Below are 288,358 nucleotides of genomic sequence, written 5' to 3' on the forward strand. Positions count from 1 at the left end.
AGGACCTTTCTCATCTATAAGACGACCCAGCCTAGATAACATCCCTCCTCCTTTTTGGTGTTTCTGATATCATGAAAAGCTGACAAAATGGAGAAACGAATAAGAAGATCCAATATTGGATTTTCCCATTTAAACCTGAAAAAAAAAAATCTTAGAATTCATGTGGACCCTGAGATCCTCTCCTAGGGCCATATGATGGAAGCCTAGTATTGTTCTTTGTCAACTCAGTGAAAATATCAGCTCAGTCTATAAAAGAAGTATATTAATTTTATTTCTATAGCCACCTAGCTCAACCAAGTGACTCTTTGATGCACATGCCATAATCACAACGTCTGATTTATAATCAGTCCTATTCTTTTAAAAAAGCAAGTATTGGTTTACATTCCTTTGGAATTCTAAAGAAAAAATGTAAATAAAATAAACTATTAGACTACAACAGAATGTGGAATATTATGCAGAGCTTTGACTATAAGGAAAAATGTCAGCATTCAAAATGATTAAAGCATTTGAATATTTACTTAGGAAAAGCTGGAGAATTTAGCCCTGTTCAGTTTTGAAAAAGATGTGTCAGGGAAGCATAGAGATTTATAAAATTATCCATGACATGGACAATTATCTATCCTCTTCGACCATTTCTCCTGGATTCCTCCTCCTTCTCCTCCTCTTTGTACTAGACTTGGGGTTATCCACTAAAATTAATGTTCAGGGGATTCATAACAGACTAAGAAAATGCTTGTCACATAATGCATCATTAACTACTCTAAAATGTGATAGCCATTGGCTTAGATGGCTTTCAAAGGTGATTAAATCTATGCTTCATAAATTTATCTGTCAACAGCTATTATAATAGTAAGATGGCATGTTCGTATTCAGAAACAGTTTGCCTTAATATTAGTAGCTGTATAGGAAGGGAGAAATAATGCTTTGCTTGTGGACCTCCCAGAAGCTTTTGAGAATCTGGTAGTGAAAACAGGGTTCTTATTGATGATCACTACAGAGGTATCCTGAATGCATGAATGACTGTTTGAGATTGAAGGAGTTTGGGCTGAAAACATAAAATACACTGGAGAACAAATGGCACAAAGTTCTAGATAAAGTTCTGTATTCAGAAAACATAGATTAGTGCAAAAATATTTCTAAGAAAATCAATATCAACAGAATGTGCGAATATACAGAAGTTGGGTAAGCTCATTAAAAGGATGGTGGATTAAAAATGGCCATTAGTGTTTTGACATTAGAATTTGGAAATAATGGGTTGTATCCAAATTTCATTATAATTATGAATCCTGTTCAGTTATTAAAAAAATCCAGAACTGCCATGTGCTCAGAGTGCTCTGCTACCAAATGGATTCAAATGGTATTAATATTCTGTAGAAAATTGGGACTGTTTTCGGGGGTGAACCTTAAAACTTTCACATATGCAACTCTATGTGTATGGGTTCCATGCAGATCAAGACCCTGATAACATGGGTCTTGGTTCATATGGAAGACAACCTAACTAAAGACCCACAGGCTGAATCTTACTCTCGCAGATATATGGATTTCATGCAAAAAAAGACTGACATTCATCATGAATGTGTCATTCGAATCTCTGCAATCATAATTCTTTTGGGTGACATATATATATATATATATATATATATATATATATATATATATATGGATCCTTGGTTTTTCGGGTTGAAGACTCAGGGCGGCTTACAATCTAAGCACAAATCAAATGTGCTTAGCAATATTGAGTCCTTCGGATTAATTCTATCTCAAAAGAAGAAGTTACAGCTCCCTTCTTTTAAAATGAAAGCATATTTTGAAGGACTTTAGTTCCAGACTCTGACATTTCTCTTTTTGAACCATGATACGTTTCTTACTTAGTAGAAATATTCATAAACACTGCATGCCAAGAAATAGGGGAGATTGGTAGATTTGGGGTTTTTTTTTATCTCCGTCCCTCTTCTTTTACAAAATTCATCTTCCCTAATTTGAAGTGAGCAGACTTGATTTTGACAAAAGGATGAATTAAACTTGCCACTGTTAATTTAAAAATTGGTTTATTTTTGTGATCATACAACAAACAGAAAATGGTCATATTTCGTTTAAAAAAGTTAAAATGAATAGTTACCAAACTCAGGTTCTCCGAGATTGAGAAAGTGTTTAATTTGCTTGCAAATGTAACCCTGCAGAATTCTACCAGTATTTCAGAATAAAGGAGTTACAGTCAAGTGGCTATCCTAGTGACCAAATAAATAAATAAATAAATCAGTTTTTCAAATGCTATTTCTGAATCAAGTCCGAATGTATTTATTTATTTACTAATCAATTTTTATCTTGTCCATCTCACATTTGTGTCTCTGGACAATGAACATAGGATTAAAAACCAACAAAGAAGAAACCAAAATAACAATAACAAACAATGGTTAACAATAATAGCAATGGCATCTGAGCACAATCTAGCTCAAGCAACATGATCGCAGACTTGTCAAGAAATAACTACACTGATGAGCACATCCAACTTGAAGGCCCTGTGCCTGAGAGGATCTGAGAGTTGATCTGGGACTTCAAAGATTTACAAAACAGAAGCAGGATTGGAGCCGAACCAATACCAAAGGGTTGGCTATGGTCCTGCCCACTGGCAATGCTTAAAAGATGGGACCAAGAGCAGACCAGCCCTGTTGGATCTATAGGGTTGGAAGCAGAAACAATTGGGGGAAAAATTGGCCCCGCAAATGACTTTTCCCCATTACCATTAAAACCCTTACAGGTGGCAACTAGAATCTTAAATGGCAAATAAAAGCTGACTGATTCTAATCTGATCAATCTGAGCTATTTTCCATATCACAAAGCTGGATCTGATCTAAGGTGGTTAATGAATAATTTACTTTGTGTCTGACACAATGAAAATACAACACTTATTCCAAGTTCATATTTCAGTAAATTAGACATTTCTAGTATGATCTATCAAATTGCCACACAATCATTATATATAGACATGACATGGATATCGCCACGTCATTTGCAAATGCCTAGCAAATATATTTTATTTGCTGGCTTGCCTGATGAAGCTAGTTAGTAGAAAATAATGCAGGTAGTCCTCAACGTACGACCACCATTAAGCCAAAATTTCTGTTGCTAAACAAAACAAAACATTTGTTAAGTGAGTTTTGCCTCATTTTACAAACTTTCTTGCCACAGTTAAGTGAATCACTGAAGTTGTTAAGCTAGTAACAGGATTGTTAAGTGAATCTGGCTTCCCCACTGACTTTGCTGGTCAGAAGGTCGCAAAAGGTGATCACATGACCCTGGGACACTGCAACCATCATAAATATGAGTCAGTTGCCAAATTGTCTGAATTTTGATTATGTGACCATGGGGATGCTGCAATAGTCATAAGTGTGAAAAATGGTCATAAGTCACTTTTTTCAGTGCTGTTGTAACTTTAAATGGTCACTAAATAAACTGTTGTAAGTTGAGGACTACCTGTATTGTGTTTAAAAATAAGACGTATTGTGTATTTTTGAGTGACATGCCATAGTCAGCCCAACATTTCTGCTTACCTCTGCTGGAATGATTATCTCACCAATTCTTTCTTCCAGTGTTCAAAGGAATGAACTTAGAGCCTGACCCATCTGTCCTAAAATAACCAATCAACCTCTTCACATTGGCTGTTTGTTCTTTTTTCATTAGACAGTTAAGAGTTAATATGCGATTTCATGAACCGAAAGCTAATTGTGCTTCTTATCAGAAGAGCTGTTTGTAATCTAAGCAGAATGAAAGAGGTAAGAGAAGAGGGGGGGGGTGGGGGCAGAAGGAATCACCATTGTCCCTGCACTGCCTTGTATGGTGTGCTAACAAGCTGTTCCCCCCCCCCCCCGCCGCCATCAAATCCGTGGAGATGGTAAGTGGGGTGGATCCCCAGACGGGGAGTGTAAATGCTTGCTCTTTGTAAATGAAGAACATAATTAACATTAAATTAAGATAATACAAATGAAGACAACCCAGAGCCTGACAGGATGAGTGTTTGGGGAGGCAGTACAGTGAAGTGATTCATATTTTTAATTTAATGTGCAGATAGACTAGCAGGGTTTTGTGTGTTTCTCTGTGTGTATGTGTGTGAAGGGCCATATAAGTGGAGTGGGGATTTCCCCCCTCACTGTTGTTTTGCTGTGCTTTAAACACACAATGACTATTAAAGGCAACTGCCCATATAATGGGGCATCTCCTACATGACGGCATTCTGAGAGGCAGCTTGGTGTAGCAATAAATTATTTTATTGTTGTCTGCTTCGCACTTAACCTTGGGACAGGAGAAAGAGAATCCTGGGTGACCTTCTTGTGCCCTAAGACATGCCTACTACAGAAGTTGCCTTCAGCCTCTATCCATTGCCTAGGATGGAGAAAAGACTCTCCATTGCAATAGGTCCAGACCTGAGGTAACTCACCAGTTGTAGTTAAGAAACAGAACTGAGAGGTGCTTAAAATGGTCTTTTTTCTAGTTTCTGGTTTATGTTGCCTGTCTAATGACAGCCAAAGAAAAATCATACTCACATGTAGAAAAATAGCAAGCAGTATGACCTAGAAATGCTTATGTAGAAGAAACTGCGATTGAGGCACATGTTACTGTTTAATTTTCCTTATGAAGACCTGGCTGTATTACTGATTTCATCAGAACAACAATATCCCATTCTAAGATTCCTAAAAATGTGACAGCCTTTGAAAGAGAAAGAGAGAGAGAGATCACTCTGAGTCTTAGGATCCAGTCCTTAAATGAAATCATCCATTCATTATCATTTCAATCATTTCATCATTGGGATGCTAAAAAGGAAACATTTTATTAGACAAAAAGATAATGTATTTACATGTCACAGTATAGTCTCATCAAATACCATCCCACCAGTACCAGCCCTACCTCCACTACTGCTATGAGACATAATAATGATCTTTGTTTAAATTCAGTGGTACTTGGGTTGTGTTTTTTTTAATATGTGGTGTTTAAATGCTCTCACTTGGTGGTATAGATAGGAGTCAAATCATACACACTTGTCTCATCCAGCATTTTGCTCCCATAGTGGCCAGGAAGATGTTTATGGGAAACTAATAAGCAGGGCAGAAGTACAACCACATCTACCTGCTGGTGTTTCCTAGCAACTGGCATTGAGATGTATTATGCTTTGGATGTTAGAGTTAATATGTAGCCATCATGAGCACCAGCCACTTCTATCATTTTGATCATGTCATCCCTGATGTTTGCAGTAGTAATATGTTGTTTACTATCTGCATTGGGTAACCAGAGAAAGAATTCTGCGTGGGTGCTAAGCTGCATGGAATTCCTCCCTAATTGATTAGGTCAGTGCCTCTTTGTGTGACGTAGTTAATACAGGTAGTCCTTGCGTAGCGACCACAATTGGGACTGGCCACTTGTCATTAAGAGAAGCAGCCACTAAGTGCAAACGTGACTGTGTTAATGATCTTGCTTCAGCTTATTTTTGCTTTACAGTTATGCAAAGGTTGTACGTTACTTTTTCATCCCTGTTATAACTGTGAATGGTTCTGAATGAGGACTTCCTGTATGCCTATAGAGTTAGACTCTATTTTGAGTGGATACTGGAAAAAGACATTCCACTTGCTGAAATCAAAGGTGGTAGGGATGGCCATCACTGTCTGAACCTCTCGGTGGGTTTTGATTATGAATATACTGTAGTCAGGGCTTTTTTTCTCATAGAACGCTCAGAACGGAGTTCCGGCACCTTTTTTGGATGGAACCTTGTAGCGTAGGCAAGGTGGGTTGTATGACATGTGTGAGTTCCGGCACCTTTTTCTTTTACAAAAAAAGCATTGACTGTAGTTATGTCAGGAGTCTTAGATGAACTACTGGAAAACGTATAGAAGTGACCCTGATCCAATCAATGTCCTCTTCCTGAAAAAGCTCTGTGAATCTAATTCCTTAAGCACATGGGAAACCTCATACTGCACAAATTAATTAGTGTCCCATAAGAACCCCCTTTCTCCTCTCCATAGAAGAGGATTATTTGTTTAATACTTATTTTGTCAAATATTCATAAGGTCCCAGCACACAGCCTAAAAGGATTGTGTGTAACAAGTTTGCTAAAAGAGATAGCCTCCCAGGGTCACTTTGCAGAATGAGATGGGTGGCATTTAAATTTAATATATAAATAGTTGCTGAATGAATGAGTTTTCAAAGGTTTTATGGCTATTCCAGCTATTTTATGGGTATGGCTATTCCAGCAAAAAGCTAAGATACTAGCAAACAAGCAAACAAATAAATAAATACATAAATACAGGGACCTGTTAGAACAAGATGCACACACATAGAAAGAAACTTATTGTTCAAGTAGAAAAATCAGTGCTATTCTTTTTAGTCAGTATAAAAGAATAATTGTTTTGCCTCTCAAAGCCTTTAGTTTTTGAGTGGTACTACTGCATATTGCAAAGAAAAAGAAAGTACTTGTTATTATGTTGAACTCTACTACTGCTAGTTTTAAATGCAAAGTTGAGGATGTTATATTCTTCAATATTATTTCACAAAAAGTTTGTTCTGTATATCAAATCTTGTGAAGAAAGAGTTCTTTAAAAAATCAAGATTTCAGATTATTATTATTATTATTATTATTATTATTATTATTATTATTATTATTATTATTAATTTAATTTGTATACCGCCCTTCTCCCGAAGGACTCAGGGCGGTGAACAGGGCAATACATAATAAAAACAAGATACAAAAATTAAAAATTATTAAAAAGTAATTAAACAGTGATGCCCGTAATAAATTAGTACAGATTAAAAGTTAAGGCCAATTTATAAAACCCAACCCCATCCCATCAGGTCAGGCCGGCTTGTTCAAAAAGGTGGGTTTTAAGATCGCGCCGGAAGGAGCGGAGATCAGGCGCCGTCCAGAGCTTGACCGGAAGATGGTTCCATAAATCCGGTGCGCCCACAGAGAACGCCCACCCCCTGGGGGCCACCAGTTGGATGCAATTTTTAAAAAATATAATTCTACGAATGAAACCTGAAACCTAAACTAAGTCACCAACTTGGTGACTTCCAGATATATAGAGAGGCCTATGACCAGCGGTATCTGTGTGACTTACGCCTCATAATTAACAAACCAGTTGATTTCAGTCCAAAACTATGGACTGAAAATTTCTGGATATATGTATCTGTGTGCATGTGGGTATTCTTATCTGAGAGCTTATTAAAGCCTTGCTGCCATTGTCATGTGTAAGATTCAAGTTCCATAAGACAGGGCTTTTCAACCTTTCTACCCACTGTACCACTTTTAGGATATGGCAACATCTGAGTACCACCAGTCACCTAGCAAGGTGTCCAAAACTTGATGACCAAAAAAAAAAAAGAAAGAAAAAAGTGATGAAATACAGGTAGTCCTCGACTTACAACAGTTCGCTTAGTGACTGTTTGAAGTTACAATGGCACTGAAAAAAGTGCCCCCTAAACCACAGCCAAGCAAGACACCTGTCTGCCCGCCCGGCAGTGTTCTTCCTCCTGTCTGAGGTTTTCATTGTTGTGAGCATTTCTGTTGAGGATTGGCAGCAGGGGTGGGGTGGGGTTTGTTTGTTTTTTATCCCCCCCCCCCCGTCTGCTGGGTGGTTGCAGCAGGTTTTGGTCACTTCACATGATCCTGGGACACTGTTACCATCATAAATATGAATCAGTTGCCAAGCATCTGAATGTAAATCACAAGACCCTGGAGATGCTGCAACATTCTAGTTGATCGGAGCTTCTTCTGGGCTCAGAAGCACCAGGATCAGTGCTGAGCTCTAGCTGGAGCCTGGTGCTGATCCTGGCGCTTCCGTTGAGCCCTGACAGCCCTGCAGCTCCAGCCATCTCTCGCTCAGGGTTGTGTGGTGCTGCCACTGGTTCAGCTCATTCCCCTCCCTCGCTACCACTTTTCTAGGATGGTCGTGTACCCCCTGCCAGGTGCCAATGTACCACAGGTGATACCCGTACTACTGGTTGAAAAGCCCTGCCATAAGATTTTTCCATTTGTTTGTCGGTTAAACCCAAAAGAAAGACCTCTGATTTCACTTTTAAAATCCTCTGCATCAGAATACGTACTTGATCCCAATATTTTTTAGCTTTGTTACATGTCCATCAAAGATGAAAAAATGTTTCCTTGGTTTGGTAACTTTTCCAACAAATATTTGAAATTCTCCTATACATTTTTGGCAATTTATTCAGTGTCAAGTAGTAATGATATATTATTTTATAAAAAATTCTCTTTAAGACCCAGAGCAGCATTTTTGAGTGGGGATTGATACATAAATGAAAACTTACATTGTATTAAATGCTTATTCACGTAACAAATTATGCTGGTCTACTTTTCTTCATAAACAGCTGACGTGAAACAAAAATCAGCTTAAGTTTCTCATATAAAAGTTCTTCCCATGCTCCAATTTACAGTTATTTGTTTATATCATATTGATTAAACAGTCAGATGTGTATTGAGGAACTAAAACAATAACTTTAAGCTAAGTATTTTAATTCAAAGGCCTAAGTTATTTTTTACTACCTTTTGAAATGATGTATAAAATATTATGTTAAGTTACTATATTATTATATTATAATCTCAAACTTATTAACATTAACCATCCATCTCCCTCACAGAGGGGCTCAGGGTGGTGTACAATTCAATGAATACAATAATACGTATATAATTATCAGTATATATGACACTGATAATTAAAATTCTCACTTTATAGACCAATATCTAGAAGTCTCCATATTGCAGACTTCAAAAGCATTATTGAATGTTTTCAAATCATGAATGCACCATGTTTTGATTTTAAAAGCCCTGGATCTCTCTATGAACACAAAAACCAAGCACAGTCATAGTTCTAACAAACATTCCTCAAGATAGGAATTTGACATCAGAAAGCTCTGATGGAACCTGTATTTTCTTCCTAAAATCTTTCATCGTTACCTTTCGGGAGAAAATTCCTCCCAATTCTCACAGGGCTTTTGATGTTACTAAATGGCCAAGCAGACAATACTAAGCTCACTCTGGTAAAAAAATCAGTAAATGAATAAATACAGTCAGCAAAGAGACCTAAAATGATTCTCGTTTGTTGGGAATGAGAGACACCAAGTGTAATTTAGGGTTTGATATTATGAAAGCTGTGCTGCTCTAAAGCAGCGGGATTCTCAGCGGCTCATTAATAAAGGATAAACTTGGAGTCTATTTACAAGGCACTTTTTGGGATTATTTATACTTCATTATACATACATAATGTTCTACATATTTACCGATTAGCTCAGTAGTGAAGAAAGGAATTTGGAAGGAGGGGTTGCTCCTGTGTTTCCCTATCTTTCTCTTTAGAGCAAAGGTATTCCAGGGGAGGACTCAACAAGAGGGTTGGGGTATGTTTTCCCAAAGCAATGGAAGATTGAAAGTAGGCACATTGGCTTGATCCTTGAAGAACTTGTGACATTTTTAGAGTATCTGATTCTGAACCACAGAATAAGAAAGCAGTTCTATTACAGGAACACACTTTCTCCATCTTCTCTTTCCTTTGTAGGAACCTCATCCACAGCCAAGTCATGGCAACATTCTCAAATATGCAGTCTTTATCCAAATTGCAGGGAAGAGGACTTTTTTTGGGCGGGGAGGGGGGTTGAGAGTTGCATGGGAATTTTGCTAGCGTGTCTGGTGCCACATGTTTGTGGAGTAAAGATAAAACTTCCAAGTGGAAGTATCTACTGATATTTTGTGTATTATTCCCACCCACCAACTTCATTAAATTTAATTTTATCTCAGCAGCAGAGGAAACAGTTGAAGACCACACACACACACACACGACTCAGGATGCAGGTTGCATGGGCCTTGAGCCAATTATTATTATTATTACTATTACTATTACCAGTGCTTTTTTTGTAAAAGAAAAAGGTGCCGGAACTCACACGTCATTCAACCCGCCTTGCCTACCCTACAAAGTTCCATCCAAAAAAGGTGCCGGAACTCCGTTCTGAGCGTTCTATGAGAAAAAAAGCCCTGACTATTACTATTATTATTATTATTATTATTATTATTATTATTATTATTATTATTATTATTATTATTATTATTATTATTTACTACTACTACTACTACTTTATTGTCACTTTGAATGTTTATTGTCACTTTTAATGTACCCAATTGGCATACATCAAAATGAAATTTCATTGCATACAGCTCTCAAAGGGTCACCACCTCCAATATACACTCCTTGTTCATGGCCAGCTCAAGTTTCAGATGGTCAATTTTAGTCTCTAGGGAACGAACGATGGCAAACAGGACAGATTGAAATGGAGCTCCATGTGGATTAGCCCTCAAATTAGCTGGTATGCCTGCATAATTCCTGCATAATAATTTATCCTTAATGTAAGTGGAGCCAATGAAAACTTTTCTGAAATTATAGACTTATTCTTCCAAGAAGCACTTATAGAAGGATGGTTTTTTTATCACCTTTTAGATGTGTGAGACTTCCACTGGTCTCTGACCATTGGAACTGAAATCCATCTGAAATCTATCTTAGCTTGGGTCAATTCAGTCATACTTCGGAGCAACAGGGAGAGTCTAATAAAGATACACATGTGAACCTTATAATTTTACTTTACTGGAATTTATCTGGCTACACAGCCCATCATTCCAGGGCACAAGAATGTCTCAGATGTCACAGGTATTGTTTCATGCACTTTAAAGAGAAGGCAAAGCTCATCTAGAAGCAGACAAGATTCCCATTTAGATGGACCTTTTTAACTCAAGCATATTTTTGGAAAGGAAATATTTGAGGGAAGAAAAGCACCAGAATCTGACAATCCTGGACAAATAGATATTCTGGCATTACTAAACCAAATCCTGCATCTTAATCTGCCCTTTACTCTACCTCTATGAACAGAACAGCATTAAATCCTGGCTCTGGGGATTCCAAGAAAATGTCCAATCCAAATCAGTAGCACACATTTTAATGGCTTAATCCTATTTTCGTCAGAAATTTGAAAGTCTAATGAGCTTAACTACATTTGTATTCTGCTGTAATGCCCCTCAGAGAATTCCTCCTTGAATTCCCAAAGGTGTTCTTGATCCTTCAGCAGCACATCAGATTTGCCAAGTTAGGATATGTGAAAGAGGAAGCTTTCCCTAATCACAAATCACCACCCAACTCAAAGAGTCTGTCCCCACAGCCAAGTAAAACTGCCACCCCTGATCAGTGGCGTAGCGTGGGTTGTCAGCACCCGGGGCAAGGCAAGTAATTTGCGCCCCCTAACCTGCTGGGCGGCCGCTGCACTGTCCCTCCCCCAGATAGTCCCTCGCTCTCTCTCCGCACCGCACCGCACGCCTGGCACCCCCTCCTCCACAGTGGACGGTGACCCGGCGGCTCGGATTGGATTCGCACAGCCAGCACTGCTGTGAAAGAGAGTGAGCCAGGCAAGGGCAGAGAGCTGCGAGTGCGAGTGTGCTCCCCCAGATGTTGCGGCCGGTGCGGCCGACCCCCCTTGCACCTCCCACGCTACGCCACTGCAGGGGTCGGCAACCTTGGCTCTTTTATGACTCGCGGACTTCAAATCCCAGAATTCCCGAGCCAGCGTAGCTGGCTCGGGAATTCTGGGAGTTGAAGTCCGCGAGTCATAAAAGAGCCAAGGTTGCCGACCCCTGTTACCCAGGGGAATCTCCTTTTGTGAGGAGGACTCATCCCTTCCCAGGCCCAGATAATTATAGCTCTCTCCGCGCTGCAGTTCCCAACCCGCGGCGAGCGGCAACGGGGCGCGCTTCCCTTCTCTAGCGCGCTCCGGAAGCCAGGAGGAAACTGACCGGCTCCTTTTACGGCGAGGGACAAGCCGAGACAAGCCCGGTCCTGCTCCGAGGTTGTCCTGAAGCGCGTCCCCGCCCCCCCTCACCTTCCTGGCCTCTCCGCAGGGCTAGCGCTCGGAGAGGAGCTCTCTGGACAACCGGCGGCTTCCGCCGGGCAGAAAAAGCCGGTTCCGATTGGGCGGGAGAGGACCGTGGGGGGGGGAGGAGGAGGAGGAGGCGGAGAGGAAGAGAGTTGGGCTTGCAGCCATGAAATGTAAACCCAGGCGGGGGGGAAAAAAAGCCGCTCCGGTAAGTTGATCGCCCCTGCCTTGGCGAAGGCTGTCTTCGGCGGGACTCGGCTCGCCCCGGGGACCGGATGACTTCAGGCTCCAGCCGGGCCTGGCTCCCCGGAGCCTTCTAGGCCGGGCAAAGAAGAGCGCCTCCGACTTGTGGCCTATGGAGTTTCCGGTCGGAGCGGCCCGAAGGAGGAGTCACGCTGTGTGTTTGTGTGTGTGTGTGTGTGTGTGTGTGGCGCGCCGTGGGGCGTCAGGCCCTTCCCGGCTGGGGCTCCGGTGCCTCCGCCCTGCCGGATCCCGGCGCCGTCGAGTGCGCCCCCCCAGATGTTGCACCCGGTGCGGCCGGCCCCCCCTGCACCCCCCACGCTACGCCACTGCCCCTGATTCTTGTATCATCAGAAAAAAAATAATGGTATGAAACAAGCTGTCCTCGTTATAAATTCCTGTTCTGTTTCATTTTATCTTTTCCCTGCAGTTGCTAGTCGTCTGCCTTCCAAAGTCATAGGGAACAAAGCCTGCCATATTTCACATACTTTAAAGCTGGCTTTGGAATGTATCAAGAATGAAGAGGAATAGCCTGGCCTTTGGTGTAACCAAGAATGCCTTCAGACTCTCTCATTCTTGGGCAGGGGAGGAGGTGATGGCAGATGTGGTGGTGGGGGGAAGGTCTTTCCATGTAAGGAAAGGCCCTAAAGACCATAAGACTGGAAATCTGTAGAAAGAGATGCAGATATCCAATCTGGAGGAGATGGGCAGAGGTCAGTTCTTCCCCAGTTACGCGACAGTACCTGGTGGCAGGAAGCATGCTGAAAAAAGATACCAGAAAAGAAAAATATTCATTTTGACCAGCTTTGGTAGAAGTAAGGTTAGAGTTAGGGTTAACAACAGTTATGACCATAGCATTTCATGCTGCCAAAGGTTGAAGCTCACCAGTTTTCAGTGGTGGATGCTAGATGGTTGGCAAGAAGGCAGATGGAGTGTCATCTGTTTTGAACCTTAGCATAATGTCAAGTTGGAAAGGCCTTGATTATGACACTCATATCCACCTATCAGTTTCCCAAGGAATACATCAAACTCTTTCCTCACTTTCCTACAATAAAGAAGAACAATACCATCTTCTAACCTTCTTACTGTGGCAAAATGGGGGGCAGTGATTGGGGCAAAAGAACTTGTGCCAGGCTGTTTTTCTGCCAGCTCAGAAAGTGGTGGATAGTGCTTTAACTCAGCCACCTGGAAGGGCTGTTAGAAATGTTACAGCAGAGGCAAGTTATCAATTGGTAATGGGGCTGTCATTCTATGCTGACATTATTTTGTAGTGTCTCAGGAATGGGTGGATACTACTTTAACTCAGCAGTTGGGAAGGCTAGGTTGTAAATTGTAGGATACACTGAAGCACAAATTAGATGAGCCCATTTTACTCCAGCACAAGGGGTCTTCAAACTTGGCCCTTTTATGACTTGTGGACTTCAACTCCCAGAATATCTCAGCCAGTGTGCCTGGCTGAGGAATTCTGGGAGTTGAAGTCCACAAGTCATAAAAGGGCCAAGTTTGAAGACCCCTGCTCTAGAAAGTTCTATGAAACTCAGCCTGCGTTGTTAATTTTAATTTTATGGTTAAATATAGTAAATTATGGTTTAGTTATCCATGGATAAACATGGCATGCCAACATAGCCCAAGAGCTGAATCTAAAACACTCACCATTCTAGGCAACAGGTTGTGGAACCCACCCATTACTTCTTCAGTATTGCAACGATCTCTTACTGCTCTGCAAAGCTCTCAAGCTGACAGCTTGAATAAAAGTGATGTGCAGTTCTGCTTGAATCAAGAGACTAGGTAAATGTAGTAAGGATCTCAGATTTATGCAACCCGTTTTATTGTTAAGTGTCCAGTTGAGGTAACTGACCAATAGGGACATCTAGTGGTCACTCATTGCAAAATCTTCCAGTCAGCAAGAACAAGACAAGTTAGAACCACATTACACATTATTTTTTTCTGTGTGAAATGTGATATACAGTATTTTTATTTTATTACTTCAGTATCTATGAAGTCTAGATCTGGCTGAAACCAAACATAAAGCCTCAATTCATCATTTCTTTATTTAAAAGATTCTCATGTTACTTTTCAGAGTGAAATCCTTCCAATTCAGATTATGTCAAAACCATAACAGTCATATAAAGGCAATTCCAAAACAACAGTTGCACATTTCTGTGTCATTCTTCAAGTCAACCTTGACAAGCACATGCAGGTTTCTTGGCAACATTTTTCAGAAATGGTTTGCCATTGCCTTTTTCCTAGGGCTGAGAGAAAGTGAATGACCAAGACTACCCAGCTCAAGGCAGCATTAGAACCACGGGCTCCCGATTTCTAGCCTAGTGTCTTTAACCACTACTTCAAACCTGCTCTTTAAAACAAATCAACATAGGATGTTAAGTATTAAAATATGTTTAAAATTTAAAAACGATCAGGGTCTGAACAACAGGCAATAAAGTAGATAGGGCTAGTATACATTTTTAGAAGCGGTCCCCAGAACTGAACCGCAGCTGAGAAGGCAAGCATTTAGTATATGGCCTTAAAAGCAGGGCATCCACAACAGATTGTAAGAGTTGGGCAGGTTCTTATAGTTGCAGGTGGTCTTTCATATACCTATTGGTGTTTTGAAGATCACTAGGATCACGTTCCAAATACAGCATTAAATTGGGGACTTTACTGTCACTGGGTGTGGCGATAGCAATAAATGTAGAACTTTTAAAATAGGATTGAACAAATTCCAGAGGGATTGTGCTAACAATGACTATAATCTTCATAACTGTTTGCTATTTTTGGCATGCTCTGAGTATTAACTGCTAGGAAATAACAATGGAAAAGGCTTCCATCATCCTACCTAAACTTTAAATACATCTAATTGGCCCCCAGACTGAGAGACCAAAATTTTGGGCTAGATGGATGCATTGGAACTCTTATATTCTCATTAGCATTATTATAAATTTTGCCTAAAACTAAATAAGCAACCAATATAACTGAATAACCTTGCCTGAATTGGATTAATGATGGCTGCTATCACTTTTTTCTCTGGGTAGTTTCCCCACTGTGATGAGAGGTTTTGTATTTCTATTTAAATAGCAATAATTTCTAAATAAGTTTCAATATATAATAATGCAGACTCCCATGTTTCTTTTTGCTCTCTTTTATTAAGACATCTTACATTTTGGATTTAAAGAAACAAAGTTATAGTCAGAAGCTAGCATGCCAAATATGTATTGCTTTCTCTGAGAATGTGGCCACATTAATGGATAAAGGAAATGCTGTGGGTATCGTATATTGAAATGTTAGAAAAGCATTTGATAAAGTAGACCATGTCCTCCTCCTTGATAAACTGCAAGGATATTGGAAGGAGAATCCCACTACTAATGGATTTGCAATTGGCTGAATAAATATAGCCAAAACATGGTCCTTAATGGATCTATGTAGAAAGTTATGTCAAGGGGGTACATCAAGGCCCACTACTTCCCAACATCTTCAGAACATGAAGACATAGATAAGTAGAAATGATGCTCATAAAATTTATGAAACAAAGCTGGGGGATGCTAATACTTCAATTAAGCTGACTTTGTAATAATGCCGCTTGGGGTGTGTGTGAAAGCCCTAATAAGCAGGCATATACATAGAATGAAGGCTACTGCTAAGCTTGTAAGCCGCCCTGAGTCTTCGGAGAAGGGCGGGATATAAATGGAATTAAAATAAATAAATAAATAAATAAGGTTAAGGTTTAAAATGATCTTGACAGACTTGAATATTGAGCCATATCCAACAAAATGCTGTTTAATGATGAGAAATGTAAGATTCTGCACTTATATAGAAAAAAGCAGATACACTGGTACAAGATAGGAAATGCCGAGCTTGGACTACAGGTTAAACATGAGGTAGCAGTATGCTGTAGTTGCCAAAAAAAGCCAATGCAATCTTGGGCTGCATCAACACAGGTATAGTGACAAACTCTATGTTGCATTGGTTAGTCAGCACCTGGAAGGCAGTCTCCAGTTCTAATTGCCACAGGACAGGAAAAGATGCTGAGGAATTGGAAAGGGAGCAGTTGTAGGTGCTCCATCACTGGAAGTTTTCAAGAAAAGATTGGTAACCATTTGTCCATGTTGGCATAAGGATTCCTTCTGTAGGCATCAGATTAGACAAGAAAATCTCCAAGGTGTCCTCCAACCCTATGATCCTAAACAACCCTCCATGTAGTCCTCAAGTTCTGGTGGCAATTGGGACAGGGATTGCTGTTGCTTAGTGATATGGTTATACAGTGCGACATCATGTAGCATATCACTTAGCAACAGCAACCACAGAATGGATGATTAAGCAGGTAGTGGTGGGTATTCCAGGTAAGAAGAGTGGGAGTGTTGCAAGGTGTGGGAAAGGGCTTAGAAAGGCCATGGCTTGGCAGGGCATAATAATTGCAGGAAGGCTGGGAGTGTACAGTTTGGCATGATATGAACATAGGAAGGTCAGAGGTGTATGGCACGGTAAAGCATGAGCGCAGAAAGGTTGGGGGGACTTACCAGAGTGAGTTGGGATCTTTCTTCCAGCTTCCCCATTGACTTTGCTTGTGGAAACCGGCAGGGCAGTTTGCTTGTGGTGATCACATGACTATGGGGGCACTGCGAGGTCCAGTCATAAGTACCATTTGTTTAATGCCATCACAACTTCAGATAACCATTGAATTTGTTGATAAGCAATAACCACTGGTTAGTAAGCAGAAGCTACTTATAAATATAAAGTTAGTGGGTCCTGGAAAACTTTCCTCTGCCACAGCAAATGGGTTTGTTGAAAGAAAAATGTTCATCAGGGTCTTCATCCAAGCTGGGAATAAACAAAATGGAGACTGCTTTAGAAAGAAGATTGGAGATGGGAAAGCTGACCACATGTTGCTGGGAGTGGTGGGTTTGTATACCTTCTTGGACTTTTGAGGTTATTTTCTGTTCCTGCTTGAGGCTTTGTATTTCCTGTGTCATGTACTTTGACCTAAGTCTGAGTGTGCCCTTTTGGAATTGGTGGGTTAATCCTATGATGTCCCCAAAGGGCATGTCTTTTAGAGTTTGGATGGGTTATGTAGATTTTAGAGGTCTTTGTCTTCCTAATCTCATAGCTTCTAGCTTCCTGGCCCCAACCTTCCTGAATGGATTATTGAATTTGCATTTCTTGAAGCTGCCCTCTGCCTAGTTTCTGCTTGGGGCTATTAAGAAAATTGGGCTTGCTTTTCTGCCTTTAAGATCTTCTCCATTATTCCTTTGGATAAATATATTCTGCCTTTTTAATATTTCCCAAAATATTTCTTTCTCTGGATTCTTCCCACAGGCTATTATAATTATCTTCAGGTTCCTAGTTCTGCAGGCATAGTGCAATTTATTACTAAAGCACCAACAAATACTAATACCTGTGTTTCCCCAAAATTAAGACGTGGTCTTATATATTTTTTTTGCCTTCAAAAGATGCACTAGGTCTTAATTTTAGAGAATATCTTACCTTAGGACCACCACAGTCAGGCCTCCTACACCCCGACACCTGTCACGCCACTGCTTGACTTCTTCTGCTGCTTGCTGCCACTTGCGGCTGGACGCCATGTAGCACATTGCCGCTCCTCCCGGCAGGATACCACATGGTGCTTGCGCCATTTCTGCTGCTCACAGCAGGACACTGCATGGCTCTTTGGGCTGTTTCCGCAGCACCATGTGGCCTCCTGCTGCAAGCAACAGAAGCGACCTGAAACGGGCGAGCAACAGAAGCAGCCTGAAGCGCTGAGCAAATAGCGGAAGTGGCCCAAAGCATCATGCGGCGTCCTGTCGGGAGGAGCGGCAATGGCGCAATGCGCCACATGGCAACCAGCCACAAGTGGCGGCAAGCAGCCACAGAAGAAGTCAAGTAGCAGTGCAACAGTTGTCAGGGTGTGGGAGGCCTGGCTGTGGTGGTCCTACCAGTAAGGTAAGCGGGTGTGGGGCATGTGGGGCAGTTTCACCCCCCCACCCCCACTCTAGCTTGATTTTTACAGGTGTGCCTTGCCCCCAAACTAGGGCTTAATTTTGGAGCAGGGCTTATATTAGCGCCACTCCCAAAAATCAAGCTAGGCTTACTATTGGACTGGGTCTAACTTTCAGGGAAACAGGGTATGATTTTTTTGGCTTTGACATAGTATTTTGTGTGATTTTAGCCTCAATAGTTTTGAATTATTTCTTGTGGTTTAGTATGATATACTCAGCCACTGTATTGCATAGTCTTAACTTGAAATGCAAAATGTTATTCATCGAGGGATTACCTTGCAATCTAAATAACAAACTTTGCTGCAGATTTTATTAATGGGTGCTGCCTCCTGAAAAGTAAAATCAAGAAAAACATTCATCTTCAAATATGATAAAAAGATACTAAGAACTGAACCTTACAGCCTTTTTTCTACACTGCCATAATACTATAGACGTAATGAAGAAATAATAGAATGGAAATGTTGGTTGCAAATGCGCATATCTGCATGCATGCTTCAGTTGTTTAACTCAAACATATATAATCCATATAAAGACTGCATTATGTACACAATTCTGTTACTAGTATATATTTATTTATTTAAGGGCAATTACAGTATAAGTCATTCGTAGGGAGTCACAGCATCATAACGCAAGCTGCCCCAAATATATTTGTGTGCAACATCATGATGGAAATAGAAACTGGTGGGATTTGCTTGTTTCATGATATCATGACATGTGTTTTGTCATCTTGATGTCCTCATGGTTAGAAATAATATCTAGCTTGCTGTGTCTGAAAGTTTTGGTCTCTATAAATTTCATATTTTCTTTCAACCATCCAAATGGTTGGTAGTCTTCATTGCACCTTATGGAATCAAATTGCATGATTTTAGCTTGTGTGGCACGAAAGAGCCTGAATTTTCTTCCCAAAACCAGAACCCCAAATTCTAATGTTACAAGCAAATACTATATTTCCCTGAGAATGGATTTTTCCCAAATTATTTAATTTTAAAAGAGAAGTATAATCTTAGGTTTGTTGAGAATATGAGCATTCTTTCTCCATGTGATATTTTTTAAAATTATCTTAAATTCAATGTCATATTTCTTTTGAAAATAGAATAATCTATATTTCTTCATTCTATGGATTATTTTATGCTAAGGTCAATTGCCTCTAGTCATTGGCCAAAATACAATAGTAAGGAAAATCATATCTCCCAAGATCTCAGCAGATTTTAAATGCCATGCAGCAAAATGGTCACTTACTTAATTATGGCACCTTCTACACAGCTGCTAATATCTCCTCTGAAACCATAAACAACATCTGAGTGTCCTCACTTGTCCCACTGAATATCAGGTCTGACCAATTGTGAAGCACTAAAAAGTGACTGCCATCTGATATCTCACCTCTTCTTTTTATGGGAGGGAAAGAGGGAGGAAGGAAGGGAGAAAAGATGGAAAGGAGGAAGGCCCATCAGTCCACTGGTCACTGCATGGGGAGAACAAAGTTGCCCCTTGTAGCAACTAGAGAGCAATCATTATTTTAATTATTTTAATTTTAATTTTGTCTTTAACAACTTGTTTTGCTTATTTGTGTGTTGGCTACATACAGTATGTATAACTGTTCTCTTTTTAAAAAGTTGTTGTTATTGTTAGTTGTGAAGTTGTGTCCGACCCATCGCGACCCCATGGACAACGTTCCTACAGGCCTTCCTGTCCTCTACCATCTTCTGGAGTCCAAAGGCTCATGCCTACTGCTTCAGTGACTCCACCCAGCCACCTCATTCTCTGTCGTCCCCTTCTTCTCTTGCCCTCAATCTTTCCCAGCATTAGCCTCTTCTCCAGTGAGTCCTTCCATCTCATTAGGTGGTCAAAGTATTTGAGTTTCAACTTCAGGATCTGCCCTTCTAAAGAGCAGTCAGGGTTGATTTCCTCTAGGACTGACCGGTTTGATCACCTTGCAGTCCAAGGGACTTGCAGGAGTCTTCTCCAGCACCAGAGTTCAAAGGCCTCGATTCTTTGGTGCTCAGCCTTTCTTATGGCCCAACTTTCACAGCCATGCATTGCAACTGGGAAGACCATACCCTTGTCTATATGCACTTTTGTTGTCAGGGTGATGTCTCTGCTTTTTAGTGTGCTGTCTAGATTTGCCATGGCTTTCCTCCCCAGGAGCAAGCGTCTTTTAATTTCTTGGCTGCAGTCCCCATCTGCAGTGATCTTGGAGCCCAGGAAAATAAAATCTGTCACTACACTGCCATAATGCTACCAGAGTAGTCATGATGTTGCTATTTACAATGGTACTACATGGACACCTGATCTCTAAGTGGAGTCTCAGCTCCATTCCAAGTGCTGGTATGGGGTGCTGGTAAATAAGAACTGCAAATAGTTTGGTATACCCCCCTACTTGGTAAAATGGGGTGGACAATAGGTTGTTGGGCACAGAAAGCCATCCAATCATGTTGCAATGGAATGATTATATGTTTTCCCCTATTTCTGGAGGGGAATTAAAGATGGGAATGGAATCAGGATACCGCTGAGATGCAGGTCCTGCATTGTTAGCTTAAATTAATCCAAGACATCATGTTGGGATCTTAGGGGAAATTAAGTGTGTTTAAAGTTAGAAAGATTAGTATCTTTCTTGCTATCATTCTCATCTTTAGTTTTCCTCAAAATGGCAACTTGGGGCATTTTTGTACTTTGTGGAGGTTTAGATGGGAATAAGAGGTGCTTTCTACTTTCCAGTGTTCGAACAAAAGAAATCTGAAAAGTGTAACTATGCATTCTTAGGGGGCTGGACTGTCTGCCTGTCTGCCTGTTATGGGTTCCCCATCTCTGCTGTAACTTATACAGAAAATAGGCATTCTGTCCATTGCATTTGAAACATTTTCACTGAGCAGTTCCCTGAGATTATTATGAATTCTTTTGTAAAGAAGTGTAAGTAAAAGAAATTAGAAAGTAGAACGTGCTAAAATGAGAGACAGGTGGTAAGAGGCAACTTCTCTAGGTTGGAATGAGATGTTGTTCCATTTTTCCCCCAAAGGATCTTTTTGTATTGACTGGGGAGGGAAAACAAAGAGACAAATCATCTGTCCTTGGCCAGTGACCGAAGACAGCTCATCAAGATGGCTTCCCCCATGCAGAGAGATAGAGAAGAATTGAATAGCTTCATGGGAGATTCGATCCTGATCCAGAGAATTCCAAGGAGCTGTTCTCCAGGGCTCCATAGCCATTTAACCTGACCATCTTGAAAGAATTGGGCAAGTTAGAGAAGAAGGTAGGGTGAGAGGCAGTGAAGAGGTGGTTGATTTCCATAAATGTCTTGTTTTTAGTCTCAGGGATGATGAAATACACATACAGTGCAACTAGAAAGCAGATACCGCAGAAGACCAGGTAGCAGAAATCACCAGCTGACATCTGAGAAAGAAACAAAGTTGGAGTCAGATGAGACTAAAAGAAAATGGCAGTGGCATTCTCCATTGCCCATCACTTAATCCAGCCTTCCCCATTTGGTGGTCTCCAAATATGTTTAAATTACAGTTCTCACAATTCCCAATTAGTACGGCAATAACAACATCGGTTAAGAGAGGGTGAATTGGACCAATACAGAAGAAACACCATCAGTATGTTGAATTTTTAAAGTTATTTCCCTCTAACTGATCCTTTTGTGCAGGATGGGGAATTCTGGGAGTTGACGTCCACAGGTCTTAAAGTTGCCAAGGTTGGGGACCCCTGCTTTAGTGTGTTACCAATACAGTTGAGGAATCTAGGAAATTCTCTTAAATCAAGTCAAATAATTAGTCCATCTCGCTTGGTGTCAATTATAGAGATAATTACAGCTCTCTGGGAATCACGTGGACACAAGTTTTTTCTCAGCCCTGCTTACTGGATACCCAGGAATGATGTGCCATGACCAGCTCAACTTTGTGAAAAATTCTCTTCTCTGTAGCTGAGGATGACTAACTTGTCTTGTGATTCCCAAGAGGCTCAGTGAAATTTGCAATGCCAGATTTGTAAAGATGGAGTCTTTGCTTCAGGACTAACTTGACTGGTGCTCTACTACCATTTTCAGCTTGGTTAGAATGCAGACAATCGGTCCAGATAATATATCCTGTCCCATATCAGCCCCATCCAGAATTGTCTATGATGAAGTACAGTATGCTTGATATTGCAATTTCCAACTGGGGGTTCTATTTACTACTGGTAGTGGGGTTGGAGTATGATTCCACACCTCAATGCTCTGCTCCACCTGTTGACCTACTAACAGTCCACAACTGCAGTTGTGCATGCCAATATACTGAGTGGACATAGTGTGTGAAGCATTATTGTCAGGGGAGGAAATCACAGCTCCCAGACCTATGTTACCTGCAAGAAGGGAAACACAAAGCCGACAGTGAAGTTCGAGAGCCAGTTGAGGGACCCACCCACTATATAAGCTGATGGCCGATGCGACTGCTTGAAGAGTTCAGCTGTCATCAGAAATGGGACTCCAGCTGTCAGAGAAAGACTGCAGTCAGTACTAAGTAAATTAGCCAGGTCCTACCTTACCTGGCTCTTGGGAAGAAAAGTGCTTGAATCAGGCTGAAAACCACCTGCTGACAAAACTGGGAATGAAGACAGAATTTTGGAGGGAGAGTAATATAATTGCATTGCTGCACCGCAAGTAGGATGTCAGCCTAGTTGCTAAGGCAACAGTGATATGGTTATTTTCCTCTTTGTCCCTCCTCCACAGCACTTTCACATGTTTGAGTCATCCCTTCAGTAGCTGAAATTACAAGCCTTTTCAAGGGGCATGAAGTGTCCCAAATTGTAAGTATCCCTACAATTCGGCTTAGCTTCACATTCAAACATATAATATAACGCTGATACCTCTAAGAAAAGTGTTGCCCTGGATTTTCACACCATCCTTTGACCTGGTACAAAAGAACTGCCCTGTTTTATCCAGTAGCAATTTAAACAGTACACCTGCTTTTTAGAAGCACAGAGTACTGTTTCCTAAAATGGTTGCGGGTTTTTCCCCCAAGCTTTAATAAAAAAATTCTACCCATGAAGTAGTCAGAAAAACCACTGAATGAGCATTGCTTACAGATCACCCAGAGTGGGAAGAGAGATATTTTTATTTTAAAAGTCAGATTCATCATTGTTTGTGAACAATGAGCCATTAAAATCCTAATTAAAGATGTAATTACAGTGAATAAATTCTTGGCCGACAATGAGTTATGGATTTGTTAGAGGCTCCACTAATACATCAATTGGGTAAACCAGCATCCACCTCGTCCATCATATTTAGAGTGCTCTGCATTTGCCTCTTGGTTAACAGCATGCGGAGGAATTGTCTCTGCAGCATAAAATAAAGCTGTAGCAAAACTCAGAGGCAACTGGTATCTTGACACTTCAAAGGCAAGATGTTATTGTCTTGAGCTCCTGAACAAAGGTGTGATAAAAATCAAATAAATAAAATGAACAAAAGAATGACGAATGAACGAATGAATGAATGGCAAGATACGTTTGCCTTGTTCTCCTGAATGAAAGTGATCTAGAAATATAATAAATAAATAAAATGAATGAATGAATGATAATGCTTATATAAATTTCTACATTTCCTGCTATGCCTGATCTGGTAGTCCAAAACTACACTATTAAAGTTGTATTATCCCAATGTTAACCAATTCTAAATGCATTTAACAAAATCCTATTTAGGACAACGAACATAAAAGAAAACTTGCCACTATTCATTCCATCTCTTCAACATACCAATTTACTGAACATTTTATTAATTCTTTTCTTATTTTTAAGTTTGGTGCTAACTGCAATTCTTCTGATCCATGGTAATATAGAATAAAAGTTTTGATATCTTTTTATTCCTCAGATACTTTTCCCTACTCCACAAACTTACCTGGCCCCATGCAGAATCCTGCAATGATTCCGATCACAAAAGCCACACTGATGTAATGCATCCAGGGCACACTTGCCTGCAAAAATGACATCTAATTGTTGGGATTTGTTAATATAAAATGGAAATAATTACTTTTCTCTTAATCACAAATCCCTAAATCTCCTACAATTCCAGTTCTGCATTCTATAAGTCCTATCTGTAGATTCCTAATTACACTAATTTTATTGTGTTTTGGGGGGTTTTTGTTTTGGTTTGGAGTGATAGTCAATAATCTGGTGTGCTGGATCTAACTATCCTGTCCTCCTGTTCTATCTTCCTGTTTTGTAACTCAGCTTTTCATATTAATATGAAATATTAATATTAAATTAATATTTCAGAAATGGTAGGATTCTTTTGCATCTCCTCAATTGTGATCACTTTGACTTCACAATATTGTGCATTCATCCACCAGGCTAGGACTAAAGCTACTTTATTTTTCTGTTTAGGTTTTAAGATAGAAAAAAGCAGCTCTGGGAATTTTCACATGCACAAAAAGTCACTACTGCCACCTCTAAAACCACAGCCTGAAGTGACAATCAGATTTAAATTAGATGACTAGGTATAACTCTGTGCACAAAGACGTATTTACCTGAAGCACCAGGGACAGGGTGATGCCAGCACAACAGATGCCCATAAAGCAGAAGCCAACTATGAGGAGTGAACGACGTCCTACCTTTTCAATGGTGAAGCACTACAGGAGAAAAGTGGGCGAGAGAAGGATACCGGTGGTTAGGTTTTGTGTTTCTAATGTGCGTAAATACACTACAAAAGTCTGATGGCTTGCACTTTTAAATTAATTGACGTAATTTGCCCATTTTGAACTCCAGCACAGACTGAAAGAATTTTTTTTCACAGTCTGCTCTTCTCTGAATTTTGCAACAGAGCTCTCAAATTTAATATATATATATATATATATATATATATAGAAATACATAGATTTGGGAAATATATATCCAAAAGGAAGTTGCATGCACAGATCTATCTATTAGAGAATACTGCGTAAAAAAAATAAAAGGAAGTTTTCTTGGAAATTAAATTAAATTGCAGAATTTATTTTGGCATTTTTACATTTAATATCGAAAGGACATGATTACTGATTGCTTTGACCATAATTACATAGATACAGTACACACCAGGCCAGCATACTGGGAAGACATAACAATGCTGTGCAGAGTTATTGCTAAACAGAGTACATTGAAGAACAACTATTTTGTGCCATGCAAAAGAGCTAGAATGTCAGCCTCTAAAATTCTACTCTCCCCCCCCTACAGTTAGGTGGATACCAAGATCTTTTAAAAGAACAATGGGACCACTGAATCTCCTGAATGAAATAGTCTAGGATCTAATATGCTTACTCCCTTAAGTCTAATGCAGTAGAATCAGGTGGGAAGGGAAGATTTAATTGCAGAAGTAGAAGTGAAAAGAACATTAAGGGAAAGTGACTATTTAATGCTAGAGTTCTTTATTTTAAGGGAAACTGAGCATAGTCCTGTGAGTATCTTGGATTTAAAAAAAAGTATATTTTAATAAACGCAAAGCAATTATAAGTCCGATCCCATGACAGGAGAACTAATGGAAAAAGGATCTCTGGAGGGCAGAAGTTCTAAAGCAAGAGAGACTACAAACAATTCCAAAAGGAGAAATAATGGATAGCAGAAGCAGCAAATGTGACTAGTGAAAATAGTCAGGAAACAGAAAGAGGAACAGATCACAAAGGAACAGATAGCTAATCCAGAACTGCAGGTTATTGTTAACTAAGCAAAATCTCAGATTGAAATAAGGCTAGGAGAGGATTCTAACAAAAAAGGTTTCTTTAGATACATTATAAATAAATGGAAAAGGAAAGAATGAGCTACTTAATGAAAATGGCAAAATGCAAACAGGTAACAAAGAAAAGACAAAATTATCCAGTTGCTACAGAAAATAAGTTTTCCATCAGGAAATTGTTCAAAGCAGGATAAGAGAAAGGACTGAACGCTTGATTGATCAAACATCTGATTCCAAGCAATGGAGAGTTTCCTTGTGTAAGTAAGGTGTCTGACCTCCCTTGAAGAAAGCAATAGTGTAGCCCCTCCTTAAGAAGTCATCACTTGGAAAATTTCCCTAACCTTCTCATATGCTAGTCATCTCTTGCTTGGATAATGCAATGTGTTCCACATGGAGCTACCCTTGGAGTCTACTTAGATGCTACTGCTGGTCCAGAATGCAGCAACTTGAATAGTTATGACTGCGTCTCAGTTTGTCCATGGGAAACCATTACTTTGCAAGTTGTCATGGTTACCAATTGGCTTCTAGATAGAATTCAAAGTGCTAGTTGTCATCATAAAGTTCTTCATGGATATCTATAGGACCACCCATCTCCAACTGATTTTGCTCATCTTATAGAGCTGGTAAACTGACCATGTTCCATGTTCCAACAATAAAACAGATTTGATGGGACCTCATAGATAGACCATTCCCCTCTAATCCACATGGCTCTGACCTTGATGATTTTTAGAATGCCTCAAAGACTTGGTTGTCAGGCAGGCTCTTAATTATCCTATGGATATTTTAATTTGGGAGATGTTTTCTTATATGTGGTGTTTAATGTTCTTACTTGTTTTGCTTTTAAAATGTGTTGATTAATTTACTGTATATTACCAAGGCTGTTTTGATGATGAAGGCCTTTATCATCTAGAATCTTATTTGGCATCATGCAGAGTCCACTTGGATTTACTGTATATGGGAAATAAATTGCATAAATAAAAGGTAAACATTATGAGTGAGTTTAACCTTCCCAGTACCACATAAATTACATCCAGGATACTGAAGGAACTAGATGGTATTCTGGCCAAGTATTTATGTATTATTTGGGAGGAATGGTGAAATGCTATGTGAAAGTGGGAGAGCAAATCCTTATCTTTAAAAGATCCAGCAAACTATGCATCAGGCAGTCTGAGTTCAATATCTGGGAAGTTCATAGGTCATAAACTGATTAATCCTAAGCACCTTGAAAACAATGCATTAATTACCAGAAGTTAGTATGGATGATTAAGCGTATCTCATTATTTTGATCAGATAGTTTTCTTAATAGAATGTGGAAATCTATATTATTATAATATAATTTTATTTCAGCAAAGCATATAACAAAATACTCTCTATATGCTGATTAGCTAGTTAATGAAATATGGGCTGGATGGCATGACACATAAGTGCATACATAATTTAATTGTTTGAAACTATGACTGAACCATGCTCACCAATAGTTCATCATATTTGAGAAATGTATTGAGAGGGAGTGCCTGCAAGAATAAGTCATGGATATTTTACTCTTAAAAATGTTTTGTTGGTACAGGAAGTCCTTGATATACAACCATTCATTTAGTGAATGTTCAAAGTTACAAGATGACTTGTGATCATTTTTCACACTTATGACCATTTCAGCATCCCTATGGTAACATGATCAAAATTTGTATGCTTGGTAACTGACTCATATTTATGACGCAGAGTCCTGGGGTTATGTAATCCCCTTTTTGTGACCCTCTGACAAGCAAACTCAATGGGAAAGCCAGATTGACTTAAAAACCATGTTACTAACTTAATAACTGCAGTGATTCACTTAAAAAGTGCAGCGAGAAAGGTCATAAAATAGGCAAAACTCACCTAACAACTGTCTCACTTAGCGACAGAAATTTTGGCTCAATTGTTGTTGTAAGTCGAGGACTACCTGTATTAAAAATTTAATTGAAGTGGTGCAGGGAATATTTACAAAATCGACAGATAAAGAGATACAGAAGAATATAGGAGTAAAAATCAAAACAGATTAATGTTAGAGACCTGACTTGAAAACAACAAGATAAAATTGATCAGAATCAATTATAAAGTTCTTCACATGAAAACCATCTTGGTATATATCTTGACTATTTCTAGGCACTACACCAGACATGTCAAACTCGCAACGTCACGTGACGTCATGCGACGTATTGGAACTTTTTCCCCATTGCTGGCAATGGGGTGGGCGTGGTTTCATCATGACGCGTCCGACCCACGGGCTGGCAGTTTGACACCCATGCACTACACTATACATATAGTATAGATCAGGGCTTTTTTTGTCATAGAACGCTCAGAACGGAGTTCCGGCACCTTTTTTGGATGGAACCTTGTAGGGTAGGCAAGGTGGGTTGTATGACATGTGTGAGTTCCGGCACCTTTTTCTTTTACAAAAAAAGCACTGGTATAGATTGTTAATATAGAGGCATACTGGAACAAGTTCAGAGAAAGGCAATGAAGATGACCCTAGGAAGGCACCAAGTGCTTCTGACTAACTAAAGAAGCTTCTTGCATGAGAAGCGAAACATCTTCAATGAAAAACGAAGTACAGTTGCCATTTGAAAAAGCACCTTTGGGTCTCTATTATATGTGTTGTTTTAGTATGACCATAAAGATTTAATTCCTAACTGTAGTTGTCCAAGCCTTCTGCCTAGTTTGTGCTGCCTTAGGGGAGTCTGACAGCTAAAGAGAAGTATGAAAACATTCTTTAAATACCTGAAAGATGTCATATGGAGGGTCAAGAGTTGCTCTCAACCATTCTGGAGTGCAAGACTTGGAATGACAGGTTTAGGTTACAGGGCGGTAGATTCCAAGTGAATATTAATTAGAAAATGTTCCAACAGTAAGAACAACGAAGTGAGTTGTCCTAAGTTGTGATGGCAAAAAGTCAGAAAGAGTCTGACGGCATTTTTCCCCAGCAAACACATTTTTTTAAAAAAGATATAATCCTGATTTCCTTTTACTGCCGCAAGCAGAGGTGTGACAATCTTTTACCTGGGTTGCTTTAGTTTGGAATCCTGCAGTGAAATTGGAGGTGGTGGTGTGGTGTGGAGGTATTAGACTTGGTAGACTAAATAGTTCTTCCAAGTATGATCTATGAAGCTAAAAGCAGCTGGGGGCGGGGGGGGGGAAGAAGGAGAGAGTCCTATTGGATTAGAATTGATGGAAAGGGACTGAGAGGTAGGGATCTGTAGATATATACCTGGAAGAAAAGAAAGTCTAGACAATAAGAAATGGCCTCTGGCATTATCCCACCATTGGGAAGGGATGGGGAGGGGGAGCTGATAAAGGAGATATCCTGGGATGCTGAGTCTATATTGCCATGTTGGGGGAAAAGAAGCTGCCAGAAGGAAGCCAAAGCAGAGGGGCTGCTGACAGCAGAAAAAATGCCTGTAATTTTATAACCAACCTCAGTGCCTCCATTGGGGGCCATTTTTGCTGGCACTCAGGAGCAATCAGGCTGATGGAGTGATGAGCCTGCCAGAAGCAGGCATTGCTGATGGGCAGCAAAGACAGTCAGTGTATGCAAGAGCTAAGGGTTTGCGTAAGAGGGAGAGAGGTGTGGGTCAAACACAGGCAGCCCTCCTGGCGCAGCTGAAAAGTTGCCTCAGCTCGGCTGAAATCTGGAATCAAAGGACTGGCAGCTGTTAAATTAGACTCCCTTATTATAATAATATTGGGTTTTCGGTAATTTATACCTCTGCTCTAGCAAAGTAAACAAACCAAATTCCCACAACCGGCATGCTTTTATATTGGGATTCTCCTCCAAGTTTCTCAAATATTCCAACTCACATATTTCTAGAATCCCATAGCTTAATATTATTTTGTTCATCCAAGTTTGTTTCCCTAGTTCTCCAGCTTTCCCAAGCTGGCTGAGAGCCCTGGGAATTGTAATCCAAACAAATATAGAAGAGATCAGGTGTAAAGGCAGGATTAATTCAAAGATCACCTAAGCAGCATTATTTTTAGGGAGAGACATCCTACCCCTCCCTCCCCACACTTACGCCTATTAAGCCAGCAACAACCTCAATAGCACCAGTGGCCACGGTAGTGTAAGGGATATCAGGATCGGGAATGCCAGCATTCTCAAATATAGCATTTGTGTAAAACCAGATCTGTCAATGAAAAAGCAAAGACATAAGTATGTGTTGGCCTGATTAGTTTTCATAATTCTTGGGAAGTTCATTCTAGGAACAGCTCATCAGAAATAGGAAACTAATATATAAGTCCAGCCAGTTTTAACAATGCAGCTATTCAGTTTTGTTAACAGGGCCTTGCACCTGCGTTTCAGGGTTTCAGGCAGGAATCATACAAATTTGTACAGCCTGGGAAGTGAACATGAGACTTTTGCAAGCAAAACATATGTTGTGTTAAACCTGTGCAATGGTTTTCTTCCCTGATATAATACTAATAACTGATTATAATCCCTAATATAATACTGATAATAAGTGGCAAAGGAGCTGAAATGGTGTAATAATTAAAAGACTGGAATATTTCCCTTTCAAAGAAATATTGCTGCAATATTGGGATCTGTTAACTGAGAGCCAAGATGGGCTAGGGAGTGCATAATAAGATGTAAGCACATTGTGAAAATATGAACATGGAAAAGTGCACATATCTTCTTTCACAAATACAATGTTAGAATTCAGAGAGATTTATTGAAATTACGTGGGAAAGCTTCACAAGAAAAGTATCTCTGCACTGAATATAACACGAAACTACTTAACATATCTGAGTTACAAAATTCCAGATGATCACTTATATAAGCAGCCCAGACTTGGTAGCCTTGCTATTGTGAGAAATGGAGCTGAACGACATGATCTCTTAGTCTGATACTGTTGGCCTCTTATGTTCCTATATACCATAAATAACATTTTCAATCTTTGAATACAAATCAGTGGAGCTTAATTAAAACAGTTTGTGGCTTTGGCCAACCTTACCTAGGCTTGGAAGCTAATTAGGATTGGGAGGCTGGGAAACATTCTCAAAATATCCCAACTCATTTCTACAAGGTTGCTTAAAAACCTACATGGGTATCAAATCGCCAGGATCTGACTTTCAGAAGAAAGTCTGAAAGTCTATACTATATCTATACTTACTAAAAGCTTGGGCAGGAACATCACTCTAGCTTTGTTTTGTATTGAAGTTTTAGAAATAGAAAAATTGTTCTAGCACACAAAGTTATTGTGAGAATGACTACTAATTATTTGAAATATACAATGTAAAACGGATTAATAACTTTGAGCTGAACAAACTCTTCTCAGCGATCTCTCTGAACTCTTAATGGAGAGTGGTCTATGCTTTTCTTTCAGCGTAGAAAAGTTGGAAAATTTAGAAGGGGAGCTGAGAAAAAAGTTTAAAGAAGGAAAGAGGAGAGACAGGTCACAATCCCCTTGATCCTGAAGTTACAGAAGGTAAAAGAGGATTAGCAACACCCAGGGCTTTTTTTCTCATAGAACGCTCAGAACGGAGTTCCGGCACCTTTTTTGGATGGAACCTTGTAGAGTAGGCAAGGCGGGTTGTATAACATGTATGAGTTCCGGCACCTTTTTCTTTTACAAAAAAAGCACTGGCAACACCACATTATTGTGACTGCACTCTATTCCCAAAGATTATGACCTAGCACACTAGTTCTTACCGCATCAATTCCAGAGAGCTGCATACCCATGTTGATCACTGCTACAGACAGTACTTGCCATCGCACAGAATGATCTAAGAGTAGTTGCCGTATAGATATAGATTTCACTGAGGCAAGCGAACGCTTTTCTTCCTCTATCTCCTCAATGGTATCCTGCACATTATGTTTACCGAGGAACCAGATTAATGCTGTAGGATGAGAACAACATGTTAGTCTACCTTCCAGAGCACTGAAGGATGGTTCAAGGGACAACCCATGGACAGAATGCAACCTCCAAGGTTTTCTGGACCTAAGTGACAACATCAAAATCATTTTCAAAGGGAAGAGGCAAAGATTGCAATCATCAAGGTTATATCTCTGGTTTGAATGTAATATATAATAATATGCAGATTAATATAGAAGCATGCAGATTCATTTTAATATATTTAAGAAAGATATGTTGCTCATAAACTGTGAAATTCTTACAGCTTGTCAAATTGGTGACCTTCAGATACGGATTTCAATTCTTACAATTCCCAGCCAGCGAAGGAGCTGAAATCATAGGAATCCATTACATACGGGAGGCATCAGTTGGGAGGCAGGGGCCTGACAGAATTTATATCAATGAGCCCATCATTTGTGGCCTTCTCTGGAAAAAAAACAGGTGTTCTTGAACTATAGAATTGAACAGGTCAACTTGGATGACCATGGGCCAGTCACCTTCTCTCAACCCAGGAAGGAAGCAATGGCAAACTACTTCTGAAAATCCAAGAAAACTGCAGGGACCTGTCAGGTCTGTTGCATTTTCAAGTGCTGGGTGACGTATTAAAAAGATGCAAAGGGAACCTTAATTACCTGAAAGCCAAAATGGGAAAATGGAGCCAAATTATACTACATATTATTGGCTGGAATCCCTAATATGTCAGTTAAATTTAGGACCAGGAGTAGAGATTCAGTACTAGACTCAGACACAGAAGTCAGTTAGATTACTCTGAGCCACCTTTGGGCTGAGAGAATTTCACTGGATGGCTGTTGTAATAGAGAGGAAGAAATATGGGAATTTCTTGAGGAAGAAATATGGGAATTTTTTAAAATCTATTTAAAAGGCTTCTATGTCACTTTGGTCATTACATCCCAAAGTGGCTCATGGAAATAATATCAGTATTAGTCAGAGAAAAACAACAAAAACTTTTCTGACAAACTGAAAACTTATATGGACTTTTGCTGAAAGAAAAAAAATGATATGATATTTATGGTTGTTAAGATTAAAAGGTATGTGGATTAAATGAGAGGCTGAAGGAACTTATAGTAATACTGAAGAGGAAGGTGGTATTGTAATTATCAAAAAGAAAGTTGGAAGTAATTATATTTCATTTTCTTTCTTTCTTTCTTTCTTTCTTTCTTTCTTTCTTTCTTTCTTTCTTTCTTTCTTCTTTCTTTCTTTCTTTCTCTTTAGATTTTTTCCCTCAATACAAAATTCTTAATAAATATAAAAATAATACTAATGCAGTAACAGCAATATAAGAAAACCATAACATACCCATAATAATTACATCCACATAGAAAAATCAGTCATAATTATCCTTAACCATTGTCAATACCCCAGTGCCATAGATCATCAGAATCTAATATTTCATCTTAGGCACTTTCTATCACTCCTGTCTAAGTCACCAAATGCTCTTAGAAGAACCTGATTTTCCCAGCCTTCCTAAGTATTAGGAGTATGGGGCAGATCTTTTATCTGGTAGGAGAGAATTCCCAAGGTGGGGAAGATCCACAAAGAAGGTTCAGTCCTTGCCACTCTTCTGGAGGTAGGAAAAATCAGTATAGCTTTGCAGTCTGTGCCTCAAAAATTATTCATACTTCTGGCCTTTATCTGTGAGGTGCTAACACATCTTTGAGACTGGTGAGCCAGGAAGATGCAAGTTAATTTAATTTTTCTGCAACTTAGCACTTCCTAGAAATGTTGGACTATCACCCCCAGTCTCCAGAGTCAGTTGAGGAAGATGAGTTTAGCACTTAAGATTATAAAAACCAGGAGCTCTTCACAAAGCACAATCTTGACATTTTATTTTGTTTCGAATGTAAGAATAATGGAGAGGAGATCCAAAATATTGTACAATGTTCAACTGATCAGATAGGTTAATACTTGGTGTTCATAACAGTAGAAACAACAAATTAAAGTATAAAGCCCAAACCCCTTTCAGTATTTTGAACTTCCTCCACATGTTCTTATTTCAAGGATATTTATTTCAGTGGGCAATACTGACCAAGGAGAGAGAGTTAATGGCAGAGAAGGCAACAAAAGTAATATTCTGTTCCTGGGCCTCTCTGGAAGATGACCCTAGATACTTGTCAAGTTCTCACCTGGGTCTGGTCATGGTAAGAACAGATGAGGCCCAGTGCAATCTCTGTCCCTATTTGGCATTGCTTTGGGAAGAGGTAGCAGCATGAGTTCAGCTTACCTTCAGCAGCTCCACGGACATTATTTTTCTCAATAAGCAAGTAACGAGGGCTTTCAGGAAAACAATTCAGTAGCAAGAGCTGCAGAAAAGCAGGAATCACGACTACAGAGAGGAAAAGAGGCCAGTAGGCATCCTAGAAAGAAAGGCCCAACAGAAGTGAAGAGTAATCCACTTGTTCACTTGTTTATTTATTAGCACTGGCCCCGAGCAAAGAGAGCATGTGCTGTAGATAGGTGTTCAACATTTTTGTATCTGATTAACTTTCTTTCTATAGCTTCTACCCTTTCATCTCTCTTCATGTTTCTCATGAAGTGGATAGTATGATTAGATTACTGGAAAAGTGGGTGCATAGGTAGAAAGTAGAGAGGGCAGAACAGTATGTATTATTTCTGGCATGTGGAAAACAATGGTCTCAAGCAACTGCTCAAGGCCAGAATGAAAGACTGTATTTAACTCACAGGCACATATGCATCAGTATCACACAAGAAATAAACAGCTTGATGAGCAGAAACATTGGGAAGCAAAGGGCTTTGTGAACTACTTGCAGAAGCTCTGTATGCTTGGAGAAGCAGGCAGCATGGAGAAACAGATTGGGTTTCAAGGAAGCCGAATCCATTTACCTTATTTAAACCAGCGGGAGAACAACTGTGGGATAGAAAATGGTGCTCTTGCCATTTCTTCAGCTTAACTTTCCGAACAGCAGAGGGACTGCATTCCACTGGGTGCCCTGCCCTCACTCATTTCATCCAGAAAATGAAAGTATGGCATTTACCTCCCCCAGAAGCTCTGGAAGGCCTAGGACTTGGGCAGAGAAGACCCCCAGACAAATGAAGGTGCTTGGAACCAGGCCCAGGAATCCCCGGAGGCTCTTCGGGGCAATTTCTCCCAGGTACATGGGCACCACACTGAGACAGATGCCTGATAGAAGAGTAGAAAAAGAAGAAAGATGATGAATTTCCAACATTTTTATATTTAGCTGATAACTTACAGTATTTGATAATTGAATCCTATTCTCAAAGCCAGCTAGAGTTTCTTGTGACTGAGGTGGCATTCAAGCTGACAAATGAATAAACAAAATAAATAATTAAAAAGTCAGCTTTACAGTAAAAAGATAAAAATGTGACACCATTATAATTAGTTCATTATGGTATGACATTTCTTGGGGAAACAGCCTAATTCAGACTATTTATGAAATGAATCTGCAGTCAATTATTAGGAATAGAGTAGGGGTTTTTTTGTGGCAAGAATTCAATTCCTGAATTAAGAAGGTGACATTTTTCTTTTCATTTCAAGACAACCTCAACAGGGAACTTTATTTGCAAATGAAATAGCTAGCTTGGCCTTCTTCAATTTGCTGTCCTTCAAATTGGGCTATAGCACCCATAATTTCTAGCCTGTACCTCATATCACCTGGGAATTTTGGAACCTATACTCCAATATATCTGGAGGGCACTAAGATGGAAAAGGCTATGTAAATGCTATTTTGTAATGGTTGCCTACTTTCTGGTTTCCAGAAGGTACACAGCCCCCAAAAGAGTATGTGGGGTAAGTGAGGGAAAAGGGACTATTTTCCATCTAATTCTGAGACCTGCACATTTGTTGCATTTATGCCCACTGATTTGCCAATCATTTATTATTATGCCTATAACAATCGTCTTTATACTATTTAGGACTGCTTTCGCTGAGAATGATAATTTTGTTTACTTTCTTAACTAACTTTGCATTTGCGTAATGACATTCCTATATATTGTAACTGCTGAGAAATCTGATGCAATGCAAGTGGGGGCGGGGCAGAGATAGGATACATATCTCTCTCTAAATTCTGCAGTAGTTTGTAGCTTCAATAAAAACATTCCAAACCACAATGGAATTAAAAGATCAATGCTTCTATAATAACATTGCAAAAACCAATTCATGTACCGGTACTTGACTTGCTTTATGGAAACATGAGGGAGAAAGCATATCAATGCATATCAATGGTCTCTGAGCTTGTTTTTTTTCTTGCAAACATCTCATTACCCAAACTAGGTAACATATTCAGGATTAGCACTGATGATATTACCTAATTTGGGTAATGAAACATCTGCAAGAAAGCAACTAAGCTCAAAGACAACCAAGGTCCCCTCATTTCAATCCTGAGCGACAAATATTTTCCTTTATTAATGCAGCAAGATCCTACCAGAATGAATGCCTATAATGAAGCGCCCCAAAATGACCATTTCAGGGGATCCAAAGTAGCGGCTGAATCCCATTAACATGCCAGCCAGCAGAACAAGAAAGTTGCTACGGATCAAAGTGCCATTCCTGGTAACGAAAAGACAAAAAAAAATTTTTTTCTCATATTTTTCTCTTTTCCTTCTGTCTCCCCAAAATTGTCTTACCATAACCCCTTTTTCTTCTTTATCCTAAAAGAGATTGGCATTCCCCCTTCTTAATTTCCATGAGGACTATTTGATTTATCAGACGGAATGAGAAATAAACTGGCCAGCCAAACAATTCACTGTACATTCCTGAAGCTAGTTTAATGAGTCGGATACCAAAAACTTAGAGTAAAAAAAGAAGAGCTTGCTAGAGCATAAATACAGACATTTTTCTGATGACAGCAAAAATGATTCAGAGAAACTTTAAATTAAATGCAGGGCATGACTGAAAGACGGGCAAAAAGGAATGGGTCAGGCTTTTCTCTGGAGGTCAAGCTGATTAACTCAATTATCTATTTAATTATTTTCATTATTTAAAATCCACCTTTAACAAAATGAAGTTCTAAGACAACCCAAGGACAATACAAATGCTCATTTATCTTGGAAGTTAATTAAACAGAAAATATATTTAAATACTTTAATGTTATATAAGCAAGTTTTCTTATCCTGGTAACTTTCTTATGTGTTATTCTACACTCTACAGCAAACATCATCCATAGGCAGGCTAATGGGGATATAATCCATGCAGAATGAAAATTGTAATCTAACACACTTGAGTGGGACCATCAGATTAGAAAAAAATTATCCTAGGTGTGGCAGTGAGCTTGCTATTATGTGTAGATTTCAGGGTACATCAAGCACTGTTTCTAGCTTGCATTTTCTATGTATAATTGAGAATCACTACCTTGTTTTTTATTTATTATTAAATTTATTGGTCACCCATCTTACCACAAGGTAACTCTTGTTGGCACAGCTCTTACCTCCCATACTGGGTGACCAGTATTCCCACAGGAAATGACCCCACCAAGCCTCCCAGGGCAAAAATGGAGACAGTCAGGGAGTACATGAGAGTGAGAGGTCCTTGAGCCAGGCCTTGCCCATAGCGTTTGTACCATGTTGCATTATAGAAGGCTTTGATGTGCTGCAAAAGGATGGAAAGGGAGATTGATAAAGAGAAGATTGTCACAATCCACATTTACCATGGTCAATTTTCACGATGCCTGGGTCAGCTGAAGGCCAGTAATGCCTGGAGGGGATGATATCAATCAAAACACTGAAGTACTGGAAAAAAAAGAAGAGAGATAGCTCTCTTGTTAAGGTCAGGAAATGGAAAAGGCCTTCTGCCAGATCAGTGATGGGAAATCTAGATTGTTTCTGAACTGTAGCTTTGTCAACCCACTCAACAAAGTCAATGGTGAGAAACATTGGGAATTATAACTCAAGAACAATGTCAATCCATTGCACCCCTGCACTGTTCTGCTTGTTTAGGAGAAAAATAATTTCACTTTCCACTTTCTATTTCTGTCTTACCTCTGCTGGAGAGTTTACCACAGCCAGATTGAAGCCATACAGCATGGAGGACCCAAATGATGACAGGAGTGTAACAGCAAGAAGTGGAAAGGTGAGATGCTAGGAGAGACAAATAAGAAAAGTCAGATCAGAAAAGGAAATATATGATTTCTCAAAAGTCTAGTGACATCATTAAGAGCCATTCTAAATATGTTTCCTCAAGTCTGAGGCCTTTTACATCAGATGGCTTTAGATTTCCCAGAATTTAAACGAGTTGGATCATATTGTGCTGGTGCTGGAGATAGGAAAGACAGAAGATATTATTTGAGGAAGATCTGTTCAAGCCATTCATTAATCTGAAATGGCACCAAGCATGTATTTCCTAGGTTGGTTATTATAGAATCTTCAACCTCAATAATTAAAAAAATGAGAATCAGCAGGGAAGGAGGGAACTGATTTCCCAATATACTTTGATTCTATACTTTGACTATGGAAAACATGGACAATAACTTACAAAATATGCCATTTTCCCTTTAACACTAGCACTGACTAAAACAGGAATAGGGAATCCGTGGCCCTCTGGAAGCTGCCCTATCTTGCTGCATTGAGTACACTAGCTGGGCTTGTTGGCAGTTATAATTCAACAATATCTGGAAAGTCACTGGATCCCTCTTTGTAGTGGCAAAACCCATAGAAGTCAACTAGAAGAAACTGTTGTTGATATGTAGGTCTTCTACTTTACACAAGGCAAAGTAAATCTGCAGGAGGGATGGATACCTCTGTAGGTTCCTTTCTCAGAAACTAGACTGAGGAAACCTTTAGACCATTCAAAGTAATTGAAGATGATGGCATAGCAATTAGATAGTACAAAATATCTCAGAGGGAACAATCCAAGGTTATTCATAGATGGAGATTGATCCACAATGGGAATTAGGGATGCCTTTAGCCAGTCTGTAAATAGAACTTTTCCATTGTAGCTAATGCTGAACATTGAATTTTGGACCTAGAGAAAATGGACACATGCTGACTAAATATTAAATATCACGGCAATAGATTGTATTGTATATTTAGAATGTGATATTGGTAAAGTATTGTTGTGATTCAGGGTCAGCCTGTGGGTTCGGCAGTTGGGTCGGACGACTCAGAGGAGGAGGGGGGTGTTGAAGAGCTTGCTGATGAGAGCCCTCAGCCAGGCCCCTCCCACCTGGTCACGACGGAGACCTAGCTGTGTGAGCCTGACAGCGTGGATGAAGATGACCCACAGCTGGCCCTGTTCAAGGACGCCCGACGCAGGAGGCAGTCAATCAGGAGTAAACAGAGGAAGGCAATGGGGCACCTCGGAAGGAGGCAGAGAGAAGCCATGCCCTGAACTGTATAAAAGGGGAATGCGTGGGAGGGCTGGTTTGCTGAAGGCAACCGCTTGAATAGTTCCTGTTTCATAGCTCCTGTTTCATGGTTGGTGTCTTGTTTTGCTCTGTTTTATGTTAATAAATTTGGCAGGCTTAATTCCAGCCTCTTGCCGTTTGTAAATGGGTTGTCCCTGCCTTTTCTGCAGGGCCGGTAGCAGGCTGGTACAGAACAAGTATCTTAGGTAGAATAAACAATTACTTTACAACTGATTTAAACTTTAAATATCTCTTTTGTTATTTTAACCAAATGGATTTTCCACCTCTGCTATCTTAATTCTGATTTTCAATCACAAATCATATTGGGGGAAAAAATCCAATCATAAACATACACTATGAAGACAAAACAATATAAAAAAGGATCAATGCTTCAAATCTCAGCATACAAGAGAAAAAAGAACTATGGGATATCAACTGCATAATTGTACAATAGACAACAAGCGATTCATGTGCCACATTTTTCTGTCCTGGAACCAAATTCTTTTGGAATGGCCATTTCTTCATAAAGTAAAGTATCTCTCTTTCATGGCTGTCCCATTCGCATATGTAACAACAGTCCTTGACATATACAGCTACATTCCAAGGAACAGAGCCACTACTTTTAGATCTCCTCATATATTCCAGTTATACCTGGTATACTGGATCTGCTTCAACAAAACTTTCATTTTTTCCTTTGTTTCTTTCAGGTGTGAGGCATAGCCAACAGATACATTGTACATTGCCATTGTGTAGAAACAGAAGATTTCTATAAAATGGTATGTGATAGGTTATATTACAGTTATTTTTGTGATTAGCATCCAAAAATCCGTAAGATAGATCCAAACGTGTTCAGGAAGCAAATTCTTTGCTGTCCAGTGAAATTAGTAGTATAAGCAAACCCATCATGAAACACAGTCTTGTGATGTGAGACACTGTGAATGGCTGTAAATGTGGGCTGGTTGCTGAGTGCCCTAAATTGGTCCATGTGACCAGGGGCATCGGAACTTTGGAATCAGGGAGTTCCAATGTAAGTATATCCAGGGAGGCCTATCGTAACTTCAAACAGTTGTTAGGTGACCAGCCGTAAGTCAAGGACCACCTGTACCATGCCATGAGCAACAGTGGCATTATCTGCCTTCTCCAGTGCACTCAGAAGCCATAAAAACCTAAGCTGGTAGAAGGAACGCCTGACTAGAGAATCATCCAAGAGTAGCTCTAAATTGTTAGCCAGGCTCTGAAAAGCAAAATGCAACTCTCTATTTAAAATAGACTGTATGTTGCCCCAGGTCAACTGGTGATATTTCAATACTGTATATTACTTAACCTTTTGGAAAGAAGGAAATGATTTATAATGAGAAGAAATGGAAGAGAATATCACAAAAGGAAGAAATCTTTAAACACATTTAACTAACACAAAACACTGGACAGAAAAAGAAGGGCCAGCTAGCTAGTATTTGTCAGGAACTATAGAGAGACAGTATGTTTTGTTACATGTGTTTTATATCACCCAACTTAACACCACTCAAATTGCTGAGAAAGGTATGCAGAAACTTTATCTAAAGCAACCTCTAGCACCTAAGATAGACTTCTTCAGTGAAAGCTGTTTTGGAAAGGAAATCTATTTTTTTTCCTGGATGGATCCCCCACCCATATACTGGAAGGGTGAGGATATTGTAAAGTGGGGGGGTCATTAAGAAAGAGTTGATTATGCTTGTAGGTATAGGAACATGCAATTCAGTCGAAGAGAGAGAATTAGTAAAGATGCAAGAAGACAAAGGAGTAAGATGATAGAAAGGAAAATGATTTCTTGGCTTCCTTAGCCTCCTGAAGCTTTGACTTAATTTTTTTCATGCTTGCACAATATGTCAAACCACCAAATCATTACTATGTGCATCCACATCTACTCCACCACTCCAGAATTATATCAGTTTCCATTACAGGCAGCAAGTTTGTGAGCTGCACAACAGAGCAATGTGATAACCATTGAACTTGGCCAAGAATGAATGCACAGTGACAGATAATTGGAGCTACAGCTAATCAACGTTCCAAGCTAAATGGTACCTATTAGGCTACATGACTCCCGGATTTACTTTCTTCATGGTTGCCTATTTTATCCCTCAGTATTTGCTTGAGAAGTCTCGGAGGTTCTTGAGCTATTAAAGTACGATAGTTCTGCTAAATTTGGGTAAGAAAAGGTCTCACCATCACCCATTGGCTTATGGGAATTATTAATCAGCAATGTATACAAATTAAAAACAGAATTTCCTCCCAAAGAGTGAAAGAAAATAAATAGGGGATGAATTTAAAACAAGGATGAATAACTTTCACTGAAACTCTTTTCAATCAACCATTCAGCCAACTGTATGCAATGTGATTTGAAAAATCCCAAGGTTAGGGCATTATTTCCCAAAGGCCTACTTAACAGCAATACAAATACAAATTGTTATTTCAGAAACTGACAACTGCAATTGGAGAGATCTTAAATGCGCAAATCTACCATACATTTTGGTTTAAAGTTTTTCAAGCTATATCTAGGAGAATGGAAACTTATTCCACACAATCCAGAACACAGAGTAGCTGGGAATATAGTGATGGCATGGATTCTTAGATAGGGTGTAATTAAAATTCTACTTCACTACTTGAAAAATACCAGATCTTAAGACCGCTCCTCCTTGAAAGAAAGAAAAAAAACTTTGGGCTTGTGGCAAATAAAAAAAGTTTTAAAAAAATCACTTACCCTTGTAATTTTTCTTGGGAATGCAGAAGGGGGGCTGTTGTCCATTTGTGAAAGATAGTTCTGATTTTATGACTTGATAATATGATATAAGCTTGGTGAAAAGAAGGGGAATTGCCTGATTGTGAGCTGCACAGTCATTTCAGTAAGTCATGAATAGAACTTCTCACGAGAAAAGGAAAGATGACAGAAAAAAATAATAGAATCTGTAAAGAAACTCCTAGCTCAAGACTGGGGCTCCCTGGCTCTGCCAAATGAGAATCAGGAAGGGAAAGTTATTTACACTGGGGCCAAATTAGTAAAGGATCCGTATAAGAAGAAAGATGTAAGAGGTGGAGGAAAAGTTCTCTTTTAGATAACTTAATAAAAAGAGAACCCAATCACATGATGGACTAAGCGAATCTTATTAGGTATTTGGAACTGCCCAGCCCAGAGCACAATTAACTATCTCTGTGCTTGAATGATAGCTGGTGCAAAGAGAAGAATGTATTGCAGCAGTTTTTTTCCCAAAGACATTGCATAAACAAATATCAGACTCACATTCAAATCAACCAAGCTTGATTAAAAGCCTCAGGAATCCATGTAAATGTTGCCAGGTTCTTTGTTACCATTTCTTGGAGTCTGAGCATGTTTCTTGACCTGTTTCATTTTTGTATGATATAGACCAGGGGTCAGCAACCTAAAACAGTGAAAGAGCCACTCGGAACCGGTTCCCTCACAAAAGGAAAAACTGGGAGCCGCAAAAAATGTGTGCACATGTGCGTACATGCGCGCATGTGCAGAACAGGGTTTGACTGAAGAGTGGAGCCAAGGCGAGATATGCACCTACCCTGCATATTTGAATTGATTGGTTGAACTTTTTTAGTCCCACTTTTTTTTTTGGACTGCACATGGCAGAGGACTGGGAGCCGCAGGAGATGGCTGAAAGAGCCGCATGCGGCTCCGGAGCCGCGGGTTGCAGACCTGTGATATACACAAACACAGTATATGTTTGTATAAATGGACACAGAAAACTACAGACCAATCAGTTGAACATCAATACCTGGGAAGATCTTAGAAAAGATAATAAAAAAACAGATCTGCGAACAACAACAACAACAACAATAATAATTAATAATAATAATAATAATAATAAATAATAATATTAATAATAATAATAATAATAATAATAATAATAATAATAATAATAATAATAATAATAATAATTATTTGGTAGGGACCTTGGAGGTCATCTAGTCCAACCCCCTGCTAAGGCAGGAAACCCTATACCATTTCAGACAAATGGCTGTCCAGTCTCTTCTTAAAAACTTCCAGTGTTGGAGCATTCACCACTTCTGGAGGCAGGTTGTTCCACTGGTTAGTTGTTCTAACTGTCAGGAAGTTTCTCCTTAGTTCTAGGTTGCTTCTCTCCTTGACTAGTTTCCATCCATTGCTTCTTGTCCTGCTTTCAGGTGCTTTGAAGAATAGCTTGGCTATAATAAAGTTATAACTAGTAGCCAGCACGGGTTTGTTAAAAACAGATCATGCCAAACCAATCTTATTTCATTCTTTGACAAAGTGAATAAACTAATAGATCAGCGAAATACTGTGGACGTAGTAATCTTAGACTTCTGTAAGGCATTTGATAAAAGAAGACCACAACCTACTCCTTGGTAAGCTAAAAAAAGGTGGAATAGACAACATCGCCACCAGATGGATCTGTAGCTGGCTGGCAAACCATACTCAACAAGTAGTCCTCAATGGCACTACATCCACATGAAGAGAAGTAAGTAGTGGGGTACCACAAGGTTCCATCTTAGGCCCAGTATTCTTCAATATCTTCATAAATGACTTAGATGAGGGAATTGAAGGGGAACTCATCAAATTTGCAGATGACATCAAACTGACAGGAGTACCCCAGAAGACAAACTCGGGATCCAAAAAGATCTTGACAAACTTGAACAATGGGCCCTATCCAACAAAATGAGTTTCAATGTGGAGAAAAGCAAAGTTTTAGTTTTAGGCAGGAAAAAACAAAGGTACAAGTACAGATTAGGCAAAACCTGGCTCAAAAACAGTAACTATGAAAGGGACCTTGGAGTCCTAGTGGACAATCACTTGACTATGAGCCAGCAGTGTGCAGCAGCAGCCAAAAAAACTAATATAGTCCTGGGTTATATAAACAGAGGCACAGAATCAAGATCACATGAAGTATTAGTACCACTTCATAAAACCTTAGTAAGACCACACCTGGAATACTGCAGCCAATTTTGGTCACCATACTACAAAACAGTTGTTGAGACCTTGGAAAAAGTTCAGAGAAGAGCAACTAAAATAATCAAAGGCCTGAAGACTAAAACATACAAAGAACGGCTGCAGGATTTGGGTTTGGCTAGTCTAAAGAAAAGAAGAAACAAGACGACATGATAGCAGTATTTCAGTATTTGAGGAGCTGCCACAAAGACGAGCGGGTCACGTTATTCTCCAAAGCATCAGAGGGCAGGACAAGAAACAATGGTTGGAAACTGAACAAAGAGAGAAGCAACTTAGAATTAAGGAGAAACTTCCTGACAGTGAGGACAATTAACCAGTGGAACAGCTTGCCTCCAGAAATCATAGGCGCTCCATCACTGGAGATTTTCAAGAAGAGGCTAGACAGTCACTTGTCTCAGATGGTATAGGTTCTCCTGCTTGAGCAGGGGGCTGGACTAAAAGACCTCCAAGGTCCCTTCCAGCTCTATTCTATTCTAAACAGTGGTATAGTATGTACCCAGTGGTATATACACAGAGAGCAGTATGTACAAACACAACAACATCACAACCAAATGTGAATGATGAAAATGGGGATGAAATAAATCACTTAGTTATTCCTTAATTGGGGAACTTGGATTATCCCATTTTGGACTACACCATCCCATAGCTTTCCAAAGCATCTGTAATCCCAAAGTCACTCAGAATCTTCAAATTCCTTCCTGGAGTTTTTCATCAAATCTTCAGTTCCTGAAGATTTTCCTTAATTTGAAGCAGGAAATCTTTTTAAAAAAACTTCCTCATAAACACTAACATAAAACTTAATAGTCTTCCCAAACCCAGGAACGAAGTCTCACTTCCAGCTATATATGATGCAGGCTTGCCACTTTGCATCCCTGACTGACTGCTTGTCTTGGCTGGAGATATCATTTCTAAGTTTAAAAAAATGTAGATACCCAGTACAGGTACCAAAAATTAGTCCACTTCTGCTTTAGGTTTTTAAACATGTATTATTCAATAATATATTTTGTCAAGAAAACTGGAAGATACTGAAGAAGACTGATACAACCTTAGACCAATAAAGGCTAGGAATCATATCTTGAAATTTGTTCCCTTCCACTGTATTTATCTGAATTATACCTTGCTATCTTAAATCCTCTGACAGAGATTATCTACTTTAATACTGGGGTGGTGGTGGTGGTGGTACTAATCTCTAATGACTTAAATTGAGGCAGTTTTTCCCAACTTGGGCTGTCCAGATATGTTAGAATTTTTCACTTCCAAGAAATTATAGGCAGCAGATCTGATGCAGCTGGGAACACAGGACTAGAAATAAGGCTGCAATAAGGTATTTTGACTCCACATGTTAAAGAATCTCTTCCCTCTGGCCCTTCCTCAGAGTTGATAGGGCCCCATAGTAGCTGGCATGTGTTTGTGTTGCTCCCTCTCTCATAAATTATTCCTGGCACTTTCAAAGTTTTTCCCCATACAGCTCTTGATATACTTTCCTCCCATCCTATCTTGCTTGGGAAATGCTGCCCCATGGTGTTCCTCTTGATGGCAGTGGGGCCATGGCTGCTGCTCTTGGAGGCGTGAGGAGTCCTGAAGCCCCATGACTGGAGGGAAAGAGACAGTCTACAGGGGTGACCTCAGGCGCCTCCTCCTCCATGTTTATAGAAGGTTTGCATAGAATTGCTCCATTTCCCAATGGGAACACTAATGTTTTGCAAGATAATCTTGGCTGGCACTAAGAGGCTCTGCTGTGAGGTAGAGATCCATGCATTGAGGCAAGGGAGGTTTGTAGATGTTTGTAGAAATGTTTGTAGATGTTTGTAGAAATGTTTGTAGCCCTAAACATTTAACAAATACAGAATGTTTTTGCCATTCATACTCAAAGCATTTGCTAACCACATGCCTGACGGCCTCAGATTCTGCTTCCCTTACACATGAACCTTGCTGTTTTGCATTGGCACATTATACAACACAACTCTTGTCCTCCAATTTTATGGCATTTAAAACACTATTTCCTGCAGGGTGTGTCATTCTGGGTTTAAGCAGCAATATCAATGGCCAGTTTCAAAGAAAATTAATTGCTGCTTTTATATGGAATAAAATCATTTAGTTTCTTCAATGCTACAGTACTTGAAAATATCCAAGCAGAAACTAATTTAGGAATCATGTGACTGTAACCAATGATTCCAGAATTAGCATTTCCATTTTGGAAGAACTGTCAAAAGTATAGAAGTAAATAGCTTTGCCTAGTTGAGAAAGATTTGGGTTGAAAATAAAAATAAAAATAAAAAATGGCATAATAGGACCCCTAAGCACCATTCATTTTGAAGTTCAAGGCAGAAGTTTCTGGATATGGAAAATTTTGGTTGGGTCAGTCACTTAGCTTCATGTAGCAGGAAGACTGACGTTTCAGCATTGAAATAATGCAGTTTCCTCCTTTCCCAGCACAGAGATTCTTCATTCTGCTCATAAAAGAATCACTTCATATGGTATTTTATAGGGAGTGGAGGGTGCGTTTGCAGAAAGTGGAAATTCTGCAAAGATAATGTATTACTTGTTGGCAATTGGCAACCCCTCCAGCTATTATAGCTGTCCAGTGTATCAAATAAAGGCAAGGAATAAGAATCTGTCCTTCTTCTCTTCAGTCCCAGAATTGCATGCAAACATTTACACACTCCTGGCTGTGTTTAACTTTGTACCACCATATCAAGATTGGTCACCTTCTGTTCCTTAAGGATTTATTGGGGTGCCCAATTTCACAGGTGATATCTAAACTTTCAAAAGTACTTCAGCATTAATGCTGAGGAATGGACTTTATAAAAGAGCCTTCCCTAACTTTGGGTGGTAATCTCCAGTTTGCCAGACTTCAACTTCCTTCTATCGTTAGCCTGGCATACAATTGATAGAGTTGGAAAACTTCAGCTTGAGCAAGCCTAATGTAAATTTAAAAATAATGGCAATGGTTGGGAGAGGGAAGAAACTCATTTACCTAGTTTTGGCATTGCACAAATTTGATTGTCTTCTTTATGGCTTAATGTGAATTTAGCTACTGTAACTTGTGTCCAATTGTACCTCATTAATTGATTGATAAACCAAATTATGGTTTATTATGTGAGAATCTCTTCAGTGATTTCTGAAGACAACCATCAAGGATAATATTGCATTAGTAAAATGTTTATTGGCCCCAGTCCCTCACATGTATTCCTTTCTGATCTCAGAATGTGACAAAGAGATTGCCTCCAATTTGCAGATACCAGTTTGAAGAGATTCCTGCCTGATAATCTGCATAGCTGTGAAATATTATGTATGAGAGTGATCATACGACAGATTTTCTTTTATTTTGGAAGTTATTATTCCATTTTTAATCATTATACTTTTTCTACTTTCCAAACAACCACCTGACTCTGCACCACCGTTTCCTAGTGAATTAAATTGTAAACTTTCGCAGTTTTTAAGGATTGTTTCTCAGCATAAATATGGCAAGAACAATCAACTTTCTGCTACTGTGAAGCTTTGTCTCCAGGACCTTTAAATAGCAATAGCAATAGCACTTATACTTATATACTGCTTCACAGTGCTTTATAGCGGTTTATAGAGTCAGCCCATTGCCCCCAACAATCTGGGTCCTCATTTTACTGACCTCAGAAGGATGAATGGCTAATAAACCTTGAGCCTGTTAGGATCAAACTCCTGGCTGTGTTCAGTCATTGCTGGTTGCACCCACTCCCTCACATCCATCCAGTCGCATTGACCCAGCTGTGTTCACCCGGTTGTGCCCACCCATCCATACTGACCTGGCCACTTTGGGTCATTCTAGATCAGACATGTCAAACACAAGGCCCGGGGGCCAGATCCGGCCCGCAAAGTGGTTTCATGTGGCCCGCAAAGCCATCTTGGAAACAGTGAGGGAACGGCCCCCACTGCCTTGGCCCTGGCCCAGAGACCCTCCTTCTGCCAGAGACCCTCAGATCTGTCCCACTGCTGCCCAGGCCCCCATAGACACCCTTGATGCGAACGACGTAGAGCTGGCCACACCCACCCAGTAGGCCATACATGCTCTAGACACGCCCACCCAGTAGGCCACGCCCACCCCGGCCACACCCACCCGGCCCCCTGAGGGCAACCGCAATGCTGATGCGGCCCTCAATGAAATTGAGTTTGACACCCCTGTTCTAGATCCTCAGGAAAATCCTAAAGAAAAATGAAATAAATGAGGTGTGACATAAAATAGAAGAAAAGGAGGGGAGACTGACAAAGACCCACAAATATGTGTGATTCAGAAGAATGATCTTACTTTCTTTTTTTGTGTGACTTTGAATCAGTCTCGACTCCTGGCGACTGGTAATATTTTTAAAAGGGTCTAAGAGAACTCACAGCAGCCAGGTCAATGTGGCTGGGTGGACGTGCACAACCAGGTGAATGAAGATGGGTTGACAAGGCTGGGTGGGCATGGGGACTGGGTGCAGCTAACTCCATGGCGCTCACTCAGTGCGGCCAGGGACGAGTGGGTGTGGCTGAGTAGGGTGGGTGTAGCTGGGTCGCACCAGCTTTTTAAGCGCAAATCATCATGCATGTTGTGATTCAGGGTCAGCCTGTGGGTTCAGCAGTTGGGTCGGACGACTCAGAGGAGGAGGAGGGGGGTGTTGAAGAGCTTGCTGAGAATAATATTGAGGCTCCACAGAGCCCTCAGCCAGGCCCCTCCCATCTGGTCACGACGCAGACCCAGCTGTGTGAGCCTGACAGCGTGGATGAAGATGACCCACAGCTGGCCCTGTTCAAGGACGCCCGACGCAGGAGGCAGTCAATCAGGAGTAAACAGAGGAAGGCAATAGGGCACCTCGGAAGGAGGCAGAGAGAAGCCACGCCCTGAACTGTATAAAAGGGGAATGCGTGGGAGGGCTGGTTTGCTGAAGGCAACCTCTTGAATAGCTCCTGTTTCATGGTTCGTGTCTTGTTCTGTTTGCTTTTGTATCCATAAATTTGGCAGGCTTAGTTCCAGCCTCTTGCCTTCTTGTAAAAGGGGTTGTCCCTGCCTTTTCTGCAGTGCCGGTAGCAGGCTGGTACAGAACAATGCATGTGTACACATACGCACATAAAAAAATTGTTTTACAAATGGGTTCCTATTAACCATTTATTTCCTCTCCCCATTAATGTCTGTAAATATCTTGCAATAGGCATTAGTATATGATTAGCTCTAAACCTCTAGCCACTGACTTGTGCTGCATAACATGAGTATGTTACCTAATGTCCTTCCTTAACTTACATGGCTAAATGTTAAAAATAAAATCTGCAACTTTGGACTTAACTGTTCCTTCCCCTTATTTTAGTAGTAGGTGTTCCCCATAATACTGAATATGAGTGCTTTAACCTGCGAGAGTTCTATCATTGGGAAAAATCATTCTTGAAAATTAATCTGAATGCACATATATATGAAAATTTGAATATGTATGCAAATAGATGATGTATAAAAAGAGCAGTTAGGCCAAAGTTGAAATTCTGAAGTGGATATGACTCAGTGAAGATGGTAAGAAAGTATAATCTAAATAATTCTGGATCGTACATGTTTGTATCAATAGCATTGTTTAAATAGCTGTTTCTAGGGTATCTTCTAAACTAATAATATGATATTTCAGTGAAATATCTTGTAGGATTCATTTAGTAAATATTTTCTGTTTTGAAGAACACACCATCTCTGCTTATTCTGAACAGTGTAATAGGTTACTATAATATTAATAACACATTCAAGGGGGAAGCTGTCGCAAGTCAGCACTACAGCATTTGGATAACAGATTTTTCATTTAGGATTCCAGAAATAAAAACACTTAGAGAGTTCACAGCTTAATCTTGTCTTTATATTCTTTTTCTGAGTTAATTTTTTTTTAAAAAAACACACTTATCATGACCCCTAGCTCAAGTGAACATTAGTATATAAGCTACACATCACCAAAACATATTCACAAAAATTCCAAAGCACTCACCAGATCTAGAAACTAAAGAACAAAGAGCAGTGTTACAAATAAGACCATATATTTGCTTGCTAATCACCTGTGTATAATTCTTTGCATTTCCTGCAGTTGCAATAAACATATATTTGTCTTTGAGATGTTTATTTTCAAACAGGAACAAGTTATTAGAGACATTGCCATGATTCATTTTTACCAGATTTTGAAGTAGCATCCTATTCCTTTGTGCTATGAAAAATAAAATATGATTGACAATTACACTTTTAGAGTGAAGATATTGAAAAGGTTTACTATTATATTATGTTGTGTGGGTTAGCAACAATTTCTTTTTCCCTTAGTCAAATTAGCCAAACCAATAGACAGGAATTGTCAGGGCTATACTTTTAAAAATATCTCAGGAGCATAAATTACCTGTTTCCTATTTATACAAATGAGATGTTTCTAGCCCTCTTTGTAGTGAATGTATACTTAAAAGCATGCAAAATAAATGTGAATGTTTTGATCAAAAAGCTTTAGTTTCTACAATCCACCTTCATGGTTTTCCAGTTTTATTTTTCTGATGCAGCTCCTCATAGCCGTAATAGTTTCACTATGCCTTGCTCAACATTTAATGTTGGACTAAATCCTGAATATATATGCAAATAAAGATTAGTGATTTGAATTTTTGATTTTTTTTACTGTGAGCATTAAATGTTGTGCTTTTTATCCATATAAATCAATCTATGAGCCAAATCTTCAAGAAAAGATCTCTAATATTCTGTGCAGATATTTCTGCATCTAGAAATGGGACCGTAACAGACAATTTGCAGGTGTTCCAGAAAAAAGCATCAGAAAATATTACATAGCATGGAGGTTTATCAAAGGACCCATTTCTGAAAGGCCACCAAATAATTGCAGTTACTTGAATGAGCACGGTCGCTAAAAATAGAAGAACTACAGTCCAATTACATTTTGTAAAACTAGGCTATCTCTTTGATATGTAACTTTACTGAAAAACAAAACTGCTACAAAATCTTAAAAAGGCTATGACTTTGAAGCAGACAGAAACACCAACAGAAATTTCCCTATGGTGCTCTATAAAAGGATGAGTTGCATCTATGCTTTATTCCAGTAGGCATGATATAAATCAGGAGGAAGCCAAAATTATTTTATCAGAGATGCCGCTTCCTGAATGTGCATTCTAGGCATCCGAACCCAGTTGGAGTCAGCATGAGGGAGACAATTGTGCTTTCATTACTATCCTTGGTTCACTTTCAGCTGGATATATGGGGTCAATGTCAGAAAAATGGAGGTTAAGGATTATCTAGATATAGTGTGAAGAATAACTCTTTGGAAGGTTTTCTGTTTCAGGAAAATAATAATTTAATTATTTAGGAAGGGAGAGAAAAAATAATGTATAGCTCGCAATGTTGAAATGTATCAGACAGGCTGTTTAAGATTAAAAAAATTAATAGTCTTTAAAGATTTTCCCAAATCAAGAGGGCAGCAGGAAATTACACACAGACCACCATTTCTCTTGATGATGCTGTTACTAGATGCATTAGAATTTCACTCAGAAAGAGTAAAATCCCCAAACGTTTAATTTTGGGTAATGTGAAATCCCACTGCTCATACAGGCCCAAAAAGATTCTTATCTTTGAGACCAGAAAAGAGGAATACACATGAAGCTTTTTCCTTAGTCTCTTATTTAATCAAAATAGATTTTGTTAACTGCATAGTGGGGTGCTTATCCCATTCTAATGTAATAAACATACATAAATTCTTAATATAATCTTTAAAATGCTCAGCTTCCCTGATGATGGAACAGTGAAAATGGCTCACTATTATTGCAAGGGATTCCTTTATTCAGCTGTGTCCCTAATTGAACATTTTTGTTTTAAATAATCAACTGCAAGTATTAGAAATACAAATTTTTAAAGTAAGAATATTCCTTATGACTAAAATTTAGTTGTGCTCCAATTTGCTTCCACTGTGAATATACAATTCACATTTTCAAGTTATTATTCATTCCAAAGCAAATTTCATTTTAGATATGAGAATTACATATTCAATCAATCCTTTAATGCAGGGGTGTCAAACTCAATTTCATTGAGGGCCGCATCAGCATTGCGGTTGCCCTCAGGGGGCCGGGTGGGTGTGGCCTGGGTGGGTGTGGCTAGAGTGCGTATGGCCTACTGGGTGGGCATGGCCAGCTCTACATCGTTTGCATCAAGGGTGCCTATGGGGGCCTGGGCAGGAGTGGGACAGATCTGAGGGTCTCTGGCAGAACGAGGGTCTCTGGGCCAGGGCCAAGGCAGTGGGGGCCGTTCCCTCACTGTTTCCAGGATGGCTTTGCGGGCCACGTGAAACCACTTCGCGGGCCGGATCTGGCCCCCGGGCCTTGTGTTTGACATGTCTGCTTTAATGTTTTGAACAGAAAGAGAAAAGACAAGGTGGAATATTTAGAGCCAATGGACAACAAAACCTGGGGATTCAACAGAAAGTTTTTTTTCAATTCATGCGGGGTGAAGTTGAAAGGAAAAAAGTCTTCCTTTTGCGGCCACTTTCATGGCAATGAATGATTTATCTTCATTCTATCCGAATAGTTCAATTTCAGCTTTTTTCTTTAGAATGGAAACTTTGTCTATGAAAACATACTTTATACATCCAAGATTATCTGGCCAGTATTTGGTTTGTTCGGAAACAAACAGCACTAAAATATTTGGGGAAAACAGCAGGAAGGAACAGGACTGAATATACAAGCAAAGTTGCACTAGCCACATCTTACCCTACTTAAAACTCCGCCCAGGGGGCAGAGGGAAACAATCACACATGCACAAACACTGAGGGCATTCAGGAGAGAAAACATTGTTTTGAAAACCAATGTCTCAGGCTGTACTTCCTTGATGATAGCGGGTCTGGATAATAGATTATATGTAGAATGAAAAAACATAGACAGAAACCAGCTGCCCAAATATTCTGTCTTCCCATCAACCTATGATCCACTGAGACTGCTACTAGGGATTGTACTGGGCCAATTACTACTCTAGCAACATAAACATTTAGTTTTCTGGAATTTCACACTTAAAAACATAACTTTGCCAACTGAATTAAGCTCTTATTTTCCAATACCCCCAGTTAGTGATGGTGGCTGCCTAGTGACCCTATCATGGGATTACTTAGAAATACAGAACAAGTTTATTTTTCTCTCTAAATCGGCACAAAACCCCTTCAATTTTCTTTTCCACTATTTTCTCTTCCTACATAAACTGGGCTTCCAACTTAAAAGCTGAAATGTGGAGTCATAACATCCATTATTTTATTAGTACCTTTCCAATTAGGTGGGAGAATACATAAATGTTGGTTCATTCACAAATGATTCAACTAGGTTTGTAGGAAGAATAAGATTTTTTTTGCAAGCATTTATTTAATATAGATATAGGAAAAAGGTAGGGAGATATAGGCAACCCTGTAGTTTCTGTAGCTTTTTGTACTGTACCCTCCTTAAATATGGCATCCATTGAAAGAAGAAAACTGATGATCAATAAACCTCTCCACTTAAGCAATATTAGACTTACAAAATAAAACTTACATTTTCATTTACTAGCATCTCCCAGACTAACATTTAATACAGATAAATAAATGAAAAGCTCTTAATTGAAATGGTTTTAAACTCCCATTATGACCACCTAGTACTTTCTGGCCACCTGGGCCTTCATTTGGCATTCACCTGGCAGTTCTTTGCAGTCCAAGGCCATCTTACAGTGAAAGAGAGGGACCATTTATACAAGTCTCAAAATTTAAGAGGCCTCAGCCCGCTGTTCCTCTTTTACTTGCACATCAAAAGGGATCTCCCAGTTGAATGAATGATGGTAATGATTTTTCTGCTTAAGAGCAAAGCAAGAAATTCTGACATGTTAAATATATTTATAGGAAGTCTGCACAGGGGATTGAGGGGACTCAGTGTGAAGAGGGAAAGTGTGCACATCAGTCATTCAATAAAGATAAAAGAAATCATTGATATAGCAGCACTCAAGCAGTCAGCGGTGTTGAGAAGAACTTGTTTGAGATCAACTGCATTAGAACTTTGTTCCAAAAGCGTCTGAGAGCCTCTGTCTCTTCAGCAATATCTGTTTTGAGGATAAATCTTTTGCCCTGGGATTGGCAGATCTTTTAAGTATTGCAGCTCAGTCTGAGGAAAAGAAAGACAAGGAAATAATTGTTTGTAATTTATAATTTTGTAACTAGAACTTAATTTACATGCTTTACAAATTAAAGAGAACTACATTAAGCTTATTTGAATGAACATTTATAATTTCTTTGTACATTTGTCATATTAATCACGGAACATGCAATGAATAGCTCTACAGAACTGGAAAAAAAATACATTTGGGGGGGGTACTGAGTAGTTCTTTCTGCATTTATATATAATGCCTAAAATATACTGAAACCTTTACATAACCTAAAATAAAAATCATGCATACAGCTGAACTTGCATGAAGTGAATGTACATACAGCTCTGTGAGTGTGATATAATTATGAAGTGTATACCTGAAACACAACACTTTTGGATTCTAATTGTCAGTGGTTTTTGAGAAGGAAAAAACTGATAAACCCACAACATAAATGAATGAATAATTAAGAAGTAAAACGAGACCACCAACTTGTGCTGCACTTATCCAACCTCTCTGCTGCAGTCAGAATGACAGGCTGAGGCCTACACATTATTATCCTCTTCAAATAAAGGCTATATTGCAATACATAGAATTAACAGAGATTGTCAGTGAGTTGTGGTGGCACAGTGGCTAGAATGCAGTATTGTAGGCTACTTCTGCTGACTGCTGGCTGCCAACAGTTCAGAAGACCCAATTCTCACAGGCTCAAGGTTGACTCAGCCTTCCATCCTTCCAAGATCTGTAAAATGAGGGCCCAGATTGTTGGAGGCAATACGCTGACTCTGTAAACTGCTTAGAGCAGGGGTGTCAATCTGCTGGCCCGTGGGCCGGAGCGTCACGGAGAAACTGCGCCCATCCCATTGCCGGCAATGGGAAAAAGTTCTGATACGTCGCGCGACGTCACATGACGTCGCGAGTTTCACATGTCTGGCTTAGAGGGCTCTAAAGCACTGTAAAGTGATATATAAGTCTAAGTTCTGTTGCTATTGTTATTGCTTTATATAACTGATATATTAGACTCCATTTTTCCATCTCTGAAGATTTGAAAGTCATAAGACTATATAAGCTATTCTTCATTACGATCTCTGAGATTCACACAGATGGGTGAGTAACAACTTTTTATCTAAAAAGCCACACTTGATTGTGAACACATCGGAGATAGCTTTGCTTTCCTGAACAAGCATTCTTGTTCAAACCAAACCATTCTCATACGTTTGCCCAGGAGGAGACCACTCTAAGGTGTATGGTTAAAGCAGCTGGTCTTGTGGTAAAAAAATATCTTATCAATGAACTAACAAAAGAAACTAATGGCTTCAATTCTTCTAATTTGAGAAAGCCTTGTTGATACCAAGAAACCCTGACAAATTTGGTCCACATAGTATGGGGTTAGACAAAAGAAAAAAGATCCTAAAGCATATCCAAATGACTTAGTTCCTTTCCAACTAATTGCTCTGTTCGGGGCAGAGGGAGGGAAGTACTAGACCAGGGGTAGGCAACCTCGGCTCTTTTATGACTCATGGACTTCAACTTCATAGCTGGCTCAGGAATTCTGGGAGTTGAAGTCCATGAGTCATAAAAGAGCCGAGGTTGCCTACCCCTGTACTAGACTGACATATCAAAAAGTTTGAGAAGTAAGGAAACACCTAGCTGTAAAATGCAACAATGTATCAGAGGCAGCTCATCACAACCCACAAGACAAAGTTTAATGGTTTTGCATGTGAAAGGGATGCCAATTAGAAATCCTGTCTTAACAATAAACATAAAAGGCACAAAGCCACTGGCGTGAAGGCCTTTCCATTACACCCATCAAAATCAGAGAAAAGTTCCATACTAGAATGAAACTGGAGGGAATGAAAAATTTGAACAACCTTTAAAGAAATATCTAACAGTGGAATATGTGGAAAGTGACAGTCTTTGAAATGGGCCTCTAGAAGAAGCTACAAGGCTAGTGCTGGGAGAAGAGTGGAGGAGATAGGAAGAAATCTAGAAGGAAACAATCAGGTTTATGCCTTAATAGCCCCAAAATTTGAGAATCATTAACATTATAGTTCTTTGAATTTCTATGGTTTTCAAGTTTCTATACTAAATTCATAATCTAGTGGTATTTGAGAACTCAGCCTCTGTAATGCTCCCAAGTGGATACTGAAGGTTCAGATGTTAAGTTAGTGTTACCCTTTCTGCACGTGAATTAGGGTATGGTGTGCATGGTGACAATGGAATTCTACTTAGGTCCCAAGGAGGAAAAAAAGCAAACCAAGAATGAAGGAATGATATAAAGGTACAATCCATAAAGCATCTTCATCAAGACAAAGGAAAGAAAACAGTAGAATGGGATAAAACAAAGACATCTGACCCACAGAACTGAAAGTGATGAACTAGAACTGATGCTGGCCCTAGTGGAATTCTCAGTATTCTATCTGTTCTGGGCTGCAAACATTTCTATGTTTGCCTGTTCCCACAGTGAAGCAAGATGACAATCACAGTTGGTTGCAGATGCTAGTCAGGAGAGAGGAGGTGACTGACTCAATGAATCTGTTAAAATATCCTGCCCAGAAGATGAGCTGTGATGAGATACATTTTGATTCTATTGTAGTTCTAAATGAGAACCAACAACTGTGTGAGGGATTTTCTAATGTCCTATTTATTCAGGTACCATGTAACCGAATGTAACTTGTTTAATGTAATTTGCACTGTCTGGTGTCTGTGCAAAGGCTCCAAAGTCTTGCACACTGCCAGGAGCTATAGAAAGGTGATATAAGAGTTTCTGCCTTTGGGGTATCTGCATTTCCTGGATCTGAATAAAGCAATAGTGAGCTATCAAACCATTGCAGGCATTGGTAGTTAGTATATTCATTAGTGGTAAAAAAGACATGTCCATTGCTAAGTTGTCTATCTACCCTCCTATGGAGCCATGAATATTGGTTGGCATGGTAAGTATTTACAAGAAAAAAGGACATTGTTAAACTCTTCCAAGAAAAAGCAACATGGGTTGCTCAGCAGGAGAAAAACACTGCCAGTTTCATTGGTAATTGTGCATCTAAAACTATGGATGACACTATCACCCTTCATCAGCATGCCTGGCTCTACTCCACAGGTCTCATGCAGAAAGCAAGGGCATGCATTAAAGACCTGCTGTTTGACAGAGAAGGACCCTTAGTAGTAAAACTGACAATATCCTCAATTAGATTCAAAAACTGGTTTACTGTTTAGTGCACGAGCCTGGTTCTCAGGGTGTGTGTGTGTGTGTGTGTATGTGTGTGTGTGTGTGTGTGTTCATTAAAGGAAGATATGCACGCTACTTCCTAAAGGCGCATTGAGAGGTTTCCACACTTTAAACTGAAATATGAATTTTACGATATATTACTATACTGAAGAGAAAAATGGTGTATCGGTTTTGATCTTTGGAGTGTGAATTATTTCCTAGCAGTCCAAAAATTCCATAAGGTTTCTCATTCTTCCCCTCCTTGTAAAGGGACACTATTTTTCACCAATGGATTTAAAAAATGCCTATTTCATTTTTTCATTGTTTTCTGAGTTTTAAAGTGAGGACACAAGCTTACTGGCTTTCCTTTGGATTAGGTATTACCCTTCACATGGTTCTCTAAATCTACAGCTGTCATAATAGCTCATTTGAGATTCTCTGGAATAAAATATTATCTTTACATTTTGTTTTGCTGTTTTTGACGCATAGTGGCACCATTGTTTACGGGTGTATGTGTTGTTCTTGACCTATTATCTGATGTCAACTTCTTGTCAACATAGAAAATTATTATTCTCTGTTGTTAAATGCTTCAGATCATCTGGCACCTTGCATATTGCATTTATTTCATACCATTGCTCAAACATACGACTCTGATTATATCATATGATATCTGTGGATAGTCTCAAAAGGAGGAGCTTTTATATATAAAATATATAGATTTATATTTATATATAAAATATCTAGCTATAAAAGCTATAGAAGGTAGACATACTAATTACTGATCTTTGGTTGTCCATACACCAAAGATCAGAAGGTAGATACAATCTTGGATAACTATAGAGTTGAAAGCCAAATATAATAGAGGTACTAATCAAAATACTCCTGAATCATGAAGATCCTTTAAGTATATGGGGTCTGGACTATAATGGCCTGAGGTCAAGCCTGACATCTTGGAACCAAGAAAGGACGTTACAACATGTCTCTAAATTGCAGAATGGTTACAGAGGCATGACTGAAAGTTAAGACAGGTGGAAGTTTCCCACTTTATCTCCCTTTCTGGGACACTCTATCACAGACCTTGTGTTCTTACTATCACACATACCTTGGATGCCAGTTTATATCCAAGGTTATAGGATAAATCACTATGAACGATGCATCTTGTCTTCCTATTCTGAACCTCAGAGCTATTAAAAAGTTACTTTTTATAAATGATGCTGAGGAAATTCTCGTGATATTAACTCCTGAGGGTCTCTACGGGTTACCAAGCGACTTCTCTTGGTATTAATTGAAGAACTGTATGGGCTGTTCAATGAGGCTATATAAACTGACATTAATCATCAAGATAACTGACAGCCTAGATCTATGGGTTGTTTGAATGATATGTACAGCGTAGTTTCTGCTGAATCAACTGCAGTATGAGTTAAGTCTCACAGAAATGCCTTTAAGTGGAAAGAGATTTTTTTCTTTTTTTAAAAAAAACAAGTTTTATTAAATTTTCCAGTTTTACATCCAAATATTTAAGAAGCAGTATGGTGATTGAGTAATCAATAGTCCCAATAACAAGATCTTTTGTACATGTCTCAGGTTACATCATCAAAAATTCCCTATTTCCCTTAATTACTATATCACATTCAAGTTAGTACATTTCTAATTATAACACGATCAGTTAAAATATTCATCAATATATTTTTACTTATACATATCCATGTCCTGTTTTTAAATTTTACCTAATTTCAATTATGGTGTTCCAATTTGGCCTTTAAGGTCCATAATAATTAGATTTCGGGTAACTCAAATTTCCCTTATTTTATTACATAATAGCTGTCATATCTATAATACACAAATTGCTTACTTAAATACATTCTTATTTTATTTCACAGATATATTCTATTTCTCATCCTAGTACCTCATCACTTACTAATAAAGTATCATTTAATGTCTCAATCCATAATTCAAAACTATATTCTAATAGCTAATTTTCATTTCCCTTGTAAATCTAAGTCCTAAATATTAAATCAATTAATATCTTTTAAAATCTCCCTTAAGCCCATTAAGTGAAGTTTTAGGCTCTTCCATTATGAATAAAAAAAATATCCCATTTTTTAACTCTAACTCTGGCTTTCTTTTTGTGCCAAGCAGGCTTCCATACCAGTGCCTCAAGTGGATCTCCCTTCATTCCTAAACATGTTATTTGAATCAAGGGAGATCATCCAGTTGTGAATTTTTCAAAGGAACTGGCCACTTTGTAATCATTGAATTGCTGCCCTAATAGTTCAAATCTCCATGTTTGGTTTAATATATTTGTCGTCAGTTCAATCTGGTCTTCTTCTTCTTCTGGCTTGGGTAAGAAGTCATGTCCAATGTTGTGGTTGTTGTTTGGTTGTCAAGATTCTCAATATGCTATATTTGTTGATCTTTAGCACCCTTCATCTTAGTGCTGCTTTCTTCAGTTTCTGTTGCTTTTTGAATTGTATAGTTTTTAGTTGAAATCAAGGTTTGGATATCAAAGTTCTCAGTGGATTGTACTTGTTCTTTAAAGTCCTCTGTTTTGATATTAATTTCTTCCTCTTCTGTTGCTTTTGGGATTGTAAGTTCATCAGTTGAAATCAGGGCTTCATTTTGTAAATTTAGGCTGGCACCTTTGTCTTTCAGTGTGGAATTCATTAGCTCAGTAGCTTCAAGGATTTTTTCAAGTATAAGCTCATAGTTAAGTTGTGGTAGTATTCTTCCATTTCTAAGGTATTTACAGATAGTCCTGCAGGGGAGGCTATTTTTGATAGAAGTCAGTGAATGTCCACCTCCACTATTCCTAGAAATTGTTTTCACTGCCCAGCTGTTTCAGGTTCTTATCTTTTTCAGATAGTACCAAGGAGAAATCTAGGCTGTAAGCAGGTCTCATAGTCAAAAAAAGTTCACTTGCTATACCAGGCATCGCCACAAGATGTCCCCAATAGTATGTAAAGTCTTTTTTCCAAACTCATGTTAGGCTTTTATCCAGTTGTTTTTTTTTAATTCCCAGCTTAACAAATAGATAAGGTAATAGGTCTCCGTAGAAATAGGAACTTTTTGGTACTCAAAATATCCAAAAGGTGCAAGTCCAATTATTTAGTTGTTTAGTTTACTTATTCTTTTCTTTTCTTTTTGAAGCTTTAATTCCCTAGGTAGGCAAACACCACCATTCCTGGGGGGGAAAAGAAAATTTAAAAATGCTCCCACAGGAAAGTAGTTGGGGATAAAAGAAAGGTAAGGTAAGGTCTCACCCAATTCCTCCGCATTGCTTACATCGTGCTTGGTGGTGATTTTGCCTTTCGGCTGGTGACGGCTTAGTGATCAGCCATATTGACGGCCGATCTTTTCTTCACTGGTCCAAAGGAGCTGCTCCAGATCAAACGGAGGGGCTGCTGCCCCTCCGCGATCAATTGGAGGTCCTCCTCACGGTCGTCGCCCCTCCAGGGTGACTGTTGACCCTCTTCAGGGTCTCCCAACGGAGGAAAACCAGGCGGCAGAGAGAACACTCTCCCTGCATGTCCGCTGGCGCCGTGATCGCAAAACCGGAAGCCTGGAAAAAGATGTTTCTGCAGGCCTGCCATGAAAGTGATGGCAGAATTTCACAACACGCCTTTGCTGAAACAGATTAGGCAAACAAAGTGCTTCCCTATGGCTGATAATCTAAATTTGCAAAATACTGCACAAATGGCCATTCATATAAGATTAAAGTACATTTAAGTTGAAGTAGGCAGTTCCTTGGTTTAGAACCCCTTTTTTGTTATTGCTATAGTGGTTGAAAGAGAACGGATGGCCATAGAGGTAGATATATTAAAGATGGTCAGAAGTCCTTCCAAAATCCTGAAAATCACAGAGATCACAGTGAAGAATCACACATGTGCTATATAGAGATTTTGGTGTATGGAACACAGAGTACAATTCTAATAATCTGTACAACTACCTTTGTGTTACCTTAATACTCTTAGGTTCTTGATCTGAGGCATATCCCCTCCCCCTATTCCTTTATACATTCCAATTGAGAACTGTTGCTATGAAAAAAAATATTATGGCAAACAAGGGTAGTACATTATCCATTTATTAACCACCTGGTTAGATTTTTGTTAGACAGAAATTTCACTGAGAAATAGGATGGCTGATTGGAAAAAGTGATTAATAAGATGACCATAGCCATCTTTAGAGTTCAGGAATACTCTCATTTCAGGAATTAAATCCTTAAGATGCTATAAGCTACATGACTATTTATATTCCTGGCCTCCCCATTACATGGTGCCTGATGCCACTTATGAGTTCTTTTGTCTTTACCTTTGCAACTGTAATCTAGAGTATAGTGCCATTTATCTGGATATGTAAGTATATGTTCTGGATGGGGAGCGGTTCAATTCTGCTTGCGTAGCTGGATCATTCAGGAAGTCCCAGAGAAGGATAGTATCATCATGTGAGCTGCTGACAATTTGAAATTCATCAAACTGGAGTCGAAAAACTCTTCCAGAATGTTCCTAGAGAGAGGAAAGACAACCCAAAGTCAAACTTTTCTAGTTATTGGATAAGAATAAAACATATTTTGTATTTATTCTATATTTCTAAAGGAAACACATCTTTGAAAAGTAGTTTCATTACTGCTAATAGATGGCCCAAAACATGGTTCATAACTTCACTACCCCTGAAGCTGTAACACTCCTCCCACCTTGCCGCTCTCTCAAGCCTGGAAGCTGAGCTACTGCTGGTTTTTGTAAAGAATCTTATGGGGAATCCTGTTATCAGGTGAGGAGGCCTGTAAAAGTAAAAGGAATGCTAGATACTAGATATAACAGCATATTGCAAACACTAAAAGTAATACCAAATGTGTACTTTGTCCCTTTGTGAGGGTGTGCTTTTCACACACATCTTACTCAGCAAATATTATCAACTGTAAATGCATAAAATACAAATTAGCATGATGTGACCTTAGGCACGTGTACATTCTGTGCATACTCTTTTTTCTTGAGATTCAGGATGCATTTATACAAGCAGTTAGTTTTCATTTTCAAAAACATTCTAAACACTTTGCAGACAGCAGGACAAAAGAGCATACACAGAATGCACATCCTTTTTTAAATTCATCAAGCTATTAATTTGCTCGTCTTTCCCCTCCCAAAGTGTTAACGCTCAGCTATCTGAATATTCATATTCATTCCTTTGTTTGCGGCTTTTAGCTTGTGGAAATGTCAGAATACATTTTAAAATAGTACCACTGTATGCCTGCTAAGCACACCGTGCGGGCTCTTCTGCAGTGCTGATGCAGTCTATGGTGGATTGTGCTGCAAAAGCATGTTTGCACTTAGTGGTTTGACCTGTTTGCTGCAATTCTTGTGTGTCTTTAGCACTTTTGTTTGCCAAGCAAGGTAGTGTGCATGACTGCTCTTTTTGTTCTGTTACAATGTAAATAGGGCCCTGGTACTTCCCAGGGCGTGGCCTCTCTCCTGGGCAGCAACTCCACCAGGCAGAAAGTAGAATACCTTTTTATTTGTTTCTGGCAGCCAGCTGATAGCAGGCTGCCAAAACAGGTACATCTGCCAGACGAACTATTGGGGTAGAAATTCATATTTGTCATTTCATGCAAGGTTAGGTTTAGATGACAATTTAGATTAAGATGAAGTTTATCTTAAAACGTTTTTGAAAATTACCCCATTTGTGTCAATGGGTTGACTGGAATTCGTTTTTTTTTTCATCATGTCCTATTGCCCAGAAGGATATAACTGATTTGAAAAGGTCTCTATAATCTTTTTCTTTTTAATATTAAGTAAAAACACTGATCTAGCCTAGTAAACTTTCCTTACTTTTCTTTCAGTTATTATATACCAAGGACAAAAAATGAAATACATACATTTGAACCTGAGTTCAAGGAAGGCACAACGCAACATATGGAAAAAAATAATCAAATTGCTTTCATAACGGGAAATTTCAGAAATATTTAATATTTCCCCTTTGCCAATCTTTTTCCAAGTTAGTTTGCTGGTAGCACCAAGCATGAATTGCTACATCTTCTCTGTTCAGTGATTCTAGATGAAATTAAGAGAGCCAAGAGGCTTGTTTCTATGATTGAAATGCTCAAAATGTATCAATGTGGTTTTTTTTAACGAAACACAGAACACTGAACTGGTTCGGGTTTTGTTCTTTTGAACCACAGCCACAGAAAACAATTTTACAAAATGTAAAACATATTTCCATTTTTCATATATCCATATTTAGTATGTTGAGAGAATATTGTTATTCTATTTCTGCATTTTATTATTCCTGCATGATTTCATTAGCGTTTCTGTTTTTCCAACATATACTATTGAAATCAAGTTACCATCTTTTCTTGGCTAGCAATTCATTTTCTGCTAAACATGTCAAAATATTCAAAGTATTAAGAACTGAATATATAAGAAAGAATTTGAACCACACTATAATAACTGTGTTAACTCCTGCTGTTGCTAAAATCTTGGCCCTTTCATTGGTCTCATTCAAGAAAGCATTTGTTATATTCTTGTGCAATGTACATTTTTATATGGACTATCCACACTTAACAATGGCTAAGATATTTTCCCAAATTATGTAAACATCTAAAACTTAAAATGTTTCTGCCTATCCTTCCTTGGATAAAAGTAGGAGACAGCTTTAATGAAGCAATGAAATCTTAGGGTTTGTTTACCTTAGCAGCTTAGCCATGAGCAGCAGGATTCACAATTCAGTCTCAGCTGAAGTGTGAACATAATCACTCAAGGGTAATGGATACTGACTCCCCTAGCACCTCATTTATGCTTAATGAATCCTACTCTGCTTCCCACACATTTAAACCTCTCCATTAGAAGACAAAACAAAGTGGTTGTTTTTTCCACTTGCCTTCATCACTTGTAGATGATGAAAATATATTTAGGCATATTGGGCAAAAGCTACTGATTTGGCCTACTCTATGAAATCTGACTTCTAATAAAGTGGTTTACTTCTATACAACAATGGATATACATTATTCTCATCAGAGGAAGAAACTTCAGAAGAAGATGGGTCAGTTGATCTCACCACGTCGTCTGTAACAAATGAGCCAAACCTAAGCACAAGACCCAGGCTAGAATAATTGAATGAATGAACCTTTATTGTCAAAGTACAACCATGTTTACACTGAGATTGGCTGAGCCTCCCTTCGTGCCCCCACCCCCAACTCACAGTGAAAAAAACCCTCCATCTTATTACATCATGTGAGCTAATTGGACAACACACTGGCCTCACAAGTCAATCATGCATAAAGTTTATAAAACTATTTCCCGTTCAAAAGCCTAACAGCTCATGGATAAAAGCTGTTCTTCAGTCTGTTGGTACGGCTGGCTATACTCCTGTATCTCCTATCCGATGGTAGGAGAGTAAAGAGGCACCATCCAGGGTGTGAGTCATCCCTGAGAATTTTCCTCACTCTTCCAAGGCAGTGAGCCCTGGCGATGTCATCCAGTGGTGTCAGGGGACAGCCCACAATGTCTTGTGCTGTGCTCACCACCCTCTGTAATGCTTTCCTATCCGCGGCTGTCAGACCAGCATACCAAACCACAATACAGTACAAGAGGACGCTCTCTATAGTAGACCGGTAAAACAGGGTCATTAGCCGTTGTTCTACCCTGTTCTTCCGCAAGACCCTGAGAAAGTGAAGTCTCTGTTGGGCCTTTCTGGCCACCTGGGTTGTATTAACTTTCCAGGTAAGATCTTCACAGAGGTAGACTCCCAGAAATTTAAAGGAGGAAACTCTCTCCACACAGTCCCCCCCCCGATGTAAAGTGGGGCAGGTTTCTCCTTTTTCCTCCAGAAGTCTAGCACCATCTCTTTCGTCTTGCTGATGTTCAGGTGCAAGTTGTTGTTGCAACACCATAGTTTTTGTACCTCCCCCCTTACAACCATCTGCCCAGGACCTGATCTAGATTATACAGACACTCATTCTAGTTGTGTGGCACTGAACTAAATTATCAAAAAGCTGAAAATAACTATTATTTTCTAAAATAGGGTATTTTATACTAGCTCAATGTAAGTGGATGGTCTTTGGAGCCAAATCAGGTTTGATAAGCACCAACTAAGTAAAAAAAAAGTTAGTCTTCATTCTAGATCTTTCTATGTGGGAGTCCCATAATACTGGAAGCAACTATTGCTTATATGATTGGCCACTCTTGCAACTTGATTGTGGAAATTCTTTCATTTACAGGCATTTCATTCTGGATTACAAATTTCACTCTTTCAAATTTCCTCTTTTGCTTCTGGGATTTGAAAAGTAATGTTCTTTTTGCATGCCAGGTTGTGGGCAATCTCTTCTACAATTAGGCCTTAAGTTATACAACAGTGCTTTTCCTCTGCTTAATTCCTAACCTCATTCCAGAATTGGACATGTGAGAACTACAAATATATATTTTATCTTTACTGTATGGAAGTCCCAAATTATGTTATGATGCCACTCTTCCACCTTGGTATTCTGCATCTTTTCCTCTTTATGCAGTGACGAATTCTAACATTAGAGCCACTGTTATTTTATAGCTATATCAGTCTCTCTTTAATTCTTTGTCAGCAATCCAAATTTATTTTATACATACATACATACATACATACATACATACATACATACATACATACATACATATATATATATATATATATATATATATATATATATATATATATATATATATATATATATATATATATATATATATACACACACACACACACACACATATATAAGGGACGCGGTGGCTCAGTGGGTTAGGACACTGAGCTTGTCAACCAGATGGTCGGCAGTTTGGTGGGTCGAATCCCGAGTGCCGCGTAGCTGAGTGAGCGCCTGTTATTCGTCCCAGCTTCTACTAACCTAGCAGTTCGAAAGCACGTAAAAATGCAAGTAGAAAAATAGGGACCACTGCGGTGGGAAGGTAACAGTGTTCTGTGCGCCTTTGGCGTCTAGTCATGCCGGCCACATGATCACGGAGACGTCCTCGGACAAGCGCTGGCTCTTCGGCTTTGAAACGGAGATGAGCACCGGCCCCTAGAGTCGGAAACGACTAGCACGCATGTGCGGGGGAACCTTTACCTTTACAGGGAGTGCAGAATTATTAGGCAAATGAGTATTTTGACCACATCATCCTCTTTATGCATGTTGTCTTACTCCAAGCTGTATAGGCTCGAAAGCCTACTACCAATTAAGCATATTAGGTGATGTGCATCTCTGTAATGAGAAGGGGTGTGGTCTAATGACATCAACACCCTGTATCAGGTGTGCATAATTATTAGGCAACTTCCTTTCCTTTGGCAAAGTGGGTCAAAAGAAGGACTTGACAGGCTCAGAAAAGTCAAAAATAGTGAGATATCTTGCAGAGGGATGCAGCACTCTTAAAATTGCAAAGCTTCTGAAGCGTGATCATCGAACAATCAAGCGTTTCATTCAAAATAGTCAACAGGGTCGCAAGAAGCGTGTGGAGAAACCAAGGCGCAAAATAACTGCCCATGAACTGAGAAAAGTCAAGCGTGCAGCTGCCAAGATGCCACTTGCCACCAGTTTGGCCATATTTCAGAGCTGCAACATCACTGGAGTGCCCAAAAGCACAAGGTGTGCAATACTCAGAGACATGGCCAAGGTAAGAAAGGCTGAAAGACGACCACCACTGAACAAGACACACAAGCTGAAACGTCAAGACTGGGCCAAGAAATATCTCAAGACTGATTTTTCTAAGGTTTTATGGACTGATGAAATGAGAGTGAGTCTTGATGGCCCAGATGGATGGGCCCGTGGCTGGATTGGTAAAGGGCAGAGAGCTCCAGTCCGACTCAGACGCCAGCAAGGTGGAGGTGGAGTACTGGTTTGGGCTGGTATCATCAAAGATGAGCTTGTGGGGCCTTTTCGAGTTGAGGATGGAGTCAAGCTCAACTCCCAGTCCTACTGCCAGTTTCTGGAAGACACCTTCTTCAAGCAGTGGTACAGGAAGAAGTCTGCATCCTTCAAGAAAAACATGATTTTCATGCAGGACAATGCTCCATCACACGCGTCCAAGTACTCCACAGCGTGGCTGGCAAGAAAGGGTATAAAAGAAGGAAATCTAATGACATGGCCTCCTTGTTCACCTGATCTGAACCCCATTGAGAACCTGTGGTCCATCATCAAATGTGAGATTTACAAGGAGGGAAAACAGTACACCTCTCTGAACAGTGTCTGGGAGGCTGTGGTTGCTGCTGCACGCAATGTTGATGGTGAACAGATCAAAACACTGACAGAATCCATGGATGGCAGGCTTTTGAGTGTCCTTGCAAAGAAAGGTGGCTATATTGGTCACTGATTTGTTTTTGTTATGTTTTTGAATGTTAGAAATGTATATTTGTGAATGTTGAGATGTTATATTGGTTTCACTGGTAAAAATAAATAATTGAAATGGGTATATATTTGTTTTTTGTTAAGTTGCCTAATAATTATGCACAGTAATAGTCACCTGCACACACAGATATCCCCCTAAAATAGCTATAACTAAAAACAAACTAAAAACTACTTCCAAAAATATTCAGCTTTGATATTAATGAGTTTTTTGGGTTCATTGAGAACATGGTTGTTGTTCAATAATAAAATTAATCCTCAAAAATACAACTTGCCTAATAATTCTGCACTCCCTGTATACACACACACACACACACACACACATCTTATCTGTTAAAAATTCAAGCAAAACAGAAGCTGTCTTTTTTGTGGACAAGGCAAATTTCAATACAAATTTTTTTGAACCACTGTCTTTGGTCAGTCTAAGACACTAAAGGAGCTGCAGTTTAATAAACAATGGAGGCTTACATTGCCTATTAACTCTTCTTTCCTGTTATTCACCAAACCAGGTGAAATTTCATTATAGATTAATAATAGAACACAGTCAGTTGAATGTTCTTACCACAAGAGTGCGCAGGCAGAGGGTTCCAGCAGGGGCACGGGGATCAAGCGCAGCTAAGAGATCCCAGACCTTAATTTTTCTAATAAAGAAAAAAAAAACCATACAATTTTCTTAAAAATCAAGTATAAGGTAAAATTAACTGCCCTCCACCCAACCCACTAAAGTCAAATTAATAATTAATTATCTTCCAGAGGGGGGATATGTACCTCAGTTAAAATAATCTTCTTAAATCTATAAGACAGAAGTACATGAAGTATACATTTCTTCAGAAATTTGCCTTTCTACTCTAACTCTGCGTTCTGCCTACACGACTTAACATGTTCCCCCCAAAATAAGACCCAGTCTTTTTTTTTTTGGCCAGGTCTTATTTTGGGGGTAGGTCTTACTTTTGGGGAAACACAGTACTATGCTATCAGAAAAAAAAATTAAAGGGTGCTGAAACTTAGCCTAATGATTGAAGAATAAACAATCTGTGTAGCTGCTCCACGTAATTCTCATGTGACATTAAAAAGCCCAACTGGAAGCACCTTCAGCAACAATCAAGTCAAACATAAAAAGTTAGTGGAGGGAAACATGTTAGACTAGGACCCGCACTCAAGCTCCCTCTCAGTCCTAAAGTTTTATTGTGTTGCTTCAGGCCAGTCCAACCTATCTCGCGTGATGTTTTGTGGGGAAAACTGGAGGAGAAAGTACTACGCTTGCTACCTTGAGCTCCTGAAAAAGGGCAGGGGATATAAATTTAACAAATATATAAAAAGGTGTCAGATCAAAAACTTCCCAACAGAACTGCTTCAAAAGTTCTTGGGTGCATCTAGCAGTGTGTGGGTGAGCATTATCGTGAACCAACACCATACAGGAAGTCAGCATGCCCCGATGCTTGTTATGCATGGCTCGTCTTGAGTTTTCGTAACGTTTCACAGTAGACTTCTGAATTGATGATCAAACCACGCTCCTTTGGCATCTTCACATTTGGCAGGATTTTTTATGGCACCACTTCCTGTGTGGTGTTGGTTCACCATAATGCTCACCCACACACCGCTAGACACACCCAAGAACTTTTGAAGCAGTTCTGTTGGGATGTTTTTGATCACTCTCCCTATAGCCCAGATTTGGCATCGATCAACTACTACTAAGGAATTTCAAACCTTGTAAGATGTTATGACAAGTGCCTCAATTTGAATGGTGATTATGTCAAAAATTAATGTAATGTTGTAGTTTTCTAATGTGTATAATTAAAGTTCTGTATCTGTGAGTGTCTGTCATTGATAACCAAATGGAGGTTTATTTCCGAATTGCCCTCATATGTTATTGCATACATCTGGTATGTCAGCATTCTGGTTAGTACTGATAAAGAGTTTTATAGATTTTAAAAGTACATGTTTTCTGTGGCACTAATTGTACAATTCAAGGCAAAGAACAACATATCCAATATACCTTCTTCCTCCTCCTATTTTCCCCATAACAACCACCCTGTGAGGTCAGTTGGGTTGAGAGTGACTGGTCCAAGACCACCCAGCTGGCTTTCATGCTTAAAATGGGAGTAAAACTTACAATCTCCTGCTTTCTAGCCTGGTGACTTAACCACTAGACCAGGGATAGGCAACCTTATGACTTTTAGACTTCAACTCCTAGAAGTCCTAGGCCAGCCAGGAATTCTGGGAGTTGAAGTCCACGAGTCATAAAAGAGCCAAGGTTGCCTACCCCTGCACTAGACCTACGTTGGCTTTCTATAGTAGTTTTCTGATTTGTTTGAATAATCATTTTGACATATAAAATTGCATGCAGTCTCTTTGACATTTTTGCCCAGGTTAATTTCTTTCAAATAACCTGTATATTATTTTGTTGTGCATGTAGCTCTGACTCTTCAACAGAGACTTCTCTTTCTCTGTTCCAATAGTAAATATGATGTTCTATAAATAAAAATATTTTCATCTTTCCAAACTCATCAAAAAGTATAGATGGAAACTCCAGAGGTTTTTCCTTTTGGTTTGATGGATAACCAGGAAAAACATGAGACTTTGTTTTTATACATGGTAACATCAGTGAGACTTTTGTATGTAAAGAGATGGAAAGGCCTACAGATTCCCACAATAGAAAAAATGGATGGTGAAATTAATGAAATTGGCTGAGATGGCAAAATTAACTACTTTGATTAAAGAAAAGACTTTGTCTAGTTTTGATTCTACATGGAAACAACATTTGGATTTTTTTGTTTGAAATTTAAAGTAATGCTATATTAATTTTTTAAAAGGGACGCGGTGGCTCAGTGGGTTAGGACGCTGAGCTTGTTGATCTGAAGGTCAGCAGTTTGGCGGGTCGAATCCCGAGTGCCACGTAACAGAGTGAGCGCCTGTTACTCGTCCCAGCTTCTGCCAACCTAGCAGTTCGAAAGCACGTAAAAATGCAAGTAGAAAAATAGGGACCACTGCGGTGGGAAGGTAACAGCGTTCTGTGCGCCTTTGGCGTCTAGTCATGCCGGCCACATGACCACAGAGACGTCCTCGGACAAGTGCTGGCTCTTCGGCTTTGAAACGGAGATGAGCACCGGCCCCTAGAGTCGGAAACGACTAGCACGCACGTGCGGGGGAACCTTTACCTTTACCTTTATATTAATTTTGGGATTTGACAAGTAGAATGGTTTATTATTATAGAAATAGCGTATATTATTGAATTTTAGATTAAAAGGTTAATGTTTTATATTGCAAGTGTATCAAAGAAAGTTGAAAGTTATCTTTTCTTATTTTTCCATGTTTCCTTATTCTTTGCATCTTTCCCTTCCCTATTTTTTCACTTTTAATTTTTTTTCCAGTTTTCATATTTTATTTTTTATAAAATTTCAGTAAAATATATAAAGGTATATGAAAACTTCATATGAATTAGGCTGCTCCACACCAATGGATCTAAGCATAACAGCTGAACTCAGAAAAAAGAAATTGTGTAATATAAATGTAAAGCACTAGAATAGCAACAGCAATAGTGCTTTACAGCACTCTCTTAGAGGTTTGCAGTGTCAGCATATTGTCCCAACAATCAGGCTCCTCATTTTACCTCGGAAGGATGGAAGGCTGAGTCAACCTTGAGCTGATCAGGACTGAACTCCTAGCAGCAGCATAATGGGACAACTTGCCACAGACAACTTGCTGAGGCCACCTTGCCATGGCCAACTCGCTGTGGGACAATTCGCTATTGGCCAACTCACTGCGGGACAACCAACCGCAAGACAATTTAACAATTAAATTTAATTATTTAAAATAAATTAAAACATATTTTAATTGTTGTCACATTTTTGTCACATTCACATTTCATTTGTCCCTCCTTTTGCAGCCATTCTTTAATTATTCTATTCCACCATTTCTTTGACATTAGTGTAACTCTTGTCTTGCAGCGAGTTCTCCTGTAGCGAGCTGTCCCGGGCGAGTTGGCTATGGCAAGTTGTCCCATGGCAAGTTATCCCATGGTGATTTGGCCATGATGAGTTGGCCATGGTGAATTGGCTTGCACTGAGCTGTCCCATGGCAAGTTGTCCTGTGGGGAGTTGACCCATGGTGAGTTGTCATAGACCCCCTGCCAGTGAGCAGAGTCAACATGCAATACTGCATTCTAACTATTGTGCCATTACAGCACAGTTAAGCTAAAAAACTATTATTTTGGAGGATAGCTTATAGCAGAATGACAAGCTAATCAGTCTGCCACAATGAAAAGCGGATTCGGAGTTGAGAATCTACAATGAAGTTGAATCTGGATTTCATAAACAGTTTTGAAAGCAATTGTTTAATGGGCACAAAAGATCAGTAGGAAAATAAGAAATAATAGATGCAATACAGATAAAAATGATATGAATGCAAATTAGATATTTTGAATATTCCAATAATTGTATATAAACATCACCACATTCTTTTGTTGGTGTCACTAATATGTCAATGAGAATACTAAAAAAGTTGATAAATTACAAAGTTGTATTATTATAGCTAATGATTCTGCCAAATTTGTAACATGCTTTCTTCCCATTTTTTAATCTACTATTAAAATGAATCTAATTGTTTTCTTTTTTGCAGTATACATTGCAGGAAGATTATTTTTTGATGAACTGGTTTTTCTGAAGGTATTTTTAAATTTCTACTTTTCAGGTTTTAAGTCAGTTTAGGATAAGCAAATAAGGTATTGATTATTTATGTATCTCATCGTTACATGCTCACCCATCATAGGCTCCACTGACTATCCTCTTGCTATCAAAACGAATGCATCTCACCAGTTCCTCATGGCCTTCCAAGACCCGCAAACAGGCCCCACACTCAATGTCCCATAACCTGTTGAAACACAAGAGAATTAATCATTATATTTTTAAAATTCTATAATTGAATTACAAATTGCAAATTGAATCTGCTTAATAAACACTTAAGAGAGAACTTGAATATATCCAAATTCCTATTTTGTATCCAGAAAATATCAATGTTTAATGCAAAAGCCAACTTTTTTCATATCCAGCAATTTCAGAAATAGCTGAGACGATTTTAAGTCACAATTTGAGTTGCTATTAGGACTAAATGACTGACAATACATAACTGAATCCAGATAAATTGGCCAATAGTGGCCCATATAAACTTGAGATAACATTTTCATATTAGACAATAGTATATATTTGATGGAAACTGTGTTTGCTAGTGGAAAGAGACTGAAATGGGAGCTTCCTTAACAATTACATCTAAAATGACTATTCTTTCTTGAAACATGCTATTGTCAACTTGGGTAAACTCTTTGGCTACTATCAAATTGCATTGCATGTCATGATCATGTTTGGAGCTTCTTCACAAGTGTCTAAAACTGCATCTGTTATTTTATTAGTGAAATTGAAAGAAAGGAACATATTACCTCAATTGCAATGGCAGATACCTAATAAAATGATAATTCTTTAGATATAAACGTTCTTATGAATCTGAGTATAGTGCACTTAGAACACTTATAGTTCAGTATCCACTATAATTGTATTGTTTAATTCGCCCTGTAAACCGCCCTGAGTCCTTCGGGAATAGGGCGGTATATAAAATCAATTAAATAAATAAATAAAATAAATAAATAATACAACTAAAAGTTGACTTGTTACTTATATGAATCTGGCATAACAAAATCTATAATTAGGTAGTGCATACCAGTTATTTAAAAGGGAATACTAAAATTAGGGGTCTGTAATTCAAGTCTATAGGACTGTTGCCCTAGGGGAGCAGGTGCTATTATACATTTTATGACCTATGAATAAAAAGACAGTTGCTATACATTTTATGAACCCGTGAGTAAATGGCTATATAACTGACTGAACTAAAAGTATCTCTTTGTGAAAAATAATTCACGTTTACTTCATTTCTACTCTCTGAAAGTCCCCTGAAATGCAACTTTGTGGGAATGTGTAAAAGCAAAAAGAGTAACTGGAAGAAACTTAGTTATGTAGAGAGATATTCAGGAGATTTTTAAGCAGATGGAGTTCAGTTTTATCAGTTGAGCCTATGGCAGAGCTATCTTTTTGCTTTAATAGTGTCTCTCCCTATAAAATAGGTTTTAATGTTGATGAAAAATGACCGAGATAATTTTTCTGACACTAGGGCCATTCTTGCCAAACATGCATATAGGGAAACAGTTATCATATCCACTTCAACTATTCTAAAGTAAATATGTAAAGATAGTTTGTGATGCTAGCCAAATTTAGTGTAGTGACATAAATTCTGGAAGACTGATTGATTTTATTAATAGCTCGTGTTTGGCCCATTACCTTGCTCTTTCTAGCTAACTCTGAACAGGAACTGTAGCATTAAGTAACAGTGTCTAGCCATTCATTCCTCACATTTGGCTCTGGTCACTGAATTCTAGAGAATTACATTTCATTCTGCTTTTGAGATTTCAGTGTCGATTCTGTTAAAAAAAACTATAGTACCTATTAAAGAAGAGTGAGGAAGTAATACAGAATACTGAAATTATACTCAAAACATTTAAAACCCACTTTCAAAAGACAAGAGGGATGGGAGAAACACTCTGCAAACAAATGTTTGAATATTAAGTCTAAGAAGCATATAGGTCAACTATGTACTCAACCTGAATTCTGCTGAGATACAACTTGCCAACTGCAGCAAAATTCCAGCACAAGATTTTTATTCCATGTAAGCAGAAAAATAATTGTATTCCTTTTTAAATTTATTACCATATTGACATTTATATTAGTTTATTTTACTGTATGTGGTACCTCTAGTTGCTTTTCCAAGGTCCACAATATTTAACTATTTCTTGGTTGGGTTACTACTATTGTTTGTGTTTTCCAAATTTTAAACTTTTAGGTTCATCCTGTTTGATTCTTTTTTCTAAATCAAAATGATTGGCAAAATCTACTATTACATTTCCAAGATAATAGCATCAAACAAACCTATATCGCAATCTCTGTGATATTAATTCCAGAGGATTACACAAATAGAAAAAGGATGAGCCTAATAATAAGAGTTACCTTAACAATGCTTATAACTCAGTGAAATAGTCAGCTTTAGACTGCTAGTAGTAACTTTTTAAAATTGACCTTAAGCATCAGTTCAAAGCAAGCTTGAAATCATGTTATTCATGGCTAACGTAGAAGCTCTATGCCAACACTGGAAAGCAAGTTTGTCTATGAAACATGACAAGGATTGGGACATTTCATTGATGGAAAGAAGAATACCTAAAGAGAAGAATGTTTTCCAATAATAATGGAATCATGATTTACATCACAAGAAAGACTGGGTTGGGGAAAAACTTGCACCTGTAGAGAGGCAGCGCATTTAAAATATTAAGATAGCTTTTAAATTATTAAATTGGATTGAATAGGAAGACACTGCAAAATTCACTTATTCACTTCCTTATTCACAATCACTTCCAAGCAGTAGATTTTGCCTTCCTATCAAAACCCATCCAATTATCATTTGATCAACATCTCAAAACTGCAATCTTTGTAGTATGGAATAGACTGATGCTTGGATTATTTTCAGTGAAGGCAGAGCAAGTGGATTTCCTGAATCCAGGCCACCTGTTTCAAAAGGGGCTCAAGGCCAAGTGCTATGAGGAAAAAAAACCTGGTAGCTATTAATTGGATTTAAGAACTGTATTAAAACCTTTTAATGCAAATCCAACTTTTTGCATGCATAACACTAAATAATTAAATGCAATCTCATATTAATGAGTGTAGCAAATGTGCCAGAAAGTGAGAGAACACGAGTGTTCCAAACAACTTTTCATACAAATAATATAACCTAATGCTTCAATTCTAAAATAAGGTATGATAAATACAGAAAGAATCCATTGTGCACACACATAGAAGCTTTATGTCAAAGCAGCTTTTAGTTGGGCAAAATTGGTATTTAGATATATCACTGTTATATGCAGGCCTGTTTGCCTTGACCCATCCCCCCCTGCAAAAAAAGTCAGCGCTAATCCTATCCTTCATACCTAATTGTATTATCAGATGAACCACTGACAACTAATCTATCTCTATATTGTAGACATGCAATGCCTCGCTTGTGGCCATTTAAGGTACGAACGAACTCACAGGTACTTGTGTTCCATACCTATAAAAGAAGCACAAAGAAGAAAAATGATTATTTGGAAATATTACATATACAATTGGTATTTGTATGAGAACGACTTATACTGATAATAGAACCAGAGTGATGGAGTAGTTAGTGTTGGATTGGGATTGAGTGTATCAAGTGATGGTGCAGTGGTTAGAATACAGTACTGCAGGCTGACTCACTGCTGACTCCAGGAGTTCAATTCTGAGTGCTCAAGATCAACTCAGCCTTCCATCCTTCCAAGGTCAATAAAATTAGGACCCAGATTGATGGGGGCAATATGTTGACTCTGTAAACCGTGGTATATAAGTCTGTGCTATTGCTAGTAAGGAGAGTGCAACAAATTGTGACTTAGTTTATGGAGTGAGTTTAGGACAGTGACATATTCTTTCAAATCTTACCTATTCACTGTGTTCCTTAGTTAAAGGTAGAATATTAATGAAAGAAATACAATAAATAAATACATATTCAAAATCATACTGATTTCAAGGTTTGCACCTTTATAGTTCTATCCCCTGATGCTGACACGATGTATTTGTCATCAAAGTCTACCACATTGACGGCTGCTCTGTGTCCAACCAGAACCCTTCGTAAAGTGATGTCTGTTGGGGAGGCCATATCCCAAACAGCAATGGAACGATCTTTAGAACATGTCACCATCATCCCATTATTAAAGCGCAGGTGCAGTACCGCTTCACAATGATGGATCAGCGTGTTGAGCATCTCACCAGTATTCACATCCCACACTCTGGAGTTCATGACAAAACAGAAGGTGGAAAAAAGAAGACCATGAGTTTCTCATAGTTATTATAAGCTTCCTATCACTATGTGATGTATTACAAATGTCCTGAAAAAATGTGTTACACCTCAGCCTTTAAACTTACTTTGAGAGAAATGGTTTAAGTAGCATGTGTGAAATAAAAGAAATACAATAAAAATACATTCTTTATCTGAATAATATTGTGAAATAGGACATTCTTCTATCCATTTTAAAAACATAATCATAAGTAACAAAGGACACAGTTTGGTCAATACTATATCATGAACCTTTGACTAAGCTCATGTTTGAATCAAATTTAATTTTTCTATTAACCATTTGGGATAGAGGCCACCAAATTTAAAATAACACTAAAAGGTAAAGGTAAAGGTTCCCCTGCACCTGTGTGCTAGTCGTTTCCGACTCTAGGGGCCGGTGCTCATCTCCGTTTCAAAGCCGAAGAGCCAGCGCTTGTCTGAGGACATCTCCGTGGTCATGTGGCCGGCATGACTAGACGCCAAAGGCGCACGGAACGCTGTTACCTTCCCACCGTAGTGTTCCCTATTTTTCTACTTGCATTTTTAGGTGCTTTCGAACTGCTAGGTTGGCAGAAACTGGGACGAGTAACAGGCGCTCACGCTCTGCTATGCGGCACTCGGGATTCGACCCGCCAAACTGCCGACCTTCTGATCGACAAGCTCAGCGTCCTAACCCACTGAGCCACCGCGTCCCTTAAAATAACCCTACAGTACTGTTAATACCATACTGATTGAACAGGGCAAATGAAAACACTTTTTAACTAAGTGGTTTGACATATATAGTGTTTCAAAAACTCCTATCTTCAGAACAAATAGTGAGTTTCTGTGCTTGTGGGAATTATGCAGCATCTGAATGCTTCTCTAGAAGTTGTTATTCTACAGCTTTTATCTTAATTTTAAAAATTATTGCAGAAAAGAATATGGGCAACATTAATAGATGAAAAGGATCTTCTGTACTTAGTGATTCCTTCCTTCCTTCCTTCCTTCCTTCCTTCCTTCCTTCCTTCCTTCCTTCCTTCCTTCCTTCCTTCCTTCCTTCCTTCCTTCCCATCAAGTTTCCAAAGTGGATAGTTTAACAATATACAGAAATTTACACAGGAGGAAGGGCAGACAATTTTCTAAATTATTGCTATAGAAAAATTCTAAATACTAAGTGGACGATTAAAATTACATGTAAAAATGTATAGGTACCTAAAAATATAGCATATTCAGTTAATATGCTGATTATATTTTCTCAAGGATAGTTATATTTATGTACACATATGGTGCATATGCATTGTTAAGACTGAAATCCAGGATTTAAGCTTCTCATTTCCCAGCTTATTTTAATAAAAGCATGTGATACCTTTTCCACCTTTATAAATACCTCCTGTCTTTTTTGTTTCAGGATGAAGTTTGACTTGAGGAACCAATACAATCAGTTCAGCATAGAAACTGTACCGTACTCAGAATCGTAAGCCAAATAATCTCACAATTCAAAATTTACTTTAGACATGAACTCACTAGAAAGTTGCAAAGAACTCTTCTCTCAGCCATATCCCTCTCCCTCATCCTCTCATCATCTACAATATGGGGCTAACAGTATTGTGAAATTAAATACACATGATTCTATTTTTACAAACACATGAAGCTTCTTACGATTCACTCATGCATGGCAATTTCTTGCTTTGTTTGAATTCAAGTATAGGTAGTTCTTGACTGGCAATGGTGACTGGGACTAGAATTGTGATCACTTGATCACAGAATACTGCAATGAGTTATAAGTACGAGTCAGTTGCCAAACACCGGTTCATGATCACATGACCATGGTACTGTGGGATGGCTGGAGCTCCAAGGACCAATTGTAACCACAATTCATTCAGCATTTTGTAACTATGATCAACTGCTGAATGAATGGTCACAGGTCAAGGACTACCTCTAAGATTACCACAATGCATTATAAATATAAAATATAAAAGAATGCCTATATATAATGCTTGGAAAGGTTAACACAACTCATTAAGTACAACACACAGGTAAGATATTATACAAGTACCTCAAGTGTAGCACTGGAAACCAGTAAAAATGCTTGTCTTAAAGCTACAGGTGGCTCAAGATTTAGGTATCTTATAGACCACTTGCTCTTTTGTTTTTTTTTGAAATCAAAAACTATGGGGGGACAACATTTTCTTAGTGTTAGTTCTTAGAGGACACAGATGTCTTCAACCAAGCTTTATTCATGATGCACCTACTATGATCATTTTTTAAGCATAAATTACAATCTTTTATAGCATACCAAAGTTTTTAGTGAACACTTGGCTGGTGGAACCAATATAATAAGTAGCTAAATGTTTGGGCTGAACTAGGGAGACTCAGGTTCAAGACCCCTGGATGACTTTGAACTACTTATTCTCTCAGCCCAATGTACCTCAGGGAATTGCTATTGTGGGGATAATTAGTACAGGTGTGATAGAAATGCAAATACCAATACTAATAATTCCTTTAATTTCTTTTATCTGATTTGTTTGTTGGCAGCAGACTATATTAATAAGTTGCTTTAAAAATGTTCACTCTAATTAATCACAACGATGTAGGCTGCCATGGTGTTTATATTAGTTAGAAAGACAGAATAAATACATTTTTAAATAAATAGCTAGCTACCTGACAGTGGAATCTGATGATCCAGTGATGATTACTCGCTCATCATACTGGAGACAAAGGACTGACCCAGTGTGTCCAGTCAGAATCCTCTTGCATTCTAGGGTATTTTTGTCCCAGATCTAGGAAAACAACAGAACACTAAGATTTTATCACAAAGTAACAGACTGTGCTGCTATATTGTCTCTTCTATTTCCTACAACACAGCATTTTCTTTACTAAGGCAAACAGAACTTCTTTAAGTAGCACACAACACACTTTGTATTCCACAGGCACTTTGGAGCAATATAAACTATCCTTAATATCTCTGTTTTTAATATGAACATCGTATTTACTCTTCTCATTAGGGAACAGAAAGACTTTAATTACTGAAGGACCAATAATATGGTTAGCCATGAATATAACACAAGAAAATGAAGCTGATATTATAGATGTATCCTCCTTATTTGAAACTGATAAAAGAAAATCAATATATTTTTAAATCAAACTCGGCTGAGATAGAGTATGGAAAAGCAGCTAGTTTTTCCTCATGCATTTCCTTTTCCAAATTAAGTTACACTTCACATTCTTTTGAGGAATAGGTCAATTCCATTATTATGCTGGCATTCTCTTGCAGAATAGATTTTGTATTCCATAATTGCACACTGGGGAACTCTCACCTTGATAGTATTGTCTCGTAGACCACTCACTATTTTCTGATCATCATACTGTAAACAATAAACACCTTTGCTAGTTTCACTCCTGCAGTGGATTCTTTGTAAGCTGTGCCTTCCACAACGCCAGTTTGATTCTATCGTCTGGGGAAGAGAGAAAAACAATTTTAAAGTGTGGAACAAATATCATGGAAATTTTACAGTGATACACTCATGGGACAGAGAAGAGGCTCTAATGCTGAGCCTTTTTATCATTAGATACTCTCAAATGTTTCCCCTCCCAATCTTTAGCTTTCACAATGTATTAAATCCTTCTAAAATTTCACTGTCATTTCCAAAAATCAAAAGCACCAGCTATCAAAAATATAGTATTGTTAATGTAGGGTATGCATGGTAAACTGACTTTTAAATACTTTTAAGATCAATGTCCTTTCTCAATACCTGTAGTCTTAAAAATGTAGAATATGAATGAAATAATAAATAGGGGAATTTGACAATTCTCATATTTTCCATTTTTTATTTACAATAAGCATGGAAGAATTATTGAAGTATATATCATTTATGTAATTTTATTCACCTGGTGCGCCAGTTGCGTCCCTACCTGGACCGAGACGCCCTACGTACAGTCACTCATGCGCTCGTGACCTCCCGGATAGACTACTGCAATGCTTTCTACATGGGGCTGCCCTTGGACGACCACTTGGAGGCTTCAACTGGTGCAGAATGCGGCCGCGCGAGTTGTGATGGGGGTTTCCCGATACTCCCATGTAACACCTCTTCTCCGCGAGCTGCATTGGCTTCCGGTTGCCCTCTGGGTGAGATTCAAGGTGTTGGTGATGTCCTATAGAGCCCTTAATGGCATGGGTCCGGATTATCTTTGGGAGTACCTGCTGCCAGCATCAACTTCCCATCATCCTGTGCGCTCCCACAGGGAGGGCCTCCTCAGGGTGTCGCCAGTCAGGGAGTGCCGGCTGGCGGCCCCCAGGGGGAGGGCATTCTCGGTAGGCGCGCCTGCCCTTTGGAATCAGCTGCCTGTGGAACTCCGGATGGCCTCCGACCTTCGCTCGTTTCGCCGGGACCTAAAAACCTGGCTATTCGAGCTTGCCGGCCTGGACTGAGGGTTTGGGTTTTTAGTTTTTAATTTTCAGGGCTATTTAATTTAATTCTATTTTAACTTTGTATATTGTATTGTTTTAATTGCCCTGTAAACCGCCCTGAGTCCTTCGGGAAATGGGCGGTATATAAATCCAAATAATAAATAAATAAATAAATTATAAGGTTGTTCGGGTTATATATTTCTAATTTTCACTCCAATTCTAAATTAATTTCTTAATATTAAAGTAGGAGTCTGGAACAAAGGCTCTTCTTGATCTTTGAGTTGCATGCTGGGGACCGCAGCACAAAAAACGGACAGAGCCTGGGCAAACTATTATGATTATTTTCCATTTTTAGTAATTTGCCATACTGACATAACAAAAACAAAATTTGAAACATTTAAAGAGGCTTTGAGAGTTGCATCTATTCACTTAACGTTTACCCAGTTTAACTCCAAGAATGCCTGAAGAGAAGAATGGTCCAAGATATCTTCTTGTGACCTGGCCATTTGGAATGAGACAACCCAATGTAGCCATCTCACTGCAGCCATCTTGCTATGGCTAACCTGCCACAGGACAATTCCATGTTGGATAACTCAGTGCGATATTATCCACCACTATTTCTTCTACATTATTTCAATTGACAAAAATGGAAATAATGCAGAAGAAACAATGGCGGATAACATTTATAACATTGATTTATCCTGTGTGGATTGTCCCGTGTTGAGTTGGCTACAGTGAGTTGTCCTAGACCTTGGCCATTAGTTAACCCCACTACCAAACCACCTAGTTTTAACCTGCCTCACTCTGTCTGGACAAAACTGAACAGAATTAGATGTGACACAGGAAGAAATGTCTCTGGCCTCTATCAATGGGGATGGAAATATTCCCCTTGGTGTGACTGTGGTGCTGATATGCAAACTATTAAATACATTGTGCAAAACTCCCCATGACGTGCATTCTCTGATTCTTTAGAAGATCTGCACAAAGTAATGACAAAGACGATTGCCTGGATAGCTGAGTTGGCTATCCAGTTATGAGGCTGCTGCCATAGCCCCATACAAATTTTGTATATAATTACATGGATTTTGTGCACATGTTTACTTCTCTCTGTCAAGTTTTTGTCATAAAATAAAAAGTTGCACCTAAAAATTTGAGAGGCCAGATTGTGTATGTCTGGACCACAGTATCTGAACACCATGCAATGAATAGAGATACTAATTATAAATTGATCCAGCCTACAAGATATGTAAGTGATTCAAAAGCAAACTAATGCATGTTTATGTGAAGTAACATATGATTTTTAGGAAAATGTATAGACTACATATTCCTTTTTATCTCTATGCAAACACATATTGCATTTGGCTGGATGTAGGAAAGTCATAGAAGCATTCCAAATGAGCCTAAATTAAGGGTTAATACCCCATGCTACCCAGCTACTTCCTTCATGTGTTTCCTCCGATTCTTACCTCTATATCTTGTATAATTTTGGGATAAAGTGCTCTGTAGAATGAATTTGGTGGTATTATCCCATCAGGTGGTTTGTTTCTAAAAATATATTGTCCCCTTAAAGAAAGATATGAAATATTATTAATTTCAGTTGTCTAATTTAATTTTGTACAAGTTTGTTTAATATTTCAAAGATTCCAGCTGCTTGGTAAAGAGAAAGTTTATTATAAAAAAAGTAGAAAAGATGATTTATTTTCCCCTTTAATGCTGCCTTTTGTAGTGGGGCAATTGCACCAGGAAGAACAGCAGATTATGAATAAAAGAATAAAGGAACTGTTGGAAAAATACCCACAGGTATCAGTTTTGATAAGGAACACATCTCTGCTAGTTGTCATTGGACAATAGGGGAAATAATTTGCTTTAGCGTTGAAACTAGCGTTGTAGGTCATAAATGCTTTAGGAGAAAGTTTCAAAACTTTCCTTCCAGAGAGACTCTGATTTTCTTCAAGAAAACTGATTAAACAATATGCACTATGGATGCCAGCTTCCAAAGGTTAAATTCAGTGATATGCAATGTGTGGTGTGTAGACCTTACAAAACATCTCAGCACTTTCTTTTCAGGGCTGCCTCAGAACTGTATCACTGAAACTGAGGAACAAGCTCTCACACTATGGCAGCAAATGTTTCTTATTTTAAAATAAACAAGCAGTACAAGTAATTCTTGACTTATAAGTTCATTTACATTATTGAAAAACTACACTTATGACACGTGCCTGAAGTTATGGCCATTTTAGTACCTCTCTGGTCATGAGTTCAAAACTCAGGGAACTGGCAGCCTGCCTGCACTTAATGACCACAAAGGTTTTCTAACTCCTCAACCCACCTATTTTTCCCCATGTCTGCCCTTTGGCCATCCTGCACTCTTATCTTGTGAGTTAGCAAACAGCCTCAGAAAACCGCAGCCACCCCAGCCCAGTCCCAGCAGTTGCCCACATCACCCTGTACTCCGAGATCCCTGTGGCCCTGTGCTTCGATTCCCCAGCTCACCTTCTCCGTTTTCTTGTTCCTGCTGCCGATGAGACATGCTTGGCCTGGCTGCTTGGCCAAGGTTCAGCTGCAAAAAGAAAGGGAGGGGGAGCCAAAAAGCACTCCCTGAGTAGCATTGTGCCAAAAACACCCTTTGTAAAAAAAGCTCCTGGAGTGGGATGCACCAAAATGCCCCTCCTTTCTATATTCATAAAAATCAGCCATGGATCAGGATTAGAAAGTGATCTGGAAGCGGAGAACAGCTAGAGATGAGAAGGCCCCTCATAAGAGGACTGGAAACCAGGTAGATTTTGGCAGGGCAAGAGTTAGACTCTGAGACACCTCCTTTGCCCAACCTTCCACTCTGTTTTCCTGGCTACCAGTCTCATGGTGGATGAAGCAGTAGGCTGGAGATGGGCATGATGCATGGGACAGCAGAAGTCCTTGGCGTGAAGAGCAAGTGAAATGAATGGACTCTGTCATTAAACTCAGCTAATTGACGGGTGCTTTGAAGTAATCTTTTCCAGCTCAATATAAAAGAACGGAGATCAACTGAAGAATGTATGGCAGGGCAGCTACGCCCAAAGCAACATTTTGGCACGCTGAGCTCCAGGAACTTTTTACAAAGGAGTATTTTAGTGTGTTGCCACTCAAAGATTACTTTCAGCTTTTTTCCCCCTTCTGCATCTGAAGCCTAGCCTGGCCCAGCAGTTAGGCTGAGCCAGGCATACCTTGTCAGCAACGGGAGCAAGAGGGGTCTGGTAGTGCAGGACAACAAGGCTGATCGCAGGTGGGATTAAATTGGTGTGGGTCACAGCTTACTGGAACATGGCAAACAGCTCCAGAGTCACATTTCTGAGGCTGCTTGATAAGTCACAAGGCAGAGTGCAAGTTGGCCAAAGGGCAGAGATGAGGTGAGACAGGTTGGATAGGGTGAGTTGGAGGCAGCCTCTTACCTTACCGAGGCTCGGGGCTGGGAGTGACCAGGACCACAATGGCATTTATTGGTGTAGGTAGTCACTTAAAAACCCATAATATATATATATAGCCAAAAAACCCCAAAACCTATGTCCTGTAATGTGCTGTTAGAGAGGAATAATATTTTTTCCCATTTGCAATTCACTGAAAAACACTATTCTGCAATTTTCTCTAGACTGGCTTTAAAAAATTACTTAGATTGCCTCTATTACCACAGGGACATTTAAATAAGAGATCTTAAAATGAGAGTGACATCAGGAGAGAACCTTGGTGAGCAGCATATTCTTTATAGTACAATTATTTTGAGGCCAAGCCCTATAGTAAAAATTATCAGTCAATTTACACAGTCTTACAAATACATTTTACTGGTTCTTCTAGCTATTGGTAAACAGCATGGTTTCTTCTTTGAACTGATCCGGTTTTGGAATGGATGTGTTTTAAAGAGCAATGGGATCAAATTTCTCCAATGGCATAGTTTTAAATATATTCCCATTTTAAAATTAAGAGGCTACCCAGTACTGTGCAGAAACAAAGAACTCCGCAATGGACATTTTTATGTCTGCAAAACTGAGGTGGACACAAATCTATAAGTACAATCCTGGCATCTGATGTATGACATTTAAATCTTTACTCTCCCTTTTATAACTGTCTTGTAATAATTCACAGACCAGTTTATTCCACGTATAAATCTCTTCCTTCCTATATCCTTTGAAACTGTATTAAGAAGCCTCTTTGTACATGATATGACACATGCAAGGTATCCTGTTTAAAAAATTACAGGAGTGGTAAAAATCTGGATAAAACAACCCATTGAAAACTTCTAATCTTAAATTTCCCAAAATACATTTTGTGAATTGCAAGGTCTTTACTGATGTGAAGAACATTAGTAAACAGAAATGTTGGGATTTCCTGAGAATATATTAGTAAATAAAACATTCAGCTAGGTTACAAAATGATTTATCACCAACATATTTTCTACATATCATGTTGGATATATGTTATTTTACATCTTGGGCTTTTGACAGCTTATTACTATTTTACATTTTCATGCTGGAAAAAGTAGAAACTACAGAAGACATGCTACTTGATCATTCCTTTGCAACTATAATGAATCAGTTTTGTTAAATCTACTAACCAACTGATAAAAAAATTAAAAAGATAGATTAAGGAAAGACACAGATGTGGTTTAATAATCATATAAAAGCAACTGTGGACTGTGTAGGTGGCTTTTGAAGAGAGAGAGAGAAAAACAATTTACTGAGAAATTAAACAGAATGAAATAATATGTGACACAGGGGCTCTGACCCTGATCAGATTTCAAGTTGTCTGCATTTCTCTAGCAAAGAATAACATTTTTCAAACCTCCATTTGTTGTATGTGTGTAGCACAGCAATCTAAAAATATTTGCTTTGTTATATAGTAGCAAACATACCTCTTGCCTTAATAGTTGTTTCTTCTAAGGAGAATCAAAGAGAGGAGAGTGATATAGCTTAGGTAAATATTATTAATTTACAACCCACTTTCTATGGCTAAAGAAATAATGTTTTTTTTTAATCTCATGCTTGGCACAGAACTTTAGGAAATAAATTTCTAATATTATCAGAAAACTGTTAGAACCTGTTATTGCTCAGTTTACTGCTTGATGTGTTGTCTACATATCATTAAGATCTCCACAAATGGAATCTGATTTAATTCTTAAACTAAACTACATTTCCCTATACTAAGTTTTGAAGATGCAGATAATGGTAATTGTCATGTCTGCTGTTAAAAATACTATGAAAAAAGGCAATTTGGGTGTACACTTACTACTAAAGCTGGGTGCAGTTGCATTTTAGAATATTTCACAAACATTTTTTTTCCTAATCTATTGAACGTCAACATATTAATGGTATCGAGGCTTTTTAAATTCTTTTAATAGTTTTTGCACTTGCAAATTGTGGCAGTATTATTATTATTATTTAAATAAATAAAAGCTAAAATGCCTTGGCTATCACTTTGTCTTGTTTATGAAATATTTATATCCAAATATCTCCAGAAAACTGTGGAGGCCCAATGAATAGAAAATTGTATATTAAAGGGGTTATCCCAGGAGGGAAGCATCTAATAAAATGTTAATAGTAGAACATCAGACTTGGTCCTGCATGTGAAATAGATGATGAATACTATCTGAATTTTAGATGCTAATTGCTTAGTAGTGGTTATTCCAGGTTTTATGAGCAAAGATTACATTTCCAAATGAAAAGATCTGTTTAAAAAAAACCCAACTGACATCCTATTCATAACACGTCATCTATTTCTGAGTTCTAAAAATTTGTTTACTCGTTAATATAGTAATTGGATTCTGATTATTCTTTAGGTATGTGTCACAGACTTAAGTTACAGAATGGAAGAATACTATACCTCACTGATTTTAATATATATGCATCCCACCACTCAAATCCTTAAAAGGTGTTACATCTATTTGTTACATTGGTTTCAAATGGTATAATATGAGAACTGTAAAGTGTAATAGGCTCAGTTAAATCCTGTGGTGCATTCTTTGCCTTTCGGCCTCTAGGCTAGCAGATGAAATATATCTGGAGAAAAGTGCTAGAGAAGAAAAAAGTGCAGTTAAAAAAAAAGATGAGCTCTCAGGTGTTTTGACAGAATGGTGCATCTCTGACATTAGACAAATCTGATAAAAAAAAAGGTCTCCATGTCATCTATATGGCAATCCACTCTCAGGGCTGGATCCAGATTTTGATCCTTTAAGGGCAATGAAACCTTGTCCAAAAGAGGCATGCCAAATTCTACAGATTCTGGATGTGAAGTGGCCATAAAGGGCCAATAAAATTTCTGTGCTAAGAGAAAAGATTTTCCCACCAAATATTTGAGTTCTGGTTCGGAGAGAAACTACTTTAATGAAGCAGCAGCAGCTGACAGAATGACCACCAGGAAACATAGGACCAATAACCAGAAAATAATGGGAACAGAGATGACTTTTCAGAGTCATCTGAAAAGAAAAGCACTAAAATTACTGCCTATATCAGATGGAAACCGTGCAGTGGGGACAGCTGAAGTTCCACCACAGCAATACTAGGCCAGTATTGTTAGAGTCAGCACAGAGGAACCTAATAATAATAATAATAATAATAATAATAATAATAATAATAATAATAATAATAATAACAACAACAACAACAACAACAACAACAACAACAGGAAGGGATCTTGGAGGTCATCTAGTCCAACCCCCTGATCAGGCAGGAAACCCTATACCATTTCAGACTCTTCTTAAAAACTTCCAGTGTTGGAGCATTCACCGCTTCTGGAGGCAGGTTGTTCCACTGGTTAATTGTTCTAACTGTTCTAAGTAAGGAATTTTCTTCTTAGTTCTAGGTTGCTTCTCTCCTTGATTAGTTTCCATTCATTGCTTCTTGTCCTGCCTTCAGGTGCTTTGGAGAATAGCTTGACTCCCTCTTCTTTGTGGCAAACCCCTGAGATATTGGAGTACTACTATCAGGTCACCCTTAGTCCTTCTTTTCATTAAACTAGACATACCCAATTCCAGCAACCGTTCCTTATATGTTTTAGCCTCCAGTTCCATAATCATCTTTGTTGCTCTTCTCTGTACTCTTTCTAGAGTCTCAATGTTTTTTTTTACATTGTGGTGACCAAAACTGGATGCAGTATTCCAAATGTAGCCTTACCAAGGCATTGTAAAGTGGTATTAATATTTCACGTGTTCTTGATTCTGTTAATGCAGCCTAGCACTGTGTTGGCTTTTTTGGCAGCTGCAGCACACTGTTGGATCATATTTTAGTGATTGTCCACTAGGACTCCAAGATTCCTCTCACAGTTACTACTATTGAGCAAGGTACCACCTATACTATACCTGTACATTTGATTTTTCTTGCCTAAATGTAGAATCTTACTTTTTCACCACTGAATTTCATTTTGTTAGATAGTGTCCTGTATTCAAATCTGTCCAGATCCTTCTGTATCTTAAGCCTATCTTCTAGAGTGCTGGCTATTCCTGCCAGCTTGGTATCATCTGCAAATTTGATGAATTCCCCATCTATCCCCTTGTCCAAATCGTTGATGAAGATGTTGAAGAGCACTGGGCCTAGAACAGAGCCCTGGGGTACCCACTAGACACTTCCCTCCATGTTGATGCAGTTCCTTTGACAACCACACACTGAGTACAGCTGGTCAGCCAGCTACGAATCCATCTGGTGATGATGCTGTCTAACCCACATTTTTCTATCTTATCAAGTAGTAGGTTGTGATCTACTTTATCAAATGCCTTACTGAAGTCCAAGTAAATTATATCTACAGCATTCCTCTGGTCCACTAATGTTGTCACTTGGTCAAAGAATGCAATAAGATTTGTCTGGCATGATCTGTTTTTGACAAACCCATGTTGGCTTTTAGTAATGACTTTGATTGCCTCTAGGTGTTTGCTGATTCATTGTTTATCTTTTCCAGAATCTTTCCAGGTATTAAGGTCAGGCTGATAAGTCTGTAGTTTCCTGGATCTATTTTTCCCCTTTTTTGAAGATGGGAACTACATCAGCTCTCTTCCAGTCCTCTGGTAGTTCCCCAGTGCTCCAGGATCTTTGAAAAATATAGTTCAGTGGTTCTGAGATCATGTCTGCCAGTTCCTTGGGAATCTTGGGGTGTAATCCATCTGGTCCTGGTGATTTGAACTTGTCTAGGCTGGACAGGTGCTTACTTACCATTTTCTTGCCTATCTTAACTTGTGTTTCTAATCTGTTTTTTATGGTACTGTTTTTGATAGGTTGGACTGGGTTTTTTTACCTTTGTGTAAAGACAGATGCAAAAACCGAGTTAAATAGTTCTGCTTTCTCCCTGTTGCTTGTCACCTTCTTGCCACTTTCCCCCACTAGTGGACCAATCATTTCCTTAACTTTTTTCTTGTTTTTTACATGTTGAAAGAAGCTCTTTTTTTTGTTATTTTTGACTTTGGTCACAAGCCTTAGTTCATTTTGAGCCTTAGCTTTCCTCACTTCATCTTTGCAGGCTCAGCTATTTGTTGATATTCTGCCTTAGTTATGTGCCCCTCTTTCCACTTTCTATACTTGTCCTTTTTATCTTTCAATTTATCAGAGTTCTTTATGCAGCCATGCTGTTATTTTTCTTCCTTGTTGGTATTGTGCAAGATTGGGCTTTTATTATCTCACTTTTCAAAATTTCCCAAGCTTCTTGAGCTGTTTTCCCCTTGAGGATTCTCATCCATGGAATTCTTCCCAAGCTCTCTTTAAGTTTATTGAAATTAGCTCTCTTAAAGTCCAAGACTCTAGTTTGTCTTCTATTGCTTGTTTCCCTAATGTTGAATTCCAATATTGCATGATCACTTCTCCACAACGTTCCTGTGGCTTCAACACCTTCTATCATTTCATCTCTGTTAGTGAGGATTAGATCCAATATGGCTAATCCCCTAGTTCCCTTCTCTACAATTTGGGAGAGAAAGTTGTCTGCTAGGTTTGTCAGGAATTTGTTTGATCTTCCACTTGGTGCAGAGTTTGTCTCCTCTTATGAGGCAACATGGTGGCAATCTCTGTTGCTTAAGAAGAAGTGCTTTTGTTTTACCCGAGTTCTACATTAATTCTAGCTTGCCTTTACTTGGTGACTATAGTAAGGATAATTTTTGGATGGGAATGAGGGAGAAAGAAAGAAATAGCGGCCTGAAAAATATTGATGTCAGGAGTCTTAAGAAAACCTACTGCCTTCAGTGAGCAACTAAGTAGTTGTACCCTGCCTCCTGATGAAGATGATGTGCCTGCTGCCAGTGGCTTCTGGAATGAATTCTAGAATTAAGAGAAAACACGTATCCTCACAAAATAGTAACAAGGAAAATAAGAAATACATATATTAAAGGATATTCTCCAATTTTCAGGTAAAATGATCAAACTATCACTGGCATCTACTTCCCCTACTGAGCAGATGTATGTTTGATACTCTCACCATCCTCTTCGCTCCGCCAAACCCCTCCACAATGAGTCTGTACGGACCATCCTCTCAATCAGTTTCTTCCACAGCATACCATCAGACGTCACCCGGTACCATTCCTTGCACACAAGTTCAACAGAACACAAAGATTTGGCATCCAAATAAGACAGAATATTCTCAGCAATGTGATCCAGGCCTCGAGCTGGAAAAAAAGTAAAAGAATTAGTGGTCACTGGGGATCACACTAGGAGATCATATGTTACAAACACATTTTCATCTTCATCCCTGCTCATTCCATTTGTTGTATTAAGAACTGGAATGTCTGGATAGAAAATAGCTTCATGTTAACTTCAAGAATGAGTAGCTTCCTCTGGGTAAGAAACAGCAAAGCATTTAAGATGATAAAGAATTCAGAAAGTCATTCCAATCTATTTCTATTGGTTTCTAGCACTAGAGGGATGTTCTACGGAAGACTTTTCTCACTTGATGCATTCTACAAAATCTTGGTATATTAGGACCATTTCTCATTTTGCTACTACAGCTTTTTTTTATTCCAACAGTTCAAATGCTACTTTGCGCTAAAATTAAAGACTTTTCATGCAATGAAGAACTTATGTTCCTAATATGGACCCCCCAAGAAGCAGTACCTGGTAAGAACAGTTATGCGACTGTAACAAGTATATGTTTGTCTGGCCGTCTGTTATTTATTTAGTTTTAAAAGAAAACACAGACAATTGAACATTGACAATTGTGATGTTCTGCAATTTTGGAGAAATTAGAATATGAGAATTTCACATATTGATGACGTTCTACCAAAGAATATGTAAGCAGACCACAATTAATCATTAAATTACAATTAATCTAATCATGTTTGGAAGAATCACCCCATATCATTTTGGTTTTGGGCTGACATCAAGTTTTTCATACTATACATAAAATCTTTACAGATTGAGAACTCTACTATCTACAGCTACAATATACCCTATACAGCAAGGGGCTGTCTTCTCCATGTTTTCCCTATATATAATATCTGGATTGAGTTGCCTGTTACTCTTATGGACACATCCCTTCTGGGAATCCACCTCCTTACTACATTCCATCACACAAGGCCTAAATACAAGCTGAATATATACTTTATAGAATTAAAAGAACACATAGCATTATCTCAATTGGGGGTATACTATTGTCAATAATTTTGAGGAAGTCATCTATGAGACTTGGGTCAATTCAGTTTCTTAGAGTACAGTATCTACTGAACATTCCAAATGAGATCAAATGCTTCATTTCCGCTTGTTACAAATGATCCAAAAACTGAGACTCATTGATTAGTAGCAATGGTGGAGCATGTAAATAACAAGAATATTTTGGGATACTCAAGATCATATTTGTTGTTGTTAGTTGCAAAGTCGTGTCCGACCCATCGCGACCCTATGGACAATGTTCCTCCATGCCTTCCTGTCCTCTACCATCTTCTGGAGTCCATTTAAGCTCACGCCTACTGCTTCAGTGACTCCATCCAGCCACCTCATTCTCTGTCGTCCCCTTCTTAAATTGCCCTCAATCTTTCCCAGCATTAGGCTCTTCTCCAGTGAGTCCTTCCTTCTCATTAGGTGGCCAAAGTATTTGAGTTTTAGCTTCAGGATCTGGCCTTCTAAAGAGCAGTCAGGGTTGATCTCCTCTAGGACTGACCAGTTTGATCGCCTTGCAGTCCAAGGGACTCGCAGGAGTCTTCTCCAGCACCATAGTTCAAAGGCTTCAATTCTTTGGCGCTCAGCCTTTCTTATGGTCCAGCTTTCACTGCCATACATTGCAACTGGGAAGACCATAGCCTTGACTATACGCACTTTTGTTGACAGGGTGATGTCTCTGCTTTTTAGTGTGCTGTCTAGATTTGCCATGGCTTTCCTCCCCAGGAGCAAGCGTCTTTTAATTTCTTGGCTACAGTCCCCATCTGCAGTGATCTTGGAACCCAGGAAAATAAAATCTGTCACTACCTCCATTTCTTCCCCATCTATTTGCCAGGAATTGAGAGGGCCAGATGCCATGATCTTGGTTTTCTTAATGTTAAGTTTCAACCCAAGTTTTGCACTCTCCTTCTTCACTCGCAACAAGAGGCTCTTTAGTTCCTCTTCACTTTCTGCCATTAGAGTGGTATCATCTGCATATCTTAGGTTGTTGATGTTTCTTCCGGCAATCTTAATTCCAACTTTTGATTTATCTAGCCCTGCCTTTCTCATGATGTGCTCTGCATATAAGTTAAATAGGCAAGGCGACAGTATACAGCCTTGCCGGACTCCTTTCCCAATTTTGAACCAATCAGTGGTTCCATGTCCAGTTCTCACTGTTGCTTCTTGGCCCGCATATAGATTTCTCAAGAGACAAATAAGATGGTCTGGTATGCCCATCTCTTTAAGGACTTGCCACAGTTTGTTATGATCCACACAATCAAAGGCTTTAGCATAGTCAATGAAGCAGAAGTAGATGTTTTTCTGGAACTCTCTAGCTTTCTCCATGATCCAGCGTATGTTAGCAATTTGATCTCTAGTTCCCCTGCCTCTTCGAAATCCTGCCTGTACTTCTGGTAGTTCTCGATCCACATACTGCTGGAGTCTAGCTTGTAGAATTTTAAGCATAACTTTACTAGCATGAGAAATGAGTGCAATGGTCATTTAAGATCCTATGCCTATACTATTTAAGATCATATGCCTATACTTAAATAGACATACATGAAAGGCTTCTAAGAATCAGATGATTCTTAACAGGATTAAGCAGGTTATTATGTACCAAATGTTTCCTGTTCAGGACAGACAAGCAAAAAAAATTCTCAATAATGACCTTCTCAAGCATCTGAGTAATTTTTATTTCTTTCTACCATGTCTCTTCCAGCAAATTCATTAAGAGCAAATTGGAGAAGTGAAAAGTAACATCTAAAACAGTTACACTGAAGTATGTGAAACTGGGCTTTAAAATAGTTGAAATGAAAAATAAAATAAAATTAAGCTGAGAAATTATACTTAAGCAGTACAACAAATCTTCCAAAGAAGTTATTAGATATTAGCAGCAATCTATTGCTTCATATTCTAAAGCTTTTAATTTAATTTAAGATCAACTAATTTTTAAATCCAGAAATCCTTTATTGACTTTTTGCTAAAAGAAGAAAAAAAATGAAATGGCGATTTAGGGATTTAAGATGAGAAATAAATAAGGGGTTGAAGAAATTTCTGGAATAGTTAAGAGAGAGGAGAGATGATAGGCTTGTTAATATGTACTATTGAAAAGTACACTGGAAGTCATATTTCCTTCCTTCCTTCCTTCCTTCCTTCCTTCCTTCCTTCCTTCCTTCCTTCCTTCCTTCCTTCCTTCCCTCCCTCCCTCCCCATCCCTTTTAATTAAACATTAACTTTAGATCCAAATGAGATCTAAAGAATAATTTTGCAGTATTGTTACTCTATATAGAATCACATTATTTTAGTAAGTAATACTTCAGATTTCCTCCCCTCTGTTTTACATTTTACTACTTCCAATACTAATTATTAAAACTGGATTAATCTTAATTTAATACCAGGTTTAGGTATGAGTAATTAGAACCCGTTTTAAAAGATCAAGCAAAATAAATGTGCTCAAATTGTGTTCGACTCTTGGGAGCTACATTCATGCAGGGTTTTTTGTTTGGCAGTCTTATACAAATTATTTGTCACTGCCTTTTTTCAGGATATTGTTTTAATTTCAATGCAACATAGTCAATGGGTTTGAAATCTGTGACTTCAGCTAAGAACTAACTCAGATCAGCGCTGCTTAGCTTTTGAGCTCAAACAAGGTTGGCTAAATGCTGAATTTGCTAAGATGCCAACCAAAATACCTCTATGTCTCTTTTAAGTAGGAAACAGTCCAGTTATTTTTTAGAATGTGACTTTTAATTATTGTTATCCTGTCTTAATCATTATCATAAGTATCTCAAGGCGGCAAACATACCTAATACTCCTTCTTTCTAAAAGGTAAAGGTAAAGGTTCCCCCGCACATGTGTGCTAGTCGTTTCCGACTCTAGGGGCTCATCTCCGTTTCAAAGCCGAAGAGCCAGCGCTTGTCCGAGGATGTCTCCGTGGTCATGTGGCCGGCATGACTAGACGCCAAAGGCGCACGGAACGCTGTTACCTTCCCACCGGAGTAGTCCCTATTTTTCTACTTGCATTTTGACGTGCTTTCGAACTGCTAGGTTGGCAGAAGTCCTTCTTTCTATATTCCCCATAAAAACAATCTGTCAGATGAGGTGAGCTAAGAGAGAGCACTCAGCTGGCTGCTTTCATGCCTAGTGCAGAACTAGAACTCACAGTCTCCTGATTTCTAGCCTGGTGCCTAAACCACTAGACCAAACTTAATCAAAATAAGCCCAAATAATTTAAACTTCTGGCAGAAAATGCACTTCCAAATAAAAACAAGCACATCTCTTTGTGTGCTCCAAATAAAATACCTGGTAATGCTGTGATGAAGTCCCTCTGCAACATAGGTTTCAAGTATGAATTTATGTGCCCATGTTGATAATGACACATCTGAGAGATAAGATGTTCCACAAATTCTACCTGGTCAGACTCTGACCACTGCTCAAAATACTTGATACAGAGCTCCCTTTCTTTTTCATAGCTTGCAGACAACTTTCTTTGTTTTGGCACAATCATGCTTGAAGTACCATTGGCAAGTTTTGTCTATGGAAGAAATAAACACACACAAAAAAAATTATTTTAAAGCAGCGATATAATCTGGAATTCTTAAAAAACAATATTCTAGCATGTGACTACTCAGGTGATAGGAAATTCATCTAGGCCTTAATATGCAGTTTAAATTGCTACCAGAGTCTAACAGTGTAATCACCTTAATATACAATTGAAATGGCTACCAGATTCTTACTGTATAATTCAATGTACAAATATATTCATGTACTTTTAACAATTTTATGATAGATACTTTAAGAGAAAGTGAACTGTTGATAAATAGAAAATACATAAAATATATGTGTATGTGTGTGCATTGTATATGTATATATTAGTTTTTCCCCCAATCTTTATTACAGCATAAGTTATATGATGAAATATAGGTATACCCCAACAACTAAGTATTCTCTTATGGTCTTACCTGGTATCTGAGATTAAAATCAGAGGCTTTTCTTGAAGAGGTTTTCTAGCCTTTCATTGTTCAGTTCTTGTTTGAAAATAAGTCATTTGTTAGTTTACTCCAGAATTTAACTGAATTGTTTAAACATTTTGAATATGAAATGGCTGTAACTGGCAAATCTATTTCCCCATTTATTTGACCATATTTCTTTCACAGACATCATGGTTTCTCCAAGCAGGCTTTTCTAGCAATAACCCACCCCCCATTATATGGTGTCATTCATTGGATCATTATGAAACAAGGGAAATGGTAGTCTATATGATCAACTGTTATTTTTCTTTCCCATGTTGCATTATTTATTTGAGCCTTGAGAGATGATGGGTAGGAGAATGCTGGAGTTATGCAAGAGTCTTAAGGAACCTGTTCTCCACTTGAGAGGTTTCAATGTTCATTATGAGAATGGCTTTAGTTCCAGTCAAGTATATGACTGAATAAGATGAAACTGAGCTAAACTAAAAATTTTTATTGTGGAGACTTGGAACTTCACCTAAAGGCAATACTTACAAACTTTATAGAGCAAAGTCCACTTTTGAATTGTTTGCTTTCATTTGTAGCCCATTATGACACTGATTCTATACCATCAAATGCCCATCACCTATACAATAATCCTGTTAACATCTGCTTTCTGTTGCATCCTATAATAAGCATTCTGAAGAGGATTCTAAAGGGTAGCTGAATTACTCTGTAACAGCAAAAACAACAAGAATCTTGTGTCACCTCTCGACTAAAAATGTATTATGGCTTGTTTTCAATGGCTGCAATCTGCTAGGATAATTACCTCTAAAGGATGGTTTCTCTGAACTTGTGAACAAGCTAAACAGTCAGCATGAGTTTGCCACTAAAAACCATGAGGTGAATCATATGCGCAAGGGTATCTTCAAGATAAAAAATAGGGCATGTTTTCCATTTCAATACTTATCTTGCTCTTTGTGGATTATTTGATGTTAAATAAAACTCACAATTTACTTGCTATATATTTTACTATTCTGGTCTGAATATAGAGATTTCAAAAGAGATACAAATTCTATCACCCAAATTCTAGACAAATTATGCAGAGAAAGCCAGTGTAATTCAAAGAGAGGAAATATCTCAGTTGGTTATCAATTTCTGGCTTTGGGGTAGTAGTCATTTCAGTCTTCTGTGCTTCATGGAAGATGGAATTCCTAAAATATAACTTTTCACAATTTTTAATTATTCCTACCCATATGTGTACTAACACCAGTGTCTATTCTTCAATCTCCAAAGTAGCTGTAAAACATAAATTCCCCTACCCATAAAACATTGTTTGTCCTTTCAAATTAGCGTTAACTCCTGGTGACTGCCTGGACAAATCCCTGCTGTTTTCTTGGCAAGATTTTTGGAAGTGGTTTGCCATTGTCTCTTTCATAGGGCTGAAAGTAAATGACTGGCTTTGTTATTAAGTAGAGTAGGATTTATGGCTTTCGAATTTCTGGCCTGTGTCTTAACCACTATATGGCACACAAAACATGGAATTAGTATCATACGTAGTTGTGGAAGATCTATGGAAAAAAGAAACAACTTTCTTTCCAAAAATAGTTTTCTTCTTGAAGCAGGAAAGAAAACAAATGTCATGGTTCCGACAGAGATGAATAAAGCAGAACTCCGAGGCTTGCAAATTCCTCAAAGAACATGTTTATTAGTTACAATGTATCAGCATGTCAAAAGTAAAACCAAGTCTGGATACAGAAGCAACAATTCCCCAACACAAAGTTAAATGTCCCACCCACAAAAGCTATGTAAGCAACTACGTTGCCCAATATAATTATTTGGTGGGCTTTTTATGAAACGCCCAGTCTCTAGTCTTGGGAGCAGCTGATGACCTTGGTTCCCACAGGACAAAATATTATTTTGACTAGTGAAGCATCTGGGCAACCCCCCTCCCTCTGTTCTACGTGGCAACCTCAAATGAGAAGGAAAATGGCTGCAACCATGCTCATTTGTAAAGTTGACAATAAATTGGTAACTGTCAGCAAAATAACTGTTTGGTTACTTGAGAAGTAATGTGAAGTTATCAGTGATGATTGTCTTGAAAAATTCTGCAATATATATTGGTAGGAAAAATTAACTACTGTACTGAAGTATCAGGTGTACACCAACACCTAAGCAGTATATTGTAGGTGTATACTAATGCTCCAATTAACATGAAAAACAAATTGTGAGAGGAAAGAATAGTTTAATTTTCAGACAGACCAATCCGACTATGAGGGCCTAAGAACAAATGCAATTAAGTGAAGGGGGTCGGGGGGGAATGTCACAGCAGAGGACAGAAATGGTTGCAGAGCTGCTGAACAGTGCCTTTTTTCAACATCCTGACTAATTTCATTAATATCTTTCTCCCATATAAGCTGTAAAATCAAGAATAGCAGTTCAAGAATAAAACATAGTAGGATGGGTACTTCAATATCTTCTTTCTATGCAATTACTAAGCAAATCCTGTTTTAATGTGAATAGAACAGAATAGAATTCTTTATTGGCAAAGTGTGACTGGACACACAAGGAATTTGTCTTTAGTGCATAAGCATAACATGTTAACATTAACACATTTAACATATTGCTGCCATCATGCATTTAGTACCTCAGTATCATGGCATTTATATGTATTGTAGTTGCTCAGCTCAAAAGTTTTAAACCTAGATCAGTTACATGTTCCATTTACGCTTCCAATTTTATTGCGAAGTAGACTACCAGGACTATGAGCAGCATACTACCATGTTCTACTAGTTTTCATAAAATAAGGCATTGTATCATTGTAGTATCTCATTGGTGCCATTTGTAAATAACTAGTCTTCTATACAAGGACATTATATTGATCTCAAGGAGCATACAAGAAGTTTCTGCTGAGCTTTCTACAGCAAGAACTGGTAGTTAATGTGTTATATGTGCAATGGAACTGAAGCTAAGATAAAAAGAAAAACTTAATCAACTAATAATTTAGAAAGGGACATATTTAATAGAATAAACATTGGATAGTCACATACTATGACCAAAGGATAATTAGCTTTTCTAGTGGTAAATTTCAAAATGATTTCCTGTCCCTGCCTCTTAAACTAAAGTACCAAATATACATTCCTCAACCCTCATCTCAGATATAATAGTTGTACTGCTACAAAATCCATAGTCCATATTTTAATTGACTAATTCAAAAAAATATTCAAATGGCATTTGCCTAGTGAAAGATATGGATTAAAGCTTTGCTGGATGTGCACAAACATTGCATGAGCTTAAAAGAATCGACCAATTGGGGACAATATTTGTATTAGCCAATGCTCAGCAAAGAGGGTTAAGGCCAAACGTTTCCCTCTTATGGTTAACAGGATGTGTGGGAGATGTAATGGGAATTGCTTTAATGCAAGTTATCCATAGGCAACTTATTTAAATAAACCTATACTACATACTGAGAAACAAATTGTTAAGGAGATGAACCATTCTCATTGGATAAGCAAAAAAATAAAACAGGGCAAAACTGTAGTAACAAGGGAACAGTCCACATATCAGGCTGTGAATTTAACATAGAGAAAATAGCAAATAAAATAAAATAAAATCCTAACTATATGCAACAACAACAAAAGGCTCATAGTTAAATTAATTGAGGGAAGGTGGGGAATTTTTTCACAGCAGGGAACTTCTGCTAACCATTGCTTTGCTTGGACTGTTAAGCTGACCCTAATAATTGAAATGAGAAGCATTTTTAACATATTTTGTGGAAATGTGTAAGGGTTTTATGCTCTGTTGTTGAACCACAAGGACATGCCAATACTCAATTCTTCTGAGCCTGAGAAACCAATTGCCGTTATTACACATAAACTTCCACAAACATTTCTGACCATTGAAAAAATCTATTGAAATTACTTTAGAAAATTTATTTCCTTGTGTTTAAGAAGATTACTTAATTAATCACATTTTGTATTCCAAGGATACCAAAGTCAAAACTTCTCAGTATTTGTCCAGTTCTATGGTAACGTGCAATAGGATGGGTTTAATAGAATTATTATTGCAATAATAGTAACTCTCTGCAAGTGGGGAAGTCCAGCTAAGAAAATCTGTACAGCTAATCCTTGACTTATGACTTATGATTTATGGATCACTCACAATCACAAGGGCCTTGGAATGGGTGCTTTACAGTCCACAACGCGCTTCCAGCCACTGCAAAATATTATTATTATTAATTTTATTTGTATATCGCCCTTCTCCCGAAGGACTCAGGGCGGTGAACAGGGCAATACATATTAAAAAACAAGATACAAAAATTAAAAACGATTAAACAAAATGCCCATGAATAAGTTAAAACACATTAAAAAATAGGTTAAAACAGATTAATAAAACCCAACCCCATCCCATCAGGCCAGGCCAGCTTGTTCGAAAAGGTAGGTTTTGAGATTGCGCCGGAAGGAGCGGAGGTCAGGTGCCATCCGGAGCTCGACCGGAAGATGGTTCCATAAATCCGGCGCGCCCACAGAGAACGCCCTCCCCCTAGGGACCACCAGTCAACATTCTTTGACCGGTGGCACCCTGAGGAGACCCTCTCTGTGGGAGCGTACTGGGCGGAGGGAAGTTGACGCTGGCCGCAGGTGCTCCCCAAGGTATTCAGGACCCATGCCATGTAGGGCTTTGTAGGTCATTACCAACACCTTGAATCTCACCTGGAAGACAACTGGAAGCCAATGCAGCTCGCGGAGCAGAGGTATAACATGGGAGTGTCGGGAAACTCCCAACACAACTCTCGCGGCTGCATTCTGTACCAGCTGGAGCCTCCGAGTGGTCTTCAAGGGTAGCCCCATGTAGAGAGCGTTGCAGTAGTCCAGACGAGAGGTCATGAGGGCGTGAGTGACCGTACGTAAGGCATCCCGGTCTAGATAGGGCCGCAACTGGCGCACCAGGCGAACCTGGGCGAAGGCCCCTCTAGTCACAGCTACTATATGGTCTTCTAGAGAAAGCTGTGAATCTAGGAGGACTCCCAAGTTACGAGCCCTATCTACGGGGGGTAATAACTCACCCCCCCATAGAGAGAGATGGGATATCCTGAATATCCCGAGATGCCGGTACGCACAGCCACTCGGTCTTGTCAGGGTTGAGTTGAAGCCTGTTCCTCCCCATCCAGACCCGAACCGCCTCCAGGCAGCGGGACATCACGTCGAGGGCATCACTGGGGTGGTTTGGGGTCGAAATGAAGAGCTTCAAGGTGGCGGGGAAACTACCCTCACTCAAAGAGGCAGATATAACCGCCTGGAACCAGCCTCGTGTCCCCTCCTGGGCTGCATAAACCAGCCAGGAAGGGCACGGGTCCAATAAACATGTGGTGGAGCTCAGCCTCCCCATAATCCTGTCCACTTCCTCCAGAGTTACAGGATCGAACTCCTCCCAGATCACATTGACAAGATCACCCGTGTCCTGATTGTCCGACTCTGCCCAGTCGGAGTCCAAATTGGTCTGAATCCAAGCGATTTTATCCAACAGATGTTGACTAAACTCCTCGGCACGCCCCTGCAAGGGTTCCTCACTCACCTCCTGATTGAGGAGGGAGCGTGTCACCCTAAACAGGGCGGCTGGGCGATTATCTGCGGACGCGATAAGGGTAGCGAAGTAATTAGACCTCGCCACCCTTATCGATGCGAGATAAGACCTAATATGGGTTCTTAGTCGCAATCGGTCGGATTCAGATCGGCTGGACCTCCAACCGCTCTTTAGGCCCCGTCTCCGACGCTTCATCTCCCGGAGCTCTGCGGAGAACCATGGAGCCCACTGGGATCTGCGCCGGGTCAGGGGCCGCAAGGGTACAACTCGGTCAAGTGCCTCCGTGGCCGTCCTTTCCCAGGCCTCCACTAAGGCATCTGCCGAGCTGTGAGCAGAGGAGGCAGGTGGGGACCCCAGCGCTGCCTGGAACCTTTCAGGGTCCATTAAGCACCTGGGGCGGAACCATCTAGTTGGCTCAACACACCCATGGTGGGGAGTGGCAAAACGGAAGACCAGCCGCAGGAGATGATGATAGGTCCATGACAGGGGCATAACAATTGGGGAGCCCCCACCAAGATCATCTAACCACCGTCCAGATAGAAAAACCAAATCCAGGGTGTGACCTCCCACATGAGTCAGTCCATGAATTACTTGCGTCAGGTCCATGGCCGTCATGGAAGCCATGAACTCCCGAGCTAACTCAGATGATCTTCCCAGGGATGGTAGATTGAAGTCACCCAAAACCATGAGTTTGGGGATCTCAATCACCACCCCAAGTCACAAGATGGCTTTTCAGGCACTTGGCAACTTATTTGCATTTATGACCAGCTGCCAAGTCCCTGAGATCATCTGATTTCCATTTGCAATCTTCTCTGCTGGCTTCCCAAGAAAGTCAATGTAGAAATGGACAGGGAAGGTTCCAAAAAGAAGGAATGTTTATCTAGGGACCTGCAGACTTGTGAATTTTAAGTAAGAAATTTTGCTATGTAGATGGTGACTAAATATTCTGTAATTACAATCGCTGTCTTCTTCCATTGAGAAGCAAGTGGAGGACAGGTTTAGGATGAGAGGGGATGAGAAATAAAGCTGTTTTTACTGGAGGTTCTAACATAAGCAAGGACTTCTAGGGTACATTTCCTAATCAGGCTTGGGATTCAGAACTAATCTGGGAAATGCCTGAGAGTGGGAGAACTAGAATCAGTAAGCTAAATCTGGCAGGGAAAGCGTATGGAAATGTATCAAGGATAGTTTATTTCTTTTCAGGGCTGTTTGGCTCAGTTTGAATTGTGTTACATCTGTTCTTATTCTTCCTCCCTTTATTGGTTTGTTTGCTCGGTCTGTTCACAAGCTGAAGATTGCCTGCTTTGGTATGCAAACTACAACCTCCTGTAACCTGGTGCAGCTAGCCTGCATCCTTTACTCTTTGTTACTCCAGTATCGGCTTTGCTCTAAATACCACATACTCCAAAACTACTTGGACCTTGTAACCCCAGTTAAAAGGAGACCCTGCAGCTATTTATTTCAAAGCTTATTTTGGGGGAAGGGACACCACCCCCCTTATGCCCTATCTGGATTTCAGATGAGGAAGTGAACTCCCTGCTCAAAAACAGCTAGTGGCATTGTGACCATCTGCCCAGTTAACTGTTTTCCCAGGAGGAACAACTATACTCAGAAATCCTTGAGTTCAGGCCTAGTGGATGAGACAAAGGAAATTCTTGGGGTGGGGGGGGGAAAGAGAACTGGTTGGCTTTTTTTTGGCATTTACAATAGATACAGAGCCCTCTCCTGCTACCCCGTGCCTGAGGATATATTGGGAGCTCATAAATTTTGCTCTTCTATGATGCTGCTTTATATCACCAGCTATATGGCCTCAGTGGTCAGCACCGTCTATTCTAATTGATAATTGTTCTTCCAAGACTCAGGCAGGGAGGTCTTTCATAACAGCCACCACCTGATCTTTCAGTTGGAGATATCAGCAAAGGATCTGATGGGAGATAAGTGTTCTAGCACTGAATGTCCTATTTTGGGAAGCTGTCTAGAGCTACTGAATGGACACAATATAAATGTAAAAATGAAATAAAACACTATTTGACTGCCTTTTCCAACTGTTCTTCTGGCATAGTATTCAATTAGGTCTACACAAATAAAGGCACCGTGCTTTTTTTTTACCTTTTACCTAATGCAGCAACTATAGACACATATCCAAGAGCAGAAGACGACTGGGATCTGGGTGTTAAGGTGTTGTCATCTTACTATAAGGCTCACGTAAGAGCAACAATATGGAACAAAAACCTATATAAATGCCAAATATATTATTAGCAATACCAGCAAGCAGGCAGTGTTTGAGACCTCACTACAGCTTTGGCATCTCTCTTCCCCCCCCCCACCCCCTGGGTTAGCAACAGGGCAGAAAGGTTTCCCACTGTCCTCTCGGTGATTCTTATAACAGCTTTGATTCCTCACTAATAAACTTGCTGATGTTTCTACAGCTGCCTCAACAGAATTTTTGTTTGGGCCCAAGTGAAAGGAATGGGGGTGGAGTATAGGGGAGAGAGGACATAATGTTTAATTATAAGAAATGATTGAAATAGGCACAGACATACCCTGGGTGCCTCTGCACTGCAGCAAGCTCTAAACTTGTTATCCTTAATAGTTTAAATTTCACTGTGCTAATCATTTCAGGACACAAGCCTTTCTTGATAATCTAATGAATTATTCCAACATCCTTCAGCAAAAAAAAATATCCTCCATGACAGCACTAATTACATGACATTTTCCCAGTGCTTATGCAAAATATGACAGAGCAGCAGCTTAGGGAATTGGAAGAAAAAAAATCAGGGAGGGGGAGAAACCCACCCTAACACTGCCTCTAATTTCCACTGAGAAACTGACAAACACCTCTCTTGCATCTCTCCCAGCTCTCAAGTAAGATTTAACTTTCTCATTTAGTTAATTACCGAGTGAGGATCATCATTTTCCCCGGATCGGAGCGGCACAGAGCCTTTATCGTGTTAACTTGTGAACTTGATCGATGGCTGCTGCTAAAACTTAATAACTTCACCCCCTGGCAAATTGTAAAATAAATATAATAGGAGAAACTCTTGACAGTAAAAACCTGCCAGAAATGAGTGCTGTGTTTATGTTTCTTTGCAGGCACCAAAAGAAGAGATTGGGAGGGAGGGAGAAAGAGAAATTAGGAGAGAGATTGGGGTGAGCAGAGAGAGAGAGAACAAAACAAAACCCAACATACAGGAATAAAAAAGCCAGCCAACAGCTTATTACTGGATGTATGTTACTTGTATTTAAAGAGATCAAAGGCACTAATATGCTAGGTCTATGTACCTTTCAAACTTTGTTGAGGACAACATAAAAGGCAAAAGCAAAACAAAAGCGGAGGGGGGGGGCAGAGAGAGAGAGAGAGAGAGAGAGAGAGAGAGAGAGAGAGAGAGAGAGAGAGAGAGAAGGAAAGTCCACAATAGAGATACAGAGGTGGGATGGAAGGAGAGATGATAGGCAAAGTATTACATAGCCAAATGTATTTTCTTAAAACTGTTTTGCTATTTTACAACAAATGGCCAACCACACTAATCAGTTTACCTGACCTAATAATATAAAAGGCTTTTTTAACATATAGATTATTGATGGTTGGATTTATTTCCTAGGCTTCCGTCAGCTGAAGGCAGTGCAGTGCTGACAGGTAATACCTCCTTCATGCAATTTCTTTAAATCCCAGATCGCCTGGCCTGGAGGGTGGGGACAGGATGAAAGTGGTGATTGTCCCCAAACCCTAACCCTTTCTACTGCTGAGCACAGAGCTGAATCTGGATTTCCTTGGTCCTAGTTCAGTAACTGCTGCATAAGACAATTTTAACAATGAAGTAAGGAAAGGGAATTCAAAACTATATGCAGGCTAAATTGAAACTTCCTAAGACGGAGCTGCAGATTGTCCACAGCATTTTCCGGTCATTCCCTCCATTGCCTCTTAGTAGAGAGGCACTGCTGCTAAAGGCACGGATTAACACTTGGGGTGTTCGTGACATTACAGCTATTGCTTACCAGGCAGGAAGGCTTTGTCCAGTTGCAGCTCACCTGGAATGGGAATACCGGTAGATTGCCATCATAACCCAGATACTTGGGGGCAATTAAGCTGACTTTGTAATAATGCCGCTTGGGGGTGTGTGTGAAAGCCCTAATAAGCAGGCATATACATGGAATGAAGGCTATTGCTAAGCTTGTAAGCCGCCCTGAGTCTTCGGAGAAGGGCGGGATATAAATGGAATTAAAATAAAAAAAATACTTATTCACCTGGACTATTGAAATATTGTAGATTCTTACATGGGACTGTCTTTAAAGAACACTTGAAAATTGCAATGTTCAAGCTATAATCCAGCAGGCTGTTTGCTAACCTTGCACATAATACATATGCTTTCCAACTTGTACTGGCTCCTGGGAATTTTTTAGGTGGAATTTAAAGCACTGCTGCAGTTGAAGGATAGATCACTTTCTGAAGGTACAGCTGTCCCCAAACCTCATACCATTTGCACAGATGTGAAAACCATCTTGTTCAACCATGCTTTCATGGAGTCTTGTTATTTAATTCATTGGGTTTTTGTATTTACGTTTAATTCAATGGTGACATGCCTTCATTCCATCAAGATTGGAATAAGAAATAAATACTAGAAAGTAGACAAATTATGTTATTAAAATTAAATTAAAATTAACATGCACAATTTCATATTTAGAACATATTTCATTCCTAACTACATCCTGAGCAATACTATGTTCTTTTCTTTATGAACTTTTTATAGAAAATGATGCATCCTAAGAATTCATTTGATTATGTTATTTTCTGTCTTTATTAACTCAAAAGTAGTTGAAAATATATTTTCTTAAAGTGTAAGTATAAAGAATATACCCATCCAAGAAGACTTGTAATTTTTTTAACTTCTGATTTGGGAAGCTTGGCTGTTCAAGTTCAAATGTCTTTAATACATTTTGCATGCAATAAAGATACTTATCTTTTTTATTGATGAATTTGTCTTGCTAACATATAGTTGACAGACTCAAACCAGCAACACTAATTCTTCAAGCCACTCAGTCCATTTATTTTTATTTCAGAAACTGAAAGGGACCAATTTCCCTCTCTCTCTAGAAGCCCAACTTGTACAAATTCATTCCAGGGGTTTAATTGATGAAAGACCTGCTCAACCAGTGCTGAATCACACTTTCCACATAGTGAGCTCACTGAAACATTTGGAAATCCTGTGCATCTTAGCAGTAAATCACCTGAAGTGTCAAAACAACCACTGTGAAAGAATGTCAAATACTCATTATTAGTTATATCCAAATATAAATACTTAATCTTGTTGGGCAAAACAGGGAGAAGTTAATCTTGTTCTGTTCTTCAGAACAAGACTTATTTTGCACCCACACATGGCTTCCAATTATGCAGTAAGTTTTGATGAATGATGCATCTCAGTGAAATCTTGCAGTTACTTTAAACTATGCAGACTGTTCTAATTGGAATGAAAGGACTGAGCAATTTGAAAACTTCAGCCTTTATCTTCTGCCTTCCCATTGGTAGAAAATAAGCATCCTTTTTATTGTGTCTACCTCTATTACGTTTGATATGGGCTCCAGCTTTTGCAATGGTGTCATCTTTATAGAATATGTTTCCTAGAAGCACAGCATGAAAACCTATGCCATGTTCAAACCTATGCCATTTTTTACAGCACAATCCTATCCATAGTCTCTGATATGCTGAAACCTCAAATAAAATTTATTTGAATCAGAACAATTCTTAATTACATTCATAGAGAAAAGTATAAAAGAATAAATTAAGTTGATCTGTCTTTTTTAAAACAACAACAACACTGCTTTAAAGTACTCAAAATTGTATCTTGAAATATATGAAAGCTAATACAATTGTTCTTTTTAATTAAACCAAGAATCAATGAGCTATTTAAAATATCTCTTGGGTTACACACAATGTTATCTGTTGCTGCCCAAAGAGGTGAAAACATTTTTTCCAGATTTTCAATCAAGGTATTACAAAAAAAAATTAATTACACCTTCCTTTAGCTATATGCAGCCCATGCAAAAAAAAAATGCCAGCTGCAATACTAAAGGCAAAATTCTCCCACATTAAGTAAACAACAAAGAGGAGCAGAGAAAAGAGATGGAAAACTTAAAGCGGTTATACTTTATGTTTCAAACAGTCTAATAAAGTTTAATTGTCTGGAATGTACTATTTCTTCCTGTGATATAAGTCTCCCATTTGGTTGTTAAATGCTGGTGGAACCACCAAAATAAAACTTCTATGCTGTTGTGAAAGAAGAACTGGGAAGATTTTGCCAACTTCAAATTCATCTTTGAAGACTGATCTGCTAGAGATAAAAGAAAAAACTTCAAAACATGCTGATTTATCTGGATGAATTTAGTGAATTGTTTTAAAAATAAGAGACAAATTATTTGCCATAATTGAGGCAAGGTGTGCACGATGCTTCCAATTTAGAAATTTATTTCACATAGTTATACCTGTTTCTATGCAAGTGGCATCCCAAATAAGAATTACATCAAGAATGTTTCATGTAAGTTTGATTCTCTAAATGGATGAAACAATGTCCATTATTGTGGAAGAAAAACTTGCTAATAAGCATTACTCATAGAGACCTTGATTTCCTTATGTTTAAATGCCTTGTAGGAATATCCTTAAAAAGAATTGCAGGGAAACAATTCAGTTCCTAAGCAGGGTTCATATAAACCAACCCTCAAACTTGCTGAATTGTGACCATAATTCATTTTAATCAAGTTCAAATAAGAGTAAATCCTCACACAACCAAGATACACTGGTGTGCAAAAGACCAAGAGTACATCCAAATTAAGCAGATTTATTGTTCATGCCTATGCACAGGAATTAGAAGTTACATAAGGGTAATTCAGTGAGTTGGACTTAGTATGTTTGTGGCTATGTAAGAATTCTAGGCTAAGCCATCTTTTGACCCTACCCCCCCCCCCCCGGCTCTGCCACTCTTCTCCTACAGTTATTATCTACTTCTGAGGATATGAGCACAGTTTATAGGGAAAAGAAGGAACTGGTATTTTATGAAACTTTATCATTCAACCATGTTTTCACTTGTTTTTAAGATTAATTCACAATTTCATTCTTTGAAAATAAACAAAAGCTGCATTTGTAAAACGATGTACCAAATGATGCTAAAATGTCAGCATTTCCCCCTAGTTCTAGATACTTTCATAGAATCAAGTAGCTTTCAAGTACAGTATTTATTGGGAGAATATCCAGAGTAGTCTTGTATTTCCTACTTTGTATTGATAAAAATATATTGAAAATATGAAAATATGAACTGAATGAAAATCTTTTATGATTCTAAGTTCATAATAAGCAAATAAGGAGAAGATGGAAATATCCAACTTGACATAAAAGATTGAGGGGACTTTAATTATCAAATTCCACTAATAATTTCCGACTTAAGGATCTTCAGTGTTCTGAAGTTAGTGGGGAACTGGGCAGAGAAGGCAAAACTGGCAGATAATGAAGATGATTCCCCAGAATCAATAGGGAAGCTGATAGGCAAGGTTGCAAGTGGAAGGGACACTGAGGTCCGTTCCCCCAGTGTGCCAAGTGATTTCACCTCCCCTTCATGCAGGGAGGTTGTGTTACAGCTCCTCCTTGCCCGTTTCATTGCATCGAAGTTCCCAGAAGTGTCAGAGAGGACAGTTAGGGGGCATGAACAGTCTATATTAGTTCCTCATTCTTTCGGTCAACAAAGTCCCTGACAGGATCACTGGCTCTGGCTTCTTGATTTCCCCATAAATATTCAAGAATCCACCAGATTGCAAATCTTTAGGACACAAGCTTCTAATGAATCCTCTCTTTTGCAACTTCACCAGATAACAGTGGCTGTGACAGAAAGATAACTATAACTCTTTACCACGCACACATATCTAGGTCACTTCCATTTCATGCTGAGCTAAAACCTAAGTTGAGGGTATGTCCCACCCTATGTGTTAATCCACACCCAGAGTTGTCGTGAAGTTCATGAAATTCCAAGCTGGCCATGGCAATGAAGCCTTAGCATTAACATCGGGCAACCGGGTGAACGGTATACCATTAGTATAGTTTGTCTGCCTTGTTGAACTAATACCAAATACAGGCTCTGTAGTTTCTCCTAGTTTGGGGAGGCTTACCGGTGAGCAAGATAATATTTAAATGGACCACACTGACTCCCCCACCCCAGCAAGCTCCCTAGTTTGAGTGGATGCTACATTAAGAAACCAGGCAAGCATAGTTCAACTATCTAAGTCACAATAATAATTACCAGATACATTTCATGGAAGAAAGAGACCTTACTGTAAATGGTCTTGGCATTTAACACCAACATCAATAGCAAGGGAGGATCAAAAGCCATGCCACTATGTATCTATAAAAGAACAATCAGAGGGAAGGACAGCTATCTAAATCCTTTGATTGTTTTATATCTTTATCTCCTGTAACTACTGTTATCTGTGAACAGAACATCAATCACTGAAATTGGCCAGTACGCTTTCCTCTTTCTGACTTCCCTACTCTAGAAACTTTGCATACATGCTAGCACACACCATAGAAAACAGGGTTAAAGTTCCACAAAATACATTGAAAAACTACCACTGAATCACTAAATTCAAAGGAGAATGAAATCAAGAGCAGTGACCAAGCTCTCACTTTGTCCTAGCGTGTGTTCTACTAGTATGGGTATACCTTGGCACCTCCACACTCACTGGGGAAGCTCTCAACTCTTTTATTGGAATATTTAGGTACAGGCTATAGTCAGTTTTTAGGGAAAGAGAAAATAATTTGCAGGACAATAAATGCAGGACAGAAGCTGGCCTAATAGTATTTAAAAGCTCTTCCTTCTCCTGAAGGGGAAGAGGAAAAGGCAAATATGATCTTGGTATGTGATCTTGTCCATTATTTTTTATCATTACCAGTATGCCTTTTCTTTAATTTAAAACCATTTTTGCAGAAAATTCTCAGTATTTTATCTCTTAGAGTATTTTATCTCTTAGAGTATTTTAGGCAGAGATAACTCAGTATTATAAAATATTTTCTTACTTCTTGTCATTTGGGCCAATGACATTTGTCATACAGAGAGCCAATACTAATAGCTCCAAGCTCCTTAACTGAAAATGACATTTTCTAAAAGGCTCTTCCTAAATATGTTATTTAAACTAAGTCAGTAATCTTCTCGACTGTTGAGCTACCTGAATTCCAAAAGCTAATGGAACTGTTTATTTTTTATTGCTGAGGCTTCATAATTCTTCCTGATAGACACGCTACATTCTGACAGCTGCTTTGAAATCAATACCAATATGAAACAACTAACAAATTCCTGGAGTTCGGAGAAGTGCCCTAGAGAGGTAGCACTTTAGCAAAGTTACCTTACTTATCACAGCAACTTCAATATTTAATCAACAGGGGATTTCCAAACTTTGTTGAGTTTTTTGAAGTTAATGATTATTTTGTCTGTCATCTAGAGAAAGATACACACACACACACACACTGGGTTGAGTTAGGATAACTGCAATTACATTGTCCTTTCCCCCCTCCCCTTTAGCACTTGCAGCAAGAAGATGAGTGACTGAAAACAGCTAAAGTCAAGCCTCCCAGGGGCATTATATCAGAAACAATGAAAATATTCTTTCACTGTATTTAACCCTGAATTAAAAACACACCGCTAGCTCTTCTTCTAACATTTCTCATAAACAATATCTGTTGTTGTTTTTTAACTACATTTAAAAGGGCTATTTGATGGCAATTCTGAGTTTTCCTACAATTTGAGAAAGTTAATGCTAGAAGAATGCTGAATCAAACTAACCAACTGCTTTGGCTTAACAAAATATTCCTTTCTTTCCAGTTTATAAGTAATATTCCCCTTCTCCCGCCTCAGTGAATATATATATATTATACAAGAAGGAAACACTCATTTCTTTAAACAATATAGAATTAATCACTTTAGGATTTCGAACCAAAATTTTCTTATAAATCAGTTACCATACACTGCCTGATCTGTCTGAATTAAGAAATCTAGATCACAGGTTACAATGCATTTAACTTACTGTGAGGTTTAATTGCGTTTTTTTCTCTACACAGCCATCAAATGTACCCCACTAATCAATATTGAAGAATATAAATCAGGACTTCAAATTGAAGTGACAGTCTTAAATTAACAGCACAGAGAAGCATTCTAGTTCAGTTATATGATTTACTTATTTTACTCAAGTTTTACAAAATCTCAAGCTTCACACTGGCATTAATTAAACATGTTTATTACTTTCTATCAAAACATTACAAGGAAGGTATTATCAGTCAGCTCCACTAAGGAATTATAAGCTTCACTCAATTAACAACTTATTTTGGTGATGTCACTGTTAATTGAGTTATTATTCATTTTTATATGTTCTAAATTATTGTTATAGGAGAGAACTTAGTCCAAGTACACAGGCAATCAAAAGAATCTACATGAATCCTGAGGTCAGGAGAATTAACAGTAATATATTTATTAACAGAGTTTTGAAGATGCTGATTTTTTAGCCCCAAAGTGGGCGCTTTTATTTGTTTTAGCCCGGTTCAACATTTAATATTTTAAATTGTAAATGTAGATACCATTGTTCTCCTGCAACTGACATTTGGAAGTACATTTGCCCAGTTCAGAGTTAATTATTGTTCATCAAAAACAATATTTTTATAGATTCAGAATTTTTTATAGTATTTGTAGACCACCCCAATCAGACCAAATCTAGACAGTGTATAAAGTGAACAAAGATTATGTTAAAAATAATTTAAAAATAAACAATAATAATAATAATAATATATGGATGCCTCTGATCACCCTAGAGTCTGAAGGTCTCCTGAAAGAAGATGAGCAAAGGGAAGGCAGCATGTTTCACCCAAGATAGTAACCATCTTTTCCTCTCATGAGGAAGAATTCCACATGCGCTGTGTGAATTTCTTTTGTCCTAAATCGCCTTCCAAAGGTTCACTGAATGACCCTTGGTCCCAGCATTTTCAGAGAAATCTAACTGTCCAGTTTATATCACAATCATGTCTCCTTCCCTCATCTTTTTCCTGAGCTAGGTCAAACATCCTATCCTTTCCGCATATGAGAAGTATTTATGCCCTAATTTTAGTTTTTCTTCTGTATTTTTTCCCAATGTACTATATCACTTTTCAAATGTGAAAACCAAAAAAATAGGCCGCATTCCAAGTAAGGCAACCAGAACTGTAGACAGCATACAAGATGCAGACATACTGTACAGACATTTCAATTTGTTGAAAATTTTATTTACAATCTCATTCCCAACCATCACTAGCATGGACTTTGCCTTTTGCTGTGTTGCCACACACTGAGCTACCATCTTTAACTGAGCTCTCCAACATGACCTCTGGAATGTTTTCTTGGTTATTTATTAAAGTTCAAACCTCATTAATGTATACATGAAGTCAGTTTATTTTGTCCCAATATGCACTACTTAGCACATATCTTCACATCAGAGAGAACTGTGTAGAGAGAGTTTCCTCCTTTAAATTTCTGGGAGTCTACCTCTGTGAAGATCTGACCTGGAAAGTTAACACAACTCAGGTGGCTAGAAAGGCCCAACACAAGCTTCACTTTCTTAGGGTCTTGCGGAAGAACAGGGTAGAACAACGGCTAATGACCCTCTTTTACCGGTCTACTATAGAGAGCGTCCTCTCGTATGGTATTGTGGTTTGGTATGCTGGTCTGACAGCCGCGGATAGGAAAGTATTACAGAGGGTAGTGAGCACAGCACAAGACATTGTGGGCTGTTCCCTGACACCACTGGATGACATCGCCAGGGCTCGTTGCCTTGGAAGAGTGAGGAAGATTCTCAGGGATGACTCATACCCTGGACGGTATCTCTTTACTCTCCTACCATCCGGTAGGAGATATAGGAATATAGCCAGCCGTACCAACAGGCTGAAAAATAGCTTTTATCCGTGGGCTGTTAGGCTTTTAAATGGGACATAATCTTATGCAGAATTGACTTGGGAGGCCGGTGTGTGGTATAGTTGGTTAACATAGTGTGGTGGGATGGAGGGTTTGTTGTCACTGTGTGTTGGGGGGAAGAGAGCACGGGGGGAGGCTCAGCTAATCTCAATGTACACATGTTGTACTTTGACAATAAAGGTGGTATTATTATTATTATTATTATTATTAATTATTATTATTATTATTATTATTATTATTATTATTATTATTATTATTATTATTATTATTATTATTATTATTATTATTATTATTATTATTGGAATACAAACACCTGAAGCACTAGCAGTGGGTTTACATTGGTAGTGATTAAAATAAATTGAAGAAGCAGATAAAACAGAAAAAAAGTTCCATACCTTGGTTTTGGTTTCATTTTCCCCATAGTATTAAGTTACATCCAAGATCACTGCAGATGGGGACTGCAGCCAAGAAATTAAAACATATTTGCTCCTGGGGAGGAAAGCCATGGCAAATCTAGACAGCACACTAAAAAGCAGACACATTGCCCTGCCAACAAAAGTGTGTATAAGGCTATGGTCTTCCCAGTTGCAATGTATGGCTGTGAAAGTTGGACCATAAGAAAGGCTGAGCGCCAAAGAATTGAGGTATTTGAACTATGGTGCTGGAGAAGACTCCTGCGAGTCCCTTGGACTACAAGGCGTTCAAACTGGTCAGTCCTAGAGGAGATCAACCCTGACTGCTCTTTAGAAGGCCAGATCCTGAAGTTGAAACTCAAATACTTTGGCCACTTAATGAGAAGGAAGGACTCACTGGAGAAGAGCCTAATGCTGGGAAAGATCGAGGGCAATAGAAGAAGGGGACGACAGAGAATTAGGTGGCTGGATGGAGTCACTGAAGCAGTAGGCATGAGCTTAAATGGATCCAGAAGATGGTAGAGGACAGGAAGGCCTGGAGGAATGTTGTCCATGGAGTCGCGATGGGTTGGACACGATTTTGCAACTAACAACAACAAATTAAGTTAGAATTAAATCAGTCTTTAAGGTGATTACATCTATGGCAGATAGGAACATTGCTTAATTTTATAATTTCTAGAACATACAGACTTTCTAAAAATAGATCACAAACTTATATCCATTCCTTGGTATCTGGAGGATAAATATATTTCCATTTATGTAAGTCCTATTTGCTGAGACTGAGGTTCAGCAGAATAGAAGTTCTACATAAAATGACAAATTCTTATTTTATGAATATAATTTAATATTACATCATTAATTAATGTTTATCCAAAGTTATATTAACATGTACTATGATTTAAACAAAAACAAAGCTATGGCTAGACTAAACCAAATCATACAGTATCTTAAGCATAACTTAAGTTTGAATTATCCTATAATGCCAATTACCATGTGGTCTGGATCAAAGGTTCATTGGCTATATTCTAAGAATCACATGCTGTATGTCTAGCAGCCTTCAAGTTTGGAAATGAAGATCTCTATTTAGTATTCTTGGATTCTAAAACTTGCCAAGATTTCAAAGCATTACACACTTACCCTCTAAAGAAGCCGTAAAAGGACAACAATAAAAAAAGTTCTCTTTCCAGAAAAATATAGGTGTTAAAATGAAAGTTCAATGATACAGTTAAAAATCTGGCAGGCTAAAGCTCCCTTTACCATAAGGCAAACTCAATTTGGCCTGTCATAAAAAAAATCTCATTAGTTTGTTGATCTGTGTAAAGTATCTGATATGAATTATTAACATTAGAATATCTTGTAAAATATACATTAATCTTGATGTAGTATTCATTTTAATTACATTAATTTTACCCCAGAGACTTAATGAAGTTTTTGCCATTGAGTAAATCTCCTGAAATTGCATCTATACATTTAGACATATTTAGTTCAACATACTAATGTATTTTGAAAAAAATATAAACCCAAGTACTTTATGGACTGTATATAAATTGTAAATTTTAATTTCTTACATATCATTACATAAATATTCTTACAAATTATAGATCTTAAAGAAAGCAGATCAGACTATTTCCAATTGGCTGTGCAACCAGAATATAAACCATATAACTTTTTGTTGTTAGCTGCTTAGTCGTGTCTGACCCATCGCGACCCCATGGACAATGTTCCTCCAGGCCTTCCTGTCCTCTACCATCTTCTGGAGTCCATTTAAGCTCACGCCTACTGCTTCAGTGACTCCATCCAGCCACCTCATTCTCTGTCATCCCCTTCTTCTATTACCCTGAATCTTTCCCAGCATTAGGCTCTTCTCCAGTGAGTCCTTCCTTCTCATTAGGTGGCCAAAGTATTTTGAGTTTCAACTTCAGGATCTGGCCTTCTAAAGAGCAGTCAGGGTTGATCTCCTCTAGGACTGACTGGTTTGATCGCCTGGCAGTCCAAGGGACTCGCAGGAGTCTTCTCCAGCACCATAGTTCAAAGGCCTCAATTCTTTGGCACTCAGCCTTTTTAATGGTCCAACTTTCACTGCCATACATTGCAACTGGAAAGACCATAGCCTTGACTATACGCACTTTTGTTGACAGGGTGATGTCTCTCCTTTTTAGTGCGCTGTCTAGATTTGCCATGGCTTTCCTCCCCAGGAGCAAGCGTCTTTTAATTTCTTGGGCTACAGTCCCCATCTGCAGTGATCTTGGAGCCCAGGAAAATAAAATCTGTCACTACCTCCATTTCTTCCCCATCTATTTGCCAGGAATTGAGAGGGCCGGATGCCATGATCTTGGTTTTCTTAATGTTAAGTTTCAACCCAAGTTTTGCACTCTCCTTCTTCACCCGCAACAAGAGGCTCTTTAGTTCTTCTTCACTTTCTGCCATTAGAGTGGTATCATCTGCATATCTTAGGTTGTTAACTTTACACATAGTTAAACTGAGTCCCAGTTGCCATTTGGTTGACTATTGGCAATTTAAGGAGGTCTTCAATCACTTTGTTTTCATCTTCCTAAAGAGGATTCTGCACCAGTTGTTCATTTATCAAATGTAGACTGTTTACTATGTAAGATGAAAAAAAACCTGAAATATGTAGCAAGTCCAGGCTAATATTATGGGTAAAGAAAAATAGATTTTGCTTCATTGAAAGTAATATGATTCTAGTATACTTTAACAAAAGGAAGCTACATTTGTATAGCTGTCTGGATCTATGCCCCATATGGCTCTTTGAAAGAGCTGAAAGTGGAGACAATCAAGCACAATTCCAACTCCTACACTGGCTCTTAAAGTGGCTACACTCCCTGTAAAGCCCCTAAATAACAAGCATACAAGGAAGCAACATACAAGGAAGAATTTTATTATTTAAAAATGAATCTTAAAAACTCATCCCTCATTTATTCATTAAGCGGGGATCTCAGTGAATTGTCTGGATTTCGTAACTTTCCCATATTGAAGGATCAATGGCTTTTATCAGGTAAGACTGAAATACTGATCTGTTCCCTGTCATATTTTGAAATACTCCCTTTCATCTCAGCCTCTGAGGGTCCTCTTAATACTTGTCCTGAAGCAATGGGATTGTGACTAGGTTCTTCATGAGTTCTTGACTCTTATTTGATCAGAAGGTTGAGGCTGTAGTTAGAAGGGATGTTGTCCAGCTGTAGCCATTTTCAGAGCAGAATGCTTATGACAATAGTTCAAGCCTTCTAGGATACTCTACTTAGGGCTGCTTTGAAGAAAGTTTGCTGGCCTGTCTGTTAGTGAGGAAAAGTTGCTGTAGTAGAGTAACACTGGTTCTATGGATGCTACATTGACCTGCTGATAGGTTTCTAAGTGCAATTGAAAGTATTGGTATTGACTTATAAACACCAATATGCCACGACTCTCAGTTACTTTGTGGAATGTCTTCATCAAATAGAATTGGTCCATCATCACAGTGTTTCCAAAATGGGATATGTTTGGTTCTGATAGACGAGGACTCAGAGTGATTCACAATGAAGAGTTTATTGAATACACATAAGTCAACTGTCAACTGTCAAATGTTGCAAGCTTTTATAGTGGAACTGTTTGAACTGTAACCAATCATCAACACTCTTTTTCCCGCTTCTTGTTACTTTAACCAATGATTGCACTGGAATCTCCCGCTCTAAACCCTGCTTTTGCAATCTGCTATTTTCCTTGTTTGCAAACTATTTACAGACACAACACCCCTTACCCCCCAGTTGTTGTTATTTATGTACAAAATCCTTTAAATATTTAGGTGGCCTATGGACTCTTGTAGGGTATCTATTGCTATGGATACTAGGGTCATTCCTATCTGGTTGTCTGCTAGGCTGGTTCCCTCTGGTGGACCTGGACTCTTGGCTAACTGACTCTGACACTTCCCTGTTACTACTTTGTGGATTTTGTTGTGTTTGAAGATCAGCTATCGCTGGCCTACTCCGAGGGGGCAATTCCCAGTCAATTTGACTAAATTGTTGTTGGTTACCAGGGGATGAGTTATTTTGCGTTTCTGCTTCCCCACTATCTGGCGTGTTGTTATCAATGAACCTTGATGTAAAGTTCCCCCCGTATATACTTTGATCCCCATCAACTGGCACACAACCAATAGTTCTTTTTCTAAGCTGATCTATGTGTCTTTTGCTGATCCTATTCCCTTCCCCCTCAATAGTGTAAGACAAGGGACCCAATATTTCAGTAACCACCCCTGGGATCCATTTGTCTCCTTGTGCATAGTTCCTGGCCCAGATTAAATCCCCCACTTTGAATGATCTGTTTGGAATGTCCAGTTCTGCACTTGGTATAAGTCTGTCAGGGTGTAATCTGTCCAATTTGGTGGTTAGTCTCTTTCCCCACCTCATTTCAGCTGGGCTTTTGCCAGTAGCTGTACATGGGGTCGTATGTTGGGTCAGCAAAAATTCGGCCAGTCTTTGATGCCAGTCGCCACGGATGATTCTCTTTAATGCGTCTTTAGTGGTCCTCACATTTCGTTCAGCCAAGCCGTTGGTGGACGGGTGGAAGGGTGCTGATGTCTTGTGTTTAATCAAGTTGGCCTTGAGGAAATCCTGGAATTCAACAGAGGTGAATTGGGGCCCATTATCAGACACAATTACATCAGGTAACCCATGAGTGGCAAAGAGGCCCCTTAATACCTGTATTGTTTTACCTGAGGTTAATGAACTGACTGGTACTACCTCTAGCCATCTAGAGAAGCTGTCCACTACTACCAGGAAGGTTAACCCTTGGAAGGGTCCAGCAAAGTCAATATGAATCCTGGACCAAGGATTCCTGGCTAACTCCCACTTATGCGTACGAGTGTGTTGTTGCTCAGGCCTAGAACGTTGGCACAAATAGCAATTGGTAACGCATTCTTCAATGTCATTGTCTAGTCCTGGCCACCACAAGTGGCTCCTAGCTAATGCCTTCATACGTACTATTCCCGGGTGCCCCTCATGTAACTCTAATAAAATTGCGGGTCTGTGGATTTCGGGAATGACCACACGGTTCCCCCACAGTATGCATCCCAAATGAACTGACAGTTCATCTTTCCTTCTAAAATAAGGGATGTACTTGGCATCCGGGTTGGTATTTGGCCACCCACTAAGGACCCAGGCCATAACTCTCTTTAGAGTATGGTCATTATTTGTTGCCACAGCTATTTCTTTAGCAGTTAAGGGCCAGTCAGGAATGTCCAGTAAGGACATTATTTGTCCCACAGGGGCAGGGTCATCTTCCGTGATATTTAATGGCAGTCTGCTGAGTAATCATGGAACTTTTTTACTCCTGCCACGATTGCTAATGCTTCCTTGTCTATCTGAGCATAATTCCGCTCTGCTTTGGTTAGCGTCCTGGAATAGTATGCTATTGGTCTTTGGATACCTTGGTTGTCAAGGTGGCTGATAACAGCCCCTACACCGTAAGGTGAAGCGTCGCATGCTAAATAAATTGGTTTATTTTCTATAAAATGGGTTACTGTTGATTGGCTGGAAAGAATGTCCTTTAAAGTTTGGAAACTCACTCTATGTTTATTAAGCCACTGCCAAGGGGTCTTTTTATCAAGAAGTCTATGGAGGGGTTCTGCGATAGCAGCTTTGTGTGGCGCAAATGTATGATAGAAGTTTACTAAGCAAAGGAAGGCTTGTAGTTCAGCCTTGTTTTTAGGCTCAGGGGCCAATTTAATTGCTTTGATTTTATCAGGGGTAGGATGAATTCCATTTTTGTCAATCCTGAATCCAAGGAATTCAGTGGACTTGACCCCAATGCAACATTTTTCTTTTTTTAATTTCAATCCAGCCCTCCTAAATCTTTGCAATACCTGTTCTAGCCGCTCTGCTAATATTTCTTCATTTTTTCCAGCTATCAAGACATCATCAAAGTAAGGGCATACACCAGGTATGCCCTTTAAGGTCCTCTCCATCACTTCTTGAAAGATGCCTGGAGCTGCTGCAATACCAAATTGCAGTCTGTGGACTCGGAACGCCCCCTTGTGGGTAACTATCGTCTGAGCTTCTGCAGCCTCTTCAGACACGGTTAATTGCAAATACGCCTGCGCCAAGTCTAACTTGGCAAACATGGCGCCGTCCTGTATCATAGCGAGGACCTGCTTCACCGTCGGGACCGGGTAAGCGTGTTTTTTCATTCCCAGGTTCAGGGTGGCTTTGTAGTCAGCGCAGATCCTCACATCCCCGTTAGGTTTGAGGGGTGTGACGATCGGCATTTCCCACAAGCCTCCCTCGACTGGTTCTAAGACGCCTTGGCCTACAAGCTTGTCGAGCTCGGCCTCGATTTTTTGCTTCAGGGCGAAAGGCACCCTTCGGGCCTTAAGCCTGATAGGTTTGACTGATGGGTCTAGATTAAATTTAATTGGGGGCCCTTTGTATTTACCAAGAGACCCATCGAATACGTCTACAAATTCATTGCAGACTGACTCGAGGGTCTTATTTTTAATAATTGAATTTATTCCCCCAATCCAAATGCCCAGGGCCGGGAACCAATTAAGGCCAATTAGACTAGTCCTTTGTCCCTCAGTAACTATTAGATCTAAGACCCCCTTAAACCCCTTAAATTTAACGCTAATGGTAATTTTTCCCTTTATTTTAATTGGGGTTTTTTGAAAATCAGTTAATTGGATTTTTGTTGAACTAAGTGGAATTTTTCTTCCACTTATTTGTTCAATCCATTCAAGGGTTTCACTGGATATTATTGACACTGAAGCCCCTGAGTCTATTTCCATTTTGCAAGGAACCCCTTGCAAATGGACTATTATTTTTAATTTTCCTTCTGGAAAATTGTTATTTTTTCCCTTCCTACTGCGGTTGACACGCGCCACCTCCCCGCGGTTTGGACTTTTAACCCTCGGTCTAGGGGTCTCTTTGCCACTAGAATAAGGGGTTACCTTACCTTCGGGCCACACATCGACTTCATGAAGGCGGTTGTCGCGTGCACGACTCCTGCAGATGGCCTGGATGTGGCCGGTCTTCCCACACGCTCTACATCTGGCGGTACGGAATCGGCAAGAAGCGCGGGGATGGTTGCCCCCACAGCTGCCGCACCGGTTGTCGTTGTCGCGCGGTCTTGTCGTGGAGTCTCTCCATGGTCGTTGGGCCCCTGTCATTTGTCGTTGCGGTGTTGCGGCTTGGTGACGGCGGTTTGGTTCAGGCCCCTCACTTCGGGATGGTTTTGGCGCCAATTTCCCGAATCGTCTGGAGACTTCGGCAATGTCTTCTTCCCATTGCTGATCCACCTCCCCGCAGTCCACATAGCCTTCTTGGTTGATCTCGGCAGACGCTGCCATGCTACTGTGGGGGGGGGGTCGCGATACCCTGTGGATTCGTATGTTAAAAGTTCATCCAACACTTCTTGCAGATCGCCAGTGGGTTTGGCGATTATTCTGTTTTGCAGCTGCTCGTCTCGCAAGCCCAATACTACTCGGTCCCGAATTCTTATTTCTAAATTATCGTATTTACAGTGTACTGCGGCTTCCCTGACGGCAGCAACGAATTTTTGTATTGATTCGCCCGGTCTCTGGTTCCTTTTCTCAAAAATGCGCCGCCAGAAGAGTTCGGATCTCCTAGGCGTGAAGTGAACCTTTAGTTTGGCTAAGAGGTCAGCATACGGCACACTTGAGACCGGCTGTGGTTGACACAGTCCCACAGCGATTCGATAAACTGGTGTGCCGCAAATTGTCAGTAACGCTGCCGCCTTTTTCCGGTCGTCCGTAATTCCATTCACAAGCAGGAACCCTTCGACTTGTCCAATGTATTCTTCCCAATCCTCTGGGAAGTTTGGGTCGAATTCTTTCAATGACCCAATTTGCGCCATTCGGAGAATTTTCTTTATTCCGCCGCGGCCGCTCGGTTGACTGTGACACCTTTTTGAATTTGCCGCTTTTGCACAGCTATTTCGCCACTTCTCTGGTCTTCTGTCTATCCCACCTTCGTCGCCAATTGTTTGGTTCTGATAGACGAGGACTCAGAGTGATTCACAATGAAGAGTTTATTGAATACACATAAGTCAACTGTCAAATGTTGCAAGCTTTTATAGTGGAACTGTTTGAACTGTAACCAATCATCAACACTCTTTTTCCCGCTTCTTGTTACTTTAACCAATGATTGCACTGGAATCTCCCGCTCTAAACCCTGCTTTTGCAATCTGCTATTTTCCTTGTTTGCAAACTATTTACAGACACAACAGGATATTTTGGATTCCTGACCCTCATAAGCTTAAGAACACAGTTCTAAAGGCAGGTCTCCTCAGCTATAGCCCCAATGTCATGGAACAGCCTATTCGGCCAAAGATTATTTTAATTTTTTTAAAAAGTGGTTAAAAAGATTTTGTGTTGCCAGACATTTGAGTGATGTTTTTGTGATATCATCCTATCTGCAATCTGTTTTTGTTTACACAAGTTTTTTTAAAAATGTTTTTAATTAGAGTAATGGCTTTAATGAAGGAGAATATGGTTTTCATTTATTTTATTTTGTCTTGTTGCATGTTGTAAACTACCCAGAGTCTTTAGATGGAGACAGCATACAAATGTATGCATATATATATACATATATATATATTCATGTACACATCCATGTATTTTAGGCTCCATGTGTAATAAGCCTCAGCCTAAATGACTAATTATATAGATGTATTAATCCAAAAGAGATGAAGGATACTGGATTACATGCTTAAGTATCAAGTATTTTTTTCTGATAATTCAACTTCGACATTTGAATGTACTTTTAGATTCAGTTTTTATTTTTGCACCATTAAAACTGTCATGCTATCTGCAAAAACTCTTCAAAAATCTTACCAGTATCTTGGCAGTATGCGCCTTTATTATAACTTAAAACTTCTATAATCTTCTATATATAGATTATTAACTTCATCTTGTTGTAAAATTTAACATGCATTGAATGGGACCAATAATAAGGATCACATAATATCCTTATTATAATAATTTTATTAATTATTAGTCAATGTCTGAGTGCAAACTGAGTAGCGATAATAACCTAGATTGACCATAATGACTTGGGAATGTAAAAGAACACATTTTATTATCTGAATCTCACCAAGTTTTAAGGATTGGTCCTGCTGTCCATCTCACCTGTCCATCTCATATTTGGCAGAAATATATAAAATAAAATGAATTAGGGTCTAGAGATTCCTCTCAAGAATGGATTTACTAGATAGCATGCTAGAGAGTATTAGTAACTAGGCTTAAATTTTAATAGTCTAATCCTTTAAAAACATAATTTATAAAACAAAATGACATATAAATGATCAAGAACAAAGGCCACTTCAACTAAGGTGCAATCAGTTCTTGGGTCTGACACAATTACTTTGCTAGAGAGAAATTTTAGAAGTCATTCTCTCTAGGAACAACTGCAAAAGTCAATCTCTCTAGTGGAAACTACAAAAGTAATTTAGGTCTCGGAATGTAATCATCACAGCTGAATTTGGCCAGAAGAACATCAGGGTTAATAACCTCACTCTTGTGATAAGCACCAAGGGATCCTTAATGACCAGTATAAATTGAACTCCTTTCTTACTCTTTATTAACATACTATGCGGCTGATTCAAACCTACAAAAGCAAGAAATTAAGAAATGAAACTGCTAAACTCACCCTACAGTGCGTATATGTTGAAGTACCAAGACTGCCGACTGTTGTAAAAGAATCTTTTAAGATGCACAGCGTCCATAATTCCATGTTGAAAATGAATGAAATTAAAATAATTTTAGAAGATATTTTTGTAAGGTGTATTTTAAATAAAGTGTCTTTTTCTTCCTATTTTTGCTTTACAAGTTTAAAAACTTGTAGAATATTTCAAGAATGGGACAATGCGTAAGCCCTATGTTCTAACCATATTTATTTACTTAGCGTATGGCACCATATATAATAGACATGCTGTGTATCTTAACTGAACAGTGGTCCTAAATTAGGTGAAAAGGAAAATAATATATAATACCACAGAAATTTTTGTTTGATGATTTGACATTATGGTTTCTCATGAAAATTTAGGAAATACTGCTCTCATGGATGGATCAAAATAAAAATGCTGCTAAGCTTATTTAATTATGAAAGTTGCAAAGCAGCTGTTCAGCGTCCACTTTAAAGTAGTGAGACATCTGTCTTTAAGTGACAGATTGCAGAGGAAAAAATTTTCTTATACTACACAATATAAACACACAATTTAAGTTGTTTTTAGTAGAATGTTATGTTGCTATATAGTGCAGTTTATACTAAAATTAGAGCTCAGCCATTCATAGACATTAACTTTAAGTAATACAGAGCTGTTAAGCAACCATTAAAACATTTGAATTTCTTGATTTGAAATTGCAGAACTAATTAATAGCAGCTAGAAACTGGAGATAACATTAATTCACAAATTTCTATTGACAAAAGAAAACTTAGAGGGGAAAAATATCAACCATGATCCCTGAATGTGGTACCTCTAGATAAAGTTTTGGTCCAACAAGCTCCGTTCTTTATTTCATTTAATATTTAAAAAAATAAATCAGGGGAATAATAACATTTGGCAAAATAAAGCATTGTCTTCAAAGCATAATCATTATTCTGGCCCACATATATTCTCAAAGCATTATTTGGAAAGAAACAAGGGGGGCCCCTGCAATTTGAAAGTGTGCCCATATGATAAATGGGTAGCCACCCTGTGAAACTGTTCATAGCATATTTTAAAATTCCAAATGTGTTCACTGTCGCCTACCAAATTGGGAATTGCTAAATTAGACTGTTAAATAGGATATTAGTTTAGCAGAAAGTTATAAAAGGCAGAAAGCTTTCTAAAAAAAACCCTAAATCAAAATAGCAGAATCACATGAATCAAACACATCCTCTTTGGTAATCACAGAAATTTTTTTTTTAAAAAGAAATTATTTTCTTCTCAAACTCAAAATTGGAGTGAGCAAGATGTTTATATGCACTGGCAACAAAATCTGCAAAGAAATTCTTATGGATGGAGAAGAAATACAAGCACACTATACTTCTCAGTCTTAATATACTTACTAACAAAAATAAATACATATATCACTTCCATTAGAAAGAATTTTTTTCCAGATTTTTTTCACTGCCCCTCAAATATGATATACAGATGCAACAACTATACTAGGTTTTTCAAAGAATAATCCTCCACCCACCAGACTGGATCAAATGACAGGACTTTATTTTTGTTTTAAAAAAGCCTTTAAACAGCAAAGAACAGGTCAGCTCTAATCCTTGAAACTGTAAATCCCTTCATCATAAAGAACTCACATGACGAACATATTATCGTAGGAATCTCAAATGCAACTTTAATACCAGTATGTCATGAGTTAATGTATTTCACCATGTATTTGTAAAACCTGACTAAGGCTTCATCCAAATAAAGTTATGTGAATATTAATTAAATATTTGTATGATTACAGTTAAGAATTTTTCTCTCACGAACTCCCAAGGTATTAAAACGTTAAAAGAAAATTATCCATAGAGAAACAGCTGAAAAAACAGCTGTCTTTATGAGGCTGGTTTCTACTAAGCAAACTTAAGAATATTTTTGCATTTTTTAAAAGTCTCTTAAAGAAACATAACTACACAAATCAAATTTAACAATTATTTCTCACAACGTTTTGTCCAAGTAATTAGGTAACTAATATATTTCTGAAGGATACAATCCAGTTACATGTTTAATTTAGTATCTCCACAATTAGTATATTTAGTATCTTCTCTAATGATTCAGTTCAATGTCCACAATTAACAAAGATTCCAGTTTTAAAAAATCAGGCACTGCTTTGTATGATTGAAATTCCAGTTTAGAATAAGAATGTGGAATAGTTAGTAGAAATAAAACAAAAACAATGTATTTGAAAAAGTATGTTCTGGGAGGATGTTTAAATGACTCATCAAAGATTAATGACAGAGATAATTTCAATTAGTATTATTTCAAATTCCTGATATATTAAATATGTCTGAATTTCATTCTCTTTTTCATTTCGGTCCATTTTTTTTGTTTTACACTGTAACTCTTAAATGAGATTTGAAACAGGAAGTTACTACATAAATACTGGTAGCATGGAAAGATAAAATGTACAGAAGGCTGGACCTGCCAAATGCCAATATCAAATTCTATTTACTCTTCTCAGGTTGTCACACAGCATATTACTCTTTTGATTTTTTTTTTAAAAACCCTCTGTTACTATAAACCACTGTAAAGCAGAAGGGGCACAAAAGCCAGATTAAGCAAAATAATTATATCTCCAACTAAGAAATACATAAAAACTTTTAAAATCAAAGCATATTATCCTTAAACAAATTAATGAGGTACTATTAGGAAAAGCTTTGTTTACACAAATCTAGTAGAAGCAAGCATTATTTGCATAGCTCTAAAAAAAAAGATACAAAACAAAGCTATACTGCTTCTGGGCGAGAAGCTGAGAGCAGAGTAATTTACAATGCATGTTTTTCCCTCCCCCTTTTGCAGGAAGCAAGGCTATCATTGCGCAGCTGTGCTTCAGGCGTCATCATTCCCTCTGTCTCCCATCTTGCTAATTAAAAGGTTGATCACAGAACAATGCTCTTCTCATTAATTTCAGTGTTCCGATTGGGCAAGATCCCCGATTGCTCCGCCTGATCTTTTCCATGCTGTTGAAGTTAATGTGACAGGAGTCGGAAGATAGATTACTTGCTGCCATATTGCCTTTTGCCTCCAATGAGGAGCTATCTGTGTAAACTGATTGTTCTAATTTGCTCTCATTATTTTTACAATATCAGGAGAAAATAACGCACACAGCTCACTGTCAAAGCCATGAAAATCAGTCATTAGTTAAACCTAGGCACTGAGTGGCTTTATTAGGACACTGCAGCTTATTGATGTGTAGCTTCAGCAAGCTAAAATAGCGTCTTTCCCCAAACAGAGAGTGCCTTTAGTTGAAAGAAAATTATTACGTTAATTCAAGGAGCAGTAGAAAAACTGCTGCTCTGACATAGTTAATTGGCATCGCAATATGTACAGCTGACTAGGAACAATGAAAATATTTCATTTCAGCCTGCATCTAGGTGTCAATCTGTACCAAACCTGAAGGCTGTAAGCCTTTTTGTTTAAGGATTCACTCAACGGTTCTTTTAAACTGAATAATCAACAGGAAAAAAAAATACACTTGATACCTAATGAAGCAGTATCTGAGCACGAGAAGACATAAGAAATATTAATAATTTGTGATATTTTCTCAAAGTGCTCCCAAGCTCCAGTGTTTTCTCTGAATACCCAAAAGATTTCTGATTCAAGAAGGGAGCAACCTGGACCTTTTTTCAAAGAAGATACCATGCTATCCAATTCAAAAAGATCTTCAGAAGTTAAAGGAGAAAAATGCTCTTTTTCTTATATCATTTTCTATTGTACTCTAGTCTCCTCTAGCTTCTGAAAATGCTTTTGAAACCAGTTTGGTTGATGTATTTCCATAACCAAGCAATATGGATGCTCAAGCAAAGCAAAAAATTGTACATGCCAAGCATGCCAATTTTAGTAACCGTCTTGTCCTTATTGTAACAGACCAAACAGGACATAGCAGACAAATACTACACAAATAACTAAATTCAATTAGCTATTCAGAGGCCTGGGAAGAACAGTAGGGATGCACAATATTGAGCTAAAAAGTGAAATCTAATGAGAAAATGGAAAGTTAACAGTTCCACTGACGGATCTATGCATGGTTAAAACAACAAAAGAAAAGAATGAGGAAATTCATGTCCTTGGTCCATCTTGGCTTGTTGGCTTACTTATGAAGGACTTATTACATTTTAAATTGTTTTCAGAAGAATATAGCAAATTGCCTTGCCAACCATTATTCCCTAATTTTAAAGAAACAAGAAAGTGCTCCATCTTTTCGCTGTTGCTTTTTAAATATTTTTTAAAGTAATTTACCTTATTTGCCGTTCTGGACAAATAAGGACTGTAGGATTCCCTAAACTGTATTGCCCTTCTCTCTGCATTAGCCTCCTTTCCGAGAACCTTAGCCAGGTTTTGCTCTTCAGAATTCTTGCATGGAAAATGGTGTGCTGTGCCATAGTCAGAGAAACGTGCTGATGGCACAAATTACAAGCCCCCAGCCGAATGCTCCAGCCCCCACCATTCGGGCAGATTTATGTGGGCTCTTGCCGACGTTATTACAAGTCAGAGTTTATTGGGAAATTGTTACATTATGCGGAGTGTCTAACAAATTGCTTATGCTGCTATAATTGGATTACAACAGCCGCTTGCTCCCACCGGTAAGATTAGGCAAGTAGGACTCCTGCCGATCTCTGAGCGTTAGCAGTAATTTTATTTGCCTTGCCTCTCTCTTTCCTAACAACATGCCTCTCTCCCTGCCAGCTGTCTGCTGAAAAGGCACAGGCTTGTTCCTTGGCCCTAACAATGCAATTACAGCCCTGCAGATCGCACTGTTTGTGCATTAACTACAGAGCCAAAACGAGGCGAATTGATCGTTTGACTTTTGGAGTGGTCACGTGATCCCTGTGTGTGTATGTGTGAGATCTGGCATGCATCAGCAGGCAATGCTGCAGTACACGCCTGATGAAGAACTGGCTCCTCATTATTACCGCTCCTGGGGACAAAGACACAAGAGCTTTTCCGTGCTGACCCAAATGAATGTAAATTAATTTTCAGTTTAGCCAAAATGGTTAGGCAAAAGCAGAAAAGAGTTTTAGTCATAAAATTCTTTTGCCTTATTATCTAGGTCCGATACTGTTGTGTTCTCCGGCTGTTATCCAAAATGGTCACTCCTGGGTTTAATATGATTTCATTATATCCAAGAAGACAATATTCATTACATTTCTATGAAGTGTGCCATTATTCTCCCCATTTCACAGAAGAAACTTCTAACAACACACTGCTACTGTTTAGTGATTACACAGCTCAAGCGAAATTTAAATCCAGATTGTGGAATCAATGGTCTTAACACAACAAGAACATGCTACTACTAGAACATGCGTGAGAGAACCAGATTTTCATCATGTTTGTTTCTCAAATACATGCAGAAATGAACATTTACAATTCTATACTTACGCAGATTTCTTATTTGCTCATTTGCTTATTTCATCAGCAAAGGATATTTATTTATTTATTTATTTATTTATTTATTTATTTATTTATTTATTTATTATTGGGACTTATATGCCGCCCTATCTCCCGAAGGACTCAGGGCGGCTGACAACAATAACATACAATAAATACAGAAATTAAAATTAAAATTAAAGGCCCCTGTACAATAAATTAAAATTAATTAAAAATTAGAGTTAAAAATTAAAAACATAATTAAAATCCCTGTCAGTCCAGGTCAGCCAGGTGGAAAAGGAGTGTTTTGAGGCCACGGCGAAAGGACTGGAGATCTGGGGCCATCTGAAGCTCAGGGGAGAGCTGGTTCCATAGGGCTGGCACTCCCACAGAGAAGGCTGTCCTAAGATTTCTAATCTCTATATCTAATCATGTAAATTGGAATATTTATCAAACTCATTATTTTGATTCCTCAATTCAGTGCAAATATTACTGACTATACGGTAACTATCAGGCCCTGAATTTAAAATGACCCTGTCTAAAAGGAGAATTGCAGAGGCACCATAATTTGTGGAAATAAAAAGATATATCATTATTTAATTCATGATGAATCCAACATACAAAAAGTAGCTTCCAAAACACAAATAAAGGCATATGGTATGCTGTTTGGGTATCACGGAGACTAAATATGCCTGTTAAAATGTAGTTTAACACTCAAAAAGAAACTCGGAACAGCTGAAATATCTTATAAATAGCTCAGACCCAGAGGAAGTGCAAACGTCTGCATTGTGAATTGTAGATCTTAATTACAGACAATGGCTGGTACAGCAAGTACTAAGGAAAAAAACCACCAGTGAAACAGTTACACTGTTCATAGCTGGCAATAACTCTTCAGGAAAATATTTACTATCAATCAGTTATGAGAAAAGGGACTCCACGCTCATAAAACAGCACGTTGCTTCTCACACCAGCACTATTTTGATTCAGCATAATCTGAATTTAAACAGCTTGTTTCCTGTGGATATAATTTTGGAAATAAATAAAATATGTCATCTATCAAAATCTGGAAAAAATGTGATTTGGGTAAAGGGTATAAGAATGTCAATATTTTTGCTTCAACCCATTTTCAAATAATTTTGACAAATGCTGGGAGGGATGAGTGAAGAAGAAAGTGAAAAGTATTTCAGATTAGTACAGAATAATCTTGTGATGTTAACCTCATAAAAATAATTTAAAAATGTTCAATATACTAATTATGTCTCATGGTTGTAGAATATTTGAGTAAATTTGATACTTCTCCATTGGACTTATTTTCAGATAATAAATGTGCAGTTTCGCCCTAAAATATTTATTGACATTCTTTTTCAAGAGGAAAGAAACAGTTTTTTTAATTCCTCTGTTCAAACCGCAAATCTGGGCAAAATAGAAATGCAACAATTCCTAGAAGGCAGCATTAGCCATGTGTTCAACCATCATTACAAAGAAAACATTAATGTGGATGAAGTGCAGTCTACTAAACTGATAGAAAAAGCAATGAGAGATAGTATTGAATATAGAAAGGTCACAATGCATAAATGGTCTTTCACTATAACTGTATTGACAGAATGCCTTTAGAGAGATTCCCAAGAGGAACAGAGATGCTCAACAAATCTCATATGCAAAATTAAGGCTCTTGATTCAAGATCATTAATGCATTTCACAAACTTAAAATTTTCAAATACTGTACACCCTATTCCAGGGGTAGGCAACCTCGGCTCTTTAATGACTCATGGACTTCAACTCCCAGAATTCTTGAGCCAGCCAAGCTGGCTCAGGAATTCTGGGAGTTGAAGTCCATGAGTCATAAAAGAGCCGAGGTTGCCTACCCCTGCCCTATTCTAAGCTATTCTATTACATATTTTTATTTCCTAAGCCAATTAATTGCTCACTATAGAGTTTGTAGAGATTCCTATGTGCAGTTATATAGGGCGCATGTAGTCTACCAATATGTCAAAAAAAAATCTAGATAGGAATATTATCATCTGATCTCCTAGCCCAGGGGTCAGCAACCTGAAACAGTGAAAGAGCCACTCGGAACCGGTTCCCTCACAAAAGGAAAAACTCGGAGCCGCAAAAAATGTGTGCACATGTGCGTACATGCGCGCATGCGCAGAACAGGGTTTGACTGAAGTGTGGAGCCAAGGCGAGATATGCACCTACCCTGCATATTTGAATTGATTGGTTGAACTTTTTTAGTCCCACCCTTTTTTGGGGGGGGACTCTACATGGCAGAGGACTGGGAGCCGCAGGAGACGGCTGAAAGAGCCGCAAGCAGCTCTGGAGCCGCGGGTTGCAGACCTGTGTCCTAGCCCCTTTGAAACAGCAACTAGGAGAAATAACACTGAAACAAAGCATAATTTCCCAAATCAGAACAGGACAATTGAGTAGGCGGGGAGCAATAGCTTCCATAAATTTAGTCCTAAAGAAATTCAAACCACTATGGAAATAAATTTATTTCTGTCTCAGGATTTCCTGGAACTTTCCATCCTTTTTGAATATTCTGCACCTCCAAATGGGAGGGGGCAAGACATTAATATGTACTTTTAGCACCCTTATACTGCAAAGTCCTCTTTATTGCTCATATAATGTATACTTAGAAAGTACAGCTTACAAAACAAGAGAACAGCTGCTAGCCTGGCTGACTTTCAATAAGCCTCATTAAAGCAATACATTAATGTCCTTGAGCTCAAGTAAAAGTTGTGAAGATGTCTCACTAAACTTATTGGACCAATCTTAAAATTACCTATCAGTAATTGAAATACTAGAAATGAGACAACAGTTAAACAAACCTTATTAGAATATTTGTTCACATACCTGGCCACATCAGTTGTACCATGGTGAACTATGTTCCAAATATGCTGGAATTTTTTTTTTTAGCAATTTGTAGGTACACGGCAATTATTAGAAACCAGCATAAAACCCGTCTGAAGTTGACATAGCTTTCACAAGTTATGGTAGTTTGTTTCTGAGCTCTTACAAGGCAAGTAACAATTTAGTTCTTCCTTATATAGCAGTGGTGTCAAACTGCTGGCCCACGGGCTGGATGCGTCACACGGAAGCCACAGCCACCCCAGCTCTGGCAAGGGGAAAAAAGTCGCGATACGTTGCAACACGTCACAGGACATGGTGAGTTTGACACCTGTTATATAGCATTATAATATTCATACAGGTAGTCCTTGATTAATGACCACTTGTTCAGTGGCCACTTGAAGTTACAATGGTGCTAAATGAGTGGTACTTAAGACTGGTGTTCAAACTTCTGGTCATCTTAGCATCCCCATAATCACAACTGCAAACTGGACACTTGTCAACCAGTTTAACTTATGGTGGTTGCAGTATCCTGCAGTCATGTGATCCCCATTCGCAACCTTCTTTGCTGGTTTCCCCCTCTTATATCCTCCTGCTTGCTGCAGCAGGCACTCCAAAAGTATACAATGCTTACACTGGACCTTCCTGCACCCTCAAGCCACCCCAAGCTTTCTACACTCACATTGTACTACACCAGCCCATCACCAAGATATATACCCTCGCACATCTGGCAACAGCCCTAAACTACCCACCAACCTGCTTGCAAGATGTCTGGGACTTCCTGTCAGCTTCCCCAGTCACTTTGCTTGTTGGTAGCTAGCAGGAAGTTGTGAGGAGGTTTTTGCTTCAGGATCCACAATTCTTGCTTAACAACAGCAATGGGATGTAATCATATGAAGTTGTGCTTTAAAATTGAATTGTTTAGTGACAGAAATTTCAGTCCCAATTGTTCTCATTAACTACTTGTATTGCAATGCATATTTAAAGTTAATGTAATGCATTTTTGCCTAGTTTTGAATTTCTGTGCCAAAGGACACAACCACACTGCCATGATAATTTGCTTTCTAAGTATGCAGATACAAATACAAAAATGTCTGCAGCCAAACCTACCTCTGAGCACTGAGAATAGTAGTGGTGCTGCCTTCAAATACAGGACTGGTGACTGGTGGATTTCTGGAAGTCCTTTCAAAATATGCAACATACAGGGTAAGGACTGTCACTATATAGGACAGATAGGCAGAAGACTAGCAGAGTGCATCCATGAAGACCAACTAGCAGTCAAAAAACACAGTGAAAACTCAACCACAGTTTCAACTACAAAATTGAGCATCCTATGCTAAGCAATATCCACAAATGCTCGGGAATTCCTGGAAGTTTGCATTAGACAAATCAACCATCAATAGACACATAGAGATAAACCACATTCATACACCAAGAGACAATTAAAAAGCTAAAAAGGAAACAAAAAGACCAGACTACAACTTCTCTAGCAACCAACATGCAGTGAAGCAGGAATTAACACCAGACAATCAAGCAAAAACCAATAACCTAATCGTGGAACTATCAAAAAGGAAACCACATCGCCACCAACACTAGCAGGACAAGTACTGAATATAAATAGGGCACTAACTACATAGTTGCTAGCACTGATAATGTTACCTAGTTGGGTAATGAAATGTCTGCAAGCAAACAACCAAACTCAGAGAGCACCAAGGACTCCACAGTAATTATAAACTCTCTATATACTGAGAAAGCCCGCAATACTGCTGGAGAACATCCAAACGTCCAGGAAGATCTGTCCCTTCAAATCCTCCATCCAATTTGCTTGCTGAACTTTTCTTTTCAAAGCTAAAGGTGGTAGGTTTCCTCATTTCCAGATTTCAAGAAAAAAAAGGTTAGTTACTGCAGCAGAAGCACAGCCACCTCTATATCCATCAAAGCATACCTAATCTTCTGGATAGATGAGGTGGAAGAGGAAGAAGAGGAGAATAGATTGTCAAAATGAAATGTCTAGTCCTTTTGGCAGTCAGCAAAATAAGCTTTACATCTCCAGCAGCAAGAGAAGAGGGTGTAATCCCAATTGGACTATCAGTGACCTCCAAAGGCTCTTCCTCTATGCAACCTACAATGTCTGAGGGGGAAGTCTTCTGTTAATACAGAATGGATAATTCTTGATTCTTGTAGAAACAACTCTATCAGCTTCAGTCTGTCTCAGCAATTGGCTGGTAATGGGGCTGTGGCTTCACTGTGAGAACATATCCTTAGTAAATAGTAAGCGGGATGTTTTTACAATATGGTAAGCTAATTATATGGATGAATCCATAGAAGGACAAGATAAGGTTCATGGAAATAAAAGAGAATAGCTTATTCTGAACAAAGTGAGGATATAAAGGGTTTACGTTTCCATTTGAATAGGATAATACAAAAATACCCTGTCTATGTGTATATTCATATTTCCTAAACTGTGCAAATTGTTTATTTAGTATTCAAAAACATATGGTAAACACAACTGGTTTTAAAACAAAAAAAGTTTTGAGTCATATATGTTACACACATACAGTGTAATCCTTCATAAAATCTAGCAATCCAATTAATTCATACACACAAAACATGCAGCCAACTATAAAAATCTAAGTGATGCAGTGCTAGAAAAGAACATATATTTAATTTGACACCAGGGTTTGCTCATTATTTTTTGTTATTATTGGCTTTTTTCTCATGGATGGTCCCAAAGATTTTAAGCAGAATGAACAGAGGTCTATAAGTACACTTTCATAGGTGCTGCAAAACAACAACAACAAAAAAAACACCCCACAATCATATTTGCCTCATGTTTCTCTACCAGCCACTTGTAAGTTCTGGTAAAGCCAATCAGCTCTGAACAGAAAAGCCTACTGCTGAACAAACTGCATATTGCCCAGCTTTCTCATACTCCCAGGGTGAAACTCAAACCAAATTTTAGATCTTGCCTAGGAGGTTTATACAGATTTAACATGCTCATTATGGAAGACATACATTACAAAAATAAATTCTATTTAATAAGGTGCTAATTTTCCTATCAAAAATTACCTTGTGGCTGGAAGAGGTGGGTAATGGAAACATGAAGCTAAAGCAAAGGGAAAGTGCATCCACATTCCAATCATTCACAATTCCTCAGACCTGATTCTTATTTTACAACAGTTATATTTGGTTACAAGGAAAGCTAAGACAAGGTACACAATTTTGTTTAGAATGCTTCTTCTGAAGTGGAAATATAAAAGGACACATTACCCATTTAGCATTATATGGCAATTTTAACATCACAGAGTTCTTCTAACTTCCCCTTTTATCTTGTTAACAGAAATCTCCAAAGGGAAGGGAATACAAGTAAATCTCAGTTTTTATTATATGATGGCGGCCAGCAGAGGGGGTATGAGAGTCTGACACGCTCACCATTTAAACTTCTATACAAACTTTACTTTAGAAAATAGAGGATGTTACGGGCATTTAGATTCTAGGATTACCTGTTTAAATCAAACATGGGTATTTTCTTTACAAGAAGGTAGGAGAAAAATAAATGAAACCAACATATAAAAAATATGACCCATGCTAAAGCGCACCAAGTAGAACATCTAGGATATATTTTGTTAAACTGGCCTACAAAATATTTTAAATGCACTTTGGCTTTTTACCTCTTTATTTTTCAGCTTTCTGAAATGAAGAGAGGAGTATTCTTAGAACTAATGCTAAAAAAAGTGCATCAAAGCCAAGGAATTATAGGTAGGATGCCAAAGAGCCTTGGTGGAGCAGTGGGCTAATGCCTCCTTAAGTAATACCAGCTGCCTGCAATTAGTGCAGGTTCGAGTCCCACCAGGCTCAAGGTTGACTCAGCCTTCCATCCTTCCGAGGTAGGTAAAATGAGGACCCAGATTGTTGGGGGCAATAAGCTGACTTTGTAATAATGCCGCTTGGGGGTGTGTGTGAAAGCCCTAATAAGCAGGCATATACATAGAATGAAGGCTACTGCTAAGCTTGTAAGCCGCCCTGAGTCTTCGGAGAAAGGCGGGATATAAATGGAATTAAAATTAAAAAAAATAAATGCCCACAAGGGTAACACAGTCAAAGTTTTACTTACTTTGGTCACACAGCTTTCAGTCTTCATTGTAGTACCTAAGCAGACTGTGTCTTGGTTTAAGCAAAGTCTGGTACAGCTGTTATAGGCCTGTGAAGATAGGGGAAAAGTGACAAAAATAGAGATACAACATATTAAAAGCATGTATTTCTTTAAAAATATGTATTCCTTGAAGGGCCTTACAATAAAATATTGTGAAATATTTGCAAATTTGTTTTGAGTTAAAAACTCAGGAAAAAAAAGCACAAAATACCTCTAAAACAGTGTCATTTAGTGATTAAGGAATTTAACTGGAACAGTGTTTAAGGTGCTAAACAAAGTTCATATCAATCCTTAAGTATAAAAGATTACAGATGATATTGGGCCACGGTCACTTAGCACTTAGACTTATATACCGCTCCACAGTGTTTTACAGCACTCTCTGAACGGCTTACAATGTCAGCACAGTAATTGCCTCCAACAATCTGGGTCATTTTACCAACTTCAGAAGGGTGGAAGCCTGAGTTAACTTTAGCCGATCAGGATCGAACTCCTGGCAACAGGCATTCTAACCACTGTGCCACCACGGCTCTTATTTTAGAAGTTATTTGATGCCAAAATATACTTCAGCTTACCCACAGTAGTCCTCAATTACGATTGGTAATTGAAACATGAGAACTCTTTGGCTAAATAGCATGGTCGTGAAGTGAGATGTCCTGTGATCACTGCAACTTAACGACAGCCATTTTGGCAGTCCCAGGCTGCCACTTTTAGTTGAATCCTGCACAGTCACAATCTCTCACAGTCACATGATCGCTGTTTGTCACTTCTTGCTGGTTTCCCCTTGACTTTGTTCGTCAGATGTCAGCAGCCAAGTTTGCAAATGGTGAGAACATTATTGCAGGATGCTGCAATGTCATAATTGCGAGTCAGTTGCCAAGCACCAGAATTACGGTCATGAGACTATGGGGAGCTGCAGTGGCTGCAATTACGACTGGTCCTAAATTCCCCTTGTTCAGCACTGTCATGACTTTGAATGGTTACTGAACAAATGGTTCCTAAATAAAGACCACCTGTATTTCTTTCATATACTTTAACCAGGACGTTGCACTGCATATGATACAGGACTGATGTTCTAACGATTGAGGTCTAAGATTATGGACAATGAGTCTGAATACAGAGCACAAAATGTGTTCATACAGACTATATGGTCAGGCACAGGAGAAGGAAGGTGTGTTGGACATGTTCACGGAGTTCAATTATTTGTAAAAATAATAAAGGGGGGATATAAATAAATAACATAAACTGAGTAGTTTATTGATGAAGCAAAAGGTATCCAATATTAAAATAAAGTTCTTAAGTCTGCTCTTATCTTTAAAAAAAAACAAAAAAAAATAGATACGAAAAAGGCAACATCTTTTTGGAATGATACTTTGTTTGAACAACTGTTCGGACAATAGTTTCATCAGAATGGATGATAGTGATAAATTTTATAGCCCCAAATTCTCTAGATTTTCCACAGATTTTCTTTAAGTAGGGGTTTAAAGAAAGACCCAGGCCTAATTTTTGTTTGTTTAAGGCACAAATACTTTCCACTAACCTAAACACATGTACCTTCAATGTTCAGTGAAAATAAAGATGGAAGAAGACATTCTCTATTTTCATTTAGATGCTTTTTTACAACTCCTCCCTCTGTTATTTACTTACTTTGAAGACATCTTTTCATTTAAAAATGTTAAGCCAATTAGTTACAGAAAAATACAATCAATTATCATGTATGTAAGCACAAACAAAATAGAGCAAATCACCTCTTACTCAAAGCAGCAAAACCCAGCAGCTACAAAGACAATCTGTCTGCTGAACATCCAAATTAAGAAACTAAGTGCACAGTCCGTTTAAAGTCATCCCACAATGGACTTAATTTCTTCCTGTTTCCTTTCAAACAATAAAAAGCATGGCTACATAAACTATTTCTGCTCTTCCTTATTAATGATAATGGCAAACCAATCCAAAGAACTTTGCTAAGAAAATTGCAGGGACTTGTCCAGTTGCCAAGAGTCAACACTTGACTGAAAAGGCAAGTATGCAAACACACATTTTAACATAATATTTTAATTTGGGGGTTTCATTTGATTTTCCATTTTTCCTTTTTAGCATTTATTCTCAGCAGCATAAACTCTGTTACCTGTTACCTCTGTTATCTCTGTCCCTCCTGGCTTCTTTGGGCATCTCAGGGTAGTGGTGGTCAGTTTGGGAGATTGTGGATGACAATTTAAGGGAAACAATAATGCACCCTCTCTTAAAGAAGCCAGGTTTTGGTGTCACTGTGTTAGACAACTTCCTCCCTGTCTCTAATATTTCTTTTCAGGGAATTTTTTTAGAGAAGATGAGAGAACTCCAATTGCAAGGGATCCTAGATTATCAAGATCCTTTCCAGCATGGATTCAGATCTGTATATACTGTAGGAAACTACACTGGTGACTAATAATTTACTATATAACGCCTTTGGATTCGTCAAGCTCAGAAACTGAATTATTCAAGTATCTTTTCCCCAAACACCAAAAGAAAACATTTCTGGGCCATTAGAAACAGTGTTTGAAATACTTGCCTGATTCTGTGCCAGAGGTAGATAGCCTTGGAGTACTTCAATACAGTTTTTATACCGCATATAAATAATGCAAGCATAAACCAGTTTGTTGAAAACTATCCTTTTGGTGAAAGCTTGCTATAATTCTGAACAAGTTTTCAATTTCACACTGCTGCTAGGGTAAAACATTTTAAAGAGTTTAATTTTTACAGTGGCTTCAATGACACAGGATTATCTAACAAAGTAATGGCTAATCAATAGGAGTTTAGTTGTCAGGTGAAACATATAACACACTAAAAGGGATTGATTGTTAGACTCCTCCTTATTTACTAGGGGGTATATATTTAAAATGACACAAACTTGTTACCAAGCTACATTCCTTTAACCTTGCAAAGGCTGTTTGAGATGAGTGTTAAGCAGCCTATAGCAAAACACACACTAATGGAAAAGAATATCAAGAAAATACACAGCTGTTTCAAATCATGTCAAGAGCAGAAATACAATGAGGGTGACTAGGAGATACAAAGCTTAATCTGTTTCCAAACTGCCATCTCTGCTGGTACACACTAAAGAATAAACTCTGCAGTAATTGTCAAAATTACCCATCTTGGAAGATTCACAATTTATGGGTGGTGGGTTTAAATAACTGCATCAATTCAGAGTATTTTGATACAGACTTAAACAGTAAACAAAAAAGATGGACTAAAATACAGAACATTTTATGAAGTATTTGTTTTACTAAAATTTGAGTTTCTACAGGTATTTGTAAATATGGCCAACATTTTCTTTGCGGCCATATTTCTTTTTTTTTTACACTAAAAGAATCTCTTCTCAATAAAATTACATTCAGTTTTCATTTTACCGCTTTTTGATTGACAAGCATTTTCAAGTTCTCATAAGTTACTTACAAATAGTGTACATTTCTAGATACTAATATCAATGTGACAAACAGGGATGTTCAGAGAATCAGAAGTGATTACAAAGTTTTTCTTAATGTATATGTAATGATGATATCACTATGTATCAGTCTGTCACTTTTATTGTATATAATCATAGATTATTACAAGCTAAGTGATGTGTAAAACTGTCCTTATGTTAGATTCTTCTAATACCAATGTGAAGTAAGGCTAATTGTCAAAGAAAATAGCCTTTGAATCTCTGAGAGATTTCAAGCTTCCCATTTAAACCAATCAAAACATTTTGTAATTGTATGGTCTAAAGAAAATTTAATTTCCCAAGCAATTCATCCAAAAGATCACCATCTGTGAATAAAACCTCATTTTTGTCAGGTGTGGCAAACTAAGGTTCAGTAAGAATGTTTTCCCTCCCAATTAATAAGTACATGATTTATCAGAGAAATATAATTAAAAACTCTAAAATACAACAGCTCACCTTGTCTTGCAATTTCTAGAGACATGATTGTTAAAGAAATATTTGGGAACAGATGGTTAAAAAATATATTAGAATCTGAAGAATTCAACTGATTTGAGAAGTTATAGGTAAATCACTTCTACAGATTCATGAATACTATTTTCATTTCAAGTATACAGTAAGGCCTTAGGAAGCCTCCATTAATTGTTTTAATAGTTTTTTGCAGAGAGACTTACAAAAGTATTAAATAATGTTTGTAAATTTAAAAACATAAACCATGCAATTATAAATGAAAATTAAGTTGAGCTGCATTTTGTTGTTAGTTGCGAAGTCATGTCTGACCCATCGTGACCCCATGGACAACGTTCCTCCAGGCCTTATTTCAACATGCAATTAATATTTCCAAATCTATGATTAAAACTACTTCCATAGTCCAGAATATTTATAATTCAAATTTCTAAGACATCATATCTCAACAGGAAAGCTGGCTCTAAATAAATTAATCATAAGAGAGGGAACAGAAATTCATAATGTAAAATCCCAATACAGCTCAATCCAGGTAAGCACATGCCTCAAACCGTCTCAGGACCTGAGGGAAAAGCCAGGTATTCAAGACTTGTTTAAAGGACAGCAGTGCTGGGGCTGTTCAAACCTCCAAGGGTATGCTGTTCCAGATGGTAACACTGCAATAGGGAAGCCCTACTTCTTAATTCCTCATCAGACGGCACTGCTTCAGAGATGATGCATAGAGGACAGGCCAAAAGAATGGGCGGGGGGGGGGGGGAGAATGGCCCCTCAGATAAGCAGGCTGTATCCCATGAAGGACAATTGTAGATGAAAACCAACACATTGAATCGAGTAATTTGCAGAGGGGTTATATGTACATATCAAGTTATGCCCATCATTCATCTGTTTAAGAATGCATATGGCTGCTTTCATCATGTTTGGAGCATAATTATTTATACTACTGCATTTTGGATAAGCTGTAGTTTTTGAGTGGTCTTCAAGGGACCATGCACAGCTTATTTCAATAATCCACTCACAAGGTAAATAAGGCATGGATGACTGTGACAATGATCTCCCAGTCCAGTGTCAGCAGTTTTCAGGATCCTGTCCCCTTCTTCAGTCACAGGATCAAATATTTCCCAGGTAACACACAAGGATATGCCTATATTCAGTGTTACTCAGTTGGAGCTTGGTTAAGTTCTGAACTGTGAAAAGTAACTTGAATCTTCCTGCTGGAAATCAACCTGCGCCAACTGCCAGCCTCCCAGATGCCACAACAACTCCCTGCTTGCTGCAATGCTTAAAATGGTGGACACAATGTAAGAGGGGCAATCAGGGACAGACATCCTGCTTAAGGGCCCATCTCCTCAATGCTGGAAAGCCATGAGTTTGTTCTCAATACTTCTCCGTAGCTGTCCCACTTGACTTCAACCCACCACTCTCAATTAAAGAACATTCCACCATCAATTTCAAACAAACCTTTCCACCACTGGTTGGAAAAACTAGTAAAACACTATCTTCTCTGTGCCTACCATCAATATTCAACCGCCATATTAAAAAAGATAAAGGCAAAAAGAATAAAGACAGAAACATTTGACAAGATGCAATATAAACTAGATAAATCAAAACTCTTTTCAGAAATATTTCCACAGCTCTATTTACAATATTGCAATTAGATCTTTCTTGCTGTGGAGTCCATAGAACCTAATTTTACCACTAGAGGGAAGAATTGTCTCGGTACATAGGCACAATACACAGAAATAATTATTTTAACAATTTATGTAACAAAAGTTTTCTTGACTAGATGAGCCTTCTAATTACACACAATTAAAGTAATTAATAAAAAAGAAAAAAAATCAAGACTTCCTCCACATTTTTTTAAAGGGCAGTAATATCTATTCCCATTTTAACTTACCCCCACCCTGAAAGTTACTCAATAAAGTTCTATTGACAAATGCAAGGAGAAATAATTGCTTGTAAAATAAAATCTGAAATAACAAGAACAGTCAAACAAAAGAGAAATGTCATGGTATTTAGCCATCTGAAAACAAACTGTCCTCCAAAGAGCAGAAACTACATTCTGCTAATTTATGATTCAAGCACCTATTTTTTTTAAAACAGAATTGCCAGATTCAGTTGTCTTCATGCATAGGTGGTCTATTCCCTGCCTCATATCTTGGCTACAAAAACCCGCAAAATCCACTTTTTCTTCCATTGCTGGCCTGCCTTAAGTTTTGCTCATCTTCCAATGTTCGAATTGTTCATTTTTGAGCTCAAGTCATTAAAAGGGAAGATGGCAACTAAGGCAGTTATTTTTCTTCCCATTTACAATAGGTGACATTTCTCCAGCAGTGCACAAGGTGTTGAAAACCTGGCAGCTGTTACCTCCTGGGACAGAGCTCCTTTTTTATCCTCCTCTTGGCAGTTTAACTCAATGGGTCAGCACCTTTAAAGACAGCAAAGTATCACTGAAGTGGATGGCTAGAGTTGAATTACTGCACCCTCCCTAATCAATGGGAGCCCTCACTGCAGGTGAAACTCTTCATCTATAGAGGTGCATGGGGGAGGAAAATGTAATGCCTTAAGCCAGATGGGTTTCATCTTGTGGTGTGTGATTTTTGCTTTGTCTTTAAAAAAAAAAAAGAATGGAACAAGCTAACAAGCGGACAGATACTTTGTTAGCTTCTTGGCCTCTCTCATGGCTCTGAAGCCCCAGGGTTCCAGCTACACAAGAGAAAAGAATTCAGCATACACGGAAACACTTAAAGAAATATAACTAAGGGGATGGCAGCATGCTGTTTTCAAAGAGTTGAGAGTCCTGTTCACAGCTTTATTTATCACTATGCACGTTCAGTAGGCTGTAAGTGGACACAGAAACAAAAGGTCAGAAGAATAGGCAATGCTAGACATTTTCTCCCTCAGAGAGGAAGGCAGAAAAGCAGCACATCTGACAGATATGATTAGTATTAAAGTAAAAAGTCAATACAAGTGGGCTTTATGTTTCAGGATAATATCTTCAGCAACAGCCTTGGATTCCTGTTTAATTTATAAGTTAACTCTTCAAGTACAAAAGAAAAAAAACTCAAGAGACTATTAATTGAGGGAGTGCAGGAAACAAATAGGTTATTTTACGAACACTTTTAGAAACCTTGCTGGTCATTATTAATGTTAAAGGTCAGGTTAAATAAATCATGTTGATTTTTCCCCTCCCTGGAAGATATTAATTCAATTTTAGGTAACTAACAGTCTTTTTAGACTGTTTTGCCCAAAATTGTAAACGTCCTATGGTTGGGCTCAGCAGTTTTTCTATTTTCCCCACAATATATCAGAGCCTTGTACGTCCTCCAAAACCTCTGAATATTGCAGACAGAAAACACAAGGCAAAACTACTGAAGAAACGGCTTACCAAAATATGGTGATGGAAAGGTATAGCTATTCTGGCTAGGGAATTCTAGGAGCTGAAGTCCATACATCTAAAAGTTGCTGAGATTGAGAAATGCTGGTGTAGAAGGAAGGAGAACCATTTTAGTTGACAAGACTCAGGAATAGCTGCTTCACTGTTATTCTGTCTGGAAGCTGTGCACTTCAATGCAAAAACTGCCATGCATACCATTTCAATGATGCTGCTATCAGCACTTCCCCCACATGGCACCTTTTGACATAATTTCCTCTCTGCAAAGAATTTCCATATCCAGACTCCCTCCACCTGCAGAGCACGTTTTGTCTGGAAAAAGATACTTCATTAATACCCTATCTGAGCAAAGGAGAACAGTTTTCCTTAAATAACCTCTGCTGTGCCATCGTTTCAAAAAGGCAGGAGAATAATCAAGTTCAGGGCAGCCCTGGACAGCTGCCCTGTGACCTAGGCCTGTTGACCTTTGCTATTCATCACTTTCCTTTAGAGTAGGAGGGCAGACTCTTGGGGAGTGACTTCACAACAGACAGCTACAATCCAACAACAATATGGTCCTTGCAAAAAGAAAGAGAAAACCCAGATGGTATTGCAATAAATTTACAAATCTTCATTCATGGCTCTGTTTAACACACCCCAAAGCCAAAAGGCTCAAAGGTCCCTGGAGAGATTCCCCCTCATTGGCTTCTAAAGGCTAGCTCTCTTTCAAGGCTACTAAGATTCAATTCTTTAGAGAGGTAAAGCCCTTAAAATAATAAATGCTTGACCTAATCAATCTACCATTCAGATTCAACACTAAACGATAGGTACTGAAAACTAATTATGTTTTTGGCAAGAATGTTGAATTTAAAATAGAAACACACAGGTTAAAAAGGGCACTGAAGCATTTGAGAAGCTCTTTCAAAAAAGGCTACACACATGCATAAAACAGGATTCAAACCAGGAGTTGCATTCAATAATTCACACATTTATTTTTACAATGAATCAGATTAGTCCCATGTGTGACCTGCTGGTCCATCTATATCCACTGGACTTAATGGGCATTCTTTTCACACTAGCTTCAGTTTGAAGTATGAGACAGATAAATTTAGTTTAATTTTCAACAGATCAAGCTATCCATTTTCCAAACAGACCATCTGGATCAGCCTATTAAAATTAATTTATAACTTACTAGAGAAAGCATTTGTTTGTTAGCTAAACATAGTTGCCAAAAACTTTGGCCCCTTGTCATTGTTTTCTAAAACTTCACACACACACACACAAACACAAACACACACCATGCTGTATGCATGTATACAGATTTTATCCCTAATCTCTTCCCCCCACAAATGACCTACATTTTCTTCTACTTTTAAACTAATTATTTCTCTCCTTTATTCCTTCAAGAGAAAATGAAAGTACCGTATATACTTGAGTATAAGCCGAATTTTTCAGCCCACTTTTTGGGCTGAAAAATCCACTTTGGCTTATACTCCAGTGAACAAAAAAAAAAAAGAACTTCCACCCCCCCAGTTTGGAGAGCTGCTGCTTTCATCAAACATGGACGAAGGCAGCAGCTCTCCAAACGGGCTGCGGCGGTTTGGAGAGCTGTGCGCGCAGCTCCGCCGCCACCTCTGCAAGCCTCCGCTGAGAGAATGGGGCGGTGGAAGCTTGCCACCCATTTTCTCGGCGAAGACTTCTTTCGGGGGATGCAGCCTCTGTCACCCCCTTCTCTCAGCTGGGCAGCTGAGAGAAGGGGGCGACAGAGGCTGGATCCCCCGAAACAAGTCTTCGCCGCTGAGAGAATGGGCGGCAAGCTTCCCCGCCCTATACTTCGCGGAGCGCTCCAACGCCTCGTTCTGTCGTCTCAGCGGAGACTTGTTTCGGGGGATCCAGCCTCTGTCACCCCCTTCTCTCAGCTGGGCAGCTGAGAGAAGGGGGCGACAGAGGCTGGATCCCCCGAAACAAGTCTTCGCTGCTGAGAGAATGGGCGGCAAGCTTCCCTGCCCCATACTTCGCGGAGCGCTCCAATGCCTCGTTCTGTCGTCTCAGCGGAGACTTGTTTCGGGGGATCCAGCCTCTGTCACCCCCTTCTCTCAGCTGGGCAGCTGAGAGAAGGGGGCGACAGAGGCTGGATCCCCCGAAACAAGTCTTCGCTGCTGAGAGAATGGGCGGCAAGCTTCCCTGCCCCATACTTCGCGGAGCGCTCCAACGCCTCGTTCTGTCGTCTCAGCGGAGACTTGTTTCGGGGGATCCAGCCTCTGTCACCCCCTTCTCTCAGCTGGGCAGCTGAGAGAAAGGGGCGGCAGAAGCTGCATCCCCCGAAAGAAGTCTTCGCCGAGAAAATGGGCGCTGAGATTTTCTCGGCGAAGACTCACCTTCTCCCGTTCACCTTCAGCAGCTCCGCCAGGCCCGTCCAGTGCCCTGCTAGCAGAGCTTGACAAATGCAAAAGCTCCTTTGGTTAAACACTGGAAGGTTTAGTGATTAACCCACCCCACCCCACCCGGTCTTCTTGCTGTTTCTCCCTATCCTCACTCCTACCCACAGGGGCTCTCTGCCTCTTCTACTACTTCTTTTTCTTTCTTTCTTTTTTGCTGAGGTGTGCGTGTCTCTCTCTCTCTCTCTCTCTCTCTCTCTCTCTCTCTCTCTCTCTCTCTCTCTCTCTCTGTGGTGTGTTATCTCGAACCAGATGGGATGGCAAAGTCAAATGCAAATGGGGATCTTGCAGATCTTGCCCTGCCTTTCCCCCCACGGTTACCTTCTGTTCTTGATGAGCTCACGAGTGCTCAAGGACAAAATAGGGCAGGGCAGAGCCGGCAGTTAAAAATAGGATGCAGATAAAAGGAAAGGTAAGGAGGGGTTCAGGTTGAGAGGAGAGGCTGCGTAGCCTTAGTGTAACTCCTGTTTGGGCTGACTGGGTTGCCTCCGATGGGCTCTGACAGTGGAACAGAATGGAATAGAAAATATGGAATGGAATGGAACAGAACGTAGAACAGAACAGAACAGAACAGAACAGAACAGAACAGAATAGAAATATAGAAAGAGAATAGAATAGAATAGAATAGAATAGAATAGAATAGAATAGAATAGAATAGAATAGAATAGAAATATAGAAAGTGAATAGAAATATAGAAAGTGAATAGAATAGAATAGAATAGAATAGAATAGAATAGAATAGAATAGAATAGAATACAAAAATATAGAAAGTGAATGGAATAGAATAGAATAGAAATATAGAAAGTAAATAGAATAGAACAGAACAGAACAGAACAGAACAGAATAGAAATATAGAAAGTGAATGGAATAGAATAGAAATATAGAAAGTGAATAGAATAGAATAGAATAGAATAGAATAGAATAGAATAGAATAGAAATATAGAAAGAAAATAGAATAGAATAGAATAGAATAGAATAGAATAGAATAGAATAGAATAGAATAGAAAATGGTAATAAGAATAGAATAGAATAGAATAGAATAGAATAGAATAGAATAGAATAGAATAGAATAGAATAGAATAGAATAGAATAGAATAGAATAGAATAGAATAGAATAGAGCTGGAAGGGACCTTGGAGGTCTTCTAGTCCAGCCCCTTGCTCAAGCAGGAGGACCTATACCAGTGGTGGTGAACCTATGGCACGCCTGCCAGAGGTGGCACTCAGAGCCCTCTCTGTTGGCACGTGCACCACCACCGCTGCCAGCAGCAGGTCCTTGTCGGTTGGTGGACTGGAAGAAAAGGGAGGGGGAAGCATTTTACATGCGTGCATGCACGCACGGGGCCACGAGCAGGCACATGCTGCAAAGGGGGCGGGGCTAGTGCCTGCGTGATACTCACTAGCCCAGCCCCGTTCTCACGTGGTGCGGTGCCTTGTATCTGCACCCTGCGGCGCGGTGGTTGGCGTTTTTGTGCCTTGCGGTACGGTGGCCCATTTTTTGCTCCCCCTACTCAGAGGCGCCTCCCTGTCCCCTCCCTCGAGGGCACCAGAATGCCGATGCTGCCTTGGCACTTTGTGATAAACAAGTGGGTTTTGGCTTGCGGTTTGGGCACTCGGTCTCTAAAAGTTTCGCCACCACTGACCGATACCATCTCAGACAGGTGAATGTCCAGTCTCTTCTTAAAAACCTCCAGTGATGGAGCACTCTTGATTTCTGGTGGCAAGCTGTTCCACTGGGCAGCTGAGAGAAAGGGGCGGCAGAAGCTGCATCCCCCGAAAGAAGTCTTCGCCGAGAAAATGGGCGCTGAGACGCCTCATTCTCTCGCTCAGCGGAGACTTCTTTCGAGAGATCCAGCCTCTGCCGTGCTGCACCGAGAGAACAGCAAGCCGCCCCATTCTCTCGGCGGAGCACTCCACCGCCCCATTCTCTCGGCGGCTTGCCACCCCGTTCTCTCATCTCAGCAGAGACGTCTTTCGGGGGATCCAGCCTCCAGCTGCTGCATTTCCCAGCCTCAGCTTATACTCGAGTCAATAACTTTTTCCAGTTTTGGGGGGTAAAATTAGGGGTCTCGGCTTATACTCGAGTCGGCTTATACTCAAGTATATACGGTAGTCAAAATGGTCCCTCATACACTATCTTTCAACAGTGATAATTCTTGCCAGAGGAAAGTTAATGTTCACTAGGATCCTTATGACTAACCTAATTCCTCTATTATTAATGCCTTCAGCTGCGAAGTCGTGTCTGACCCATCGCGACCCCATGGACAACGTTCCTCCAGGCCTTCCTGTCCTCTATCATCTTCTGGAGTCCATTTAAGCTTACGCCTACTGCTTCAGTGACTCCATCCAGCCACCTCATTCTTGGTCGTCCCTTTCTTCTATTGCCCTCAATCTTTCCCAGCATTAGGCTCTTCTCCAGTGAGTCCTTCCTTCTCATTAGATGGCCAAAGTATTTGAGTTTCAACTTCAGGATCTGGCCTTCTAAAGAGCAGTCAGGGTTGATCTCCTCTAGGACTGACTGGTTTGATTGCCTTGCAGTCCAAGGGACTCGCAGGAGTCTTCTCCAGCACCATAGTTCAAAGGCCTCAATTCTTTGGCGCTCAGCCTTTCTTATGGTCCAACTTTCACTGCCATACATTGCAACTGGGAAGACCATACCCTTGTCTATATGCACTTTTGTTGACAGGGTGATGTCTTGTGTGTTGTCTAGATTTGCCATGGCTTTCCTCTCAAGGAGCGTCTTTTAATTTCTTGGCTACAGTCCCCATCTGCAGTAATCTTGGAGCCCAGGAAAGTAAAATCTGTCACTACCTCCATTTCTTCCCCATCTATTTGCCAGGAATTGAGAGGGCCAGATGCCATGATCTTGGTTTTCTTAATGTTAAGTTTCAAGTTTCCAAACATTAGTCAAATCATAATTTTACTTTCATGCAGTCTTGAAGTTTCTCAATAGTACTCTGCTGGCCGTAGGTATGTAGCCTCACGAAACACTATGTTGCTATGTATGTAGCACAGTAATTGAAGGTTAAGGATATAGCATAACTATAGATAACCTGAGTGTACTGGGATCACTTAATTTTCCTTTCATTGAATTCAAACTGGGACCAGAAATATGTGACTTTTTACTCTGATGTACCTTTAATATTGAATAATTGAATGCTAATTAGTTGTTTACCTGAATTTTGTTTTGAGATAATATTGCTGTTTTCTAAGAGGTTAAATAGGTTACAGAACTCTGAATGGCTACGTTAAACCTAAGATGGGAGACTGTTACCAGGTGAAACCAGCCAAGAAAATGACTACAATTTTATCTGTCCAATAGACAAGCAACTGCTTTACAGACATTACTGAACCAGGTTAAGATCACAGGGAACAACTCCCAGACTGCTCTATAAAGATTATAGGTCATTTGGATATAGATTAGCTCCTAAAAAGTCAGCTTCTGAAGAATACAGAATCTCTTCAAAATTAGCATGTTTCAAATTAAAAAGCTGAAACAAAATCATGTCTATTTTTATTTTATAGCTTTTCAGAGATATGTCAGAGAATCCTAGCTGTTTCAAGTAAAGAGGTTGATAGTATTTGTGAGTTTGAATCAATTTCATACCTGCCTGAGGGCATTCTTCTCAGGAATGATTTTTCTGGGAGGTTCATCATTATTACAATCTTCTCTTTCAGAGGAAGTCTATACAGAAAATAAAAATAAAAGAAGTAGTTTAAGTATCCATTAAGGTGGTTACTTACATAATTAAATAAGCACTTATAATACAGGCAGTCCTCATTTAGCAACCACAATCCCTTCTAGTGACAAAGTTGCTAAGAAAATCATGTGACTGAGAGAAAGAGATGCTGCCAAGATCACTAGTTGCTGCTGCCTCATTTAAATAAAGTTCTCCCATGCAGTGATGCCAAAATTACTCTCGTTCTGGTGTGCATTGTTGTCAATAGAAGAAATTGGGCACAAGTGCATGATGCACAGAAAATGATTTTATACTAACAATTATTACCATCATATTTGGAAATGCTCAGGGTTGGGGTTTTAAATATGTTCTTAATTATTGTTTTAAATTTTAAATTTGGGCATTATATTTAATTGTATTTTAACTTTTATATTCTGTTTTTTATATTTATTGCCCTGTACACCGCCCTGAGTCCTTCGGGAGAAGGGCGGTATAAAAATATAATAAATAAATAAATAAAATAAATAAGTCAACTTATAAATGAGGACTACAGTATCTACCTGTGTTGCAAATCAGAAATGTTTTCCAGCTTGTTTTTTCAAATTTCTACAATGCAAAATACTTAATAATAATAATAATGTTGGAAGGGACCTTGGAGGTCATCTAGTCCAACCCCCGGCTCAGGCAGGAAACCCTATACCATTTCAGACAAGTGACTGGCCAGTCTCTTCTTAAAAACTTCCAGTGTTGGAGCATTCAGCACTTCTGGAGGCAGGTTGTTCCACTGGTTAATTGTTCTAACTGTCAGGAAGGTTGCTTCTCTCCTTAACTAGTTTCCATCCGTTGCTTCTTGTCCTGCTTTCAGGTGCTTTGGAGAATAGCTTGACTCCCTCTTCTTTGTGGCAGCCTCTGAGATATTGGAACACTGCTATCACCCTTCTCTTCATTAAAATACACATACCCAATTCCAGCAACCGTTCCCTACTTATTCTTTTACATAACTAAACTCGTATGTCTTACTCTGTGACAGTACAGGATTTAGTACACTGAGATCTCTTTTATGAAATTTAAATGAATGCAACAAAGTGGGCATCCTATCAAACAGAGGTTGGCTTTTTATGTAGCATTTCTGGGACGTACAATCCAGTTTTTTTGTTTAGCTAAATGGCATAGTACCTATCTGCCTTCTATTCCCCCCCCCCCCCCGAAAATATATTATACCTGTTTTCGGGTTAAATTCTGGTTCTTTCCCTACAGGTAATATTACAGTGTCATCACCCCAAACCATGTAACCCTCAGTAGGCAAAATAACCATTTTAAAAAGTAAATCTCTTGTTTATTTTGCAACCAACAGCAGATTTCTTCAATTCTCTATGCTTGCACAGTCTCCATCAGTGTAGTCATTAAAACATGCAACTGCTCTGATCTTACTAGTATTAGGGCAGCTGGTAGAAAAGATCATAGTCAGAAGAAATAGTAAAACTGCCATTCTAGACTTGTAGATATTAACAGACTCTGTGTTTAACCACAGAGGCCTCTCAATTGCTACCACTGATAATACTGTGATTGTAACAATCATAACAAAGATGATGAAAACAGTATCAGCATTTATTATAACAATATAAATTATAATGGGCTTCAGTGTTGCTACTTGTCCATTTTTCTGCTCTTAACCCACCCTCCTCTGAGGATAGAGTACCTGGCATTATGTTGAACGTTGAAATGAGTTCCTAATTTGAAAATAGTTCTCTATTCATGGATTTTTATATAAGAATGTATATGCATGTAAAAAAATTTGAACTTCAAGGTGGTTTTACTTAAATGGTCTACTTGTCAGATCAGCATAAGCTTGAACTAAGTTAGCTCCTACAATGGAAAACATGTTTTATACTTCCAAGCCAAGCCACTGTTCCATTTATTTTAGTACTAACTTATTCTGACATACCAGTTGTACCCAGTTCTTACCTACCTCTGCCACTTGATTCTGTGAAGGTGCCACAAACTAATGTTTTACTATTTAGCTTCTTCCTTCATGTCCATGATACTGGGATGACCATATGATTATTTCTAGTCACCTATTTCCTAGCAGCAAATGTTTGTTGTGTAAATGATATTAAAAAGCTATGAACAATTATAATTAACTGTATTGTGCTAATTTCTTTAATAATTTGGGAAGCCACGTTTTAATTTTTTTCTGGTAGCTAAAAGTGAGATTAAAATGTTTGTAAATAACTACATACTAATTTTTGATTGCATTAAAAATAAAAATTGCTACCCAAAACACTCATTTGGATAAAACCCAATAGACAACACAGTGTCTCAGTCATGATTCTTACAGTTTTAAGGACAATTTTAAGTCAGAAGAAAGGTGACTGTTGACATCGTTCCATAAACACAGAAAATATGGGTTGGCTAGGAAGAATCAGATAGCAAGTAAGATATAAAAGATGGAAAACGTTTACACATTACATTTTAGGTTGATATTACAGTGTTAATGTAACTGGATTTTTAATTTTGGATCCTATTTTGCTTTGATTTCCTTCTAAGTTCTATTACTAAGGGGCCTGGAATTCTATTGCCTTTATGTTGCCCACCCCAACATGCTTGAAGTTTACCAATTTCATCTTGAAACTAAACAGCTAATTTGAAGCCTTTGTTTTATTCATTATCTTTATAGGTGGCAAGACTAAGAGGTTGGCTGAACAAAGACCAGACAATGACTGCCAAGTGCATATGGTGGCTCACAGCTTGCCGTCACCCCATTCTACTGCACCAACACAGCAGACTATTAAAGAGGAGCGCTGCTCATGCACTTTTGTCAGCAAGTTAAGTTACGCTTGGCAAAGGCTGAAAAACTGGAAAACATTAAGCTCTGTAATGGCAGCAAAGATGGAACTCATTGCTTAGAAACTGGAAATCTTAGTGGACAACAAGCCTTAGAACATTTCTGAAATATAATTTCTATCATAACCAATCCCAAGACAGAAAACAATTTTCAAGTGCAAGTTGTCTCTTAGCTCAGTTATGCATCCTAAAAGTAAAATAAATATGCACATCTGTGACCAACACTTTCCACTGAATTGCTTGTTGACTTTCTTATAGCAATTTAAGAGGGCAAGGGCTAGAATTTTAATTCAGCAGTTCAATTATTTTTCAGAGCAAAAATTAAGAGATTGTTACTACCTTCTGCTCTGCAGAAGGTAGAGATGCTTTGCAATGAAACACAAGGAAGTTCAAAAACTGTGATTCAATTATTTTTATATACCCTGTTCTGTTGCTAAAACACTCTTCATTTCAAACATGCAATTTAGATAGAAAAGTCATTTTGTTATTGCTATTCTTAAAAAAATTAAATCAGAAATTCTATTCTCTCTAATGTATGGATCATAGGATACCATGAATTATCAGACCTTCTGACTCAGTTTACCATATAACATGTGGTCTTTTGCTATTTCCCCCTACATTTAACAATTCAGAAAAAAGGCAATAATTAATGACATAGTCCCATATGACATTAATGAGTAAGGAATATTCTGAATTATTCCATAATTGCTAAATGATACTCAAAAAAGTAATGGTATAGTGTGGTTGATATTATTTTTATCTGCCTTAAGGAAGGCCTGGATAAATAAATGTAATATAATCATAAGAAACACAGAGAAGAATGATTAACTTGTCTAACCTCTCTCCCTGGAAATTTTATACTCTGATTTCAATCCTACCATAGTACAAGATTGAAGATAAGAAAGCATCAGAAAATTTAAAGTAACCTAATTTTGTGAGAGATGTGTTCTTTACTCTTAGCTCAGTAAGCAGTAAGCAGGCAATACTTAAATTGCTACTTGCAAAGGGGTTGTTTTTTTTTTGGTAATAGGGACCTAACAGGAACAGAGTTTTGAGAAAAGTCATTTGTTAGAGAATGTTCACCTTGTATTAATGAACACAACAAATCTACCTGGCATGCAACCACCTCAACAACCATTGTACACAGTTCTCTCATTAAATTCAGTCACACTTCTCCAAAACATCCCTACATAGTTACAGTGAAGAATCTGAATATGCTAATGCAAATTGTTGCATTAAATTCATCTGTTAGAATCAGAGGCAATAGATGGTTTAAAAGCCTTTCAGGATTATTAAAAATGTCTCTTGTCTCAAGCAATAATCTTGCCAATGGAGGTATAGAGGTTTTATTTCCTGAGGATGGGAAAAGTGGAGGCTTGCATTTGTCAGCACTATTAATAAACCATACAGATGCAGCACTTTTTGAAAAATCTATCTGTATGTGAAAGCGAGAAACCATATACTGTATACACAGAGAGAGTTTCTTTATGCTTCCAAATCCTTAATCCTGTCTGGAACTGTCAGTGGGGGTTAATGGTAGCTTTGGATAAGAGAATTCCAATCTGGTTGGCAGATGGATAGGTTGGTTATAGCTGCATAACTATGTCTTGCCTACAGGCACAATTCAGAACACTGTTAAAGCAATATAAAGTCACTGTCAAGCTGAACCATTTGGATCGGTAGCAAGGAGAAATAATAATAAAAGGAGTTCATTTCTGGGCCTTGTATATTCATGCTAGTATGCAGAAACTGATTAATTGTCATCATGTGCTGGTCGGCTGCACCTCAGATTCCTACTTCTGGAGTAGATTTTGCATGCTAATATAATCATTTCCCCTCTTGAGACATTAGCAAATAATCAAATGAAAAACTGGATCATAATTTACTGAGATTCAGGCAATTCTCTATGCAAATTTGACTTGTTATTGCTGCTGCCTCGTTAATCTGAATGCCTTTGACAAACTCCTTTGATTTATGAACTCATGACAACTCCAATGTGTATATATTTTGCTAGATTGACATTATCATTAAGAGTGGGTGGACTGAGCTCATATGAATGGCTGATTTTATTCGCTGGTGTCGGCTGCTCAACAGCTGAGCATCTCCTTTGCACAAAGCCCCCAAGCACAAGGCTCTTCCCATCTACCCATCCATTCATCATCTCGATGTTAATTGGCCCAGGCTTTAAGCAAATTTTCAACACGATTTAAAGGCATGATGACACTGATTACTGACCCTCTGCCATACGGTGTCTATTGATTAACCTGACAGAGAGAGAGGATGAGCTTGAGGGGAAGTAAGTGTATGGGGATTTCAAAAGTGTGTATGTGTATATACACGCATACACATACACAATGCAGGTAAAGTGTTTATCATTAGTCATTATCCCAGGAATAATCTTTAAAGCCTTGAAGGACTACACACACTAATTAAAATGCAGGCTGCTTTGAGAGAATAAATATCATGTCAAATATCATATTAGACTGTAGAAGCAGACAAAACTAAATGATAGAATTAACTGTGTCTAGTCATCATGAGCACTATTGGTATGCAGGAGTGAAAATCAGCAACAGCACAATCAGCTCACAGTTAATTCCTTAAGTAACTCAAGGACAATTAAAGAGATAAAATACAACATTCCAGACACTTTGATAAACTCACGTTTGATCTTTCAATACAGAAGAGGGTTTGGAGGAGGGAATCTAAGTTGAATTTCACCATCATATGGGACAGAGTAAGTAAGAACTGGAAAATTCATCTGAATTACCTTGTGACTCTGCCCACAGCTCACATTTAAGAGGAAGGGGAAATAAATACTAATTTAATAGTTGCAGAAGAGTAAAGCTACTACAGTCTTTGTAAATGATAGATTAAAACAAGAACCTCGTTACTGCAAAGGGACCTCTCAGTTTCTTATGTGAGCATTATCAGTTTATAAATTTCAAAAAATATTGACCTGAAAAACTGATAGATGTGTGACATAATCTCTGCAATGCTTGAAATTTCTGAAGAATAAGAATATAGATAAAACATCTCCAAATCATAAAACTAGTACAAGTTATAGAAAATGGTTTGAACAGTAGAGTTCTTCAGTGAGAACATGTAAACAAACTACGGTATGTAATTCATTACCATAAGGCAGGGGTGTCAAACTGCCAGCCCGCAGGCCAGATGCATCATGACGAAACCATGCCCACCCCATTGCCGGCAATGGGGAAAAAGCTCTGATACAACACGCGATGTCACATGACGTTGCGAGTTTGACATGTTTGCCATAAAGCATGATAATCCCCAACTGTGAATTGTGAAATCAAGAGGAGTGGGAGAGGCAGGAGAAAATGGGAAAAATATTTTTCTCTGAAGCATTTTTTTTGCTGTAAGAACTGAATAAATTTAAGAATGTTACTAATATTTAAAAATTATACAGTAAAATGTTACAAAAAGTGTTCTTACGTTATTATCCAGCCTTTACTACCCAAAGTAATTTCTGAAACTATATAATAGAAATGTTTTACGTAAACCTATTTACAAAGAGACTCCTTACAATACATATATATTGTGTAACACAGTTAAGATCCTTTTCTAGATCCTATCTTGTGGCAATGAGGGTGGCAAAGCGCGCCTACTTCACCACCCTCATTGCGTCCGCAGATAATCGCCCGGCCGCCCTATTTAGAGTGGTCCGTTCCCTTTTAAGTCAAGAGACGGGAGAGGACCCCCTACATGGACGGGCTGAGGAATTTAGTAAATATCTGGTGGACAAAATTGCTCAGATTCGGGCTGGTCTGGACTCTGACTGGGCAGTATCTAACGAGAGGAAAACGATGAAGTTGGCCGAGTACATTTGGGAAGAGTTCGATCCTGTGACTCCGGATGAAGTGGACAAGATCATGGGGAAACTAAGTGCCGCCACATGTTTGTTGGACCCGTGTCCCTCCTGGCTAGTCTATGCTTCTCGGGAGGTTACACGAGGCTGGCTCCTAGCAGTTATCAATGCCTCACTGAGTGAAGGGTACTTCCCTGCTGCCTTGAAAGAGGCGGTGGTAAGGCCCCTCCTCAAGAAACCGGCACTGGACCCAGCTGTTTTAAACAACTTCCGTCCTGTCTCCAACCTTCGCTTCCTTGCGAAGGTCGTTGAGAGTGTGGTGGCACGACAGCTCCCTTTGAACCTGGAGGAAGCTGAATATCTAGATCCGTACCAATCGGGTTTCAGACCGGGGCACAGCACGGAGACGGCATTGGTCGCGCTGGTGAATGATCTCTGGCGGGCCCGAGATAGAGGTTATTCTTCTGTCCTGGTCCTATTAGATCTATCAGCGGCTTTTGATACCATCGACCATGGTATCTTACTGCGTCGTCTTGAGGGGCTGGGAGTGGGAGGCACCGTTCTGCGTTGGTTCTCCTCCTACCTCTCGGACCGTTCGCAGACGGTGTTGGCAGGAGGGCAGAGGTCAAGCCCTATGCCTCTTAATTGTGGAGTGCCTCAGGGTTCGGTGCTCTCGCCCCTCCTGTTCAACATCTATATGAAGCCGCTGGGAGAGATCATCCGTAGCTTCGGGGTGAAATATCATCAATATGCTGATGATACCCAGCTATTCATCTCCATCCCGAACCAACCCAGTGATGCCCTTGATGTGATGTCCCGTTGTCTGGAAGCGGTACAGATTTGGATGGGAGAAAACAGGCTTCGACTCAACCCGGCCAAGACTGAGTGGCTGTACATACCGTCATCTCGTTTAGTCCAAGAGGCTCCATCTCTGACTATATGAGGAGAGATGTTACCTCCCATTGATAAAGCACGCAATCTGGGCGTCCTCCTAGATTCACGACTCAGTTTTGAAGATCACATTGGAACCGTGGCTAGGGGGGCATTTGCACAGATTCGTCTTATATACCAATTGCGCCCCTTTTTGGACCGAGATGCCCTACGTACAGTCACCCACGCACTTGTTACCTCCCGTATTGATTACTGTAATGCTCTCTACATGGGGCTGCCCTTGAAGACCACCCGGAGGCTTCAGCTGGTGCAGAATGCAGCTGCACGGGTTGTGATGGGAGCTCCCCAATACTCCCATATTACACCCCTCCTGCGTGAGCTGCATTGGCTACCAGTTGCCCTCCGGGTGAGATTTAAGGTGCTGGTACTTACCTTTAAAGCCCTACATGGCTTAGGTCCGGGATACTTGCAGGACCATCTGCTGCCGGGAACAAATTCCCATCGTCCAGTATGCTCACACAGAGAAGGCCTCCTCAGGGTACCGTCAGCTAGGCAATGTTGGCTGGCGACCCCCAGGGGGAGGGCCTTCTCTGTGGGAGCGCCAACCCTATGGAATCAGCTCCCCCCTGAGCTTCGGATAGCCCAAAACCTCCAATCCTTTCGCCGCGGCCTCAAAACACACCTGTTCCACCAAGCTGACCTAGACTGACAGGCATTTTAATTAATTTATATTTAGTATTTTTAATTCATTTTTAAATTCTCTAATTTTTATTGCACTGATGTTCTCAATTTCATTTTATCTTGATTTATGTACTTATTATATGTTTCATTGTTAGCCGCCCTGAGTCCTTCGGGAGATAGGGCGGGATATAAATCCCATCAATAAATAAATAAATAAATAATCATTTATTTATCCTATGGATATTGAATGTTAATATACTCCCTATATCTCTAAGCGGTCAGAGATAATCACAAATATTGGCTTGAAAATAGTCACTAGATCAGGGGTCCTTAACCTTAGCAACTTTAAGACTTGTGGACTTCAACTCCCAGAATTCCTCAGTCTGCTTGCCCAGCTTCTGGGAGTTGAAGTCCACAAGTCTTAAAGTTGCCAAGGTTGAAGACCTCTGCACTAGATTACAGATCCTAGCTTGTCTAGAGCATTAGGAAGGTGTTTGGGGCAAGACTTAGCTTCAGCTGCACTTGTGGCATACAAACCAAATTGTGCCAAATGTGTCCTTATAATCAGCAGGGAATGCTGATCTTGGTAAAGGCACATCTAAGGCTGTTAACCTAGTGCAGGGGTAGGCAACCTCGGTTCTTTTATGACTCATGGACTTCAACTCCCAGAATTCCTGAGTCAGCTATGCAAATAGTGAGATAGACTTGCAGGCATCTGAGCCATCTTCCTATTTAGTTTTTTTTCCCTACTAAGCAAAATTATCTTTTTCCCATGTGAAATTGACAGATTTCAAGTCATTATTAGCCATCACTGAATTAATAAAGATACTTTTGTTGCTTACTGGCATGAGTATCAGTAAGCAGAAATTTCCCCCCAGAAAGTTGGTTCTAGATAATTATATACAGTAGACAGAGAGTCCTCAACATTCATTTAGTGACTGTTCAAAGTTACAACAGTACTAAAAAGTGACTTATGATCAGTCTTCACACTTATGACCATTGCAGCATCCCCAAAGGCACACAATCAAAATTTAGGCACTTGACAAGTGGCATGTATTTATGACAGTTGCACTGGAGTCATGTGATCACCATTTGTAACCTTCCCAGCTGGTTTCCGACAAGGAAAGTCAGTGGAGAAAGCCAGATTAATTTAATTACTGCCTGATTCGCTTAATAACTACAGTGATTTGCTTAACAACTGTGGCAAAAGAGGTTGTAAAATGGGGCCTGACTCATTTAACAACTGTCTTGCTTAACAAAAGAAATTTTGGACTCAATTGTGATCATTTAAGTCGAGGACTATCCATAGACAATGCATTCCTGTTCAACTACAAAATAGAACTCTTAATGAATTTACAAGAATATCTATTGAGACAATCATTTATATTCATCAAAAACCACGAAGGAATGTAAAATACCGAGACAAATACTTAGAATGTAAGAACTGAAAAAGTAGTATTAAGATACTATAACTAGAAAGTAAGAAAGGTCATTCATATAACTAGAGGTAGTTCACAACTTACAGTCATTCTTTTAACAACTATTCAAAGTTATGATAGCGCTGGAAAAAAAATCCCCTTACAACTGGTCCTCATACTTATAGATGTCCCAGTGGTCACCTCATGATCAAAATTCAGGCCCTTGGCAACTGGCATGTATTTATGATGGGATCATTTGACCTTCCCAGGGACTTCTGACAAGCAAAGTGAATGGAGGAAGCTGGATTCACGACTGTGGTGATTGTCAGCCCTTCCAGGTAAACCAGATAAGAATCATGACTACATGAGCTAAATCTATTTTATTGTAAGGCTACATTAACATAATCTTACAAGTCTGAATATACAAAACTTCCTAGTACTGCTTTTAACTGCTTGATCCACTAGGGCAGATCCTTTCTAAGTTTCTGACTTTTAAGCCACGAAGGGGGGCAGGGGGGATATTCTTGCCTCTCTTGTCTGATGCTAGGCAGCATTTCTTACCCTCTTCCCTCAAGGACATTCCCACATTCCATTACATCGATTCGCTTAACAACTGTGGTAAAGAAAGGTCGTAATCAGGCACGAATCACTAAATGACAGTATTGCTTGGCAATGGAAGTTCCAGTCCTAATTTTGGTTATAAGTTGAGGACAACCTTATTGCTGCACTAAAACAACTTCTACTGTTCAAAAGAAATTGCTTCATGTAGTTAAGGGGCCATTGGTCTTAGACCTACCTATCAAAAGAACTGACCACTAATAAACCATAACTGAGTTGAACAAAGATTACCACCATAGTGCATATAGGAATGATTCTAAAAAAAATCAGTTCAAGAAAAAAAAATGGTAATATTATATTGAGTGTGGAACAAGATTACATTTAATCAAATAATCTAGATCATAATCTTAGAAATATAAACTTTGAATAACAGAAGTCTCATTTTGGAATACAAGCAAAGCAAGAGTGTGAAGAGCAAACACTGTTTCCTCATTAGCAGTCATAGGCATAAGAGTTTTTCTATGAATCCTTCAAAGAACTGCAGCAAAGAATGTAGAACATAGTAGTTCTTATTCACATACGGTTAGATTTTTAGAGTTTCTATCGGAAAGAAAACAACTTTTAGCCATGGTACATTAAAAGCCACTATTCACTCTATCTTGCTTGGACATGAGTGGCCTGCTAAATTTACAACATATCTGTTTTAGTTAACTGTTTTATTTAACTTCTGAGCAGGGAGGGACCAGGAGAAAAGCAAAATGTACTTAAATGCTGGGCTTCCCCCCCCCCCCTTAGGCTGAATGCCTTTCATCCAATAAGGCATTCAAAGCAGTGACCCAGCAAATAGATTGAAAAAGCAATCTTCCATCTGAGTGCCACATTATCCTTCCTATTCAGTATTCTCTATGAGTGATCTCAATCAAGTGGATGTGTGTGTAAGAGACAGCGCAGCCCATTGCTGGGTTAATTAAACATTTGACTTTAACACCACCCCATCATTAAGCAAATAAAAACAGATAACTCAAATCACACTTCATATACAAAATACACAACACACATCAAAAATTTAGAGAACCCCTACCCCCTTGAGAAGTTTTGTCAGGAAAATAATCAGTTTAAATCCTTGCTGGTTTATCAATTATTCCATTGATTAAAATGGGGCAATTATGCAAGAGACTAGATTGCCATATGGGATCAACATCAAAGAAAAGCCAAACAATAGTTTGGAAACATGAAGAGATGAATATGAGCTATTGTAACTTACTTGAGATACACAAACGGGAAAATTTATGTTTTGCTTGTGACGTATTACATTTTTATTTTAATTGTTTTTGAATGCATATCATGGAAGCTAGGCACGTGTCTCTACATTTTCATAAAGAAACATTATATTTTATTGACAATGATTAAACAATTGAACAATGATGCACATTTTCACATAGTTCTTTATTGAACTAATGCACAAACAACTTACAATTATGGCCACAGACATTTCTTCATCATCATCTGCATAACTTATAATTTGAGGACTAAGGCATCTTTGTAAATTTGGGAATAATTCTCTTAGTTTGGAATGATTATTTCTAGAAAAACATTGTTTGTTAAAAGTTTCTACTTCAAACTTTTAAATTCACATAAATATTGAAATAAATAAGATGGCTAAAATGTCCATGAGTTTATGGGGTAGAATAAGTATTGTTAAAGAATAAACATTATATTGATATATTGTATATCCCAAGAAATGCTTTTATATTAATTTGTCTTAGATATGTAATTATAAAGAAAACTTTTGAAGATATATAGAAACCAAGGAATTTTCTGAACTGCAACTTCCATATGAAAATTGGGTGGTGGCTTTTTTTTTAGTTTTTTTGATGTTCAATTTTATCACTTTCACTCACCTTTTTCTTTTGGAGTTGAATGCATACAAATTTACTTCAAAAGCCATTATGACACAACTGGAAAATTATTACCTGATCTTTTTTATACCAAAGACCTGGTTCTTCTTTTAATCAGAATTCAGTTGTTTTTTTCAGCATTTAAGGCTACAAGACATATTTGAAAAATTTGGAATTGGACCTTTAGGTTTGATTCTTGTTCATATAAACAAGTGACACTTTGGAATTATTCTGATTTAACGTTTACAGGTAAATGTTATTCTGTGGTTGCTGTTGAATATTTGGGCAGAAAATGGTATTACAATTCTTGTCCAGCTTATACGTAGTCCTTGACTTATCACCATTCTTTTAAAGTTAAGATAGTGCTGACAAAAGTTACTTATACTTATAACCATCACTGTGTCCATGTAGTCATGTGATCAAAATTCAGGATCTTGGCAACTATCATGTATTTACAATAGCTGCAGTGTCCCAGGGTCATGTGATTGTCATTTGCAACTATCCCAGGGGATTTTCCAGCAAGCAAAGTCAAAGGGGGAAATCTGTCTCACTTAATCTACAAAAAAGTTGTCAAACTGGATGCGACTCACTTAACAACCACATTGCTTAGTCCCAATTGTGCCTATAAGTTGAGGACTAACCATATTAATGATTCCTTGAAAAATGTTTCTTTCTGCAAGAATTTGGATTGTCTAAAACTACTGAAAGACAATGTATTCAATTAAAGCACCTTCTGGTTTCTCAGTTTTGGAACTAATAAGTTTGCAGCTTCTGAAACACCAAAATTAGTTTTGGAAGTATTTTGGAAAAGTCTAAACTACAGTTTACTTCCATGGATGGCTGAAGAATATTATAAGACACAAAACCGTGACCTGTGGGTCATTGTTTCAGAGATATCTCCATACCAACACTCACACATCCTCCCAAACCCAAACTGCATCTCTGCTGCATCCTCCATGACCTGCACAGTGCTTCTCTCACACACACCTGTATCCTTATGCATCTTCCCTGACCCATGCAGTGCCTCTCATGCATTCCTTTGCACTCTTGAACACCACTGATTTGCACAGCACTTCTCGCACACCGCTGTGCACCCTCCATGACCAATGCAACTTGCTCTCTCCCTTGTGCACCCAACAACTCCTCTTCACCCTCCTCACTTTCTCTCCCACCTGGCAGCAGCCGCCTATTTACCTTCCAGCTTCCCCATTGACTTTTCTTGTGGAAAGCTGGGAGGTAGCACTGAAAATAATAATATCTCCATAGTTGACCATGGCACAACTTTGCTAAATTTCAGTCCCATATGAGTGATGGATTCCAGATGCATCCTGTAAGTTTGCCCACTTGAGATATGTTGATTCAAAACTTTTTGCCCTAGGATGTAACATTTCACTCAAATGAAGGTCAAACAATCAGACATAAGACTTTTAGTAGTATATTGATTGATAATATGCAAGAAATTTGCCATGCAGAGTTGGAATATTCTATTTTAAAACATAGATAATTTTGTATTTTGGTGAATATTCATTATTTTTTTAAAGGTAAGACCAACTCATCAAAATGTTATTTTTATAGTTTCTTGCCACCAAAAATTATGTTTAAGAAGGCCTAGATGTCAACTTTCTACAGAAGAGTTGTAATACAAAAAGATTTTGTGTCCTCACCTAACTTTTTGAGATCTACTGTATGGATTAACATTTGAAAAAAATGGAAAATGTATCATGTGAGTTAACAATTTGAAGCACTGTTAATAATCAGAACCACTGAACTATATCTCAGAACCACTGAACTATATCTTTCAAAGATCCTGGAGCAGTGGGGAACTACCAGAGGACTGGAAAAGACTGATATAGTTCCCATCTTCAAAAAAGGGGGAAAAAATGGATCCAGGAAACTATAGACCTATCAGCCTGATCTCAATACCTGGGAAGATTCTGGAAAACATAGTCAAGCAATGAATCAGTGAACACCTAGAGGCAAACTAAGCCAACATGGGTTTGTCAAAAACAGATCATGCTACACAAATGTTATTGCGTTCTTTGACCAGGTGACAAAATTAGTGGACCAGAGGAATGCTGTGTATATAATTTACTTGGACCTTAGTTGCCACAAAGAAGAGGGAGTCAAACTATTCTCTAAGGCACCCGAAGGCAGGACAAGAAGCAATGGATGGAAACTAATCAAAGAGAGAAGCAACCTAGAACTAAGGAGAAATTTCCTGACAGAGCAATTAATCAGTGGAATAACCTGCCTCCAGAAGTTGTGAATGCTCCAACACTGGAAGTTTTTAAGAAGAGATGGACAACCGTTTGTCTGAAATGGTATAGGGTTTCCTGCCTGAGCAAGGGGTTGGACTAAAAGACCTCCAAGGTCCCTCCCAACTCTCTTAATATTATTAAGCTATGTGCCTATCTTGCATGGATTCCAGTTAACAGTAAAAATATGAGCTGTAACGAAGCCATCTCAAAGAATACACTAGCTTATATTGGCTTTGCTATAAGATAAAATATTTCAATCTTCATGAATCAACACAACCATTTTTTCTTGACTTCCCATATCCACATATATGCTTGCCAACTCCTCATTTTCATAAAATTTGGGGAAACCTACCTAAGAGAATAGGTAGGCTGAGGGCTACAATGATTGGGGGACCACACATGGTTGTTATAGAAATGGCTAGTATTTATTAAACATGTCAAAGTAAAAAGTTGAGGCTGTAATTTTACTTTGTATTCTACTTTACTGAAAAAAATTAGATGGCAATGCTTTTTTTTCTTCTTTTCCTTTATCCTATACTACTACTTCTCCTTTCTTTCCCTTCCCCATTACTCTACTATCTTTATTTTCATTTCTTTTTTATATTGATTGTGCGTGTATGAATGCACTCTTATTACACATCTCTTATGCACTAGTTTATTACTGCATTATTTCTTCTCCCGTTCTCCTATTTCTTCTTCTTTACATTAACATTGCCAGAAATTTTACAGTCACTTTAAATTCAGCTAAGCAACCCTTGAATAACATAGGTCACATACATTTCAGGCATATCTGCTTTCACCATCCCTGTTTCCCATGGAAACCTCACTTGGGATGGAGTTTTCATTATGACAAGCCTAGTTTAAAAATTAATGTTAATGTTAATAAAAGAAAACTCATAGAAATAAAAGCAGCTTTTGCTAAGGTAGATTCAACTAGTCTCTTAAGCTGTCATATGTATACAAAATCTGATAATTAAATTAGCTTAGTTAACTAAAAAAAGCAGTGAAGATAGTATCGCAGTACGTAACAAAGTATCTGTAAGATCTACATGTATGTTATCATATTAAATAAAGAAACAAGTTGACAATAAAGAACCAAGTAATTGACTCAGACGGAACTGCTATAAATTAGTTGGAAGTCTAAAGGAGAAAAAAAAATCATAAAGAAAACAGAAAGAAAAAAGGTACATTACTGTACATAAGTTACACATATAAGCTCCAAAGGACTACATGCAAAACCAATTGTACTTTAAAGGTTTTTTATTTTTCCCCCCTTCAGATCTCCCATCTTTCACAAGCCATCTTAAAAACAAAACAAAAAGCCTCCTTATATTAACATGCTGTATTTTACCCTCACCACTAGAAATACTAAGGGTACGATTTGTAATTGTATTCTTTTAAGAGGTTTGTTCTCTGCAGCTGTTTTCTGCTTGCGGTGTATTTTGTGTAATCAGCACATCATCATAAATACATTGGCTGTTCCCCTGAGGGGAGCTGTCAGTGTTTAATTTACAGAACAACCTGGCCAATGTGAATTCTAACGTTACATCACTAAAGCAAAGACTAACCATACACAAGGAAAATGAGAGGGGAAAAAAAGAGGTTTCTATGAATTTTTATGTCAAGAACTAGTCCCAGGACAATTTAGGTTCAGAAATAGATTGTTTTAAAAAGCTTTTTGCACAGTATATAAAATGGATTCTTTACTGCCTATAACTTAACACTCCCCTGCAGGCATTAAGGCAAGTTGGCCTTGCTACAAAAAAGACTTCCGTTTCCAATCAGCAGGAGGCAGTAAGGCTCCCTTAAGAGAATAATGCTTTCCAAAAATTAATGAATGATGTTACAACTAAATCTAATCTCTTTGGTTAAATGATGAAGCACTAAGTTACTCCAAGTTTTTGATTCATGTGTTGTCCATCACTTTCTGATATTAAGATGCATTCTCTAAGAGTAAACCTTGTAAATATCCCTTTATCTTCTTTTCAATTGCTTTATGTAACAGCATACTAAATTTCCATTTTAGCCTAATGATCAACAAGGGTTTGACTATCTCCTTTTCTAAAAAGCACAGGACAATCCCAGTCTGGAAAATGTAACTATTAATACACTTCTGAATCACTACAAATACCTAGACATCCTTCAAGTTGACAACATTGAACACACCAAAATCAAGAAGGAGGTTAGAAGTGAATACATCATGGGTGAAGTCCAAATTCAATGGAGGAAATACCACTAAGGCAATTAACACCTGGGCATTACACAGCTGGAATAGTGGAATGGACTCAAGCAGAACTAAAAATAGCTGGGTAGGAAGACCACGGAAAAAAATGATAGTGAATCATTACCTTCATCCATGCAGTGATGTTGACAAACTCTACTTACCAATGAAAATAGATGGGTGCAGAATGTTGCAAGTGCATTGGAAGAATATCTGAAGGACACTGAAGAACATGCACAGAAGCTAGAACATCATGAAGGCTTAATGAATACCAGAAAGACCAAAGGAAGAATAGAAAAGAGACTTGGCAAGGCAAAGTGTTTATAACCAATGGAAAAAATAGCAAGCAAAGAAGCTAACAACCAGATCTGGTAATGACTAAGAGCGGGAAAGTTGAAGAAAGAGACAGAGGGGCTAATTCTGGCTGTGCATGACCAAGCCTTAAGAACAAATGCACACAGAGCCAGAATTGAGAAGACAGCAACAGACAGCAAGTGTCACCTATGCAAAGAGCTGAAGAAACAGTGGATCAATTGGTTAGCTGCTACAAGAAGATCCCATAGACTGACTACAAACAACGGCATGACAGTGCAACAATGGTGCACTGGAAGATCTCCAAGAAATATTATTTGCCTGCAAGCAAACTGGTAGGACCGTAAAATAGAGAAAGTAATAGGAAACAAAGAAACTAAAGTGCTCTGGGCATTTAGACTTCAAACAGGCACCTGTCACATAACAGCCCAGACTTAATGACTGTTGATAAGAAAGACAAAAAGGTCTGGATAGTGGACTTGGCACCTGGAGAAAGCAGAACAGAAGAGAAAGAACTGGAGAAGAAAACAAAAAATACAAAGACTTGCAAATAGAAATAGAACTGTGGCAAAAGAAAGCAAAGGTAGTAGCAACAGTGATAGGCACCTTGGGTGCAATCCCAAAACAACTGGAGCACCACTTGAACACCATCAGCATTGACAAATTCACCATCATCAGTCAATTGCAAAAGGCCACTTTATTGGGAACAGCTTACATCCTGCAACAATACCTCTAACATCATCAAACATCCACATCTGCCTATCTCTGGTTCTTGGGAAGGACACAATAGGTGGATAAAAAAGCCAAATCTAGTTTGAACATCTGGCTGACTCTGCAACGAACCATATACAGTTAAGCAATATTTGGAAAAGATAATTTATTGCAGGGCTTTTCAACCTTTTCACCCATTTTACCACTTTTAGGATATGGCAACATCCGAGTAACACCAGTTACCTAGCAAGGTGTCAAAAACTTGATGACAAAAAAGAAGGAAAAAAGTGATGAAGTACAGGTAGTCCTCGATTTACAAGTGTTTTCTTAGAGACTGTTTGAAGTTACAATGGCACTGAAAGAAGTGCCCCCCAAGCTACAGCCAACCAAGACACCTGCCTGCCCGCCAGGTGGCGCTCTTCCTCCTGTCCAAGGTTTTTATTGTGAGCATTTCTGTTGAAGATTGGCAGCGGGGGTAGGGTGGGGGGCTGTTTGGTTTTTATTCCACCCATCCGTTGGGTGGTTGCAGCAGGTTTTGGTCACTTCACATGAAGTGGGACACTGTGACTGTCATAAATATGAATCAGTTGCCAAGCATCTGAATGTAAATCACAAGACCCTGGAGATGCCGCAATATTCAAGCTGATCGGCATTTCTTCTGGACTCAGCAGAAGCAGCAGGATCAGCGCCGAGCTCCAGCTTCAGCCTGGCACTGATCCTGGTGCTTCCGCTGAGCCCTAACAGCCCTGCAGCTCCAGCCATCTCTCACTCAGGCTTGTGAGGTGCTGCCACCAGTTCAGCTCATTCCCCTCCCCCGCTACCACTTTTCTAGGATGGTCACGTACTACCTGCCAGGTGCCAATGTACCACAGGTGGTACCCGTACCACTGGTTGAAAAGCCATGATTTATTGGAAATAAATTAGAAAACTGCATTTCTCTTAATAGTTCCACTATTCTCCCCACACCTAGATCCACAAATGAAATCTTTTAAGAATCTCAGTAGTTAATTTTTCCTTAAAATACCATCCTACAAAATCTCTCAGTATTTCTCTTACAAGTGAAATATGGCACCTATTATCTAAACATTTTCAGATATGTATATTTAGAAGTAGATTTTGCCAACTTAAATATTTTCACCCAAATTAATAAAGATGGGGTCAAGTCTCATTTGGGTGATAAAGATATGTCAACCGTGCACCTCCTTGAAAGGGCTACACTGTTAATATGTGCTTTAGAATAATTCATAACTATCCATCGTTCTACTTCATTTTGAGGTAAAATAAGAGGTATTAATTAAATGGCAATAAATGAAATACTATCTCTCCATCTACATTAAATCTTGCAAATCATCCTTCTTTCTACCATATCCATGCACTGATTCACATATTGCTTTTTGTTCTTTAAACTCTCACCTCTCAACATAATCCAGCCACAACATTGTCTGCCTTCACCTTCCTCTCAACTCATCCATTCTTCCTTCAAGAAGAATTTGTTTTAAGGTTTTTTTTTATTCATTTTTTTCTATATGACCAAGTAACTCAGTGCACATTTTTATAATAGTTACCTTTTCATTCAATTAATTCTGTACCTATTAATTCTTTATATTATATGGTTTTATTTTACACAAAGATTTCTTACATAATCCAGTCCCAGTACAATTTTTTGTGTGTTTTCCAAACATATCCTTTTACTTCCATGTATCAAAGAAGCATGTGTCTATATGCTAAATTATTTTTATTTCTGTCAACATACAGTACTAGTAATAGATCAAATACTGTTCATCACTTTTCTAAAGTGCTTACACATCTATAAATCCACAATTCTTTCCCCTGTAATTAGTAGTCTATAAAATTACATACATTCCTTTACTTGTTTACTTACTGCTCCGTGAGCTGCATTGGTTGCCAGTTGTCTTCCGGGTGAGATCCAAGGTACTAGTTATGGTGTTTAAAGCCCTACATGGCAGGGGTCCGGAGTACCTTAGGGAACACCTGCTGCCAGCATCAACTTCCCTCCGCCCTGTGCGTTCCCACAGAGAGGGCCTCCTCAGGGTGCCACCGGTCAGAGAATGTAGATTGGTGGCCCCCAGGGGGAGATCTTTCTTTGTGGGCGCCCCGGAGCTATGGAACCAGTTACCGGTTGAGCTCCGGACGGCGCCCGATCTTCGCTCCTTTCGCCGCGATCTGAAAACATACCTGTTCGAACAAGCTGGCCTGGCCTGAGGGGGGATTGGTGGGGTTTTTATTATCATTTTATTGGGGTTTTATTAATGTACTTTGTTTTTATGGGCATGTATTTAATTACTTTTTAATTTTTGTAGCTTTGTGTTTTATTCTTGCCCTGTACACCGCCCTGAGTCCTTCGGGAGAAGGGCGGTATAGAAATATTAATAAATTAAATTAAATTAAATTGTTCTAGTTTTTGACATTTATGTATTAACTTGGAATCACTCAATTTTCCCTGTCAAATACAATTATCCTGATTTGATACACTTATGTAATGTTTCTCACTGCTACTCCATATTCACAAGAAAACATCCCATAATATAGGTCGTCCTCAACGTATGACCACAATTGAGCCCAAAATTTCTGTTATTAAGTGAGATATTTGTTAAGTGAGTTTTGCCCCATTTTACAACTTTTCTTGCCACAGTTGTTAAGTGAATCCCTGGAGTTGTTAATAACATGGCTGTTAAGACTTTGCTTGTCAGAAGGGTGCAAAAAGTGATCACATGACCCTGGGACACTGCAGCTGTCATAAATATATGTCAGTTGCCAAGCGTCTGAATTTGATCATGTGATCATGGGGATGCTGCAACTTTTGTTAAGTGTGAAAAATGGTCATAAGTCATTTTTTTCAGTGCTCTTGTAATTGTGAATGGTCATTAAATGAACTGTAGTAAAGTCGAGGACTACCTGTACAAGCCAAATCCTTTTACCTATTCTTTATATACTATATAGAAATGTGCAATAGACTTTCTCACATTCTATCATTTCTCAATAGCTTCGTGAAAAGCAAAAATATGGCATGCACCCACTGCCATATTTTTACCCAGCATAAAATTGCTCTGATCTTCTCCAGTATTGCTTGCTGTCACCTCCCAATCATACCTTCAATCAGTATTCTGCCAATCAGTATTCTGCCAATATTCTTCTAATTAAAACATACACATTTTCATATTTATTTATTTATTTGTTTGTTTGTTTTTATAAACCGCCCTTCTCCCGAGGGACTCGGGGCGGTGTACAGAGTAGGACAGGCAACAAAATGAAACAGTATTGAAAAACAATAATCAAAGCAAAACAAACTGGGACCCCAATTAGAGCTGTCAGAGCTATCAGGCCAGGCCGGACTGCTGGAATAGGTAAGTCTTTAAGTCGCGCCGGAAGGTGCGGAGGTCGGGGGCCATCCGGATTTCAGTTGGTAAGCAGTTCCAGAGGGCTGGCGCACCCACTGAAAATGCCCTCCCCCTGGGCGCCACCAGTCGACATTCCTTGAGCGGTGGTACCCTGAGGAGGCCCTCTCTGTGGGAGCGCACAGGGCGGTGGGGTGTTGACATTGGCAGAAGGTGCTCCCGTAGGTAGTCCGGACCCATGCCATGTAGGGCTTTGTATGTCATTGTTAGCACCTTGAACTTCACACGGAAGGCAACTGGAAGCCAGTGCAGCGCACGGAGGAGAGGTGTGATATGGGAGTATCGGGAGGCTCCCAAGAGTGTCCGTGCCGCTGCACTTTGCACCAGTTGAAGCTTCCGAGTGGATCTCAAGGGCAGCCCCATGTAGAGAGCGTTACAGTAGTCTAGGCGAGAGGTCACAAGGGCATGGGTGACTGTACGTAAGGCATCTAGGTCCAGATAAGGCCGTAGTTGGCGAACTAGTCGAACCCGGGAGAAGGCCCCCTTGGTCACAGCTCCTATGTGATCTTCCAGGGAGAGCTGCAAGTCTAGGAGGACACCCAGGTGCATAATATGCATTAACTCTATAACCAAACCACATTTTTTATTCCAGTTTTGCCATCTATGCCTTCAGACTTAGCATTTTACAGTAACCACACCATATTCATGAATTCCTTTCCATATATTTTTAAACTGGATACTACAGGTATCTAATTTGCTTCAATTCCACTCTTCAACACATATCAGTCTTATACAAATCTCCAAAATATTCCTTCCAGCGTGACCTCATCTCAGTTTCATCCCAAACCACTGTATCAGTTTTATTCTCAATTTCATTCTTTTTTGCTGGAAGCTCCTCATTTACCCACTTCATCCCTTCCAAAATGATTGCTACTATTATTAAAATTAGTCCACATTTTCTCTACTTTTAATCTTAACAGTTCCATCCCCCCTTGGACTACAAGAAAGCTCTTGTACATTATCATCCTATATACATTATGATTATATGCAATGAGTCACTTAATGACAACTAGAATTGCCATTGCTTAAGTGTCACTGTCATGTGACATCACACTTTATGACACTGTGATGGAATTTCTGGTCTCAATTGCTGTCATAAACTGAGCACTGCCCGTATACATATTTGGAAACATCCCAGGGGCTACAAAGTTGGGAAACAGACTTGGATTAATTTCAAGATCAGGGTCTCATATTTCTGCTTAAGAATTTTCAAAGCCTAATACGGTCTCCAGCTTTTTTCCCCCAACTAGTCGATAAGATGTTCTCTAAGAACCCACAGGATCAGACTTCCTGGGGGAAAAAGTTAACTTTAGGAAAATAGTACCAAACTCTAGCTTCCTGGGAGATAAAAACCCATCTCTAAATATAAAATAGCATTCTTTTTTAATATATTTTATTAATTTTTTTAACATAATCACCTTAATATTTGGTAAACAGCCTGTTGTCTGGGTTTATATTTAAAATCAACCAATAACAATTAATTTCTACAATTCCCTAATCCACATAGTAGCTTTTCTTGATTTTCTCTTCTTCCAGTAATACTCTCTTTTATCAACCTTGAATTAGTACATTTCTTAGTATTTTGATAGATAACAATTGAATATAAACATTTCTCTAGTATTTCTACAAGTAACAACCCCAAAGCTTCTTTTCTAATTGATCATCTTAATTACTTTGTCATAAATGCTGTTTTCAAAGTTCTTTAATTTGTTTTCCCTGCAATGTTCAAAACATTCTTACCAGTTAAGATTTTCTCAGTTAATTACACTTAAGTATTTAAATCTTTTTCCTCATACAAGCCATCCCAACAATTTTACATTTCTCATATTTTAAAACAAAAAAAAAGAGAAGAAAAAAAGAAGGAAATAGTATACATGAGAAACATGTCCCTCTTAAGCTAAAATACATTTATATCCAGAATTTTTCTATTCTTTTTAACCATATTCAAATGTTTACTCTTTAAATATTCCATCTATTTTTTAAAATCTATTCAAAACATTCTTATCAATTGAAATTTTCTCAAAATCAATTACACTTAAATATCTAAAATATTTCCCTCATATAAACCATCCCAACACTTTTATATTTCTCATATCATAAAAAATACTATGTTACTTGAGAGTTAATTTGCCAATTCTTGTATACAATTGTATATTTTCATCCATCAGTAGATGTCAGGACCAGTTCATTTTTCATTTTTCAAAACAGCAATTACTTTCTTCTATTTTCATCAATAATCTTTTGAAAAGAAAATCTTAACTAATTCCACCAATTTCAAACATATCCAGATTTAAGCCTTATATTCATTTCATTTCAATGTATTTCTATCCCCCATAAAAGTTTAATTTGCTGCTTCCGTCTGTGGAAGGGTGGAGCAAGTGTCCCGCTCCTTCTCACTTTTGGAGGATTTTTGCTTCTTGGTTTTTTTTCTTCCAGGAAATCAATTATCAAGTAGAAGAGAGAGAATTGGTATTCTTACCCAGTTCTAAACATGTTGTATATGATCAAGCTTAAATTAATGCTTTTTGGCTTTGGCTTCTTGTAGCTTGGGCTAGACTCTGGAATGAAGCTAGCCTTTCTTCTGCTGGTTTTTGGAGGGCTTTCCCCAGACAACCAGATTGACCGCCATCTCTCCACAGTCGGAAGGGCACCCCTCCTTCTTTGTCACCTCTCCAGGGCGAGTTTAGGCCCACTGAGGGTCTAAAAAATTGGCCATAGGGTGTGGAGCCCCGCGATCCCTCAGCTGCTGTGCCACCACACAAAAACAGAAGCCGCATAAAATAGCATTCTTAATACATCTAGATTTTTCCACAACATTCTCACAGCTTTTATTATTTCATTTTCATCATTTTTCTTTGGATACTAATATTTATATATGAATTTCAATTTCACTTGTCAGCACTTTATTTTGAAGCCCACACAAATCTTTGTGGTGTTCCTTCCAACATTGCATTTAGTGTCATTAAAAATCATTTCACTACTTTGCATTCCATTTACTTTGATGGAACTTCCCTATATAATCATCTTCACCATTTCTAAAATGTTGTTTATTTCCTTCAAAATTGCTCTAAATTTTTTCCTGTGTGGTCTTGATTTTAACCATTGTTTCCTTTCTTTGACTATATTTCTTTGTAATTACTTCTCCAAATGAGATTTAAATATTTCTCTCATCCTCATTTTTTGCCTATCATTCTCTTATAAGCAGTTTTTCTTCATCCACAGTCTCTTTCTCTTCATTATTTTACCAAATATTAAATTTCACACTTTCTATTAACTCCATGCACTACTGCAGCAGGATTCTTTTTTCTGTTTCAAGCAGCTTCCACATCTTTTCTTACATCACATTCATTCTGATTCATTTTGTTGGGAGATGAATCTTTTATTTACTTAATTTATATAGGACTTGTTCCTTTCTTCTTCCTGGAGTCAATCAATTTTCTCCCTCCTTTTATTCGTTTTTTTCTTCTTTATTTTCTCCCAAGATCTCATTATAATACTATGTCAACTGCAGAACATCTCATCACTCTTGCACCGTTCAGTAATTATTTTAATCTTTAATAATAAACAATCAGATTAGCAGATCATACAATCTATTATTTTCCTTTGCCTTATCTATGCACGAACAATTTATGTGTGACCATATTCAAAGCAAACACTTCTCTTTCTAAGCAGGTATTGACTGAACGGTCACTCTTCTCATTCATTCTTGTCTTAAATAATAATCTTTTCACTTTGGGGTAATTTTGTTTGGTCTTTTTCCTACCCATCCATTCAACATTATGGATTTTTTCCCCTGGATCACATTAATTCAGGATGTGGATCATATTTACAGTTATCTTCAGAATATATTTCTAGATAGCCAGATATGATTGAAGTGGGGCTCTAGGGGCCAGATGGGTTTATTGTTATACCAAGCTCCCTGCTGTACAGGAACATCCTTAAATGAGCTGCTAAACTCTATCAGGGGTTGGTGGTGTAAACCATTAATTTTGGGATATTTCAACTGACCCTTGTTTGGCAGTTCATTAAGAGTTCCTATCCATCTGAAACTGTTCTCAACCACAGAAAGCCTAATTCACATAGGTGGTCATATAATGGATCTGTTTTATGTTTTAGGGCAGCTGCAATGTGATTTGAAGGTGGAAAACATAATCATCCTCTGACTGACTTCTCTATGTACTTACAGACATATGTTTAAAACCCGTAACACAACTGTTCTACTACTTTATGTTCTCTGAGCTTGTTTGTTTGCTTGCAGATGTTCATTACTTGACTAGTTAACATCATCAGTGATGTTATGTAGTCCGGTAATGAAACAAGGATTCCACAGCAAAACCCCAAACTACATATATTCTCTTCTATTGGTATGACTTTAGCCTCAAATACTTTTCTATCTACCTGATAATATTTAGCCCCTTTTTGCACAGAAGAATCTTAAGCTGACAGCTAAATTTCTTTTAATGTTCTTTTTTTAAAGAATAGGTTTCAGCTTTCCAGGAGCTTGTAGCCTGAATTAACAATTCCAAATATTTGAAGTTTGAGCCTATTGATGTAGAGCAGACCTGGGCATTTTACAGCTGCTGGGCCACATTCAACCCGTTGGCTATCCCTGTCCGGCCCATGTGAGATCAGTGGCAAATTACAAATCAAATGTAAATAAGTACGCCAAAGGGGACAGAACAAGCTGAATCGGGTCCAGCTCTGTGTAGTTACTGTGCATTCTTTCAGTCGGCTAGTGGCTGTAGGAAGGTGAGGAGAGAAAGCACTTTTCTGCACCTGTGCAGTGCTCGTCCCTCACCTGGAGCAGCCGAATGAAGTCATTGCGTGAGGGGACCTGAGCTCAGCCACCTACTGCAGCCTTTCAGGCAAGTGTGTGGAGTGCAACTGGGAGCTAGCAAGCGAGAATGCAGTGGCGGTGACAGAAGAGTGGCAGAAGAATATTAAACAGAATTAAGTTCAGCCTATCGGTTCTGCCTTCCAGAACAGTCCCCATTTCTGATGTGGTCTCTTGAGAAAATTAAGTGCCCTGATGTAGAAGTAAAACAACAAATGAGCTAAAATACACCCTTCTTTAATACTAGTATCTGGAGTTAGCAGCTATATTTTAAGAAATAAGCAAAAGCAACTTTTGTTTTTCAGGCAATGGTCAACCTTTATTTTTTTAAGATTTAATAAGCATCTTCTATGTGGCACATATTAGAACAACTTCCTCCTTTGAAATACAAATAAACTGTGAATATTTAAATTCTTTATACCTGATAAAATATAGCCTATTACTATATTTTTGTGAATCTGTACTCTAAGTAGTCACTACAATATCCTTTATTTTACTTAAATAAAGAATATATTATCCCTTTAGAAGTCATACAGTACCAAGAATTGCCATTAGGTAGCAGCAAAGGATACTCTATTTCCTTATTCCTCTCCATTTTCTTACTTTCTCACATAGCTCTGTATTTGCTAATTTCAAAACATGCATACTGACACCATACAAAAATGGCCCTAATTCAGTTAGTGCAATCTGCAATTTAAAAAAAATCAATTACTGCATTGTGGAGATTTCCAATGCCACTAAGCTGATGTTCACAAGTCTCAGAAATGTGGGGTTAACTTTAAGAGTATCTGTACGCCATCCAATTGTTACTACATATGTCATTTGTCATAATACCAATACGTAACTTTCTGTATTATAACAAAGAAAGGACGAAAATCTATACTTGGTAGACATGTATGTGTGTGTATGTGTGTGTATGTCTCCAATGCATACATGCACACATTTCAAATCAGCCTATAAAGGAGTAAATGGCACAAAGTCACTCAGATGACATTGCACATATAACAGGACTAAACCTCAAGGACTCCCAGTTTCCAGCCTGGAACCCACCCACCTCCACCCCCACCCCCAGAGTTCAGAGACTATGCCATTCAAAAATTATGAAATACTCTTAATATATTGGTAAGTAACTAACTTGGGGAGTCTGCATAGTATAAGCTTTTTTCCCCTTTTTATTATTCTGTATACAACACATGCACTTCAGCTACATATTTCCTCAAATAATACGCTCACTCATTCTGCTACATAGCAAAATGCAGAGTCAGCTTCAATGGATAGCTGATATACTGGAAAACTAAGCTTTATCCACAACAAATGCATTTAAATATGAATATCAAATGCTTGTTTATTTTCAGCACTATCCTTCACTACGTTTAGGTTTTTTGGGAGCTGATAATGAGAAGAAAAGAGAGGCCTTAAAGAAATTAAATGTATGTAATTTTTAAGACCAGTATTTAAAACTGAATTCTCAGAAGTGTGATGGTTCAATATTTCATAGCCAATTCAAGAAATGTGCAATGCCACTGCAACTTTAAATCTTGATAAATCCCCTATGTCAGGCTCTCCTTCTCATTGAAATGCCAGAGGGAGCAGCAATCAGAGAGGAGATGTTCAATGTGATAGAGGTCAGGACACTGGTGGATCAACGTACAAGGAACACGACCTTGTTTATTTTTCTCTCCAGTATTATTGTTTACAGGGTGCTTTGTTCATGTACCTTGTGGTTCTTAGCTAAAAGATGAAATTACAGCCTAGGATGGTGCACTCAGGCACACATCCAATTTGTGTTTCCATCTCAGAAAACAAAAAGCTTTGGAGGCCCTCAGGCTGCCATTCAAACTTGGAGAGGCTGACATTTTTAACAGCATGACCCAGAGACTGGCAGAGGGAATGATCGAATGCATTTCTAACTTGTCAATCAAAGATCTCACCTCTGCTGTCTTGTAAACAGTTGGGAACCATCTAAGTACATTCATAAATGGGGACAAGTACATTCAGTTGGGGGGCTGAAGTCATGGCCATAGATTGCTAGCAGTTGAAATCAGAGCCTAGTGTAATAATCTCAGCATAAATAACTTGTAGATTTTTAACAGTGCTGCTACAGCAAATCAGAGTGGACAAAGGTATATTGACATCACGCAACTAAAACCCATCTTTTTACTACACTGATGGATATTCTGTTCAAGGAATACTTCCAATTATATGCAGGAAACATCCTGTATTAATAAAAAAATGTTACTTTTTTATCAAAGGTGTCACTTTTATTGCAGATGCTAAACTAGCTACATGCCAGAACACAACTTATTTCATTAGTAACAGTAAATTTTTTTGTTGTAAATATATGAACAAGAAAAGAAAGGGACAGAATTATTGTTTGAATGCTTATTGCAAGTTCACTGGAGAAGAAAAAAATTAGGTGCTCTCCAGGAGAATAAATAGTAAACAATGTGCTAAAAATACTACTATCCAATAAAGCATTATAGGCAATGATGTAAATAACTTTACAATTGGGAGGAATTAAGCAGCCCTAGATGCTGCAACTTCTACAACAACAGAAGAAGAATCTACTGATACTCTCTATGCACTTAGCATGTATTAAAAGAAAAACTTAATCCATGAGAGTAACTATGCCGAATTGTGGAAAAAAAATCTTATTTTTAAGAGAGCAAGACAAACATGGTTATGACTAAGTAAAAATACTTTTTAATTCATCTCTTAAAACTTGTTTCAATCCACAACCACATTCAAAATAAGCCAAAGAACAAAACTTTATCTCAGGAATTTCTAGCAAATATAATTCATTCTTTCCCTGATAAGTAAAACTGCTACAAACTGGCAATTTGAGGCTATCAAATCTAAAAGGAATTTTGCAAATTTTACTTCTATGTTTCTGAAATGCTCAGGGATTGTAATTTGCTTGGGGGTATCACTTTTCCATCTGGTTCAAAATCCTAAAAACATGTTTGAGCAACAGATGAACTGCAAAAGGGTTCAAAAGGTATAAGCCCTTAGCATCTATGAATTAAGATAAAGTTTTCTCATCCAGGTGTGCAAAAAATAAGACTTTGAACTGATATAATTTCTGTCAACCTGCCATCATTTATGACTTAACTCTAGTATTATTTTAATGTTGTAAGCCACCCAGAGTCATCTCGCCGCGAGATGGGCAGTAAATAAATTTAAGAAATAATAATGATGATGACAATAATAACAATAACAAGTATTTGCACTAATACATAAATGGCAACCTCAATTTATTCCAAAATTTAAGGAGGATATCTTACTTACTCCAGGAACCAAATTACAAATCTTCTGTTTAACCCTAGCCCTTGCATGGCCAGAATCTGTTACCTTCTTTAGATTCTTCATTAATATTTTGTAACTATCCTTGAATCCAGCACTCAGTATAATTAAAAAATTAAGTGGGTACTGGGCTTCTATTACAGTAACTGGTAAACTTTCTAATTCAAGAAAATTGGGATATCTCTATCACTTTTGTTGCATACACATAACATATGGAGCAAGCAACATTATGCAGAGCAACAAAAATTAACAAATAATAAGACAAAGAAGTTATAGTTATATTATATATACTTATAGACTTGGACTATTCATTGATAATTATAATGAAATATGGTGACCCTTCACTAAAATATTTGCATAAACTTTTTGTATACAATGTTTGACTATGTGTTTGAAATGCCCACATATATGTTTCATTTTCTTTTTGCTTTTTCCCCTCATTTCTTTTAACTAATTTAAGACAGGCATACTTACATACATACTTATTTTGTATGAAACACTGTTGTGAAATAAAGAATCTTTTTCTAAATCACATCATTTTCCCCAAAATTCACCCATGGTTCTTTAATTAATATCACTAAATACAGCATAACATATAATTGCCACAAGTCTATAGATTACAGCAGGGGTCTTCAAACTTGGCCCTTGTATGACTTGTGGACTTCAACTCCCAGAATTCCTCAGCCAGGCTGGCTGAGGAATTCTGGGAGTTGAAGTCCACAAGTCATAAAAGGGCCAGGTTTGAAGACCCCTGGATTACAGTTTTCACACATACCTACAACACAGATGATAGCAATCTATACTCACTAGCAAATATTTCATTTTCTCATTGAGAATTAAACCTACCCTTGTAAAGGATAAGGTACTGTATATAATCAGAGGGCAAACCCTTCCAGCACTAATAATGTTTACCTAGTTGAGGTAATGAAATGTCTGAAAGCAAACAACCAAGCTTAGAGAACACCAAGGTCTTCACAGTTCAGCCACGAGCTACATATATTCTCTTCAATTAATCCTTCTTTTTGTAGTTTTTCTTTAACCTTAAGCTTCTCAAGTGCTCTTGAGCTTATATTTTTATCTCTTCTAGTACAATGAATATCTAACTTACAAAGGTCAATTATGGAAATTAAATACATCCAAATTATTTAATCACTTAAAAATCCTTTATAAAAATGAAGTACCAACTTACAAATAATTAATGCTGTCACAAATTGCGAATCAACTTTCTACAACTAGAATTAAGAATCAAATACCACCTTAGACTTATTCAATCTATACAAATCAAGGCAGAAATATATGAAGATAATTAAATTCTAGCCTGTATTTCTCTATAGTGAAAAAAAAGATAAAATGTCCCTATTTATTTTTTTATTGATATTAATTTTATGTAATAGAAAAAATATACAAATTTAAGAAAAAAAAGTGCAAAGAAAAATGGTGAACTTATTTATTTATTTAATTTACAAAATTTATAAACTGCCCAACTTATTTCAAGGTAACTAAATAGGTAAAGAAAAGAAACAGAAAAGAAAACTAAAGAAGTGGCTTCTGATCATCTTTACAACAGTTACAAATCAATTTATCATCTATCCTCCCACTTTAAAATTGCATCATGATTCTTCCTATATTTTATCCTTTCCAATCATCAATTCCATAAATCATCAGTTCACTTTTTTCATTTTCAGCAAAAAAACCACAAAGAGTTTTCACTCATTAATAAATGTACTTTTCTTTTTCCTAATTAACAAGTCAATTTTACCATTTCTGCAAATTTTATGTTAAGCTGCCATTCTTCCATTGCACTGTTTCCCCAAAAATAAGCCCTAGCATAATTTTTTAGTGTGCACCTAATACAAGTCCTAATGTAAGGCAAGGCAGGTGGCCGGGGTGGAGCTGCCCCACGTGCCCCGCACCCACGCACCTCCCCCACAGACAGGCCACCCATGCCCTGTTACTTGTCTCGCCTCATGGCAGTGGCACCAGCAGCAACAGCCCCATCCAGCAGGAGCCCACAGGTGATGGGACAGGAGACCACTGGGGCTGCCGCCACAAAGTGAGGCAAGGCAGGTGGCAGGGCATGGGTGGCCTGGCTGAGGGGGGCTCTAAGGTGCACAGGTGGAGGGCGTGTGCGGCAGTTCCATCCCCCCACCTGCCTGGCTCACCTCACCCAGTGGTGGTGGTACTAGTGCACTGCATGGCCTCCTGCCCCATTGCGACTGTGAGCAATCAGATGGTGGGATAGAGTGGGCGAGTGGCTGCACTGCATGACCGGCCTGTTGGTGGCAGTGCTCCCACTCACCTGTGCTGCACAGCTTCGCAACCCCTGAGTGCGCTGGCTGCCAGACACCTTCAGCCCCGACACAGTCACCACCCTCCTACCTGGAAAATAAGACATTCCGAAAATAAGCCCTAATGAATCTTTTGGACCAAAAATAAATATAAGATCCGGTGTTATTTTTGGAGAAACGGTAGGTAGTTCCAAATCTTTACGCACATAATAATCTTGCTACAGTTACCAAATATAACATCAATTTTCCATGAGACATAGTAATGTCCCTATTTCCAAAAGTTGTGCTAGATAACCAAGTAAATGAGCAGACAACTTAAAGAATATCAGTGCTGAATACTAGCTGAACCTGAGGAGCTCTCATGGAGTGATCTAAGATGTGTCAGCATTATTTTCACATCACTCAAGGCAAGAAGCCAGATTTAAAATTAAATCAAATCATATGTTCTTGGCCACAATCTATGGACTTACCCAACTAACTGTCACAATGATTCATGAACATCAGGAACATGATGAAGCAGCTGTTCCATGAGGTTTCCCCAGGTACTGATGGCACAGATTTCTGTTACCACAAATTTATTTAATCTTCTGATACATCATATCTCATATATTTCTCTTGGAAGCCAACGTATAATCATTCAGATTTTCTCGCTTTCATTTCTATCTGCTTATAACTATCCTAAAATAGTAATTTCATTGCATAACCTTTTATTTAATTCAGTGGTATTTAAAACCAAAAACTAGGATTGAGGAAAGAAATCATAATGTCATTTTTGCTTTATTAATTAAAAACTAAGGAGGAGTGAAACTGCCCCAAATCAATTAAAGTCTATGGGAAGATTCAGCCTATCTTGTGGGAAACTGCCTACTTTTTAAACATACATTACTTAATCTTGTTTTGTAATAAATGTAAAAAAATAACTTCAGTTACTTCTGAGTTTTTCAATTTTGGGTCTCTTGGATGGACAGATTCTTATAACAAACATTATTCCCCCAAGATGAATCTCTTTCATATACATACCTGAATACATATATCTTTTAACATAATGAGAAAATAGAAGGAAGTGACCTATTAATTGATTATATAACTTATATCGATATTTCCTATCGATCCTCAACTTACAACCATTCATTTCGTGACCATTTGAAAGTTACAATGGCACTGAAGAAAGCAATTTACAACCGGTCCTTGCACTGGCCAATTCATAACATCTGCATGGTCATGTGATCAAAATTCAGGAGTTTGGCAACCAGCATATATTTACAATAGTTGCAGAACTCGGGGGTCACATGATCACCATTTGCAACCTTCCAGTCAGCTTTCAACAAGCAAGCTGAGGACTACCTGTATTGCACAGCTCCAGCAAAACACAAATACAGGTATTCCCAGACTTACTATTGTTTATTCAGTGATGAAATTACAAACACACTGAGAAATGTGACTTACAACTGGTACCTTAAGTTTCAGCCGTTACAGCAACCCCATGGCCACCTGATCAAAATTTGGGTGCTTGGCAGCTCTGTACTTACAACCACAGAAGCGCTGTAACTCCACCCACCTATTTCCCCCACCACCACCAATCTATGACCTTTTTATGAGTTATGCCCAACTGGCTGCTAGGCTGGGCTTTGGCTGTGAAAAAGAAATACTAAAGACAGCCCTTCAACACCCCTTTTTGCCACATTCCTGGGCAGAGCTGGAGCTGGCTTTGCGTTAAGGGAAAAAAATGATAGGCAGTCCCTCAGCCACAAAGTCTTAAAATACAATCTTCCACTCCTTATTCAATTGGGAGCTTTATTCCTGCCAACCACGCAATTTGCATGGAAACCACTGAATAGATCCCTAAAGGTGATCTCTTGATTCCAGAGGAAACCTGCTTGGTGGTTTTAACCCTCAGGGAGTCAAGCCAAAGCCAAGAAAGTTTCAGCAGTTGCTCTCTGTCGCTCTTTTCTTGGCTGCTGGTCAGAGGCAACCGTGGGATTCTTCCCTTCTTGCAGGAAAGTGCTCAGGTGCTACGCATTGGGAGTTTTGCTGGAAAGTGGCATTTCCTTGCAAAGCACACAGTTGCCAGGGCATTTGGCATTTCCCACAGGATCACTGCTTTACACGCCACTGTGGAAGCTTCCCAGGCATTTGGCCCTTTATGGCAGGAGTGTGGCTGCTTTGTGCTGCACCCTAGAGCTTCATAGGCGTTTGGCTCTTCCCAGGGCATGTCGTGTTTCGTTGTGCTGCTGGGCTAGGCTGGGGCTGAGGCTTTTAGAGTTGGCTGTGGCTTCTTTCCCCAGCCTCCCTCCGCTCTCACCACATTACAGCACCCTAACTTGCATGCAGCCTGCCAAGGCCTTCCTCTACCCCTGAGACATTCCTATGTTCCTTATATGGGACTCCATCCTCTTAATGATCCAGCAAAGGGAATTGCTGGGATTGTGATTGGTGAGTGAAGCTGTCAGGTGACTTCTCATTTAACAACTGCTAGTCCCAATGGTGATCATAAGTCGAGGAATACCCAAAAGATCAAGTTGGAAATTACCGTGTTTGTCTGCTCATTACAATATCACTTAATAAAGTCTTGATAATTTGAATACTATAATTTGCCCTGAAAGGTATTGTGTCTGCCATTTTGAATACATTTCACCTGAGTATCATATGACTCTTATTTGCAGGGTCTCTTGAATTTCACATAACAAAAAGATAAAAACCATGATCATGAAAATGCCATGATAGAAATACGCTTAAGTCCCAAAACTGCTTGCACTTTAGTAAGCATTGATAAGGTTGGGATTTATGTCTGCTGATCTTTTGATGAATAGCAAATGTCTTATGACATTTATATACACTGATTGGACATTATGTGTTCAATGTATACTTCTGAAATCAAGAAAATATAAATCTCCTACATCTTTATAGTATTGTATTTTATGTTGTTGTTATGATTGTTAAGGTTGTGTTAGTATTGTTTTTATGATTTATACTCTAGATTCAAAGATAGAATAAGATAAATTAAAATGCTGTACTTTCATTTTTGCATTTTGTTTATAATAAATTTGTTTAGGGATTAAAGGACATGTTCAGAACCATGTACATCTCAATAGATTTTTATGGACTAAGAAATACTTATCATATCTGGCCTCCACATGATCACATGATGACAGCAAATATCAGATAACTCTTTGCGATAATTTAGTGCATATATATGCTTATATATATGCTTATATGCTTATACTCCATATATATTGCCATTTTAATGACAATAAAAGAAAATGCAATCTAGTATATCAGTATCTTTAGAAACATTAGGTTGGGGAAGAGTGCTTTTAACCTAGCTGATAATGATTATGTGAAAACGCCATATAAATAAACAGTAGGATAAATTGAAATATTCCACATCTAGAAGCTGCAAACCAAGATTTTAAAAGTTAATGTGATGTCTGCTTTTCTGTTTAGTCAAAGAATTATTGCCAGATGGAAATAAAGTTTTTAACGTATATAAGAATTACACAGAAATAAAGTATAAGGCAAACTAGTACCTTAGGTTTCTTTAAACCTCTCATTAGGAACGTTTTAATTTCAATCTCAGGCAAGGCAAAAGCCAACCTCCAGAAACATTTCCTTGATTCTGTGTGCAGTAAGGGTGAAAATGGAATAGTGGAATAGAAAGAAGGGGGAGAAGTAAAATATTCCAGAACGTGGAATGACAATTAACCTTATCCTGTCTACCTTCCTTCATTATCAGTATGCCACTAGGAAAGCAAGAATAACAAGCCAAAAATCAGATAGCTTGAACGTAAAGTACCAATTCTTACCATATTTATGTTCTAACTTAAACATCAAATGGCTTCCTGTCCTCCTCAGAAGAGGAAAACCAGGCCAATTTTTCTAAGCACAACTATACCTAATTTGCAAGGGTCAGTATCTTCTGAGATGTTGGAAAAAAATATTTCCATCTGAGCCATCAATCTTTCTGTATTAGTGGCTAACTCTGGATCTGTGCACCATGAATAGCTGGAGTGACATGCTGTAAAAAGCTCTAGCCATAGTAATCATCACAATGAGGAAAGAAATTATGAAAACAAGCAGGAGCACAAACCTCAGACACCCAGAGAGAGACAGAGTGAGAAAGTACCTGGAAAGTTGTGAGTGTGCCAGTCCCTGGGTTATACAGGCATCGCAGTGAGGGCATGCTGTCCGCCAGGCTGGAGCAGCCCAGCCAAAGAGACCGGGGCATAGAGCACTGCAGAGAAAGGACAACTATGAGATGGGACTGTTATGAGACAGGATGGTACAGAATATAGGAATTTCTATCTCTGTACAGGTAGTCATCGACATATGACCACAATTGGAACTGGAATTTCTGTCATAAATTGTTGCGGTCATAAGTCAGTCAGACCTCATTTTTAATGGTGGCCATTAAGTAAATCACTGTGGTAGTTAAGAAATCCAGTTTCCCCAATGGGTGCTTTTTGCTGGAAATTGACAAAAAAAGGTAGCAAATCACAACCCCGTGACTGCAGGAGACTGCAACTGGTCATGAATGGGAGCCAGCTGCCATGGTGGGTGGGGCGGGGGTTGCAATGATCATAAGCATGAGTACAGGTCATAAGTCACTTTTTCCATGGCTGATCTAATTTTGAACCATCAAAGTTAAACAATCAGTCATAAGTGAGGACTACCTGCAATTTTAAGTTCTTAGCAAAATTACAACTTAGTGTTAAGAAGCTGGAATAGCTTCCCCACACCTACACATTAGTGACCTGTATGTTCCCCTCAGAGGAAAGCAGAAGGGAGGGCAAGGTAGGAAATACCACACTTCTTGCACACACAAATAAAGCTAATTAACTTTCTCATTAACATTTCATACTATTTTGTTTGCAAATGTATTCTAATTCAAAAGAGTCAATTCAATGCTTTTAGTGGATCTGAATTACTTGTTCTTTTAACCCATTAACCAACTAATTAAAGCAAATATTATAAAACCTAATGTAAGTATAATCAAGCTAATTCACTGACTGATTTTTCCTTCATAGAAATTCACCTGACCCTTTCCCTGTGCATCTTAATCATGGCTAGTTTTAGTCATGGCAATACCTTAACTACTGTTAATATTTATCATCTATTTCAGACATGTCAAATATAAGGGCCGTGGGCCGGATGTGGCCTGATATGTGGTTCCATCCGGCCCGGGGACCTGCTCTGGAAAGAGTGATGGACTGGCCCACCACACCTCGGCCCAGCCCAGCCACAGCCGACCGGGTGCTGATCTACAACCTGGCTGCGTCCATCAAAGCCAGAACCCTGAGTATGGGGGAAGGAAAGAGAGAAGGTGAAGGAAGGAACGGAGGGAGGGAGGAAGGGAGGGTGGGAAGGAGGGAGGGAGGGAGGAAGGAACAGAGGAAGGAACAGGGAAAAAGGAACGGAGGGTGAGAGGAAGGAAGGAAGGAACGGAGGAAGGAAGGGAGAGTGGGAGGAGAGAGAGAGAAAGGGAGGGAGGAAAGAAGGAACAGGGAGGAAGGAATGGAGGGTGGGAGGAAGGAAGGAAGGAACAGGAAGGAAGGAAGAGAGCAAGGAACAGAGGGAAGAAGGAATGGAGGGTGGGAGGAAGGAAAGAACAGGAAGAGAGGGTGGGAGGGACCATGTCCCAGTGTGCACCCCAGTCCCATCCTCCTCCGCCAGAGACCCTCAGATCTGCCCCAGTCCTGCCCAGGCACCCCTGAAGTGAGTGATGTTGAGCTGGCCACGCCCACCCAGTAGGCCACACCCACCCCAGCCATACCCATCCTGGCCACACCCACCTGGCCCCCGAGGGCAACCACAATGCTGATGTGGCCTTCAATGAAATTGAGTTTGACACCCCTGATCTATTTCTATCCAAGAGTTGAAACAATTAGCAGTAAATAAAACACCTGTATCAATATGCTGGAAATTGAGACCAGAAACAGAAAGGTAACATTTATATTTTGTATAAATACTTTGCCTTTTCCCAAAAAAAGTTTTCTCTTCCATTCATAACGGTATACTTAGGTTAAATTAGTTACTAGTATAAAAGCACCTGATAAACTTTAGGGTGAACCTATCCATAACATTACACTAACCTAGGACATTTCCACCTCTATGATACTCCTGTACACACCTAAATTGTTACAAAAATTGTATAGCACAGCATGTGGTAATTTGCTTATCTTTTGCTTTGAACTTTACCTGTTCTATGCACAGTTGCCATGAATTATAAAATATGTTTATGTGAACATGTGAATGCAGACAAATGTAGTTTATTCAGCAAACTAGATGTACTACAAAATTTAAACTTAGTGTCAGTCCCCTCCTATTCATCTTGGAAGCCAGAGAAGTACGGGGACCTGAACAAAGAACTATAGAAAATGTAGAAAGTAAAGGCAAAGTGGTCCCAGTAGTGATATAGAAGCACTCGGAGCTGTGATTCCTAAGCTTGAGGAGTGGCTCCAACAGATCCCAGGAAGAACATCAGAGATCTCGGACCAGAAGAGTGCAGTGTTAGGAACAGCTAAGATGTAGCACTGATCCCTCCAACTCCCCAGCCTCCGACAGAGGATCTGAGATTGAGGAAGACACATACCACCCATACGGATGAAAAGGGAATTTTAAAAAATATATTGTTATAATAATATGCAACATTAAAAAGCAGAAATATTAGGCATGATCACCATTATATATAAAAATGGAATAAAAATAATATAATAATTAAACAAAAAGGAAAAAAGGATGAATTAGAGACTTTGAAGAAATATATAACAGCTTTACTATTTAACCTGCATTAAATAGCAAAAGTTATTTGCCCTAATAAATTTTGTATTAATTTAGCTACGTAAGTTTACAGAAGGAATCAAATGAAGGTCAGTGTGAGCTTCATGAATAAACCAGTTTCAGGAAAATCTGGCTTGGTGTTTTGTGCAAATTTAACTAAAAATCCTATTTGCTCTGCCTCTGGAATAAGTAGTTTCTAGCATGCAATTATCTTGGATGAGGAATGGAAGAAGAAGAAGTCTGACTAAAATATGATCACTCTCTGAAATGTAGGAGGAGAGCTATGTTAATATGATACCCCAAAAATCAGGAGTCTGGTAGCACTTTTTTCAATCAACCATTTTTATTTTTTAAAAAAAGGTTTTATCATTCTATTCATCTGATGAAATGAAGTGCAGATTATGAAAGCTTATACTAAATTTGTTAGTGAAATAAAAATATTATCAGCCTCTTTATTTTGGGGTCTTTGGCAAGTAGCATTGAAAGGTCACAGGATCTATCAAGTCCCATTTCCATGATTATACCCATCTTCCTTTAGATATTTTTTCAGTTGTGTCTGAAATTGCCACTCCCACCCTAAAGGTTGTCTCGCCCTGTCTTCCTTGATATTTGTCCTATGGCCCTTGATATCTCTGACTTCATTTCAGCATCTTTTGTGGAACAACATATTTTTATAACAGTTCCACGTTAAAAAAAACTTTTTCAAATTTTCAAAAACAAAAATTATTAGTTTTTTTAATCCCACTCATCATCTTACTTTCAGTAAATGATCTGTGTTCCAATTTTAATGCAAACATGGAAAATATGTCTATTGAGTTTATAATCATAAAATTGCTGTCAGAAAAAATATTTTCATTACTACTCCAGTCTCATTTTCCTTCACTTCTCTGCCACTTTAGTACTAGTTTAGTCTCCTGTATGATCTCCTATGCTCTAGAGCAGGGGTGTCAAACTGCAGGCCCATGGGCAGAAAAGCCGCTCCCATCCCATTGCTGGCAATGGGAAAAAGTTCCGATACATCGCGCGATGTCATGTGACGTTGCGAGTTTGACATGTCTGGCTCTACAGTCTAAACTCAATATTCAGTAGATTTCATGTCTGTGACAGCTCCATCCAGTCTACTGGATCCTCCCAAATAGACCAATTGTTTACCAAAACATTGATATAAAGCCGTCTTGATCCCAGCCATTTATTCTGAGAGTAGAGCTGAACAGAACCTTTTTTTTCTTTTTTTTCTTTTTTAAAAATCCTTGCCTCTGGAACATTTCAATCCATAGTTATATCTCATCACCACCAGAATTCCTAGAGCAGGGGTGTCAAACTGCCAGCCCGCGGGCTGGACGCATCATCCGGAAGCCACGCCCACCCCATTGCCAGCAATGGCAAAACCGTCCCGATACGTTGTGCGACATCACGTGACGTCGCGAGTTTGACATGTCTGCCCTAGAGATTGATCTCTATGTGCCTTAGAATGGACATAAATTCCAATGACTGCTGCAAGCTTTCTCTTCTATTTCTTTCTCTCTGAGTTCTAAGGGCTTATACAGCATGTATACAGCATGTGACATGAAATGTTAATACCATTTTATAATGCCTTGGTAAGGCCACACTTAGAATACTGCATCCACAATGTAAAAAAGATGTTGAGACTCTAGAAAGAATACAAAGAAGAACAACAAAGATGATTAGGGGACTGGAGGCTAAAACATATAAAGAATGGTTGCTGGAATTGGGTATGTGTAGTTTAATGAAGAGAAGGGCGAGGAGTGACATGATAGCAGTGTTCCAATATCTCAGGGGTTGCTACAAAGAAGAGGGAGTCAGGCTATTCTCCAAAGCACCTGAAGGCAGGACAAGAAGCAATGGATGGAAACTAATCAGAGAGAAGCAACCTAGAACTAAGGAGAAATTTCCTGACAGTTAGAACAATTAACCAGTGGAACAACCTACCTCCAGAAGTTGTGAATGCTCCAACACTAGAGGTTTTTAAGAAGAGATTGGACAACCATTTGTTTGAAATGGTATAGGGCACAGGTCTGCAACCCGCGGCTCCGGAGCCGCATGCGGCTCTTTCAGCCGTCTGCTGCGGCTCCCAGTCCTCTGCCATGTGCAGTCCAAAAAAAATAAATAAGTGGGACTAAAAAAGTTCAACCAATCAATTCAAATATGCAGGGTAGGTGCACATCTCGCCTTGGCTCCACTCTTCAGTCAAACCCTGTTCTGCGCATGCATGCATGTATGCGCATGTGCACACATTTTTTTGCGGCTCCCAGTTTTTCCTTTTGTGAGGGAACCGAGGGGCTCTTTCACTGTTTCAGGTTGCTGACCCCTGGTATAGGGTTTCCTGCCTAAGCAGGGAGTTGAAGACCTCCAAGGTCCCTTCCAACTATGTTATTCTAATTCTAATTCTATTAGATATCCTAAAATAGAATTTCCTGCCTGCAGATCTTTTTTCTACTTCATTAATTTGTTAGTGCAGGGAAATATAATAATCAAAAAGTAAACAAAAATATTTGAGATAAACCGAGGAAAAAAATGCCTTGCGTGCTAGTTGACACCATGGATTACTTACTAATTTAGATTGCCTCCCCCCCTTTCTCCACTTTGAAATAAAATAGAAATAAATTGGTTATCACGATATTTTCATTAGAGTACAAAATGACACTAAGATACTAATAAAGGAAAATATTTGTAGCTCAGGGACAGCCATTTGTCTGAAATGGTATAGGGTTGTTGTTGTATCACTTTTTACCTTAGAACTTTTTCCATCTATTGAATCTACTTCTCCAAATGTGTTCTGATATTTGACTTAAGTGCTCCTTGGTGCTCTGTCTACTCAATTCCAAACATCTCACATTTCTTTCCAATATCTCTACACTTCATTCTTTCTTGCTACTTATGTCCTCCAAACAGTTCAACGGGCACAAATCTCTGGTTTTCTCCTTGATTCTTCTGTTCCCTTTGTCCTTGCTGAATAAGTCAGAAAATGATGTTTCTTCCTCTATAACGTTCTCTCTACTATTCCTTTTAGTTCATTCTGCAATTTTTTTAAAAAAAAAAAAGATTGGTCCATGCCCTGCACATTTTACTCTCTAATCTTCCTTTGCATTCATTCACCCTTCTCCAGTATTCTGCTTTCAAAATCACATACATATACTGTCCACATAATGTCCTCCTTTAATTCTAAATACTGGTATTTTATTCACTTCCAAATCCTACACCAATTTCTTTAATCAGTATTTGTATCAGTATTTGTCCTGTGTCTGGCCTCTTTACTGTTAAATCTCCTTCAGCTGCCTGAACATTTCTTATTCATACCAGAGTGCCCTTTCTCCTGTTAGTTATCTAAACAATTACCTCTCAGACTAATCCCCATTTTAGTTCTTCCACATTTATCCTAAAAACCTATGTTCTCTAACAGTTTCTTTCTATATCCTTATTTCCTCTTTAAGTGGTATTGGCTGGGAAGATAATAATTAAACTAATGAAGTGGCCTTTAGATTACCAAAGTTCATGCTGTAATACATTTTTCATCAATAGCCTACTATAGCTAGCTCTGAATTGGTGCAAATGTAATGTAAACTGTGGGTAATCTAGATTCCTTTGAACATCCATCTATCACATTTGCCTGTAACATGCTCCCAGAAACCAGTCTAGGGAATCTAACAAATAATTTTGACATCATAAATAAAAGCCTAAGAAACACTAAAGTGCCTTAAAACTTCCGAATACAATTTATATAGATTTTGTAGTATATATCATGTACGAAAAAGAACAAACTACATAAAATTCAGATATATTTATAAAATAAATACTTAGAATAGAAGGCCTGAATGTAGAAATACATTTTTAAACTCTTCTTCAAACAAGAAGAATTAAAATAAGCCAGGGATGAAGTACCGTAATCCACATTTCTAAGGGGAATTAGAAAAGGAGAAAAGCCCCAAGAAAAGCCTTGCTCTAACTCAGGGGTCGGCAACCTTGGCTCTTTTATGACTCGTGGACTTCAACTCCCAGAATTCCTGAACCAGCATGGCTGGCTCAGGAATTGTGGGAGTTGAAGTCCACGAGTCATAAAAGAGCCAAGGTTGCCTACCCCTGCTGACTGATTCCAAGCAGGCCTCCACCTGCAAAAAAAAAAAAAAAAACTCACAAAACTATCAGAGCTTTAGGTTCACAACTTAGAAGGGAAGAGGTTCCTTCAAGTAAGCAGGGTCTAAGCTACTTAGGAATTTCAATTGTAATAAAAGCACTTAAAATGTAATATGGAATTCTGCTTTCTAATCTGCAATATCTGTTTCTGAAATGCTGTCATCGTAAGTGTGAACCCCTTATTCTGAATGGGTGTTTTATGCCAGAAATTGGCAAAAATTCTAGAAACTGGAAAACAATGTCCCAAATTATGGTCACATGACCATAGGACGTTGCAATTGGTCATAAAGACAAGCCAGTGAGTAAGCAGGTAAAATGTGGTCACATGACCATGGGTAGGTGTGGCATCTTATTTTATGATGACCAGAAGGGTATTACATTACACTCATTTTGGGCTCTTCATCAGTGACCAGTCATAAGTCAAGATTTACCTGAGGCACCAAAGAAATCCAACCAGGAGTCTTTCAGAGTGCTCGAGAGCATCTGAGAACATTATGCCGTTAGTGTATTTTCCTAAGCAAGAAGTCTACTCATACTCCCATTTTACTATATTCGGACCCTTGTCTCTTTTAAAATATTTGCATTATGGGATAAGCTGTCAGATGATTTTAATAAATCAGTAATAATCTTTTAGATTTTTCTATTTGTTATGTGCCAGATGTCTCAAAATATCATTTAGAGATCTTCAATATATAGTTCTTCACATAGGTTCCCAATTTTTCCAACCAAGCATATGGCTGTGGGGATGATAAAAGCTGTACCATCAGCTCATTTGAAAGATAATTAAACACATTTATGGTTCCAATTCTAAATACACTTCTTAATGTGTATCTAGGATTGGAACCATAAATGTGTTTTATTCTAGAGAATTTACCATACTGAATAAAACAACTAACTTCAGAGTAAGTAAGGAACATGAAAAAAAACTGCTGATTAGAGACAATCACAAGAAACAATACAGTAAGTGTAAATGTTAACTAAGTTTGCTATTTAAATCCAATATAACAAAGAAACAAAAGCAGTGGTTAAATCACTTTATCTAAGAAACCTGAGGAAAATATACCTAAAATATAAATTAATGGACTGTTTAAGATAAACTGAGTTTATCTTTCTGAACTCCTATTCCCATCTTTATTTTTTGAGGGGAGAAAGAATTTAGCTGAAAAAATTTTCACTTTGTTGCTAAATGTTGGAGGTATGATCTCAGATTTCTTTGGGGAATAGCTAAAAAAATCCATATATCTGATCATTAGAGCTCCTAAGACTGGAAAACTAGATAGATAGATAAAGATAAGAAAAAAAGAAAGAGGGAAGGAGGGAGGGAAAATATATGTCTTTACTTTCCATTCAACTTGGTTAATATAAATAAAATGAAGCTAGCTTTAAAATATAAAATAAGATTTTATTGCATTTGTAAACATTTTCATTTAATAATCAAAATCAATTTACATCATACAACAAGTCTGAACTATAATAAAATTACAACATAACAATACAAAATCCTCTACAGAAGAAACAAAAGCATGAAAAGGAGCCAAATTTCTTAGCAAATATATAGTCTGATTGGACACCATGTTTAATATATCTCCCAAAGCAATTAATTTTAAGCTCCTCACTCAGACTACTGCCTCCAGGCACTGCCTATGATCACCACTATAATCAACTCTGCACTCCAACAAAAACATATGCTTCAAGCCATTTAGGGCCTTAAAAGTCAACACCAATACCCTGAAAACTGGCAGTCAATGAAGATCACTAAAGGTAGATACAATCGTAAATAATTTCAAGGATTGGGATGAAAAAGGTGAGTCTGCTTAACTCATTTTCCAAAGGCAGAGAGAAGACACAACATCTAACAAAAAGCATTTCATAGTCTTCATTGTTCTAACTTTTAAATGTTCAGATTATGCTTTTCTCAAAGGAAATATCTAGTGTTATATATGACAAACAAAACTAGAGGATCCTTTGGTAGTGAAACTAGAAATCAAGTGCAAAATATATGAATGCACAAAGAGGAAAAAAATCTTTGTGGAATAAAAATCTAATACATTCTGAAATAAACTAAATAACAAGCACCCATTACATTGCCAAATAGGAAATCCACCAGAATTAGGAAGACACACCTTTTACTTTGTCCTTATAGCTTATTATAACCAATAAGATTATAATAACTGTCCCAAACTCTTTCTATTCTCCATAAAATTTATATAATCCAATGGGGTTTCCTCTCTTTTTTAAACTTTTACCTCTTGTTATGTTTAAAAACATGGGGCATATTTTAACAGAAAATAATATGAAATATTGTATTTTAATTTGAAAATGAAAAGGGAAGAAATCTGGAAATTATTAAAGGGCTCAAATAAACCCTGCTTAATGGTCATAGGAAAAATAGATTGTCCTACCTAGTGTTCATACAAAGAATTCCTTTTTATTCTATACTGGTCTCTGTGGTAACAACAGGGTATCTGTATTGTTGTTATAACTGCTTTTGCCTTTATAGAAGAACAAAGGTTAATTGCTTTTCTGGAGGTCACCCAGCAAGCCAACACTGGAGTCAAAAATTGGACCCAAACTTCCTTATTCCAAGGCATTATTTAACTATTTCTTTGCAGTTATTTGTTGTACATACAGCATGCTTTAGAATTCATCCAGAATTTTGAATCCAATAGGATTGACAAATCCCTTAATCCCTGCATGGAAAAGAAAGTAGCATAAAGATAAATTTAGCAGTGGGGTTTTGAATCCTGCCTTGGTAAACTACCAGTTGTATGATAGATTCCATAAACTCATACACAGGTAGACAACAGTTACTTTGTTGCAAGGACACCAACCCATACACACTTAAATGACAATAAGGAATTTCACAGAAAAGCCATAGCCTGGCCAAAACGTTTGGAGAAAAATCTCTCTTTTCATAAATAGTGGAACTATGCAGGGCTTCCAAGTGTAAAAACAATGCAGTTCTGAATAACACAGATTACATATTTTCTCCACAGAACTGTTCTTAATACATTCCATAACTAGTGAAATTTAGGAACAATCTTTAAATATAGTGCATTATCTAACTAATCCAATCTAGAAATCATTGGCATGCATTTTAGTGGATATATCTTTAACCCCCAGAATCAATTGTCAAGGCAAGTGCTGTTTTTAAAAGGCACTCCTTCCCCATTTGAATTCAGCTCCAATTATTTCCTATCATTTCATCTAAAGCAACTTTCAAGCACTTGTTAAGGGCATCCTCTGCCTCACTAGAATTCCAATGGAAGATAAAATAAAACTGTGCATCAGCTACATAAAACCACGAATTCTTCCAATGTTTCACAAAGATGTTAAGCAGCACAAGTGATAACAATTTGCAAAAATTCTCTTATCATCAAATTCTGGAATGAGTAAAACCAAAGTAATTGGGCCTGTGAGACACAATCCTGGTAGAAAAGTTAGAAGGATATTAGAATTGGAGAATCTACTGGGTCACAGTACTTTTATTCATTGGCTATATACAGAAACTATCCATTATGTAAACTTACACTAATTCAGAGACCAAATTACAATAAATATATACAAATCTCCACTAAGCTGTGGTCTGTTGTGGAATTTTTGGAAAATATTCAATAACTTTTTTGCAAACTGTGGGCACAACTCCTAATAAGTAGGTAAGTGAATGTGAAAATAGCACAAATAAAACTTGTCAGAACGAATTCAATGAAGACTGTACAAAATTCTGTAATTAATATATGACTCCTTAGATTTTAAATTATTAGGGGGGGGAGTAAAAGACATGTATGATTTCAAGGAATTCTGTAAATAATCTGGTCTTTAAACTAATATACATGAATACAAAATTATCAATTATGATCAAATTATATTTAAGAGCCACAAACAGTTTTTCTGAAATTTATCATTTTAAACTGTCAAATTGATCACAAAGCTCTGGATTGTGTTACTTTTAATAGGTTTTAAAATATATTAGATCAAGAAAATGTGTGAAAAAATTACATATTCAAGAAGGGTTAACATAAATAACTAAGATATTTTACTTCTTAAACAGTATCGATTAAATAATTCATAAGCAAAAACAAGAAGAGGCTGACGCTGGAGAGCAGAGGGTGACGCGTGCTGCTTTAAAAAGAGCAAAACAGATAAAAGAACAAGACCAGCAGAAGTTTTTGGAATCTTCAAAGCGCACTTACAGCGAGGCAGTGGGAGGAGCGCGGCCTAATGACGGTAAGGCCATTGGTGAGGTGCTCCAAAAGCTTCGGGGCGATAAGAATGGCGACTAAATTTTTGACTTGGAATGTTAATGGATTGAACTCGCCTCAGAAGAGAAAGAAAGTTTTTTTATATTTAAAACAATTTAAAACTGATGTTATATGTTTGCAAGAAACGCATATTAGGGCTATGGACCAAAAGCTTTTATTGAACTCAAGACTGGGTACGCACTTTGTTGCCTCTGCAATGAATAAGAAAAATGGAGTCGTTGTTTATATTAAAAGTGCCATAACAGCGGACTTAATTGAAGCAGACAAGCATGGAAGATACGTAATGATAGACTTGTTGTTAGAAGGCAAAAAAACGCTTTTAGTTGGACTGTATGCCCCTAATCAACAACAACAACAGGCTGACTTTTTTAGTTTACTTCATACAAAGCTTACCCAGTTGGATTACAAATCGTTTATTTTTATGGGGGATTGGAATGGTGTAGTGGACGTACAGATGGACAAGGCTGGCTTTTTTAAGCGTATTCCGTGTCATGCCAGATTACCAAAGTCTTTTTTTGAAATGAAGGATGATCTGGAATTGCGAGATATTTGGCGTGACATACACCCGCATGAAAAGGATTATACTTTTTTTTCTGATAGACATCAATCTTTTTCTAGGATTGATTTTATTTTGTTGACTAATGATTTTTTTTCTAGGACTAAAAAGGTGAAGATTTGTGCAAGAGCTATTTCTGACCATAGCCCAGTATGGTTAGAGATTAATAAGGACAATAGAGATAGGCGCTCGTGGCGCGTAAATGAGAATTTGTTTAGAAACCAGAAAAATGTTGAAGAGTGTAAACAGCGAATGAAGGATTTTTTTTAACTTAATATGAATAAGGATACCTCTATGGATATGGTCTGGGATGCTAGCAAGGCCTATATGAGAGGAGTGTTGATATATATGAACAATAAACATAGACGTATTTTGGAAGCTAGAAGGAAAGAATTGGAGAATGAAATTAAGGAGAAAGAGAATGCTTTGATTCTGAATCCATTGGATGTGAAGATTAAGGAGGCTATTAAGCTATTAAGAGGACAATTTGATAAATTAATGGCTGATCAAGTGGCAACCAATTTGAGGTTTGCCAGGCATAATACTTTTTGCAATGCTAATAAGCCAGGTAGATGGCTAGCTTACAGACTAAGGAAAAAGCAGAGGGCTTCTAACATAGACAAAATTGAACACAAGGGAAAAATGGTGTTTCAACAGGATTTTATTAAGAAAGCCTTTGTGGATTTTTATTCTAAATTATATGCTAAGGAGAAGATTAATGAAAAAGATATTGATGAATATTTGGAGAATGCTAGCATCCCGGTGCTTACACAAGTACAAAAAGAGGAGATTAATCAACTGATTACAGAAGAAGAAATACTTACAGTAATTAAGGAACTGAAGGTAGATAAAGCGCCAGGTACAGATGGTTTGACGGCGGCCTACTATAAAAATTTACAATTAGAGATGGTTAAACCATTAAAGGAACTGTTCCAGACAATCCAGCGAGGGGGAAAGGTGCCTCAATCTTGGAGAACTGCTTTTATCTCTTTGATTCCGAAGGAAGACCAAGATGCTACTCAAGTAAAAAACTATAGACCGATATCACTATTAAATACAGACTATAAGATATTTGCTAAGGTGTTGGCTAATAGATTGATGAGGGTTCTGCAACGGGTGATTCATGGGGATCAAACTGGGTTTATTAGTGGTAGGCAAATGAAAAATAACGTGAGGCATATAGTAGATGTGTTGGAATTTTTGGAAAGGAACAACCAGATCCCTGCGGCGCTAATCTTTTTAGACGCTGAAAAAGCTTTTGATCAATTGAATTGGCAATTTTTGATGAAAGTTTTAGACAAAATGAATTTTGGGGATAAATTTTTGCAACCAATCAGGGCATTATATCAAAAACAAACAGCCCGAATAATAGTTAACAATAGTTTGACAGAAGTATGTAATATTGAGAAGGGCACAAGGCAAGGGTGTCCGTTATCGCCCTTGTTATTTGTGTTAACATTGGAGATATTATTGGTAAAAATACGTAATTCGGAAAGAATTAAGGGTATACAGATTAGAGATCAGGATTATAGATTGAGAGCGTTCGCAGACGATCTGGTTGTTACAGTGACCCAGCCGGAGAACTCTGTTGTGGACCTGATGGAGATAATAATGCAATATGGGAAGGTTTCTGGATTTAAAGTTAATGTACAGAAAACTAAAATTTTGGCTAAAAACATGACAGCATCGCAAAAGGCCCTTTTAGAAGGGTTAACTGGATTTGAGATTGTCAAAAGGGTTAAATATTTGGGGGTGTTTTTGTCGCCCTCTAATACAAGATAGGGGCCTCGAGTTAAGACATGCGAAGAGGCCCCTGATAAAATTTTTAGCCGGTTATTTTAAGAAGTTAGGGAGGGGGAGGGAGGGGGGGGTAGGGAGGGAATCTTTAACCGGCACTCAGTCTGGTCCTGTTAGAGGTCCTGACGGGACGGGGTCTGGGGAGGTGGCTGCTGGTTCTGAGAATGTGGGGGTGGGGCTTCAAATCCCCACGGCGATAGGGAATGGCAGCAGGTGTTTGCGCGGAGGGCCATATCAACATCTGGGATCACGCCCCCGCTATCTCCGAGCGGTGGCGCGCTCCGACCCTCCGGTTAGCACCCTCTTACCCGGGGATGAGGGTGATCAGGCCCCTGAGCTCAGGTTGGTCTATTTTAACGCTAGATCCGTAGTTAACAAAGCTCCCCTCATCCGTGATCTGATCGAGGAGGAATGTGCGGATCTAGCGTGCATCACGGAAACTTGGTTGGGTTCGGAGGGAGGGGTGCCTCTCACCGAGTTATGCCCGCCAGGTTTCCGGGTGCTGCACCAGCCACGGGCTCAGGGCAGGGGTGGTGGGGTGGCAGTGGTTATTCGGGAGACCTTGTGTCCCCGGGAGGCCACCATTGTCCAGATGGCCGGGAGTGAATCCCTTCTCTTGAGATGTGGTCCTCGGGTTCAGTTGGGCTTGTTGCTCACATACCTGGCGCCCAGCTGTGTGGCAACAGCCCTGCCTGGGCTGCTCGACACCCTCTCGGGGTTGGCGGTGGAGTTCCCCAGGCTTATAGTCCTGGGTGACTTCAACCTGCCATCACTGGGGGGGTCGTCGGAGTTAGCTCGGGAGTTCATGGCTTCCATGACAGCCATGGGCCTGACCCAGGTTATTGAGGGCCCTACTCACGAGGGGGATCATACTCTCGACCTGGTGTTCCTGTCTGGACAGTGGTTGGATGATCTGGGAGGGGGTTCTCCATCTATCACCCCTCTGTCATGGTCAGATCATTACCTCCTGAGGCTGGTTTTCCGTCATGTCATCCCCCGCCGCTGGGCGGCGGAACCGACCAGGTGGTTCCGCCCCAGGCGCCTAATGGACCCGGACCGGTTCCAGAGGGCGCTTGGGCCGATACCTATCACCCTTACCCACAGCCCAGTTGATGCTCTGGTGGAGGCCTGGGAAACGGCTGCCACCAGGGCACTCGACTGCGTTGTACCCATGCGACCTCTGATTCGGCGCAGATCCCGTTGGGCCCCATGGTTCTCTGTGGAGCTCCGGGAGATGAAGCGTCGGAGACGAGGTCTAGAGAGCGGTTGGAGATCCAGCCGATCCGAATCCGACCGATTGCAGTTAAGAACCTTTATAAGGTCTTATCTTGCAGCGATAAGGACGGCGAAGTCTAACTACTTTGCCGCCCTTGTCGCATCCGCAGATAATCGCCCAGCCGCCCTGTTTAGGGTGACTCGCTCCCTCCTTAACCAGGAGGTGAGAGAGGATCCCTTGCAGGGACGAGCCGAGGAGTTTAGTCATCATCTGGCGGACAAAATCGCTCGGATCCGGACCGGCCTGGACTCTGACTGGGCAGAGTCTGATGTGGAGGAATCAGGCGGTCTTGAGCATGTTATCTGGACTGAGTTCGACCCTGTTTCCCCTGATGATGTGGACAGGATCATGGGGAGACTGAGCTCCACCACCTGTTTGTTGGATCCGTGCCCCTCCTGGCTAGCTTATGCGGCTCGGGAGGGAACACGAGGCTGGTTCCATGCAGTAATAACTGCTTCTTTGAAGGAGGGTGTCTTCCCTGCCGCCCTGAAGGAGGCGGTGGTGAGACCCCTCCTCAAGAAGCCTGCTTTGGACCCGGCTGTTTTAAACAACTATCGTCCAGTCTCCAACCTTCGCTTTCTGGCGAAGGTTGTTGAGAGTGTGGTGGCGCATCAGCTCCCTATGTTCCTGGAGGAAACTGATTATCTGGACCCGTACCAATCGGGCTTCAGGCCCGGACACAGCACGGAGACGGCATTGGTCGCACTGGTGAATGATCTCTGGAGGGCTAGGGACAGGGGCTGCTCCTCTGTCCTGGTCCTATTAGATCTCTCAGCGGCTTTTGATACCATCGACCATGGTATCCTGCTGCGACGTCTCAGGGGGTTGGGAGTGGGAGGCACCGTTTTACGGTGGTTCTCCTCCTACCTCCGGGGCCGCTCGCAGTCGGTGTTGACAGGAGGGCAGAGATCCGCCCCGAGGTCTCTCGTTTGTGGAGTTCCTCAGGGGTCGGTTCTCTCGCCTCTCCTGTTCAACATCTACATGAAGCCGCTGGGTGAGATCATTCGTGGTTTTGGGGTGGGGTATCACCAGTACGCTGATGATACCCAACTTTTTCTTTCCACCCCGAACCAACCCAGTGATGCCCTCTCCGTGATGTCCCGGTGCCTGGAGGCGGTTCAGGTCTGGATGGGGAGAAACAGGCTTCGTCTCAATCCCGCCAAGACTGAGTGGCTGTGCATATTGGCGTCTCGGGTTAACCATGTTATTCCACCTCTAACGATGGGGGGTGAGGTGTTGCCCCCCGTTGATAGGGCTCGCAACTTGGGCGTCCTCCTGGATTCACGGCTCAATTTTGAAGATCATATAGGAGCCGTGACCAGGGGGGCTTTTGCACAGGTTCGCCTGGTGCGCCAGTTGCGTCCCTATTTGGACCGAGACGCCCTACGCACAGTCACTCATGCGCTTGTGACCTCCCGTTTGGACTACTGTAACGCTCTCTACATGGGGCTGCCCTTGAAGACCACTCGGAGGCTTCAACTGGTGCAGAATGCGGCCGCGCGAGTTGTAATGGGGGTTTCCCGATACTCCCATGTAACACCTCTACTCCGCGAGCTGCATTGGCTTCCGGTTGCCCTCCGGGTGAAATTCAAGGTGCTGGTTATCACCTATAAAGCCCTACATGGCCTGGGTCCGGGTTATTTGAGGGAACACCTGCTGCCGGCATCAAACGCCCTTCGCCCAGTGCGCTCCCACAGGGAGGGTCTGCTCAGGGTTCCGCCGGTGAGAGATTGCCGGCGGGTGACACCCAGGGATAGGGCCTTCTCGGTGGGAGCGCCTGCCCTCTGGAACCAGCTGCCGGTGGAGCTGAGGACTGCCCCCGACCTCCGATCATTCCGCCGGGGCCTGAAGACCTGGCTCTTCGAGCTCTCGGGCCCAGACTGAGGAGGAATTTTTAATTTGGGGTTCTTTTTTTAACTGACTACAGGGTTAATTTAATTTTTTTTAATTTGGTTCTTAATTTTTGTATTTTGGATTTTTAATCCCCTGTAAACCGCCCTGAGTCCTCAGGGAATAGGGCGGTATATAAATATAATTAAATAAATAAATAAATTAAATAAAATTATATAAAAATAACTATGAAAAATTATGGGGAAAAATCCAAAAAGAAATGGAGAGTTGGGAAAAACTGCAATTGTCTTTGTTGGGGCGAATAGCAGCAGTAAAAATGAATGTCCTGCCTAAATTTTTATTTTTATTTCAAATGATACCGGTTCTTAAGAAAGATTCCAATTTGGAGGAATGGCAGAGAGGTATCAATAAATTTGTTTGGGCAGGGAAAAGGCCACGAGTTAAACTAAAGATTATGCAGGATACTCGTGAAAGAGGTGGTCTTAAAATGCCTAACTTTAAATTATATTATGAAGCTGCTGCGTTAGCAGGTATAAGTGATTGGATTAATTTGACACAAGAGAGATTATTAAATCTTGAGGGCCACGACTTGCTGTTTGGCTGGCATGCATATTTGTTGTATGATAAGAAGGTAGATAATGTGTTTAGAGTGCATATTTTAAGACAGGCTTTGCTGAGAGTTTGGAAGAAGTACAGACATAAGTTAGATTGTAAGATACCATTGTGGGCAATTCCAAAACACGCAATAGAAAATATACATGCTGGTTTCAAACATGATGTGACTACGTATAAGGAGATTTTAAGCTTGGAAAGAAATGTTTGGTGTTTGAAGCCATATAGTCTCTTGCGAGACGAGAAGATTGTTCAAAATTGGTTTCAATATACTCAGCTACGGGCCAGGTGGAAAGAAGATCAGAAAAATGGTTTTACAATGACTGATGAAAATCTGATGATGCAAATTAGAAATCAGGGACCAGCACATATTAAACGGATATATCTTGCATTGATAGAGATTGATTCAGAAACAGAACTCGTTAAGGATTGTATGATAAAATGGGCCCAAAACATCCAGGAAGTTATCACAATGGACACGTGGGAAAAGATTTGGGTGAGGAACGTAAAATTTACACAAGCTCAAAACTTAAGAGAGAACTTTTATAAAATGTTTTATAGATGGCATTTAGATCCTAAAAAGCTTGCAAGTATGTATCCGAATTATCAGCCAAAATGCTGGAGATGTGGAGATGAAGATGCAACATATTTTCATGTATGGTGGACTTGTAAAAAGATCAAGGTTTTTTGGATAAAAATTTGGTGGAATATGCAGAAGATTTTTAAGCAAAGGATAAAGTTTTGTCCGCAACTCTTTTTGTTGGGAATAATTACGGATGCTACGGTTGTGGACACTAAGTTGATGTTAAATTTAATTACGGCAGCAAGACTTTTGATAGGTCAGTATTGGAAGAAAGAGGAACTGCCGACTATAGAAGAGTGGACTTTAAAGGTCTCCGACCTGGCAGAGATGGCGAAGATTTCGGCCTATTTGAAAGATCACTCGCAAGAACGTTATATTATGGAATGGAGAAAGTGGATTGAGTTTATCCAGAACAAGTATAGGATTAAGAAGTTTCATGTAGCATTTGAATAAGTCTTCTTTCTTTTTTTCTTTTTCTACTTTAGTTTCTTTATATATATTTAATATTATTAAGGTTTGTCTTATCTTATATAAGCTAGAGAGTGATGGATTTTAGAGTTTATGGTTGTTAGTATATGGTTGTTTATGATTGTTTTTTTATATATACCTTGTATTTAGCTCTGGGAAGTCGGGGGGGGGAGGGGGGGAGGGGGGAGAGGTAGGGGGGGAGGGAGGAGGGAGGGGGAGGGGGGATTCTTAAAGAAAAATTGTATGTTAAAACTTTTCAATAAAAAAAATATATTAGATCAAGAAAATGTGTGAAAAAATTACATATTCAAGAAGGGTTAACATAAATAACTAAGATATTTTACTTCTTAAACAGTATCGATTAAATAATTCATAAGCAAAAACAAGAAGAGGCTCCCACAAAAGAAGCTTGAGGGTGGGGGTGGGGTGGGGACACAACAAATGTGAGACAAAGGGAACAGTTACTACTCTTAAAGCCTCATGGAGAATTGTTATTGTTCTCAGCGTTTGGTGTGTGTGTTTTTTTAACAAAACAAACACACAAAGTTTAGCCTGAAATGATAGGAAGTTCAAGTAGACTTTTTTTTTCTAGTACTGTGTTAAACTAATTATCCCTGTGGAAGTATTTTCCAGGCATACGCATATGCACCCAAAAAGATTTCAGAAGGGCCTCGAAGCAGACGGGTTTAGCCTGCAAATAGCTGCTTTGAGAAACACTTCATTGAATAATTTGCACAGGCCCAAGAATCAGGTTTCTTTCTACCTTCTAACAGGGTTGGGGCCTTTCTCAAGCATGCTTCATGTGAAATTGTCCCCATTACTTATGAAATATATCTTTAAAGAAAAGAGGAGAAAAAGTAGTTATAAACTTTTATGGAAATATTCACCACAGAATATATTGTGGTTTTTTACCCAGTTCTTCAACTGACTCACTACAACTGCATTTATTAATCCCTCTGATAATACTTGTTTAACTGATAGCATAAAGTTGTAGTTATTTTTACAGTCAGTGAGCACTCACAATATCTAATTAAAAAACACAACTAAACTCTAGCCCTACCAGATTGTCTCAGCCAAATTACAATCCCTTAGTTCGGCAATTGCTAAATCATAGTATATCATCTACTGGATAAAACATTGCAAAGAGATATAAAAAAGCAATCTCTATTACACATTCTAAAAAAACCTACATAATTTTTACTCTAGTTACTATATATATGGGCATGTCTGTCTAAACAGGTATTTTAAAAATGTAACATACCACCACACTCAAAGTTGTGCAAGGAATATGCAACAAACACACCCATCATTTAATGGAATACATTTACTCAAAACTGCCAATTTTATTGTCTTTAATAAGTGATTGAAAAAATTCTCCAAATGCAAGATGTGGATTTGGTGACCTGTGGAAAGTATGAACAGGTAGCTCATTTAGCTACCACAACTAGGATTGGCAACTCAGTTATTAAATGAAGCTGTCACTAAGTGAAACTGCAATTGTGCTTATGGTCTTACTTCAACTTTTCTTTGCTTTACAGACCTGCAAAAGTCATAAATGTGAGGAATGGTCATACTTCTTCATTGCAGTCGTAACTATGAACAATCATCAAATATGGCAGTCACAAAACTAGGACTACCTCTCTTTTTTCTTGAAAAAAGTGTAGTGATGTTTACATTGAAAAACCTATCACCAAGGAGTTTATAGGCAACATTAAGCAGGCACTACAGGAAAGGAAACTGCTTTAGCTAGATACTAAGAGTAAGAACCAGTATTTGGGGATTGAAGGCTAATAGTATAAAAAATCTTTTCAAACACTAAGTGTGAAAGAGAATGATACAATCTTAGCTGAAGGGGGCAAATGACAGAAAAATGGAGGAAACAAAGGGAACAGATGATACAATTGATCTGCTAGCTGGAGGGATAACATGCACAGACCACTGAATTATGTCATGTTGGAAAAGTTGGGCAGCAAAGATTGCAGATGTGTGGAAAAGGAGAGTATCTTCCACAGAACCATGGTGATCTGAGAAGCCACAACTGAAAGAGAAGCTGGAAGCCCAAATTCGCTCTCTTTGCATCTCAGACTGTGATCCAAAGAAGAGGACTGAGAAAGACTGGGCACACTCATGCATACAAAGACAGAAGGAGATATAAATGGGAGGGAAGATTGTTAGTTGTAGCAGGAGGATTTGAAAGAAGAGAAATGGATGTATAGAATGAATGTTTGGAAAAATTAGAGAAATCCTGAAGGAGATCATGAAAGTGGTAGAGAGAAGGTAGGCCACTGTGGTTACAGGATCAAAAGACAAGAGCAGAAGGAAGACTGAAATACAGGATTATCTGGGAAGAGCTGAAATAAAAAGAACAGTAAACCTGGGAGTTTTAAAAGGAAAAGGAAAATAATTAAGGGAGATTGTAGGATAAAGGAAGAATAGGATGGGAATAATTGAGGAAGTGTCATAAAGTCAGAAGGTAATAATGTGGGGGATTAATACAGACTGAGAACTACAGCAATGAAAATGGCAGAAGAGGGCAAGGGCAGAAGAATGCTGTGGAGAGCAGAGGATGAAAGAGCCATCCAACTATGATCCTGAATGAAAATAGAGTGAGTAGGCAGGAACTGGAAAGGGGAGTAGAACTTGTCCTTTGGGTGATCTGATAGTGACTGAGAAGATTGGTGTGGCAGACAGAGATGAAGACAGATTACCCTTCCTCCCCAGAGTGACAGCAGGAGCAGGCAATAGATGAAAGCAAATGCTCAGCATTTATCTGGGTAGAGTGGAATAAATGAAGATGTTTTGAACGGGAAGAAGGAATAAATGATGAAAAGGATGTGCAATGGTGTACAAGTGAACAGATTGTTGGGGGCAATTAAGCTGACTTTGTAATAATGTCGCTTCGGGGGTGTGTGTGTGAAAGCCCTAATAAGCAGGCACATACATAGAATGAAGGCTACTGCTAAGCTTGTAAGCCGCCCTGAGAAGGGCGGGATATAAATGGAATTAAAATTTTAAAAAAAATAAAGTTATTGGAAATTATATGAGACACTTCCCAGGGAAGCAATGGCAGACTAAGATGGCTTCACTTTTAGTGGCACTGACAATCATGGTGGAAAGTGGAGCAGAAACTGGCTCCCTAAGTTTATCCCCAGATAAAGGAGAGGACCTGGGATTGCTCAAAGTACTTCTTACAGATGCTCCCAGTGGTAAGTGGTCTTCAGAAGATTTTAGAGCTCTGGGAGTCAGGAGAGACAGCTTTGCCCAAGCCACAGTTCAGAGCCTTTCAAATGGACACTGAGTTAGCCCAATTCCCTTCTTCATCACTTTTATTGGAAACTGCAAATGTAAGCCTGCTTTTTTGGACATTAAGAATCTCCAGAAGGACAAGTTTTATTACAATGGGTGATTTTCTTCCAACCCACAGGAAAAGAAGATTTATATAAGTTTAAAACCTAAAGAAAAATGTTACTTAGAAATGAGCAGTAAAAGGGTGGCTAGAATTCGTCGATTCTAGAAAATTTTTAAATGGACTATGGGGCCAGATTGACTAGAAAAAAGGTTTTGGAAAAGTTACAAGAATTACTTCCTGTAGTTTGTTTAAAAATATATTAAGTATATATGAAGATTTGAATTTAAGTGTAAGAAATCTCTTCCTGGGAAAATGTTTTAGATGAGAGCAAAACATGATGAGAATTTGAAGGCTAGTTACTAGAGACAGCCATAAAGACTTAAAAGATTGCATTAAAGGCGAATTCTTACTTCCCCAGAATGAAGAAAATATATTAATTCTGGAAGAATTTAAGGATATTGGGCAACAATGTACCCAAAATAATGCCCTTTAGATCATGGCTATCCAACCGTTTGGCTTGCCTGGTCTGCACTAAATGAAGAGGAATGGTCTTGGGCCATATATAAAATATATAATATAGTTAATATATGTAAATATCACTAAAATCACTATAATTTAAAAAGTTTATAAACTTACAGGGCCGCATTACTAGCTGTCCAGGACTGCATGTGGCCCATGGGCCTAAGGTTGGTCACACTCGCTTTAGACTTTTCTAAAAGTCCATTAAAAGTGGAAGAGAGACCAGAGCTATTGTTGATATAACTGAGAATCAGGCTGTTTGGGATATGGATTTAAAATTGACATGATATAAGAATGATGTTGACAAATATGTTATACAGGACCTACAAATGAAACCTACTGAGGTTTTAATAGTTAAGAGGTAAACAAATAATAAACCAGAAGAGTGACTTGGATATGTGGATTTTGATTTTAACTGGACAGTTGTTTTTTTACTTTGGGTTTACAAAAGACATGCACTATATTATTTCCTGAGAAAAAGAAAAGAGAGGAGCTATCAGCTTTTCCAACATTACCTAAAAGAAATAATTAAGACTTTTAAAACTAAAACGAAGATTTACAAAGTTGGCTTGGTTGATCAAGGTTAAACTATATATGATCCTCTTTTTTAAAAACAGCTTTTAATGGTTTTTCTTGACTAGGACTGAATGATGAAACTTTAAAGATTTGTTTATAGACAAATATAGGAAGAGAGTTTTAATTATTTTAATTATTTTATTTTTTTAAAATTATTTTTATTATTTTAAAATTGAGAGAAGATGAAGTAAAGAAATTAATTTGTGGGACATCATTTGCAGGGATTAAAGATTAATAATTTTAATTTATTGATTCTAGTAGTTTTTAATGGATTTTTTATCTGAATAATTTACAGATTTGTTTAAAGATACAAGATGAGATATGGTAGATTTATTTTCTTTGTATTTTTGGAGAAAATGACAAGATATTGTGTAAAGTACACCCATGTCTAGGCAAGAGGGGTGATATAAATTTAGTAAATAATATAAAGGAATGAAATACATATATTTTCCTCTCTGGAATCTCTTAATGGACTTTTGCTGCTTAAAACTGAAAGATGAGGTTTTATTATTTGCCAACAGATAAAACAGGAGATAAGGGATTAAGACATTGACTGAAATATTAGAAAAGATGTTGATTCAGTGAAAATATTTCTACTTGTCTTTATAAAGGGGGAAGATATTTCTTTCTATATTTCTTTTGTTTTGCTTTGTTTCCTTTTTTATATACTTTTCCCTCCCCCTCTTTTCTTCCTTTTTGCCCTTTTTTTCTTTTTTATATTTTCTGCCCATCCAACTATTGTCACATTTGCTGTTTGGTAGTCCATGTCCATTCAGACATTTAAAATGAATAGTTGAATTTCATTGCCTATCATGTCTGAATGAAACCTATCATTTCATAACTCAATAATCATATTTTTAAATGATTGGGCAAAGAAAAAAATCAAGCATCTTTTAAACTATTAAAGAGCATAACAATTTTTCCCAATGGACACTTAGCGTTAAAAAAAATATATCAGCATGCTGAGGATGGGATGTTACTGGTCAATGGACAAGGCATTCATTGGAAGGAAAAAGTCAAGATCAAAATCTTAAAAAGAAGCATGGACATCTATTTCTCTCCAAAGCTTATGCTCATAAAACAAAAGGACAAAATTTGTTCACCAGTCACAACTACTCTTCATTTTAGTATACCACTTTCTGTAAAAGCCTACCAAGAGTAGTAATAGTAATATGACTGACCCCTCACAGCTTCTGCTCAATAGTTATTCTGAATTTAGGTTGCTAAAATTATTCAAATCTATTCAATTATTTTTAAATAAAATGGTCAGCTTTATTACTATTTCACTGCATGAGCAGCCTCGCAGAAATCCATTTTGTTTCATTTTTATTTATAATATAAATTAGTCTTAAGATCACTTTTACTAAGCTACTTATATTTAATGTATAAATCAGACACTAGATCAATAGAAAGTAATGCAAAGGGAAAACACTACTGCCAGTGAAAGAAATAATTTGGAAAACAGTTTGCACATAAACCAAGATTTTTGCTAAAGGCTTGGTCAAGCTAAAGGATTTGCTACAATGTTACTTTTTAATAACATTTTTTTCTAATATTTTCTTCATATCATAATTCAATTCTGCTAATTGTATTCTCCCCCATAGCAATTTAAAAAAACAAAGCCAATTCAAAGAAGGGGACAAAGAACAGGTATATAAGAAAAAGCAACATATTTATTTTAGAAACACAAGTAGTCATTGCTGAAAAATACCTGAAAAAGGATGGAAACTATCCACACTGCAAATAAAATACTGCAAATAATTTCAACTTTATTTACTTAATTTATTTTGGATCAATATGAGGATGTAGAATCCTTGGCATATTGCTTTCTCTCCAGCTAAAAAATAACTCCCCAGAAATACTGCATTTTATAGATGGTAAAGGTGCAGTGGGTAAAGACTTTGAAAAGAAATAGGAAAAATAGCACATTCTGCTGTAAACCATGCATTAAAGATTCTATTAAGCATTATTGGAGTATCACCATTATTGGAGTATAATGGTGAAGGGGTAAACTCAAGTGACACCTACTCTTACAAAAACGTAGCTTAGGCAAGTAATACGATCATAAAGTCAGGAAATATAAAGACTTCGACTATGATTTAACCTGATTTAATTTAAACAGGCAAATTCATATTCCATGTTTTAAACATTTTTCTGATCTTACTGATTTACGCAAAAATAGTCTTGAAAAGAAATAACATGACTAAATTATTACATGATTAACTCTTAGCTATTCTATCCGTGTTATAGAATAAAAACATATTGACTAAAAAATTGTTTCTTCTGTACTATAACATATACCGTAAGTTAATGATTAGGTGCACTATGGCTCAGTAGGTGGCAGCACCGTTTGAGAAAGTTAAACAGAATCAAGCCTAGTTAATTCTTGACTAGGAGTTAGTTAGGGAATGCTAGACTGGGATGCTGAGAAAATGTTCCAGAGAAACATAGTGGTAAACTACTTCCTGTACTGTTACAAAGAAAATAGAAGGGACGTATCCATGTACACAAGAGGAAATAAGCTCAATTTGAGGGTTTGTCTCTCTTTTAAGGTAATGTTTGTCTCTCTATTAAGGTAACGCTTCATTTAAATGTCTATGGAGATTCTCAGTCATCCAGGTCATAGTTATCCCAAAGGTGCTTTTTCACGAGGTAACTGGACTTTCTTGAGAAGTCAAGAAACTACAGTTGCCTCATGAAAAAGCACCTTTGGGACACTTTATTTAAATTTTATTATTACTAGATTCTATTTTTGAAAGAGAAAACCTCACATTCCCTTGGCAATTCTTCGTAACATTCCATCAGATTTTACACATTCAATAATTGGATCTTCAGTCTGATTCTAGACCCACATATAATTTTTTTTAAAAAATCACTGAAACATTCAAATTCTATCCTTTCTTTTAAAAGTATGTTTAATTTTATTTTATATCCTGCTTAATTCAATGCAGGGGTGTCAAACTGCCAGCCCACGGGCCAGATGCATCATGCTGAAACTGTGCCCACCCCATTGGCGGCAAAGGAAAAAAAGTTGTGATACGTCGCGACACGTCACGTGATGTTGCGAGTTTGACACCCCTGATTTAATGGATTTTTCAATGTAGTTCACTTTATCAGAACTCCAACGAGATATTTATTTCAGCACAATGTTCATTACTCTAACTATAAGCATAGTATGTAGTTTATCTTCATTGTTTTACTTTTTCAATACCATGACATAATTCCTACTTTCAACAAAGGTGTAACTTTTCATCTCTACTGCATTTTCCCACAAAAACTACTACCACAAGCATGCATGTGTCACACATGCAAAGTTTAAAACAGGATTCTTTGGGGAGAATTGTTATACTAGATTTGTTTTAAGATGCTGACAGCAATTGCTAGAGCCAGAGTGCCGAAACATCTAAAGCTTGGCCTTTAATAATCACCAAAGTAATATAGCACTAGACTACGTCTGAGCAGGGAGTCCCAATAGTGTCAGATTGTGTCAAACTGCAGGATTGTTATGGGATATGAGCAAATGTCCACACTTGTTTTACCCAATCAAATCTGAATTAGGCTCTAGATGTAAGTCTCCTGTGTATTAACCCATTGCCCTCCCTGTTATTACCACCACTATAGATCTTCACACTTGAAGGTTAATTTTAATTTGGCAATTTAAGTTGTTGTTTCCCATCTTTCTAGGTATTGTTCCACTCTCCCTTCTGATGATCCTTGTTTGAACTTTTACTCATGAGAAGTGGAAATGTACACAGCATGCAGACACAAAATGCACATGAATATAGAAATGGCACTGTTATTTGATTAGAGTTGAATTCTGTATATACTTTACTAATGAAACAAGCACATGTTTCTAGTGCAAACTCTAACCATAAATAAGAAACAGTAATACATTCCAACCTGCTTTAGCCATGCTTGGTATCCAGAAGATGTAAGTTGGAATCCATCTTTAGGCATGTGTATTCGTGGCTAGGAAAGAATAGACATAAGAGATCTTCTTTTATATTGGGACCTGGCTATCCTAACATTTGTTCCAGGTGATAATAAACACCAAACATATATTCCGATATAATTTTCAAGTAAAGTATAAGTGCAAAATACTGTACAGTAATAGAACTATAGTTGCAGGGGGGGGACTTAAAATTCTATAAACACTGCATTCCAATAAAATTCATCAGTATAGTAGATCTCAGGTACTAAAATCTTTTTAAAAATATGGTAAGGGACATACAACCCTCCACCTCAACATACTCTGCATTTAATTTGAATTGGAGTGAACATTTTGATTCAGGTTATGTCCCCAATGAAACCGCTTCATGCTTTTTGCAACTCTTTAAGTCATTTTCTACACAGTACAAATGTAACTTGGTACAGGTTATAAAAACTGACATTCACATTGCTCTAAAATATGAAAATATAGTACTTGCAAACTTCAACAATGCATTAGTGATGTTTGGATGTATGATATACGTGGTAATAGAATAAAAGATAGCAATAGCACTTAAACTTATACTGTATATTGCTTCACAGTGTTTTACAGCACTATCTGAGCAGTTTATAATGTTAGCACATTTCCCCCAACAATCTGGATTCTTATTTTACCAACCTCAGAAGGATGGAAGGATGAATCAACCTTGAGCACCGTCAGGATCAAACTCCTGGCAGTGGGCAGAGTTAACCTGCAATATTGCATTCTAACCACTGTGCCACCACTAAGATAATAGAAGAAGCTAATACACAGACATCTGGCATGGGGCAGGTAGTGAAGAATTAAATGCATTGTGACATAATGACTCAATGTCTTCTGTATTTGTATCTGATGAAAGGATGGGCTGTGATAAATTGAGATATATGTTTCATCATTTTCTTTATCACAATTGGTAACTGATACTTGAATAAATAACATATATATATAACAAGGAAGTTATTTTGTAGAAAGCCATAACCTTAATAAAATAACAATAAATTAATTGAAAAAGCCAACAATCTTCTCTATATTATTAGGAAAAGCAAAAAACAATTCTTAGGGCAATCTTTCCCTATTGCATTTATGTTTTATCCTATCTTCTGGCAGGAACCATAGGTCTATTCTGAATCTTCAGAAAGACTCTCATTTAGAGACTTTTTAAAGGACTTTTCACTGTCAGTACAGAATTACTGTATATTACATCCAACTATCCCAGTGCTTGATGAGAAAGCCGGGTCTTTAGTGCTTTTCAGAAGGTTAGGAGGGGAGAAGTCTGCTGAACTTCAGGGAGAATTATGTTCCATGTGGCATGGAGTGCCATGAAAAAGAGGTGCTTCCTAGCTGCCTTAGGGTGGCAATGTTTAAGGGACGGGACTAAGCGCAGGGCTATAATCTGTTCTTAGGGAAAGGTGGTTCTACATATAAGCTAACTGGGCCATATAGAATTTTAAAAGTAATAACAAGCATCTTGAACTGCACCCTGAAGGAAACTGGAAGCCCACACAGCTTATGCAATAGAGGTATTAATGGGCACGCATTACTGCGTTCAGCACTGCATTCTGGACAAGTTGTAGCTTCTGGATGGTCTTCAAGGGCAGCCCGCCATGTAGAGCACACTGATGTTGAACTGCCATGGTTTGTCAGTCAAAATTCATTTTGAATCACTCATTTGATTCAACCTGCCAGTTTGATTTTAAAAAGCTCATCAGGTTCAGTACTGAGATCTGAACCAAATCAGGCTGATTCAATTAACATTACCCAGATATTGTGGAAAAATTGCTCTTATACATGCACAGAAATTGTCTGAATATCGTAAGTGTGCCCGCATATATCTGTTCATGTGTCTAAAATAATTAATCAACATAAATAGGACAATGTCAGGAGAGATTGTATCATGATTCTACCCTTAAGAAAAGCAGCAGAAAATGGACCAATAGCAGTAATTTCATTTTAAAAGGAGATGAGCCTGAACAGAGTTTTTTCCAATTGTCAAGATTGCAATTTCTTGCCTATGTTAAGAACTCAACATTCCTATGTAATTATAGTAAAAGTAATATTGCTAACTGATGATGTTTTAAAATCCCACGGTATCTTGACAACAATTCCTCAAAGTTTCTTAACCATGTTAACATAATTGTTTTGTGCAGAAATTGAAACAAAACCTTTCTGTACACATTTTACAAGCATGATTCCATTTATCACCAACACAATTCAGCGCATTATCCAGATGAACTACCTTCAGCATTTCAGTTTTACACTAAAACTCAAATGTTGTTCTGAATATTTTACTTGACTTCTAGGTTGCCTTCTCAATGTTCTCCCTCCCAGTGTTCTGAAGCCATTATCTCACTTTGATTTCATGCTGGTCATCATTTTCCTGCAATCTTTAACGGATTTTTTTGTTTTATAGCCTTCCTTTCCTCCTTCTTCCACTGTTAAGTTAATGGATCTGAGTAGTCTCTAGTGAGGTTTGAAAAGGCTGTTTTCTCAGAATGAGTCAATATTTTAAATTCTATGGAATGCATTTTTTTCTCCTAAAAATGCAGTTTTTAAAAGACAGACATTAAATTACAGGCCTCAGTTCCTATTTTCTAAGCCTAATACAACCCCTGAAGGCTTACAATATTTGAATCACAGCTGGAGCCATGGTTACCATACAGTTTAAATATCAGCTTCTTTACTGTGCAATTTGTTTTAAAAATCAGATCAGAGGTTGTGTCATAAACAAGTGCTAATTATGTAGCAAGAAAGAATAAGCCTTTTTGTGCAAGAAGGGTTCTTAAATATCTGCCTCTCCTCCGTATATAAAAAAGAGAAATAAAGCAAGCTGAGAAAATTATGGGGCCAAACACTGGCATCACATATAAAGCAAAACAAAAAACAAAAAAACATGGCTGACATTAACCTACCAGTGTTATTCCTTTGATATGAGAGTCAGGGGGCTACTGATTATGAAAAATTTCCTGCTTCAGGTGAACAATGTCAAACGAACGTGGCAATATGAATTTGATCACATAATTCTGTAAGGAAGTCTAGTCCCATCCTGCAATCTTGCTTCAAGGCTCTCCATTCGAAAGCTATTGAATTCAGAACTGCAGCTTCCTTTTGGTACCATAGAACTACTGCTGGGATGGAAGAACATTTATTATTTTTATGTGGTCCTTTGCACAGACATATTTGTTAACAACAAGAGCACAGTAATTTATTATTATCCGTTATTTGTTAAATTCATTTATGCTTAGCTAAATGCTTAGCTAAGAATAAATGAATTTTTAATACAGTTTTTACAAACACTTGTCACCGCTTCAGCATTGCCATTTAGTGAACAGGACTGATGTTTTTTCTCTGCAGGGGGTGATATTTTAATGATGCAATGCTGTACTTCCTAGAAGACAGACAAGCCTCATGAGGCAGATTATAGGTCTAAAGAAACTCCAATTCCATTAAAAGCAGACAGCACCAGACCATTTTTAAAATTAATTTTGTTTAATGATAAAAAGTATTATAACAGGTGGGTAGCCAATTGTAAAATTAACCAAAACATAGTTAAAGGAACAGAAGAATGCTAGGAAAGCAAGGGATGTTTCTATTATCAGTGTATTTAAGACTCGGTAGAAATATAGACACTATTCTATGCCCCATCTTTCCTATTAAAGGAAAGCATCCATGTTCTTTTTAAAGCTGCCCAATAGCCAATTGATACTTCAGTTGAGAGGTAATTTTGCTCAGTGATTTGTTCAATTACTGATATACTCCTATAAAATGTTTGAATATTTCCAAATGGAATGTAATTATTTCTGGCATGAAATAAGAAATAATATCTTCTACTAACTTATGCAGTGCATGTCCTTCCTCTTTGGAGTGTATAAAGGATTCTGCATGTTCCATCTCATATTCCATTTGCTGGTGTATTTAATTATATGGTTGTGACTACCAATGATAAAAACTAGACCTGCCAAAAGATGAGAATTGGGTAGTATTGTTTGCATTTATTCAAGCGGAAAATCTAAATGGCTGCCTCAAGTTCCCCAAAACTATTTATTTAGTAATGTCTTATACTTATTTGATAAATCCGTGAAAAGCTATGGATCTTAACTACACCAATCAGAAACAATCATTTTAGGATAGGCTACACTGTACAAAAGTTAAAGGTTAAGCTAAAACGAATATTCTGTTCTGCGGCATACACAAATTATCATGTCCAAAATCTGAAATTTTTAAGAAAATCCGTAAGAAAATCTCTGAACGAATTATATTTGACAAATGCCAAGTGCTTGACTCAATCCCCACAACGTAGACTTTACCAGTTATGAATGAAGGCAAATGTACATGTCCTAGGACACGGGTCGGCAACCCGCGGCTCCGGAGCTGCATGCGGCTCTTTGAGCCGTCTCCTGCAGCTCCCAGCCGCCCAGTGCGCGCGCACCTCTTCAAACGGGCAGTGGTGCGCGCGCACCTCTCCAAATGGAGAGTGGCACCGCCCGTTTGGAGAGGTGTGCGTGCACCTCTCCGAATGGGCGGAGGTGCGCGCAGACCTCTCCAAACCGTTGGGAAAGCTGCCGCGGCCTGTTTGCACAGCTGCCACCTTCAGAGGAAGGCAGCAGCCTGCAAACGGGCCGCGGCAGCTTTCCCAACAAGCGGCGCCACTGCCCGCTCTGAGAGGTGCGCTCGCACCTCTCCGAACGAGCGGAGGTGCGCACGCACCTCTCCAAACCTTTGGAGAGGTGCGCGCGCACCTCCGCGCGAACGGGCAGCGGCGCCGCTCTTTCGGAAAGCTGCCGCAGCACGTTTGCAGGCTGCCAAAGGCGGCAGCTCTGCAAACAGGCCGCGGTAGCTTTTCCAACAAGCGGCGCCGCTGCCTGTTCCGAGAGGTGCGCGCGCACCTCTCGGAATGGGCAGTGGCGCCACTTGTTGGGAAAGCTGCCGGGACACACGCACGCGGCTCCCACTTTTTTTGTGTGTGATGGAACCGGTTCCCAGGTGCTCTTTTCCTTTTTCAGGTTGCCGACCCCTGTCCTAGGATAATGTTTCAAGATCCAATTTGTGTCAGTCTCTCACATTCTGATGAGAGAAAGTTCCCTGAAGATGGGTTCCAGCATGAGTCCAAAAGGTTAGAAGACTAAACCTCTGCTCCAGTTGACCAACCCAGATTGGATCCTTTCCAGTTGTGCCTGGATTAGCTGTAGTTACAATAGCCTTTTAAAAAAATATCCCGCCTAGAGAAAATATGTTTTGCAAAGGTATTTAGACAATGATTGGTTGCACAAGAAACAGAAGAAAGTACTTTCAATTAAGGTGGAAAACCTGCTGCATAAACATTACAATGCTTTAAGAAATATATGAATATTCACTCTGGTTCATTAAAACAAAAATAACACAACTCCATAGTTGGGCAATACTTGCTCGCAAGTAACAAACATTCCACAACTTCTCTGAGCTCTCACTACTCTTCAGCAGGCTAAAGATTCAAAACCCAAGGAAGAAAAAGATGTGTCACAACCATGAAGTTTGCTCTTTAGATTTATCTTGGAGAGGTGACATGGTATACAATTATTGGGGAGCAATATTTTGGTGCCTACGATTGAGAAGAGGGAGAGGAAGAGGGGAAAAAGAGAGAAAATGGATTTTATACCTCAGTATGTGTTTCAAATTACATAGCATTTACCAGCAAAATAGCAAGCATAATCCCCTCCCTTCCCATTTCTGAAAACTGAACAGTTCATTGTAATTCAGATTGGTCTCTTATGGGATGTACAGAGAGATTTCTGACTAGGATCAGACCTTTACTTTTTTTCTCCCAACCTTTCCTTTTTGTATCAGCTAGCCTGATGAAGAGTTACAAAGTCAAACGTTTGAACACTTTTATTTGCATTTTGCTTACCTCTAATAAAAGTACAAAATCCACCTCTTTTATAATTCTAATGCAATTAACTTTGCAGTAACCTGTAACAAAAATCCTCCCTTCGTCTATTTATCTATCTATCCATACATACATACATACATACATACATATATATAACAAAACAATGATATAAACTAAAGCCCAAAATAACTTGGAATAAAAACAGAAGCATTCTCTCACAGTCATAGAGACACAGATAATCTTCCATCATTTGCAAATAAAACAAAACATAAACAATTATTCTGGGATCACTGATCATTTTCCCATCCCACACAACGAAGAACATAAAGTCTGCTCAAAGCATCTATGTGATGATTTTCAAGAGGTACAGAGTCCAGACTTCTTCTTCCAAGTTCTTCATTCACACACACAAAAAAAACCCCTCTACAGATAGTCCTCGATTTACAACCACAATTGTAAATGTATGTTGTTAAGCAAGGAAGTTGTTAAGTGAGATTTGCTCCATTTTACAACCTTTTTGCCACAGTTGTTAAGCAAATCACTGAAGTTATTAAGTGAATCATGAGGTTATTAAGCAAATCTGACTTCCCCCTTTGACTTTGTCAGAAGCTAGCTGCGAAGGTTACAAATGGTGATCACACAACCTCAGGATAGTGCAACTGTCATAAATACATGCTAATTGTTAAGTGCCCAAATTTTCATCATGTGACTGTGGGGATGCTGCAACAGTCATTAGTGTGAAAACCAATCATGTCACTTTTTCAGTGCTGCTGTAACTCTGAATGATCACCAAACAAATGATTGTAAGTCATGGACTACCTGTATTCTTTCACTTTCCCTCAGTCTAATTTTGTGCTGTCTCTCTATTACCTCTGCCTTCCCATCACTCGTACCTAGTCAAAAGGTTAGCATCCAGTATTGTTTTGATTTGCTCCTTAACAAGAACTATAATTTAGCACTAACTACTCATGAGAAATTATAGTGCTGCTGGCTGGTGAATAATTTGCCAAGGAAGACCCGCTTAGCCATATAAAATAAATATCTACCTGCATATACTAGCACTAATCAGGGCGTGAAATTAAGCTTTTCATTCAGTACAAACTAAATGCTGCAAGGCGGCAATTTAATGGAAACAAATATTAAGGTCAACCCATTCTTCCTATTGCCTATAGTATAGATGCTAAAAAGGGCACGGAGCACTAATTCCACTTTTCTCAATCCAAGAAGCTAAATAGTTCAATGATGTGTTAGCAAATTCACCATTTGCTTTTTACTAATTGCATATATTTAATGAAGCAAATGAAATAAAAACCTCCAAAACATTGTTAACTTGATCCCTGTATTTCCTTTGTACTGTAGCTCAAACAGAATAAAATCCATTCGCAAACCTTAAAAGGAAGATACAAAACATTTATTTAACTTTTATATAAATGCTAAAAGAATGAGGAACCAATAAATGATTTGTAGAGCTTCAATGCACTGGAAAACATCCTTTCAGTTATGATGAAAGGAGCCAATTCTTGTACACAGCTGAAAAAGGTCCCTCCAAAACAGAATTCCCCAAATGTGCAAGAAAACAATTTTTATTATTATTATTATTATTATTAATTATTATTATTACTATTATTATTATTAATTAAATTTGTATACCGCCCTTCTCCCGAGGGAGTCAGGGCGGTGAACAGGGCACATATAAATAGAAAGTACAAAAATTAAAAAAGAATTAAATAATCGCCCAGATAAAACAATATACATTTTATAACAATTTATCTACATGGACATAAAGGTTTAGGTTTAGGTTTATTAAATTTTTATACCGCCCTTCTCCCGAAGGACTCAGGGCGGTGAACAGGGCATATCATAAAACTACAAAAATACAAAAGTTAAAAAAAGAATTAAATTATTGCCCACAGTAAAAACAATAGAAAATATATATAAATATTAAAACCCTAAGTAACTCCCCATCAGGCCAGGCCAGCTTGTTCAAATAAATGGGTCTTTAACCCACGCCGGAAGGAGCGGAGATCCGGTGCCATCCGGAGCTCAACCGGCAGCTGATTCCACAAAGCCAGAGCGCCCACAGAGAAGGCCCTCCCCCTGGGGGCCATCAGCCGACATTCTCTGACTGGAGGCACCCTGAGGAGGCCCCCTCTGTGGGAACGCACAGGGCGGAGGGGAGTCGACGCCGGCAGCAGGTGGTCCCCGAGGTATTCCGGACCCATGCCATGTAAGGACTTAAAAACCATCACTAAGACCTTGAACCTCACCCGGAAGACAACTGGTAACCAATGCAGCTCGCGGAGCAAAGGTGTAACATGAGAGTACCGGGAAACTCCCAAGACAACTCTCGCGGCCGCATTCTGTACCAGTTGGAGCCTCCGAGTGGTCTTCAAGGGAAGCCCCATGTAGAGAGCATTGCAATAGTCAAGACGAGAGGTCACGAGCGCATGAGTGACCGTACACAGGGCATCCCGGTCTAGATAGGGCCGCAACTGCCGCACCAGGCGAACCATGGATCTGTTTACACTGAGTTTCCAGCAAGTGTTACTGGAAATAACCAAGTAATATATAACATTTTCCCATTCTCAAAGCACTGTAATAAAATTGTAATGTTTACTTTAGCACCACTGTCATCACATATATTTACAACCTATTCTTTGCTAAAGTTTGCAGGAATAACCAAGAAGAAAACAAGTATGGTACTCCCATTAGAACTACAACTGAGGCTTTTTACTATTTTTACTTGTAATCTGAATAAAATATTTCAAAATATTTTTAATTGAGCAAACAAATGTTAATAGAACATACAGATGGTTAAGATGTATGCATATGGACTATTAAGACAACTTTGATCATTTATTAAGGCATGTTTGAGCAGATTAGGATTTTCTTGCAGCTTAAACTTGGCTCTTCGATCTGTTCGATCTGTTTGGTCCAGACTGTGGGGTTGTTAATTTAACTGGGTTTTAGATTTACTCTTGGGGCTGGAATTTAATTTAATTGTTTTGTTTTTAATTTTTTGTATTCATGGTTTTAACTGCCCTGTAAACCGCCCTGAGTCCTACGGGAATAGGGCGGTATACAAATCCAATAAAATAAATAAATAAAATAAAACCAGTCTGGTACTTTTAGCACTCACATGGACTATACACTGTCAAAGACAACAAATATCACTCATTCCTTTTCTCCAAAGCCCACTGTAACTTTCTATTCTAAGTAATGGAAAAGAAGAAATTCCACTCATATACATACAGCACACAAAACAAATAGAAAGGCTAGATGTAATTATTCTATTTTCTCAGCTTTGATGAGTAAAAAACTAGAAAGCATTTTTAAAAACAGTGGTATTTAACCACTGTAGACTTATCTATATATGTAGTCTCAATTTAGACTTTTAGACTCACTCAAGATGTCAAATAATCAACCTAGCTATAAATGCGCAACCACCACTATCAGATGTGGTTTAATAGCAGAACACTAAACCTGCACTACTCACAGAAATGGGTTAATTGTAACTTGCTTTGACCAGGGAATGCAATCTTAAAATAAGGACCATAGCACAGTACTCTCAAGACTGACAACACAAGAAAGACTCAATCTAAATTTATCCTCTTCCAAAACTCAAGATACCACATCTAGACAATCAGTGTGATACCTTCAGTATCTAATTAACAAAACAAAATGACGTTAGACTGCTAGATTCTTCAAGAAAGAGTTTCCACTTTCTAAAGGAAGTGAGAAAAAATAATTTAGGATGCTCCATAGGTTCATTAGCAAAACTGTCTCTAATAAAAAATATCAAAACAGAAAGTGATGAAGTCTGGTGAAATGGTAAAGGAGATAACCTCAGAAAGGTGCTAGTGAGGTTTTTTAATGTCTAGAAATTTTTTAAAAAATGTTGTTAATTTGATTATTTACAAACCTTCAATTCCAAATAAAAAAAATGTGAAACCAAGACGTATATGTCTTCCAATGAAATTACCCACAATTGTCTTTTTTAAAAAGGCATTCAAATATGATAAAACTAAGACAAAAGAAACCTAATAATGAATTGCAAAGGCATTTTTAATTAGACATCTAAACAAATGTAGTTTAGCTGTGTGCACTGCTAATTACATGAAACCTGAAGTAGCTGCTGGCCCATTCAAGAAAACAGATGTTGAGTCAACCGAACTTTGATATCTTTCTTAAATACCTTTGAAAACAAGGATCAGAAAATATGAACTCTTATAAAAAAGGCTTTATTGTATTTTTATAGCATATTACATACCTTGTAAGAATCAGTTTGTTTGCATGAATGTCATTTTTATTTCCTGTCCTTCCCTTTTTCCTGGCTATTTACAAGCTTTGTAAGAAATGGTTCTTTAATTAAGTCTAAGCATAGTTTTATATAAATGGATTCCTGGAATTAAAAACATTCAGACTTAAGAAATGATTGTTACAGAGACTGTAAGAGGCCATAAAAAAGAATGCCACTTTAAACAAAGATTTCTCATTTTAATTAAAAAGATAATCATCACAACATTCCTACATTTAGCAAAACCATTTGAAGCTACTTTGGAAGAAAAAGAAATTCATTTTTGATGCAGTCACACATAGAAAACTATAGGACTTTATTTACTCAAAATTCCAGCTATTCCACTGTGCTTTTAAGAATCATGCATGAAATTTGAAAATTTACTCAAATGTACTGGACATTAATCTTATCCATACTATCCTTATAAATTTGGATGCAACCTGTGTCAAAACAAGTTTAAGGAATTGTTCTAAGCTTTATGGATTTCTTAAATACTTCATAATAAAATATTGATTAGATTTACAATGTACATACTGAGCACACTTGTTCAGAAATAATAAGCATCCATCTTTAAAAAATACAATTAAGAAAATAGTATGGCTATAATCCTTACGTAATGAAAGTTGCATCCACTATAATTATTACAGCTGCATAATCCTTCAAAAATGTGCTCAAAGATGTTCAGGAACAGATAAGAAGCACCTCTAATTGAATAATGAAAAATAATGGGAACTTTTTTTCCAGGTTTGCAGAACTCTTTCAGATGTTCCTGGCTTTCTCTGTATGCATGTATATGAAAAATGCAAGCTAAAGGAAACATAAAATGAATGTTTAGATTGATGTAAAAACCCCATTCCTATCACTTTTTCAACATTGTTAAAAGGAGGAATTTGGATAAAGACCAAATGTGTAGGGAGGGCATTACACATAATAATGGAACCAACACCACACCGGAAGTGGTGCCATCGAAAATCCCGCCAAATGTGAAAATGCCAAAGGAGTATTGCTAGTGAAGTTCAGGGAGTGTGTTTCGATCATCAATTCAGAAGTCTACTGTGAAACATTACCAAAACTCAGACGAGCCATCCATAACAAGCATCAGGGCATGCCGACATCCGGTGTGGTGTTGGTTCACGAAAGTGCTCACCCACACACTGCTAGATGCACCCAAGAACGTTTGAAGCAGTTCCTTTAGGATGTTTTTGATCACTCCCTCTATAGCCCTGATTTGGTGCTGAGCGACTACTACTAAGGAATTTCAAAACTTGTAAGACGTTATGACAAGCACCTCAATTTGAATGGCGATTATGTCGAAAAGTAATGTAATGCTGTAGTTTTCTAATGTGTTAAATAAAAGTTCTGTATCTGCGAGTGTCTGTCATTGATAACCAAATGGAGGTTTATTTCGGAATAACCCTGATAGAATAGTGAGCTACACTTACCCCTTTTATTTTCTGAGACTGCCTCCATAAAATGTGAAGCCTAGAAACAGACTATGCTTGAAACCCCATATTAACTTCCTATGATTGGTAAAGATGATGGAACTTGATGATTAACTCAACTTCTTTGAAAAAAGACTATATAGTACTTTTAGTGCTGACTAGAAGCCCTTTATAAACTTTTTGCATACAGCAGAAAAAAATGATTTACAATTTATGATTTATAGTTTATAGTTTATAGTTTATTTGATTTATATACCGCCCTTCTCCTTGGTAGGGACTCAGGGCGGTTCACAGGGCATATATAAAAAGAAAGACAATACAAAAATTAAAAAAGGATTAAACCCATGCCCATGATATTAAGACAGGATTATAGAAAGAAGAAAGGTATGCTGGAATAATAGAGATGGAAACTTTTTTATTTTTTCACTTGCTTATATTTTCCTCTACTTTTTTGTTGTACTTTTAGCTTTCACTTTCATTTTTTTCTTACATCAGTTTGCATTTAATTTTATATAAACCCCCCCACACACACACATTCTATATTACCTTCCAATTGTTTAATTATTAAAAGAATTTTAAACCATTCTGGGTGTATCAATTTACTAAATATACCTCCATACCAATTGCAAGGACTAATCTAAAGAAATGCTAACTTCTACAGAATAGGAGTATGCTTGAGGTAAAACTGAACTTTGATTACACTTAGGGCACACTGACCAAAATGTGCCCAAACTAAAAGGTATAATCTTATAGCCAGTAGAAATGCTGTCTATGATATAGATACAAGGAACCATATCCACACTTTATTTTTCCTTTTCAATACACAGTAATGTTGCTCATCATGAAAGGGAAAAATGTGATCAGTATATTATATAGTAAACATGTATGGCCACAACCAGCAAAGGGAGTGGTTAGAATTAAAACAGCCATGTTCTGCATGCTTTCTGTTTTTGAGATAACAAAAACAAAGTGCAAAAAACAAAAATTGACAAGAGTTAGATTTACTATCTCTTAATCAGGCAGAAAAATAAGTAACAAAAAAAGTCAGTGAAAAGCAACTTTAATAAATTTTAACCTCAATTCAAAAGGGAACCCTCCAAATTTCCAACCCTGGTCTGCAGTATAAAAGCTTCCTATGGATATACAAACATACATATTTTTTAAAGTTCTATGGTAAAAAAAGAGAAATCTGAACTAGAAACGATAGGAAAAAAAATGAGAAATATCTATGTAATTGATAGTAAAGGTCATTTCTGAAGCCAATTGCATATAATAAGCCGAGTGATCATTCTTTTGCTTGTTGAACAGTTTATCCACCAAAAATAGGCATGAAAGATTCATAAACCAATTCCTGCCCACGGAAAGATAAAAACCCTGCCGGAGAAGCTCCTTACCTATCATCAGCACTAAAGACATTTTCGAGACAAGCCATATACTGTAATTGCAGCTGTCTAAAAATCTAACAAATAATATATAACTTACAGTAATATGAATGAAATACAAGTTTTCAATAATGATGTCCTTGAGGGTATTAGTATTCAAGGAAGTAACATCATAAACTAATCCATGAAGGTCACCTAAAATATTTGTTTCCAAATAAGTTGTGTAATTGGGAAGGTCCTCAAAATCTTTGAAGAGCAATGATAAGGAGCAGTATTAATGCTCAGGATTGATGCCAAACAACAACAACAACAAATAATAATAATAATAATAATAATAATAATAATAATAATAATAATAATAATAATAATAATAGCAGCAGCTGGAAGGTACTTTGCAAAATACATCAAGAAACTGCAGCTTCCTGCAATAACTCCAGCAAAGCTACAAAAAACTGCGCTACTCGGAACATCTTACATTTTAAAGAGATAATAATAATAATAATAATAATAATAATAATAATAATAATAATAATAGTAGTAGTAGTAGTAGTAGTAGTAATACTAATAATAAAAAAGCTGGAAATCCTATACCATTTCAGACAGATGGCTGTCCAATCTCTTCTTAAAAACTTCCAGTGTTGGAGCATTCACAGCTTCTGGAGACAGGTTGTTCCACTGGTTAATTATTCTGTCAGGAAGTTTCTCCTTAGTTCTAGGTTGCTTCTCTCTTTGGTTAGTTTCCATCCATTGCTTCTTGTCCTGCCTTCAGGTACTTTAGAGAACAGCTTAACTCCCTCTTCTTTGTGGCAACCCCTGAGATATTGGAATATCATGTCACCCTTAGTCCTTCTTTTCATTAAACTAGACCAGGGGTAAGCAACCTTGGCTCTTTTATGACCCGTAGACTTCAACTCCCAGAATTCCTGAGCCAGCATGGCTCAGCATGGAAACCTCTCTTTCCCCTCAGCATGGCTGGCTCAAGAATTCTGGGAGTTGAAGTCCACGAGTCATAAAAGAGCCAAGGTTGCCTACCCCTGAACTAGACATACCCAATTTCAGCAACCATTCCTTATATGTTTTAGCCTCCAGTTTCCTAATCGTCTTTGTTGCTCTTCTCTGTACTCTTTCTAGAGTATCAACATCTTTTTTACATCATTGTGACCAAAATTGGATGCAGTATTCCAAGTATGGCCTTACCAAGGCATTGTAGTGATATTAACACTTCACGTGATCTTGATTCTATCCCTCTGTTAATGCACCTAGCACAGTGTTGGCTATTTTGGCAGCTGCAGCACACTGCTGGCTCATATTTAAGTGATTGTCCACTAGGACTCCAAGATCCCTCTCACAGCTGCTAATATTGAGCAAGGTACCACCTATACTATACCTGTACGTTTGGTTTTTTCTTGTCTAAATGTAGAAGTTAATGAACGGGCTCCTTGAAAATAATTCAGTATGAAGGAGATGGGATAACGACTTTGTCCAGGGCAACATCTTTTAGGTTTAGGTTTAGGTTTTATTTGATTTGTATACCGCCCTTCTCCCTAGGGACTCAGGGCGGTTCACAGGGCATATATAAATAACGATACAAAAGTTAAAAGAAGATTAAACCAGTGCCCAGTTAAAAAACAATAATACAATACTAAAAACAACAATTTAAAAACCCATAATCCCCCATCAGGCCAGACCAGCTAATTCAAATAAGTGGGTCTTCAGGCCGCGACGGAAGGTTCGGAGGTCTGATGTCATCCGGAGCTCCACCGGCAGTTGGTTCCATAATGCCGGAGCGCCCACAGAGAAGGCCCTCCCCCTGGGGGCCACCAGTCGGCATTCCCTGACCGGAGGCACCCTGAGGAGGCCCTCTCTGTGGGAGTGCACAGGGCGGAGGGGAGTTGACGCCGGCAGCAGGTGGTCCCTGAGGTTTTACATTTACGTTTACGTTTTATTTAATTTATATACCGCCCTTCTCCCTGGGGACTCAGGGCGGTTCACAGGGCATATAAATAAAAATACAATACTATACAAAAGTTAAAACCCAGGTATGTCGAAAGTCCAAAGGGAGAGGGGAGAGGATAGGTAGGCAGATGGTAAAAAGTGTGATACACGATGCAGGAGCCCCATGTCGTCCTTGCTCCGGTAAGATGACTCCCGGTCGTCTTCTTCGCCAGCCAAGCGGTCCGAAGACGCCGTCGCCATAAGAGGCGGCCTGAAGCAAGAGAATAGGTCCACCATCGTCGCCAAGGTGAGTAATAATAGTCACCCTCTCCACCGCCAAAACGGCCCGAGGGCGACACCACCACCAAAGCGGACCAAGGCGGCTTGGGGCCACATGGAAGTCCCGCCGCCGGCGAAAAGATCAAAAGCCCAAAGGCACCAGAGTCAGCAGCCGGCCCCCGCGAACGGGGCGACAGTCTCAGAACGCCGGCACAAACAAAAATGGCCCTAAAGCCAGCTGATGAATCCCCGAGCGTCCGGAGCATATCATCGTCCCTGTCACCACCAAAGCCGGGCCGCCGCCGCCATCGTCACCACCGCCGAGCGCGGCCCAAAAAAAAGGTAACCCGGACCCGGACCCAGACCCATACCAAAAATTCCAAAACCCAATTCATGTTAAGTTACAGAAAATACAAACTATCTACAATATTTTCTTTACATTTGCATTGGCTCTGAAAATCTTTTCAAGTTATTTCATAGCTTTTATTGCCCTATGCTAAATATAGATTTTATTGTAGAAAAGCTGGAACTGCCCAGGCTGCATCCTCAGAATATCCTTTACTTACAATCTATTATTATTTAGTATTTTATGTTTAATTATACCCTAATTAAAACAGGTATATATAGAATATGTATACTTAATAGTAACTATTCAAGAAACTATTTGCTTACAAATAGTCCAAACTGAAAGGATTTAATATTGTATTATTGTTAATGCACTATTTTTATTATTGCTTGTGGCGCTCATATATTATATACAATCTGCAAGATCAAGGAACCAGAAAAAAACAGGGTAGCTCTCTTGACCAACAACCCATATGCTTACATAACATACCTGGAATCAAAAGAAAAGTACTTAATTTATCACTGCAAAGTAATAGGAATTCTCTACTGAAAAATATTTTGATGCAACTCAAATCAATCCGCAATACAAATACCTGACAAAAAAAGCCAGCAGTTATGTTTCTTTTGAAGACATAACAGCAAGGATGGTTGGCTATCTTTTATCTAAGTCTGTTCAAGAATAGTTTTGTACCTTTCTTTTAGCTTTCTTACTTTCTCCTTCCCAATTCTGAATGAAAGTTTTCTTCATGAATGGAATATTCATCACATCTGTCCTCTTCTCAGAGGAAGATATTATGAGTTTGCAGTTGAGAGAGAAGTCGAAATGATCTATACACAAGATATGCATCCACACACATGCAAAAAAAAAATCAACTACCAGTTTCTAGAATGCAAGGGAACCTCTGTGAAAATGCCCAGAAGCAGCATAGAGAATGAGGGATAGGAGGAAAACTCGAGTCCCTACTGGCTGACTGAAGATGCTTGTGGGTTTACTGCTGTCTCCATCTGCTCTTTTCCACATTCCTGATTATAGTATCCCAAGCAATATGGGGAAATATTGGGGGGGGGAGAACGGGGACACGCACTGTATAATTAGGCAAAGTAGTCAAAGTGATTTGCTGTCCCTCCAGAGGAAAACATTTCTTCCCCAATAATCACAAATACCAGTAACCTGGAAAGGGAGGAATATAGTGTTGGTCAGAAGATCCCCACTCACCAGCCTGTGTTCATAGCCATCCAACAGGGGCAAAATTATTCCATCAAAGTAAGGAACAATTCACACCCCCATTTAAACAAGAGCATCAGAATACAGTACAAGAGGTGGAAAAGACAAAGTTCATGCTTGCAGCTACTACTTGGAAAGTTTTTCAAAGGAAAAACTAAATCTTAGAATGTTCTTTCAGCTCATATTTGCTAATCTTGCCTTTCAGTTAAGCAATTTGTTGATTGCTTTCCTGGAGGCTGAATGATTAGTACTTTTACTAATAATGAATAACAGAATCAGAAAACAAGAAATACCCTAAATCTTTAAATCCAATGCCATAAATTGCTGAAGACTTGTCAGGAAAAGTTCCCAAGCAAAACCATAATGGTAATACAGGGTTTAACAGAGATTGATTTAACCTGGTGCTCTTCCAAGGACTAAAAGAGGAAAGGGTAGAGTAGCTGCTTGTTAAATGATTTTAACTGTTTGGTAAATTAACTTTTGATTAGTATTATGCTGATCAAGTATAGCCAATACAGATAATGATACTAATTATGGAATCTGCAATCTTCCAAAAGATTCTAGCTTTACTTTAAATTACAAAAAATTATTTGGAGGTCCTTCTTTCTACAGAAAAAGCCATTTTTCAATGTGCTTTATGAAGATAAACACAGACAAGTATTTTTAAAAATACACCAAATCTATAAGGTAAATGGTATTCCAAAAAAGAAAGTAGATCAGGAATGTTTCTTATGAAAGGCAGAAGTATGTAATATCTTTTCCCTCAATAGTATATTTGTCCAGATGATATATAAAATAGCCACAGGTGTGAGAAAACATAAATCATATATTCATATTAACACAAATATATCACAATAAAGGCAGTATATCCTAGACTACCAAACTCATATGATGCCCTTTCAATATATGATCACATGAAGTATTAATACCACTTTACAATGCCTTGATAAAGCCACACTTGGAACACTGTATCCAGTTTTGGTCACCACGATGCAAAAAAGATGTTGAAACTCTAGAAAGAGTACAGAGAAGAGCAACAAAGATGATTAGGGAACTGGAGGCTAAAACATATAGGGAACGGTTGCTGGAATTGGGTATGTATAGTTTAATGAAAAGAAGGCCTAAGGGTGACATGATAGTACAGGGGTGTCAAACTCAATTTCATTGAGGGCCGCATCAGCATTGTGGTTGCCCTCAAGGGGCCGGGTGGGTATGGCCAGGGTGGGCGTGGCCTACTGGGTGGGCGTGGCTAGAGTGTGTATGGCCTACTGGGTGGGCGTGGCCAGCTCTACATCGTTCGCATCAAGGGTGCCTATAGGGGCCTGGGCAGGAGTGGGACAGATCTGAGGGTCTCTGGCAGAAAGAGGGTCTCTGCGCCAGGGCCAAGGCAGTGGGGGCCGTTTCCTCACTGTTTCCAGGATGGCTTCGTGGGCCACATGAAACCACTTCGCGGGCCAGATCCGGCCCCCAGGCCTTGTGTTTGACATGTCTGTGATAGTAGTATTCCAATATCTCAGGGGTTACCACAAAGAAGAGGGAGTCAAGCTATTCTCTAAAGCACCTGAAGGCAGGACAAGAAGCAATGGATGAAAACTAACCAAAGAGAGAAGCAACCTAGAACTAAGGATAAATTTCCTGACAGAACAATTAATCAGTGGAACAATCCGCCTCCAGACGCTATGAATGCTCCAACACTGGAAGTTTTTAAGAAGAGCTTGGACAGACATTTGTCCAAAATGGTATAGGGTTTCCTGCCTGAGCAGGGGGTTGGACTAGATGACCTCCAAGGTCCCTTCCAACTTTATTATTTACAGATTATACTCAAACATGAGTAACAAAATGCAATTTGGTTAGAATCTATTATTTGCTTCTTCAAAGGTATTATTAACTGGACTAGGCAGCAGAATACAGAATACATATACCCTAGCAATCACACCCTACAGCTACAAAATAGCTTAACATACTGTAAATTCATTCAGCTACTACACTTTTTGAAATTGAGGCTTATCTCTCCCCCTCTTTTCAATATGAGAACATACACGTTCTTCCAATGTCTGCAGGGATCAGCTTTCTGACTGTACACACTGCCCACCATAATTCCACTGCCTTACAGTTTGTTTCTACCAAATTTTGAGAGATCAGCTTTAAATTGTACAATATGAAAACTAGGAAACATGCAACACCTGCAAACTTTATAGGAAAAATACATGTCACTAGCTATGTTGATAAGCTCCCAAGAAATTTTAAAAATGTCTATTGCTTTGCCATACAAATATACATAACTGCTTTGATGGGGCAGACAGGCCATTGAATTTACAATCAATCTTTACATTTTTATCTTTTCCCCATTAATGAACACTATTGGGGGGTCAATAAATTCAGGGAGTCTTATATTTCAGGCAGATGGACTACTGATAAGCATTTTGGTTTGGGTGGGTTACCTTTCTCTGAACTCAGCAATTGGCTGTACCAATGGAGATACTGGATATAGTGGTTATTGGATAAATTTATTTGTATCCCTTTACTATTTTTACAAATTACTCAAGGCAGTGAACATATCCAACACACCTTCCTTCTCCTATTTTTTGCACAACTTTGTGAGCTGAGTCGGATTGTAAGAGAGTGACTGGTCCAAAGGAGAAGCCTGGGAAATGCAGACTTCTTGGCATATCAATGAAAGCAGGATGAAAGCCTTTAGGGCAACAGGGAAGAAAAGTGGATCAGATATAGTCTATATTGCTTTAGAGACAATTTCTATTCAGAGATGATTCTATTTACAACACATGACAAGACTGGAGGTGGATCATATGGTTTCAGGGGAATGGGAGTGGAAATGTTGTAGTTTCTGCATAAACTCACCAATTTGTGTGTACCTAGAGAGAAGAATATCCTCATAGCTTTTGCTGTCAGATGACACCAAGATGAAATAAGGAAAGGCAACAAAAATGCTCATCATAGAAAATATACATCAGAGTAGAGATTATATTCCTTGGTTTCATTTAGCAACCACATATCTAGCCTTAAAAAAACCTCTTACAAATAGAACCTTTTTCCAATGCAATACAACTAATCCAAAATTCTATCATTCAATATTTATAACAGAACTCAGTATTTTACTGATTTTAAAAAACCTCCATATCATGGTCTACTTTGTAAATTGCAAACCGCGTTGACCCCCAAAGAGTACCTAAATTCTTCTATACTTTAGTTAGGCTTGCTAACCACCTTTTTAAAAAGACATATTTGTACCAGCTTCTTACCCCGTATTGTTCAGGTGCTAATCTACGTCAAGCCCCTCAAAAAATAACAAGTATTTTCATTTTTCCTAAATCCCATCACATCTTCCAACGTGTACTCCCAGCCTCGCAATGTTCTGATCCAAAAAACTTGGCCTTCTGGGCTTCCTTCATTATAAAACCCAGGCCTTCGGTCCAGATTTCTATAAAATCCATTAAAAAAAACTAAACAGAAACAAAGCCCAAATCAGGGAACTTCTTTCCATATCAAACCCGCTACAACCGAGGATTATCAATGGAAAAGGGGGGGGGGAACCCGAAGGGGAAACCTATGACTTGCTTTCTTTATTTTCTCACTACGCCGTAAGAATCTCAATATGTCTTCCCCCTCCCCCGGAGTACCTAAACGTATTTAAAAGATAACTGTTGCACTTATGAGAAGTTAACCTATATAAATCTCTCCTTCTCCATAATAAATCCCCATCCTTCTCGGTTTCCTACTACCATTACCAGCAACAACCATCGCCAACCCCCTTCTCCTTTCAATACCCTTCCCACTCTTTTCCTTCTTACCATGAATTTCAGAGCTTTCTCTTGTACCACAGCCTTGGCGGGGTCCATAGCCTCGCCAATTCGCCTCTGGTACGCCTGCCGTTCCTCCGCCAGTTCCGGGCCTCTGCCGGCCTTGGGCCTACGCCGCCCCTCCCCCAAGTCTCTCTCTTTCTCACTTAGTGCAAGGCCGTAGCCAGCGCTGTTAAGAGAGAAGGCTCCGTTGTTCTCCGGCTCATGTAAACGGGAAATGTAGTCCCCGGGAGCTCCTGAGAAGCAGCCAAGAGTATCCAAAACACTACACTTCCCAACAATCCCTGCGTGAGAGAAAAATGCTGCACTAATCACCTCTTATGGAGCGCAAAAGTGGGGGCTCGTAGAAGTGGCTGTGCTGTCGGCTGAGTACAGTAGCTGAATTAGGTAAAGGAGGAGGAGAAGATTTCACGTTTAATCTTCCTATCCCGAGAGAGAAAAGCTGATGAAAACTGAAGTTTTTTTTAACGAGCCTCTGTGAATTCGTTTTTAGGACAATACTGTTGGGCTTTTCTATATATATATATATAATTACATATATACATCACTATATATTATGTAATTGTATCATTGAACAGAATGGGCTTGCAGTGACTAAACCCTGACCAAAGAATGCATTTGGCTCAGCACCTCTTGTGATCAGCCATTGTGATCTATAAATTCATGCTATGTTACTATATTGTGTGGCTCCAGCTGTGTTTATTCAGTAAGCATTAGCTTAAATATACCGTGGCTTAGTGAGGGAATTAACATTTTTAATTAGCTGTTCAATAAAAAGGGACTCCACTATAGTACTGTGTTTGTGTTGTTAGGATTGTTTTTAACACACGCGTACATCCACCCACCGTCAAATAATTGCTGAGGCTCAAATAACTCAAGTGGACCAAAAGCCCAACTTATTGAACAGCCCCTCAAGACCAGCACAGAGGGACTCACTTTGATCTTCTCTCTACATGCAAAAAAAAGTGTTGCAATAGCAATCTTTGTCATGACTTTTGTTTCCAATTGTAACCATTTTAGTCTCCTACCCAAAATAACTGCTGTGTACTGGTGGTACTCATTTACTCATTCACCTGTTTTCTTTGGAGAGTCATGAGGGGTCTTAAGTTATAGGAAAGCAGATTCCAGCTGAATGTTGGGAAAAAGTTTTTAACAGGAAGATCTAATTTCCCAAATCAACAGCAGAATTACCAATGTGATGGAATACACTCAATTTGAAATGCTTTAATTTGGATTTTAAAGCAGGATTGTAGATCAGGTTTGTTGACCAAAGTGTCCCTTACACCTCAGTGATTCTTTTATCCTATTAATTAGTCCTGTACTGTCAGTCAGACAAAAGCCACAGCTGTTCCTTGGAGAAGTAGGGATAAAATAAGCAAGGTGTGATATCAAACAATCTGGTTTCTCATCCACTCCCTGGCTAAAATCAAAGTGCTGATGGTGTCCTTTAAGGTTCTGGATGGTTAAAGATTTTAGCAGAATGTCTCTTATCACTAATCAGCTGTATAAATCTAATCTGGTGTTAGTTTATGATTCAGCATGTTATGAAAATAACTATACACCATCCGTCTCCATATGAAGTCTCCCAAAACATTTCTCCTGCTTATGTCTGTTTCTACATTAGCTATTCATTAAGTTTAGAAATATTAGTAACTCACTAAAAACTTGGGAAACACATATTCTACCAAGAATCTATACTAGGATTGCAAGCTAAGGTCCTTTCAGAAAAAATTAACAGTTGGAAGAGACCTTGGAGGTCTTCTAGTCCAACCTCCTGCTCAAGCAGGAAAACTTATACCATTTCAGACAAATGATTGTCTAATTTCTTCTTAAAATCTCCATTGTTGGAACATCACAACTTCTGGAGGCAAGCTGTTCCACTGATTAATTTTCTCACTGTCAGGAAATTTCTCCTTAGTTCCACATTGGTTCTCTCCTTGATTAGTTTCCATCAATTGCTTTTTGGTTCTGTCTTCGGACGCTTTGGAAAATAGTTTGATCCACTCTTCTTTGTGACAGCCCCTTAGATATTGGAACACTGCTATTGTCACTTCTAGTCCTTTTCATTAAACTATACCCAATTCCTGCAACCATTTGACATGTTTTAGCCTACAGCCCCCTAATCATCTTTGTTGTTCTTCTTTGCACTTTTTCTAAGTCTCAATATCTTTTATATATCATGGTGATCAAAACTGGGTACAATATTCCAAATTGGTCTTACCAAGGCATTGTGGTACTAACGCTTTATGTCAGGGGTGTCAAACTCAATTTCATTGAGGGCCGCATCAGCATTGCGGTTGCCCTCAAGGGGCCAGGTGGGTATGGCCAGGGTGGGCGTGGCCTACTGGGTGGGCGTGGCTAGAGTGCATATGGCCCACTGGGTGGGCATGGCCAGCTCTACATCGTTCACATCAAGGGTGCCTATGGGGGCCTGGGCAGGAGTGGGACAGATCTGAAGGTCTCTGGCAGAAGGAGGGTCTCTGGGCCAGGGCCAAGGCAGTGGGGGCCATTCCCTCCCTGTTTCCAGGATGGCTTCGTGGGCCACATGAAACCACTTCGCGGGCCGGATCCGGCCCCCGGGCCTTGTGTTTGACATGTCTGCTTTATGTGATCTTGATTTTATCCCTCTCTTGATGCAGCCTAGGACCGAGTTAGCTTTTTTGGCAGCTGCAACTCACCACTGGCTCATATTTAAGTGATTGTCACTAGGACTCCAAGATCCTTCTTATAGTTACTACTACAGTATTGAGCCAGATATCACCTATTTTATACCTGTGCCTTTGAACTTTACTTTTTCCATGATTGAAATTCATTTTGTTCGATAAGGCCAAATGTTCAAGTCTCTTGAGATCCTTCTGTATCTTAAACCTTCTTTCAAAATACTCTTCAGTATCTCCAAGTTAGAATATTTTGCTTTATTCTATAATTGTAAGTGAAATTCCTGTGTTCTTTAATTGTAACCTTTAGTTCCCTCTACTGTCCAATTTTTAAAATCTTATCTTACTATTTTTTTTCAAAAATTCAAAACAAAAACATTTTTCCAAGGGAAAGATCCTTTATAATTAATTCCAAAATCTTATTTTAAATTGATCTGTACTCTTACTCTATAACTTTTTAAAATCAAAGTTTTAATCACTCATTTTGCTGCTTGTTAAAAAAAATACTTTCTTAAACTTTTTTTTACTAAGAATTGAAGGAAGCACACATTTTGCTGTCGGACTTGTCAATCCAAAAGTTTCTAATAGCTGAAAAGGAGTTTAACCAGCAATTTCTGGAAATGGTAAAAAAGTATGTGAATTTTTTTTTTGTCCTTTCAGAGGTGCTAACCACAGTTTGAGCAAGATGGCCATTCTCTTGTCTCTCAGAGCTCCAAACCCACTGGAGACCACTGGCTTGCAGCGTCTTCATAAGGAGCAAATGTCTGGAGTATTTTTGGGCAGTCTCAAGTCCTCCTTTTATCCAGATTGGTTTCAAAGAGCTGATCTACTTGCTTTCCTTTCCACTATGGTCATCGGCTCCACTTTTCACAGAGCTGCCTTCAGTCTTCCAAAGTAATATTGTAAAAGTCACCATAATTCTCTCGGTTAAAACAATTTCACAGCAAATGATTTAGTGTAATTGAAGAAACCTTCTTCCAGTTATAAAATTTTATCAGAAGAAAGCTGATATTACCATCAATACCCACTATAAGTTACAAAGAACAGATAAGTAATGAAGAAGCCAAAGAGATTAACTGAACAGTGTGTGAATAAGTTATTTTATTCAGAAAGTTATTTTATTTATTTGGTATAGTAGTGCAATAGTTAAGATGCTGGATTGGCAGCAGAATATGCAGCTTCAAATCCAGCATCAGAAGCTAGTTGAATTAGTTTAGTTTACTTTTTCTCAATTCAACCTATCTCTCAGAGTTGTAAGGAAAAATGGAAGGTGGAAGCACTGTGTATATTGCTTTGAACTTCTAAAGGATAGGTGAGATATACATCTAACAAAATTATTAAAATAACAATGAAGAAATATTTTGTGGCAGAAATATAGTGGCAGCAGGGAAAAATATTTACTGTGTGCTTTTCTTATCATACAGTTTTCTTAAGAATTTCAGGCCCAAGATAGGAACACCTGCTATTTCCCCGAGGAGTTGAATATCTGCTATACAATATAAAAGCAGCTGTAACTGTCCGTCCAAGATAAATTAAGGTGTTCTAGTACTGGAATGATCATATAAACATCTGTAACAGCACAGAGGATCCTTAGATTAATCAGGAGAGACATCTGCATGACTGACAAATAGAAAAATCAGAGTTGTTGAAGCAATTATGAAAGGTCTGTGCTTACTTTTTTATTGTATATGTGTTTTTTAGTTTAACTTAGAAAACTATCCACACGTAGGGATCTGGTAATTGTAGACATCAGCTCCTATTTTTATTTTGGGTCAATTCAAGAGAATAACATTTTATGCAGGTTAGGCAGCTATTTGTTCTTCTTGTCAGAAAATTCAGCTTAAATGACTAAAAGAAAGTTGAAAGACATATTTTTAAACTAATTTATGATGCTGCAAGTAATTTTAAAATGATAAATGTAGAACTCTCCCCTCCTCAGTTCATTTTCCAAGGAATCCCATTGTATTACAGGATGTTCTTGTTTCAGATGGAAGAGTACCTGAATGTTTGGCTTTACAATCACACAAACATTTTTTTCACACAAACATTACTAAACCACACAACCACACAACCCCTACAGCAATTCAAAATCAAAATGTTATTTAAGGATGCTTCCTCATAATGTAATATTCTGCTCATATATATATCTAAGGTCAGCTAGAAGATTGTATTGTATTTTTATCATTTCTTGACACAGATATGTGATTTTTCGGGGGTTGCCAGCAACCATGGTAATGACACATAAGGATCTGGAACTGCCCAGGTTTTGTTGGCTACTTTTGTCTGCTATGTGTATACTGCCTCTATTCTAGTCACTTGTAACATCCCTCCATGGCTTTTTTGGCTTCAACCAAAGGACTGAACAAGTATCAGCCATCTGTTTATTCTTTTCACAATAGCTACCGATAAAATTAAACAATTAGATTCCTTTTCCTTGTTTTAAATAAAAGAGAATAACTATGAAAGAGCAATTTGAAAATGGAGGTGATGATTTAGAGAAAAATAATTCATTATTTCCTCAAACCATTTTTTAAATATAATTTATTAAGAGTTTTAAAAACAAGAGCAAAAATTAACACAATCTAAAATAGTAGGGGGGGAAAGGAAGAAATAAAAGTGAAAGCTAAAATGCAAAAAGAAAAAAAGAGAAGAACAGCAGAAAAGAAAGAAAAATGATATAAAGAAGTGACCAGAAACCCTAGTCTTTTTCCAATCAACTGATTGGAAAGCTTTTATGGACTTTTAAATGTACAACATTTAAAAAATGACCTTAGGATTCTTTGATGATTAGATAGAATAGATTATATAAAGAAAAGAGTCATGATGTAACTTTAGAGAAAGAGGTAAATATACAATTGTATTTACAATAGCTATAAAGAAGATTAAAAGCCATTTCAATCCTGGCTTTACTACTCACTGTGCTTTTCCTGCCACTTTTTTCCCCACCACTGGCTAATCTTGTAAAGATATCTTTTAAAAAAACTGACAGTGGTGGGCTGCTATTGTTGTTTGCCAAAGTCAACTAATTCTAGCTATGTTATTACCATAAAAGAAATAAAATCCAAAAAAAAGGACTCCATAACAGAATGTAACCATTGAAACATGTGGATGTGTCCTTAGAATCTTCAAAACTCTAAAAATTATTGACATATGGGGAGTGATCATATAAACTATATAATTAATTAAATTCCAATTTTATTTACTCAGTAACTTACTTTCCCAGTCTTTTAAAATTGGAACAACAGAATGATGCAGACAACAAATATAATTTTAAGGTGTTTTTCCCCCCAGTCTCACCTAGTTCTTTGTCATAGTGCCACCTACCTTTTGAAATACCAGAACCAGCATGCCTGAGTGACAGATGAGGAAGAGGAACACATATTTAATTTTAATTTAATTTAATTTAATTTTAATTCCATTTAGTATATCCCGCCCTTCTCCGAAGACTCAAGGCGACTTACAAGCTTAGCAGTAGCCTTCATTCTATGTATATGCCTGCTTATTAGGGCTTTCACACCCACCCCCAAGCGGCATTATTACAAAGTCAGCTTAATTGCCCCCAACAATCTGGGTCCTCATTTTACCTACCTCGGAAGGATGGAAGGCTGAGTCAACCTTGAGCCTGGTGGGATGCGAACCTGCACTAATTGCAGGCAGCTGGTGTTACTTAAGGAGGCATTAGCCCACTGCTCCACCAAGGCTCTTGATATGATAGACATACTACTGACTGAGAGGGGAGATGGAGAGAATGTGAGAAGGCAAGTGTGACAAAGCAACAGGAGACCAATGGGGAGAGAGAGCAGAGTGGAAAAGCATAAGAGCAAGAGAGAGTAAAAAAGACTGAATGGGTCTTTCAGGTAGACAAATGAGATGGGATGCAGAACTTGAGCCACAAGCTGAATGAGAGCTTCTTGGTAAAGCAGGAGGGGCAGAAGGGCCCTACTCATCTCCAAATCAAGTTTTGACAGAGTGCTAAATCTATACATCTCCTGTCTGTCAAAAGTGCACTAGCTCTACCCACATTAGCAAGAGTGATGGCTGCTTGTTTTTCCTATATGGCAGGTGGGAATGGGAATGCTGGTTGGGGAGGAAACAAGGGTAGGAAAAGAAGCACAGCCACCAGTTGTTAAGATGGAAGCATTTCATGTAGCTCCAAGGAGGACACCCTTGCTTTCTACCATTCTGGGATTCTGAGGGTATGGATGACCGCCTGCCTGCTTTGGAGAGAGAAAACCATTTAAAGACTAAAATAAATTACTACATAAAGGAAAAGAGAAGACAGAGAGAAAACACATAGTGGATGGAAAATAATATATCAGTAAATAAACAGATATATTTCAATTCTCATACAATTTAAAATTCATGTTTTATCATATCATTGATATATAAGTAATTGAATATATAAAACAAAACTCATGATATTCTCAAAAATAAATATAAATCACAAAATTCTAAACATTAATATTTATCATGATGTCATCACTATTTATCATTACCTACATAAAGGCACATCTTATAAAAGAAAAAATAAATACTGAAACATAAATACATTAAAATTTGCATAAAAATGAGAGAAAGGTAAGCAGATCTCATTCGGTGTGTCCACTATTTTAAAGTCTTTACTTATTCACATAGATACCCTGCAAATAAACTTGTCCAACAAGACCATTTTCCTTCAGGAACCTATGATAAGCTTCCATACGTAACAATTATTTGTTTTTATATTTGTTCTTATTTATGTATGTCAATATATATACTATTTATTTTATAGATGCTTGCTTAGAAACCTCTGAACATTTGGGAACAGCAATAGATATGTTTACTTTAAATCAGGGGAGTCAAACTCAATTTCATTGAGGGCCGCATCAGCATTGCAGTTGCCCTCAGGAGGCCGGGTGGGTATGGCCAGGGTGGGCGTGGCCTACTGGGTGGGCATGGCTAGAGTGTGTATGGCCTACTGGATGGGCTTGGCCAGCTCTACATCATTCGTATCAAGGGTGCCTATGGGGGCCTGGGCAGGAGTGGGACAGATCTGAGGGTCTCTGGCAGAAGGAGGGTCTCTGGGCCAGGGCCAAGGCAGTAGGGGCTGTTCCCTCACTGTTTCCAGGATGGCTTCGCAGGCCACATGAAACCACTTCGTGGGCCGGATCCGGGCCCCGGGCCTTGTGTTTGACATGTCTGCTTTAAATGTAGTTAATTTTATTGACTCCGTTTTTCAGTTACCTTTACAGCTTGTATCATTTTAATGCTGAAACAAAAGATGACCATTGCAGTAGTAGTATCATCCATGTAATGCCATTGTCTTGATTATTTCTGCATTAAGATGTTACCTCAGATTTTTTATCAGAAATGCTCATCCCTTGGACATATTCAACACAAATAGAAAGTTGTTGTAATTAATTCAACAAGAACAATTGCCAGTTGGAGTTAGGTTAAATCTTTAGGGTCAGTATATACCTCTTTGGCTAAACAGTTTATCATGCATATTTCTCCATCTCATTTTGCCTTCTGACTTTATATTTTCAGTCAGAATGACACATTTAGGAAGCTGCAATATTACCCTTTGACACATTTGGGAATTTTTATCATTTTCATTCCTTTAAGCTTTTACTACCTGAGATACGCTATTTTATATTATAATAAGGATGATTTAAAATGAGAATTTCAGGTCTACTGTCTGCATGCAATCAGATTTGATGCAATCTTTTCTTGAATTACTTCTCTGCAGACTGAAAGGAGAAGGAAGGTGAGGAATAGGAAGTAGTAAAAGAATTTCTTGCAATACCTACTATGAGAAGGCATCATTAAATTATTGAGGGCAGCATTAATCTAATCAGTTAAATATCAAATGATTTCAGAATTATGAAGGTAAATTAGTTTATTGTATAGATGACTCTACACATCACTTATAATCTTATGGAGGGAGGGAGGGAGGGAGGGAGGGAGGGAGGGAGGGAGGAAGGAAGGAAGGAAGGAAGGAAGGAAGGAAGGAAGGAAGGAAGGAGAAAGAATGGATGATTTCTTGGAAGTTTTGAAACTGTTAGAGTTTCAAAGCTGAAAGAGGTCCTAATGTCATGAATACATAATAAAGACTGAGATAATGAAAGGACTAAAATTCTCCTTGAAATCTATACCTGCTTGTGTGACTCACCTGCTGTGCCTTCTGCTGGTATATATAAAACAATCCCCATTCACCAAAAGTTCGGTGCTTCTTCTTCAGGAATACCACTCATTCTCAAACTTACTACATCCACATATATGCCCACATGGCACGTAAGATCATAGCATCTACATTACAGTGTTGCTGAATAAATTACCAAGATGTCATAAATGAAGCATTCTGTACACTAAAATATTTGATAAAATGTGAATATTCTATTATTGTAATCAATCTAGTATTCCTCCAATATGAAACAATTCTTCAAACTAACTCCACAATCAGACAGGAAATATTCTAGTTGAATGTCTGGCACCATTTTTATTGCCTAATTCTTAAAACAAGTAAAATATATCCTTAGGATTTTCATGGTATTTCCAAATTAGTAATTTGAGTCATTTGCAATGGCTACTCTTCTTTGCACATTTCTTTAAAAGTGTTTTTACCGTGGCAGAAGATGGGAACAAACTCTCTAAACTCATGGAGATTTTCACTCTTAATGTAAAAATGCACCATATTTTAATCTTGTGCAATGTGTATATGTTTTTGTGCATGGTGGGAACATGTCTGTCCTCACTGCCATAAAATTACTTCCCACCTCAACACTAAAGAATGCTTTATAGGTAAGTATTAAGTTGTCCTCTTCTATGGTATATTAATAATAATGGACAGCAACACATAGGATTATTTATTTGAAACTGGAGTAGCTTGTGTACATAATAGATGGTAGCCTTACTTGTCAAGAAAAAAAACCTAAAGCTAGCCTTCCAGCATAGATTAATACATGATATAGGAACATTAAATAAATAAATCTAATACATTTAATATTTAGAAGAACTGGGACAGATGAAGTAGACTGCCGTGACAAAAAAAGTTAAATTGACTTTAGTTTAAAGGGGATCAAAGAGGGGGAAAAAGCTAGCACAATTCAACAGCTAAAAACAATCCCAACAAGTCTCTTAGAGCCAGAAGAGGCATTTTAAAACCTCATGAATATTTAGCTTGTCCTCACATAAAATATATGACTTTGGATAAGGATCAAGTAAAGGAGGAGCATGATTTTTTTCTGATTTATGGACCCAGTGACGGATTATTCATAGCAGAGCAGCTGTGTGGAAAGATTCATCCACTGCAAAATGTGATTGTACATCAGGCAGTCTGAGAGAATGGAGCTATGACTAATGGCTACTTTACATATAAATGAGAAGGTTTGTCCTAGGTACACAGAGAGAGAGGGAGGGAGGGAGAGGGAGGGAGATACCTTACTGAAGAGGCCTAGTGGCCTCTTTGATCTGTGTAGTAACTGGGACTACAGAAAAAAAATTACCTAGCTAGTTTTATCCCAGTCCAAAACATGTGCTTGTAAACTAACTGGAAAGTCAATCACTCTTTTGCTGTTCAACCATGAATTCATGATCTTTCTACAGATTAAGTAAAATGGGGTAAAGAACTGGCAAATCTCTTTATCTATTTTTCATTAGAGCAGCCTTGGAGAGGAGCCAAGCCACATGAAATCTCACCCTCAAATTTAGTGGTCCATTCAAATACTAGCTTCAAAAAAATTGTTTGGTGTCTGGTAGAAACAGAAATGTGATGGGGTTTAACATTTTTCAGGTCCAAAGTATAAATATGGTTATATTTTGCTTCACAGGCTGAAACTCTATACTTACTAATTTGATAATAAGTACTTATGCACAATAGATTTATATCTGAGCAAAGATCATTATTATCATTTTAACGCATAAGTTGGAATGAATCCAAATCTGATATTTATATTAATTAGCTTTTTAAAGAAGTCTTAGTTAAATGTCAAGACTGTACTAGATTTAATAAATTTCCTGACTTAAAAGCAGAGATTTTTAATATTGCTGGGAACTGATAACAAAGTAAAGATACTATCCACTTGTTTGTTGTTTGTGAGCTTTCTAAGTGCATCTAGCTACCATTATATGATTCAAATTCTGGGACAGACAAGCCCTTGGTATGATCCAGCAAAATTCTTGCTATGTCTTGGTTGGCCTTTTCTATGTTATAGCTTCCACTTGAAACGGTATGTTGGACAAGATTCTTTCCATTAAACTAAAGTAGAATGGAACTGCCTTCAAGAAGCTTCAACAAGCACTAGAAGTAAGCAAGAAAAAAACTGGTTAAGAGCCAGTAACATTGTGAGAAACATTTCCTTTGATCAGAAATGTTGATTGGCAAGAAGGTAAACAGTGATCAGTAAGATCATGTTAATATTGATGACCACCTGATTTATAGTGGAAAGTTCCTTATTCTTGTGCAGCCACAGAAGGCCATCTATCATACCCGTCTCAATCAGGCCTCCAGACATAGAGAAGGGCTTCTCCATTAGATTACTGGGCATTGGTAGGCTATATGGAAGGAAGCAGTCCTTACCTAAGATATCCTGGGCATTAAAAGTTAGTGAATCTAAGTTAAAATGTTCTTGTTGTATTATAAATGTAATTAATACAGTAGTACTCATTTGCAACAAAGAGATGAAAAGTTTTCAGAGATGAAAAATTCACCCCAATGACTAATTTGTTCTTCAAGTTCTTTGGGGGATAGGATTCTATAGAATAAAGTTTAAAGACTGATAATAGAATTCAAAGGGTTTAAGGAATTGATAGGTTATTTATGAACATTCTGGTTTTTTTATAAATGGCTTATAGAATGTCCTGATTAAAGCAGTATAAAGAAGGGTTACTGAAAAAGTCCAGTGTTCATCAGTTCAGAAAAGAACCCAAAAGTCTAGGAAAAGTTGAAAGACAAGATGGCCTCATTGAAACCAGAAACCGTGAAAGTAAGTTGGGAAATGACAACTTGAGTTATTTATCCAGTTAATGTCTGCTAAATGTGACAATAGTAAATAGCTGGCTTCAAGAAGTAGAAAATGTTAGAAGAGGCTCTGAAAAATTATAACACTTTTGATAACTTAATTTGCTTGTTTATATTCTGGTCACCAAACCTCTAACCAGAAGAACTTCAGCAGTTATCCCAAGCAGAACTGACAATAAACATGAACTATCAATAAGCTAAGGCTTCATTGTTGGTAATGGCTGAGACATTTAAGATTAATCTTCCAATAAGAGATCATTATGTCTTTATGTAAATTTTCATGTCTTTCAAGTCATGACCATGTTTATCTTCTGAATAATTCTAGAATACCTAGGGGTGGGAAATCATAATTGGTATATAAGTTGCATTTAGGGATTTTAATTGATAAAATGCATTGATAAAAATAATCTTATAAAAATTAATGTATACATTGCAAATAAACAATGATTTAATTAAAATATTTTGTTTTATGTTTTAAATAATTATTTGTATCAATTACACATTGAAAGCCTAGTACCATAATATTGGTGCTATTCTAAGGTAAATATTTTATTAGAGTTTTATGATGAAAGGTAATTGAAATGAATTAATAAAACAGAGGAAAGATTTGTAGCCAGGTTTTTCATTATTTGGTGATAGTTTCATAGAGAATTTAAGAAACACTAATAATTTTTCCATGTTTCATTGTAAAGTTTATATAAGTACACTTAGTTTTCACATTTCATGATATAACAATGGTCTAATAAGTTCAACATTAATCACCAACACATTAGATTATATGCCTAAAGAAATTAATAATCACTTTTAGGGCAGAATTATTAATGTTATATTATGAAATAATTGCTGTTTCCAAAGATTCTTTAAAGAAAACCCATGTAAATAGATTGAAATAATCCACTTTATATGTAATTGAAGCATATAGCACATCCTCGAATTGTTTTATCTAAATAGACATCTGGAACACCAGCTTATGTTCAACAAAAGATCTTCAAATCACAACACCATCTTGAAATTCAACAAAACTGAATTTCTGTTTATTTCCTGATCAGAATCATGGCTGTTTTATTTGGATGAAATATCAGATAATCAAACAGCCTGGGGAAGAAAGTAGAGTTCTTGAATTACCATACAAGCCTTAAAAAAACTGGAAATATTAGAGATATCTTTCAAGGCCATCAGGTAGTTTAGGTTGGTACCATGATCAATGGTACTGCTGTATGTTCCAGATGAACCAACAAGGATATAACCTCAACCCATCTAGTTCCAACCACGTTCTGTTCCTCACACTCTCTGAGTATGAAATTGTTGGTTCACAACAATTTAAGGTGCTGGTACTTACCTTTAAAGCCCTACATGGCTTAGGCCCGGGATATCTGCAGGACCGTCTGCTGCCGGGGACGACTTCCCATCGGCCAGTGCGCTCACACAGAGAGGGCCTCCTCAGGGTGCCGTTGGCCAGACAATGTCGGCTGGTGACCCCCAGGGGGAGGGCCTTCTCTGTGGGAGCACCAGCCCTTTGGAATCAACTCCCCCTTGAGCTTCGGATGGCCCCGGACCTCCGGTCCTTTCGCCGCAACCTCAAGACGTTCTTTTTCCATCAGGCTGACCTGGATTGATGATGGGTTTTTAAAAGTCTTAATTTTAACTGTATAATTAATATTTGGGGCTGTTATTTAATTTTTTTTAACTTTTGTACTGTTGGTTTTTATTGTTGTTAGCCGCCCTGAGTCCTCTGGGAGATAGGGCGGCATATAAGTCCCATAATAAATAAATAAATAAATAAATAAATAAATAAATAAATAAATAAATAAATAAATAACTCAGTGAATGTACAATGAATAGATAAATATTTGTTACTATCAACATTATATGGTATAATAACATAGCCATAACCTGATGGCTTAGATTGATTTCTTTGTCTGTTAAAATGTTACCTGTTTCATTGTCCAGAACTTCCCCCCAAAATCAGTTAATATTCTTAAAAAAAACAGAAGTGAAATATGGTCAGGAGCAATTGTGTCAACTACAAGCTCATTTTCCCTTTTAGAGTCTGATCAGGTTTTAACAATTATCCAGATGGAGCAGTAGGAAATTTCCATAAATCAGATAGGATACAATTTAGGTTTATTTTTCAAATTTATATGGTTACCCAACTCACAAAAAGTGACTCTGGAGAGCATACAACAATTGATTAAAACAATAAAGAAATAAAAACAGTCATTATTAAAAATGCAAAAAAAATCCTTTGTGGGGAATGGAAAGAAGACAAATTGCAAATATTGTATTTGCAAAGTTATATAGAAATAAAATGCTGGAACTGAGCTCAGGAGCTAGAAAAGTGAGTTTTGCTGATAAAGTCTTCCAAGAAAGACTAAAACCGGTAAGGCAGGACCGATGGTTCCCAAGTGAAAGAGAAAAATTAATAAGCCTTTATCAGCAAGAGATTAATGAAGTATTCTTAATCTGGAAAGACAAGCCTAGAATTTAAACATGGAGTTCAAACTTTTTGTACTGTAATGGACAAATCAACTGAAATGCTGTAAGCTTTTACTTTTGCCAGCAATAAAACATCTAACCAAGTCACGTTTGAGAATCTTCATCATGTCAAGCCATGTGTTGAATATGGAGTTAAGTGTCAGGAGAACTGATATTTACTGCCAATCCCTGCTGTGAAATCTCCCATGAAATACAGTAACAGAGGTGCCAATAATGTGGTGATTTGGAAAAAAAATCTGTAGGAGACAGGAAGACTTGTTTTTGCTAAAAATGAAAACTTCCAACAGATTGTTTCCTGTAGGTCATTTAGTCTTCCTGCTCTACGTGGAATGCATATTGTGTTCTTCTGGTGTAATAAATGAAAGCTAAAAAGCAAACTAAATAAGTGTACCAAAAATCTATTTTTAAAACTTAAAATGTCCATTTGCCTGTAATATAAAGCAATGGAAGAAAGTTGACATTAAAATGTCTTCCATGATTAGAGGAAAGCATCATGGGTTAATTCAAAATATTATTATCTAAGCTTAAGGTACTTAAGAAATTTCTTAATCACAAAACTGTCATCATGCAGGAATATGCTCAGGCAAAAATGCTGCTTCGATTCATTACAGGTTGTACAAGATGTGTCATCAAAAAGCAGTGAGGAGAAGATAGGCTAGATTGCTGAAACAGGACATAGATGATAATTCATAAGATAGAAATATGGTATAAAGACTACTGGGTGGAATCTTAATAACAGAGCTAAGGTCATGAAAATCAGAATTTCCCCTTGAGTCAGGAAGACATTACTCCAAAAGCTTAGTTGATAACAGACTTCATGTTTGGTCTATATTTTATTTATTTGACTAATTCTTTCCCACTCCAGTATAAAGGAGCATATTATATTTCAAGGTCCAAAGGCTAGTAACACACATTATGTCAAATACATAGTTTCTTTCTAAAAAAGGATGAATAACTTGACTGCCAAAATTATATATATAAAACTTTACTTGGCTCCCATTTTACTGAACTTTGTATGTATTGTATTTTATATGGTTTTATGCTTTTATCTGTTCAAAACTCAAGAGTCATTCTGAGAGTCAGATAGCTGGTATCTAAAACAAACAAACAAACAAATAAATAAATAAAATCTGACACTTATGAGAGAACAAAGCAAATCCATTTCCAAATATGTTTCAAAACAACAAAATGAAATGTAGCAGGCCTTTGTTTTTGTTGTTTTCTAGATGTTACCTCTCAGTGCATTCAAGGGTTTTGGCAATTTAAGAAAATAGTTCACATTGTCTTTTATAAATGATGTGCAGTATAAGGGAAAGGGAACAGCATGGAAAGAATAAAATAAATTCAGGTATGTACTCTTGTACAAACAGCTTTAAAGATTATTTCTTTTTGTTGTTGTTGAAGGAATTATTACATCAGAAGCTTCTGATCTATTTTATTTTTTATATTATAATGGACATGTATTTTGTACTATCTAAAGGCCTTGGGCAAATTGCAATGCTCATTTTAAAAGTGAGCAGAAAAGAAATTCACACATAAATGGCTGCTTTGATATGGCTTCTGCAGTTTAGTATCTATCTTTGAAACTCAATTCCCAGTCTGAAATATGGGGAAATTGGTGATTTAGAGCTTCCCTGCACCACTTTGTGCATAAGAAATGCTCATTTCTTTCTCATTTGAGGTACAATATTCAGATAGTGTCCTAGGGAATAATTCTTCATTTCCCTTAAATGCACATATTTGATTTCATTTTTTGAATTTAATTTTTTAATATATGGCAACATTAAGTAATACACTAATCTTTTACACATTTACTAGGGAGTTGAATTCGGTAATCATTTGCTATAGGTAACCCCATAAATAATTGCAATTAGCTTTTTTTCTTGCCCTTTTTTAAGGTATATAGCTGGGTTACCCTTCCTGGAGCAACTGTGCAAAGTTTGAATTTTTATTCTGATTATTTAGAAATTTCCATGTGTTGTATTTTTTATTTTATTGTGGAAAGCACAAAAATAGTCAAGTGGTCTAATCTGATTGTGTATGTAAAAAGGGCAGACATTTAAATACCAGTAATTTGATAAGTCCAGAGATAACTATTTTTGTTTTGCCTAGTAGTAAGTTGTGGAACTAATTATGGCAAAGACAGTTATACATTTTTTGCATTTTTTTCCTCATAGCAAGAATGCTATAAACCTTTTTGCAAAAATGGTTCCTGAAAATTTGGGGAAGAGAAATGAAAAGAATATTCAGGAGGTTGCTGTACACTAGTTAGTTTTTCCTTTTATGTGAGGAAAAACTATTAAATGCAGGAAAAGACAATGTACTATTATCAATAAAAGAGTCCTTTCAAACCTTGGCTATTAAAGGATCAGATGAAATATTTGCGCAAAAGGATAGATTTTTGTGGGTATATTTTTTGGGCAGGGTGAGAAAAGCTGTGCCTGCAGAAATATGAAAGGTACTCTTGTCCATTGCTTCTAAGTCTTTCACTTGAAGTGACTGCAATGTGCTTGTACCATAACTCAGAAAGATCTTTTGTATTGACATTAATATAGTAAAGATGAACGAAATAAATAACTGAAAAACACTTTGCTACTATAAAAATGTTTATAACACTTTAAGTACGCAGTCAAGATTCTGAAGCAACCAGACGACTCAAAATTGTTTCTAGAAAAAGCCTGGAAATTCCCCTCCCCCCCCCTTTTTTATTCATATGTTTTTATCAATAGGCTTACTAGATTTAATAGTTTGGGGAATGAGATATGGTAATAACTCAAACATACTAGAAATATAAAGTGTCTCCATCTCTTTGGAGGGTCTGTTTGTTTTATTGTTTGTTTTTGGTTTTTCAACCTCCCAGGGAGGGAATGGGGTTGTGGGCTTTTAGTGGAACTTAGCAGGACCCTCTTCTACCCCCTTTCAGCTCACTCATGCTATTTCAATTAAGCACTGCAGAATTTAATCTCTTGCTCTTAATAAAGTTTATTGTTGTCTTGCCAACTCGCCTCCGGACACCAAAATGCTATTACTCCTAACGCAACGGGAAGGGCTATTTTACTGCTGCAAAGTTTCTAACTGAAGAGTCAGGCAAGAGAAACTCCCATCCCACAGCAGGCTGCAAGCCATTTGGATCCGGGGAAATTAAAGGCAAGGAAATGTGCAGGAGGCTGCAGGAGTAAGCCAGAGGGCAGAAGGGTACTGCAAAGGCTGACACATCCACATGCACAGATCATGATGCAAATGCACAACCCATGCATGGCCAATGCACAGATATTTTCTTCAACCATCACACCATGTCCCAATACGCAACTGCAGAAGTTAAATTCACCTAAATGCAAAGTGATACGCCTCTTTCTCCTCAAAGGGCTTCTGTCTTTTCAGACATTCTAGCATTTTCTGTTCTCCAGTGTGACTTTTTTCCACATGGAAAGAGATAAATTTAATATTCATTTCTAAATTTATTTCAGAGCTGTAGGAATTGTATCTTTATTCCAAAGGAATTTCTGTGGGACCCCAACACTGCAGTCTTTTTCTTTCTCGTGGAATAAGATAATTTCTCCTCCCTGATTTAAGATGAAGGCTTCACCCCTCAAGGAATGCAGAGAAATCCTTTTTTTTTTTACTCAGTGGTAATCTTTCATTTGATGAAAATCTTTCACAGCCCATGTGCCAACAGAGCAAGACTAGGAACCCCAGTATCTGTGGGAATAGGAAACCCCCAGAAAATAGCAAGGCTGCTTTAAGAAATGAAGGAAGTCCTTCATATATTAATACTACAGACTGTATTTATCAAGGAGCATAGGTGGGCATGAAATGTTGCAAGTATATCGGACAGTTGAAGTCAAGTACCAAGGACGTTGGAAGAATACTGTATCTGAAGAACAGTGAAAAAGATGCACTGAAGCTAGCACACCGTGAAGGCTTATTGAATACTTGAGAAACCAAACTGGCCTAAAAGATCAAATGAAGAATAGAAAAGAGCAATGTCAAGCAAAATATTACACGGCTAGTATATAAACAAATGAGCAGGCAACAAAGCAGATAACAAAACCTGGAAATGGCTTACAGCAAGAAAGTTGAAAAAAGTCATAGAGTGGCTAATTCTGGATGTATAAGACCAAGCCTTAAGAATAAATGCATGCAAAGGCATAATTGAGGTGATGGCAACAGACAGCAAATGTTGTCTCTGCAAAGAAGTTGAAAAAACAGTGGAACACCTAGTTAGCTGCTGCAAAAAGTTCATTCAGTCTGACTATAAAACAACAGCATGACAAAGTAGCAACAATGATGCACTGGAATATACCATTTACCTGCAGGCAAGAACTGGCAGGGTCACAAAATAAGCAAAGTAATAAAAAGAAGCTACAGTGCAAGATCACCATCAGTCAACTGCAAAAGGTAACTTTACTTGAAACAGCTTATATCCTATAATCATACCTTTAACATAATCAAACATCAACATCTGCCTACCTCAGGTCCTTGGGAAGGACTCAATATGTGCACAAAAATGCCAAATTCAGTCAAACATCTGGCTGACTGTGCCACCAACCATAATAATAAATTACCATATAATTATTCTAGTTGCCCTACAACCTGATATTTCTCCTTAGAATAAAGATGTAATCTCTTGGTCATTTTCTTACTACACTTTGTTGTGTTTTTCTAGCCAAGTAACAAGCATATCATCACAAAGCTGTAATACAGTTGCAAAGTTACCGGTATATACAATGAGTTAGGCTATGCTCCCACAAATAAAGCAAAGAAAAAAATCGAATAGCCAACATTGTCATCTGCTCACAATTTATTTATGTCTGTCTGTCTGTCTACCTATCTATCTATCGACCTATCTACAGTATATTGTTGTTGTTGTTAGTTGCAAAGTCATGTCCGACCCATCGCGACCCCATAGAAAACATTCCTCCAGGCCTTCCTGTCCTCTACCATCTTCTGGAGTCCCTTTAGGCTCACGCCTACTGCTTCAGTGACTCCATCCAGCCACCTCATTCTCTGTCGTCCCCTTCTATTGCCCTCAATCTTTCCCAGCTTCTATCTCTTATCTAATCTCAGGACTTTTTAAAAGGTGCCAGCTGATAAGTAGTTACCTATTTCAACTCTCATATTTGCAGTGTTGAGGGAAATTACTATTCTCTTCCTTTTTAGTTTGTTTTGTATTGAAGCTTACACTCATGTATGCATACACACAAAGTATCAGTTTATTCATATTCTCATAAATTCTGTAATTTGTCTCAGAGAAACAAATATATATCCAGTTCAAAGAACTCGTCTAGTTTGCTTACACTAATACAGTTTTAAGAGAAGCTCATGTTGCAATTATTTAGATCTTTTCAGACATTATACAAAGGAACCCAGAACCATGACAAATAGTTTTTTGAATTGTTTCCTCTATGAAAGTTGCATCTGTCATATCCTAGTGACTGTAGGAACTACAGTATCCTAGCCTCATATTGTGTAAAGGAAAGCAACCTACCCATGTTCACCAGTCTACACAGACATGGACAACATCCACTCGGGTGGGCTGTTTGCACACCTCTCTTTAGCCCTGGCAGTCAACTTCCATATCAGCTCAACCTCCATTCTTTGTCATCTATAAATTCCAGAGATTCTTCTCTCCCCTCCCTTTGCCTCCCCTTCTCTCCCTTCCCCTCCCCTCTCCAGGCCCCTGCTCAGCAAAGAAGGCCTCGCTTCTTCCACTCTCCTCTGCCTGACAGATGCCTCAGAGCCTGGGGCCGCAGTTAAGGTGACAAGATGCAGCCATTCTTTATGAACATTTCATTCCCGCTCGCTACACGACGTAAATTAGATTGGTGTGTTACATTCGGGTGAAAAGCAAGCGATGTCACTGCTGCGCCGGCCCATTGGATGGAGAGGCTAATCCTGCCGTGAATTTCATTATAGCTTTTATACCCTCAGAATTAGCCGGGCGGCAGTGAGCCTGATTGCCTTTCACTAGGGGTTGCTGGGGAGCTGAGCGGATTCCACTTCTGATGGGGAATGCTGCCGAGTGACCCCCAGCTCCCAACCACTTTGATGACTGTGCCTTTCCTTGAGAGAGAGGGAGGGAGGGGGGTTTATATCCATCCCTCCCTGGCTGCACCATAATGGAAGTGGAAATGGAGCCCCTCTGTGAGAAATGGTCAGAGCCTAGTCAGGGGTAACTGCTCCCTGTGGGGGTGCAATATGTCAGTGGCTCCTCTACCACCTCACACTTGCAGTCTTTAACTCTAGAAATTCTTTCTTTTCTTTGATTGTTGTTTCTCATTTACACCTTAAGCGCAGCATGGTAATTTTGTTCAGAATGCTGTGGTTGGGAGGAGAGGCTTAGAAACATTATATTAACCATGCCAGCTAGTAACCACCATCTTTCTGAGAAGCAAAACATCTTCAAATGAAAAAGCAAGGAAGTCCAGTTGCCTTTTGAAAAAGCACCTTTCCGACACCTATTTGCTTCAGATTTTCATCACTTATATATATCTTGCAATTGTTCACTTCATTTTCCATGTTACATGTAACATTATTGGTATATTAAATTTTAAATCTAAACTTTTAATCCATCATGCAGTATAATATTTGCTGAAGATCATTTGATTTACAATCTATATAGACAAGTACATGCACGTTCATACTCCTGATCAGCATGCTTCTAAATGTTACGGAATACTGAATAACAGAGTTGGAATGATCCTTGGAGGTCTTCTAGTCCAACCCCTGTTCAAGCAGGAGACCCTATGCCTTTCTGGGCAAATGGCTGTCCAGTCTCTTCTTAAAAACCTCCAGTGATGGAGCATCTACAACTTCTGGAGGCAAGCCATTCCAGTAGTTAATTGTCAGGAAATTTCTCTTTAGTTCTAAGTAGAATCTCTTCTTGATACGTTTTTATCCATTACTTTTTGTCATACCCTCAGCTGCTTTGGAAAATAGATTGACCCACCTCCTCTCTGTGACAGCTGTTCAAATATTGGAACATTGTTATCATGTCACTCCTAGCCCTTCTCTTCATTAGACTAGACATACATAGTTCCTGCAACTGTTCCTAGTACGCTTTAGCATCCGGGCCCCTAATCATTGTTGTTGCTCTTCTCTGCACTCTTTCTAGAGTCACAGCATCTTTTTTATATCATGGTGTCCAAAACTGGACACAGTATTCCAAGTATGGTCTTACCAGTGCAGTATAAAATGGTACTAATATTTCACATGATTTTTTTTTATTTTAATTCTATTTATATCCCGCCCTTCTCCGAAGACTCAGGGCGGCTTACAAGCTTAGCAGTAGCCTTCATTCTATGTATATGCCTGCTTATTAGGGCTTTCACACACACCCCAAGCGGCATTATTACAAAGTCAGCTTAATTGCCCCCAACAATCTGGGTCCTCATTTTACCTACCTCGGAAGGATGGAAGGCTGAGTCAACCTTGAGCCTGGTGGGATGCGAACCTGCACTAATTGCAGGCAACTGGTGTTACTTAAGGAGGCATTAGCCCACTGCTCCACCAAGGCTCTTTTTAATGATATTGATACTATCCCTGTGTTGATGCAGCCTAAGAGTAAATTGGCTGTTTTGGTAGTTCCAGCACACTGCTGGCTCATATTTTAGTGGTTGTCCACTAGGACTGTTAGATCCCTCTTACTTTTACTGCTGTTGAGCTATGTACCACCTATTCTATACCTGTGCATATGTTTTACTTGCCCAAGTATAAAACCAGGGCTTTTTTCCCTCATAGAATGCTCAGTATGTCATTCCAGCACCTTTTTTTGCAAAAAAAAAAAAAAAAGCTCCCTCTATTGGCTTTCGAAAGCCTATTGGAGGGGTAAATCTTGGCTCTTTTTTATGACTTGTGGATTTCAACTCCCAGAAATCCTGAGCCAGCCATGCTGAGGGGAAAGAGAGAGGTTTCCAAGCTGAGCCATGCTGGCTCAGGAATTCTGGGAGTTGAAGTCCTTGAGTCATAAAAGAGCCAAGGTTGCCTACCCTGCACTAGAGGAGGACATTAAAATTATTAAAAGGGACATTAAAATAATTCTAAAACTAAACTTTTAGAATCTAAAACAGCTAATTCAAAAAAGCCAACAGGAAAGAACCTCATATTTTTCATCTGCCTCTGTCTTTTGGAAGGTAAAATTAGATAACAAAATAATCTATTTCCTATGCTAACATCTCTGCAATGAACTCAATAAAGGTAACAGGAAAGAAATGAGAAACATTTTTCTCAATGTAATATGTCTAATTTAGCTGATGCTAGAAAAAAAATAGTATCTTTTGTAAATACTCTTGAAAACTATTTTGAATCTATAACCATCTATTACAACTAATCCACTTTAAATTAAACAATTCTCAAAAATGAAATATTCTTAATTTGGACTTTACTTTTACTGTTTGGACTGTTGTGTGTTTTGAAAAATAGATTATTTAGAATCTAGTTATTCAGTCTTTAAATAATTAATCTAGTATATACATAACCATATATGATGTTTTCCATGGTGAGCTTAACATCAATAACAACATTTATTAAAAAGGCTAAAATAATTTCTGGTGGTATTATCTGTATATTAAAATTTTGTTTATTCACAATCTTTCACTTTTCACATTCTGGACAAGCAGTGGTCATGTATCCTAGCAAAAGATGTTACATATGTGCATAAGCATAGTCAGTACCATATGCTTTTTTAAAAATATCAAACATGCAAAGAAACAAAAATAAGTCCAAAATATCTGTATTACATCCATAAATGCCAACTTTGCAACCAATATTTCTCATCCATAACTATGGCACCCTAAGGATACCTGCATACATGCAAATGCTTCTCTGGGATCAGTAATGCAGCAGGGATTGCTTTTTCCTTCCAGTAACAGATTGCTGGGAAATACCAAACATTGCATTGAGAATTCCAATGTTTGTTACAAATTTTTCTGCATGTGGTTGGAAAGAGGCCTAGAAATGCCAGCACAAATACATCACACTTGCTGAACATGCACACTCATTCACTCACTCACTTACTACCCCATTGCTTCCAAATGCTTCCAAACACCACTTGCTTGCTCACTCACTTACTGCATTTAGAAGCGACGGGACAGTAAGTGAACGAGTGCCGGTGCCAGAGGCCATCAGCTGTTTGGCTCCAGAGACCACTGCCATGAGGAACACAGCTCTGGGTCGGGGTTCAGAGCAGCTCTGGGTGGGGGCTCAGCATGGGCCGCGGCATGGCAACTGTGGGGAGGGGAATCCCCATGGCATCTGGCTCTGAGCCGCAGGGGCGGGGGTGCAAAGAACGGGCGGCGATGCCGTAGCAAGACACTGGCATCGCTCCCAGTGACAGCACCTCTGAGTTCCAGCACCTTTTTTTTTTAGAAAAAAAGCACTGCCTAAACCTCATTGATAGAGAAACCGAGGAACTGTGTAATGAACATAAAGAAGTTGTTAAGGATGAATGTGACAATGATGCAGAAGAAAACAACCTGGATGTCAGAACAAACCATGGAAATTGTCAAGACGAAAAGAAAAGTCAAAGCCAAGAAAGACACAAATCTCAAGAAGACAAGAAACAGTATTACAACAGCATCTGTGCAGACATTGAAAATAGAAGTAGATATGTAAAAACAAGTTTTCCAAAAGATCTTAGAACTCAAAGTGAGGTTCTAATCTCAAATTGGAATGCCAAAGATGGTGTTTTAAACACCAATTTAAAAAAAAATAAAGGAAGATGGAAGTATATTGAAATACTATACTCTAGCAGCCAGAATCTAAGACGCTTTAGGAAATATTCCAAATTATAAGAATCTCTAGTATTAAAATATGAGGTTAAATCAGTAATTCAGTTCGTAACAAGTGCATTCAAACACTGCACATAACTGAACAGAATGATGTGATTTGAGCCCATTCTGTGTCAGCTCTAATCTTTGGCATCTCTATTTAAAAGGAAAACAAATTTGGAATTAATGTAAAACTTTTTTGACGAAGATCTTGGAGAACTATGGCTGCTGCCAGTGAAAAATAGAGACAGGAGTGGTTTAGAGTAACAAATATTCTGAAGTGATATACAAGAAGACAACTGTCTTTAAAAGCAAGTTACAATAAGACATACTGAAAGCAACAGCAATCATATGAAGTATGTGAATGTTACAGAGCTTGACTTCACAAAATTGGTAAACTTTACATTTCCTTATCTTTATCCTACCTTTTTGGGCTAGTAAACTACATATATCTAGAGTAGCAAAGAGTACTTATAAAATCTAGAGAGAAGAGAAAAGGTGGTTGATTCCTTGTCCTCCTTTTCAGATTCAGTATACTTATTTAATTTTAAATAAATTTCCATTTAATTTATATAATCTACTCCTGAAAAAAAACAACCATGACAAGAGTTTTAAGAAGTATAATGGTTAATTAGATCCAGATAATCTTGGATAAAATAATTTCCCAATTATATTTCTGCCAGGGTTTAATCCTAGTTACCACGATTTGTTGCAGAGAGAAATGAGAGGAGTGAGCCTACTTGATTCTTTTGTTGTCTTAGTGACATTTAATTCCACTGACTATTGCATTCTTCAGGATTAAGTTAGTGCGGATTAAAAAGTTTTAAAGTGGTTCTATTAATACTTGGGTATGATGAAATGAGTCAACAAAGGGGAATGTGATGTGATGCACTACAGTAACACAGCAGGTACTCAGGAAAGACGAAGCACATTCCAAGAAGTCAGGCAAGACAAAAAAACACAGTCCAGAGTTGGATCATGGAAAGAAGCTTAGGATAGCCACTCCCTAGAATCTTCCAGGGTATATCTGTTGGTTTGGGGTAACATGGGTTTAGTCTGGCAAGATTCCGTCTATATAGTGTAAGCAAATAAAGAACTGAACTTTGGCGGAATTAATTTGCATAGTTCTTGGGCTAGGCCTGACATTAGATGACCGTCACTAAAGGGTCATTCTCGGAGATTCTCCTTCACTTCATGGCTGTGAAGTTCCACAAGGCTGTGTTTCTTTCCTCATGCTGTTTAATATCTACATGGATGAAATAATTCAAGTCTAGTTTATACCTGGGCTCAGCAGTAAATCACAGGTCTGCAGAAATTTAACCCTTAATTTAGTTATTTTCGAAACACTTGCAGACACAAGTCAGTAAGATTAGAAATTAATTGCAGAGATGAATCTAGCCTCTAATTCAAAAGTTTATTATCTTCTGCAGAGTGAAGATTTCACACACACACACAGACACAGACACAGACACACACACACACACACACACACACACACACACAGACACACACACACAGACAAATGTGAGTGAAAGCCAGTATGGTGTAATAGTTAATGTGCTGGTATAGGAATGGGGACAACTAGGTTTTCATCTTCCCCTAGACATGGACAGTCGCTGAGTGACTTTGGGACATTCATTTTCTCTCAGCCCTAGCATGGGAATTTATAAAAGGTCTATTGTATCTACCTGCCTGTGTTATAAATTATGTTTCATTGAAGAGGTCTTAGTTCTTCAGTGTATTGATTTGGCATAACAATAAAAATAAAAAACAATCTGAAATAGAATCACAGCTCAACACTATCTGAATATGCAGCCAAACTAGTGCATTGAAGTTTGGATTGGACAAAGGTACCACCTCCATCAGCAGGAAAAGAAAATAGTGAAAACTGAAAGAATCAAGATGTCCTATGGAAACAACATCAAGAATAACAACAAACCCTTTAACAGACAAAGTAGATGAAGCATCTTTCATTAGTTGAGGCAGATGCACTTATTTATAGCCCCACTTGGATAAATGTTGTCTTGCAAAAGATATCTATATCCTGATTATTTCATATTTAGTTTACTCTAATGCATTAGATGTACAGCTGATGTTGAAGGAAGTTATCAGCAGAATGCTCAGCAAGAGTACCGATTGGAATTGGACAATATAACATACCAGGGTGTCTTTTTAATGATCTTCCATGGTTCCCAGTTCATTTCCAGTTCCAAATCAAGAAGTATTTTATAGGTTGGCACCACACTGTCTGAAAGGATACCTCTTCACTTACATTTCCACCTATACCACAAAATCACCTTCAGATCATTTTTTTGTGCCAGACCAATACATTTTTAATCTTCCATACCTTTTACTAATAAATCTGATGTGATTTCTAACCCTCTCTATTTTTTCATTTTTAGTGCTTTGATGTTTTATTATTTTATTGTATGTAGATTATAGTGTTTTAATGAAAATATACTTCTTGTATATTATTGTTAAAATTCCTGAGTTTAATTCTTAATGAATTTCAGTTTTTTTAAATAAAAGTTGGTATATGAATACTTTAAATTACTGAGTTTCATTGTTTGCAATTATGACCCTTTGGTGATGTAATTGTTGCCATTTAAACAGTCCCCCAAGTTATATTCCTTGAGGTAGACTGCTCCACTTGTCTAACAGTAGGGACATCATGGACAACTTTCTCTCCTCTAAATTATTTCACAGAGAAGCGTGAGGTACCCATTAGGGCAGTGCAAACTGAGTCAGTTTTACCTTGGTCAGGTGTTTCACAAAGCTGAAAATGACACAGAGTAAAATAACAGGACCACATTGTTGTTTGAAATGGGAATCTGAATGCAGATTTGAAGGTGTGCTTTCTTCTGAACACCGTCTGATGCTTTTCAGCTATGTGGAAGATTTTACCAGAGAGTGAATGGGAGAAAGAGAATAAACCAAGCCAGCTTCCCTTTCTAAAAGAAAAACCCCCAAAGAAGCATCAAACAATCACTTAAGAAGTTGAAGAGAAAGAAAAGCTTCACAGTTGGATTTCTCTATTTTGTCCTGCTAGTCTTCTGTCATCTCTAAACTGGCTCCAGGTGAGCTGTGCAGTGCTGACAGATGACACCCCTCTCTTCATCTGGGGCAAATAATGCCAGAAGAACTGTTAAGTTGCTATTAGCATGCAAATAATGTGAGGGACCGGAAAACAGAGGAAGTGAGAGAATGAGAGATAATGTGTGTGTGTGTGTGTGTGTGTGTGTGTGTGTGTGAGTATGTGTGTGAGAGAGAGAGTTAGAGAGTTGTTTTATTCATGGCTGGTGATATTACAGACTGAGTGAAAATCACATTATCGTAATGGGAAAGTTAGAGTTGCTGAGACGATGCCCTGAAGCCTGCACACTGATTGGGGTGTGATTGCTATCTGTATTTATATGTAGAAAGCAAAGTTCACTCTCAGTTCAAGATGGTGGTGCCTGCATCTTTCATTCCATGTTATTCTTCAACAGGAAAAAGCTGGAAGAGAGGGAGGAAGCAAATATGAACCTAATCAGATGGGGGGGGAGATTTCCAAATTACACAGGTTTCTGCACCACCCTGGTTCATACCTAGGTAAATCTTTTTTAAAAAAAAAACAGCTGCCAACCAATTGCAAGAGAATGGCAGTACAGATTAATTGTAAAGAACCTAATAGAAAACACATGTTGGAGGAGAAAATAGCAAAAGTGCACTTGCAGAAAACCTTGTCAAGTATTTGCAACAAATCTGCAGCAAATGCAATTCAGAGGGATCACAATGTAGGTTGGCCACCCTTGACTTAGTCTCTATTAGCAGGGCCATTACTAACCTCTCCTGAGGGGCATTATTAGAAATGAATATCCACTAGAGATTTTAAAGGTTTTTCTTGCTCTCCTCTGAAGATCATCAACTGATCTAAAACTGAGGAAACACAAGGCCACAGAGAGACAATATATTTTGCCTTCCAAGAAGAATATCATGGCAAAGAAAGGACCTCTATGCCCATCCTTAGGCCAGAATGAAGCAGCTGTGCAAAGCTGCATCTCCTTCATATCTCTCTGCCGGAAATTGCTAGCTTATCACAGACTAGATACCTAAAGTGATGCACATAATGACTTATGTCATAGTCTTAGTCGTCTCTGCGAGCGTCATGGGCGCTCATGACTCCACTTGCGCAAGCGCACACAGCCCCACTCGCTGAACAATGGTGGTTTGTCCGTGCACATGCATATGCGCATGCATTCACACCCCTACAAAACCATCCCTTCTTTCCCCCCTCTCTCCCTCTCTAGGCTGCCAACCCTGAAAGGTTGGGGAACTCTGTCCTAGGAAGCTAAAGTTGTTGGAACCATGAAGGCATGGAGAACATCAGCCTGGTCCATAGATAAATTATAGACAAGGAAACTATAGAAGAAATTCTCTTTTTGCCTTGAAGAACATTTTGTTCAAGTGGCTTTAAAATTCTCAGGCTGCTGAACTGAAAAGAGATCCTGACTCTGTCCATGAGCCAAGAGAATCAGAGACTGCTTGAATGAATGCAGAAATAATTTTATTATAATAACATGGCCTTAGAACTACTTTGCAAATCATTTGATTAAAAAGGGAGCACATAACAACAACAACAACAACAACAACAACAACAATGGATTTGAGACCTACCCTGCCACATTTCCATCAATATGTGGACTTTGCAACCAGAGAGGAAAATACACTGGATCTTGCTTATTCCAACATCAGGAACGCTTTCAAAGCTATCCCCTGCCCTCACTTGGGCTCCTCCGACCATCTCTCACTGCTGCTTATTCCAGCATATAAACCTTTATTAGTCAGAGTGAAACCTACAGTAAAGCAGATGAGGGTTTGGACAGATGGAGCTATAGAAGCATTACAAGATTGCTTTGAGTGCACGGATTGGGGCATGTTTAAGGAAGCAGCTACTGATAACCAACCTACAAATGTTGAGGAGTATACCACCACAGTGTCTGCATATATCCAGAAGTGCATAGATGATGTCTGTGTCCTGAAAAGCATTGTTGTGAGGACAAATGATAAAACATGGATGACTTATGAGGTCCGCAAGATGCTGAAAGCACGGAACGTGGCTTTTAAATCTGGCGACATGCTGGCACTTAGAACAGCCAGAGCAAATCTGAAAAGTGCCATAAAAGATGCAAAGCAAGCCCATTGCCAGAAAATTCAGAACTTTTTTCAAGACCCTACAAACACCAGGAGAATGTGGAAAGGAATCCAGACCATTATGGATCACAACGTGAATCCACCGAGATGCAAGGACGACACAGATTTCCTAAACAAACTGAATGCATTTTTTGGTAGATTTGAGACATCTGTGCCCCATCCTGATGAGCAAGTGCTAAGCTTTGATGTCACCTCTGTCCAGAAAACACTGGGGAAAGTTAACATTTGGAAAGCAGCAGGCCCAGATAACATCCCTGGACGTGTCCTTAGAGATTGTGCAGATGAGCTGGCTTGTGTTATCATAGATATTTTCAATCTCTCATTGCAGCAGGCAGTGGTCCCATCGTGTTTTAAGATGGCATCATCTTGCCAGTGCCAAAAAAGTCCACAATTACAGGCCTCAATGATTACTGTGTGGTTGCACTGACATCCACCATTATGAAATGCTTTGAGAAGCTGATAAAGGACTTTACTGTATCTAGCCTTCCGCCAGCATTTGACCGCTTCATTTTGCCTACCGACCAAATCGCTCTACGGAGGATGCTATCTCTTCTGTTCTCCATCTGAGCTTGAAACACTTAAAGGAAAGAAATATTCATATGCATTTATTGTTTGTTGACTTCAGTTCAGCATTTAACACAATCATTCCCCAGCATCTAGTAGAGGGGTGTCAAACACAATGATTTTCCAGTTACCCAGGAACCTCTTATTTCAGTAAGGACAGAATTAGTAATAGCTGATTCCCTCAAATGGGGACCAACTGTTTATACCCGTTCCATCTTCCTCCTACATCATAAGATCCAATTGTACATCCTTCAACTCTCTGATACTTGGCTTGAAACTTAGCTTGAAAAATTCTTCTTCCCTCTCCCCATTTTGATTTTGAATTGTAATATCTGGATTGGGGAAAACGTGCTGAAATATACTGTCCCAGTTTGCATCTCCTGAAGAAAAATGCAGGTTGTAGCAGCCAGGGGAGCTCTTTTCTGGATGTTACTCATATTGCATTCTGTTCTACTATTGACAATGAACCTATTTGCCCAAAGATAAATTTGCAGTGCTTGACTCTGAATCTTGCAATCAATTCATTTTTGCATCTGATAAATTTGCAACAAAGCAAGCCAGAAGGGCAGTGGGTGATAGACAGAGGCAACAATCGGAAATCTGCATGACTGAACACATGGAAATGTATGGAAATTAGACATGGCTAAATACTTCCGCTCTTCCCCCCACCCCTTCCCCTGCAGGGTGATAATTCTAGCTGGGTACAGATGGGGATAAATGTTAATAATGATTAACTCCATCAGTGCTAGAATGTGTTCACTTATATTAACTTATTGAGATTTCCCCATGAAATAGGAGGTGGTGGAGGTATGGTTGTTACATTTTTATAATGACTTTATTCAATGTTGTTTTTGATGTCCTTTTGTGTTTTTATTAAGTGTAAGTTGTCCAGAGTCTCAGATGAAGTAAGTGAATGTAAAAACATAAGTCTATATCCTTATCATGTGGGGTTTTATGATCAGCTTAAATCTAGATTTTATTTTGATATGCAGCATGGAGGAGAATAAAGAGAATTATAGCTGAATATTTACTTCCAATGTTGAACAGTTAAAAAATGCAAAAATCCATATTAGGACAAAGGTTGAAAAAAAAATGTCCTAAAATAATATATTCACTATGCTAATTCAAGTGTCACAAAATATGCAAGTTTTTAGGATCTCTAAAGTTTCCATTACAACAGATGCTACCCTTTCCTTCCCCCCTCCCCCCCCCAAAAAAAAGGAGAGAGAAAGGTTTAGGGGTAGAGTAAGAGCCTTACCTGAAGTTACTGGAAGTCATGAAATCTCTATGGATTGCAATCTGAATAATGTCAAGAAATATAAAAGGTAAAGGTAAAGGTTCCCCCGCACATGTGTGCTAGTCGTTTCCAACTCTAGGGGCTGGTGCTCATCTCCGTTTCAAAGCCGAAGAGCCAGCACTTGTCCGAGGACAACTCCGTGGTCATGTGGCCGGCATGACTAGAAGCCAAAGGCGCACGGAACACTGTTACCTTCCCACTGGAGTGGTCCCTATTTTTCTACTTGCATTTTTACGTGCTTTCGAACCCAGCTTCTGCCAACCAAGAAATATAGTAGACAATAATTTTTAAATTAGATCTTTGGTCTAAGACTGATTAAACTCAGAAGTAGTACTGGGAACATTGAGGTGAAGAAGGAAATATCTATCAGTCCTGCATTTTTTTAAAAAATATAAAATCTAAAACATACTAAGTCTAGTCTTCATCTTAGGTAAACCAGCAGGTTTCTTTGTTAAGTAGAAATGATGACGCAGAAAATTTAAATTTTTTTTTAAAAAATGTTGATGAGGGTGAATGTTATTGCAAGCCTGAAGCAAGCAAAGAGCTAAGTCATTCTTTTATTGATCCTGAGATTTGAGATACAGGTAGCACTCTTGAACGACCATTTATTCAGCAATCGTTTAGAGTTATGATGTCACTGAACAATGATGCATTGATGTAGTTGTGGCTGTCATAGCATCCCCACAATCACTTGATCACAATTTGAGCGAATGGAAACTGGCTTGCAATTATGACATTGCAGTGTCTCATGGTCATGTGATTGCTTCACTGCCGGTTTCTGACAAGCAAACGCAATGGGGAAGCCAGCAGGAGGTTGTGAATAGAAATCATGTGACCACAGGATGCTTCGACTTGCATGGGATTCACCAAACAGCAACTACTGTAACCATTTCTGAAAATTCTGCTTTTGATTCAGTTGTCGGTCTGATTATACTTTGAGAGATTTCTAGACAATGATACTATCTCCAGAACTCTGATCTAGAATCAAGCCAAGGGGAAGAATTAGATTTTGACTGATTGGTGATATATAAAATGCAGTCTCTGAGCAGAAAGGTCTATAACACTCAAACAAAAAATGATTCAAGGTAGAAAAAAGCTTTAAAAATGATGCTTGAATCTTATGAAGAAAACATCTTAAAAAGAAAGATAGACAGCAAGTCAAGATGAGCTAATTCATATCCAAGGCTATTAGTGCAAGACAATCTAAAGTATTTAAATTTTCCTTATAGAGCACGATGAGCAGCCTTAGTGGTCATTATGGAAACATGTTTTCTAAACTGTTCACTCAATTGATATTGAAACAACATCTTTTATTGAAATCTCACTCTGATTTTTGACCAAGCCAAGTTGTGATAGAACTCCATAGGAGAACCACTCTAGGAAATAACTTAAAGCTCTCCAGGCAAGCAACATTGTTGGAATTAGTGAGGGAAAATAAAATTTTCCCTGATTTACCTTCTAAAATGGTCACCAACCATAAAGAATTTTTATGAAAAAAATTTTTAAAAGAAAGAAAACATGCCAAGTTCTTTTAGGATTGCATTTTAATATGTTTCTATAGATGATCCGTAGTTTTTTTTATTAACAATGAAATTATGTTTTTAATAAGTATTAATAAAGCCTGGATGCTTTTAAAACTTTTATACAGTGCTATAACATATGCTTCATGGAAGAAAAGAAGAAGAAAAATCTTTTTGTAGGAACCTGTAGAGAAAGGTTAATTGTATACATATTTGTGAAAAACTACACTATTAAGGTATTAAAGTCTGCAAAGCTGAAACTTGATCAATTGTACACTTCTGATTCAAACTATCTATAAATTTGGAGGGTGGAATGCAGAAAGAAAAATGTTGGCTTTTCAATGGTAACAACATAATAAACAGTAATATGTGCAATTAAAGATTCCATCTGTATTATATTTAATGACCTAGGTGCAATTCATTATCAGTTTTTGGATTACTGATGAAATAAGGAGATTGAACATTTGAAAAAAATAAAGTCTTCTAAAAATTTCTCAAATTAATTTGAAATATTTGTTTACAGCTTTAGCACTGAGGGAAAATAAACTAGATACAATTGATTCTATGAACTCTGGGGAAGCTCCTGGCCCAGGAGGGTTTCCTGAAGCATGGTATTTAAAAATAAAAATAAAAAATAGTGATAGACAGCAAAATTAGCACTTTGAAATTGAGCTGCACATAATTTCATCATGATTATTTTGTAACCTCTTAAGGACCGCACAGACTGTTAAGATTATCTCTCACTATCATTGTTATGTAGATACAAAATGTTGGCAATAGCTTTGGCATGTAGGATAGAGAATGCACAACCAACCATAATATATCCTGCACAATCCGAAAGCTTTCATGAAAACTTCTGATAATATTAGATTACTTGTGAATATTTTATCAGTTCAGTTTGAGAACCTTAAAGATGGTGTATTGATTCCACTAGATGCAATAAAAAGCTTTGATATGGTACAGACTACATATTTAGAATGCAGTATGTTACAAAAAAAGGGACGCGGTGGCTCAGTGGGTTAGGACACTGAGCTTGTTGATCAGAAGGTCGGCAGTTTGGTGGGTCGAATCCCGAGTGCCGCGTAACAGAGTGCGTGCCTGTTGCTTGTCCCAGCTTCTGCCAACCTAGCAGTTTGAAAGCACGTAAAAATGCAAGTAGAAAAATAGGGACCACTACGGTGGGAAGGTAACAGCGTTCCGTGCGCCTTTGGAGTCTAGTCATGCCAGCCACATGACCACGGAGACGTCCTCAGACAAGCGCTGGCTCTTCGGCTTTGAAATGGAGATGAGCACCGGCCCCTAGAGTTGGAAACGACTAGCACGCATGTGCGGGGGAACCTTTACCTTTACCTTATGTTACAAAAAGAAATTCCTTTGGTATTTATGTGCTTAAAATTTATTACTTTAGCACTTCTATGTGATATTTCAAGTAGGAATTTTTCCTCATCAATTAAGAGGTTACTGTAGAATTTATCTTTTATCTTTCTTCATCTTCATCTTTCTTTCTGGAACCTTTGGTATGTCTTATTTGGGCAATCTAGCAATATACAAATAACTGGAAATTAATTATATACAGTTGATAATTTGGGCCTTATTAATGGTTGAATGAACTTTCTTTACCAAATGTGGAAGTTGCAGAAAATATCTTAGATGTTCTGAACATAAATCAGAATAATCTAATATGGCCAATTGGTAAGAACATTTCTACAAAAATCTATCAAAAATGGAGTTTGTTTATTGCTTAGATTCTTTTAGAAATCTGAGGATCATTCTAAAAAAAATGTATGTTCCTAGAAGTGAATATTTAAAATTAAAATACAGAACAATAATGATATTCATAGGTGGATGGAAAAAATAGCCATCAGTTTATGGTGGAATAAATATTGTGAAAATTAATATATCATCACAGTTGATATACATTGGAGGATGGATGTCTATGTTAATTCCATTAAGATACAGTAATTTAGATGATTACAATTTAATGGAATGGTCAGGCTCCAAGGTTCTCTTCCTCTAAACCAGATGTCTTCAAACTCGGCCCTTTTATGACTCATCGACTTCAACTCCCAGAATTTCTCAGCCAGGCATGCTGGCTGAGGAATTCTGGGAGTTGAAGTCCATGAGTCATAAAAGGGCCGAGTTTGAAGACCCCTGCTCTAAACTGTGACTCCCATATGGATATGGGGGGGTCTTTAATTTCCCATACTTTCTGTTGTACTATTGGGCATACATATTAACTGTGGGGTTGTTTTGGAATGAAAATGAGACTAAACATCCACCACTATGGGCATATCAAGAGAATTATTTTTTTGGCGCTTTTGAAATAATGGCAGGCACTTGGTTCTAATTATACTTTGAATTTAGTTGTATTCCTAACATTAAAGGCAGCTTCCTATGTTTGGATGTTATAGGGAAAGAAATTATAATTTGATTCTTGTTTTCACCAAAAATTGACCTTTGGAATAATTCTTATCTAAAAATGTTTGATAAACCTGGTTAGTGGAAATTGTAAGCTGAAAATAAAATTAAAAGCCTTTTTTTCAATTTATCTTTATGACTTTGAGAAGTTACAAAAATAATATATCCCAAACTGCTGAAAAGCATTATTTCAGTTAAAATATTTGTTATGATACTGATTTAGATTTGATGCACTCATAGCCTCAGAAACTCCTATAATTTTGAACATATTAGACAAAGGTTTTTCAAAAACAAAACCAACCACTCAATTCTATTTATGTCATGTTTTTATAAAGATTTTGACAATTTACAATAAATAATTGGACGCTCCAATTCAGTGGTTCCAGATTTTTAAAATGTTGAATATGTTTCTTATGATCTTAAGATGAAGTTAATTCATTTGGGGGTAGTCTATTGGATTCCTCAGTAAATATTTAAATGTTTATCAACCTTTCTATGCTGGTGATACAATAAATTGTAAGCTATATTAGCATACATGATTTGGTCATGCCCTCTGGTGGTTTCCTATTAGATAGATATTCTCAATATGGTCAGTAAGATTTTAGTAATGAAGATCAGATTTAAAGTAATTGTTGTATAGTTGAATCAAGCATCATAACACTGAAATATATCTATCTCTGAAGAATGTTGAACCTATCATGCTTGGATTGTTTCAAAAAAGATGTTATGTGTTCTTGGGAGGGTTTTGATTCATATCACTGTAAGTAACCTCCATCCAAGAATGTCATTTGCATACTGAGTGTTCAGTCAAAACATCTGGAAATCTTTACCTTCACATGGGAAAAAATGGGCTAAATGCATTTATCCAGGCTTTCAAAAATTTCTAAGGAACTAATACTATAGGAATACAGTGTCTTTAAGTTTTGTTTGCATATGTGATGCTGTAAACAGGTTCTACATGCGGTACCATCTGAGTAGAGTAGTAATTTAATTTAATTTAATTTATTAATATTTCTATACCGCCCTTCTCCTGAAGGACTCAGGGCGGTGTACAGGGCAAGAATAAAACACAGAGATTTACAAAAGATAAAAGGTAATTAAATACATGCCCAATTAAAAATACAGTTAATACATACTAAAACCCCCCAATAAAAATAGTAAAAAACCCCACCGATCCCCCCTCAGGCCAGGCCGGCTTGCTCGAACAAGTATGTTTTCAGATCGCGGCGAAAGGAGCGAAGATCGGGCGCCGTCCGGAGCTCAACCGGTAACTGGTTCCATAGCTCCGGGGCGCCCACAGAGAAGGATCTCCCCCTGGGGGCCACCAGTCGACATTCTCTGACCGGTGGCACCCTGAGGAGGCCCTCTCTGTGGGAACGCACAGGGCGGAGGGAAGTAGACGCCGGCAGCAGGTGTTCCCTAAGGTACTCCGGACCCCTGCCATGTAGGGCTTTAAACACCATTACTAGCACCTTGAATCTCATCCGGAAGACAACTGGTAGCCAATGCAGCTCACGGAGCAGAGGTGTGACATGGGAGTATCGGGAGACTCCCAACACAACTCTCGCGGCTGCATTCTGTACCAGTTGGAGCCTCCGGGTGGTCCTCAAGGGAAGCCCCATGTAGAGAGCGTTGCAGTAGTCTAGACGAGAGGTCACGAGCGCGTGAGTGACCGTGCATAAATCATCCCGGCTTAGATAGGGCCGCAACTGGTGCACCAGGCGAGCCTGGGCGAAGGCCCCCCTAGTCACAGCCACCATGTGATCTTCCAAGGTGAGCCGTGAATCTAGGAGGACTCCCAAGTTGCGAGCCCTATCTACGGGGGGTAATAATTCAGTCCAAATACCATAGAACCACACAGTTCTAAATATTTCAAACTAAGTGCTATGCTGATGCAATATGACACAGTGCAGACTGATGGCACATTCTTTTCCCTACTTGTCTTATCAATCAAATTAAAGTAAAATCTGAAAGAGTTTAAATGGAGTTTTAGAGCCACTGTGCTTTATGACCATTATCTCATCCATCTTCACTCCTAATGTTCCTTTGAGTATTATTTGGTTCTACTTGGTTAGTTTCTAGACCAGCGTGACTGGTTACCAACTACCATACTTAAAATAACAACAGTCAAAATTGTCCACAGGCAATTTTAATCCTGTAAGTGTGAAGAAATGCACACATACAAATGAAATTTCAGCCATATCCTTATTAAAAGATTAACTTAAAATGATATTTTAAAAATAATATTTGCACTAGTGCTTTATTAAAATCTCTCAGTATTCCATTTATGATTTGACATTATTTGTGAAAATATTAATTTAATTTCATTTCTTTTCATTTCCTTTCAGTAGCTGTCAATAATGTCATTGTGAGGCCAATTCTGGTTGGCAGTGCAGCCTTGAGATGCTTTATTATATACAGAGTAGAAATAATAAGAAAAAATATGCTGAATGAACAAACACTGAAGAAATTGGGTAAAGAATAGAACTAGGAAAAATGACATATTTACATTATCAATGGGAAGATTTTCACAGTACTAAAATGGTAACATCATTCCAAATGCCATTCATATTAATTTCATGGTGGGTAATTCATATGTAAACATTTAACATACAGCAAGATTCTACACTGGAAGCCTATGTATTTAACAGAAATAAATCCCACTTAATTGAATGCTTCTAGGTTTTTTTTAAAAAGTAAGGGATTGTAGTCTTAATTAATTTTTATTATCAACATTTGAATTCAGAATTCAGAGATAAAGAATTGTACATTGGATATAGGGGGAAAAAATCCAACAAGCTATTACACTTGCATTTTTCCCAAAGGTATTTGGTTATTGAGCATCACAACCCACATATGCCTAGAGCTTAGTCTTTGCAACTCTTCAGCTTATTTAAAACAGACAACAATCAGAATGAGAAGGACATTATTGATTTAAAAGATTATTGCACATTGGCTCCTTGGAGGAATGAAATCAGCCTGCAGACCAGTAGATGGAAAAATAATTTTTAAATCCAAAATTAAGTGTGAAAAGGCACATAATTTTCAACTTGGTCTGAATGTCACATTTACCCCATACCCTTAAAAAAAGTCATTTCTATCAATTTGGGAATTTTCATATCACCACTATTTCTTTTCCTGCAATCACTCAAAAACACTTGGAAAATGATCCATGATCTTCTTTGAAACCTGCTGTTCAATGAATGTTGAAAACAGGGATTAAAAATAACTGGCTTGGCCTAAGACGCGTTGCTGAATATCCTACCTTTTTTTTCTAAAAAAAAAACCTCCTTGTATTCTCTCCCTCTCTTCCCAATGTCTATACTTCATGACTTGTTACATGCAAAAAAATGCCCACCAGTGAGGAAAAGTTGAAAGTTCAGAAACTGGAAAGTTGGTAAGAAATGGGAAGGTGAACCAGCCATATCTTTGTTGCAGTTTTAAAAAACAGGAAATAAATAAATAAAACTGAGTCAGAAATAAATTTCATTGATTTTTCAACCAGGAGCTCATAGCATTCCCCTCCTTCAATGTTTTCCCACAGAAACAATTCTGTAATGTAGTTTGGGCTGAGAGTGAGTGATTGGCCCAAGTGACCTATTGAAAGCCTATGCCTATGGATGCACTTGAACCTAGGGTTCTGATTCAAGTCTAGGACCGTAACCATTACATCATATTGGCTTATATTTTGAACACAGACATCACTGTAGAATCATAGAAATCCAAAATTGTTTTTAAAGTAATACAGAGTCCTTGTGTTATAAAAATAGTTCTCTTCCTATTTTACTCATTCATCATTAGAATCATATCTCCTCTAAGTTTATGACGGCTTGGTTGTCATGAACAAACCACACACAGAAGTTTGGGCCTCACTTCAGGATGACATAGGCAACAGGACCTTCACAACAGATCAAAGTTTGATAGAATTAATAGAGAAATGTTCAGGTAACCAAGTCTTGACTTCTCAAAACAAACTTGCATCAGACTAAGTGACAAAGGCAGCCAAGTAGGCATTTCTTTAAGAATTGATGTTTAATGATTTTATATTGCTAATCTAATCAAAATCCTTGTGGCTGTACTTTGACTAAGTTTCAGTCACTGAACTGCTTTCAGGACAACTGTAGGTACACTATAACAGTCAAGCTGAGAAGGATTCCGGCACATAAATTAATTAGGTACACTAGCCTTATCTATGGTATTAATGAAAGAGCAGGCACTGGGTCATTTATAGTAGAGTAAGCACTCAAACAGTAATATAGAATCAAAGGATATTCTTGCATTTTGAACCTGTCCCTGGAAGCCCTCACAGATCTCCTTTAAAGTATGTGAGTTGCTTTATTGATTCTTATGGAAAAGAGAAATAGAACTGGGAATCAATGTCACATTGTTCATATTAATATATTCATGCAGGGCGGCAATTTTTCTATTTTGATATGCTTAGCTGGGCCCTAGGGGTGTCCTCAAAGAAAGGCATACTGCCTTCTGCAGGAAAGCTCAAATAGTGAAAAATAGGTATCTTATCCAAATAATCTCTTGTACAAGCAAAGGGAGGCTACAGTATTTGCAGAAAGAAGCTTAAAGCTTTATGTCTATTTAAACAGCGAACAGTTTTTTGTGGAAGAACTTGTATGTTCTAAATCAGGGGTGTCAAACTGCCGGCCTGCGGGCCGGATGCGTCACACCAAAACCGTGCCTACCCCATTGCCGGCAATGGGAAAAAAAGTCATCATACGTCGTGACACGTCACGTGATGTCGCGAATTTGACACCCGTGTTCTAAATGCTTGAGGCTCTCCCTTCCTAGACAGCTTTTTATCCCGTACATCTTAAAAGAAAGCTGTTCCCAGTATAGTTCATTATTCTGTTCAGCAATATAAAATGAGGCATTAATATGGAATTCCTCCTGTATATTTTTTTTCATAAACTCTCATATTGCTACTCTTCTGAGACCTGAAGGAGAAGTCAGCAAGCCTATCTAAAAAACCCTGGATGTTCATGTAAACCTGAGGCCAATGAATTTTTCACAAAGGGTTCCAATGCCACTCTTAGATTAGGGCAGACATGTCAAACACAAGGCCTGGGGGCTGGATCCGGCCCGCAAAGTGGTTTCATGTGGCCTGCAAAGGCATCCTGGAAACAGTGAGGGAACGGCCCCCACTGCCTTGGCCCTGGCCCAGAGACCCTCCTTCTGCCAGAGACCCTCAGATCTGTCCCACTCCTGCCCAGGCCCCCATAGGCACCCTTGATGCGAATGATGTAGAGCTGGCCATGCCCACCCAGTAGGCCACGCCCACCCTGGCCATACCCACCCGGCCCACTGAGGGCAACCGCAATGCTGATGCAGCCCTCAATGAAATTGAGTTTGACACCCCTGGATTAGGGCAATATACTTAGGTATATTGCCATTGACAATGTTGGGCACACTTTTATTTCAGCTGTGGTACATAAAAAAATTGCAATTTTAATATGCACAACTAGTGTTCCACAGAGGTTTTTTTTTAGGACATTTGATCATTGTTGGGAACTTGCATTCACCAGGGACATATTACCATGACACTTTATCAGCCCTTTTCCTAATCTAATGTGATGCAGTCTGGGGGGAAACCATTAGCAAGTATGAAGGGAAGATGAAATATTGGGCACTTTTTTCACATCACAGTTACAATGGGAGAGAGGAATTCTTGTATTTTCAACATTGCAAAATACACTGCAATGAGAACACTTGCACATTGCTATGAAACTTTCATAAGGATTTAGGAATGAAAGTAATGGCAGCGTTTAATGCCCCAAGGTACAGACCTTCCTCTGCCTTTTACAGTGGTCTACCAACGTCTGCCATTTAACTTCATTCTCTATTTCCATGGTGTAAACCAGACTCAGCAGCTTCTTACACCTGCTGCTACCTGCTTCGCTGACTCTGCCAAAGCCCACAGATGTGCCTGTGTGATTAAATGCAAGAAATGGAAGATTAGTGAAGAAATGCCACTGAGGGGGTCCTTACAGTAGTGGAGCAAGCAATACAGCTGGAATAAGATTTCCCTGTGCTCTCCTCACTGTTGTACATGAACACTGGGGGATTCAGGGATGGAAACAACCAGAGAGGAGACAGATTAAAACAAGGTGTTAATCAACTTGCTATAGAAAAATAAAGTGAAGGCTTTATGATTTGTTCAGCAAAGAATGAAATGGAGTATCTATACTAAGGGTATCTGTACTGTAGGGAAAAAATGAAGTTAATAATTCAAGAAGCTGTGATTGGTACCTAGAGGCTTGAGGATCTAGATGGGGTTAAACAAGCTGAATAAATCCCATCAGGTCAGAGTTGCTAGTCATTAGGACTAGCAGCTTAGTAAAACCAGTCCTGATCATTATTCTTGACAGGGTTGTGCTTCCCTTAAAGGACTTAGTTCATGACTTGCAGATTCTCCTGGGCTTTTTACACTCATATCAGAAGCACTGGATCACCACTGCCCATGGACACCCAGTTGAGGGATCCTTTCATGTCCCCAGTAGGAGCTAGAGCAGGGGTCCCCAATCCCCAGTCCATGGACTGGTATCGGCTGTGGCATGCTGGTCCACACAAACAAGTAAAGCCCCATCTGTGGGATGCAGGCAGCACACAAAACCACGCACTCTCCATGGAAAAACCTTTCTCTACGGAACCAGTCCCTGGTGCCCAAAAGGCTGGAGACCTGTGAGCTAGAGTGAAGGACGAGAGCTCACCCTGCCACACACCATCACTCGGGTCCCAAATGCTAATCTCCAACCCACCATCCAGACCACAAGAGCCTCCTTCTCCGAAACTGAAGAAAGGGAAACAATTACTGGGGTGTCTTCTATCACCTATTCCTAGTGCACCAATTGTGGCCCAACTGGAACCAAGATGCCCTGAAAAAGTATCCATGCTCTGATCATAGCTTGATCAAACTACTGTACTCTCCTATATATTGGGCTGCCTTTGAAGATGGTTCTAGCATCTGATGAAACAACATTTGCTGGCTAAAATAAAAACATGTGAAGTCACTGCACTGATTGCTAGTTAACTTCTAGGCCCAGCTCGGAGTGCTGGTTATTATATAATACAACTTTGGGATGCATCAGGCAAACCAACTGTTTGATCCTACTGTGTTTTCCCCAAAATAAGACCTGGTCTTATTTTTATTTTATTTTATTTTTTGCCTCCAAAAGAGGCACTAGGTCTTATTTTTTTTGGGGGGGGGAATGTTTTTTCCACTCACCTCATCACGGTGACACTGACAGCCCCGCCCAGCTGACCCACTTCTTCTGAGGCCGAAAGAACAACTTCATTCTGCAGCTGAGAATGGACCTTGGCCTGCATTTCACAGTCAGAGGCCTTTCTGGAAAGCATCTGCAGCTGAGAACCGAGCTATGAATTCAATCCATAGCTCAGTTGTCAGCTACACAGGCCTTCTGGAAAGGCTTCTGACTGTGAAATGCAGGCTGAGGTTCATTCTCAGCTGCAGAATTGTTTAGGATTTCTTTAAAAAGGACTTTTGTAATCTAATAATTGTATTTAGTATTTATACAATGCTTTAAAGTACTGAAAGAAACATTTCATCTTTTCTTTCTATGGTCATTACCACAGCCCTTTATGATTTCTTGTTATAAATCAGGGATAGACAACATGGTGCCATTATCAGCCAGTGCTGGTCAGCCTCAATGTCATTATAGCATTTGTCCATTGAATGCATTTGTCAGTTTTGTCATTTTTCACCTAATATTCAGGGACTAAGTAATCTGAGATCTATAATTTCCATCTTAAAACAGATTGACTTTCATGATTATAATATCTGGCCTAACTTGGGGAAATCTTCATTCTTCCTCATCACCTGCTTTTTCTGTAAACCTGGAAATCTTTCACAAAGCTTTTACTTACATTTTTTGCTTAAGATCAACAGGCAACTCTGTGACAGAGACAAAATTAAAGCTGGAGATTTCCAATCACTGCACATTATGCCAGTGACTAGCTGATGCCCCTGAGCTTGAAATGTCTTATTATTTTCTGTGACAGATCCAATGACTGTTAAAAATAAAGTAAATTATTAATCATATTCTTTACTAGGAAAAAATCATACAGATAGCAAGTTACAAATAACATATGCAAGAAAACAAAAGAGGCAAGGTACAAGCCAAGAAGAAAACTGTTGTATGTTAAAAGACTGATAACTGATGTCCTCAGCAGCAGCTGTAACAAAGGATCAATAAATAACAGAAATAAGCATATAGATTAGAATTTCCAAAGTAGCAGAATAATTCCTGTTAGTATGTGGATTTAAAATGTCCAGTAGCAGAATAATTCCTGTTAGTATGTGGATTTAAAATGTCCAAATTCAAATAATACTCCTCTTTTCATTGCTTAAACTCATAAACAAAGGTCATCTTGATATATTTGTTGTATATTTTGCCAGCTGAGATTTATTTCTCTTTCCTGTATTCCATGTCAGCACCCCACTATTACCTTCCTAAGGTGCTGACCAAGGCCAAGACAATATTATTCGGGAAGAAGAGAGAAATTTCACTTAATCAGCAATAAGGTGGAAGGACTTAGTTATAAGGTCAATAGGTGCAATGTTGAAAGACCTGAAAGACAAGGTAAGGGACAGATCACCATGGAGAAAATCTATTTATGTAGTTGTCAGGAGTCAAAAGTGACTTGATGGCTCATAATCAATCAATCAATCAATCAATCCAATCAGTCAGTCAGTCAGTCAATCCATTGCCCAAGGACATGGTCTTGGCTACTGTTTTAGAAGCAAAGTAGTGCTAAGACCAAAAAAGTAATATGAAAGTGTGCTACTATTGCTTTTTCTCTTGTTCTGAATTCTAAGTCAAGGGCAACAGCCTTGTAAAATTCTCACCATCCATGTACTAACCTGGTTAGTACAATTCTGAATTAACCTTGCCTATTCACCAGAACACGAACCTGACTTAAATAAGTTTACCTTTAATCTTTCCCTCATCATAACAGAATGCATGTTTCAAAATAAGATCTTATAATAATCTCTGAGTATTTATCTCTGGCTGCACTCTAAGTTCTACATAGAAAGTAAGTTAGGCTTTCAATAAATAGCTATCTATCTATCATCTAACCATTAAGAACCGGTAGTAAGACATATGGTTCTTTTTCTCTGCATAATCTTTATAATATTCCTCTAGCTTCAGGTGCCCTCTTGCATACACCTTTTAGCATGAGAAGTTATCTGCCTCCTCCTTTTTTCTGTGTCCTGCATCTTCCCACATATCATAAATCTTAATTGCATCTGTGATTTTTTCCCCCTGCAGCATTAATTAATCATATTTAGGCTTCTTACCAGCTGTTGCTGCAAACTAGCCTCCTCCCAGCCCAAGGCAGGTGCCTATTACTGTGCAGAAGCTCAATCAGTATGAGGAGGGGTTGTTCTCCCCCTTCCGCTGCCATACAGAGATACTAATTCATCTGCCTTGCTTGTCAAGACCTTGCCTTCTCTGTCTTCAGATATCTTCCCCAGTTACTCTCCTCCACTTGCTCAGAATTTCAGCTCACGTGATCTAACTGAAGAACCAGTCATTCAAACAATACATTATGATAAGAATGAATGTTTAGAAAAATAAAAGCAGTGTTAAAAATTGCACAGAACTGATCAAATGATCAAAGTAATGACAAATAGAAAGTTTTCACATATCGAGAGAGGCTAATTTAACACAGGATAATTCTGGAAGGAAAGATCCTAGTGCTATTGGGCAAAACGCATTGTACAGCTCTTCTCTCTGTTCCTCTTCAGTGATTTTTTTTTCCTTTGGAAAGAAATACTATAAAAGAAGCCATGAGAAAAAACAAAAATGGTGCAAATAAATGATGCCACCCACTTCCCTTGCAAAAAGTTGCGAATAATGAACACCAGCAATTGCATAACAAATGTTCCATTTGGGAGTTTGGTTGATAAAACAAAACATTTTTAAACCAAAACATTGGAAATGTTTATGCTCAATAGATTAGCCAACCCAAATAACTTTACTGGAATAATTATAATGAAGAGTAATATAATACCTTGCTCATGTGGTAATAAACATGCTTAATCTTTAAGTTGCATACAAGCTGGGGTGGGGGGTAGGGGGTAGATATTGAAGCATATTAACTCTGCTTTTCCCCTGGCAAAAGGAATTTACATATCTTCTTCATGAAGCAAGAAAACAAGTTATTTCAATGAGATATAGGAAACATAGTACAGACATAACTATTTAAAACAACCAGATTAATCTATTCAGTCAGGAAAATATTCACAGTTCTATTATTTTTTCTCTTGTCAGACATGTAACTGAAATGCTAGTACACTTAAAATAAATTCTGAATGTAATTTGCTGAGGCCATATTGCAAATTCTAAAGTCCACAGAATCTTTTGTCTACTCCCTCTGTTTTCTTTCTTTCATCCTTCGCTTTGCCCCTTCATCTCCCTCTCTTGCTCCAGTTAGATTTTTACAGAGCTATCATATTTGTCCATAAACCATTAAAAAACCCTCTTGAACGGTTTCTACTAAAAATGTTAGAACGAAAAGAGCTTTGTGTATGCCAGTGGTTTAGGAATTGTTCCTGATAATAATCTGATGTCAGTCTTCTCCTCTCCCACTGAACATTTGGCAAATTTGTACCTACCTTTTCTAATCCTCAAATGCTGTATGGGTGAGGGAAATCTAAAAGCATTTGCTACATTAAAAGTATAATGAAGAAAAGTGAGAGGGTTGCAACAAGGAGACAAAAATCAGTCACATCCTGTCTTCCCTGACACAAGGCTTTGAAAAGAAAATCAATATTAGGCAACTGGGACAAAATATACAAATAAACATTTATTTAGTCACAAAACATGTATTCCAGTATATAAAATTACTTATTGCTGTTAGATGTCTTCATATATACATTTTTAATGAACTGTCTAAGGATTGCTGGATTTGAAGTTTATTTAGCTCAGGGAGCTTTGAGCCTTACTCAATTTACTCTTTCTTACTGAGGTTAAAGGAAATTACTATCAAAGGGCAAACCAAAAGCCTAGATTTTTTAATGTTCAGGGTGAAGATGATTAATTATTACAAATTACATGTGGGGCTAGCATTGTCTACTACCGATTCACCCTCTGTCCTACTTTATGATAGGGACGTGCATTTCCTTTTCTTCTCCAATATTAACAGTTTAGTATGACTGACATCCTCCTAATCATCCAAGAAGCCGGAAATAGTTCAGATTTTACTTAGCAAGCAATTACATTGCCAGGGTAACAGAACATCAGCCATCTCAAGTGGGATTCCTTGCACATTGAATTGGAATGCCACAGGCTAAAGATATATGCCTTCTATAGATCTGTTTCAATCATCTTTATGTTCCTGGTAACTGCAATTCACTTGCTAGATGTACTTAATTGTGTGCTCATCACTACACTACTTTATAAAAATGGCTAGTTAGAATATAAGATGTGAACCAGCACCATTGTTTCAGAATTCCATATCTTTGCTACTCCATATAGTTCCATGGGAAAACCAGCATATTGGCAGAAGTATTTATACTATGCCTGAAACCAGTAATGCCACCTGCTGTTCATGTTACCACTTTACTTAAACCTGCTGATTATGACCTAGGAATCTGTTCCAGTACCGCTCTACCTCTCTGTCTCTGCCTGCCTGTCTCTTTTTCTCTCTCATTGTTCACATTGTACCATATGTTCTCTTTCCCTCATGAATATTGTTCTATTGTTGTATCTATTCCACTGAGTTACTACCATGCATCCTATTCTTGGGCTGGATTAGCGACTGAAATGAGGGTTGGAATGAAGCTTTCTAAACTATCCAATCCTTTAGCAGTTGATACAAATTCCTCACACATATTCTGTTACACTATTTCCATTTCCATTCTTAGGGAGTTTCATTCTGGAACAGGTATAATATCCTGAAATCCATCCAATTTACACCCCCACAGAGCTCACAGCACAATCCTTTCTATTTTTGACTCCTAATACATTAAAAGATGTTGGAGGCTTGTTCTCACATACTTTGCTGACTGACTGTACCAATAAACAGCATTTAAATCTCTGTATTCATAAATTCTCCTCTTCAGTGTTGCAGGCTGAAGCATACTATTGCCTAAGTATGCCTAAAATGAAAATCTGGTTTGAACCATGATTAGTGAAGAAGATTTTTAACAATAACAGAAAGGAGATTTATTGGAGGAAATACATTATAGGTAATCCTTAATTTATGATCACAATTGAGCCCAAAATGTCTGTTGTTAAGTGAAACAATTGTTAAGTGAGTTTTGTCTCATTTTAAGTTAAGTTTAAGTTTAAGTTTATTGAATTTATATACCGCCCTTTTCCCGTAGGACTCAGGGTGGTTTACAAAGTATTTAAAAACGTCAATACAATACAAAAGTTAAAAACAGTTAAAATAATTAAATTTGATCCCTGAAAAATATAAAACCCCAATTAAAAACTCTCAGCCTGGGCCGGAAAGCTCAAAGAGCCAGGTCTTCAGGTTCCGGCGGAATGACCGAAGGTCGGGGGCAGTCCTAAGCTCCACGGGCAGCTGTTTCAAAAGGGCAGGCGCACCCACTGAGAATGCCCTCCCCCTGGGTGACCTTTCTTGTTACAGATGTTAAGTGAATCCCTGTTGTTATGTCAGTAACATAGTTGTTAAGTGAATCTGGCTTCCCCATTGACTCTGCTTGTCAGAAGGTCGCAAAAGGGACATTGTGACCATCATAAACGTGAACCTAGTATATTACTTACTACTTCTTAAGGAGGAAAGTCAAACATTGTATGTGGAAAGAAGGGCAGACTATCATATCCTAGGCAAAAAGAGACACAGAGTAAATCCTTAACTTTTTATCTGTACCCTATTGACTGCTTCTGGTCAGTAGATGCCAAAGAGCCCACCTGACTGGCTTTGCACGTCCAACATTTAGCCTGCTGAATCACTCTATAATGTTCATTCAAGCACCCCTTGCTGTGAGATCTCCCAATATTTGGAAAATGTATAAATACTCTTTACATATGAAGAAATTAGATAGTTAAAAATCAGCTATCATCTTCTGAACAAATGAGAGTTTCAGAGTTAAGTGCAGAAGGTGCTTTAAGGTTTTTTTTTTAAAAAAAAGAAAAACAACAGATAATACCTGTTATAATGAATAGTTCTATGATTCATTTTCTGATAGCGTATCTTTAAGGTAAAGTGAAACCCAATCCTATATTTCAAATATAAAATAATTCCAGACAAAACTTTTCACATACTTTGTTCTTTCATAAAATCTCTCTTTTGTGACCTCCCTGTGTTTTCTTCTTTTTTTATTCTATGAGAAACTATTTTGAGGGGGGGGGAAAGGAATCCCTTCACAAAGCATTTTGATTAGTAGCTCTTGAAGCCTGCCATCTGGACACACTGTTCAAGATTGAAGAATATGGAAAAAGGTAAAATAGGCAGGCAGTGTAGACCTGTGCTTCTTTAACATTCTTCAGCAACAACTTTCTTTTCAGAAATAGGATTTTTCCACACTGAAACCTGAAGCTCTTTGATTCCCATGCATGAATCAGCTAGAAATAAAGTTGGCTTAAGAAATCCTCCACTGGATTTTATATTCTCTGCTTTAGTACAGACATGGTCTGATGTGTCTTGAGTATGCTTATCATAGTCCCTATTTGATAGATTCCTTGCTTCTTTACTCTTCCTTCTCGGTTAGAAAAGCAAGGATCCATCACCTTCTTTGCTATGGGGACATCTTTAACGACATGTAATTTCTATTGATGGACTTTTTGTATGAGACCCTCTGCAATGACTCCTTATATTTGACACCTTCCCCCTTGGTGCATCCCCCTAGTGCAATGCTAAAAAAGGAAGGAGGGAGTCAAGGAGATACAGTTTTATCTGTCAGTTGGACAAAATAGAAAAAGAAAGAAAGAAAGAAAGAAAGAAAGAAAGAAAGAAAGAAAGAAAGAAAGAAAGAAAGAAAGAAAGAAACTTTCATTTTATCAGGGAATTTGCAAAAACAAAAATGAAAACAAAGCTCGGCCTTTCATTTTTCCACTAGTGATCTTGTTAACCAAGCAGATCCAGTGGTTGGAGACTGTCCAGAGGAAGGCAAGCATCCTAGAACCCAGAACAAAATAGCCATGAAATCAGCAATCGATGAAGGAAGAAAGGTCACTTATGCCACAGTGCCCAGTAGCAATTAGAACAGAGCCTTTTGCCTACAATGAAAGGAAGTGCAGCAACCAAACACACAACAGCATCTGTGCCAGCAGAACTGGGAAAACATTACTTTTGACATGTAGCAGAAAAGACAGATGAGATTGCTTTCTAGGTACACTGGGAGTGGATAGGTTATGTGTTCCTGTCTTTAAGGAATGGTTAGTGCCCATAATTGCACTGGAGCCAGCAGACGTACAGATCAGACCATAGTAAGCCTCTTTATGGATCATTTCGAATATTAAAAGTTCATTATGTATGTTATTGAAGAGCTTAATTTAACCAAGATGTTTGAAATATAACTAATACAGTATATCTTTGTTCTAGAACAGTTTCCTTACTTCCAGAATTCCTGTCCAGCATGGACATTGCTGAGAATTTTAAAATCCATGTACTGCATTTGGAAATGTATCCCTGTATGTGTAAATTGTTCTAAAATTGCCATTCTGTTGGGATGGAGGAGGCAGGTTAAGCAGTGGCTTAAGTTCATTCAAGGCAAGAATCTTTTCATGAATATTTGTTGACCTAATAACTGAATTCTTAAGAACAGTGTTTTCTTGTATAAAAAACACATCTTTGATACTTCTATGGCAGTTTCTAATGGAGACAGACCTTCTCCTCCTCCTCCCTGTCTCTCCAAATCTCCTTTTATTTTTTTAAAACCAATCTTCACTGTCATAACCTTTTTCCTTAAAAAAGGAAGCCAAATTTCTTGAGGAGATCAGGTTAGGAGATTCATTTACCTCAAGAGCTGCCACGGCAACATTCTAAGGTGTTAATTAACAACTTACATGTTATAAAGGCGGCAAGAATTTGGTTTGCTCAAAATTGGAAAGTAGCTGAGACTCCTAGCGGGGATGCGCTAATAAGGAAAATTTTGTATTGTGCAGAACTGGACAAGATGACAAAAGAACTAAAAGATCAGGATGAAACAGAATATTACATAGTATGGAATAAATTTTACAAATGGAGGGGAAAAAGAAGGAAGTCGATAGAATGGATATAAGTAGAAAAAGGTTAACTGGAAATGTATAGTTGTATATAAGTATGTAATATTTACTCTCTTATGTACCACATGCAAAGTTACCAATATGGAATGATCAGACAAAGATGTATGTCAAAGATGATATACTCACTATGTTCAATGGTTTAAATTTTTGTACTTAATAAAATGGGTAATTTTTTTTGTAAAAAACAACATCTGTGGGCTGGATCCAAACATAGGCTATTTCCTAACTAATGATTTACAGCATCCTACAGTGTCACTCAGCACTGTTGTGGCACTATAAAGTCCATCTTCATTAGTGATTTATCACATCAGTGATGGCTGAATGAAGCTAAGATTGTATAAATCATTGGCATGGCTTCATTCATACTTAGAATAAAAGGTAAAGGTAAAGGTTCCCCTGCACATGCGTGCTAGCCAGTGCTTGTCCGAGGACGTCTCCATGGTCATGTGGCCGGCATGACTAGATGCCAAAGGCGAATGGAACGCTGTTACCTTCCCACCATAGTGGTCCTTATTTTTCTACTTGCATTTTTACATGCTTTTGAACTGCTAGGTTGGCAGAAGCTGGGACGAGTAACAGGCGCTCACTCTGTTACGCGGCACTCGGGATTCAACCCGCCAAACTGCCAACCATCTGGTCGACAAGCTCAGCGTCCTAACCCACTGAGCCACCGCGTCCCTTATACTTAGAATAGAGCCTTTGAAATCCCATGGATTTTTACACTATACCTCAAAGAGTCAAATGTAAATATTTACAAAACCTGCAAATAGAGAAGAGCTGGTTTCCTCCCTCTTCTTTATTTTTTAATCCCATTTATATCCCGCCCTTCTCCGAAGACTCAGGGCGGCTTACAATCTAAGCACAAATCAAATGTGCTTAGCAATAGCCTTCATTATATGTATATGCCTGCTTATTAGGGCTTTCACCCCCCAAGCGGCATTATTACAAAGTCAGCTTATTGCCCCCAACAATCTGGGTCCTCATTTTAAGTACCTCAGAAGGATCCAAGGCTGAGTCAACCTTGAGCCTGGTGGGATGCGAACCTGCAATAATTGCAGGCAGCTGGTGTTACTTAAGGAGGCATTAGCCCACTGCTCCACCAAGGCTCTTTATTACCCATGATAGTGCAATAGAAAAACCTACAAGGACATTGTCAATATATGTGCAAATACAGCAATTCACATTTTTGGGGATCCTTCACTGCACAGGATTTCCAGTACCTGAGCCATTGAAACTGCATTCAAGTGAACTCAGTTATAATTTAGCAGTAAAAAAAAGACATTGAAATGGCTTTTCAGAGCTCCCTTCCTCACGGATTTGTAGAACACCTGCATCAGCCTAAATCTGAATCTGACACAATAATTTCTCTTTGCTACATAAAACATATAATAATCTATTCAATTGTAATCCTGAAATGCTTTATCTAAATCAAGATATAGACTCAGATTATTTATGTCAGCACTGAAACTCTTTGCAAAAGATTGGTCCAATTAAACTGGAGTAATATAGTAAAATTAGTACTTGAAATTTGTAATTAGTATGTTAAATAATTACACTGATTTATAAATACTAGAAAGGTTGATTGATTTTTCCATCCTGACATAAAACCACATAACAAATTATTCTGTTTCATATTATGTACAAAAGGATATTTTATATGGATACCAATTATTTGCAAAATCAAGAGCTCATGAAAGTATTCCTCAAAATAAGATCTAAATATGCTGAAGTAGTAAATCAGGATGTCAATATCAAAACAGCTATCATTTTTGAGTGAATAGGACAACCAAATCAGCAGTGTTTTAAAAACAAGTTTTTACCTTATTGTTTGGTTGAAAATAATTTATAGATATGATCAGTTCCTTATATACATCTAAAAATTATTTGAGAACATCCTATTGTAGAAAATTCTGCAAAATAATTAAGGCAAAAATTATATTTGCTATGCTGATTTTTTTCACCTTTGTTGGATGCAAAATATTCTCTGGAAAGTTTTAATGCAAATTGCTCCACTGAGCAACCAATTAGATTTGATGGCCTAAAATGCCATTTTCAGCTGTATTTGTTAATCTTTGTGCATGCTTCAGTTTAAAATTTAGTGCAATTCCTAAACCACTTGGGTCCTATGCTGTTCCTAGGTGTTTCCAAAACCAACTTCAGAAATTCCAGGCTGGATTACAGAGGATTAGTAACAGATCCAGGTTGGTATTCTGTCTACATTACAACCACCAGAAGTCATTATTGGTCATTCCCTTGGTTTTTGCTCTTTTCCTCCTTGCAAAAAAGGTAACACTTATGGCTGATGCCTTTGGAAGCAACACACACATACACACTTTTTTTTTCTTATAGACACATCATAATTCTGCACGAAGTTTATTACTGCAATATACAAGTTTAATAAATTACTATTATTACAACATTCAAAAAAATAGGAAAAGGGTGTTCTTTTTTATTGAAAAGTTTTAAAATACATTTTTAATAACATAACCTCCCTCCCTCCCCCTCCCCTCCCCCTTGCCCTCCCTAACCCTCCCCCCCCGACTTCCCAGAGCTGAATACAGGGTATTAACTTTACAAACTTAAGCTAAAATATGCTACCTAACTAAAAAAACATATTAAATTCTATTGCGCTTTAACTCCCCTTAAACATAACTAAATTACTAACAAATAATAAATAACTGATAATACATCATATAAAACTAATACTTATTCAAATACTAAATTAAACTTTTTAGTCCCATATTTATTCTGAATATATTCGATCCATCTTCTCCATTCCACAATATATCTCTGTTGCAATAGTTCTTTCAGATATGCTGAAATCTTTGCCATTTCCTCCAGGTTTGAAACTTTTAAAGTTCACTCTTCTATAGTAGGCAGTTCCTCCTTCTTCCAATATTGCCCTACTAAAAGTCTTGCTGCCGTAATTAAATTCAACATCAATTTAGTATCTATGACAGTACAATCTGTAATAATACCCAACAGAAATAACTGTGGAGAAAACCTTATCTTTTTCTTAAATATCTTTTGCATATTCCACCAAACTTTAATCCAAAAAGCTTTAATGGAAAAGGGTGTTCTTATGTCTTTTCTGGGTCCACTGAAATTTTGTAGCAGGAGGAATTATTTATTTATTTATTTTATTTATTTATTATGGGACTTATATGCCGCCCTATCTCCCAGAGGACTCAGGGCGGCTAACAGCAATAAAAAACAACAGTACAAAAGTTAAGAAAAAATTAAATAACAGCCCCAAATATTAATGACACAGTTAAAAATTAAAACTTTTAAAAAACCCATCATCAATCCAGGTCAGCCTGATTTAAAAAGAAAGTTTTGAGGTCGCGGCGAAAGGACCGGAGGTCCGGGGCCATCCGAAGCTCAAGGGGGAGTTGATTCCAAAGGGCTGGTGCTCCCACAGAGAAGGCCCTCCCCCTGGGGGTCACCAGCCGACATTGTCTGGCTGACGGCACCCTGAGGAGGCCCTCTCTGTGTGAACGCACTGGGCGATGGGAAGTCGTCCCCGGCAGCAGACGGTCCTGCAGATATCCCGGGCCTAAGCTCAACTTCATAAACTCAACTTCATAAAAAACAAAGTAATGGGGAGGGGAAGGGAAGGAGAAGGGAAGGAGAAGGAAAGGGAATTGAATGGAAGAGAAATTTTGCAATACTGCAGGCAGAAGGTAGGAAAGCAAAAGGAGCTTGCTTCATCCAGGCTGGACAGAAATCAAAACAGGGGATGAATGAGACATGAGCATTTAAGGTTACTAGAAAAGATGATACAGAGAAAAAAAACCCACCAACTGCCAACCAACCAGCAGAGAACCCCAGAAGTCCAGGGTGATATGGCTGCCTGTAGCAACAACAGATTCTGGAAGGGAAAAGGTGTGCAAGCACTGCAGCCAGTCAGAGTTGAGCCAGTACTAAAGCGCAACAAAATGCTGGAGACCATCTGCTCTAAAGGGATTAACATGGCTCAAATCAGAAAACCTCAGTTTTGAATTCCTGCTGGAAAATACAAGCGTGTGATGCATTTGTAATGGCGGATGACAATCATCCTGCATAGAAAGCAGTGAGTGGCCCATACAGCCATTGGCAAGCAAAAGGTGAGGATCTGTTTTTAATTTCCTAAAAAATATAAATCAGTACTTAGTGTTGGTCCGAATTACTTTGTGAGGGGGCAGATTCTCTCAGTAACTGAACGTTTTTGGAAACTATGCTAGTCTTTGAAAAATTGAAGTGGTGTTTTAATGACAAGGAAAGCAAAAACAATAGAGCAATCAAATGCTTAGGACAATAAATGCTTTGGGGAAGAGGCAACCTGTATCTCTGAGGAAGAGATGGGATTTGGGAAAGTGAAGTAACCTTAAATATGGGACATAGGAACCTTTCAAATTCTCTTTCCCTTCTCACTTCAAAATGCTTTACACTTTAGCTCAATCTTCGCCCATAGCCATAACTGCTGGCTGAGGTAAATGGGGTTGTCTAAAACATCTGGGCAGGATGGAGGGCACTGATTTGGACAGGGTCTGCTTTATCACATTCTGCCTTCATATTTTCATGTTCTTCCCTGCATCAGTAAGAACAGATATTTGCTTTTCAAAGAATGATATCAAAACATTCTTGGGTCTTTATGGCACACATCTATGCTATGACGGACGATTTATTCCATGTTTCACGGTGCAGTTGCACAAACATCTATTTCCAAATGTCCCTGCCAATAGTATCTGAGGCCAGGAGATGTACAGGCAGATGGGCGGTGGAATGAATGATGACCTTCCATCTTTATACCACTGTGGGCAAAAACAACGGGTGATGATAGGCAGCTTCATGGGAAGAAGAGGAGGGTACTGCAAAGGGCAGGGACATCCAAAAGGTAGAAGATGATAGACGCTGTGTCATCTCAAACTTTTCCTCTTAGCCTCTTGCTGAACCCAATTACCTTAACTGAAAGGAATGTGTTGTAGTATGACAGAGTTTTCACTTTGATTAAAGACCTCCAGCCTCTTTTGCAGGTTGCACATTTCATAATTCACTCTGGAGATGGCTGGATTTTATAACCAATGAATGGCTAAGCTCTTTCTCCTCTCATTCCCTCCCTCTTGCTCTTTCTCTCTCCTTCTCCTTCCCCTCCTGCATCTACTTTCTAGTCGAGACCAAACTGGGTTTAACTAGGCCTGAATAATTTAAGAGAGTTATTATGCTCCTGTGTTTTTCCCTTACTGTCAACTGTAAAATCCATACAGTAGCTTCGGGAAATGGGGGTAATTTGAATTGATAATAGGAAGCACTGGAAAAAGCCATCTATTGCTGTGCAATGGTGGAGCAGATGCGTGCTAAATCTTGTATAATGAAAGAATATGCCGATGTCAATTATGTAAGAAAACGACTTTACAGTGGTTTGAGGCAATGGGTTAGCATTCTGCCTGATATTATCACATAAAGCAACACCCATCAAAAGCTCTCATAAATATGGAACGGCAAGTAAGATTACATTATAAATTTGAATGTTATGAATGTGTATGAGAAAGACAGATAGAGGCAGAAAAAGAAGTCCACTTCACTACTGAATAGTAAAGAAGGGCTGTATTTTAGAGTTTACATTAGAAGCATTAAGAAGCTTGCAGTGAAGACAACAAAACCAATCCTGTAATCTTGCAAGAGAACCAAAATGTAGCCGTTGCTATTTTCATATTTCCCTTATAAGCAGTCAGGAGTTCTGCTTTGTGGTTCACGGGCAAAGGAAGATAAAGGTTAAGTTAAGGTGTGTTTGCCATTCTCTAGTCCCCTGCTCAGTTTTCTGAATCTAACTCTGCTGCTGCTTCCTTTTTCTCCTTTTAAAAGTCTCTAATGTCTTTATTCATCATATTTGCAAAGTTACAATCATCATTTCTTTGTGGAGAAGCAGAGGAGGCCAAGCATTTATTCAGTGGTCTGCAACTTTTTTTTGACAGTGAGTTGCAACTAGTCTATCAGTGTCATATTTCAAAGATAGTTGAGTCCCTACAGCCTAGACAGAGAAGTAGATGGGACCAAGATAGGAATAAACATTGATTTACTATAATAGATGTTTAAACATGTTAATTTTAACTGAATGCAATTAATATTACTTCCCATGTGTTTTCACAATTTTCCCTAATTCCTGGTGCTAATCTTAAGACAGCTGTACTTATGGCTTTTAGGAGGCTTATCAGTCCTGCGTCAACCAGAATCTGTTCTCCTAACTAACCCATATTAAAATATAGAAATGAAAGTAAGTCTGAGCCTGACTGATGGAGTGTGTATGTGTGTGTGTGTCTCTGTGTGTGTGTAATAGTTAGAAACACTACAATGTTCGTGGGACAAAGCTATTTTAGGTTTGTGACCCAGAATCTTTGAGGAAAGAGAATGTTAATACTTTGGAGATCTAAACCTCATACAGCCTCCGTATAAGCAGCTGTATTTGGAGCATCTCATACTGCAAAACAAGGATTTA

General features: G+C 38.4%; 2 protein-coding genes across 8 annotated transcripts; both read right to left on the reverse strand.

Moving 5' to 3' along the window:
• Positions 1–21,269: 21,269 nt before the first annotated feature.
• Positions 21,270–48,473, reverse strand: LOC310640774 (solute carrier family 2, facilitated glucose transporter member 5-like; the record flags this gene model as incomplete). Its single annotated transcript, XM_083363292.1, has 13 exons — positions 21,270–21,518; positions 22,467–22,594; positions 23,998–24,073; positions 24,626–24,727; positions 29,850–29,960; positions 31,484–31,671; positions 33,928–34,060; positions 34,700–34,845; positions 36,107–36,231; positions 37,109–37,269; positions 37,659–37,757; positions 41,760–41,819; positions 48,372–48,473. 13 exons carry the CDS (start codon positions 48,471–48,473, stop codon positions 21,270–21,272), a joined length of 1,680 nt encoding a protein of 559 aa, XP_083219418.1.
• Positions 48,474–53,238: 4,765 nt separating this feature from the next.
• On the reverse strand, positions 53,239–231,934 carry BTRC (beta-transducin repeat containing E3 ubiquitin protein ligase). 7 transcript variants are annotated; one of them, XM_083364357.1, is made up of 16 exons: positions 231,732–231,934; positions 211,088–211,156; positions 184,533–184,640; positions 148,878–148,955; positions 135,505–135,591; positions 94,866–95,097; positions 90,412–90,598; positions 82,461–82,557; positions 79,904–80,041; positions 79,248–79,366; positions 76,311–76,560; positions 75,691–75,809; positions 72,432–72,542; positions 68,236–68,314; positions 61,625–61,818; positions 53,239–54,131 (listed from the first exon to the last, which is right to left on the reverse strand). In XM_083364357.1, the coding sequence occupies exons 1-15, from the start codon at positions 231,777–231,779 to the stop codon at positions 61,657–61,659; spliced, it is 1,884 nt and encodes a 627-aa protein (XP_083220483.1). In that variant the 5' UTR covers positions 231,780–231,934; the 3' UTR covers positions 53,239–54,131; positions 61,625–61,656. The 7 variants fall into 7 exon arrangements, with proteins under 7 accessions (XP_083220483.1, XP_083220486.1, XP_083220485.1 ...); XM_083364360.1 differs by lacking the exon at positions 184,533–184,640; XM_083364359.1 differs by lacking the exon at positions 148,878–148,955.
• Between the last annotated feature and the right edge of the window lie 56,424 nt (positions 231,935–288,358).

This window comes from Vipera ursinii (assembly GCF_947247035.1).
Source record: "Vipera ursinii genome assembly, chromosome: 5".
Classification (NCBI taxonomy): domain Eukaryota; kingdom Metazoa; phylum Chordata; class Lepidosauria; order Squamata; family Viperidae; genus Vipera; species Vipera ursinii.

Bases quoted from the DNA above. Each gene is read 5' to 3' on its own strand.
- BTRC (XM_083364357.1), bottom strand. From the start codon at position 231,779: ATGGACCCCGCCAAGGCTGTGGTACAAGAGAAAGCTCTGAAATTCATG. The intron at 148,956-184,532 runs GTACTTTCTCAC...TTTTCTGTATAG, and splicing joins GCACACTCACAACTTTCCAG to ACTTCCTCTGAAAGAGAAGA. The intron at 90,599-94,865 runs GTATTTTATTTG...CTTTTTTTCCAG, and splicing joins CTTCATCACAGCATTACCAG to CTCGAGGCCTGGATCACATT.